We start from the raw sequence: 288,358 nt of genomic DNA, 5'->3' as shown, positions 1-288,358 counted from the left end.
TCTCTCTCTTGAAGTTAATAAGGCAAAAAACACCCACAAAGAAATGTAAACTCCTCTGCTCTGAAGATATATGAAAACTTTAAGTTGCAGCTTCACTCTGACTGTTGCACAGCGATGAAACTGGAGACTCCTTCCATAAATGTTACATAAACTAATTTTCCAGTATCCTCTTCATTTTTATTGTACTGTCGCTTTCCTTTTTCTGTTTTTTTCTCTCTCTTTTTTCGGAAGAACGCCGAGACTGGAAGCTTTCTTTTTCTTTTTTTCTCCTCCTGCGTAAAGACCACAAGCGGAGGCCATCCACATCAGATCTGTTTTAATATCAACAGATCTTTGATTAAGGTACGTGAATCTTTTCATCATGGCACACCTTCAGCTTGTTCAGTGTGCTGAGTGCAGGATGTTTAGTCATTCTTCCTCCATCGCTAGCGATAGCTTTATTTGTGATAAGTGCAGATTAGTTAGCTCTCTGACAGAGAATATTATAGTGCTAGAAGTGCATGTCCAGGCTTTAGAGAAGGTCAGTGAGAATGAGAACTGTGTAGTTTCTGTAGGGGAACGTCTGGATGCCCGAGGTGGAGTTAGCAATCCCCCAACTCCAGCATTAGAGCCCTTACAGCAGGGCAAATGGGTGACGACTCGGCAGCATAAGCGTAGAGCCAAAGCTACCACTGAGGCTCGCCAATGGGAGCACCACTCCTCTCCGCGTCACATGTCGAACAGGTTTGCTCTCCTTGGTGATGCACCCACTGAGAAACCTGAAAGAGCTCTGGTTATAGAGGACTCAATCATATGGCACGTGAAATTAGCTCAGCCTTTAGGGGCACCAGCAGCTTTAGTCAGGTGTATACCGGGAGCCAGGGTGCCGACATAGCAGGTAATCTTAGGGTCCTAGGCAAGCACAGGTTCTCAAAGATAGTTATTCATGCAGGAGCTAATGATGTACGCCTTCGTCAGTCTGAGGTTACTAAGAGTAACTTTGTAGAGGTGTTTAAATTAGCGAAGGCGATGCCCAATGCTGTAGTATGCTCTGGCCCCATCCCAATGTGGCATGGCGATGTAGCTTACAGCAGGTTATGGTTGCTGAACTGCTGGTTGTCCAGGTGGTGCTCTGAAAACAGTGTGGGCTTTATAGATAATTGGGCTAATTTTGAGGGCACTGCTGGCCTGTTAGGGTGGGATGGTATCCATCCCACTCGGGAAGGTGCTGCTCTCACTTCCTGCAGCATAGGTCATAGTCTCAGAACAGGCCTAGTTAATTTCTGACAATCCAGAGCCAAGGCCAGGGAGCAGACGAACAGGCTAAACCGACTGTCTGCTAGCTGCACAGAGTCGTCACTCAGGGCCCACTACATCGAGACTGTGTCTGTTCCCCGAGCTCAACAAAAAGTTAGAAATACTCAGAGAGTTTGTTCCAGTAACCTAATCAATATAAAATTAGATCATACTGACTGTACAGCTGCTGCCAGCACCTTTGATCTAAAGGTGGGGCTATTAAATATTAGATCTCTTACATCTAAAGCACTAATGGTTAATGAACTCATTACTGATCAGGAGTTTAATGTACTTTGCTTAACTGAAACATGGATTAAGCCAAATGAATATATAGCATTAAATGAAGCGAGTCCTCCTGGATACAGGTATATACACCAGCCTCGTCTAACTGGCAGAGGAGGAGGCGTTGTGGTTATTTAGAATCAGAATCAGAAGCACTTTATTGCCAGGTATGTTACACACAATTTGACTCCGGTTTGACTTAGCTTTCATAGTACAGACAGAAAGAAAGTATAGGAAAAAAAAGATTTATAATGATTATCTAGGTGTAACACAAAAACCTGGTTATAAATTTAATACATTTGAAGTTCTTCATACTCATATAATGTATGTAGCCTCGAAAAATAAGTCTACCCAGTTAATTCCATTACTTATTATTTACAGGCCCCCGGGGCCATATTCTGAGTTTCTTTCTGAATTTGCAGATTTTCTCTCAGACCTGGTTATTTCCTTAGACAAAGCTTTAGTTGTCGGAGATTTTAATATTCACTTCGATAACCCAGAAGACCCTTTAAAAACAGCGCTTGTGTCCATTTTAGACTCAGTAGGGATTAATCAGAATGTCATAGGACCGACCCATAATGGTGGTCACACCCTCGATCTAATACTAACATTCGGGTTAAACGTAGAAAATATAGTCACACTTCCACAGTCTGAAGTTCTCTCAGATCATTATCTCATCTCATTCAAACTATTTCTGAGTAATAATATACTGTATGCACCTATAATAATAATAATAATAATAATAATAATAATAATAATAATAATAATATATGCAGCTCACCATGCTACTGTGTCTGTGAAGATTCTCAGCCATCCAGGTCATAGTAAACTGTGGGTGGTAGAAGAGAGCAACTGGACTTGTTTGAAGATTCTTGAAAACGTTTCATCTCTCATCCGAAAGGCTTCCTCAGTTCTGTCTGACATTATAATAGGGAGTATCAGGTATTTATCCTCTCATGGATCATAATAGTATCAGAATCAGAATTCTGATGGCTGAATAGTAGGTGGCTGATAAAAGATGTCTTAGACCCCCACCTCTGTTCAGTGATGCCCGTTCCAGGTTGACAAAAAAGAATGATCCTCTCTGGCTAAAATGTCTGCCAGTTTTCTGGAAGTCCTCTCATACTCCCGCACCAGTCGAAGGGATCTCATCCCAAAGTGAGTAGAAACATGTCTGTGAAGATTCTCAGTCATCCAGGTCCAAGCTCTCTTCTACCACCCACAGTTTACTATGTCCTGGATGACTGAGAATCTTCACAGACATGTGAAAATAGAAAATTTATTTAAATTATTAATGTATAAATGCTGAAGCTGATGTTTATTGTTAAGAAATGCAGTGAAATAATCGTGTTTTCATGCATTTATTTTGCCTCCAGGATTTTTGGGTGGGGTGGCATGGTGGTGCAGTGATTATCACTGTTGCCTCACAGCAAGAAGGTTGTGGGTTTGAGCCCAGCAGCTGACAAGGGCCTTTCTGTGTGGAGTTTGCATGTTCAGCCTGTGTCTGCGTGGGTTTCCTCCGGGAGCTCCGGTTTCCCCCAAAGACATGCAGATTAGGTAAATTGGTGACTCTAAATTTACTGTAGGTGTGAGTGTGAATGATTGTTTGTCTCTGTCAGCCCTGCGATGATCTGGTGACTTGTCCAGGGTGTACTCCGCCTCTTACCAATATTCAGCAGGGATAGGCTCCAGCTTGCCTGCGACCCTGCACTGGATAAGTGGCTACAGATAATGGATGGATGGATGGATTAATTTTTGGGTGTGTGACAAACTCAGAGAGAAATAAAGCAACAATTCAACTCCATCTGTCAATCAACCTGTTCATTAAATCCATCATTGTAAAACAGACACACATACACACACGTACTTTCTCAGTCAAGGTTCATAAAGTTACAGAGCTCCACCAATCAGAGGCGAGTGAAACACAGCACATACTGTATATAGACGTTTACACTTTCGTGCATTATGATTGGTCTGCTTTTGAGGTGTGTCACATGATTAGAGGACAATTAAAATTGTTATGGGAAAACTGGATGTTAGAGGAAACTAAGTAACAATGTAATGTACTTGTTTATCTCATCTCATCTCATTATCTCTAGCCGCTTTATCCTTCTACAGGGTCGCAGGCAAGCTGGAGCCTATCCCAGCTGACTACGGGCGAAAGGCGGGGTTCACCCTGGACAAGTCGCCAGGTCATCACAGGGCTGACACATAGACACAGACAACCATTCACACTCACATTCACACCTACGCTCAATTTAGAGTCACCAGTTAACCTAACCTGCATGTCTTTGGACTGTGGGGGAAACCGGAGCACCCGGAGGAAACCCACGCGGACACGGGGAGAACATGCAAACTCCACACAGAAAGGCCCTCGCCGGCCCCAGGGTTCGAACCCGGACCTTCTTGCTGTGAGGCGACAGCGCTAACCACTACACCACCGTGCCGCCGTACTTGTTTATGTCAAGTTTATTTGTATAGCGCTTTTAACAACAGACATTGTCACAAAGTAGCTTTACAGAAAATTAAATACCTTAAACATGAGCTAATTTTATCCCTAATTCATCCCCAATGAGCAAACAAGTGGTGACAGTGACAAGGAAAAACTCCCTCAGACAACATGAGGAAGAAACTTAGAGAGGAATCAGACTCAAAAGGGAACCTATGCTCATTTGGGTGATCGTCCTCAGCCATAAATGTATTACTGTAAGTGTCCAGAGCATCTTCCAAGTACGACTTTCAGAGGCTCCCCTCTCTGCGAGTAGCTCAGAGGGAGACAAGTTTGAGTGCCATAGGCGTGAAGGCGAGTTTTATATATATATATTGTGTGTGTATATATATAAAATGATGTGTGTATATATATATATATATATATATATATATATATATATATATATATATATATATATGAATGATTCACCACATTTTGTGTCAATTAAATCTTATTAATAGTAACAGATCTAGATAAATCCAGTGACTATAGACCAAACTTTAATATGCCTAAAGTCAATGTTAATGTCAATAATGACTATTATAAATTGCCAGTGGTAGACCCTCTGATGATAATGTTCTTCTAATAATATTCTATTTCTAAGTCTAAGTTAGTAAAAGTCAGACAAAAAAAGTCAGACAAGTTCATTAGAATCTAACGTCTGGTCTGGTGATCTAGCCTTGTCAGATATAGGGTCGTCTTGCTGCCAGCCAAAATAGTCCGCCATTCGTCCCTGCCGACCATCGCGACGGGCAAGCCGAACTTTATCTTGGTGATTTTCTGATATTTTTTCTTTGTAGTTTGGCTTTAGCCATTTCCACCAACGGAACTTCATTTCATTCTCTCATTCAAGAGAACATAAAGTTAAAGCCGAGCAGGCGAGAAATGTAGACGAAATGCAGACGCAAAAAAACAAACAAAATAGTTGAGTGTCGCGGGTTTTCTCATTCTCTTGTATGTATCATTAATAGCGCCATCTGTATGCTTTATCGGTAACTGCTAAGACATTGGGTGGCTCAGTGTGACCCCGCGGCGTACCGAATTCCGCTCGATTCATATGCACGCTTGATCCGCGCACGCATGCCTCCGGCATTCACTCCAATCCCCCTGTTACGCTGATCGGTGTACCGACCGGGGAATCGGCATATACTGCAGGGTACACACTTGAGTCCACCCATACAATGTCAGACACACGAAAAGCAGAAAGTCAACTATTAATTTTCATCAACATAAACGGATCAAGTTCAAGGCCGTAGGCAGCATTTTAAAATCACCGAGGTCCGTGATCCGCAAAGTGCGCACTGAAAATTTTTTGACATATTTAAATGAGAGGGGTGAATTACACGCCACACAAGAGATCTATTCCTGAAATTACTTTTAATGGTGTTTGAACTGAATATCATCAGTTTTGAAAAAAAATCATGTATGTGGCAAGAGTAAGAATAATTTAAGCTTGTTTAATGGTTTGATCTGGCCCAAGCAATGAGGACAAAACTGTGCTGCTTTGAAAATGTAAATTTAACAGCTTGATGAAAGTGCGCTGATGGTGACCATGAAGAACCCGTGTCTACTGCATTGCGTTCCTCCCCCTAGTCGCGTGCTCATTCGGTTTTGTGTTCTTGGTCTTAGAGTCGCACAAAACAGACACAGAAGACAGAATCGTTTAATATAATTCACAATGCACTTTTTACGGCGACATTTTAATGTTATTCTTTTTTTTAATCCAGTTGAATATTTAGCATACAAATGTATTTTCAGCTCTTAAAAATGACCGAGGTCCAGACCTCGGTGGCCTCATAGCTGGCTACGGCCATGATCAAGTTATATTTGTTTTTAACTAATCATGTGTAGTAAGGGCAGACGGGAGATTTTTATGTTGTCAGCGGGAGGTCGGGAGGATTTTCTAAATCTTCCCTAAAGCGGGAGATCAGCCTCTGGACTTTCGACTGTCCATAAGGGGTGCATCCTCCACAGGAGCAACATGATGAGACTCCAGCCAGATGTAGGGCATCAGGATGGATCAGGCAGGTCCGAGGAGCAGGAGAGGTCAGCAACACTGGTGTCTCAGGATCGACATGTAGCTCAATAAAGAGAGACAGACAGAGGGAAGAGATGGGGGGAGAAAACACAGATTTTTAGGTATGCCTAATGTCACCTAAAGAATAAGAACACTATATATTTTGCACTGAGTGCAAGCAGGGACTCCAGCAAGACTAACTATGAATAACTAAAAGGGGAGAGCCAGAAGGTAACACAGACATGAGGGCACCCTGGGACATAAATTTATGTGAGTTTGTTTTGAGAGCGGTTGGGAGTGGTTGCCTAAGAAGAAGAAGAAGAAGAAGAAGAAGAAACCTTTATTTGTCACATGCACACTTCAAGCACAGTGAAATTCATCCTCTGCATTTAACCCATCTTGGAGTCCCCAGACGCAACCTCAGAGAGGTATCTATAAAAATCACCTTTCATCTTCAGGTAGAACACCTTGCTGTCAGCCTGAGAGGCATTGGGAATGAGACCGTGATCAAGAAAATTTGAACAAAATGAATACCAAGAAAGCTAGCTAAATAATTAGCATTCCATGCTCCAAACCAAGCACCAACTCCCAGCTAGCTGCTTGTTTGCCAAAACGATCTTGAGTGAGTGTTACGATTCCTTATGCTATATTTCTTTTAGCTTACAGATGTCATCCATAATTATTTCATGATTAGATTATATTCACCAATACCACAGTTCTGCATTCCCTTTTTCTTCTCTTCTAGATTTCTCTTTCTTTTCTGTCTTACAGATTGGTAAGTTTTCTTCATTTTTTTAAAAAAAAGCATGGTAACTCATACGATTCTCATATTGAAATCAACTTGCACATGCTTGTGAGATCAGGCCCCCTCTAGAGGGTTTCTGGTATAGCATCATAATTAGCCATCGGAGGCTTTGTAGGAGTTCCACACTCAGCTGGTACTCTTTCACTTTTACCTTGTACTCTATATGGCCAAAAGTATGTGCACCCCTGACCATCACATCCATATGTGGTTCTTCCCCAAACCGGTCCCACAAAGTCTGAAGCACACAGTTGTATTGAATGCCTATGTTTGCTGTAACATTACAATTTCCCTTCACTGGAACTAAGAGACCCAAACCTGTTCCAGCAGGATGATGACGATGCCCCTGTATACAAAGCACAGGAGCTCCATGAAGACATGGTGTGGGAAGGTTGGAGCGGAAGAACCTGAGTATCCTGCACAGAGCTCTGACTGAACTCAATCCCACTGAACATGTTTGGGATGAACTGGAACATTGAGTGCACCCCAGACCTCCTCACCTAACATCAGTGCCTGATCTCACTAATGCTCCTATAGCTGAATGAACATAAATTCCTACAGCCACGCTTGAAAATTATAACACCTTTGTCATGGACTGTATGTTTACTTCTGTATTTTTTCTTCATGTTGCTGTAGGAATTTAAATGATTGGTATGTGCTGTTTTTTTGTTTTGTTTGTTTTTTTAAATATAAACTCTAGGGGTTTGTTAGGCTGTAAGTATGAAATATATTAATTTAAAAGATGCAGAATTACCAAGCTGATATTTGATAACAGCAAGATGTCAGAGTGAGTGAACATTTATGTGAGATTTTTTATATAAACAAATAGATGATGCTTTTACATTTTTTCATGCAAGTCTCACATGTAAAGTGATAGAAGATGAAGACTCTTTGGATGGGTGTGGATGCTTAAAACAATACAGAAAGGTGAGGAATTCACTTCTCTGTGTTGGACACCTGGTAAGACAACATTTCTCATTCGGGTGAGCATGCCTATTCAAACAAACCTCTGAGATAACTTTCATGGTTTATTAAGCTTAAGGTCACATCAGATTACACTGCAATTGCACACAAACTATGAGCTAGTATTCCCATCAGACATTGCCACATCTTAGAAATATCATACAGTGGTGCTTGAAAGTTTGTGAACCTTTTAGAATTTTCTATATAAATAGAACAAGAAACCTTTATTTGTCACATGCACACTTCAAGCAGAGTGAAATTCATCCTCTGCATTTCACCCATCTGAAGCAGTGAACACATGCACACACACCCAGAGCAGTGGGCAGCCACAATAGAGCGCCCAGAGAACAGTCAGGGGTTAGGTACCTTGCTCAAGGGCACTTCAGCCCAAGGCTATCCCATGTTAACCTAACTGCATGTCTTTGGACTGTGGGGGAAACTGGAGCAAACCCACACAGACATGGGGAGAACATGCAAACTCCACACAGAAAGGCCCTCACGAGCCACTGGGTTCGAACCTGGAACCTTCTTGCTGTGAGGCAACCGTGCTAACCACTACACCACTGTGCTGCCCCATCAAGAGCAAGGCGTGTAATAGTCAGTGAGGTCTCAAAGGACTCCAGGGTAACGTCTAAGCAACTGAAGGCCTCTCTCACACTGGCTAATGTTAATGTGTAAATATGACCTGAAACATCATCAGATTTTCACACAAGTCCTAAAAGTAGATAAAGAGAACCCAGTTAAACAAATGAGACAAAAACATTATACTTGATCATTTATTTATTGAGGAAAATGATTCAATATTACATATCTGTGAGTGGCAAAAGTATGTGAACCTTTGTTTTCAGTATCTGGTGTGACCCCCTTGTGCAGCAATAACTGCAACTAAATGTTTCCGGTAACTGTTGATCAGTCCTGCACACCGGCTTGGAGGAATTTTAGCCCATTCCTCCATACAGAACAGCTTCAACTCTGGGATGTTGGTGGGTTTCCTCACATGAACTGCTCACTTCAGGTCCTTCCACAACATTTCCATTGGATTAAGGTCAGGACTTTGACTTGGCCATTCCAAAACATTAACTTTATTCTTCTTTAACCATTCTTTGGTAGAACGACTTGTGTGCTTAGGGTCGTTGTCTTGCTGCATGACCCACTTTCTTTTGAGATTCAGTTCATGGACAGATGTCCTGACATTTTCCTTTAGAATTGGCTGGTATAATTCAGAATTCATTGCTCCATCAATGATGGCAAGCCACCCTGGCCCAGATGCAGCAAAACAGGCCCAAACCATGATACTACCACCACCACCATGTTTCACAGATGGGATAAGGTTCTTATGCTGGAATGCAGTGTTTTCCTTTCTCCAAACATAACGCTTCTCATTTAAACCAAAAAGTTCTATTTTGGTCTCATCTGTCCACAAAACATTTTTCCAATAGCCTTCTGGCTTGTCCATGTGATCTTTAGCAAACTGCAGATGAGCAGCAATGCTCTTTTTAGAGAGCAGTGGCTTTCTCCTCGCAACCCTGCCATGCACACCATTGTTGTTCAGTGTTCTCCTGATGGTGGACTCATGAACATTAACATTAGCCAATGTGAGAGAGGCCTTCAGTTGCTTAGAAGTTACCCTGGGGTCCTTTGTGACCTCGCTGATGATTACATGCCTTGCTCTTGGAGTGATCTTCATTGGTCAACCACTCCTGGGGAGGGTAACAATGGTCTTGAATTTCCTCCATTTGTACACAATCTGTCTGACTGTGTTCTTTAAATAAAACAGGGTGCCCACTCACACCTGATTGTCATCCCATTGATTGATAACACCCGACTCTACAGTAATTTCACCTTCAAATTAACTGCTAATCCTAGAGGTTCACATACTTTTGCCACTCACAGATATGTAATGTTGGATCATTTTCCTCAATAAATAAATAAATGACCAAGTATAATATTTGTTGTCTCATTTGTTTAACTGGGTTCTCTTTATCTACTTTTAGGACTTGTGTGAAAATCTGATGACATTTTAGGTCATATTTATGCAGAAATATAGAAAATTCTAAAGGGTTCACAAACATTCAAGCACATGGGCATGAAACACCCAAAAGCACATACACACAGATTTTTGGAATTTGCATGTACAAACATCCATCCATCCATTATCTGTAGCCACTTATCCTGTTCTGCAGGGTCACAGGTAAGCTGGAACCTATCCCAGCTGACTATGGGCAAGAGTCAGAGTACACCCTGGACAAGTCACCAGATCATCGCAGGGCTGACACATACAGACAAACAACCATTCACACCTACGGTCAATTTAGAGGCACCAGTTAACCTAACCTGCATGTCTTTGGATTGTGGGGGAAACCAGAGCACCCAGAGGAAACCCACACAGACATAGGGAGAACAAGCAAACTCCACACAGAAAGGCCCTTGCCGGCTGCTGGGCTCAAACCCAAGACCTTCTTGCTGTGAGGTGACAGTGCTAACCACTACACCACCGTGCCGCCCCTCATCTACAACCAGTATTAAGAAAATATTCATGCATGTAGACTTGTAATGCATTTTTTTTGCATGTTAATATTTCATCACGTATATGTTTTTGAGTTGACATGTGAGCGCATGTTATTCATGTGATGAATAACTCAACCCCCACCTACAGTTGTGATTTTAATTCTTATTGTCTTCACTGTAAAGGTGTAACCTTGCTCTCAGACAGGAGCGTCTGTGCAGAAGCGCAGGTAATGATGATGATCTTACTGCTCTCTCGCTCTCTCGCCACACTGACCTGAGGAGCTAGTCGAAACTCGCAGCTTCAGCTTGTACTCTGTGTTTACTCATCATAGAGTAAAATGTCTCATCCAAGAGGAGCAAGAGGAGACTCGATACAAACACGTTCACCACCACACACACATTTCACAATGCAAGCATTAAAAGTGACTCATCATCTCTCATTTCAGACTTTTCATCTCTTTACTGACATCATGAGAGAAAGTTTGCTCTTCATTTAGTCTTTAGTAATAACACACAAGTAACTACGCCCACTAGTGGAACACACCTTACAGAAAGGTGACATGAGTCACATGTAAAATGTATGCGTTTATGTTCACATGAGATTTTTACAAACTGCTGCTCATGCTGTGCCACAAGGACAGCGCTATCAACCCTCTTCTACATACATGAAAAAAGCTCACTCAGAAAGTCAGATTGTGCTGAATTCACACCACAGGGTCATAGGTATCCTCAGAGCAAGGGTTCAAATCAGGACTGGCTAAGATCAAGTCTTTAGCAGGTCGAGGCCAAGTCCAAATGAAAGCAAGACCACACCAAGATTATACTGAAAGCCATGAAATCCTTTTTGAGGCCAAGTCAACTAGCTGGTTTCATTCATGCATTGCACCAATAATTCATCTGTTTTCTAGAAGAAATTACTTTTTGACAAATACTGTGTATACCAAATAAAGACAGCACAAACACTATTTTTTTACAAACTCTCAGTTGAGACCAACACTATATTTAGCAACACCACTCAGTCTCAAAACTGAGACATGTGCAAGTCAATACACTGTCCTACAGAAGTGTCCTGAGGCTGCTGTAACCCCCCATGATGTTCCTGAAGAGCTTGGATGAAAAAGTGCAAAATGGAGGGATGAAGAAATTTCACAATAGATCCATATGTCCAAAGATTAATTAATTTTCATAGTTTTCACATGTACATTACAGGCATTTAGCAGATGTTCTTATCCAGAGCAACATACAGCATACCCAGAGCAGCCTGGGGAGGAGTTAAGGGTGAGGTACTTTGCTCAAGGGCACTCCAGAGAATTCCACCAGCAACCTTTTGATCCCAAATCTGCTTCTCTAATCATTAGGCCATGGCTTCCCTATGTAATTAAAGATCACCCACATAATCACATATGAGAAACTGTATGTGAGTTTTGAGGGACTGTATGTTTATTATTCGTCTATCCATTATCTGTAGCTGCTTATCCTGTGCAGGGTTGTGGGCGAGTTGAAGCCTATCCCAGCTGACTATGGGCAAAAGGCGGGGTACACCCTGGACAAGTCACCAGATCATCGCAGGGCTGACACACAGAGACACACAACCATTCACACTCACATTCACACCTACGGTCAATTTAGAGCCACCAATTAACCTAACTGCATGTCTTTGGACTGTGGGGGAAACCGGAGCACCCGGAGGAAACCCACGCCGACACAGGGAGAACATACAAACTCCATGGCAAACTCCAGAACATGCGCACTCCACTGGGCTGCACAGTCGCCTCACAGCAAGAAGGTTCTGGGTTTGAGCCCAGCAGCCAGCGGGGGCCTTTCTGTGTGGAGTTTGCATGTTCTCCCCGTGTCTGCGTGGGCTTCCTCCGGGTGCTCCGGTTTCTCCCACAGTCCAAAGACATGCGGTTAGGTTAATATGTGACGGCCTTGGGCTGAGGTGCCCTTGAGCGAGGCACCGAACTCCCAACTGCTCCCCAGGTGCTGTTAGCATGGCTGCCCACTGCTCTGGGTGTGTGTGTACGCATGTGTGTGTTCACTGTTTCAGATGGGTTAAATGCAGAGAGGAATTTCACAAGCATGTGATGAATAAAGTTATTCTTTTTCTTCACACAGAAAGGCCCTCGTCGGCCACTGGTCTCAAACCCAGGACCTTTTTGCTGTGAGGTGACAGTGCCGTTACACCACCATGCCGCTGTGGGTTTATTAGCCCCTTTAATATCTAACAAACTGCATCAACACACACACACACACACACACACACACACACATTTGTTTCACTATCCTTGTGAGGATCTTCCATTGACATAATTATTATTGCAGTTAATTAATGCTGTGCCTGCATCTGAACCTCACCCTAATCTTAACCTCAGTAATGAAAAGGAAATTTTTTGGCTCTATTTTTTTTTATTTTAAACACAACAACAGCAATTTCCTTGTGAGGCCCATGCAAACGTCCCCACAAGGTCAAAATTGTCAGATTTTACTATCCTTGTGGGGACATTTGGTCCTCAGTAGTATATAAACACACACACACAGAAAGAGAGAGAGCCTTCTACACTTCCTAATCCATTCTAAGTGCATTAAAAGAAATGCATTAAAAATACTGTAACAGTGTTTTTATTGTGCAGAAAAGTGTGCTTGTCCATTTAACACTAACACTCACACAAAATTTATATTTCATATTGTAACTTTGTAATCCCACTATCACTTTAAGAAGGGCTCTAAAGTTTTATAAGTTATTTATATTTAGCTCGCCTGCGATGGAGTAAGTGGGGCGAGGTATTGTAATCAATGCGGTTTGTTTGTTTGTTTGTGTGTCTGCCTGTTAACAATCTAGCATCTAGACAGTTGCACCGATTGACTTCAAATTTTCTGGGTAGGTGGACAATGGTCTGTAGATTACGTAATTAAATTTTGGGGGTAATCAGATCAAGGTGAAGGTCAAAGTCACCGGAAAGGTCAACCTTCCGGTCAAAATAACATATTTTCCATTATAACTCAAAAATGATTACCGATAGACAGATGTTTACTACAACCCCGATTCCAAAAAAGTTGGGACAAAGTACAAATTATAAATAAAAATGGAATGCAATGATGTGGAAGTTTCAAAATATTTTATTCAGAATAGAACATAGATGACATATCAAATGTTTAAACTGAGAAAATGTATCATTTAAAGAGAAAAATTAGGTGATTTAAAATTTCATGACAACAACACATCTCAAAAAAGTTGGGACAAGGCCATGTTTACCACTGTGAGACATCCCCTTTTCTCTTTACAACAGTCTGTAAACGTCTGGGGACTGAGGAGACAAGTTGCTCAAGTTTAGGGATAGGAATGTTAACCCATTCTTGTCTAATATAGGATTCTAGTTGTTCAACAGTCTTAGGTCTTTTTTGTCATATCTTCTGTTTTATGATGCGCCAAATGTTTTCTCTGGGTGAAAGATCTGGACTGCAGGCTGGCCAGTTCAGTACCCGGACCCTTCTTCTACGCAGCCATGATGCTGTAATTGATGCAGTATGTGGTTTGGCATTGTCATGTTGGAAAATGCAAGGTCTTCCCTGAAAGAGACGTCGTCTGGATGGGAGCATATGTTGCTCTAGAACCTGGATATACCTTTCAGCATTGATGGAGTCTTTCCAGATGTGTAAGCTGCCCATTGCCACACACACTAATGCAACCCCATACCATCAGAGACGCAGGCTTCTGAACTGAGCGCTGATAACAACTCGGGTCGTCCTTCTCCTCTTTAGTCCGAATGACACGGCGTCCCTGATTTCCATAAAGAACTTCAAATTTTGATTCGTCTGACCACAGAACAGTTTCCCACTTTGCCACAGTCCATTTTAAATGAGCCTTGGCCCAGAGAAGACGTCTGCGCTTCTGGATCATGTTTAGATACGGCTTCTTCTTTGAACTATAGAGTTTTAGCTGGCAACGGCGGATGGCACGGTGAATTGTGTTCACAGATAATGTTCTCTGGAAATATTCCTGAGCCCATTTTGTGATTTTCAATACAGAAGCATGCCTGTATGTGATGCAGTGCCGTCTAAGGGCCCGAAGATCACGGGCACCCAGTATGGTTTTCCGGCCTTGACCCTTACGCACAGAGATTCTTCCAGATTCTCTGAATCTTTTGATGATATTATGCACTGTAGATGATGATATGTTCAAACTCTTTGCAATTTAACACTGTCAAACTCCTTTCTGATATTGCTCTACTATTTGTCGGCACAGAATTAGGGGGATTGGTGATCCTCTTCCCATCTTTACTTCTGAGAGCCGCTGCCACTCCAAGATGCTCTTTTTATACCCAGTCATGTTAATGACCTATTGCCAATTGACCTAATGAGTTGCAATTTGGTCCTCCAGCTGTTCCTTTTTTGTACCTTTAACTTTTCCAGCCTCTTATTGCCCCTGTCCCAACTTTTTTGAGATGTGTTGCTGTCATGAAATTTCAAATGAGCCAATATTTGGCATGAAATTTCAAAATGTCTCATTTTTGACATTTGATATGTTGTCTATGTTCTATTGTGAATACAATATCAGTTTTTGAGGTTTGTAAATTATTGCATTCCATTTTTATTTACAATTTGTACTTTGTCCCAACTTTTTTTGGAATCAGGTTGTACTATGAGCATATAGGAACTCCCATATGGCTTTTCATTTGGCACCATGATCTTTGACCTTGAGTGACCTTGAAAGGTCAAACTCAAGGTCATGGATTTTCAGTGGGCTGTTACTTGAAAATGGTTGATGGTAGACAGACATTTACCATTATCAACTTATAGGAAGTGCCATATGGGCTTTCATTTGGCACGATGATCTTTGATCTTGAGTGACCTTGAAAGGTCAAACTGAAGGCCATGGGTTTTCAAAGGGATATAATTTTAAAATGATTTATGATAGCCAGATGTTTACCATTATTAACATATAAGAAGTCCCATATGGGCTTTCAGTTGCCACCATGACCTTTGACCTTGAATGACTTTGAAATGTCAAACTCAAGGACATGGATTTTCAAAGTACTATAACCTGACAGCTGATGATTGTATATAGTGTGTGTGTGTGTATATATATATATATATATATATATATATATATATATATATATATATAGGGCAGCACGGTGGTGTAGTGGTTAGCGCTGTCGCCTCACAACAAGAAGGTCCGGGTTCGAGCCCCGTGGCCGGAGAGGGCCTTTCTGTACGGAGTTTGCATGTTCTCCCCGTGTCCACATGGGTTTCCTCCAGGTGCTCCGGTTTCCCCCAAAGACATGCAAGTTAGGTTAACTGGTGACTCTAAATTGAGCGTAGGTGTGAATGTAAGTGTGAATGGTTGTCTGTGTCTATGTGTCAGCCCTGTGATGACCTGATGACTTGTTCAGGGTGTACCCCGCCTTTCACCCATAGTCAGCTGGGATAGGCTCCATCTTGCCTGCAACCCTGTAGAACAGGATAAAGCGGCTACAGATAATGAGATGAGATGAAAAAAATCTCCTTCTCACCCCCGGCGGGGGGTGGGGGTGGTATCCATGTCATCCTCAAGCTCGGGTCCTCTACCAGAGGCCTGGGAGTTTGAGGGTTCTGCGCAGTATCTTCGATGTTCCTAGGACTGCGCTCTTCTGGACTGAGGCTTCAGATGTTGTTCCTGGGATTTGCTGGAGCCACTCTCCCAGTTTGGGGGTTACTGCCCCAAGTGCCCCCACTACCACGGGGACCACGCAACCCTTGACCTTCCACATCCGTTCCAGCTGCTCTTTCAACCCTTGATACTTCTCAAGTTTCTCATGTTCCTTCTTCCTGATGTTGGCATCAGCTGGGATCGCCACATCTATCACCACCACCCTCTTCTGCTCTTTGTCCACCACCACTATGTCCGGTTGGTTAGCCAGGATCTGTTTGTCAGTCTGGAAGCTGAAGTCCCACAGAACCTTGGCCCTGTTGTTCTCAGCCACCTTCTGTGGTATGGCCCATTGGGACTTGGGTACTTCTATTCCATACTGGTTGCAGATGTTTCTGTATACTATCCCAGCCACTTGGTTGTGCCTCTCCATGCACGCTGATCCAGCTAGCATCTTACACCCTGCTACTATGTGCTGGACTGTTTCAGGGGCTTCTTTGCACAGTCTGCATCTTGGGTCTGATCTACTCTGGTAGATCCTGGCCTCTATGGCTGTTGTGCTTATGGCCTGTTCTTGTGCTGCCATGATTAGTGTCTCTGTGCTGTCTGTCAGTCCTGCATTATCCAGCCACTGGTAGGATTTCTTGATATCAGCCACTTCCTCTATCTGACGGTGGTACATGCCATGTAGGGGTTTGTCCCTCCAGGTTGTCTGTTCCTCCTCCTCCTCTGCACTCTCATCAGGGTTCTGCTGCCTGAGACATTCACTTAGCAGTTCATCCTTTGGGGCCATCTTTCTGATGTATTCTCAGATTTTCGATGTTTCATCCTGGACCATGGTCTTGATGCTCACTAGCCCTCGGCCTCCCTCTTTCCGCTTAGTGTATAGTCTCAGGGTGCTGGACTTGGGGTGGAACCCTCCATGCATGGTGAGGAGCTTTCTAGTCTTGATATCTGTGGCTTCTATCTCCTCCTTTGGCCAGTTTATGATACCAGCGGGGTATCTGATGACTGGTAGTGCGTACATGTTGATGGCTCAGACCTTGTTCTTACCATTCAGCTGACTTTTCAGGACCTGCCTTACTCTCTGGAGGTATTTGGCTGTGGTTGACTTCCTTGTGGCCTCTTCATGGTTTCCATTAGCCTGTGGGATGCCAAGGTACTTGTAGCTGTCTTGGATATCACCTATGTTGCCCTCTGGTAGGTCAATCCCCTCAGTCCGGATCATCTTGCCTCTCTTTGAGACCATCCAGCCACACTTGTCCAGTCCGAATGACATCCCTATGTCATCACTGTAGATCCGGGTGGTGTGGATCAGCAAGTCTATTTCTCACTAGAGTCACCAGTTAACCTAACCTGCATGTCTTTGGACTGTGGGGGAAACCGGAGTACCCGGAGGAAACCCACGCGGACAAGATGCAAACTCCACACAGAAAGGCCCTCGCCGGCCATGGGGCTTGAACCCAGACCTTCTTGCTGTGAGGCGACAGCGCTAACCACTACACCACCGTGCCGCCCCGCTACAGATCACTGTACACAAAAACAACCAGACACAAGAACTGTTTTTTCCCTCAGGCTGTCTCTGTGATGAACAGCTAAAATATATATATACACTTGTCTATACATATATTTACCCTTCTACACGTACATAGCTTTTTTTTTGTCTATGCTTTTTTTTTATCTGTTTGTACTAAGAGAGCTAAGTGAAACCGGAGTCAAATTCCTCATGTGTGTTCACATACCTGGCAATAAAAGTGATTTTGATTCTGATTTATACTGTTTATATTGTTCATTTCAGTTATTCTATTTTTTATTTATTGCATTGTCTGTTTGCACCATGGGTCAGAGAGGATTGAAATTTCATCTGTGCTGTATGTCGAGCATGTATAGCATATTTGACAATAAAGTTGACTTGACTTGACTGAAAAATATTACCATTATCAACATATCAGTATAAAATAAGTGCTGCCGGGTGAGGTTTGTTTTGCCTGGAAACATTTGTTTTTTATTATGTAGTGATCACACGACAGGCATAAAAAAAAAAATAATAATAATAATAATTTATATAGTGGCGGCATGGTGGTGTAGTGATTAGCGCTGTCGCCTCACAGCAAGAAAGTCCGGGTTCGAGCCCCGTGGCCGGCAAGGGCCTTTCTGTGTGGAGTTTGCATGTTCTCCCCGTGTCCGCGTGGGTTTCCTCCGGGTGCTCTGGTTTCCCCCACAGTCCAAAGACATGCAGGTTAGGTTAACTGGTGACTCTAAATTGACCGTAGGTGTGAATGTGAGTGTGAATGGTTGTCTGTGTCTATGTGTCAGCCCTGTGATGACCTGGCGACTTGTCCAGAGTGTACCCCGCCTTTCACCCGTAGTCAGCTGGGATAGGCTCCAGCTTGTCTGTGACCCTGTAGAACAGGATAAAGCTGCTAGAGATAATGAGATGAGATAAGATAAATTTATATAGTGCTTTTCTCACACCTAAGGTTGCTTTACAATTAGAGAGGAAAAAAAAGTCCACCAAAGAGGATCAGGATGTAATTCCAGTGGCGTAGCTACTCACAGTCCCACCAAAAGGTGCACAAAGATAAATCCCACACCACCTGCACAGCCACCGCAACGCCACTGGGCAACATCACTCAGAACACTGCGCCATGAATCCACAAAGCAAGCACAGAAGCACTGCCACACAGAGCACTGGACAACCCCGATGTTAAAAAGAGCAACAAGCTCATTGCAGTCCATAGCGAGGAGCACAGGCATCACCCACAGTGGACCAAGGCCTGAAGGGAACCGACGCCCAAAAATGGGTCCGGAGCCATGCCATAACCGGCGGACAAAACACTCAAAGAAAAACATCAAACTGTACAAACACAAAAAGAAAAACAAAGGGGGGAAAAATAAAAATAAAAAGCTCTGTTGAGAAGTGGCAGCCAAAATGCGCACAGCGTACTCTCAACTGGAAACGGAAACTTTTCGGATGCACATTTAACACATTTCACATTTTTACACCATACATTGAACATAAATATTGTGGAAAAAAAAACACATGAAATGTGTCATTTTTAATGCAAAATCAATAAAAACAGCAAATAACAGTACAGTAAATACAAGCTGATGGAAAACAGTTGCAATGCAAAAAAAAAATATCGTGCAAGGTTTTTTTTGTCTAATTTGATAAAGATTTTAAAGTACATTCATATTTCAAACAGTATCAAAGTGCTTCAGTGTGTCGGGTCCGAAAACATAAAATGAAGCAGTTTGTATGGAAACATTGATTTTCATTATTTTAAGATGACTAAAGTTTATATATATATTTATATACACACACAAGGGTAAGTCAAAAATTTCTAAGACAAATTGAAAAAAATCTTTATTTATGAAAATAACAAAGCTATTTCTCTACATGTCCTCCATTTAAGTCTAAACACTTCTGCAAGCGGTGTTTCCATCGGAGAATTCCTTCTTTGTAGGATTCTGGGGGATGTCTTTCACACCTTTTGAAATTATAACATTGTCTTAGAACTTTTTGACTTACCCAGTGGTGCTTGGAAGTTTGTGGACCCTTTAGAATTTTCTATATTTCTGCATAAATATGACCTAAAACATCATCAGATTTTCACACAAGTCCTGAAAGTAGATAAAAAGAACCCAGTTAAACAAATGAGACAAAAATATTATACTTGGTCATTTATTTATTGAGGAAAATGATCCAATATTACATATCTGTGAGTGGCAAAAGTAAGTGAAAAGTGGCTTTCAGTATCTGGTGTGACCCCCTTGTGCAGCAATAACTGCAACTAAACGTTTGCGGTAATTGTTGATCAGTCCTGCAAACCGGCTTGGAGGAACTTTAGCCCATTCCTCCGTACAGAACAGCTTCAACTCTGGGATGTTGGTGGGTTTCCTCACGTGAACTGCTCGCTTCAGGTCCTTCCACAACATTTCCATTGGATTAAGGTCAGGACTTTGACTTGGCCATTCCAAAATATTAACTTTATCCTTCTTTAACCATTCTTTGGCAGAACGACTTGTGTGCTTAGGGTTGTTGTCTTACTGCATGAACCACCTTCTCTTGAGATTCAGTTCATGGACAGATGTCCTGACATTTTCCTTTAGAATTTGCTGGTATAATTCAGAATTCATTGTTCCATCAATGATGGCAAGCCGTCCTGGCCCAGATGCAGCAAAACAGGCCCAAACCATGATACTACCACCACCATGTTTCACAGATGGGATAAGGTTCTTATGCTGGAATGCAGTGTTTTCCTTTCTCCCAACATAACACTTCTCATTTAAACCAAAAAGTTCTATTTTGGTCTCATCCATCCAGAAAACATTTTTCCAATAGCCTTCTGGCTTGTCTACATGATCTTTAGCAAACTGCAGATCAGCAGCAATGTTCTTTTTGGAGAGCAGTGGCTTTGCAACCCTGTCATGCACACCATTGTTGTTCAGTGTTCTCCTGATGGTGGACTCATGAACATTAACATTAGCCAATGTGAGAGAGGCCTTCAGTTGCTTAGAAGTTACCCTGGGGTCCTTTGTGATCTTGCCGACTATTACACGCCTTGCTCTTGGAGTGATCTTTGTTGGTCAACCACTCCTGGGGAGGGTAACAATGGTCTTGAATTTCCTCCATTTGTACACAATCTGTCTGACTGTGGATTGGTGGAGTCCAAACTCTTTAGAGATGGTTTTGTAACCTTTTCCAGCCTGATGAGCACCAACAATGGTTTTTCTGGAGGTCCTCAGAAATCTCCTTTTTTTGTGCCATGATAGACTTCCACAAACATGTGTAATATGGTGAAGGATGTTAAATTCACCAAAGGTTCCCCAACAATGTTCAAAAGGATCCAGAGTACAAGTGAGATGGAGTAGAAAAAATATATTTTGTTTATTTTTCTTCAATAGAGGAAAATGTCGTTTTGTCTCTTTTTCTCTCTTTGTTATTTCGATTTCAATAAATATATAAAGAAAGGAAATTGCACAAAACTTCACTATCGCCCCCTATAATGAAGGCAAAACCAATACATAATATAAAAAAAAAACACAATTAACTTGAGGCTGACTAGGCCACAGTACTGTGTCAATGGCTTTGAGAATCTAGACCCACAGCAGGTATAGCTATCACACATCTATAAGAAAGGCACCGCAATCACACGTGAAAACCTCACGGCAAACAATAGTTAAAATGGCTTGTAGTACACGAAATGAGCCACAACAAATCGAGCACACGTCTTACGCACACCGCAATACCTAATGAAAACCGATGATAAACCCTGCTGTAAGTAGCTTCAAGCCAGTTGACACAGACACCATATGCTGAACTATGGCCTCAGTAAAACGAAATAAAACAAACATAAAATCAAAATAAATCTGGCCCTAACTCAATTTTAATACACTAACGGCTTGGAGGTTTATACAGGAGGGAGAGAAAGCGGCACAACCACCCCCTGAGCACTGAGCCACTGAAACATACCAAAAATATACATAAGTACAAACACATTAAATTTAAAATCACATTTCTAGCTACACAAATCCCATTCCCACTCTTAGGCCCAATCCCAATTCTAATTTCTACCCCTCCCCCTCCCCCTTCCCCTCCGCCTTCCCCTTGGCCCTTCCCCTTGAAACTGAGCTACAAGGGATAGGGCTTGAAATTCAACCCTTACGTATTGGGATAGCCCTTCAACGATCGCATACGTCATCGCGTACCTCCGTCAGCGTTTACGTTAGCAAAACGCGACGCGTCATTGGCTGCGACCAGCCGCTACAGTCAGAGCCAGAGGCAGAAATCTCTGCTGGCAGGGTGTGATTTGTTAACTAACACCACTGAATGGGATATCTTTGGCGCTTCGTGCACCACATCCGACAGAATGAGGTGTCAGAACACTCATGTAAACAATAAAAGCGAGAATAACAGAACAAAACGTACGCAGTAAAGCAACCGAAAACAATACTCACTCCCAAAGCTTTTTAGCAGCAGCTTGGATTTCAGAAATCGCTGCTCATTCTCAGCTCGAAAGCGAATCAAGCGGCGTGTTTCCTCTGGATAACAACTTAAAACACGTAAATAATGGAGAAAATACATTTATGACAATCTTTCGCCGCGGGAACCGCCATCTTTCTGAAATCCGCATGAAATCTCGCTGAAATCCGCATGGCATTGTGGGAAATCACTCAAACCCCTTCGTTCGGAGTCAGCTCCAGGAAAATCTCCGTTTGGAGGGGTACAGAAGCCCTACCCCTTCCCCTACCCCTCCGCGTTAACTGGGATTGGGATACCCCTACCCCTTCACGTGAACGCGCAAAATGGAGGGGAAGGGCTAAGGGGTTGGTCCAAGGGGTGAAATGGGATTCGGCCTTACTCTCCCATGAATGTTACATACCCATTGTTTGCATATGTGTGTGGACAGAAAGATGGAGTGTGAGAAATTACTCATCAACCAGTTAAATCCGCTAGGCACCCTCAACCCGAGTCTTCCCCCCAGTTAATTTAACAATAATATGGACGTTAGCTACCTGCCACAGTAGGTCCTAGGTGTGAGTCCGCGGGAAAATGGCGAGCCCACCAATCTGCGCACGCAGACGCCGCTCCTGTTATTAAAATGTAACCATTCCAGAACATGAGCATTGATAATTGTTTGTCATAGCAGCCTAGCAAACATAACGAGGCTAGGGACAACAAGACAATGGCAGCTACCTGGTATGCTGGTGGTCCTACGAGGCTACTCCTTGATGGCGTGATGTTTACAAAGGCCAATACGCGAGCCTGTCCCTGATTCTCTCAGTTATTCCCTCGCGGTGAGGCGCCGGTTGAGTACAGGTTCACTTAAATGTTTGTCGCTTTGCAGTCAAAACACACCCAGTGACCAAGGAGCTACACATATGAGCTATGCCAGGAGTTAGCTTGGCCTGAAATTAGCCTTAGGCTGCCAGCAGAACAACTCCCCACACGCTCCATCCAAAAGGGCCTAACTGTTCTCCTTTCCCTTAGTCCCTTTATCCCTTCCCCTACTTGTGGCTTCCACTCACGATCTAGGAGTCCAAGCTCCACTTAAACATCAGTGCTCCCCCCACTGGGAGGGAGTATGTGTGTATATCAATAAATGGGTTTATGTGCGTTGGAATAAACAAAAATCATCAATATTACACCCGGTCACACCTGTGTTGTGAAGATCAGACTTTGATAGATCCCTGTTCTTTAAATAAAACAGGGTGCCCACTCACACCTGATTGTCATCCCATTGACTGAAAACACCTGACTCTAATTTCACCTTCAAATTAACTGCTAATCCACAGTTTTTGCCACTCACAGATATGTAATATTGGATCATTTTCCTCAATAAATAAATGACCGAGTATAATATTTTTGTCTCATTTGTTTAACTGGGTTCTGTTTGTCTACTTTTAGGACTTGTGTGAAAATCTGATGATGTTTTAGGCCATATTATTGCAGAAATATAGAAAATTCTAAAGGGTTCACAAACTTTCAAGCACCACTATATGTGTGTGTGTGTGTGTAAATATCAGTACAGTCAATAAAAGATGATAGATCTTTTGATCACAAGCAAATTTCACCGCTTGTGCACAAAAGATTTTGTTCAGGATAGAATGCAAGAACAACAACAACAACAATAATAATAATGCAACTTTTTTTCTATTTCTCTGCTTTAATGCAAATTTCACATCTTGCTGATATTTCATGCAGGTTAAACCAAGTGTTAAAGGAAGCAGTGTGTCTGGAAACATTTTAGCATTTCTACAGCGTTTCTGCAGTCACTCGACAGCGGCTCGAGCTCATGGAAAAAAGTTATTCATAAGTGTAAGAAGAGTGCTGCACTGCACTGCCACACCCTACTGAGCAGAGTAAAGGGTGAACTCATACTCTCCTGCTTTTTCTCTGACTTTCATCCAACCAACCAGACTCACAGACGCAGCACCACCCACTGGCATGTGTTTACAGCTGCATTCCTTTTTTTCCTCCTTTTTTTACATGCTAAAAAGTACAAGTGGAATCCTGCTTCTCTGCTTGTCCTGTGTGTTTCACTGTGCCTGTGCTTGCAGCGAGGCCTGAGGCAGGGTGTAGCTCTTCTTATCTTTCCACTCTCACTCTATACCTGTTTGATAGGTAGGGTGTGTCTGAGAACAGGCCGCCCTTCCAGCAGGCGGTGTGATCGCTTAAAAGGAAGAGTCCAGCAGCAGAGCAGCACACAGAGGGACTTCAACTCTCCTTTGTGAGTGACCTTCTCCTGCTCCTCCACTCAGCTCTTCTGCAAGCTCGTGAGCACTTTCTCTATCTCACTCCTCCACTACCAGACACCATGGCATCTTTTAAAACTACGAAGAAAACCTACAGCCAGTCGGCCTATAATGTCCCAGTTGGCTCCAGCCGAACGCAAATTGTGTCAAGCGTACGTCGCTCTGGTGTCGGCTCTGCGTACGGCAGTGGTGGCGGTGGTGGCGGCTACAGCTTCAGCAGCAGCAGCGTCAGTGGAGGTGGTGGAGCACTGGGCTTTGGCGGTGGTAGCATCGGTGGTGGCTTTAGTGGTGGCTATGGTGGTGGCTATGGTGGTGGCTATGGTGGTGGCTATGGTGGTGGCTACAGTAGCAGCATCGGCGGTGGCTTCGGTGCAGGTGCCATGATCCCACCTTCTATCACCGCTGTGACGGTGAACCAGAGCCTGCTGCAGCCACTCAATCTGGAGATTGACCCCAACATCCAGGCTGTCCGCCTCCAGGAGAAAGACCAGATCAAGACCCTCAACAACCGCTTCGCTTCTTTCATCGACAAGGTAAGACTCGCTCAGCCTCAACCTTCATCTTCTTTAAAATTTTACTATTGAGTTTTTTTTTTTTATGCATTTTACAACTTTACTGAACCATAGAAATATCGTCACTATTCCTCCAACAATTTATTCTGTCCTTCTTTGCACTCTGACGTGTCACCAGGAAGGGCTTGTGGTTATTTTTACCTGCCAGCTGTAAAAAAAAAAAAAAGAACAGCCAATCATGTCCAGGTTTGTTGCAGCATTGAACCAATAACCCACTGAGATAAAATTTCAACACTCAGTTGTAGGTTATAAATCAACACTACAGAAGTGTGTGTGTGTGTGTGTGTGAAGGATTTTTGTTTGTTAACTAGCCAAACAGAGAGAGTGAGGATGGAGGACACACCTAAAAATCTGACGAGCACAAAGTCAGCACACACACACACACACACCTGTATTTTATGTGGTTGTGGGAAACAGTGTGACTCGCAGGAAATATCTGGGTTGTAGACATTACACACCTACACACAGGGGCACATGCATGCGTACACACGCACACACACGCACACACACACACACACACACACACACACACAGAGCAAAGCTTGTTACAATTGCATGTGAAGTCTAAATGGAATGTGAAGCAGATGATATTTATTGAACCCTGCTTTCTTTTAACACCTCACGATGAGCTTTTAAGAAGTCAGGTGACACGGACAGGGTGTGTATCACATTACTGCATGATACACCATCTTCCTGGATGAGGGTGTGGTCGGTAAACCTGCCTGTCTGATCAGTGGTTCCATCTGTGCAGCGATGCAGGTCTAGGCGTAGCCCCAGGCAATGAGGGCTTTTTTTTTTTTTTATTCTCCCTCCCTTCAGGAGATCACAGTTCATGTCTCATGGACACACCCTGTTAGTCTAGTCTTTTGCAATCCCTTCCTCTCCCTCCTTCTCCTTCACCCCACCCTGCGGAAACATTCATGGTTGGGATGACTCACGGACCATTTATGATTCCTCACAATAATTCCGGAGGAAACATAAAAGAGGGAGAAGTTCAAAGGAGCAACACAATTCAATCACAAATTGCCTTCACATTTTTTCCCAGCTTTAGTAAAAGTTTTCAGAAAAATGAAAGAATTAAAACCTGGTTTTTTTCCTCCTCATTGCCTCATAGGTGCGCTTCCTGGAGCAGCAGAACAAAATGCTGGAGACCAAGTGGCACCTCCTGCAGGAACAGACCACCACCCGCTCCAACATTGACGCCATGTTTGAGGCCTACATCGCTAACCTGCGCAGACAGCTGGATGGCCTGGGCAACGAGAAGATCAAGCTGGAGGGAGAGCTGAAGAACATGCAGATTCTCGTTGAGGACTTCAAGAAGAAGTAAGAACATACCATGATGATGTTCATGATAACAGCGGGAATATTCCAAAAGTTATCCATGCTTATGTTCTTCTTCTTCTCTCTTTGCAGGTATGAGGACGAAATCAACAAGCGTGCCGCTGCTGAAAACGAGTTTGTCCTCCTGAAGAAGGTACTGAAATTTTTTCGCACTGAATTTTTATTCGACATTTTAAGACAGTATTTAGCCAAGGATGAAAATGAAAGCATGTCTCTGCCAATTTTCTCAGGATGTTGACGCAGCCTACATGAACAAGATTGAACTTGAGGCCAAGGTCGATGCTCTCCAGGATGAAATCAACTTCCTCAGGGCGGTCTATGAGGCTGTAAGTGACTTTTATTCTTTAAACTTTTTAGTTGTTGTCTATAGAAAAACCTGACCAGAATAATCTTTGCAGGAGCTGCGCGAGTTGCAGTCTCAGATCAAGGACACCTCAGTTGTTGTGGAGATGGACAACAGCAGGACCCTGGACATGGACGCCATTGTGAATGAAGTCCGTGCTCAGTACGAGGAAATTGCCAACCAGAACCGTGCCGAGGCCGAGGGGTGGTACAAACAGAAGGTCGGTGATTTGCAAAGAAGGAGAAGCATTTTTTGCTTGTTCATGACTTCCAGAATCCTAGATTTGGAAAATGTATGTTTCTCAATGACTGTTTCAGTTTGAGGAGTTGCAGACCTCCGCTACCAGTTATGGTGATGACCTGCGCAGTACCAAGTCTGAGATTGCTGAGCTGAACAGATTGATCGCCCGCCTGCAGAATGAGATCGAGGCCGTCAAGGGACAGGTAGCTTTGAAGGAACTTAATTTGTCTTAAATGGACTCCAGTTGTTAGCAAAGATCCTGATTTTAACTCTCATCCTTTTCATTGTCAGCGTGCCAGTCTGGAGGCCCAGATTGCTGAGGCAGAGGAGCGTGGTGAGCTGGCTGTGAAGGATGCTAAGCACCGCATCAAGGACCTGGAGGAGGCTCTTCAGAGAGCTAAGCAGGATATGGCCAGGCAGGTGCGTGAGTACCAGGAGCTCATGAATGTCAAACTGGCTCTGGACATCGAGATTGCCACCTACAGGAAACTCCTGGAGGGAGAGGAGACCAGGTAAGCACATGTTGGTCTTTTATGATTCGTCTGACGTTTAGAGGTTTGAAAGTGAACTCATCTTGATCATGTTTCTCTGCAGAATCTCTTCTGGTGGATCCACTGCCACCATCCACGTGCAGCAGAGCTCTTCAGGTGGCTGTAAGTGAATTCACCTTCCACACAGGAGTGTTTACTTGTATTCATTTGTTTATTCTCCTGTTGATCTAATGTCTTGAAACTCTCTTATACAGCACTGTCCAGTGGTGGTGGATACGGCTATGGAGGCGGACTGCAATCAGGATTCGGTGGTGGCGCTAGCTATGGCAGTGGCGGTGGCTTTGGCGGTGGCTTTGGCGGTGGCTTTGGCGGTGGCTTTGGCGGTGGCCATGGCGGAAGCTCAAGCATCAGCAAAACCTCCGTGTCATCTGTCAGCCAGAGGCGCTTCTAAGCAGAATCTTCCCATCTTCATTTCCCTGCGCCTTCATCAACAACACATCAATGGTGCTAACATGCTAGCAACAAGCCCAACCTGAACCATCCGACCATTTTCTGAATACTTTTTATTTTTTTTTTTACATTAGATAAAAAGATTAGGAAGAAATTTTAGGGTGTAGATGTTAATCAGTGACACTTCCTCTGAATTGTTATCTAAATGTAGCCCAAAAGGAAACCAAGAAGAACGTAAAGGGAAATGCTTGATTCTCTTTAACCCTGCTGAAAGCTCTTTATTTTCTGCACTGATATGTTCTGGGGTAAAGGAAGACTAGATAGGGATCGAGATGAAAAAGACCACAGCTGTGTGTTAAAACCGAAGCCACTGAAGCCAAACGTAGAACAGGATTGCGAGTGTTAATGTGACAGTATGTGAGAGATTTTCAGTACGTGTCCCATCATGATAGACATTTTCAGCCATTACAAACCAACTTGCTTCCACTGATAAACAAAATCACTCTATTTTTAACGATGGACGCATAAGATTACACTGTGAGCAGAAGACTCTGTTTTGGCATAAACTGCATCACCTAATGGTTCCTGATGACGATCTTCTCCACACTGTCTCCCTTTTCACTCACTAATTTGGCAGCTGTTTGCTAACTTACATTACAAACCAACTAAACAAGCTTTTAGCTTCCTTAAAGGCTCAATTTTTTGCTTCTAGAGTACAATTGAGGATTTCAATCCCTCACTCTCAGGCGCTCACCGTTCTGTTTTCATCTTTTTTTCTCAGACAAAAAAAATGCAAACAAAAAGCAGAGGATAAGACCAGGTTTATTGTTTGTAACTTGATGTTGTGACATCATCAAAACCTGAATGCAATAAATCTGAGAGCTATAATTACTGTGTGTGTGGCTTTTTATTCTTCTGATCAATGCTACTTTTTTCAATAGAAAATAAACTAATTACAGGTAAAAATGTATATTTGAAAATAAAAGTTAAATATTTTAATATTTAGTAGATGTTTTTTCATCAAAACTAAAATATAAAAGTAATGGTAATACAAATCTATCTTTGGATACCTTGTTGATGGAGCATGACTTTATTCCCTTCATTTAAAGTGATCTGAAATTTTAAACATCTCATCTCATCTCATTATCTGTAGCCGCTTTATCCTGTTCTACAGGGTCGCAGGCAAGCTGGAGCCTATCCCAGCTGACTACGGGCGAAAGGCGGGGTACACCCTGGACAAGTCGCCAGGTCATCACAGGGCTGACACATAGACACAGACAACCATTCACACTCACATTCACACCTACGCTCAATTTAGAGTCACCAGTTAACCTAACCTGCATGTCTTTGGACTGTGGGGGAAACCGGAGCACCCGGAGGAAACCCACGCGGACACGGGGAGAACATGCAAACTCCGCACAGAAAGGCCCTCGCCGGCCACGGGGCTCGAACCCAGGACCTTCTTGCTGTGAGGCGACAGTGCTAACCACTACACCACCGTGCTGCCCAATTTTTTTTTAATAAAATGAAAAAAAAAAAAACCCTCAATTTACAAATAAAAACATCTATCTGAAACTAAAGCTTAAAATTCATTTTTATTCAGCAAATGTTTCATAAGCAACTAAAATACAATCCAGGCACAACGTTAACAGCAATACTGATGCTTCAACATTTCACACATTCAGGATCTTCCAGAAATGTATTCTTAATTTGAAATGTAAAGTGATTTAAAAAAAAAAATCATATCTCTTACAATGGCTATAATCAGGAAAACCTTGTAATTATAATAAAAAATAACTCACAATTTTAAAATATATCACCTAGCTTTGACCAGTACAGTACAGTGTCTTACAAAAGTATTCATCCCCCTTGGTGTTTGTCCTGTTTTGTCGCATTACAAGCTGGAATTAAAATGGATTTTTGGAGGGTTAGCAACATTTGATTTACACAACATGCCGACCACTTTAAAGGTGTTTTTTTTTTGCGACCCAAATAATAATTAAGATGGAAAAACAGAAATCTGGAGTGTGCATAGGTATTCACCCCCCAAAGTCAATACTTTGTAGAGCCACCTTTTGCTGCAATTCCAGCTGCAAGTCTCTTGGGGTGTGTCTCTATTAGTTTAGCACATCGAGCCACTCGGATTTTTGCCCATTCCTCAAGGCAAAACTGCTCCAACTCCTTCAAGTTAGATGGGTTGCGTTGGTGTACAGCAATCTTCAAGTTATGCCACAGATTCTCAATTGGATTGAGGTCTGGGCTTTGATTAGGCCATTCCAAGACATTTAAATGTTTCCCTTTAAACCACTCCAGTGTAGCTTTAGCAGTATGTTTCGGGTCATTGTCCTGCTGGAACGTGAACCTTCATCCCAGTCTCAAACCTCTGTCTGACTCAAACAGGTTTTCCTCCAGCATCGCCCTATATTTAGTGCCATCCATCTTTCCTTCAGTCCTGACCAGCTTTCCTGTCCCTGCAGATGAAAAACATCCCCACAGCATGATGCTGCCACCACCATGCTTCACTGTAGGAATGGTGTTCTCAGGGTGCTGGGTTTGTGCCACACATAGCATTTCCCATGATGGCCAAAAAGATCAATTTTAGTCTCATCTGACCAGAGAATCTTCTTCCATATGTTTGGGGAGTCTGCCACATGCTGTTGGGCAAACTCCAAACATGTTTTCTTAAGCAATGGCTTTTTTTCTGGCCACGCTTCCATAAAGCCCCGCCCACTCTGTGGAATGTACAGCTTAAAGTGGTCCTATGGACAGATACTTCCGTCTCCGCTGTGGATCTTTGCAGCTCCTTCAGTGTTATATTTGGTGTCTTTGTTGCATCTCTGATTAATGCCCTCCTTGCCTGGTCTGTGAGTTTTGGTGGGCGGGGCCTTTTCTTGTCAGGTTTGTGGTGATGGCATATTCTTTCCATTTTGCTATAATGGATTTAATGGAGCTCTGTGGGATATTCAAAGTTTGGGATATTTTTTATAACCCGACCCTGATCTATACTTCTCCACAACTTTGTCTCTGACCTGTTTGGAGGCTCCTTGGTTCTCATGTTGCTTGCTGAGTCGTGTTGCAGAGTCAGGGTCCTTCCAGAACAGGTTGATTTATACAGACATCATGTGACAGATCATGTGACACTTTGATTGCACACAGGCGGATCTTAATCAACTAATTGTGTGACTTATGAAGTGAATTGGTTGGAGCAGCTCTTATTTAGGGTTTTCATATGAAAGGGGGTGAATACTAATGCACACTCCAGATTTCTGTTTTTTTTCATCTCAATTGCTTTTGTCACAATAAAACAACAATTCACACCTTTAAAGTGGTCGGCATGTTGTGTAAATCAAATGGTGCTAACCCTCCAAAAATCCATTTTAATTCCAGCTTGTAATGCAACAGAACAGGACAAACACCAAGGGGGTGAATACTTTTGCAAGACACTGTATAAGATTAAGGTAAAAAATCTTGATAGTTTAATATAATTTGTATACACCATTTTAAGTTTGTTAAACTTGCTTTAATGCAGTATTTAATTATGTTAACTGTTTCAAAAATGCATTAATCAATCATTTCAGGCAAAATCTTGCATGTTTACAAAGTTTCCTTGTTGCATTTGGCTCACAAATAAGTAGCATTACTAGCAACTAGCATCCATACTAATGGACTAATGGTATTATTATTATTATTATTATTATTATAAATGAAATTTTTATAATTTATCTATAGTTTGGGTAACAGATTTAAGTTTAATGTGACCTCATCAGCCAAAATCAAAATATAATAAAATTAAATTACTTTAATGAAATCTTCAGGAAATTAGTGATGAAACGATATCACTGGGTTGAATGTTTTAAGGTAACAGGGCATTTGAAATGGACATTTTTCACAATCTGTAAAGTTCAATGAAAAATATGTGAAAAATATATTCAAAGATACACACCTTTTGCAGGCACGGTGGTGTAGTGGTTAGCGCTGTCGCCTCACAGCAAGAAGGTCCTGGGTTCGAGCCCCGGGGCCGGCGAGGGCCTTTCTGTGTGGAGTTTGCATGTTCTCCCCGTGTCCGCGTGGGTTTCCTCCGGGTGCTCCGGTTTCCCCCACAGTCCAAAGACATGCAGGTTAGGTTAACTGGTGACTCTAAATTGACCGTAGGTGTGAATGTGAGTGTGAATGGTTGTCTGTGTCTATGTGTCAGCCCTGTGGTGATCTGGCGACTTGTCCAGGGTGTACCCCGCCTTTCGCCCGTAGTCAGCTGGGATAGGCTCCAGCTTGCCTGCGACCCTGTAGAACAGGATAAAGCGGCTAGAGATAATGAGATGAGAATGAGACACCTTTTGCACCGTTTGTAATTATGGATGGGCAAAAATGAGGTTTAATGAATGTTTTTCAACAACAAAGGTTGTTGTAAAGAAACCGTTGCCTCATTTAAAATGTCTTTTACCTTTAAACAGGCTGTTTCACAACCAGAGGAAACTTTTCAGGTCCACAATAGTCCAGAAATCAAATCTCAGATTTTTATGTTTCTTTGCTGCCAGAAATCTCCCTTTTGAGATGGAAATGAACTGGGCAGGGTTCCAGAGCTACAGGTCGTATACTGGGTGTGTTACTGTGGTGAGAAGAGGTGTATAGTGTGCTTCTAAAACTGACCAATTCCTTATCACTCCTAAATGGCACATCTTATGGGTTGTTCCTGGTATGCAGTGGTGAATACCAAACAAAAAGTGGTCCAAGGATCCAAAGGACAACCGGTGAACCGGCGACAGGGTCATGGGTGTCAAAGGCTCATTGATTCACATGGGCACCAAGGCTAGCCCATATGGTCCAATCCCATAGAACAGAAGAGCTACCGTAGCACAAACTGCTGAAACAGTTAATGCTGGCTAAAACAGAAAGGTGTCAGCATTAACATTTTCATCAGTTTGTGCTGCAGTAACTGAAGTGACTGTTATCTTGCTACCTAATATATCCCACACCTTGACAGGTGCCACTGGAATGAGATCATCAATGTTATTCACGTCACCTGATCGGTGTAAGTGGACATAGCTGCAGGAGTTAGTTGGTGTTATTCAAAAAGACAACCATGATTGTGAATCAGCCCACGTACAGATTTATTAATATAATATCCATGTGACATTGAAAATCTTGGAATGGTGTACGACACTTGAAGGATATTTGCCCCTGTGCTCTCCAGTGCCCCGTATGGTGGGATCGTGTTGTTGCTGCTCATTTATGATCCAGGCTCAGTGTCTTGTTTACTGGCACCAAAAATACAGAGGAGTACAAGGATTAGTACACCTATGATTGTGGCGATGATGCCACCAGCGATTGTTCCAGCAGGTGGAGGATTATAAACTGCAGAAAGACGAGAAGAACAAGGGGAAGAGCATTTCAACATTTATAATATTTATAACATTATATAACATCACAGATGTATGATTTCTCTTATGAAGAGACTAGAGGCAAGTGAGAAGATGTTTAAGTCCATATCTACAAAAGAGAAATTCGAACCAGTGTGTTAAAGTTTGAAATTTGTCGTAATTTGATGATGATGATTATTATTAGTAGTAGTAGTATTTAGTACGTACTCTGAAATTATTATTTAAATATTTTACATTACTGAATTCATTTCCATTTGAATATTCTGCATTTTCTGTCCTGAAGACTTTCCTGTGCTAGGAAATTTAGAAAGCCCTTACAAATAAGACTCCTTCCATAAATGTTAATAAATTTAATGTCTTCTAACCAAAACTAACATCACCACATCAATGCTTATACATTTTACTTTGTTAAACAACACATTTTAAATCTTAGTCTTAGATCATGTGGAGTGTCTGCTGTACAAGTCCCTGTGAACGAGCCGTTACTATAGAAACGATAACGCATTACAGCGAGCACATTAATATAACCCTGTAGTTCACATTCCAGCTGGAACGATTTTCCAAGCCAAACTGTTACACAAAAATAATGCACAATAATTCAGATTAGAGAATTCAACCATGCTGTAATTTAAATATTTCAAGGATATTACACTGTGGCACGAAGATATGAAGCTTATCTTCAAGTGGTGAGTGTATATATCATGAGTGAGTGAAGCACACAACGGAAAGTATTTTTGACACGAGAAGATAAACTTCATATCTTCATGCCATCGTGTAATGTTCTTTATATTATATGAAAAAAAAGTTAATAAAAAGAATTTTAATTTTGAACCAGTTCACCATTTTGACAACACGCTTCTATCCAGCCATCCATTATCCATAACCACTTATCCTGTGCAGGGTCACGGGTGAGCTGGATCCTATCCCAGCTGACTGTGGGCGAGAGGTGGGGTACTCCCTGGACAAGTCGCCAGGTCATCACAGGGTTGACACACAGAAACAAACAACCATTCACACTCACACCTACGGTCAATTTAGAGTCACCAGTTAACCTAACCTGCATGTCTTTGGACTGTGGGGGAAACCGGAGCACCCGGAGGAAACCCACGCAGACATGGGGAGAACATGCAAACTCCACACAGAAAGGCCCTCGCCGGCCGCTGGACTCAAACCCGGACCTTCTTGCTGTGAGGCGACAGCGCTAACCACTACGCCACCCCACAACACACGTCGAGTCAGTGGGAAAACACTGGGAGTGACGTCATCAGAGTGAAATATCAGGAATTATTCTATCCACATTCACTGGATATGAGCAATCGTGCACTCTACTACTAGGCTATAGAGATCTTGCAGTCACGTGACCGGAAAGTACACAACCCCCATCTTGTCGGTCAAAAACACCGCTGAATACTGCTGCACTCGTGTACAGAATGGATCAATTTCAACCGACGGACTACACGGCTCATTTTTATAATGAACAGATAACTAGATATATGTCTAAAATAAACGATCTACAGATTTGTGACCCTTATGGCTTACCGGACGGAGTTTTCACGACCGGATTTTGAACTGCCAGCGGAATACCCGGACGTGTATGATTACCTCATTAACTTTCCCTCGCTGTTCAGTGGTGAAGCACTGCGTACTTATAAATCTCTGGACAGTTTTCTTTACAGAAATTCAGGATTTGTCAGCGACTCAGATGTGGCATCTTGTAAACAAGAAAATAATCCTCATTGGATGGGTAAGTCACTTAAGTATTGAGTATAGCACTGACCAGCCGATTATAGAATAGAATAAGGTAATTCCAAATCGTCCGTGTTGTTTACATGGATCTGGCGTTGGAGAGGTAGAGGCTTGGCAGTGGAGGTTTGAGTAGCTGTTTTCTGAGCTTAGTCAACAGGCCGGCTCTGCCTGTAGCCTCGCTTTTGCTTCGGCTCCCGGCGCCGCCTCCTTCGCTTTGCTTCCAATAAAAATCCATGGAGACCCCGCTGGTCTCGCAATCTCGTCCGGAATGTTTTTTTTTTTTTTCTCGTCCGGAATGTTGTGCATGCGATGGAAATCGCTACAAACCGTCATTTTCTGCTGGAAACCAATGTCCAGTAAGTCCATACGGTTGTAGTGGATATTGAAGTCCGGTACAGACGAACAACACGCAAAAATACACACAAAAAACATAAAAAACGTGCACAGGTAGGGAGAGCTTGTAGCCGCAGCTGTTGTAGTAGAATTGTATATAGTAGGGTTTTCCAGAAGAAAAGGTAGAAGTAGAACCAGAAGTAGAAGTAGAAGGCGGAATATGGCGTTTGACCGACACGATGGCGTCCGTCACAATCTGGATCGGCTGTGACGTCACATGCAAGTGCTCCATAAGCTCATATACTGTGAGTAGAGAAAAACAAAATGGTGGAGCGTGTTGCTGAACCAACCGAGGATGAAATAAAAACTCTACTCGAAAACAAAACCCCAAAAATTATTATCAAGTATTTAAGAGAAACAGAAATATCTGAAAGAATAGAGTTTTTTTCCCTCCAGTATTGCCTGTTCCACACTCCAGTCCAGTCGGTGGCAGTAATGCATCTTTAAGTTGGTTTGCCAACCACCAAAATACCCAAAAGAAGAAGAAGAAAACCCCCAAAATACAAAAAAGCAACAAAACATGGAATAAAAGTATTTGATGGTAAGAACCAGGGCTTTGAACCGGTTCAAGGAACGAAAACGAAAACCGGGAACTTTTTCTATTTCACATGGAACAGAAACGAAACCAGAAACTTTATTATTTTTTATGTTCCAGAACAGAAACGCTTATTAAAAATAATGGTAACCGGTTAATACCGGTTTTTATTTCATTCCTCAAAGTTTCTGTAGCCTACAAATAAAAAAGTAATTATTCTCCTGCGCAAGTTTCTATGACCCGCTGGGGTTCACTTCCTGTGTGACGTTCGCTGACTGAATGGAGAGAGCAGGAAGGTGGACTACTATCACATCTCCATGTGATAATAAGTGAATTACTGAGTGTCTGAGCAAAGAAGAGCCTGAACGATGTAACCTCCCTATTGGCTGTTTGTAAAAATGTATCAGTTGTTGCCCTTTCCACGGGAATCATCGCGGGCTCGAGAGACGAGACCTGACGAGTTAGTTTGTTGGTAGCAGAACAAAATGTCTGGACACAAATCGGGTTTTCAGAAAAGGAAAGAAAATAAATGGAGGGTCGAAAATACAAAAAAGGAGGCAGAAAATGCAAAACGAGTTTTAAGGTAGGACAAATGGTTACTTTTCTGAGGCAGCCCGCCGTGGCTGCCTGCAGGCTTATTTATTATAGCCCATTTAGTTAAAATAGTTGATATAAAATGTTTATAGTTATAGTTATGTGATGGTTGTCCTGATTTAGACTTTTTTTTGGGGGGGGGGGGGGGGGGGGGGTGCGCGATGTTGCACCCGGGTCCAGATTAGGGCAGAACCGGCCCTGGCTACATTTCAGGTGTAGTTTGTTTTATGAATGTATGTACTTGCATAGATGTGTACTTGGTCTTCCAATATGGCGCCTAACAAAATCTCGCGGCGCGGTGACGTCATGCGGTAGCCCTCTATAGGGCCTGACTAGCCTTTGGTAACACACTAAACGAATTCTCTTTCATTTTTGACACTTTTTCTGTTTGTGTAGATGGGAAGACATACTGAGAATCCAAATCGCCAACATTTGAAATAATAATTGTTTTGAATTATTTCTTGTCTTATTTAATGAAGGTTGTAATAGAATTAGCCGACATTTGGCTTAAGCTGGATGAGACAGAGACATAATTTTATAGCCATTTGTTAAACAGCTGACAGGGAACGTAATTAACCGTTCTGGGAACGAAATTTTTTTGTTCTAACCGGTTCGGGAACGTCTATTTAATGGTGGAACCCAAAACCGGAAACGTTAAAATTCCGTTTCTGTTCGGAACGAACCAATAGGAAAAAAATTCTGGTTCAAAGCCCTGGTAAGAACGTATCTTTTTTATTTTTCAAGAATTATTATTATCACATTTTTTACAAATTGCTCCTATTATTTTGCCAGTTTGTTTACATTCTAAGTGGAAATTAATTTGTTGGACATTTTGTCTAAAGATTTTATTGATCAAATTTGCAAAAAAAATGCTCTGTTTCTCATAATGCAGTGAATGTGGATAGAATAAAACAGTTATTCCACTTAATCTCATCGTACATCTCGGTGCTACACGCCTCGTCGCCTATCAGCTCATGTACGACTCGATTTTGTGGAATAACTGTTAAATCTGTCCCTCAGATCTGATCTGTGATGTATTTCGTATGAAAAAAAAAGTTTTTCAGCATGAGAAGATAAACTTCATATCTTCAAGCCAATGTGTGATTTTATTTTTATTTTATCGACACATTCACAAACAAAAAGTCCCCAAGTTTATCAAAACCATTCATTCATCGATTTCCTCACAAGTGACAGATAGAGATTTATGCCCTGGTTTTGGTCCTCTTGTGAGAAAAGTTATCTCCAAATACTCTTAAAACACTAAGGAAACTCGGCAGATTGAATACTTTGAGAACAAAAGTTCATACAGCTATTCTTCGTTTGCACATGACATCACAGCTACAGTAATTATGCATGAGACTTTGAACCGGAAGTGGGCCATATCGGAGGATAAACACAAACTCACGTGATGCACATTTACAATAGAAGATATATGGTCCGCCATGTCCCGGATGGAGCTCAGATGAGAAACACAAGTGGCGTATTTCCCAGTAAAACACTCCTGTCTATATAATATATTATAATATAGTTTAGTTATATATATTTTGGACCTGGCAGTTAAAGGAACAGTCCACCGTATTTCCATAATGAAATATGCTCTTATCTGAATTGAGACGAGCTGCTCCGTACCTATCCGAGCTTTGCGCGACCTCCCAGTCAGTCAGACGCAGTCAGACGCGCTGTCACTCCTGTTAGCAATGTAGCTAGGCTCAGTATGGCCAATGGTATTTTTTGGGGCTGTAGTTAGATGCGACCAAACTCTTCCGCGTTTTTCCTGTTTACATAGGTTTATATGAGCAGTGATATGAAACAAGTTCAGTTACACAAATTGAAACGTAGCGATTTTCTATGCTATGGAAAGTCCGCACTATAATGACAGGCGTACTAACACCTTCTGCGCGCTTCGGCAGCGCATTGATATCTGAGCTCCGTATCAATGCACTGCCGAAGCGCGCAGAAGGTGTTAGTACGCCTGTCATTATAGTGCGCACTTTCCATAGCATAGAAAATCGCTACGTTTCAATTTGTGTAACTGAACTTGTTTCATATCACTGCTCATATAAACCTATGTAAACAGGAAAAACACGGAAGAGTTTGGTCGCATCTAACTACAGCCCCAAAAAATACCATTGGCCATACTGAGCCTAGCTACATTGCTAACAGGAGTGACAGCGCGTCTGACTGCGTCTGACTGACTGGAAGGTCGCGCAAAGCTCGGAGAGGTACGGAGCAGCTCGTCTCAATTCAGATAAGAGCATATTTCATTATGGAAGTACGGTGGACTGTTCCTTTAAGATCATCTTGACTGGTGGAGAGTGAGAGTTCAACATGACGCTCTCAGTTTACCGTTTAATGGTGATTTTTGTGCTGCGGTGAACAAATACAGTATCAGCATGTGAAATCTGAACTTTGTGTGTAACTGTTTTTTTATCAGTGTGTGAGACACAACATTTCTTTTTCCACAGAAGTATAACTGAAGACTTGATTAATGTTTTGATTTGTTCATTTGCAGTATTGGCTTGTCTATGAGGCAGGTGGAGCAGAGCTGTTCAACAAATATCTGTCATCATAAAGTTCACATTCATGACTCCACATGTATTAAATTCCACTTAAAAAAAAATTAATTACCTCATTCATGTAACCACCAATTTGAATTGTTCTTTTGGAGAGAGATGAGCTGATGTCCGTTGATTTCCGCAGCGTGTTCACTGCCTCATTTAGCTTCATAAAGTTACAGTATTATTGCACCTAGTGGTCAAAATGGGAACTGCAACAAACACTAATCAATAGACCTGTCTGTGAATATTCTCATTCATCCAGGTCATGGTTACCTCAAGGAAATTGAATTGAATGGAACTGGACTTGGTTTTAAGTCTTTGAAGACGTTTCACCTCTCATCCAAGAGGCGTCATCAATTTATTTCATCAGCTTGTCTGATTAGACTGGGCTAGGCTGACCAGCTGGTGTGAGTACCCAGGTATTTAACCTCTGTGGAGTTGTTATCAAGACCACTGACGTCATTGTTTCTTTAGTGCTCCAGGGTGTGATAAAGTTGAGGTCACATGGGTCATTGATCCTCTCAATCATCCTGGAGGCTGGGTGTGAATGGTGTTAGCAGCCTAGAGGGTCACTAGGGTGCCTCCAGTGACCCTAACAACCTACAGGATGGCTGAGAGGGTCAACGACCCATGTGACCTCAACAACTCTCCTTAGGGCCTCTGCATGCTCTTGCGACAAGGCTTTCGCAGATAGCTTTTCGCAGACAGTTGTAATTTATCGTTGAGCGGGGAGTAATAGGCGTGCGCGATGTTATTCACTGCCACAACACAAGGGGGCGCGAAGTTGCGAAATCGCTAAGAGTAGTTGGTGGGTGTGGTTAGTGGAGTGTTTATCCTCCGGTTACTTATAATGACTAGAACTGGAGTCGTATAGATGTACGTACTTCCTCACTTCCTTGATCAACCGCTCTTCGTGCTGCTCCATCTTCAGTCGTGTTTTTAAAAATGGCGGTCGTGAAAACAAACCAAACCGGGAAAGTAGGGAAGCGGAAGTGCGTGTACAGCGGATGTAGAGTGGACCAATCAGAGCCCTCTTGTCTGCGACGCTGTCTGTGAGGCTTCTGCGGTGGTCACAATTTTTGGGAGGTGCGCACAGAGCATCTGCGAAGGGGGGGGGGGCTATGCAGACGCCATTTGCGACGCCATCTGCGAGGACTGCGTTGTCAGCATAAATTGGCCTTTAGGGTTGCTTTTGGTCCAGTAGAGGATAAATACCTGGAACTCCCCACTAGTCAGACAGAACTGAAGAAGCCTTTCAGATGAAAGGTGAAACGTCTTCAAGGATTTCAAGCAAGTCCAGTTGCCTTCTTTAGCACCTACGGTCTTGGATGAGAGGTGAAACGTTTTCAAAGACTTAAAACCAAGTCCAGTTGTGTTCGATTCAATCTCCTTAAAGCTAATCAATAGAGGCCCATTGGGACAGGAGTAATGCTGCCTATGCTTGGGGGCAGAGCACAGATTTTTAATGCCTAATTGGATTGGTTTAAAAATATCACACTCTTATTTTATAGCAAATCATTAAGTTGAATTAAATCTAATAATTTTCTGCAAACAAAGGAAAAGTGAACGTGCTGACAGTGTATCTATGAGGAAAAGAGGGATTATGGAGTGAATGGTGTGTATCTCAGAAACACATGTTTCTCACACAAAGTCTGAGGCTCTCTTTTCTACTGCCTGAAGTTTTGGGTGAGTTTCTGGTCTTTTGTGTTGTTATTGGGTTGAAACCTGATAAACACCTGCTGTATCAAACACAGTTAAAGAAAAGCTGCTGTGAAATGGGAGGAAGTGAGGAAATGGTACGTACTGTAGATGCCTATCACGTTGCTGTTTTCTGTCCTGACCTCGCTGGATGATAGTGTATGTACGTAGCAGGCGTACTGTCCCTCAGTCACTGGGTTGTATAACCTCCTTTCCACTTTGTATCCTGGTTGGGTTCTGGTGGTGTAAAGGTCATTTCCGTTGTGTGTGAAGGTGATGTAAGCCTGGAAAAGGAATCTGTTTATATTATACTGTGCGAATACTGAGACCTGATCAAATGTTGTGAGGAAAACTAGCTTTCTTACAGAATTAATTGCAGATGATTCAAAAGCGCATTCAAGGGTCACGGACTCCTCAGTCTTGATGTACACATGTGAAGCCGTATTGCGTTCGGACAGAGAAAGCTTCGGAGGAGGAAAGGCCTCTGCCAGACAGGAGGAGCACAAATTCAGAAAGTACTGAAATGGGATTGTTTTAAACATACAACACAAAACATACAATACAATAACAATGAGTAATGTAGTTGGAATATTTATAAAAGTCAAAGTCCCTTCCACGCCAGGATCTGGTCTTCCCAGGCAGTCTCCTGTCCCAGTACTAACCAGCTCTTTGAGTCGCATGGGTGCAGTGCTGATCTCCGTTTCTATAGCCCTCAGCCTCTCGCCTATAGAAAGCGTGCACGTGACGTCACAAGGTCACGTGATATTTGTTTATCTGCCATCTTGGACGGCATGGCTGCGCATAGAACTTAGACGAACCCGTTCTAATTATCAAGTGTGTGGGAGTAGATCTTTCGAGAATGGTTATATCTTGTTCAGCATTTGGTTGTACCAATAGACAGGGCCAAAAGGAGGGCGTGTCATTTTATAGATTCCCCGCAGACGAGGAGAGACGCGCAAAATGGGTGTCCGCTGCACCACCTATCACCAAGTTGTGATCAAAAAAATATAACTGGTTTTCACATGGACGTGTAATATTAATGTTCTTAATAAAATATGCATACAAATGCATAACTTGTTTATAAAGTTCTTCCTATCAGATTGTATAAAGTACTGAAAAAGAATATGTATGTTATTTTAGGCACATAGAGGTGCAAGAAAATATTTTTTTCATTTGTTTGAATATAGAAGCTGGACATATCTGTGACCCCTATACATTTATATCTGATATTGAATAATAATTCTGCACAGATAAAGATAGCGGTGATTTGTGATATTTAAAACATACATATTTACAACCCTGTCATTATCTGGAACTGAGTTTAGATTTCGAACATTCTTACAATAAAACGTCCTGCATAGTCTCTTTATGATAAACGTCTTAATGCCACTTACCCGTGAGGTTATCAAGTAGACATTCTTCTTCGGAACCTTCCAGAGGTATAGTTGGGATACCCATCCCGCAACAAAATATTTATAAGCTTCCAGGCTCCTGTAAGCTTTGAGGGCTTTGCCAGTGTAACACGATTCACGATTAACAAGAAAATTGTAAATGTCGTGGTAGGCCAGATCGGGCAAATCGCCGGCACCACAGCTCCGAATTTCCCTGAACAAGGATTGCGGCAAGTTGTATGGATCTGCAATCCCCAACCTGGAACACTTTTCCACGTAACGCTGCCTCACGTCACCTTCAAGATGCTGAACAAACTTACAAGTAATCGCGCGATGTAGATGGGGTATTTTCTGAATTTTCTTGGGGATTACTCCCTGGATCCATTATGCTCGCGCAAGGTAAACAATCCTGAAGCCGTCCAATATGGCAGAGTAAACACAGACGGGTCACGTGACTGCACATCCTCTATACAGCTAGGGTTACAGTGTGTGTGTGTGTGTGTGTGGGGGGTCCTCTGGTAACCACAAGAGTTTGACTTCCCTACTCACATCTGTATGGCAGCGTGCCTTGCCAGATGACAGTAGGTACCATTTTTATGATGGTCTTTGGTATGACCCAACCGGGAGTAGAATTTGTGATCTCCCGGTCGAGAGGCAGACACACTAACCACTAGGCCAACTCATGATGATTTATAAAAGTTATCTCCAAATACTCTTAAAACACTAAGGAAACTCAACAGATTGGATACTTCGAGAACAAAAGTTCATACAGCTATTCTTCGTTTGCACATGACATCATAGCTAATTATGCATGAGACTTTGAACCGGAAGTGGGCCATATTGGAGGATAAACACAAACTCACGTGATGCACATTTACTACAGAAGATATACCCGAGAGGTTGTTATGCTCAAGAATTCCTTTAGTTTCTTCGCTATGCAGACTCTTTGTGCTGTAAGTGGATGTGGGCACAACTCTATTCGAGACAAGGGGACTTATAAGTTCATTAGAATTCCAGCAATTATAAATAACCAAGGAGAAAAACCAAGAGAGCTGTCCACGAAGTGTAGACATCACTGACTGTCCAACATAAACCGGGCTGATCTCAGTGATGAGAAGGCAAAAACCATACGAGTCTGCAGTGAACAGTTTATCAATGGTAAGTGCTACGAATGAGTTATTAATGAAAGATTGCAATATATAAGAAATACTGGATCGTTTAATAGTCTGGTCGTACAGAAACTCGCCGTGATCATCGAGTGTGTGAGCCGACAATCAAAGGCTTCTATGATTATTTCGTTTTAAAAAGAGCTGTATATCATTTTTGATGATGATGCTTTTATTTTGCTTTTTCTGTCCATTAGGGAAACCAGCTGACCTCTACAAGTTTACGGATCCAGACTGGGCTCCAAAATAAAATACAGGCCACAACAAAATCAAAGATGGTACTAAAGCAGTAGCTCGAAATGCTCAGCTTACAGAGTGCAAAAAGAAGTGCAAGATTATTGAAGAATCTTCCCAAACGATCACAGAGTCAATCGAACAAGATTCATGTCAATCCACTACCACACACCCTGCAGCCTCGTTGCCCGATGAGGGCTCGTTTAGAACTAAATATATTATATAGTGTGTTAGATCTCGATCTTCTGAAGCAGTCAAAATGATTGTTTTAAAAATAGATCTGAGAAATGACTACAAGCTTCTAAATGTAACTCTTGGAAAAGCCATTGAGTGAGTTAAAATAAGTCGAATAAGTTATGTTATTGCTTAGAATGCTGTTTACAGACACTATATTGTTTGATTGTATATCCTTCAACATGGTGGCGGTCATTGACGCAAGCAGTTTTGGTCACATGGTTGCAAACGAAGAATACTATTGAGAAAAATTTGAGTATAAAATAACTTTTTTGCTAATTTGTAACTTTTTGCCCAAAATTATTCATGCAAACATTTAGGCATGTAATGATATATCCTGAAACAAATTTATAGTGATTTGAATTGATTAAATTAAAAAAATGAATGGTGATTATAATCAGGTTGCGTCATTGCTTAGGTTTTCTGAGCTGTAATTGTATTGTTTAGACAGCTCTATATAACATACAATAATGGGAATACACGTGACTTCACTGGAGGCAGACGTAATACAGCTCTAATGCCACAAAAACACACACAAAATAAAATCAGATGTAAAATGTGGAAGGACTGCTGTGTGATTGTGTACAAGCAGATTTAACAAGATATCAGTGCTCTCTCTCTTTTTACAGACCGCTGAAAGATAAAGAAAGGAGAAGTAAATAAAGTACAAATGTTCAAAAACGTTTATGAAGGGCCATTTTTAAAATAAGCTTTTCATTTTTAATAAAATGAATATTTTAGTAAATGTTATTATACTTTAATTCAACCTTTACAAATTAAATAAATAATTATTGTTGGTTATTAAAAAAATGAAGCAAGAGGATTTTTTTCATTTAAGAAAAAGAATATTTAAGTTGATAAAGTATAAGGAAATAAGTGTTGCATTTTTTAGTAATAATATATTTTCTACATGTAATTTTTTTTGCAAAAATATCGTGGGGAAATTGAATAGTGAATCCAATATTATGAATCAAATCAAATCATGAACTGGGTGAATCATAACATGCCTAGTTACAAAGATTAAGGTTAGGATTAGGATTAGGTATTAAACAAAAAATATAGAATTATGGAAGTTTTTTTGGAAAAGATAATGAAGTTAAAATTGTTTCTGGAATCCTAAAAACTGTTCTGTTAAGCATGGTTAGGGCTGGGGGTGAGGTTAGTGTTTCTACATTTTCTGACAAAATCCAATGTATTCCAACTACATAGAAATTTCCATAAAATCAGGTTGTAACACTGAGAAAATTAGCTTTAAGGATTTTTTCCCCCCAAATGGTCCTAGAACACACGATGTTTATAAATATGTTAGCAATATTGAATATAGTCTGTTGATGCCACATCCTCAGTGTGTCCTGGTGTGTGTCTAACCTGAGCAGATGATGCTGAGTGTCCCTTGGTCACATAAACCTGCTGAACTGAAAGGACACTCTGCGATCTTCTTCTCATTTCCTGTGCAGTTTGGTGTTCCTATAGCATCTGGAGATTTATCAGTAAGCCTGTTATGGGATATCGCACGTCCACAGCCAAGCTCTCTGCAAATGATGTCAGCCGGAGTCTTAGAGATTTTGGACATAAAACAAAAGGGTCTCCAATCATCTCTCACTTTGACAACTGCATTTCCATAACAGGTCCCTGAACGAAAATTTGGGGGAACCAGACGAACCGGGAGCTCCTCTGAAGTAAAAAAGCACTCGTTAGGACTATGTTAATGAATTATACTGATGCACTGTGTGATTTGGAGCTGTGTTGGTACCTGGCATGGCTGTAATGAGTTTGGATCTGGAGCGCAAGGTTCTTCCATTGAAGAACACTTCCATTTCACAGATAAACTCGTACGTTTCTCCGGCGTTTTTTCGCGTGATTGAGGCTCCCCATTCCCCTGGAGCGAGATCTCGTGATCCAACATATCTGAACGACTCTTTGCCAGGGCTGATGGGAAGGAGACGGTCGTACACGTTCAATGTGGTGTTTATGTAGCCAGTCTGTGGTGTTTCACACTGCATGATGTACTTTGCCCCCACAGGAAACACAGGTGGAAAGAGAATCAAAATGGGGTCAAACAGAGCAGCTAGAAGACAGAAGAACAGAAGGTGAGACATTTTTAAGAAACTTTTGTCATATTTAAAATCCAAATTAATCAGATTTAAACCTCTGATATACAGCTGAGTTTTTAGATGTTATAGTCATCAGAACATATAGCTCCTGAACTTGTTCTTGTTGTTTTATAGAATAGTCATGAACAATCATACAACATTTTCAGATGCACCAACATTACCAAGATGTTTGCATGATCTGAGTTAAAGGGGCGACTAAGCCTTCCCACAAACCTCTGCACCAAGCAAGTATTGAGTCGCCATTTTTGCATCCATGGATATTCCACAGTTTGAGAAACAATCCATAACAATCCTGCGACATCTTAAAGCTAGACTACCTTTCAGATTTTTCAAGTATAGGTCATAAAAAGAATTTTCCCCGACACCCAATTATTTTTGTTTAGTGACCAAAAGCTACTGAATTCGAATCACAGACTTCCAATTTCATTAGTTTTTTTTTTAAATAGAACAATTAATGAATTTATCTCCACATGTCCCTAAATTCTCTGCTATTTTTTCCTGCTTCACCATGACCCAATTCAAGATACTACGTCATGCATGACGTGGTGGGCTTTCCCCGTTCACGCAAGGCATTGTGGGATACAAATTTGAAACAGGAGAGAAAAATGGAGGATGAGAGTGTGTGAATGAAACGTGAAAGAGCGACTACAGTAACGGAAAGCGAGAAGAAAAGATGTTATGTTATATACGAAGGAAAGGAAACGCAGAACCAAACTAATAAATATGGGCGCTCAGCGAGCACCTCGGTGTGATCAGCTGTTTGTTTCGCGACAGAATGATGGAACTGTCAGTGCACACTCAAAGGGAAACCTGTAGATGGCAGTAATGCAACACTGTGGATGCCAGCTGCCGTAAAACCCAAAAGAAGAAGAAGAAGAAGGTAAACCTGCGCATGCGCACACGGACTTCCTCTGTCTGCTTGACTGCATGAAGCGAGAGATTTCATGCACATTATTTGCTTTAATCCCCTCAAATTAAATAACTTCCCAGCCACAGAATGGCCTATTTTGTGAGATATTACAGAAATAAACAGATATCACAATCACCACATTTCAGACGGAACTAAATTTCACCGATTTTATGAAATCAAAAGGCCGTCTCGCTTTAAGCTACAGATCATAAATTGCAATGTGAAATTGAAGATATTTTGTCAAAGTAGTTATATTTTAAATTCTTCGGACTGATCCATTCTGTTGTCGGATAGTTATTCTGTTATAAGGGACCAGAACCGGCCTCAGCCAGTGACCATGCTGACCATGTAAAAGTCCTTCCCACGACAAGCAGTCTCCCGTCCCAGTACTAACCAGGCCCATAAGGTGCATTGGGTGGCACTGATCTCCGCTTCTATAGCCCTCAGCCTCTCGCCTATACAGCTAGGGTTACGGGGGGTGTCCTCTGATAACTGTGAGAGTTTGACTCCCCATGTTAGGACTGGGACTGTTTTGGCCTCTAGAAGCCGCTGTTATTTCCATCTTGTCATGTTTGTTTTGGCCTCTAGAGGCCGCCACTGTGTTTTTGTGTTTGTCTTCATTGCCTGTTTCCTGCCCCGCCCTGTTCCTTAATTAGTGTGTATATAAATACCCCTCTGTTTGTCCCCTTGTCACGGAGTCTTTTTCCTATGCTATGCCTGTTAGTGCTAGTTCCCTTTGTTCCATGTTCCTTGCCTGTGTCTTTGTGGTTTTGGTACTTTGCTTTCTTTTTGGACCTTTTTGAATTTTGTTTGTACCATTTTTGAGATCTTCTGAGCGTTTGCATTTTTGCCTTTTCTTATTTTTGGACTTTGAACTTTTGGATATTTTTTATTTTCCCTTTATCTTCTGAGCTTTTGGATTACTTTTGTTTTTTGCCGTGGATTGTACATTTTGTAAATAAACTTTTTGATACTTTTCTACTTCCGCCTCACGCCTCTGCACTTGAGTCATCCCCCTGGTGGCCTAGTGAGGGTTTGCTGGATTATCACACCAGCGAACCAGGTTCGAATCCCAGCAAAACCCTAACAGAAAGACTCCATCATGACCGACTCAACAAAGGCTTCTTCATCTGTCTACCCGGCCAACCTTCAGGGAATGATGGCTATGTTAACATGCCTCGGATCCACCATGGACACTCATGGACGGACTCTCGCAAGCCAACGTGAGACCCTTGCTCGCCACGAGGTACTGCTTCAGCAGATTGGGAAAACCCTGGCACAGCTGACTTCTCTGCCCCCATCTCCTCCGCCTGATTCTGCTCCTGCTCCACCATCCACTCCTGCTCCAGTGCCTCCTGCCATGCTGCCTTCTTCACCTTGCGAACCCAGCCTTCCTGCACCACAGAGGTATGATGGCAAGCACAGTGAGTGTCGAGAGTTCCTTACCCAGTGCCAACTCACCTTTGAGCTTCAGCCTACCACCTACACTACGGATTGCCGCAAGATTGCCTTTGTGATAACCTTATTAGCTGGTAAGGCGTGGGCCTGGGCCACTGCTATCTGGCAGAGACAGGTTACCCGAGTGCTCTGATTTCCAGCTGTTTACTGAGGAGATGCTTCGGGTCTTCGATCAAGCAGACATCAGTAAAGACGCAGCCAGAAAGCTCATGTCCATCCGGCAAGGGGGAAGCATCGCAGACTACGCCATCTCGTTCCGAACGCTCGCAGCAGTAAGTGGATGGAACGAGACTGCCCTGGTGTCAGCCTTCCACCATGGTTTGTCTGACCCCATCAAAGATGGCCTGGCCTCTATCGGATGCCCAAGTGACCTCAAAACCCTGATCTCACATTCTACTCGTCTGGACAACAGGATGAGAGAACGCCGCCAAGTCCTGAGCCTCCCCGGCCTCCCTGCCTCTACCTGGAGCCCGTCTACCTCCTCCAGTGACTGTCCAGAACCCATGCAAGTGGGTCGTACTCGCCTCTCCGCATCTGAGAGGGAGCGCAGAAGGAGGGACAAGTGCTGCATCTACTGTGGCAAGCCTGGTCACTTCCGAGCATCATGTCCCGAACTCTCGGGAAAAGGACCGCCCCGTCCAGCCAAGGGAGGGTTGTGACGGGGCCTACCCTCTCTCAAGGACTTCCTGGCCAAGGTATCTACATCCCGGTTTCCATCTCCTGGGGTGAGTCCGTCCACTCTTGTCAAGCCTTGTTAGACTCCGGGGCGGCTGGAAACTTTATGGATGTTCACTTCGCCCAAAGTATCAATGTCCCGACTGCACCTCTTGAACTCCCACTGTCTGTGTCTGCCCTGGATGGCCAAGCCTTAGGTGACGGAAGAGTCACCCAAGTAACTTCTCCAGTCTCAAGGTCACAAGGAAGAAATATCCCTGCACCTGATTGCTTCACCTCTCCGCATCTGAGAGGGAGCGCAGAAGGAGGGACAAGTGCTGCATCTACTGTGGCAAGCCTGGTCACTTCCGAGCATCATGTCCCGAACTCTCGGGAAAAGGACCGCCCCGTCCAGCCAAGGGAGGGTTGTGACGGGGCCTACCCTCTCTCATATAACTGTATGGGATACAGGGATGTTCGGGAATCAGACACAGTCTCAGCATTTAAGTCTAGGCTGAAAACATATCTGTTTAGTCAAGCCTTTTGTTAATGGTGTTTATGAGGTAAAGGAGTAGGTCTGGAGGGTCCTCAGACATAGAGTGTTTTGGTAAACTGGGATGTATGGATGCTGTCAGTCCCCACTCGCTTGCTCACTCGAGTTTGTTGACGGTGCAGTGGCTGGCTGCTTTATGTCCCGGGGCTCCCTCATGCCTGTGTTACCTTCTGGCTCTCTCCTTTTAGTTATGCTGTCATAGTTAGTTGCCGGAGTCCCTGCTTGTACTCGGTGCAATATGTATACTGTTCCTACTTATTCAGGTGACATTGGGCATACCTAACCACCTGTGTTTTCTTTCTCTCCCCCCCCCACTCCAAATCTGTCCCTCTGAGTTACATGGAGTCAACAGGAAATCTTTTGGTGGAGACGGTGGGGACCTCGACTGGCTATCGTAGCCTGCAGGGAATCGGCCGTCAGACATTCTGTCGCATGTCCCAGACCCGGTGAAATGTAACTGAATTGTCTTGGCCAGGCCTAAGGGTCCCATCTGCATCTCATCATTGCTGAGGAGTGTGCTCCCATCACCCAATCTAGCATCCAGCCAGAGCAGGTCATGATATATTTTTTTACCATATTAACATGCCATTGTGTGTCATGCCTGATGTAAAGACTCTTGTCTCTGCGAGCCTACCACACAGATTTAATACTTGTCATTTTTAGGGCATACCTAACAACATGTTTTCTTTCTCTCTCTCTCTTCCCCCCCCCCCCCCCCAATCTGTCCCTCTGAGTTACATGTTGATCCTGGGATTGAGATGCTGGCCTCTTCTGCCCCTCGGACCTGCTTGATCCATCCTGGTGCCCTGTGTCTGGTCGGAGTTTTATCGCCCCACTCCTGTGAAGGACGGCCCCATGAGGACAGTTGAGGGTTATACCTGTTAAAACTGTTAATATTATAGTCAGGCTGTCTGTTGTTGCCCAAATGAGGATGGGTTCCCTTTTGAGTCTGGTTCCTCTCGAGGTTTCTTCCTCATGTCGTCTGAGGGAGTTTTTCCTTGCCACCGTCGCCACAGGCTTGCTCATTGGGGATAGATTAGGGATAAAATTAGCTCATGTTTTAAGTCGTTCAAATTCTGTAAAGCTGCTTTGCGACAATGTTTATTGTTAAAAGCGCTGTACAAATAAACTTGATTGATTGATTGATTCACCAGAGTTCCCAGTGATTCTAGGTCTTCCTTGGCTTACCCGCCACAACCCTCACATAGACTGGGTAACAAGCCAGGTTGTGGAATGGGGCCCTGCGTGCCATGCCTCTTGTCTGCTCTCTAGCTCTCCTGTGTCTCCTGCCGAGCCCCCTGATCTCACCGAGCTATCTCAAGTTCCCACAGAGTACTGGGATTTGAAGGAGATATTCAGCAAAAGCAGGGCCGCCGTTCTTCCTCTGCACCGGGCCTATGACTGTGCCATCGACTTGCTCCCTGGGACTACCCCTCCTCATGGCAGACTGTTTTCCCTCTCTCAGCCAGAACGCAAGGCCATGGAGGAATACCTCAAAGACGCCCTGGTCTCTGGGTTCATTTGACCCTCCACCTCACCTGCTGGTGCCGGCTTCTTCTTTGTCGGCAAGAAGGATGGGGGGCTCCGACCATGTATTGACTACAGGGGCCTGAACAAGATCACTGTGTGCAACCGATATCCCCTTCTGCTGATGTCCACAGCATTCGACCTGCTCCAAGGCGCCACCATCTTCACCAAGTTGGACCTACGGAACGCATACCACCTCATCCGTATCCGACAGGGAGACGAGTGGAAGACTGCCTTTAACACCCCGTCTGGGCACTACGAATACCAGGTGATGCCCTTCGGACTCACCAACGCACCAGCTGTTTTTCAGGCCCTAATCAACGACGTCTTGAGGGACATGATTAACCTGTACGTTTTTGTCTACCTCGATGACATCCTTATCTTTTCCAAGACCGTGCAGGAGCACTGCCATCATGTCCGCCAGGTTCTCCAGAGGCTGCTATAGAACAATCTGTTCGCCAAGGCCCAGAAGTGCGAATTTCATGTTCCCGAGGTCTCCTTTCTGGGTTTTATTGTATGGACAGGCCAACTCCAAATGGACCCAGCCAAGACCCTGGCCGTCCGGGACTGGCCCACTCCCAAGTCCGTCAAAGAGGTTCAGCGGTTCTTAGGATTTGCTAACTTCTACCGCAAGTTTATCAGGAACTTTAGTTCTGTAGCAGCACCCATGTCGGACCTCACCATAGGGACAGGTGGATCTTATGTCTGGTCTCCTCAGGCGGAAAAGGCGTTCAAAGATCTCAAGCACCGCTTCTGCACGGCACCCATTCTGGTCCTCCCGGACACCTCCCAACCATTCATCGTGGAGGTGGACGCCTCGGACAGTGGTGTCGGCGCGGTGCTCTCTCAATGTTCGGAAGGAAAGCTGCACCCCTGCGCATACTTCTCCCACCGCCTGAGTCCTGCGGAGTCCCGGTACGATGTGGGGGATCGAGAACTGCTAGCAGTCAAACTGGCCCTTGAGGAGTGGAGGCACTGGCTGGAGGGAGCGCAACATCCATTCCTGGTTTGGACGGACCACAAGAACCTGGAGTACCTCCAGCAAGCCAAGAGACTGAACCCACGACAGGCTAGGTGGGCCTTGTTTTTCAGTCGGTTTGACTTCACCCTATCGTACCGCCCCGGCTCCAAGAACACCAAACCTGACGCACTGTCCAGGCTGTTCTCTGCCACTAACAGGGAGAGTGAAGTTGGGCCTATTATCCCTGTGTCCCGGATTGTGGCCCCTGTCTGCTGGGGTATTGAGGAGGCCGTCTGACGAGCCCAACGCCAGGACCCCGGTCCTGGGACGGGGCCACCGGGCCTCTTGTACGTCCTGCATCAAGCCCGGGCCAAGGTTCTCCAGTGGGGTCACTCGTCCCCTCTCACCGCCCACCCGGGAGCTCGAAGGACCCTGGACTTTTTGAGAAGGCGCTTCTGGTGGCCTAGCATGGAGAAGGAAGTGAGGTCATTCGTCCTTTCCTGCGAAGTGTGCACCAGAAGCAAGAACCCACGACAGCACCCCCAGGGTCTCCTGCATCCTCTGACCATTCCCCGGCGTCCCTGGTCCCACGTGGCAGTCGACTTCATCACGGGTCTCCCCGAGTCACAAGGTAACACTGTCATATTGGTCATAGTTGACAGATTCTCCAAGGCCTGCCGCTTTTTACCACTGTGCAAGCTCCCTTCTGCTCTTGAAACTGCTAAGCTATTATTCACTCATGTCTTCCGAGTCTTTGGTCTCCCGCAGGACATCGTCTCAGACCGAGGGCCCCAGTTCTCCTCCCGAGTGTGGCACGGGTTCTGCAAGGTCATCGGAGCCACTGCCAGCCTCTCCTCTGGGTTCCACCCACAGTCCAATGGCCAGACGGAGAGGCTCAACCAGGACCTGGAAACCACCCTGCGAGGCCTGGCTATGGATAACCCGACATCGTGGAGCACCTGGCTGCCATGGGCAGAGTACGCCCACAACACCCTGCAGTCATCGGCCACCAAGCTGTCGCCATTCCAGTGCCAATTCGGGTTCCAGCCACCTCTGTTCCCGGACCAGGAGGAGGACGCGGGGGTGCCCTCGGTCAACCAATATGTGAGACGGTGTCGCAAGACCTGGAGCAAGGTCAGGAAGACCCTCATCCAGACCTCCAGAACCAACCAGACTCCGGCCAACCGCCATAGAAGACCTGCCCACGCCTTCCGCCCTGGGCAGCAGGTTTGGCTGTCCACTAAGGACCTTCCGCTGCGGGTGGAGAACCAACCGCAAGCTTGCTCCTCGCTACACTGGCCCCTTCAAAGTGGTGCGCAGGGTGAACCCTGTCGCCTACCGGCTCCAGTTGCCCCGGACTCTGAGGATCAACCCCACATTCCATGTTTCCCTGTTGCGGCCCGTACTTACGTCCACGTATGCCCCTGCCCCTAGGAACCCCCCACCCCCCCCGCATCTTCCAGGGTCAGACTTTGTTCACCGTGCATCGCCTGCTTGACTCCCACAGGGTCCGCGGCGGGCTTCAATATCTAGTAGATTGGGAGGGCTATGGCCCTGAGGAATGCTGTTGGGTCCCTGCCCGGGACATTCTAGATAAAGGACTATGCCAGGACTTCCATTCGGCCCATCCGGATCACCCTGGGAACGTCAGGAGACGCTCCTAGAGGGGGGGGGTCCTGTTAGGACTGGGACTGTTTTGGCCTCTCGAGGCCGCTGTTATTTCCATCTTGTCATGTTTGTTTTGGCCTCTAGAGGCCGCCACTGTGTTTTTGTGTTTGTCTTCATTGCCTGTTTCCTGCCCCGCCCTGTTCCTTAATTAGTGTGTGTATAAATACCCCTCTGTTTGTTCCCTTGTCATGGAGTCTTTTTCCTATGCTATGCCTGTTAGTGCTAGTTCCCTTTGTTCCATGTTCCTTGCCTGTGTCTTTGTGGTTTTTGTACTTTGCTTTCTTTTTGGGCCTTTTTGAATTTTGTTTGTACCATTTTTGAGCTCTTCTGAGCGTTTGCATTTTTGCCTTTTCTTTTCTTATTTTTGGACTTTGAACTTTTGGATATTTTTTATTTTCCCTTTATTTTCTGAGCTTTTGGATTACTTTTGTTTTTTGCCGTGGATTGTACATTTTGTAAATAAACTTTTTGATACTTTTCTACTTCCGCCTCACGCCTCTGCACTTGAGTCATCCCCCTGGTGGCCTAGTGGGGGTTTGCTGGATTATCACACCAGCGAACCAGGTCTGAATCCCAGCAAAACCCTAACACCCCACTCACACTGCAAGTAGAACTCACGATCTCCCAGTCAAGAGGTGGACATGTTAACCAGTAGGCCAACTCAAGGTTCATGATGACCATGAAGGAAAGAAAATATCAGGCACATATCATCTATTCAAAACTTCCACATATGACACATCGATGAAGAAAATGGTGAATGGAGATGGATTTCGACGGAATCACTAACAGTGAATTTGCAGAGGTTTTGCACAGAGAGCTAACAGCGTAGCAGTCACAAACAATGAACCGGCTTGTAGGAAAGGTGAGTCGGCCCCTTTAATGCTTTGTTTGATTGAAATTGCAAAAAAAAAAAACAAAGCAGGAATGTTTGTCACTGTAATTTTTTGTATGAATGACATCATGAACATTGCTGTAAATTTTCCAGAAGTAAAAAAAAAAATCATTTTTTGCTTTCTGAAAATTACAGTTAGAGAAACTTTTGCATCCATAAAGGTTCAATCTGTCGAGTAACACAGCATTGCATATACGATTTTACACAATGTTTTAGATTTTTTTTTTTTTACATTTTCATTCTTATCACTAATTAGAAGTATCCTGCAGAAAATGTTGATTGTTAATTTGCACTAGAAGCACTGGCACACATTCTTACTTTTACTCAGGAGCTTTTTACTTTTTCTTCTCTTCTTCTTCTTTCTCCTCTTCTTATTATTATTATCCTAAAGTTTTTTAGGACACTATTTCTCCCTCAGTTTTCAACCAATCATCACCAAATTTCAAATGAAGAATAACTCTGGGCTGAATGACGTTGCTATGACTTTTGGTGCTGATCTGGATCACTGATCCGAAATGATCCATAAAAACAGGATATTTTTCAATCACCTATAACTCTGTCAATTTTCATTATTTTTTCAATCAGTTTTTTTTTTTTTTTAATTTTGTTCAGGGTGGCAGGGCGCAACTTTTTCTCACCAAGCGTTGTTCGCTATCTCTTACCGTTCCGGATCTACCGGTATAGGGTACGATGATCAGACATCCTGGTTTGTAACAGCTAGTGTAAATTACTGTGACTTTAGTTTATGTTGTTGGATTTGTTTCATGTAGTACTGAAAAAAAAGCCATAAAAGAAACAGTGCATAGTGTTTTCTCAATTAAACGATAAATAAATGATTTTCCAACAAACTTTTCTGTCAAAGAGTTCTCTTTAGAGTCTCAGTGAAATAAATATCATAAATCTACTGACTAATAAACACGATGTTTTGATTTAGTATGCAAATTTATGCATATGCATATACTATAATATAAAAAGCCCTTATTTGAGTAAATAAAATGTAATTTAATATAGATAAACGTAATGCCAAGAGCACATCTAGGCTCCAAATAAAAACCACAAGCTTGTGCATGTACCTACAGGATATTTATATATACACTCACTGGCCACCAGTGTTGCCAGATTGGGCGGTTTCCTGCTCAATTGGGCCTTTTCAAGTGTATTTTGGCAGGTTTTGAATGTATTTTGGGCTGGAAAACGTCAGCAGTATCTGGCAACACTGCTGGCCACTTTATTATGAACACCCATGCATACAGTACATCCACCTGCTGTTTGATGCTGTTCTCTAATCAGTCGATCCCTTGATGCATAAAATCATGCAGATACAAATCAAGAGCTTCAGTTAATGTTCACAATGTTCAAACATCAGAATGGGAAAAATTGTGATCTCAATTTCTGTGTGACATTCTTTCACTGTGGCATGGGTGTTGGTTTGAGCCAGATGGTTTGAGATCTCATCTCATCTCATTATCTGTAGCCGCTTTATCCTGTTCTACAGGGTCACAGGCAAGCTGGATCCTATCCCAGCTGACTACGGGCGAAAGGCGGGGTACACCCTGGACAAGTCGCCAGGTCATCACAGGGCTGACTCATAGACACAGACAACCATTCACACTCACATTCACACCTACGCTCAATTTAGAGTCACCAGTTAACCTAACCTGCATGTCTTTGGACTGTGGGGGAAACCGGAGCACCCGGAGGAAACCCACGCGGACACGGGGAGAACATGCAAACTCCACACAGAAAGGCCCTCGCCGGCCACGGGGCTCGAACCCGGACCTTCTTGCTGTGAGGCGACAGCGCTAACCACTACACCACCGTGCCGCCTGGTTTGAGATGGTTTGAGTATTTCAGAAGCTGCTGATCTCCTGGGGTTTTCACACACAACAGTCTCTAGAGTTTACACAGAATGGTGCGGAAAACAAAAAAAGATCATGTGAGCGAGTGACAGTTCTGTGGGTGGAAACAAATGCCTTGTTGATACAAGAGGGTCAGAGGAAAATGGACATTTTGTAATTCGAGCTGTTCTGCCAGGAAGGATATAGTAACTCATATAATCACTCTTTACAACCATGGTGAACAGAAAAGCATCTCAGCATGTAACAGAAAGCAGAAGAACACATTGGGTTCCACTCCTGCAGCCAAGAAAAGGGATCTAAGAATCAACAACAACAACAAGTTCCTGTTAAAGTGGCCGGTGAGTGTATGGTTCCATGTAGCCTGAACTTACAGTATGTTGTCTGTTTGTGTAATTGCTATAGCAGAGCTCCTGCAGAGCCCCATAGGCGTAGAGTGTGGATACATACCGGAGCTTTTTTATTTTATTTTCTCTCCTTTTTTTATTCTAATTTTTTTCTTTTTTCTGTGTTTGGTGTTTGTTTGAGTGTTTTAGTCCGCCGGTTGTGGTGTAGCTCTGGACCCAGTTTTGGGCGTCGGTTCCGTCCAGGCCTTGGATCGCTGTGGGTGATGCCTGTGCTCCCAGCTATGGACTGCAGTGAGCCCGTTGCTCATTTTAACATCGTGGTTGTCCAGCGCTCTGTGCTTTAGTACTTGGCATGATGTTCCGAGCAATGTTGCTCGGTGGCATCACAGCAACTGTGCAGGCGGTTTGGGACATACCAGCGCTCTGCATGGCAGTGCTTCTGTGCTCGCTTTGTGGATCCATGGCGTGGTGTTTGATCAATGTTGCTGGCAGCGTCACGGCGGCTGTGCTGGAGATGTGGGATTTGTTTTCGTGTGCCTTTTGGTGGGACTGTGGCTGCTACACCACTGGAATGATATCCTGACCCCTATTTGGTGGACTTTTTTTTTCTGCCTATTATTGTAAAGCAACCTTGGGTTTTGAGAAAGGCGCTATATAAATTGAACATATTATTATTATTATTATTATTATTATAAAGAAACCCATTGAGTTGTTTTCTGATGGATTCGGTCCTGTGCGTGCCTCCACCATACCAGTGTTAGTAATTACCAGTCCTACACACCGCCTAGGTGGCACGGTGGTGTAGTGGTTAGCACTGTCGCCTCACAGCAAGAAGGTTCTGGGTTGGAGCCCAGTGGCCAGCAAGGTCCTTTCTGTTAGGACTTGGACTGTTTTGGCCTCTAGAGGCCGCTGTTATTTCCTTTTCGTGTCATATTTATTTTGGCCTCTAGAGGCCGCCACTGTTCCTGTGTTTTGTGTTTTTTTTTGTTAATTGCCTGTTAGTCCTAATTATCTTCACCTGTGTCCTTAATTAGTTTGTGTATTTATACCCCTGAGTTCAGTCCTCTTGTCACGGAGTCTTTGTGCTGTTATGTTTATCTCCAGTTTCCTTTGTACTGTGTTTTGTGGATCTTCTGAGCTTTTGCATTTTTGCCTTTTTCTTTTTGAATTATACTCTTTGTTTTTGTTTTTTTTGTTTTGCCTTGGATTGTATATAGTGTACATAGTATAAATAAACCTTTTGTTACTTTTTCTACTTCCGCCTCACGCCTCTGCATTTGAGTCATTCCCCTGGTGGCCTAGTGGGGGTTTGCTGGATCATCACACCAACGAACCAGGTTCGAATCCCAGCAAAACCCTAACAGAAAGACTCCGTCATGACCGACTCAGCAGAGGCTGCTTCAACTGTCTACCCGGCCAACCTTCAGGGAATTATGGCAGCTTTGACACGCTTCGGAGCGACCATGGACGCTCATGGACGTACGCTCACCAGCCAACGTGAGGCCCTTGCTCGCCACGAGGAACTGCTTCAGCAAATTGGGAAAACCCTGGCACAGCTGACATCTCTGCCTGCATCTCCTGATCCAGTTCCTGATCCAGCTCCTGCTCCAGTGCCTCCTGCCATGCTGCCTTCTTCACCTCGCGAACCCAGCCTTCCTGCACCACAGAGGTATGACGGCAAGCACAGTGAGTGCCGAGAGTTCCTTACCCAGTGTCAACTCACCTTTGAGCTTCAGCCTACCACCTACACTACGGATCGCCGCAAGATTGCCTTTGTGATCACCTTATTAGCTGGTAAGGCGCGAGCCTGGGCTATTGCTATCTGGCAAAGACAGGGACCTGAGTGCTTTGATTTCCAGCTGTTTTCTGAAGAGATGCTTTGGGTCTTCGATCAGGCAGACATCAGTACCGACGCAGCCCGAAAGCTCATGTCCATCCGGCAAGGAGGAAGCGTCGCAGATTACGCCATCTCGTTCCGAACACTCGCAGCAGTAAGTGGATGGAACGAGACTGCCCTGGTGTCAGCCTTCCACCATGGTCTGTCTGACCCCATCAAGGACGGTCTGGCCTCTATTGGATGCCCAAGTGACCTCGAAACCCTCATCTCACATGCTATTCGTCTGGACAACAGGATGAGAGAACGCCACCAAGCCTTGAGCCCCCCCAGCCTCCCTACCTCTACCTGGAGACCGTCTACCTCCTTCAGTGACTGTCCAGAACCCATGCAAGTGGGTCGTACTCGCCTCTCCGCATCTGAGAGGGAGCGCAGAAGGAGGGACAAGTGCTGCATCTACTGTGGCAAGCCTGGTCACTTCCGAGCATCATGTCCCGAACTCTTGGGAAAAGGACCGCCCCGTCCAGCCGAGGGAGGGTTGTGACGGGGCCTACCCTCTCTCCCGGACTCCCTGGCCAAGGAATCTACATCCCGGTCTCCATCTCCTGGGGTGAGTCTGTCCACTCTTGTCAAGCTTTGATAGACTCAGGGGCGGCTGGGAACTTTATGGATATTCACTTCGCCCAAAGCATCAATATACCTACTGCACCTCTTGAAGTCCCACTGTCTGTGTCTGCCCTCGATGGCCAAGCGTTAGGTGATGGAAGAGTCACCCAAGTTACTTCTCCAGTCTTCCTCCAGTCTCAAGGTCACAAGGAAGAAATATCCCTGCACCTGATTCCTTCACCTGAGTTCCCAGTTATTCTAGGCCTTCCTTGGCTTACTCGCCACAACCCTCGCATAGACTGGGTAACAAGCCAGGTTGTGGAATGGGGCCCTGCATGCCAGGCCTCTTGTCTGCTCTCTAGCTCTCCTGTGTCTCCTGCCGAGCCCCCTGATCTCACCGAGTTATCTCAAGTTCCCACAGAGTACTGGGATCTCAAGGAGGTATTCAGCAAGAGCAGGGCCGCCGTTCTTCCTCCGCACCGGGCCTACGACTGTGCCATCGACTTGCTCCCTGGGACTACCCCTCCTCGTGGCAGACTGTTTTCCCTCTCTCAGCCAGAACGCAAGGCTATGGAGGAATACCTCAAAGACGCCCTGGTCTCTGGGTTCATTCGACCCTCCACCTCACCTGCTGGTGCCGGCTTCTTCTTTGTCAGCAAGAAGGATGGGGGGCTTCGACCATGTATTGACTACAGGGGCCTGAACAAGATCACTGTGCGCAACCGATATCCCCTTCCGCTGATGTCCACTGCTTTCGACCTGCTCCAAGGCGCCACCATCTTCACCAAGTTGGACCTATGGAACGCATACCACCTCATCCGTATCCGACAGGGAGACGAGTGGAAGACTGCCTTTAACACCCCGTCTGGGCACTACGAATACCAGGTGATGCCCTTCGGACTCACCAACGCACCAGCTGTTTTTCAGGCCCTAATCAACGACGTCTTAAGGGACATGATTAACCTGTACGTCTTTGTCTACCTCGATGACATCCTTATCTTTTCCAAGACCGTGCAGGAGCACCACCACCATGTCCGCCAGGTTCTCCAGAGGCTGCTACAGAACAATCTGTTTGCCAAGGCCCAGAAATGCGAATTTCATGTTCCCGAGGTCTCCTTTCTGGGATTTATTGTACGGACAGGCCAACTCCAAATGGACCCTGCCAAGACCCTGGCCGTCCGGGACTGGCCTACTCCCAAGTCCGTTAAGGAGGTTCAGCGGTTCTTAGGATTCGCTAACTTCTACCGCAAGTTCATCAGGAACTTCAGTTCTGTGGCAGCACCCATGTCAGACCTCACCAAAGGGACAGGTGGATCTTATGGCTGGTCTCCTCAGGCAGAAAAGGCGTTCAAAGACCTCAAGGCCCGCTTCTGCACGGCACCCATTCTGGTCCTCCCGGACACCTCCCAACCATTCATCGTGGAGGTGGATGCCTCGGACAGTGGTGTCGGCGCGGTACTCTCTCAACATTCGGAAGGAAAGCTGCACCCCTGCGCTTACTTCTCCCACCGCCTGAGTCCTGCGGAGTCCCGGTACGATGTGGGGGATCGAGAACTGCTAGCGGTCAAACTGGCCCTTGAGGAGTGGAGGCACTGGCTGGAGGGAGCGCAACATCCATTCCTGGTTTGGACTGACCACAAGAACCTGGAGTACCTCCAGCAAGCCAAGAGACTGAACCCTCGACAGGCTAGGTGGGCCCTGTTTTTCAGTCGGTTTGACTTCACCCTCTCGTACCGTCCCGGCTCCAAGAACACCAAACCTGACGCACTGTCCAGGCTGTTCTCTGCCACTAACAGGGAGAATGAAGTCGGGCCTATTATCCCGGTGTCCCGGATTGTGGCCCCTGTCCGCTGGGGTATTGAGGAGGCTGTTCGACGAGCCCAACGCCAGGACCCCGGTCCTGGGACGGGGCCACCGGGCCTCTTGTACGTCCCACATCAAGCCCGGGCCAAGGTTCTCCAGTGGGGTCACTCTTCCCCTCTCACCGCCCACCCGGGAGCTCGGAGGACCCTGGACTTCCTGAAAAGACGCTTCTGGTGGCCTAACATGGAGCAGGAAGTAAGGTCATTTGTCCTGTCCTGTGAGGTTTGCACCAGAACCAAGAACCCACGACAGCGTCCCCAGGGTCTCCTGCATCCTCTGACCATTCCCCGGCGTCCCTGGTCCCACGTGGCAGTCGACTTCATCACGGGTCTCCCTGAGTCACAAGGTAACATGGTCATTTTGGTCATTGTTGACAGATTCTCCAAGGCCTGCCGCTTCATACCTCTGTGCAAACTCCCCTCTGCTCTTGAAACAGCAAAACTTATATTTAATCATGTCTTCCGAGTCTTTGGTCTTCCACAGGACATCGTCTCAGACCGAGGGCCCCAGTTCTCCTCCCGAGTGTGGCACGGGTTCTGCAAGGTCATCGGAGCCACTGCCAGCCTCTCCTCTGGGTTTCACCCACAGTCCAATGGTCAGACGGAGAGGCTCAACCAGGACCTGGAAACCACCCTGCGAGGCCTGGCTATGGATAACCCGACATCATGGAGCACCTGGCTGCCATGGGCAGAGTACGCCCACAACACCCTGCAGTCATCGGCCACCAAGCTGTCGCCATTCCAGTGCCAATTCGGGTTCCAGCCACCTCTGTTCCCGGACCAGGAGGAGGACGCGGGGGTGCCCTCGGTCAACCAATATGTGAGACGGTGTCGCAAGACCTGGAGCAAGGTCAGGAAGACCCTCATACAGACCTCCAGAACCAACCAGACTCAGGCCAACCGCCATAGAAGACCTGCACACACTTTCCGCCCTGGGCAGCGGGTTTGGCTGTCCACTAAGGACCTTCCGCTGTGGGTGGAGAACCGCAAGCTTGCTCCTCGCTACATTGGCCCCTTCAAGGTGGTGCGCAGGGTGAACCCTGTCTCCTACCGGCTCCAGTTGCCCCGGACTCTGAGGATCAACCCCACTTTCCATGTTTCCCTGTTGCGGCCTGTACTGACGTCTACGTATGCCCCTGCCCCTAGGAACCCCCCACCCCCCCCCGCATCTTCCAGGGGCAGACTGTGTTCACTGTGCATCGCCTGCTTGACTCCCGCCGGGTCCGCGGCGGGTTGCAATATCTGGTGGACTGGGAGGGCTATGGTCCTGAGGAGCGCTGCTGGGTTCCTGCTCGGGATGTCCTGGATAAAGAACTGTGTCGGGACTTCCATTCGGCCCATCCGGATCGCCCTGGGAACGTCAGGAGACGCTCCTAGAGGGGGGGGGTCCTGTTAGGACTTGGACTGTTTTGGCCTCTAGAGGCCGCTGTTATTTCCTTTTTGTGTCATATTTATTTTGGCCTCTAGAGGCCGCCACTGTTCCTGTGTTTTGTGTTTTTTTTTGTTAATTGCCTGTTAGTCCTAATTATCTTAACCTGTGTCCTTAATTAGTTTGTGTATTTATACCCCTGAGTTCAGTCCTCTTGTCACGGAGTCTTTGTGCTGTTATGTTTATCTCCAGTTTCCTTTGTACTGTGTTTTGTGGATCTTCTGAGCTTTTGCATTTTTGCCTTTTTCTTTTTGAATTATACTCTTTGTTTTTGTTTTTTTTGTTTTGCCTTGGATTGTATATAGTGTACATAGTATAAATAAACCTTTTGTTACTTTTTCTACTTCCGCCTCACGCCTCTGCATTTGAGTCATTCCCCTGGTGGCCTAGTGGGGGTTTGCTGGATCATCACACCAACGAACCAGGTTCGAATCCCAGCAAAACCCTAACACCTTTCTGTGCGGAGTTTGCATGTTCTCCCTGTATCTGCATGGGTTTCCTCCGGGTGCTCCGGTTTCCCCCACAGTCCAAAGACATGCAGGTTAGGCTAATTGGTGGGTCTAAATTGACTGTAGGTGTGAATGGTTGTTTGTCTCTATGTGTCAGCCCTGCGATAACCTGGCGACTTGTCCAGGGTGAACCCCGCCTCTCGCCCATAGTCAGCTGGGATAGGCTCCAGCTCGCCTGCGACCCTGTAGAACAGGATAAGCGACTACAGATAGTGGATGGATGGAGTGCAGAATCATTCACTTATTGGATGTGTTGTGGTTCCTACCTTTTTAATTATGAGATTGTTTTGAGAGCCCTAGTGGCCTAGTGTAATGAGTCCAGGCTATTGGGTCACTTCCTGCTTTTTTCCGGCTTGCTGACACTGATGTGCTTCGGTGTATCTGTAGATTTTTTACATACCTCAAAGCAAAAGCGTTTTAACCTGCAAACAGTCCAAATGAGCACCTGCTTTTGGAATTTTCTGCCCTGACAACAAGATGAAGAGCCAATTTCCCTTGTTTTATGTGGCATGTGTGGTATTTTCTTTTCTGAACAATTTTCCAACTAACTTCTCTGCCAACATTTATGTCGAGGCCCCTCTGAGTCACTCACATAGACCTTCCCTATATCATGCTCAATACTCACATATGACTAAGTTGATGGGTTTGCTGAACTCAGACTGTGCTTTGGTCCACATATTTCTGTACCAGCAGACGAAAGCCGTCTCAAATTCAGGCTGCACTGAGACCGTGAAGATCACTGGAAGTGATGTTTGAAGTTTATAGGACAACAAGGGCAACGAATTGTTTGTGGCATCAGCTTGAGACAGGAGCACCTCTACAGGCTTCCTGGCGCTGTATGGAACTGTGCAGACCATGTTTATGCGCGAGTACAGCTTAATGGCACTCTGGTTCACTTTATCAAATGAAAGACTTGGAGCTGGGAGAAGTTCTGAAAGAGAAGACGGAGAGAGAGATGAAAAGAAAACTGTTCTCTTAATCTATTGTCATTTCTGCTTCTTTTTAATGCTTGAACTGGAATCAACATAAACACAAATCAACAGAAGACACAAAGGTTTCCTCACACTGTAAACCTTTTTATATGCTGAAGTACAAAAACATGAAATGTAATTTTTATTTAAAAATCATAAAGTACAGGTAGACCCTTTGACAGATGTGTGTCCATGTACTTCATTCCATGTTGGTTGGAAAACTTAAAGTTATACGTACAGGCACCTGTGAATGAGCTTTTATTATTCATCGTTTGCACATGACATCATAGCTAATTATGCATAAGGTTTCGAACCGGAAGTGGGCCATATAGAGATCTTGCAGTCACGTGACCGGAAAGTACACAACCGCCATCTTGTCGGTCAAAAACACCGCTGAACACTGCTGCACTCGTGTACAGAATGGATCAATTTCAACCGACGGACTACACGGCTCATTTTTCTAATGAACAGATAACTAGATATATGTCTAAAATAAACGATCTACAGATTTGTGACCCTTATGGCTTACCGGACGGAGTTTTCACGACCGGATTTTGAACTGCCAGCGGAATACCCGGACGTGTATAATTACCTCATTAACTTTCCCTTGCTATTCAGTGGTGAAGCACTGCATGCTTATAAATCTCTGGACAGTTATCTCTACAGAAATTCAGGATTTGTCAGCGACTCAGATGTGGCATCTTGTAAACAAGAATCCTCACTGGATGGGTAAGTCACTTAAGTATTGAGTATAGCACTGACCAGCCGATTATAGAATAGAATAAGGTAATTCCAAATCGTCCGTGTTGTTTACATGGATCTGGCGTTGGAGAGGTAGAGGCTTGGCAGTGGAGATTTGAGTGGCTGTTTTCTGAGCTTAGTCAACAGGCCGGCTCTACAGCCTCGCTTTTGCTTTGGCTCCCGGCGCCGCCTCCTTTGCTTTGCTTCCGATAACAATCCACGGAGACCCCGCTGGTCTCGCTATCTCGTCCGGAATGTTTTTTTTTTTTTCTCGTCCGGAATGTTGTGCATGCGATGGAAATCGCTACAAACCGTCATTTTCTGCTGGAAACCAATGTCCAGTAAGTCCATACGGTTGTAGTGGATATTGAAGTCCGGTACGGACGAACAACACGCAAAAATACACACAAAAAACATAAAAACCGTGCACAGGTAGGGAGAGCTTGTAGCCGCAGCCGTTGTAGTAGAATTGTATATAGTAGGGTTTTCCAGAAGAAAAGGTAGAAGTAAAAGCAGAAGTAGAACCAGAAGTAGAAGTAGAAGGCGGAATATGGCGTTTGACCGACACGATGGCGTCTGTCACAATCTGGATCGGCTGTGACGTCACATGCAAGTGCTCCATTGGAGGATATACACAAACTCACACAGCGCACATTTACTACAGAAGATATACCCGAGAGGTTGTTATGCTCAAGAATTCCTTTAGTTTCTTCACTATGCAGACTCTTTGTGCTGTAAGTGGATGTGGGTGCAACTCTATTTGAGACAAGGGGACTTACAAGTTCTTTAGAATTCCAGCAATTATAAATAATCAAGGAGAAAAAACAAGAGAACTGTCCACGGAGCGTAGACGTCACTGACTGTCCAACATAAACTGAGCTGATCTCAGTGATGAGGAAGCAAAAACCACACGAGTCTGCAGTGAACATTTTAATCAACGGTAAGTGCTACAAATGAGTTATTAATGAAAAATCGCAATATATAAAAAATACTGGATCGTTTAAAAGCCTGGTCGTACAGAAACTCGCCAAAATCATCGAACGTGAGCCGACAATCAAAGGCTACTACAATTATTTCATTTTAAAAACAGCTGTATGTAATTTTTGATGCTGCTGCTTTTATTTTGCTTTTTCTGTCCATTAGGGAAACCAGCTGACCTCTACAAGTTTACGGATCCAGACTGGGCTTCAACACAAAATACAGGCCACAACAAAATCAAAGATGGTACTAAAGCAGTAGCTCGAAATGCTCGGCTTACGGAGTGCAGAAAGAAATGCAAAATTATTGAAGAATCTTCCCAAATGATCACAGAATCAATTGAACAAGATTCATGTCAATACACTACCTCAAATCCTGCAGCCTCGTCACCCGGTGAGGGCTCGTTTATCACTAATTATATTATATAGTGTTTTAGAGACCTATCGTTTGAAGCAGTCAAAATGATTGTTTTAAAAATAGATCTGAGAAATGACTACAAGCTTCTAAATGTAACTCCTCTTTACCTTCCAGTGAGTTAAAATAAGTCAAATGAGTTGTGTTCTTGCTTGGAACGCTGTTTACAGATGCCATATTGTTTGATTGTATATCCTTCAACATGGCGGCGCTCAATGATGCAAGCAGTTTTAGTCTCGTGGTTGCAAACAATAATGTATCAGAGCGAGTGCATTAATATAAACCTGCACTACCGTCAGAGCTGCTGTTACAGGAAACTAATCAACACCTTCTGCCCAATCAGAATCCAGAATTCAAGTGCTTTAATCTGACATATTTTTATTAAAATTATTAAATGATTGTAAAATTAAAATCTGTAGTAAATGCTGGAAGAACTTTGATTCTTCCAGTGGATTGTGATTGTGATTCACATCTCTAATAAAAATGTAGTATTTTTCAGTGTAGGTGTTGGTTTTAAAAAAAATTCTTTAACCAAAAAAAAAAAGCAAGTAAAGCTGAGAATAAAACCATTTCTTACAGAGTCAGATTTTATACGAAGGGTTAACTCAACACTATGGTTCTTTTACATACAAAAGTAGTTTCGAAGGCTCTGTGATGTTTGACTTACCCTGAGACTCAGCCAGCCGAACAGCAAACACCACCAAACACAGCACAGAACACCGAACTAGGAAGTGAGAGAAAGACTGAACTTTCACACACATGAACAAACACTCGATCTTTTAGCATGATATCAAAAGGAAAAAGTTTGTGTTTTCATCTGGCACAAAACAGTAAGCATCACCATACTGTGCATGTATTTTTTTAAAAATCATTTTTAATACCATAATTTTAAAAATGGCAATAATTCCTAATTAAACTAATATCTAGTCCTAACCCTTAGACTGGACATGTTTTTAAAAAGCTGGAAATTTACCTGTGAACTGGTGGAGAGTCATTTTGCCTGCTGCAGTAGTTGAAAATGTGAGACGGTAAAAGCGTTAAAGAAGATTGCAGCACATGAGCTTGTGTCAACCCTGGAATTTCCCTCTGGTGAAAGTCCGTTGACCACACAGGATGTTCTCAGGTTTGTGGAACTTGACAGTTTTTGACATTTAAATACCGGTATACTGTGTTCATGTTAACTGTCGCCTCACAGCAAGAAGGTCCGGGTTCGAGCCCCGTGGCCGGCGAGGGCCTTTCTGTGTGGAGTTTTCATGTTCTCCCCGTGTCCACATGGGTTTCCTCCGGGTGCTCCGGTTTCCCCCACAGTCCAAAGACATGCAGGTTAGGTTAACATTGGACGGCCTTGGGCTGAAGTGCCCAAGAGTGGCAGCGCGCATGTACGCAGCAGCTTTGCTTTCCTGTGATTAACTAAATTTATTGTACAATTGCACAGCAAAATCCCCAGTGTTGAATTAACACCCAGAGTATTTATATATGTCCAACTGGTCACAAATTAACTCTGAAAGTGTTAATTCAACACTTTCAGAGTTAAGTTGTGACCAATTAGACATATATAAATACTCTGGGTGTTAATTCAACACTGGGGAGTTGGTTCATCTCAGCAAGTTTCAAGTCACCGCCTTAAACTCTCTAGCGCTCAAACTCGCGGGCGCAGGTCGCCGGTACGTTTCTGCTTGTAACTTTTGAACCGTTGGTCCGATTTTTGCAAACTTGGTATCCCTGGACTCCTTGGGCCAAGACGAATCCAGCGCACCCTCTGACAACATTTTCAACACTGGAAAGTTTTCCGCAATTTTGCATTTTGTGAAAATCACTTAAAATGCTTCTCCCCCCTCAATTTTTTACCCATTTCTCCCAAACTTGGTAGATGACACCTTTGGACTCAGCTGCACAATACAATTACCCGGTGTTCAGAATTTCGTAAGCGTGGGGCCGTGGCGGCCAATCAAAATTGCGCCCGCAGCTCTAGGTCGCTGGTTCATTTCTGTTTGTAACTTTTGAACCGTTGGTCCGATTTTAAAGAACTTGGTATCGCTGGACTCCTTGGCCGTTGCCGATTCCAGCGGACCCTAAGACCCTTTTAAGTCACGTGACCTTCGTAAACGCGACCACCATTTTGGACATGTAGCGGACTTCGGCTCGAATCAGTTTGAATGCGAGGAAGGCGACAAACGGAGAACATACAAGAAAAAGGAGCGAGATGCAGAAAACACCTTCGCTATCCAGCGACGTAGGGCATTTACAGGGCGAGCAGAGGGAGAGGTATTTTCAAAAATTGAGGTTAGCAGGCCCAATCCCAATTCTAATTTCTACCCCTACCCCTCCCCCTTCCCCTTCCCCTTGGCCCTTCCCCTTGAAACTGAGCTACAAGGGATAGGGCTTGAAATTCAACCCTTACGTATTGGGATAGCCCTTCAACGATCGCATACGTCATCACGTACCTCCGTCAGCGTTTACGTTAGCAAAACGCGACCAAATGCGTCATTGGCTGCGACCAGCCGCTACAGTCAGAGCCAGAGGCAGAACCAGAAATCTCTGCTGGCAGGGTGTAATTTGTTAACTAACACCACTGAATGGGATATCTTTGGCGCTTTGTGCACCACATCCGACAGAATGAGGTGTCAGAACACTCATGTAAACAATAAAAGCGAGAATAACAGAACAAAACGTACGCAGTAAAGCAACCGAAAACAATACTCACTCCCAAAGCTTTTTAGCAGCAGCTTGGATTTCAGAAATCGCTGCTCATTCTCAGCTCGAAAGCGAATCAAGCGGCGTGTTTCCTCTGGATAACAACTTAAAACACGTAAATAATGGAGAAAATACATTTATGACAATCTTTCGCCGCGGGAACCGCCATCTTTCTGAAATCCGCATGAAATCTTGCTGAAATCCGCATGGCATTGTGGGAAATCACTCAAACCCCTTCGTTCGGAGTCAGCTCCAGGAAAATCTCCGTTTGGAGGGGTACAGAAGCCCTACCCCTTCCCCTACCCCTCCGCGTTAACTGGGATTGGGATACCCCTACCCCTTCACGTGAACGCGCAAAATGGAGGGGAAGGGCCAAGGGGTGAAATGGGATTCGGCCTTAGAGAACGACGTTTACCATCACACTGCCCTGGCGCTGTGTACAGTTTCCCTTCTATGGTTTGTGCACTCACTATTTGCCATTACTTTCTCCAACCGTTGTGACAGATTACAGGGAACGGCCTGGATTTAAGAGACAAATACATGCTCCTCTTGTTTTGAACACTTATTTGTAGGCAGCGCTTAATTTGTAAAGTGGGAGGTCCCGGAGCGCAGAGGATGAGCGGCTCCGGTGCGGGAAAAAAGGGGGCGGGAGGGGAGGGGGGCGCGGCGCTGCGCTTCTGGGCATGTTTTGTAATAACACTGCAAATTAAGTTCATCTGCAGATATTTTGTGGATGTCGTTTCATGAGAGAAATCACCAACAAGACAGATATCAAAATCAGACATTAACACTAAATAAACTTGCATTTTTTTATTTAATTATTTGTTTTTTTTGTTGTTGTTGTTACATAGTCAAGAGAGGTGTCGGATCACTGGATCCAGTGTAAATAGCTGCCGGAACCAACGGCCGAGGTTCCGGAGCGCGCTCCGACTTGCTCCACCTCAAATGAAGCGCTGTTTGTAGGACACTGCCTCTGATCTGTCCTACAGTCTACCAACAGCAAAGGAACACAACGCTAGCTAATAGCTACTACAGAAGAACAGAGAGGTTACAATGGGTTATTTTAGCCTATTTGGTTACACACTCGCCGCCACAGAATGTTAACAGCAATGTAATGCCTTTTCTGGCTAATTTTATTCGTCTTACCTCCAACAAAGTGGTCACTGCACAAGCGCTGGTATGCCGAGGGAGGGCTGCCAATCTGTCCTGTTTATGGCCGCTATCCATCTTCTCCGTCGGGGTCCGATAAAATGATAACCCTTGCCTTGTGTGTTGATGTTACTACATCCAGGTGCACAACAATATAGTGGCATGATGGAAGTCTTGCTGAAAGTAAAAACTTTCTTTGCTGCCGTTCCTCAATGCTGGCTGTGTAAACTACTGGCAGTACACCTACATGTCCAAAGTAGCGGCCGCGTTTGTCGTGACGTCACGTGAAAAGGGTCCATTCTTCTATTCTCTAACAGGAAATACAAATGGCTATGAAGTCACTTTATAAGGTTATATAAATATGTCAATGGCCTAAAAAAAACAGTCATTAAATGTTTTTTTTTTCACAACAATTATAAATGTAAGCTCACATCCTGGAACAAATGCAGATATTCAGTTAATTCTACAGTCAAACTGTTTTGGCAGGAGAGATGTGTCTCCTGTATGTCTGTGCTTTAGTCATAACAGTCAGAGGTGGGGAGAGTAAAGAAAAACTGTACTCGAGTAAAAGTACTGTTACTTCATAATAATAATAATAATAATAATAATAATAATAATAATAATAAGGACTCAAGTAGACGTAAAAGTACTCATCAGAATAACGACTTGAGTACGAGTCAAAAAGAATCTCATAAAATGACGGCTCAGATCATGAGTAACTTCACATAATGACTTATTACATCTGTAATGTGTTGCAGGGCGGCACAGTGGTTAGCACTGTCACCTCACAGCAAGAAGGTCCGGGTTCGAGCCCCGTGGCCGGCGAGGGCCTTTCTGTGTGGAGTTTGCATGTTCTCCCCGTGTCCGCGTGGGTTTCCTCCGGGTGCTCCGGTTTCCCCCACAGTCCAAAGACATGCAGGTTAGGTTAACTGGTGACTCTAAATTGAGCATAGGTGTGAATGTGAGTGTGAATGGTTGTCTGTGTCTATGTGTCAGCCCTGTGATGACCTGGCGACTTGTCCAGGGTGAACCCCGCCTTTCGCCCGTAGTCAGCTGGGATAGGATCCAGCTCGCCTGCGACCCTGTAGAACAGGATAAAGCGGCTACAGATAATGAGATGAGATGTGTTGTATTTAAATGACCAAAATAAGCATTTAAAGTGCTTGTCTAATAAACACAACATAAAATCTGTGCATTCAAGGTGTATTCCTGACACACTGTCAGGAATAGGGGTACAGTACAAGTCCCTTTATGTCCCCCAAGGTATAATCTACACTAATATAGAAAAAGAAACTTTTATTGTCACATGCACACTTTCAAGCACAGTGAAATTCATCCTCTGCATTTAACCCATCTGAAGCAGTGAACACACACACACACACACCCAGAGCAGTGGGCAGCCACACCAGAGCGCCCGGGGAGCAGTCAGGGGTTCGGTACCTCGCTCAAGGGCACCTCAGCCCAAGGCCGCCCCACGTCAACCTAACTGCATGTCTTTGGACTGTGGGGGAAACCGGAGCACACAGAGGAAACCCACGCAGACACGGGGAGAACATGCAAACTCCACACAGAAAGGTTCGAACCCAGAACCTTCTTGCTGTGAGGTGACTGTGCTAACCACTATACCACCATGCCGCCCTAAGGCTCATTTTTGGACCTCAAGGTAACTATGTGTACCTTTATAGGTCAAAAAATGGTATATGTATGCTCTCAAGTAGTATACAAAGGGCACAAATGAGACCGTTAATGATGGCGTAGCTCACTCCGGCCCTGTCTAGTGGGCCACCTTGCGCAATAAATGTTGCAAGCTATATACACTATATACAAGCTGTATATAGAAGTGATATCCACCCTAGGGAATACCGACTTATTTACCAGAAAGAATCCAAAATGTCAAGGAATTGACCAAGAAGAAGCTATTTTTGTTGAACTGCTCATTAAGGCTTAATTAGTCCATAACTTCATTAATAATTGTAATTATGCAAATTTGGGTAGAAGCTATATGCACCCCAGGCAGACCTACCTTCCTACCAAAAAGAATAAAAATCGGTGAAGAATTAAGAGAGAAGAAGCGATTTTCATGAAATGTGGACAATGCCGGACAACACATGATGGGATAAATTCATCACCCATTGGCCCGATGAGCTGACAGGTGATGTTCTTTGTCTACAAAGTTAATGTGTGATTTAATTTTACACTGAGTTTACCTGTTTCAACTTCTCCACTCTTTTCACCTTCTGTCTCTCACTATAGTATCATTGTGTTGTTATAGATGGGGGACAAATTAAAGGGAAAAAAAACAATATGACATGTGGTTCTGCCATGTTTAGGGCACGATGAGGCTCCAGAAGGGTTTCAGTGCTCCTTGGTGTAGATCCTTCATCTCTGTGGAACTGTAATGGTGTGAAGAACCGTTCTCCTAAAAGACTGGTCTCAGCTGGTTTTGTGGTGATGATGATGATGATGATGAGGAGGAGGAGGAGGAGAAAGATGATGATGTGATGATGATGATGATCATTGCCTGACGTTGCTCTAAAATGTCCTGTATAGTTGAGATGTGGTGAGTGTAAAGGCCAGAGCATGAGATTTACACAAGTTTCATCCTCCACGCCCATCAGGATAGATGCGTTTCAACATAAGATGAAGGGGAAGTGAGAAGAACTCGTGGGGGAATCCATGGCCTAATGGTTAGAGAAGCAGCTTTGGGAACAAGATGTTGCTGGTTTGATTCCCTGGACCAGCAGGAATGGCTGAAGTGCCCTTAAGCAAGGCACTGAACCCCCAGCTGCTCCCCAGGCTGCTCTGGGTGTTGTATACATCACTCTGGATATTAAAAGTGTCTGCTAAATGTCTGTAATGTAACTACAGGAGTGATGTGCATTAATGCTACGTTCACATTAGCAGGTTTTTTTTATACTTCCAATGAGAAACAGAAGTAGCTCCTAACTTCTTCTGCTTCTTCTTCTTCTGGCTGTTCCCATTAGGGGCTGCCACAGCAGATAATATCCCTCCATCTCCTCCTGTCCTCCATATCTTCACCACATCCATAAATCTCATCTTTGCGCTTCCTCTTTTCCTTTTAATGCAACTTCTAACTCGTTAAGCAGAAATTCAAGAAGACACTAATCAGTGTGAAAATCGTTCTTTGATTTATGCGACATGCTCAGCTTTGTACAAGCTACATACCCTCACCAGAGACACCAACCATCTCTGCTACGTCCTTCCACACTTTATTTTGCTTTGTAATGTCTCTATACACATTTAATAACAGGTCTTAAAGGTGCCCTTCCACCAAAAACGTTTAATACTGGCTCTTTTTGAAATACCATAGTTCACTCCGAGTTGCATATGCATGCTGCATGTGAAAATGTAATTCTACTCCCATTCCCTGTATTAGCTTATGAAAGAAAACAGTCGGAAAAACGAGTGGATCAGAAAAAGCCATACGAAGTTACGTCACTTCGAAAATTAGTATTCATGGCCTCGCCCACCTTGGCTTGTGACCGCCCACAGGAGGAAAGTTTGGATTTAAGCGCAAGGAGAGATAGCAGAGCCCATCTCGTCAGTAGCTAACAAAGAGGACCTAACAGCAAGTTGAAAACATGGCTGAACAAGTTCGTGCCTATGTTATTTGTGGCAGTAACACATCAACGTTGCATTTCTTGCCCAAGATAGAAGAGCTGAAGAAGAAATGGTTGAATTTATCTTTGGAACGCCACCAGCGAAGTATAATGCAACGTTAGTACTGTGTTCTGATCATTTCAACCACAGTGACTTTTCAAACTTCGGTGCCTTCAGTAGTGGTTTTGCTTCGAGGTTGTTTTTAATACTTGGATCTGTAGTTAAGACGATCGATCACCAGCTCACAAGCTGTAAGCAAAACAAAACTTTTTGTTCGAAGGTTTTTGTTACAAAATAGCATGTTCATATTCTCCACGTTAGCATGCATGACATGGTCACAAGCTCGGCAGGGATGAGAGTTTTCCGCTTTTTCTGAGTAAAAAACGACCTTTTTATATTATGCCAAATCTGTTGAGAATTTTTTTTATTAATTTCGGGGGGTTGGGGTATGTTCCTTCATGCTGTTCAAACTTTATTAACTCCAACGATGTTTACACATTATGTGTAAGTCGCCATCTTTAGTCTCGTTTAAATCTCGTTGAATGTGATGTAAAATTCGTGTTATCTACATTGTTATTGGTCAAAACATCGATGTTGAGACCATAATAGCCAATCAAAACAGTTTTTACAAAGACACCCACATCCGCTTGTTCTGACCCACTGGAGGTAGCGTCACAGTGCTGTTAGCCAATCAGAGGTAACACGTTTACATGTCATGAATATTAATGAGTAAGAGCTGAAATCCTGTCGTTCTCTCCCCACCCACTCCTCCACCAAACTAGAACAGCCTGAAACAGGAGAACCACAGCATTTTTTTCACCAAAACTGGCTCACAGGGCATTCATTCATACTCGAGACCACCGCACAATTAATGAAAAAACGATGCAAGGAGACCTTTAAATGACAGGATAAGATCAAATAAAACCACACATAAGCTTTTCTACTGAACTAATTGCAGGTACAGACCAAAGTTGTGAGCAGAAACTTGAAGAGACATTGTTCAGATACGCAGATGATGCTGAAATCAGGGCTCGGTGTCAAGCTCACGCTCACTGGGGTGAATGTAGTGTGATGCTTCACTCTATTGAGTCTGTGTACCAGTTCATAATGGTTCAGTCTTGAGCATGCAGGATGTGCAGAACTCATACGAAGTGTTTTTCTAATTGTTTTTACACTTGAGCTCGATGAAATTCAATGGAGAGCAGTGATAAAGGCAGTGATAACATTTTATTGGTTATTAATTTAAAAAAAAAATTCCAAACTAATCTGTGCTTTATCTCTACATCTGTCCACCTTTGTGCTGCTGCCTTAATAGTTTTGCCCATCCCAGTTCTGACAAAGTGCAATTTTTATTTAGATCTGCATATCAATGTCAGGCATCGCTGGCAGCATTCCATCTATCATCTGTCTCAGCATTCCTCAGAACTCAGACCTTGAATCTGATTTCCTGGAACCTTATCAACTCATCTCTATTCTTTTCATTACTAGACTCCCATTTCGAGAGGATGTACCTTATAAGGTCACAGACTAAACATTCCTGGTGGAAAGCAGTTCAGTAATTCTAGCAATTTAATTAACTGTGTGACATTTTAACTTTATTCATGCACTTGTTCTAAGACATTACCTTATAAGGTAATAATAATAAAAAAATAGATTAGAAAACGGCGGCACGGTGGTGTAGTGGTTAGTGCTGTCGCCTCACAGCAAGAAGATCCGGGTTCGAGCCCCGTGGCCGGTGAGGGCCTTTCTGTGCGGAGTTTGCATGTTGTCCGTGTGGGTTTCCCCCAAAGACATGCAGGTTAGGTTAACTGGTGACTCTAAGGCCAAGTTTACATTAGACCGTATCTGTCTCGTTTTCTTCGCGGATGCACTGTCCGTTTATATTGAAACGCCTGGAAACGCCGGGAAACAGGAATCCGCCAGGGTCCACGTATTCAATCCAGATCGTGTCTGGTCCGGTGCTGTGTAAACATTGAGAATACGCGGATACGCTGTGCTGAGCTCTAGCTGGCGTTGTCATTGGACAACGTCACTGTGACATCCACCTTCCTGTGGCGTTGGTCATGTGACACGACTGCTGAAAAACGGCGCGGACTTCCGCCTTGTATCACCTTTCATTAAAGAGTATAAAAGTATGAAAATACTGCAAATACTGATGCAAATACTGCCCATTGTGTAGTTATGATTGTCTTTAGGCTTGCCATCCTTCCACTTGCAAGTGGTAAGTGACGCGCATGCCCGACATGCACTAGGATCACATACACAGCGGCTCAGTCCCGAATCACTGCTCGTGTGCTTCACTCGCGCGCTCTGTGAGCTGCGCAGGGCCGGAGTGCGCACCCTCCAGAGGGCACTCGCTGTTCAGGGCGGAGTGATTTGGAGCACAGGATGCCTGCGGAGCCGAGCGTATCCGTGTATTGGCATTGCTGTGTGCACGCTAATCGTGTATTGGCGTTGCTGTGTGCACGCTAATCGTTTTAAAAATGTTAATCTGATGATCCGCTGATACGGTCTAATGTAAACCCCACCTAAATTGACCGTAGGTGTGAATGTGAGTGTGAATGGTTGTCTGTGTCTATGTGTCAGCCCTGTGATGACCTGGCGACTTGTCCAGGGTGAACCCCGCCTTTCACCCGTAGTCAGCTGGGATAGGCTCCAGCTTGCCTGTGACCCTGTAGAACAGGATAAAGCAGCTACAGATAATGAGATGAGATTAGAAAACGTGTGCAATCATTGATACAATGACGTTTTCTGGAATGAGATGGTTATGGAAGGAGTCTCGACTGTCAGTGCTTTGTTACAGTCAGGTAAAGCTACAACGTCAAGTTGTATAACATGTTCAGGACAGAGGAGTTTACGCTTCTTTACAATTTCTCAGCTGCATTTGTTTTTTTTGTCTTGTTAACTTTGAGAGAGGCTAGTGAGGGAATGACTGATTATCACTGCTCGAACGTAAACAAGAACAACTTGTTTCATTACATTACAGGTATTTAGCAGACACTCTCATCCAGAATGATGTACAACAGTTTTGGGTTCGGTGCCTTGCTCAAGGGCACTTCAGCCATTCCTGCTGGTCCAGGGACTCAAACCAGCAACCTTTTGGTACCAAAGCTGCTTCCCTAACCATTAGCCCAAGGCTTCTTCTGTTTCACTGATGTTCCACAGCATTAAATATAACTATAAATGGATAAAATATACAGTATGATGTCATTGTTTAATTGTAAAGTTGTATTTAAATATTCAGTAAACACTGTAATTCAGATACAGCAGGTAATTATTTGTAAATTGCTGTGGAGTAAGAGGAATAAAACACATGAGGATACTGTGTTATCGGAAAACAAGACCATTAATGACGCCGTAGCTCACTCCAGCCCCGTCTAGTCCAGAAGGAACGATCTAAAGTGGGCCACCTTGCGCAATAAATGTTGCAAGTTATATACACTATATACAAGCTATATATAGAAGCGATATCCACCCTAGGAATACCGACCTATTTACCAGAAAGAATCCAAAATGGCGAGGAATTGACCACGATTTTTATTGCACTGTTCATTAAGGATTAATTAGTCCATGACTTCATTAATAATTGTAATGAAGCAAATCTGGGTAGAAGTTATATGCACCCTACGTTCCCCTACCTTCATGCCAGGAAGAATCAAAATCAGTGAAGAACTGAGAGAGAAGAAGCGATTTCTGTGAAATATGGATGACGCCAAATGGGCAATGGACAACACATGATGGCATAAACGCATCGCCTGTTGGCCGGATGAGCTAATAATCTTATATTTGAGTTCTAATAAGAAATAGCTGATAAATTGACCTATAGTAAAGATATTTTCTGTTCACAAGATATCATTTTTTGCAGTGTTGAGCCTTCACTACCCTGCATTTCCTTTGTATGTTGTACCTCAGTGATTCGTAAACGTTTTTGGTTCCAGTAGCACCTTTTAACAGTCTTAGAAAACACTAAGCATGTGATGTGATTGCTAAAACATTTTCACTGAGACTGCAACCCTCCAAGTACTGTAAACAATGCCGGGGTGGCCCTATATTTAGCCGGGACCATCCCCGGCCCAAACCATCAATGGTGGCCTGCTTGGAGCATGGGGAAAATAATTTTCACTAATTTTGGTCACTGATCTTATTCTTGCATTAATCATCAATTCAACTGCACTCTGCATTTTCACATGGCAGCCCAGACGCCGACAGCATCGTAGCAGATTAAATAGGCGCTACCAAATAAGGAAATTCTCCCCTCCCCTCTATTGCAGTTGGTTTGGTCCAAGACTCCTCCTCTGTATTGCGGGGAACTTAAACAACATTGGCGCGAAACAGCGCGTGTCAGTGATGGAGGGCAGAAAGAGGTCAGGTGGAACCGAAAGGGCGAAGCTTAAAAAAAGGAAGGAGGTGGCAGCAAAATGTGCCAAATTGACAGATATGTTCTCAAGACCAGCTGGTAGGTTACGAAAGATATGGAGTATGATAACCCTGTTTGTCGATTTTATCAGTCTATGCTAGGCCTATAATGTGTCGATAGTTTGCGATGTCAATTCAGCTTTTTGATGTCATGTGAAATCTCGCAATTTACACGGTATAGATGTGGTGTATGTCTTAATTCTAAGAAGAACCGGACATTGCTTTACATCCCAGTTATTAACAATTTTAGATGAACAGGTCCCAAATGTGCTGCTGCGCGTTATTTCCTCATCCAGCCTATTTCATCTCGCTGTCACACCGTGCATTTCCACAGGCGTGCGCACATTGTGGTTATGAACACATAGGCCTAGAAGTCATATTTGATGTTAAATAATTGTTGTTAAATATATAACTTAGAAGAGGTGTATGCGTATGCCAATATTCTAAGCAGAATCGAACACTTGCTTTAGCCTACATTTCATTTAACCATTTTTGAGTTGCCTAATGCGCCCTCACGCTTTATCTGCCGGTTGCTGAGTACCCAGCATTGCTGATTTGCCATTATTTTCGAGGTGTATGCGGCATGTAATGCACAAGCATTGGTTCAAATGCACGCGAGATGGGTGCTTTCGTTATTTTAAGACTATGTGACTAAAAATGTGTTGTGTAATTCGTCTTAAATAACGCAAAACAATCAGCCATACTCGCTGCTTTGCTATTTGGAGTGGCAGTCAGCTGGATTTCGCCCCCGACGTAAAAGTTCATTCCCACACCCGGGCCGAAGATGCCGATTTCTGAAGATGCATGTCCTTTGGATGTGTTTTCAAATATTTTCACTAAGGAACTTTGGGACATGTTGGTGACACAGATAAATGTATATGCGGATTAGACACGCGGCCACACACCATCCAATTTTAAGTGGAGCCCCGTCTCATACTAGATGAAATCGTTCGTCGGTCTCTGCATTACGTTTGTGGTCATTAAACTACCGCGTAATGGAAGTTTTATTAACCCTAAAGTAATGCAGAGAACGACGAACAACATACATTGTCACTACCTGAATTTAAACCAAATAAAAAGCACTGTGAAAGAACAGTTATTTGTTTTATCTTTTTTAATGTACTCAAATTCCTCCTCCATTTCAAAGTGGCCTGAATGTGAATTAAACTCCCGGACTGAAAACAGGGCCCACTCCGGCCCTGACTGTAAATGATCACAATACATTTTTAAAATAAAAACAAGCAAAAAGATGTGATGGTTAAATCTCCACTGGTTGGCTCGATTTGAATAGAGATACACTGTTGGTTTAATTGGTGGTGTGCAGCTGTATGGGCGGGGATTAGCCCAAGAAAAACATTAATTGTGGGCAATGACAGTTGTGAAGATAGAGCTCTGAGATATTTTGGCTACCAACTAGGTACCCGAAAATAGCGATGCTTGGCAGTATACACGGCAGACTGCACCACCAGAAACCTTGACTCCCTTACACAAGCAACAAGGCTAACTCAGGATAGGAAGATCGAGAAAGCCATCACACATCCCATCACACACCCCAGCGATGGTGTGGATGGCTTCGTCAGTCAGACAGTTGAAAAATGAGTTTACCTTTGTTTCTATCTGTTAAACTGTGCATCTAGCTAACATGAAAGGAGATCTGAAGGCAATTTTTTATTATCAAAATTCTATTTATCTCATTTTATTAAATATAGTAATGCGTTTCTGACAGCTATTTTGTCGCTGCTATAGCAAGTTATGAGTGTTTGAAATCTGCTCTGTAATATATCAGTCCATATGTCAAAGCAATGGCTATAAATGAGATTCGCTGAGACCTGTGCGAGACATCGTAGGATGGAAGTAAAATGTACAACAGAAATCAAAGTGACCGACATCTGCCAACGTTGTCAAAAGACGCGCACACCCTCCTTCGAATGCTGACGTGATCAAGCTGGAAGTTTTCCCTGTGTCTGAAATCGCTCCCTACTCACTATATAGGGCACTATATAGTGAGGATGCCATTTTGTAGTGCTGTCCGAAACCTTAGTGAGGATTATGTGGAAAATGTGCTCAGTATAATATGTATTTATCACGAAAATACATGCATGTTTTTATTATTTTGAAAACCCACCAGCTGCCTGATCTGGTACGTTTTAATTGTGCAACAGTAATGACGTAAATACCAGCACGACAGACTCGTCCTTATCCTGTCATCTTTCAAACTCTTCTCTACTCCGCGTTGGTTCGAAGTCATTTGGAATAACCTCCATCACTGATGAAGCTGACAAATCTCAAAATTAGGGCCCGTTTACACGAGGACGCTGTCGGGTAAAAACGACTAAATATTTTATCAGAAGTGCCTTTCGTTTACACGAGGACGGCGTTTCCGAGGCTGAAAAACGGATAAAATTGAAAACGCCTTCCAGAGTGGATAAGTTAAAAACGGCCCCCGTTGCATATCCGTCTAAACTACCCAATACGCGAAACTCTGCTCGGATCTGCTCACGTCGGGTACGCGTTTACGTCATACATATGTCATACACTGCACATGCCAGCCCGGGAAGTAAGAAAGTAAGTAAAGAAGTAAGAGCATGTCTGATTACATCGATCCAACGGACCTTCAAGCTGCTCTGTGTTTTAATGCAGCAGATGTGTTTTCCTGCTCACCCGCCCGGCTCGAGCTCCTCAGTTTGGTGTCGCCAAGTTACACGCACACGCACGCGCGCGCCGCCTATTCAAGCCGCTCGTGAAACCATAAACCCGAGACTGAAAACAAAACTAGCAGCCGAACGGGTTTATTTTGCTGAGATGGACACTGCCTTTTCTCTTCTTCACCGAAACAAGAGTGAGTGTTACTTAATAAAGGCAGATTAAAAGAGTTTCAGTTTGCTTCTGCTCCTCCCTCGAGCACTACAGTACCTCAGCTGGACCGGTGTTCTGTAAAGTTATCCTAGCAAGTTCTCATACAGACCGTTTTATTATTCAAAACAAGTCATTACAAATTATTTGACTCGGCCAAAGACTCGACCAATATGCACAAAACATAAAAATCGGCAAATGCGTGAAATTCTCACCGATTTTCTATCAGCCCAGCTGATCTCATCTCTAGCCGCTTTATCCTTCTACAGGGTCGCAGGCAAGCTGGAGCCTATCCCAGCTGACTATGGGCGAAAGGCGGGGTACACCCTGGACAAGTCGCCAGGTCATCACAGGGCTGACACATAGACACAGACAACCATTCACACTCACAGTCAATTTAGAGTCACCAGTTAACCTAACCTGCATGTCTTTGGACTGTGGGGGAAACCGGAGCACCCAGAGGAAACCCACGCGGAGAACATGCAAACTCCACACAGAAAGGCCCTCGCCGGCCCCGGGGCTCGAACCCAGGACCTTCTTGCTGTGAGGTGACAGCGCTAACCACTACACCACCGTGCCGCCCCCCCAGCTGATCGGTGGGACAAAACTACTGTTGAATTTTCCTACCCTCCTGGATTTCGCGCATGCGTAGTAGGCTTGGTAGGATAACTTGACAGAACAGCAGCGCAGATGTGCAGATCAGACAAGACAGAAGACATTGCGCATGCGTGCAGACATAGCGGAGACATTTATGCGTCACCGTATAGACGCAGATTTCCTCCTTGAAAACGGTCGTGTAGACGCGGAAAAAAGTGAGAACGAAAACGGACTTTTGCGTTTTTGTTTTATACCGTCCCCGTGTAAAGTGGGCCTTAATCTAAATTGGAATGATATGGCGATCTGGCTGCTGTGTAAACAGTTTTCAAAATCACGGCGCTGACATTTCACGTTTGAAGTTTCGCACAAGTCTCGTGAAGATCGCGCAGATAAGCGACGCCTGCCATGGACCAAACGAACTACATTCAACATGGCTAAAAACCGAAAAGGCTGATAACTGAACTGGCTACTCGGAAAGGCTACTCGGGAGATCCAGCAATTTTATCAATCTTATAATTTTTACTTCGCACTCAAACCCGACTTCAAAGGAAAATAGTTTTTGCAAACTCTCAAAACTGATATTGCATTATGCTGCTAACTGTTTATCCACATAGCCAATAGGCTGCGTTTGATTCTTCGCAGCTCAGCTGATCACGCGGTTTATAAACATACAACCTCGACTTGCTTTGGTGTACTAATCTTTGCACTCAATCCAGTCTGTGAAGTGGTTCACCTGGTGCCCTGGGACGAAGATTTTAGCCTACGCCGCTTCGTTGTTCCATGCGTTCCGCAATGCTTAATTCAGGATACTGGCTGCTGGGAGTTGTTCTCCTATCTTTGTCTTATGGGTTAATCACTTCCTCCTCGTCCCAAAAAGTCAAGGACAATGGCTGCTTATCCAAACTTTTGTACATGGTGCATTCGCACCACTCGAGCACTTTATTTTACTGTATTGTTAACTCACCTGCTTGTCAATTGCATCTTTGTCTACCTAGTAAAATTATTTTAGCAAATTCTGATATTTTTATGCTCACTTGCCAACTTCTAAGGTGTAACTGTTATTATTTTAAAGCTGCTAGATTGAAACATCATCTTATAATAATTTTGTTTCCTTTAATGTCTGGAAATGTCAAGCCAAACCCAGGGCCCACACCCGCAACTGTTAATTTAACTACCCCTTCAGACTTCAAAGTACGAAATGGCCTTGGTTTGCTTCACATAAATGTTAGGAGTCTAGTACCCAAATTAAATTTGGTTAAAGTTTGGGTGTCTACCTCTGATCCTGATGTATTGGTTATATCTGAATCCTGGTTGAAGAAATCTGTATCAGATCTCTCTCTATTCAGATTAATGGTTACAATTTATTTCGAAGTGATCGCCCAAGCAAGGTTGGTGGTGTTGCCATATATGTCAAATCAAGGTTCAATTGCACCATAACAAAATCTATTTCACGTCCCAAACTTTTTGAATTTTTGTCTTTAGACATTTATCATCCACATCTTTCCTAACTGTCATTGGCTGTTATAGGTCTCCCTCTGCTTCAAAGGAGTCATTAGACCAACTGGCGGACTTATTAGCTGAATGGCAGGATAGAGAGTTTGTGCTGATGGAGGATTTAAACTGGGACTGGCTTTCTGCTTGCTCTGACCCCCTGAAGCGTATCTGCACTGAATTAAATCTTACTCAGATTGTTTCTTCCCACACCCGTCCTAATGTTAAATCTCCTGCTAAGTCAACTTTGATTGATTTAATACTCACAAATGCTCCTCAGAAATATTCAGCGACAGGAGTGTTTTCAAATGATATCAGTGATCACTGCACGATATCTTGCATCAGGGACACTAGGCTTCCCAAAACTAAACCTCGTATACTAATAAAGAGAAATTTTAAAAGATTTGTAGAACAAGCCTTTTTATATGATCTAATCAACTGTGATTTCTCAAGAATCAGCCTCATTCCTGACATCAATATTGCATGGAATTATTTCCACATGCTTTTCCTATCTGTCACTAACAAACATGCTCCCATGACCTCCTACAGAATAAAGGGGCGGGATAACCCTTGGTTCTCCCCAGAGCTGGCCTCACTGATTCATAGTAGAAATTCTGCTTGGGCTTTAGCAAGAGCCACAGATTCACAGTCTGACTGGACCAATTTCAGATATCTGAGGAACAAATGTACATACTTAATAAGAAAATGTAAATCTGATTTTTTTCTTAAGTCAGTTTCTGATAATTTAATTAACCCCTCAAAATTTTGGAAAACCATAAAGTCATTGGCTGAGCCTTTGTGAGACACAGCTCTGCCACACCACATAGTTGTAGATGCCCAACAGGTCTCCAATAAAGAGAGTATTGTGAATCTTTTCAATAAACATTTCATAAAATCAGGGAAACTGTTTGACCAGTCTTGTACTGCTGACCTTACCCCCTTATCTGCTACCCCCCTTCCTGATACTTCTGTACTTCAGGATGGGTTTAATTTTGAAGCTATCCCCACAGCTGCAGTACTCAAGGCCCTCAAACAACTTGACACTAACAAATCGGTAGGTCCTGATGGTCTTGACCCTGCCTTACTAAGACTGGCAGCGGACATAATCGCAGAACCTCTCACACATACAGTAAATCCTCTAATACTGGCCTGTATTCCATTACTGGCCAGGACTCTAATATTGGCCGGTCTCGCTGTCAGAGGAGGTAAATAATGGCCGGACTCTAATACAGGCCGGGGCTATAACCAACGATGTTTCTGAGATCATAGTGGCCTTACACAATCGTTCCGATCTGAAAGACAATTGTGATCAGTGGCGCCGCCAGGCGTATGGCCGTCCGCACTAGGCGTACCTTGGGGAGAGAGATATTTTTTTTTAATTATAATTGTTACCTGAATGCTTTGGCAATGCAACATAATTTGAGAAAGAGAGAGAGAGAGAGAGAGAGACGTGTGTGTGCTGGTGCATTTGTGTGCTTCAGGAGTGGGCGGGGTGTGCGTGACCAAGAAAGCTCATTGGTCAATGCAGATATACTTTTCTTGCACCACTGAGATTCTCTCCAGTTTTGAGAAACGGAGACAGACAATTGTCAGTAGTCAGAGCTTGTGCGAGAATTTATTGAGAAGCGAGTCAAAAATGAGTAAACGAACCCTGAAACAAACGAGCTTGTTTCAGACTTTTACGAAAAAGTCCAAAAGCAGTGATCCAGGGGTGTCATCTGCTTGCCAGTCCTCTCCAGTATCAGCTAGTAACACGGCACCGGCAGCTTCCACTCCTCCGCAACCGAGCAGCAGTACGCTGCAGCTGGATGCGAGCTCAGTTCCTTTGAGGGAATTGCCTTCATCTACCTCTGAGTTTGAAACTAGCCATACATCCAGTGAATTTCATATAAGAACACCTACATCTCCCCATGTCCCTTACGATCAGAAGTAGATGGTTGCTCCACCTTGCTGACAAATGAGCCATCAGATAGCTTTACTAATGAGCCACGAGTCAGCCCGCTATCACTGACATCAGATTTATCAGACATAGGTAAACTTCAACCAGATGCCTTAAAATGTGCACCGGACTCTGTAAAGCTCAATGTCCTACAGAACCGCTTCAAACCAGACAGAGGGTGGGTGGCTCCTTCTACTCTGATTTTCAGTAAACTCAGAAAAATACCCGAGGAGTTTTTCAACGAGTCTATGTACCCCACGTTGCGCTACAGTGTGTGTCAGAGTCGTGCGTGCGGTAGTGCTGAGCAAGTTCACTAGATTCTAATCGAGGCTATAAAGAGTTTGTTTATTGTCGTGTGTAGTTCACATATGTTGTTCAAATATCAGCCTGTGTTCATGGAAGGCTATTGTTCAATTTCAAGTTAAAGTTCTATCGTTGTTTTGTGTATAAGCCTATAGATCGACTCTTCATAGAAACTGCAGCACGCAAGCGTTTTTTTTTTTTTTTTTTTGGGGGGGGGGATTACACCGCTAGTGCGTACCTTACAGTTCAACCCTGCAGGCGCCCCTGATTGTGATTACCGGTAGGTCTGGTGGTAACCAGGCAACCAAGCATCAACTTGACTCGAACATGAGACTTCAGTTTTCAGTCACCAGCAGGCTAACGGTGTTCACCATGGCAGCGAAGAGACGAAAATTTGACATAAAGTTCAAGGAGAACGTGCTGGAATATTCTGCAGAGCACTCTGGGGAGCAAGCTGCTAAACATTTTAACACTGACCCGAAAAGAATAAGATACTGGAAAAAGCAGAAAATGGATCTAGCTGCAGCAAACAAAAAGAGAGCAAGACTGCCAGGAGGAGGGAGAAAAAAGGTTAGCGAGGAGTTGGACACAAAACTCTCTGAGTGGATCCATTCAATGAGGGACAATCATAACCGAGTGTCGAGAGCAATGATCCGAAACAAGGCTCTGGAAATCTACCCTACAGTGAGTGATAGCGGTGCACGATTTCGGGCTAGCAGGGGTTGGCTGGAAAAGTTTTTAAACCAAAATGGCTTCGCATTGCGACGTCGCACCACAATGGCTCAGAAGGACCCAGATCTCCTCACAGAGAAACTTGTCTCATTCGTCGACTACATGAGCAAGACTGTCGTCTCGAAAAGAATTTCAGAGAAGGACATAATTGCTATGGATGAGACTGCCGTGTGGTTTGACATGGTGTCGCCCAGTACCATTGATGTAAGAGGGACGAAGAGCGTTGCGCTGAAAACAACAGGCCACGAGAAAAGCCACCTCACTGTTGTCCTTGCTGCCAAGGCTGATGGCACTAAACTCAAGCCTTTTGTCGTCTTCCGGGGGGGCATCCGTGAAGTGAAGGCAATGCAGCAAGAGATCTCAAGAGCAGTCATCGCCACATCTGCCAATGGCTGGATGAATGACGACTTGACCACAGCATGGCTCAGGTCAGTGGTAGGCAAATTCAGCTTTCGCCCGTGCCTGCTGGTGTGGGATGCCTACCGCTGTCACATCAGCACCTCTACCAAACAGGAATTGCGGCCCTATAACATCACAACCGCGGTGATCCCTGGAGGCTGCACTAAGTATGTGCAAGCCCCCGATGTCATGTGGAACAAGCCATTCAAAGCAAGCCTACATGCTTCTTATGATGAGTGGTTGGCTGGGGATACAGACAAGCAATACACAAGTGGAGGGAACCTAAAAGCACCATCTCGCCGTCTGCTTTTGGACTGGGTTCTCGTTGCTTGGGACAAGTTGGACAAGGACCTGATCATCAAGTCCTTCAAAGTGTGTGGGCAGTCTGTGAAACCCGACGGGAGTGAGGACGGCCTCATACTGTGCTTCCGAGAGGGACAAGTATGTTGAAATTAGCACTCACTTCTATCACTATCGCATTCGTGAGTTAGCCTGTCTGTGACTTGCAATAACGGCCAAAATAAATTAATGTATCGTTCTTTACAGCCCTGTGCTGCTGGACGACAGGCCCTGACTGCTGCCCGTCTGCGCGAGGAAGAGAACAGACAAGCAGCAGAACATGAGGAGGACGAAGAAGAACTGTACAATAATGAACTTGTTGTAGAGACTGGCGCGAGTGATGAGGAGATTACAGAGAGAGATGAAGAGGAGGAGGAAAGTGTGGAGGAGGATTAAACAGAATTTGAGGATTTTTTTCAGTGAGCGGCAAGGTGTCTAAACCTGTAAGTTGCCTTTTGTTATGAATCAATAATTATCACCATGGAAAAGTGTTTACAATGCACTACGTTTGCTTTATGGTGAACATCGTTAAAATTACAGAATTTACATTCGTTGGCCTTCGCTGTTCTGAATTTCCCTGAGATATTTGATACCGGTACTTCCACTTAGCCTACGTCAAATAAAATGTCGCTGTGATGGCAGAACAGTTTCCGTTAACTTTTTATCCCATTTTTTCAAAACTTTGTTTTGCAAGTCGGTTTGGCCAAGATTGCAGCCTGTGTTGTCTTTTTTTTTTCGTATTGCCGTGCAGAAAAATTGCAGCTGCTGGAAAGGATGTCTGAATTACTGGTATTTGTTGATAATGTTCTGTATACCGTTATGGTAACTGTACTTTTTCAATAAATGAACCTATTTTATAGGTTCAAATAGACACAAAATCTCGTTTTTATTCATTCCACTGGTAGTCTGTTTTGCTCAAATAGAAATAGAGGCCTGCCTCTAATTCTGGCCTCCTTCCAATAATGGCCTGGACCAAGATGCACTTGAGTGAAATAAAGGCCCCGGCCTATATTAGAGGATTTACGGTATTTTCAATTTATCTCTCTCCTCCAACATCATACCAGACGTTTGGAAATCAGCCCACGTGTTGCCCCTCTTAAAAGGGGGGGACCCTGCTAATTTACAGTGGTGCTTGAAAGTTTGTGAACCCTTTAGAATTTTCTATATTTCTGCATAAATATGACCTAAAACATCATCAGATTTTCACACAAGTCCTAAAAGTAGATAAAGAGAACCCAGTTAAACAAATGAGACAAAAATATTATACTTGGTCATTTATTTATTGAGGAAAATAATCCACTATTACATATCTGGGAGTGGCAAAAGTATGTGAACCTTTGCTTTCGGTATCTGGTGTGACCTCCTTGTGCAGCAATAACTGCAACTAAACGTTTCCGGTAACTGTTGATCAGTCCTGCACACCAGCTTGGAGGTATTTTAGCCCGTTCCTCCGTACAGAACAGCTTCAACTCTGGGATGTTGGTGGGTTTCCTCACATGAACTGCTCGCTTCAGGTCCTTCCACAACATTTCGATTGGATTAAGGTCAGGACTTTGACTTGGCCGTTCCAAAACATTAACTTTATTCTTCTTTAACCATTCTTTGGTAGAACGACTTGTGTGCTTAGGTTCGTTGTCTTGCTGCATGACCCACCTTCTCTTGAGATTCAGTTCATGGACAGATGTCCTAACATTTTCCTTTAGAATTTGCTGGTATAATTCAGAATTCATTGTCCCATCAATGATGGCATGCCGTCCTAGCCCAGATGCAGCAAAACCAGCTCAAACCATGATACTACCACCACCATGTTTCACAGATGGGATAAGGTTCTTATGCTGGAATGCAGTGTTTTTCTTTCTCCAAACATAACGCTTCTCATTTAAACCAAAAAGTTCTATTTTGGTCTCATCCATCCACAAAACATTTTTCCAATAGCCTTCTGGCTTGCCCACGTGATCTTTAGCAAACTGCAGATCAGCAGCAATGTTCTTTTTGGAGAGCAGTGGCTTTGTCCTTGCAACCCTGCCACGCACACCATTGTTGTTCAGTGTTCTCCTGATAGTGGACTCATGAACATTAACATTAGCCAATGTGAGAGAGGCCTTCAGTTGCTTAGAAGTTACCCTGGGGTCCTTTTTGACCTCACCGACTATTACACGCCTTGTTCTTGGAGTGATCTTTGTTGGTCGACCACTCCTAGGGAGGGTAACAATAGTCTCAAATTTCCTCCATTTGTACACAATGTGTCTGACTGTGGATTGGTGGAGTCCAAACTCTTTAGAGATGGTTTTGTAACCTTTTCCAGCCTGATGAGCATCAACAACGCTTTTTCTGAGGTCCTCAGAAATCTCCTTTGTTCGTGCCATGATCCACTTCCACAAACATGTGTTGTGAAGATCAGACTTTGATAGATCTCTGTTCTTTAAATAAAACAGGGTGCCCACTCACACCTGATTGTCATCCCATTGATTGAAAACACCTGACTCTAATTTCACCTTCAAATTAACTGCTAATCCTAGAGGTTCACATACTTTTGCCACTCACAGATATGTAATATTGGATCGTTTCCTCAATAAATAAATGACCAAGTATAATATTTTTGTCTCATTTTTTTAACTGGGTTCTCTTTATCTACTTTGAGGACTTGTGTGAAAATCAGATGATGTTTTAGGTCATATTTATGCAGAAATATAGAAAATTCTAAAGGGTTCACAAACTTTCAAGCATCACCGTATACCAGTTCCATGCTGAACAGGAAAAAAAACCCTAATTTGTTTTTACAGGAGTCAAAGAAAAGACCGCTTGCATGCTATATCTCCAGGCTTTATCCATCCATCCATCCATCCATCCATTCCATTTATCCATCAGGGTCATGGGGGAAGCTGGAGCCAATCCCAGCTGACTTCAGGTGAGGGGCGGGGTTCACCCTGAGGCAGAATTTCACCATTCTATCACAGGGCTACACAGAGACAAACAAACATCACACACACACACTCTCTGGGGATTTAGAGAAGTCAGTTGACCAAATCCAGATGTTTTTGGGCTGGAGCATCCTGAGGACCCCACACAGGTATGAGGAGGACATGCAAACTCCACACAGGAAGACCCATCAGCCAAAAGGTTCAAACCCAGAACCTTCTTGCGATGAGGGAACAGAGCTAATCACCACACCACCAAGATACCCTACACAGCTTTAGTACTTTCAAAAAAAGGGTAATTTGGAGTGCCATTATACCACTTACCACCTGAAATTCAAAAATTCATTCCCACCCAAGAGTAAAATAGAAGAGAAAAAAATCAAGAGTTAAATTTGGTTTGAAAAACTCAGCAATCACTTTTCATAAAAACCAGAAAGAGAGTTAAAGCTGCTCCTGAGGCTTCACTTTGTGTTCGCCATCTCCTGGCCAAGCACAAGAAGCCCCGCCCCCTCACGGATGGTTGGTTTTTAAAATATGACTAGCATGTTATTCACAGACATTAAAAATGAAGAAGAAGAAATTGAAATGAAAAGTGCGCCACCGCGATGTTTGGTCCACAAACTTGACTTGTTCCTCTTCTCACTGTGATGACTGACTCCTGCACTGGGAGATTATCTGCTTGACTGTGATTAAAGTAATATCACATTTCTCTTGGTGGGCTTTTTGGTTCTTCTGCAGCATACACTATCATGCAGTAAATCTCTCTTCAAATTTTGACTTCCAAAGTGATCTTGTGCTCAAAAAATTTGAAGCCCACTGACCAGGAGTTTTTACTGCAGCCAAGTAAAAGCAGCACAAGTTATTTTCTGACCTTTTGCCAATTGATCAAAAGCACATCAGCACAAGTTCAGAGTTTAGAGAGGGCAGCACGGTGGTGTAGTGGTTAGCACTGTCGCCTCACAGCAAGAAGGTTCTGGGTTCGAGCCCAGCGGCTGGCGAGGGCCTTTCTGTGTGGAGTTTGTGTGTTCGGTCTGTGTGGGTTTCCTCTGGGTGCTCTGGTTTCCCCCAAAGACATGCAGGTTAGGATAATTGGTGGCTCTAAATTGAATGTGTGTATTAGATTAGATACAACCCCGATTCCAAAAAAGTTGGGACAAAGTACAAATTGTAAATAAAAATGGAATGCAATAATTTACAAATCTCAAAAACTGATATTGTATTCACAATAGAACATAGACAACATATCAAATGTCGAAAGTGAGACATTTTGAAATTTCATGCCAAATATTGGCTCATTTGAAATTTCATGACAGCAACACATCTCAAAAAAGTTGGGACAGGGGCAGTAAGAGGCTGGAAAAGTTAAAAGGTACAAAAAAGGAACAGCTGGAGGACCAAATTGCAACTCATTAGGTCAATTGGCAATAGGTCATTAACATGACTGGGTATAAAAAGAGCATCTTGGAGTGGCAGCGGCTCTCAGAAGTAAAGATGGGAAGAGGATCACCAATCCCCCTAATTCTGCGCCGACAAATAGTGGAGCAATATCAGAAAGGAGTTTGACAGTGTAAAAATTGCAAAGAGTTTGAACATATCATCTCTAGCCGCTTTATCCTGTTCTACAGGGTCGCAGGCAAGCTGGAGCCTATCCCAGCTGACTACGGGCAAAAGGCAGGGTACACCCTGGACAAGTTGCCAGTATTAGGGTTTTGCTGGGATTCGAACCCAGGTCACTGGTGTGATAATCCAGAAAACCCCCACTAGGCCACCAGGGGTATGACTCAAGTGCAGAGGCGTGAGGCATAGGTAGAGTATCAAAAAACAGTTTATTTACAATATATACAATCTGATGGAAAAAACAAAAGCTCAGAAGATGACCAAAAATAAAAAATATCCAAAAGGTTCAAAGTCCCAAAAAACAAAAGGAAAGGCAAAAATGCAGAACGCTCAGAAGATCAAAAATACAAAGTCCAAAGAAGGCAAAAACATCAAAAACACAAGGGCACAGGCAAGATACGTGGGACAGAGGAAACTAACACTAGACAACATAGCATAAAGACTCCATGACTAGGGGAACAAACAGAGGGGTATTTATACACAAACTCATTAAGGAACAGGGCAGGGCAGGAAACAGGCAGGCAATCAAGACAAACACAAAACACAGTGGCGGCCTCGAGAGGCCAAAACAACCATGACAAGATAAACATAACAGTGGCCTCTAGAGGCCAAAACAGTCCCAGTCCTAACAGGACCCCCCCCCCCAGGAGCATCTCCTGACGTTCCCAGGGCGATCTGGATGGGCCGAATGGAAGTCCCGGCACAGTCCTTTATCTAAAATGTCCCGGGCGGGGACCCAACAGCGTTCCTCAGGGCCATAGCCCTCCCAATCTACCACGTATTGAAGCTCGCCGCGGACCCTGTGGGAGTCAAGCAGGCGATGCACGGTGAACACAGTCTGACCCTGGAAGATGCGGGGGGTGGGGGATTCCTAGGGGCAGGGGCATACGTGGACGTCAGTGCGGGCCGCAACAGGGAAACATGGAATGTGGAGTTGATCCTCCGAGTCCGGGGCAACTGGAGCCGGTAGGCGACAGGGTTCACCCTGCACACCACCTTGAAGGGGTCAATGTAGCGAGGAGCAAGCTTGCAGTTCTCCACCGGCAGCGGAAGGTCCTTGGTGGACAGCCAAACCTGCTGCCCAGGGCGGAAAGCGTGGGCAGGTTTTCTATGGTGGTTGGCCTGAGTCTGGCTGGTTCCGGAGGTCTGGATGAGGGTCTTCCTGACCTTGCTCCAGGTCTTGCGACACCGTCTCACATATTGGTTGACCGAGGGTACCCCCGCGTCCTCCTCCTGGTCCAGGAACAGAGGTGGCTGGAACCCGAATTGGCACTGGAATGGCGACAGCTTGGTGGCCAATGACTGCAGGGTGTTGTGGGCGTACTCTGCCCATGGCAGCCAGGTGCTCCACGATGTCGGGTTATCCATAGCCAGGCCTCGCAGGGTGGTTTCCAGGTCCTGGTTGAGCCTCTCCGTCTGGCCATTGGACTGTGGGTGGAACCCAGAGGAGAGGCTGGCAGTGGCTCCGATGACCTTGCAAAACCCGTGCCACACTCGGGAGGAGAACTGGGGCCCCCAGTCAGAAATGATGTCCTGTGGGAGACCAAAAACTCAAGACATGAGTGAACATGAGTTTGGCAGTTTCCAGGGCAGAAGGGAGCTTGTACAGTGGTATGAAGTGGCAGGCCTTAGAGAATCTGTCTACTATGACCAAAATGACAGTATTACCTTGTGACTCAGGGAGACCCGTGATGAAGTCGACTGCCACATGGGACCAGGGATGCCGGGGAATGGTCAGAGGATGCAGGAGACCCTGGGGATGCTGTTGTGGGTTCTTGCTTCTGGTGCACACTTCGCAGGAATGGACAAATGACCTCACTTCCTTCTCCATGCTAGGCCACCAGAAGCATCTTCTCAAAAAGTCCAGGGTCCTTCGAGCTCCCGGGTGGGCGGTGAGAGGGAATGAGTGACCCCACTGGAGAACCTTGGCCCGGGCTTGATGTGGGACATACAAGAGGCCCGGTGGCCCCGTCCCAGGACCGGGGTCCTGGCGTTGGGCTCATCGGACGGCCTCCTCAATACCCCAGCGGACAGGGGCCACAATCCGGGACACAGGGATAATAGGACCAACTTCACTCTCCCTGTTGGTGGGAGCGAACAGCCTGGAAAGCATGTCAGGTTTGGTATTTTTGGAGCTGGGGCGGTATGATAGGGTAAAGTCGAACCGACTGAAAAATAAGGCCCACCTAGCCTGTCGTGGATTGAGTCTCTTTGCTTGCTGGAGGTACTCGTGGTCCGTCCAGACCAAAAATGGATGTTGCGCTCCCTCCAGCCAGTGCCTCCACTCCTCAAGGGCCAGTTTAACTGCTAGCAGTTCTCAATCCCCCACGTCATACCGGGACTCCACAGAACTCAGGCGGTGGGAGAAGTACGCGCAGGGGTACAACCTTCCTTCCGAGCGTTGAGAGAGGACCACACTGTCCGAGGCATCCACCTCGACGATGAAGGGTTGCAAAGGGTCTGGGAGGACCAGGATGGGTGCCGTGCAGAAGTGGAATCAAGCAGAGGAGATGGGGGCAGAGAAGTCAGCTGTGCCAGGGTTTTCCCAATTTCCCAGGGTTTTCCCAATCGTGGCACGCAAGGGTCTCACATTGGCTTGCAAGAGTCCGTCCATGGTGGATCCGAGGCATGTTAACGTGGCCATCATTCCCTGAAGGTTAACCAGGTAGACAGTTGAAGCCTCTGCTGAATCGGTCATGACAGAGTCTTTCTGTGAGGGTTTTGCTGGGATTCGAACCTGGGTTGCTGGTGTGATAATCCAGCAAACCCCCACTAGGCCACCAGGGGTATGACTCAAGTGCAGAGGCATGAGGTGTAAGTAGAGTATCAAAAAAACAGTTTATTTACAATATATACAATCCGATGGAAAAAACAAAAAGAAAATCCAAAAGCTCAGAAGATGACCAAAAATAAAAATATCCAAAGGTTCAAAGTCCCAAAAAACAAAAGGAAAGGCAAAAATGCAGAATGCTCAGAAGATCAAAAATACAAAGTCCAAAGAAAGTAAAAACATCAAAAACACAAGGGCACAGGCAAGATACATGGGACAGCAGAAACTAGCACTAGACAACATGGCATAAAGACTCCATGACTAGGGGAACAAACAGAGGGGTATTTATACACAAACTCATTAAGGAACAGGGCGGGGCAGGAAACAGGCAAGCAATCAAGACAAACACAAAACACAGTGGTAGCCTCTAGAGGCCAAAACAACCATGACAAGATAAACATAACAGCGGCCTCTAGAGGCCAAAACAGTCCCAGTCCTAACAGCCAGGTCATCACAGGGCTATATCATCATCTACAGTACATAATATCATCAAAAGATTCAGAGAATCTGGAAGAATCTCTGTGCGTAAGGGTCAAGGCTGGAAAACCATACTGGGTGCCCATTATCTTCGGGCCCTTAGACGGCACTGCATCACATACAGGCATGCTTCTGTATTGGAAATCACAAAATGGGCTCAGGAATATTTCCAGAGAACATTATCTGTGAACACAATTCACCGTGCCATCCGGCGTTGCCAGCTAAATCTCTATAGTTCAAAGAAGAAGCCATATCGAAACATGATCCAGAAGCGCAGACGTCTTCTCTGGGCCAAGGCTCATTTAAAATGGACTGTGGCAAAGTGGAAAACTGTTCTGTGGTCAGACGAATCAAAATTTGAAGTTCTTTATGGAAATCAGGGACGCCGTGTCATTCGGACTAAAGAGGAGAAGGATGACCCAAGTTGTTATCAGCACTCAGTTCAGAAGCCTGCATCTCTGATGGTATGGGGTTGCATTAGTGCGTGTGGCATGGGTAGCTTACACATCTGGAAAGACACCATCAATGCTGAAAGGTATATCCAGGTTCTAGAGCAACATATGCTTCCATCCAGAGGACGTCTCTTTCAGGGAAGACCTTGCATTTTCCAACATGACAATGCCAAACCACATACTGCATCAATTACAGCATCATGGCTGCGTAGAAGAAGGGTCCGGGTACTGAACTGGCCAGCCTGCAGTCCAGATCTTTCACCCATAGACAACATTTGGTGCATCATAAAACGGAAGATACGACCTAAGACAGTTGAGCAACTAGAATCCTAGATTAAACAAGAATGGGTTAACATTCCTATCCCTAAACTTGAGCAACTTGTCTCCTCAGTCCCCAGACGTTTACAGACTGTTGTAAAGAGAAAAGGGGATGTCTCACAGTGGTAAACATGGCCTTGTCCCAACTTTTTTGAGATGTGTTGTTGTCATGAAATTTAAAATCACCTAATTTTTCTCTTTAAATGATACATTTTCTCAGTTTAAACATTTGATGTCATCTATGTTCTATTCTGAATAAAATATGGAATTTTGAAACTTCCACATCATTGCATTCCATTTTTATTTATAATTTGTACTTTGTCCCAACTTTTTTGGAATCGGGGTTGTAAAACTTTATTGATCCCTTTGGAAGGGTTCCCTCAGGGAAATTAAGATTCCAGCAGCATCATTACAGATAAACAGAGAAAATAAATAGAGAAAACTTCTAGATAAATAAAAATAAATTAAGTATTTACAGATACAAATATAAAAGAAAAAGATATGGGGAAGAGAGGAAGGGGGGAGAAGTGGGGTTAGGGTAAGTGTGTGTGTGTGTGGGGGGGGGGGAGCAGGAAAGATATTGTACTTTATATTGCACATTGTCCGGTATTGCTTTTTTTCAGGCTGGGCTACTGCTCCTTCCTGTCCTCTGCCCTCCTGTTACCCCTCCTCCCCGCCAGAGAGGAGTTATACAGTCTGATGGCATAAGGGATAAAGGAGTTTTTGAGTCTGTTCATCCTGCACTTGGGAAGGAGCATTCTGTCACTGAACAGGCTCCTCTGGTTGCTGATGACGGTGTGCAGAGGGTGACTGGCATCATCCATGATGTTCAATAGTTCGTCCATAGACCTCTGCCACCATCACCAGAGAGTCCAGCTTCATGCCGACCACAGAGCCAGCCCGCCTGATCAGTTTGTCCAGCCTGGATGTGTCCTTCTTGGATGTGCTGCCCCCCCTGCACACCACGGTGTAAAACAGGACACTGGCGACCACAGACTGATAGAACATCCACAGGAGTTTCCTGCAGATGTTAAAGGACCACAGCCTCCTAAGGAAGTATAGCCTGCTCTGTCCCTTCCTGTATAAGTGATTGGTGTTGCAAGTCCAGTCCAGCTTGCTGTCCAGCCACAGCCCGAGGTACTTGTAGGAATCCACAGCCTCCACCTCGACTCCCTCGATCAGAACTGGTCGTGACCTTGGTCTGGACCTCCCAAAGTCAATGACCAGCTCCTTGGTCTTCAAGGTGTTGAGCTGCAGATGGTTCCTGTTGCACCACACAGCAAAGTCCCTCACCAGGCTCCTATACTCCTCCTCTCTGTCATCACTGATACACCCAACGATGGCTGTGTCATTGGCAAACTTCTGAATGTGACACAGCTCCGAGGTGTAGCAGAAGTCCGCGGTGTACAGGGTGAAGAGAAGAGGTGCCAGAACCATGCCCTGGGGTGCTCTGCTGCTGCTAATTACAGTGTCAGATGTGATGTCCTTCAGCCTGACGTACTGTGGCCTGTCAGTGAGGTAGCTGGAGATCTAGGTGACCAGGCAGGGGTCCATTCACATCCTGTTCAGTTTGTCCTGAAGCAGTAGGGGCTGAATCGTGTTGAAGGCACTCGAAAAGTCCAAGAAGAGGATCCTCACTGTGCCATTTCCCTTATCCAGATGCGAGTGGGCTCGGTGTAGCAGGTAGAGGATGACGTCTTCCACACCACCACCTGCCCGGTATGCAAACTGCAGACAGTCCTGGGCATGTTGTACCTGGGGTCTGAGGAGGCTGAGGAAGAGCCGCTCCAACGTCTTCATCAGATGTGAAGTGAGCGCCACTGGTCAGAAGTCGTTCAGCTCGCTGGGCTGATTCTTTTTGGGAACTGGAATGATACATGATGTCTTCCAGAGGGTGGGCACTCTCCCCAGCTGCAGGCTGAGGTTGAAGATACATTGGAGTGGTTCACCCAGTTCAGCAGCACAGGTCTTCAGTAGTCGGGGACACACCTTGTCCAGGCCTGCTGCTTTCCTGGGGTGAAGCTTCCTCAGTTGACCTCTGACCTGGTCTGCAGTAATGCATAGAGGAGTCTGTGTTGAGGTGGGGGAGGAGGGGGCTGCGTTGAGGGAAGAAGGAGAGATGGCTGCAGTGAGGGAGAGGGTGGGGGGACGTGGGCTGGTTGAACCGATTGAAGAAGTCATTCAACTCGTTCACCTCTCCACTGTCCCCTCAATGACTCTGGTCTTTGTATTGTGGCCTGTGATGGTTTTCACACCTTCCCAGACCTCCCTCATGCTGTTCTCCTTCAGCTTCTGCTCCACCTTTCTCCTGTAGCTGTCCTTAGCTTCCCTCACACAGCGTTTCACCTCCTGCTATACTGCTTTCATTGCCTCCCTATCCCTGTTCCTGAAGGCAGCCTTCTTCCTGTTGAGGACAGCTTTGACTTCCTGTGTTATCCATGGCTTGTTATTAGGGTAACACCGTACAGTCTTAGAGGGGGGGAGGCCACTTCTGCACAGAAGTTGAGGTAATCTGTCAGACAGTGTGTCAGCCCCTCTATGTTCTCACAGTGTGGGCTAAGCAGCACAACCCAGTCCGTGATGTCATAGCAGTCTCTGAGGGCATCTTCCATTTCAGGAGACCACCTCCTGATGGAGCTAGTTGTTGCAGGCTGCCTTTGAACCAGGGGGGTGTACTTCGGCTGTAGAAGAACCAGGTTGTGGTCAGACTTCCCTAGTGGGGGGAGGGGTGTGACTCTGTATGCATCCCTCACATTAGCATACAGCAAGTCAATTGTCCTGTTGTTCCTTGTTGGACAGTCCACAGCCTGGTAAAAAGCAGCCAAAGTAGAGTCCAAAGTAGCGTGATTAAAGTCCCCAGAAATGATCATAAATGCCTCAGGGTGCTGTGTCTCCAGCCTTGCTGTGACAGAGTGAATCCTCTCACATCCAGCGGCTGCATCTGCCTTCGGAGGGATGTAAACACAGATGGTGATCACGTGACTGAACTCCCTCGGCAGATAATATGGCCACAGGCTAACGGCTAGCAGCTCCAAGTCCGGGCAACATAAAACTGTCTTTACGGAGATATGTCTCAGGTTACACCAGCGGTTGTTCACATAGATGATGAGTCCCCACCTTTGCTTTTCCCGCATGTGTTAGTGTCTCTGTCAGCTTTCACAGCAGTGAATCCCCGCAGGTCCATGTTAGCATCCAGTACAAGGTGTGTTAGCCATGTCTCTGTAAAGATAAATAAGCTGCTCTCCCGATAAATCCGCTGGTTGTTCAGAGCAGAAGGCTCGTCGACTTTATTCGGCAGTGAGTTCACATTCCCCATGATAACGGAGGGAATGGATGGTTTGTAGCGCCACCGGTTGTCCGCTAGCCTAGCCTTTAGCTTAGCTCCAGCTTTGCAGCCCCTGGGTTTCCTCCTCAACTCGGCTGGGATGGGGTGTCGTATCCCAGCTCATCCCATTGTTTTCAGGGCCAGCAGCTCCTCTCTCAAATAAGTGAGAAAACTGGCTCCTGGTTGTGTGTTAAAGTTAAATATATCCATGTTATATAAGTAAAACACACTATGTCTTCGTAAGAAGAGCAAAAAAGTAAAAAAAAAAGGTGGAAAAAAGAGGTTTAAAGAGCTAAAAACTACAGAGCTACTGGAGAGGCAGCCGTCTCACACAGCGCCCATAGATGTTTGCTGATGTGTCAGTAGATGTTTGACTGTGTCAGCCCTGCGTTGATCTGGTGACTCGTCCAGGGTGAAACCCACCTCTCACCCATAGTCAGCTGGAATAGGCTCCAGCCGTCCCACAACGCTGTACAGGATAAGCGATTACGTATAATGGATGGATGGATGGATGGATGGAGTTTAGAGAGTGTGAATGCAGTACTGCTGTGTGAGGTGAGGCGGCAATTTCTGACTCATCCTGTGATGCAAGAAAGAAATGAGGAAGTAAAAAAAAACAGTGTTGCAATTTTGTCAACAGTGGAAAGTAACAGATTGTGCAGAGTTTTGTTTCTTTGACTCAGGTTTTTCAGGTTTACATGAATATAAATTAGGGGTTTTTTTATTTGTGAGCTTATTTTAAAATGAAACATGATAAAATGATCCAAGCCCAGTTTCCTAAAACTGTTGTAAAGTCAAGTCAGAAATAAACACTGTTTTTGTGTTGTGCTGTTACCATAAAATACTGAGTGATGAAGTGGAGTCACTGTTACCAACAAGATGTTGGTTTATTAGTTCATCCGGCCAACAGGTGATGAGTTTATGCCATCATGTGTTGTCTGTCATCCATCCAGCGCCATCCACATTTCACAAAAATCGCTTATTTTCCCTCAAGCCTTCACTGATTTTTATCCTCACCAGCCAAGAAAGGAGGGCTCTTACATTGCTTCAAAGAGACCGGGACATCACGATCCTTCCTGCTGACAATGGGAGATGCACAGTGGTGCTAAACACAGCGGACTACCACTCAAAGATGACCAGTCTCCTCAGCAACACTACCACCTATGAAACCTTAAGGCGGGACCCCACCAGTTGTTACAAAAAGAAAGTTGTTAGTTGCCTGCAACAACTAGAAAAGGACCAAGCCATCAACCGATCTCTGTACTACAGATTGTACCCTTGGGAAGCCGTTCCTCTCATATATGGACTCCCCAAGATTTACAACGAAGGAGCTCCACTCAGACCTATCATCAGCAGTATAAACTCTGTCACTTATAACATTGCCAAACACCTAGCCACCATCCTGGCTCCTCTTGTTGGGAATACGCTACATCATGTCAAAAACTCCCAAGATTTTGCTACTAAAGTTGCAGACCTCAAACTAGACTTAGATGAAACCATGGTTTCTTACGATGTCACTTCTCTTTTTACCTGCATTCCCACCACAGAAGCAGTCAAATCTGTTAGAAAACGACTCCTTCAAGACAACACCTTACTGGATAGAACGAACCTCACCACGGACCAGATTTGCACCCTGCTTGACCTCTGCCTGACTACCACTTATTTCCAGTTTAATGAAAGTTTCTACAGACAGAAGCATGGATGCACCATGGGCTCACTGGTGTCCCCTATTGTGGCCAATCTTTACATGGAGGAAGTGGAACATAAAGCTTTGACCACTTTTTCAGGAGTTGCTCCCACTGGTTCAGATATGTGGAAGACACCTGGGTTAAAATCAAAACCCATGAAGTGGAAGCCTTCTCTAAGCACACCAATGCAGCGGATATCAACATCAATTTCACTCGGGAGGACATCAGTGGGAATAATCTAGCCTTCTTGGATTGTGATGACAAGATTGGATTGTGATGACATTAGACAAGACAGAAGCCTTAGCATCGAGGTCCACCGGAAACCCACACACACAGACCAGTACCTACTCTTCGACTCTCACCACCCACTGGAACACAAATTGGGGGTCATTAGGACCTTGCAACACAGGGCTCAGAACATCCCTACAACGGTAGAGGGAAAAGAGAAGGAGCAGAATCACATCAAGAAAGCACTTCAGAACTGCGGGTATCCCAACTGGTCTTTCTTCAAGAGCAGAAAAAGGAACATAACGGACAAGGAGGATAACAGGAACAAACGCAAGAACATTGTCATTCCCTACATTTCTGGTCTATCTGAGAAACTCAGGAGGATCTTCTACAAACACAACATTCTGGTACATTTCAGACCCAGTAACACCCTGAAGCAGAAACTGGTCCGCCCTAAGGACAGAATAGCCAGACACAAACAGGACAACATAGTGTATGCAATTCAGTGCAGTGAGGAATGCACGGACTCGTATATTGGGGTAACAAAACAACCGCTTCACAGGCGCATGGCTCAACACAGGAGAGCGAGTTCCTCAGGCCAGGACTCTGCTGTCTACCTTCATCTTAACAACAAAGGACACTCATTTCAGGATTGCAACGTACGCATTTTAGCCAGAGAGGATCGTTGGTATGAGCGAGGAGTTAAAGAAGCCATTTTTGTCAACCTGGAATGGCCATCACTGAACAGAGGTGGGGGTCTAAGACATCATTTATCAGCCACCTACAATGCAGTCCTTGGCACACTTCCCAGACAACTGAATGCACACCAAAACCCAGCTGTCTTAACGGGCAATCCATTGATCACCCTAACGACTCTCAAGGCCGTTCACACCCAGCCACCAGTGACCCACACCAACAGGATGACTCAACGACACCTTATGGCCCTTTTCCACTACCCTTTTTCAGCTCACTTCAGCTTGCTTCAGCTCACTTCAGCCCGACACGGCTCGCGTTTCGACTACCTCAGAACAGCACGACTCAGCTCGCTTCAGCCCTACTCAGCCCCCAAAACTCGCACGGTTTTGGAGTGGGGCTGAAGCGAGCCAAACCGAGCCGAGTGGGGCTAGGGGCGTGAGGAGACAATCCCCTGTGCACTGATTGGTGAGGAGGACTGTCCTCACATGCCCACATACGCCCCATGAGCACGCTGGGATCTGTAAACACCGTAAACCCGGAAGAAGAAGAATTACGAATTACGAGAATTTCTGAAGCCTTATGCACCTTGCCTCATCTATACGCTCTTGCCAGTATCTGTTGGCGTTGTCGGTGACAACAAGCCACAGCACCAAGACCAGCAACACTAACGACTCCATGTTTATTGTTTACTATCCGGGTCGTGAGACTACCGCTTAAAAGGTCACTGATGTCACTGTTTGTGCTGCCTAACGACATCACATGACGTCCACCCACTTTCGCTAACTCCACCCAATGTGTCCACCCACTTCCAGCCAGCACGGTTCAGCGCGGTTGTAGTCAAAATGCAACTCCAACAGCCCCACTCAGCTCGACTCAGCCCAACTCAGCACGGCACGGCTCAGCCCAACTCAGCCGCGTTTGTAGTGGAAAAGCGGCATTAGATGAGCTTTTCATCCATGAGAGGATAAATACCTGATACTCCCTACTAGTCAGACAGAACTGAAGAAGCCTTTCGGATGAGAGGTGAAACATCTTCAAGAATCTTCAAGCAAGTCCAGTTGCTCTCTTTTACCACCCACAGTTACTATGACCTGGATGACTGAGAATCTTCACAGACATATTCTAATGTTGCTTCTTTCTAGAATTAAATGCTTAAAATTAGCAAAATTATCTGCCAATAGAATAAGAAAATTTACAGCTTGAAATGAGTAAAAGCATCTAAAAGTAAGCTAAATAATCTCATATTTTAGTTTTAACAATCTTTTAATCAGAAATAGTCAATAAATTCACCCATATTAAAGAAAAATTCTGCAGTGAATGGTTAATGCACTGGGTTACTCATCAGAATGTTGGAGGTTCAAGCCCTAGCACTACCAGGCTGACACTGCTGGGCCCTTGAGCAAGGCCTTTAACCCTCTGTGCTCCAGGGGGCGCTGTATCGTCTCTGATAAGCTGGGATATGTGAAGAAAAGAACTGTACTGTCGCCTAAAGTACTTTAAGAATCACTGAGGTAGAACATAAAACCTGTAACGTCACCTCATAAATTTCGACTTAACTCTCATAAATCCTTCCACTGTGCTTTATAATACATTATAGATTTATGAAACGCTTATTGGGGGTTTGTGTACAGCGCCTTCACTTTTTTATGTTGTAAGTGACCTAATATGACTTGCATCAAATCATGTCATACCGTGTTTGTGGTATTTTCTCAGCACTGTCCTGGTCGAAAACACTTCATCTGTCACCCAGGACAAAAGCACATGCTGTGAACTCACTGTGACCTGAAATAACCCGTCATAACATCATAACCCTCAAGATAATCAGTGACAACAGCAAATGTAGTTACAGTATTTCTTCTGAATTTGTATTTTAGCTTCTAATTCCATTTAATTGTGAATTAATGGAATTTATCAGCCTCTGTGGCTACTCAGAAAAAAATGTCTCAATAACATTTAATTACTGTGACATTATCTAGTTATGAGCACGAACCATGTACAGCCATTTAAATCCTGCTCGACTGGTGTCCCTACACACACACACACACACACACACACTGTACTCGAGTTGAGGGGGGATGGGGGGGGATGGCATCCTCCCTGGAATAAAAAATGGTCAAAATCATCACCCCTCTAAAACGGGCATCCCCCCTCCCTTCCCTTGAGCAATTTTATCAATAAATGTGGACATTACTTCTATTTAACATTGGAATTAGAAATGCCATTCCACGTAGCTTTGCTGAAACTGAGCATACAATAAGCTACGGCGAGAGAGGGCGCGCGCAAGTGAAGCGTTTGAGGAGGTGACATTCAGTTGGGGTTCCGTTATTTTTGATTTCATTCGGCGTCAGTGACAGCAGCGGATTGCAGCATCATGGCCAAGCGGAGCGGACAGCAAGACCTAAGCAAGTTCGGATTTAAGATCGCAAGAAAAAACATTTCAGGAGGTACAGTAAGTCAAGAGTTACGAATATCAGTCACACTTTCTGTGAGCCCGCTATCACGCTGTAAAGTTACCGATATGTGGGCGGCAGATAACAACACAGCTATCATAATGAATGTTAGTTTGGAGTCTAGCCAGCTATCGATAGCTTACTCAGGTTCATGTTAGCTTTGATTTCTTGTATAAGGCCATTAATTTAATCAGCCTGGACGTTCGTTTGTTATTCTTCAGGCAACAAAAAATGTTATTCAAGACAGGAAGGCTAAAATTAACGACACTAGCAGTTTTGAAGGCTTCATTGCCTCATTAGAGAGCCGGTCACAACATGTAAGGCAGAGCAGGATTGGTGTAGGACTCGACAAAGTGTCTGCTAAAATGCAGCTTTCTTTTTCTTCGTCATAGGCTCTTCTTCTGTCTCCTCAATGGGCCTTTTCCCCTTTCCAAAGAAACTTTCCAAACATGCCTGCTTTTAACTCATTTTGCTAGCTTGTATCCAGTATGTATCAAAGTGCTGCTATGCATCGAAGCAAAGTATCAAAGTATCCAAGGCAGCTCCTTGGTAACCGTCAACGTTAAGGTGTCACGTGACCTAGATAACAGCGGGAATCAACGTTACAGAAAGAATCCGGTCATTTTTCAAAGCTCAAATCCTCGTTCAGATAATAAATAAATCAGAAATAACATTATAATTATATTTAATTAAATTATCTTATCCACTGCTGTTTATTCCAGATGACAGTCAGCAGCAACTCAGCACAGTGTGACAGGAGCTGGAGGACCCGGAGTGTGAGACAATACAGGAGCAGGAGCAAGCAGGAGAACCAACAGCTGAAGAGGGTAGGTTTGAAAATTCTTCTCTTTGGGTTTTGCCTTTTATTTATAGTTGAAAAAATATGGGAATTGGGGAAGCATAGAAAGGGGGAATGACATGCAGCAAAGGGTCACCAGATTTGGGATTTAAAGCCACTGCAGGAAGGACTTACTTTGCATGTAGCACCTGCTTAACCCACCGAGGTAATAAGTATACAGCACCCTATGTTTTACTGTTTTTACAACAATAAAAAGGGTACACAGTGTGTACTACACACTTTATCAGCACAAAATACTGTACGTCTGGTAAATGAACAAGGTCCACAGACCTACGTTGTGTGCAAACCCTCCTAAAAGCAAACTAGTTTCCCACCGACGGACCGACCGATGGGTCGACACGCGACTAAAAATTTCACCATCCCCCCGGTTTGATTTTACAACTCAACCACTGTGCGCACACATAAATGTGTTGAGCTGTTTTATCATGCTGATAGTCTTGATAAAATCAGACCATCTGAGACAATTATGTTACAACTTGTCTGTCACGTTTCACTGGAGCATTTTTGTTTTTAAAATCATGTGCTGCACATCGTTTTCTTTTCCTCGGTATTCCCGGTTCTCTTATTATTGGACTCAATTATTTCACACTTTGCTAAGCTTCAGAGACATGCCAAAAAAAAGAACCATGTGACTCAAAATAACAAAACAACCTCACAGTGATAACCCCACCACACACACACACACACACACCTCCCTTACAGAAAAACTCCGTGTGAAACCTGTGTGCCATTTTATGACACTCCACATTATATTTCATACATTTTTGCAACCAGTGGATGTTTTTATTTACAAGTGATTTTTATATATTATATATTTTTCCAATGTGATGTTTTTCATGATTCATTTATTTTCAAACTTGACTTTTACACGTAATTTAATTTCAAGTGAATTTTTTCCTCAGGGTTCACTTTCATATGACCATTATGAATGATTCATTTATTTTCACATGTGATTCTTACACATGATTCATTTATTTTGGCATGATTCTTTACATGTGATTCATTTATTTTCCATGTGATTCTTACACGTGATTCATTTATTTTGACGTGATTCCTTACACATGATTCATTTATTTTCCATGTGATTCTTACACGTGAGTCATTTATTTTGACGTGATTCTTTCCATGTGATTCATTTATTTTCCATGTGATTCTTACACATGATTCATTTATTTTGACGTGATTCCTTACACATGATTCATTTATTTTCCATGTGATTCTTACACGTGAGTCATTTATTTTGACGTGATTCTTTACACGTGATTCATTTATTTTCTATGTGATTCTTACACGTGATTCATTTATTTTGACGTGATTCTTTACACGTGATTCATTTATTTTCCATGTGATTCTTACACGTGATTCATTTATTTTCATGTGATTCTTACATATGATTCATTTATTTTCACATGTGATTCTTACACATGATTCATTTATTTTCTCATGATTCTTACACATGATTCATTTATTTTCACATGTGATTCTTACATATGATTCATTTATTTTCACTTGTGATTCTTTACACATGATTCATTTATTTTCACATGATTCTTACACATGATTCATTTATTTTCGCATGTGATTCTTACACGATTCATTTATTTTCCATGTGATTCTTACGTGATTCATTTATTTTCACGTGATTCTTTACACGTGATTCATTTATTTTCCATGTGATTCTTACACGTGATTCATTTATTTTGACATGATTCTTTACACATGATTCATTTATTTTCACATGTGATTCTTACACATGATTCATTTATTTTCACATGTGATTCTTACATATGATTCATTTATTTTCACTTGTGATTCTTTACACATGATTAATTTATTCTCACATGATTTTTTTACACATGATTAATTTATTTTCCATGTGATTCTTGCACATGATTCATTTACTTTCACATCTTACACAATTCATTTATTTTCACATGCAATTCTACCAAGTCGTTTATTTTCACATGATTCTCTTTCTCTCATTGTAATTAATAGTGTTAACGTGGCAGATGAGATGACATAGAGAGATTATAGAATAGAATAGAATGCCTTTATTGTCACTGCACAAATGTACAACGAAATTTAGTTCATCACAGGAGAGCAAAGCTGCTGCATACGTACGCGTCGCCACCCTTTGGGCACTTCAGCCCAAGGCTGTCCTATGTCAACCTAACTGTATGTCTTTGGACTGTGGGGGAAACCGGAGCACCCGGAGGAAACCCACGCGGACACGGGGAGAACATGCAAACTCCGCACAGAAAGGCCCCCGTCAGCCGCTGGGCTTGAACCCAGAACCTTCTTGCTGTGAGGCGACAGTGCTAACCACTACACCACCGTGCCACCCACGGTGGACGTAATAGCTCACCAGATACAGTGTGGAAATAGATTGAGTTTATTTATCTTTTTCAGGGTTAAAGAAAGTCATATTGTTGCTGTGGAATGAATCGTGTTTTGTTCTGGTGATTACTCCCACACAGTGTGTCTATTGTTCTCTGTGCCTGAGGGAAATATTCCTCTATAAGTGTGTATGTGCTAGTTTTAACACTGTAGTGTATAAACAGACACAAGGGAAAAGAGCCTGGGGGAAAGTGTGTGTGTAAACATAATGAATTTTATTTTCCTGTTTTGTTTTTTTTATGAACAACTCTGTTGTTGTTATTTTTACTGTTGTTGTTCTTCTTCTTCCTCCAACAGCTGTTTACAGAGGAACATCTCTCTCTACACCTTGACTGTTTTTTTCGTAGAGTGTGCTAGAGTGGGAAATACTTTCATCATCAGCACAATGTGAGGAAGGCTTTCAGTAGAGTGAACACCAGGAAGGCAGCAGGACCAGCAGGCATTTCAGGTCGGGTCCTGAGAGTCTGTGCTGACCAGCTAGCACCAGTACTGATGGAGATATTCAACCTCGCCCTGACACAGTCCAAAATTCCCACATACTTTAAGCAGTCCATTCTCTTTCCTGTCCCAAAGAAACCCCAGCTCGCCTGCCTCAATGACAATTACCCAGTAGCCCTGACCTCAGTTGTGATTATTATTATTATTATTATTATTATTAATAAAGTTCAATTTATATTGCGCCTTTCTCAAAACCCAAGGTCGCATTACAATTATAGGAAATAAATAAAACAGTCAGTTGGTCGGGTTCAATGCCCGAACTAATAATCACATCATCAGTTTTTCTTTGGCTAATCAGACACAAGATATGCCACCACCCTTGCCAGAGTGGTTGGGGGTTAGGTGCCTTGCTCAGGGCACTTAAACCAATCCTGCTAGTCCAAGGAATTGAACCAGCAACTTTTTGGTCCCAAAGCTGTTTCTCTAACCATTAGGCCATGGCTTCCCCAAAATGAGTCTAAAATAAAATAAGACATAAAATAAAATAAAACAAGTCCACCAAATAAAAGTCAGGATGTCATTCCAATGGTGTAGCAGCCACAGTCCCATCAAAAGGCGCATGAAAACAAGTCTCACCCCGCCAGCACAGCCGCCACGACACCGCCGGGCAACATCACTCGGAACACCGCGCCATGGATCCACAAAGCGAGCACAGACACACCACCATGCAGAGCGCTGGTATGTCCCAAACCACCTGCACAGCCACCGCAACGCTACTGAGCAACATGGCTCGGAACATCACGCCAAGCACTAAAGCACTGCTGCACAGAGCGCTGGACAACCACGATGTTAAAATGAGCAATGAGCTCACTGCAGTCCACAGCTAGGAGCACAGGCATCACCCACGGCAAACCAAGGCCTGGAGGGAACCGATGCCCAAAACTGGTTCTGGAGCTACACCACAACCGGTGGACAAAACATTCAAACAAAAAAAAAAAAACATCAAACTACACAAATATGCACAAAAATAAATAAATAAAAGAATAAAACAATTTAAAAAAGGCTCCAGAGAAGCAGCAGCAAGAATGTGCACGGCATACTCCCAACTGGAAATGGAAATGTGATGAAGTGTTTTGAAACGCTTTAAAATGCTCGGTGTTGATTACAGCTCAGCATTTAACACTATTCTAATCCCCTCCAAACTGACTCCAGCTTTTACTTGTCCTCTTCTTTCCGAGTGGAAAATAAGGCCGCGACACATCAACGCTATTCTAAGGGATCCGAAGGGATTGCCACCTTATCATGGTGGGGCAGTTTGTGTCTATGACCCCAAGAGCTATGTCAGCTGGAGCCTTAGACCCCTGGTAGGGCCATCCATGCCAAACAGGTTGAAGGGTAGGGCCCAGACAAAGAGCGGTGCCCTGGTCCTTCACATTGGAGGTTGGGCATGGGGCCAACATCCCCACACCATAAAAAGCCCTTTTGTTATGGAAACTACGACAACAACGGGCTCTCCAGAGGGTAGTGTAATTAGCTGAGCTCACCATCCACATTGAGCTCCCTGACCTACAGTCTATCTACAGCAAGCAGTGCTGGACCAAACCAGGAGATAGTGAAGGACCTCAGCCATCCGAACAATGGACTCTTCTCTCTGGTGTGCTCAAGGAAAAATGAAATAATGAGGAGGAGCTTCTTCCTATAGGCCATTTGGGCCCTCAACCATGAAAACACCTAGGAATATACCTTGGATTTGTTTGCGCAACACCCACACCCTCTACATTCCTGTCAATATCCCCATATTAATAAATATTTATGTTAGTATTTCACTGCAGCTGCCTCAGCCCGATGTTGCACATCACTGTGTTGCACATACAACTGCACATATCTGCGCTTTATTCCAAATATAGTCCAGACTTTTTCTGCCACCCATCTTTTATTTTCTTTATATGGTTTTTTTTTTTGTATTTTTCTTTAAATACTTGTATGCAAGTAAATTCTGTTTTTAGGTCACCAGATAAGTCATAAAAAGCATTTCACTGCACATCAAACTGTCTTTGGTTGTGTATATGACCAATATTTGTAATTTGAATTGGACATGACCCATATCCCTCAATACTGACATGACTAGAGCTCGCTAACTTAACTAGCAGTTTAACTGGCTGCTAGTAAACTAGCTCACATTAGTCACCTGAGTGGGATTTCAGTGTCAGAGTGTTGATTTATATCCTGGTTCATTTAAACCTGTCAGAAAATATTTCAACGTTACCAAAGACACCATCATCTGGTCATCACGAACATTTGCTAACTTTGCTAGCTAGTTATATTAGCACTCAGGTTTACTAATTTGCATATCAGATGTGATTGGCTCAAAGCTTCTGCTCCTGTGACATCACAAACAGAGCTCATATGTAGTTCCACCCCACATCAGATTTACCCTGTATTAGCTATGACGTAGTAATTCAACAGTTCGAAATGATTCCTCAGTCCAGTGCTACGGTGTGTCTGGTCCGACATTTCTTCAGTTTCCTGCTCACAATTTATGTTTCTACCTGCAATTAGTTCCCATATCAAATTCAGGAAAAACTTATAAGCATACTTTCATCTATTTATACTCATTAAATGTGTATAGAGACATTACAAAGAGAAATAAAGCTTAGCAGCGTAGCAGAGATCGTCAGTGCCTCTGGTGAGTGTAAACAGCTAGTACAGTTAGCTCGCTTTGCTAATCTAGTCTGATAACAAAGCTAGTACAAAAGCAAGCATGTAACTTGTAAATTACACAACCAATTTTCACACTGATTAGCGTTTAACTCGCTAGCTTTAGAAGATAGATCACTACTTTCTCTTCGGTACTAAAAAAAGTTGGACAGGCCACACCCACAAGAGACAAATTACACAACCAATTACACAATTACACAAACAAGAGTGACTCATCACCTGGATTGAAAATGTGATGTTAGCAAAAATCAGAGAGTGGTGATGTGTTATGCGGCATGACTCAGAGCTTTCTGTCATCTAAATGGTTAAATTCCTACTTTTTATGGATTCATTCTAAGTTTTATTGCAGTTGCTAAATCTTGCAGAACTCTGAATTGCCAAATAAACAGGTTTTAAAATATTCACTGATGTTATTGCCTTTCTGTACTAATAAATATCATCATGTACACTGCTGTCATACGAAGGTTGTTAAAGAAACTATTGCATATGAAAAAAATCAGCATGGCCAAGAGATTTAAAACTTTTATCTCATTCCGTAACAGTTCCAGAGGATTTTTAACATTTACTAAAAGAGGATAAGTAACATTTCATTGTTGTTGTTGTTGTTTTCTCAGGGGTGGGGGCGGGGTCTGGGAATTTCGTTCCACTTGAGTTTCCATGGAAATGGTGAGTTGGATTTTTTAATTTTGTGATTGTAGCGCCACCTAGTGGTGAAAAATTGCCGCATGCAGACACAGAAACAGAAAGTGAGTTCACAGGACCATGTGTGGAGTCTAAACCACATTCAGCAGCATCTGTGGAGTCCATCCTCAGCTCAGAACATCTCTACTCGCATTCATCTCATCACTTTGTCCACCTGGGGTTCCTCACAGCCACAGGAACCTCTCATGAAGTTCCCTCAAATTTCTTTTCTTTTTTTGTAATTCTTTCCCTTAACTCCTGCTCCTCACATTTGTATATTTTGAGATGTGAACAGGAAATGCACTGCATGGCAGCATACTAAATAAAATAATAAACAAACAAATAAATATATATATCCTAAAGCCTAATTAATTGCATAACTGTTAATTTTTGGTGTAACAAACAAATGGTAAGCATACAAAAAAAATTAAAAAAGCTTTACAACAGTACATGTGTGAAAGACAGGGGTTTAGTCGAACAGATCCCAAATCAGCATCAATTAACAATTAACCACCAAACTGAATTAAACAGGACTTCACCAATCGATGACTATTGGCTTCTCAAACCCACTTATTAATAAATATGTCATTTAAATTAAGTTTTTGGGTGACACGGTGGTGTAGTGGTTAGCGCTGTCGCCTCACAGCAAGAAGGTCCGGGTTCGAGCCCCGTGGCCGGCGAGGGCCTTTCTGTGCGGAGTTTGCATGTTCTCCCCGTGTCCGCGTGGGTTTCCTCCGGGTGCTCCGGTTTCCCCCACAGTCCAAAGACATGCAGGTTAGGTTAACTGGTGACTCTAAATTGAGCGTAGGTGTGAATGTGAGTGTGAATGGTTGTCTGTGTCTATGTGTCAGCCCTGTGATGACCTGGCGACTTGTCCAGGGTGAACCCCGCCTTTCGCCCGTAGTCAGCTGGGATAGGATCCAGCTTGCCTGCGACCCTGTAGAAGGATAAAGCGGCTAGAGATAATGAGATGAGAAATTAAGTTTTTATATCTTTGAACAAACATTAGAGGGGTGTGGTTCCAAAAAGGTCAAAAAGTTTTACCCAAAAATTTGTGATCAGCGCCCCCTAGTGTCCTTAATGGGCTTGTGCGTTTAATCATGCATGTAGTTTTTCTGTAGCAGGGATTCTCAAACTTTTACGAGCCAGGAACCACTTTTGCAGTAAAATAAATTCCATAGACCTCCATCAGAAAATAATTTAACTTCTTTCAATATTCAGCTCATTATTTAAATGTGTACAATAATATTTTGAATACGTGTCGTAGTCATAAAGCTTTTTATTCCACAACCCAATCATTTAGAAGAAGAAACCTTTATTTGTCACATGCACACTGAGATTCATCCTCTGCATTTAACTCATCTGAAGCAGTGAACACACGCACACACTACAGCGCCCGGGGAGCAGTCAGGGGTTCGGTACCCTACTCAAGGGCACTTCAGCCCAAGGCCACCCCATGTTAACCTAACACTGCATATCTTTGAACTGTGGGGTAAACCAGAGCACCTGGAGGAAACCCACGCAGATATGGGGAGAACATGCAAACTCCACACAGAAAGGCCCACTGGCCGCTGGGCTCAAACCCAGAACCTTCTTGCTGTGAGGCAACAGTGCTAACCACTACACCACCATAATCCATCCCCCAAAATCTATTTAGATGGGATTAGTTTACTTGACTTTTTCAGAGCCCTCCACGATTATTGTCCCCCCTTATAAAGATCAGTAAAAATGGTTATTAAAAAAACCTACCTTTTGGTGAAGTCACTTCATCTCACGCTGAAAAAAAATTAGAAAATTTTAATTTAAATAAATTTATTCAGAGAAAAACAAATCCCTCATCAAGAAATAATTATTTTCAACAAAAACTCATGTGTCACTATTATTGGCATCCCGGGAAATGACAGTGAACACAATGTACCTGAAGTGTCTTTCCCATTTAACTTGTACATGTGAGTTGATTGGAGTGTGTAGGAACTTTCAAGCTGTAATCCATGACTTCCTGATAAACTGGGGAATAAATATGAGGTGACACAGAGGCCAAATTCCCTCAACATCACCATGGGAAAGATAAGAGACACACAAACCCAATGAGGAAGAAGTGTGTTGACCTTCATAAGTCAGGAAATGGGGATAAAAATAGCTTCTCGCCTGAAAATGTCCATTTCTCCTGTTAGGGCAAAAATAAAAAAGTGGACACCAACTAGAACTGTTACACACTCACTTGGAAGAGGAGCCAAGTTTATTTTACAGTACAGTGAGAAGGAGGGTAAGAGAGGCAAAAACAAATCCTCATGGATCACTGTCGGCGCATTACAAGAAAAAAAAAAATCTTGGGGTTTCCGAGTCTCCAAAACCCCCATTAGACTCCACCTCCATGCCAACAGATTATTTGGAAGGTTCCAGAAAAAAAGGCTTTTCTGTCAGTTAACCACAAACATAAACATCTGAAGTTTGTGAAACACAACTACAACTTTGACTGGAACTGTGTTCTCTGGTCTGATGGAACAAAAATGGAGCTTTTTGGCAACAAACACTCACGGTGGGTTTAGAGTAAAAAGAAGGACGGCTATAATGAAAAGAACCCGATCCCAACTGTAAAATATGGTGGAGATTCTGTGACATTTTGGGGCTGTTTTTCCTCCAAAGGCCCTGAAACCTTATTAGGGTCCATGGCATCATGGACTCCATGAAACACCAGGACATTTTAAATCAGAATCCGGCTCCTCTGACAGGAAACTCAAACTGGGTCGTCATTGGATCTTCCAGCAGGACAATGATCTGAAGCATCTGTCCACATCAACACAAAAATGGTTCACTGAGAATCACAGAATCAAGCTTCTGCTCTGGCCATCTCAGTCCCCTGAGCTGAACCCCAGTGAATAGAATAGAATAGAATAGAATAGAATAGAATAGAATAGAATAGAATAGAATAGAATAGAATAGAATAGAATCTTTATTGTCATTGCACATCAGGTATACAATGAAATTGCAGTGCTTCTCCGGCTGGTGCATAATAAATAAATAAAAACCTGTGGGCTGAGCTGAAGAGGAGAGAGCACAAGAGAGGGTCGAGGACACTGGATGATCTGGAGAGATTGTGTAAAGAGAAATGGGCTCAATGCCCCGCTCTGGATCTCCAACCTTATAAAATGTCATAGGAGAGACTCAGTGCTGTTTTACTGGCAAAGGGGGTTGGACAGATTAGGGGTGCCAATAATAATGGCACATGTTATTTGTTGAAAATAGTTGTTTCTTGATGAGGGATTTGTTTTTCTCTGAATAAATTTCAGTTAACGGTTGGATTTTTCTCATTTTTTCAGTGGGAGATGAAGCGACTTCACCAAAAGGTGGATTTTTTATAACCCTATTTAACTAATCTTTACAAGGGGCCAATAATTATGAAGGGCACTGTGTATGTTAAGTAATGTCACTGGAGGATATATGTCATTAATATTGATCTATTCACACAGGATAAGTGATCTCTGTATAAATAACAGAAATGGGCAGGCATTTACGGTATGTAACACTAAAAATTTCCATGCATACTACACACACCTCATCTCACACCTATACAAACTGATTGTTTTGTCCCTTATTATAAGTGCTTATGGGGGGGGGCATGGCCACACAAGCTGCACTTGATCATTACTAGGTCACATGGCCATAACATGTCTGTCGTCTGTACCCGTGCTAGGAACTTAATAACTTACCAAAAAATTCCAGGAAGCATCACTTCTCTGACACACCCTTTTAAACATTGTCTATACTTTACTGTTTTAGATTTTAAACTCAGCTTCATTTTGATTTCAATTAAAAAAAAGGAATGAGTGTTTCCTTGAGTGACTTTATAGTGAACAAAAATTAAAATCTCTTGTGGCAGCAGGGGCATGGTCAAGCATCAGTGGTAGATAGAGACAAAGTGGGGCCAACGGGCAGGTAACATGGTTACACAGGTGCTGAAACCCAGGAGACTGAGGAAGGTTCACTGCCATGGAGTCCTAGCTCCTTGCCGAGATCATCCACATCCTCACTGGAATCCACCAAACTCAACACCAAGCCCTCCTCATGCTGTTCACTCCAGGTTATGAAGTGGCCAAGAAAGCAAATACTTGCAAGCAATGTAAGTAAAAGATTCCTATGGACCAAGTTACATGTTGTTTGACTCTTAGGCGATTGGGCAACCATGGCCTAAAGGTTACAGAAGTAGGTCTAATTTGATTCCCTTCACCAGCAGAAACAAAAAAAAATGTGAATGAACAGCACTTTCCCCTCCCTCTACATCCATGATTGAAGTGCCCTTGAGCAAGGCACCTAACTCCCAACTGTTCCCCAGGTGCTGTAGTACAGCTGCCCACTGCTCTGGGTATGTGTTATTTCACTGCTCACTTGTGTGTGTTCACTGCTTCAGATGGGTTATATGCAGAGAAAAAAATTTCACTGTGCTGTAATGTATATGTGACAAACTCTTCTTCAGGTGGTTCTCCAGGCCCAGACAGAGATCTGGCAGGTGCTTTAGCACTTCAGTCCAGACAACAGGTACTCCAGCAGCCTGCCACACATCAAGCTCACCAAGATGGGTCCACAGGACAATCTGGAGGCCTTTGTAGAGCTCTTGGAGTGTGCCACGGAAACATGGGACTGACCAGCCTCACAGTGGGCAATCCTCCTATTGCTACTACTGTTGGGGGAAGCCCAGCTCATGGTCCAACAGCTCCCTGTTGCCAACCTGCTGCAGTACCTGAACTGCAGGCCTCTACCCATCAAGCATGAACATACTGCATGTCAGTGAGTATGCAAGGGAGTTCATATCAGGCCTTGGTGTACTCAAGGTGTAAACAGGCCATCATCCATCAAAGCCTGACTCTATGTCAGGCACTGGGAAATGCACAATTTGTGAAGGTGAGGTATGTGCACAGGGAAAGTCACGAGTATCCACTGGTGCTGGTCATTATTAAATTCCGAGGGGAAAAACATAAAGGTGGAGGCTAGTCCTCACCTCACCCATCCATTAATTGTTGGAACAAATTAATTAAGAAAATGTTTGGGGAAGCCATGGCCTAATGGTTAGAGAAGCAGCTTTGGGACCAAAAGGTCACCAGTTTAATTCCCTGGACCAGTAGGAATGGCTGAAGTGCCCTTGAGCAAGGCACCTAACTCCCAACTGTTCCCCAGGCTGCTCTCCGTACAACCCCGATTCCAAAAAAGTTGGGACAAATTGTAAATAAAAATGGAATGCAATGATGTGGAAGTTTCAAAATTCCATATTTTATTCAGAATAGAACATAGATGACATATCAAATGTTTAAACTGAGAAAATGTATCATTTAAAGAGAAAAATTAGGTGATTTTAAATTTCACGACAACAACACATCTCAAAAAAGTTGGGACAAGGCCATGTTTGCCACTGTGAGACATCCCCTTTTCTCTTTACAACAGTCTGTAAACGTCTGGGGACTGAGGAGACAAGTTGCTCAAGTTTAGGGATAGGAATGTTAACCCATTCTTGTCTAATGTAGGATTCTAGTTGCTCAACTGTCTTAGCTCTTTTTTGTCGTATCTTCCATTTTATGATGTGCCAAATGTTTTCTATGGGTGAAAGCTCTGGACTGCAAGCTGGCCAGTTCAGTACCCGGACCCTTCTTCTATGCAGCCATGATGCTGTAATTGATGCAGTATGTGGTTTGGCATTGTCATGTTGGAAAATGCAAGGTCTTCCCTGAAAGAGACGTCGTCTGGATGGGAGCATATGTTGCTCTAGAACCTGGATATACCTTTCAGCATTGATGGTGTCTTTCCAGATGTGTAAGCTGCCCATGCCACACGCACTAATGCAACCCCATACCATCAGAGATGCAGGCTTCTGAACTGAGCGCTGATAACAACTTGGGTCGTCCTTCTCCTCTTTAGTCCGAATGACACAGCGTCCCTGATTTCCATAAAGAACTTTAAATTTTGATTTGTCTGACCACAGAACAGTTTTCCACTTTGCCACAGTCCATTTTAAATGAGCCTTGGCCCAGAGAAGACGTCTGCGCTTCTGGATCATGTTTAGATACAGCTTCTTCTTTGAACTATAGAGTTTTAGCTGGCAACAGCGGATGGCACGGTGAATTGTGTTCACAGATAATGTTCTCTGGAAAAAGTCCTGAGCCCATTTTGTGATTTCCAATACAGAAGCATGCCTGTATGTGATGCAGTGCCGTCTAAGGGCCCGAAGATCACGGGCACCCAGTATGGTTTTCCGGCCTTGGCCCTTACGCACAGAGATTCTTCCAGATTCTCTGAATCTTTTGATGATATTATGCACTGTAGACGACGATATGTTCAAACTCTTTGCAATTTTACACTGTCAAACTCCTTTCTGATATTGCTCCACTATTTGTCGGCGCAGAATTAGGGGGATTGGTGATCCTCTTCCCATCTTTACTTCTGAGAGCCGCTGCCACTCCAAGATGCTCTTTTTATACCCAGTCATGTTAATGACCTATTGCCAATTGACCTAATGAGTTGCAATTTGGTCCTCCAGCTGTTCCTTTTTTGTACCTTTAACTTTTCCAGCCTCTTATTGCCCCTGTCCCAACTTTTTTGAGATGTGTTGCTGTCATGAAATTTCAAAATGTCTCACTTTCGACATTTGTTGTCTATGTTCTATTGTGAATACAATATCAGTTTTTGACATTTGTATATTATTATTCCATTTTTATTTACAATTTGTACTTTGTCCCAACTTTTTTGGAATCGGGGTTGTATGTTGTACGTTGCTCTGGATAAAAGCATCTGCTAAATGCCATTAATGCAATGTAATGATTGTGGATGAGACCTGCAGTAGTGAGGCACAGGGGGAATCTGGCACAGCATTGGCTGGGGAGGCGGTGATTGGGCTATTGAGGTCAGCTCCATGTCAGGGGGACACCGAGAGTATGGACTGCAGGAATTCCCCATGGAGATTTTCCTTGGAGCAGACATGTAATGAGACAACAAGGCAAGCCTTTGAACAAGTGAGAGTAAGTGATGGTCAGAAACTTCAGCCTAATGCTGCACTCTCCCGTCCATATTTTTCATTTATTAAAGATAGGTAGTGATGCGGGGCGGCACGGTGGTGTAGTGGTTAGCGCTGTCGCCTCACAGCAAGAAGGTCCTGGGTTCGAGCCCCGGGGCCGGCGGGGGCCTTTCTGTGTGGAGTTTGCATGTTCTCCCTGTGTCCGCGTGGGTTTCCTCCGGGTGCTCCGGTTTCCCCCACAGTCCAAAGACATGCAGGTTAGGTTAACTGGTGACTCTAAATTGACCGCAGGTGTGAATGGTTGTCTGTGTCTATGTGTCAGCCCTGTGATGACCTGGCGACTTGTCCAGGGTGTACCCCGCCTTTCGCCCATAGTCAGCTGGGATAGGCTCCAGCTTGCCTGCGACCCTGTAGAAGGATAAAGCGGCTAGAGATAATGAGATGAATGAGATGAGGTAGTGATGCAGAACACTCAAACTAAAGAACAGCTGGTACTGAAGAATCATAGTGAAATTTCTGTGGGAAACTCCATAAATTAGGGCAATTAACACAGGAGAATTTGCTACATGTGTAAGAATATTAATCCTGCCTGTATAATGGGGCACTCAGCTCCATGAATATTAGCAGAGAGATAAAGTACTCATTTGCCTACTCACATCGAGCTCTAAGTTACTCGTGAAGTGGCAAGGACCATTTAAGGTCACACAGTGAGTCAGAAAAGTTGATTATGAGGTCAGGTGAAAGGATACATGTGAGGAACTTTTGTGTGTGGTTATATACAGCTGCACACACCAGTTACTTGAACACAAAAAAAAAGTGGTTCAGGATGAACTCAAGGCTATGCTTGTCATGGGGGTAATCGAGGACTCCTATAGTGATTGAAGCATCCTAGTGGGCTTCATGCCCAAGTCTGATGAGTTGGTATGTTTATGTGTGGACTTTAGAAAAGTCAATGTAGTGTCTAAATTTGACATATCCAGTGCTTTGAATTGATGAACTGCTTGATCAGTTAGGTATAGCTCGCTTTTATTCAACACTTGATTTAACCAAGGGGTATGGACAGATTCCCTCATGGACAGAATCATCCGCCCACCCAGAGCATATGCTGCTGCCTATCTAGATGATATAATCATTTATAGTAATGATTGGCAGTGGCATTTACAACATCTGAGGGATGTCCTGAGATCCTTGAGGTGGACGGGATTCACAGCAAATCCAAAGAAGTGTGCAATTGGACAGGTGAAAGTACGATATCTGGGCTTCCACTTGGGCCATGGGCAGGTGCGTCCTCAAATTGCTAAGATGGCAGCAATTGTGGTGTGCCTGAGACCCAAGACCAAAAAGGGGTGAGGGAGTTCCTGGGGCTGACTGACTTCCATATATAAGTGAAAGTTGCAAGAAAATAAAGCACTCCTTTGCACTGCTGCAAGCCTGCATCCCATCAAGTCAAGTCAGTTTTATTTGTATAGCGCTTTTAACAACAGACATTGTCCCAAAGCAGCTTTACAGAAAATTAAATACTTTAAACATGAGCTAATTTTATCCCTAATTTATCCCCTGTTGCCTGTGGCAACAGTTTTGAGGAAAAACTCCCTAGGACAACACAAGGAAGAAACCTTGAGAGGAACCAAACTCAAAAGGGAACCCATCCTCATCTGAGTGATAACAGATAGTGGAATTATAAATAACTCACTTCTATAACTGTGTCCTGTAGAGTCACAAAGTTCAACTGTGTAACCAGGAAATTCATTATAGTTTTAACATGTCTGTTTTATTGAAGTTATCAACTGTTCATTGATGGAAACTTGAGTGCAAAACTGTTAATTCCAACTGCAGTCCTAAAGTTACAAGTTAACTGTAGTCCTCAGCCATAAATGCATTACTGTAAGTGTCCAGAGCGTCTTCCAAGTGCGATTTTTGACTGTCCATATGGGGCCGTCCTCCACAGGAGCAACGTGATGAGACTCCAGCTAGACATAGGGCATCAGGATGGATTAGGCAGGTCTGAATTCCCTCAACCCCGATTTGGTCTTGGGTATCAGATACGCCACAATCACTGCTGTCTTAGCAATTTGGGGATGCACATTCCCATGGCAGGGTAGTATGGTGGTGTAGTGGTTAGCACTGTCACCTCACAGCAAGAAGGTTCTGGGTTTGAGCCCAGTGGCTGATGGGGGCCTTTTTGTGTGGAGTTTGCATGTTCTCCCCGTGTCTGTGTGGGTTTCCTCCGGGTGCTCTGGTTTCCCCCTGCAGTCCAAAGACATGCAGGTTAGGCTGACTGGTGGCTCTAAATTGACCGTCGGTGTGAATGTGTGAATGGTTGTTTGTCTCTATGTGTCAGCCCTCTGATGATCTGGCGACTTGTCCAGGATGTACTCTGCCTCTCGCCCATAGTCAGCTGGGATAGACTCCAATTTGCCCACGACCCTGCACAGGATAAGCGGTTACAGATAATGGATGGATGGACCTTCCCATGGCCTAATTGGAAGCCCAGATACCATACTTTCACCTGTCCAATTGCACACTTCTTAGGGTTTGCTGTGAGTCCTGTCCACCTCAAGGATCTCAGGACAGCCTTCAGATATTGTAAATGCCCATCTCCTCATTTTCCCCTTGAAGCCCACAACTGTTACACCCTTTTACCACAGGATATTGCACAATTGTTACATGTCAGTTTAGACAGAACCTACAGTATACTAGTGCATCTCAAAAAATTAGAATACCAGGAAAAAGTTCCTTTTTTTTCATAATTTAATTCAAAAAGGTAAACTTTCATATATTCTATATTCAATACATGTAAAGTGAAATATTTAAAGCCTTTTTTGTTTTAATTTTGATGATTATGGCTTATAGCTCATGAAAATCAGAAATCCAGTCTCTCAAATTATTAGAATATTCCCTAAGATCAATCAAAAAAGGATTTACAATACAGAAATGTCCAACTTCTGAAAAGTATATTCATTTATACACTCAATACTGGGCGGCACGGTGGTGTAGTGGTTAGCGCTGTCGCCTCACAGCAAGAAGGTCCTGGGTTCGAGCCCCGGGGCCGGCGAGGGCCTTTCTGTGCAGAGTTTGCATGTTCTCCCCGTGTCCGCGTGGGTTTCCTCCGGGTGCTCCGGTTTCCCCCACAGTCCAAAGACATGCAGGTTAGGTTAACTGGTGACTCTAAATTGACCGTAGGTGTGAAGGTGAGTGTGAATGGTTGTCTGTGTCTATGTGTCAGCCCTGTGATGACCTGGCGACTTGTCCAGGGTGTACCCCGCCTTTCGCCCATAGTCAGCTGGGATAGGCTCCAGCTTGCCTGCGACCCTGTAGAAGGATAAAGCGGCTAGAGATAATGAGACAATCAGTACTTGGTTGGGGCTCCTTTACCATGAATTACTGTATCAATGCGGTGTGGCATGGAGGTGATCAGTCTGTGGCACTGCTGAGGTGTTATTGAAGCCCACGTTGCTTTGATAGTGGCCTTCAGCGTATCTGTATTTTTGGGTCGGGTGTTTGTCATCTTCCTCTTGACAATACCCCATAGATTCTCTATGGGGTTCAGGTCAGGCAAGTTGGCTGGCCAATCAAATACAGTAATATCATGGTCAGCAAACCATTTGGTAGTAGTTTTGGCACTGTGGGTAGGTGCTAAGTCCTGCTGGAAAAGGAAATCAGCATCTCCAAAAAGCTCATCAGCAAATGGAAGCATGAAGTGCTCTAAAATCTCCTGGTAGATGGCTGTCTTGACTTTGGACTTGATCAAACACAGTGGACTAACACCAGCAGATGACATGGCACCCCAAATCATCACAGACTGTGGAAACTTCACACTGGGCTTCAGACACCTTGGATTCTGTGCCTCTCCACTCTTCCTCCAGACTCTAGAACCATGATTTCCAAATGAAATGCAAAATGTACTTTCATCTGAAAAGAGGACTTTGGACCACTGAGCAACAGTCCATTTCTTTCTCTCCTTAGCCCAGATAAGACACTTCTGACATTGTCTCTGGCTCAGGAGTAGCTTGATATTAGGAATGCGAAAGTTGTATCCCCTTTCTTGAAGATGTCTGTTCGTGATGGGTCTTGATACACTGACACCAGCCTCAGTCCACTCCTTGTGAAGCTCTCCCAAATTCTTGAATCAACTTTTCTTGACAATCCTCTCAAGACTGCGGCCATCCCTGTTGCTTGTGCACCTTTTCCAGCCACCCTTTTCAGCAATGACCTTTTGTGGCTTACCCTCCTTGTGGAGGGCATCAGTGATCATCTTCTGGACAACAGTCAAGTCAGCAGTCTTCCCCATGATTGTGGTTGTGTGTACTGAACTAGACCGAGAGATACACTGTGTTCATACTGTTTTACTCAAACTCGAAATGAAATATTCTAATATTTTGAGATGTTTTTTTTTTGTTTTTGTACTGTATGCCATACTGATTAAAATTAAAATAGAAAAATGCTTGAAACATTTTAGTTTATGTGTAATGAGTCTATAATATATAACATTTTCACTTTCTTAAATAACTGATGGAAAATATTGAACTTTTTCACAATATTCTAATTTTTTGAGATGCACTAGTATTACCTGGGGCTATTTCTACTGCTCAGTTTCTCGAAGAAGTAGAACTTTGGAAGGGACTAAAATCCCAGAGATATTTTGGTAATAATTACATTACCCCACCTCCCCATGTAAAACTAATCCCATCCAGATAGGGCTTACATCATCCAAAATCTTTTATCCTCCATCACTTACTCCATCAAAACCATTTAATGAAAATTTGTCATCCATTTTCAGTAAATGCTGAGAGATGTTTTGGTAGAACTTCTGTCTCTGTATCATGTACTTCAGATATTGCTGCTCCTTTGGCAATACAGGACAAAACAATATGATAACTGCAAAAAAAAAATCCAGTTTCTGAATATGTTCAACATGTTTACATGCAAGGGAAACTTTACATGAGTCTCCATGAGTCACTCGATAATCTGATTTCTTTTCGTGGATTTGCTGCAAGTAGTTCTACTGCAGCTTTCACATTTATAACATTTTCCAGTAACAAGGCAGTTGCAAGTAGCACTGCTAATTAAAAAAAAAAAAGTTTATATAATCCGAGCAGCAGGGCAGTGTTGGGAAACCCCAGATACACAGTCTGTTTTATTATATTGGCCTCGATTTCAATTCAGAGATCAATTAATTACTGGCATTTTTAATAACCTGATTAAATATATTTAACCAATTTCTTGGAATGACGTTAAACCAATCAATTTTTTTGCTCTGCCCCCATAGCTCCATCACAGATAATTAGTTACAGTATAACTCACTCAGTAGTGGAAGTAATGAAGAACTATGTGACGTCAGATTGGTTACTGGACCACACTGTCAGGTGGAGAAGCGGAAAAGGGCGGAGAAGGGCCACGCCTATTTATTTCTTCCTGAAGTAATTTGGGGTGTGATCTCTCCAGTGTGTCTATTTGTTTTAGTGCAAATATTTGGAGAGAAGACCCATAAGTGCGTGCATGCACGCACACACACACACACACACACACACACACACACACACACTTATTTCAGCAGAGAGTGGTTACATTTCAGTGAAGTGCTGCCACGGTGACGTGTAATGTTTAGTTTCTCCTCAGACTGTAAACACATGATATGGACCACCAACATTAACCAATCAGGACAAGGAGGTGTCTCTACTTACCTGTCAGGAACTCATGAAGCTCCGCCTCTTAGATTTAGGTTCAGGCAATCTAGTCTAGTCTAGGGTTGGGCTTATGTTTTGGGGGCATGTCTTTTTGAGGGTGGGGCTTCCCTTTAATTACAGACTGCACCTTTCCTTTGAAGGCTTCTTTTCAGTGCTTAAGGGTAAGAAAAAAAATTGTTAATTGTCCACATTTTTCATTTTACACTGTTTCAGTTTCAAATAAAGGAGTTTTTTTCCCCCCTTAAAAACATCGAGCAGAATGATCTTTAACCGTGACTGGCAGAAGAGAAACAACGAGAAACACTTGAGACGTAGAAACATAGGAATGTATCTGTATCTAAAGTCTCTCAAATAAAAATTCAAACAAAACAGAAGTGATATTATCTTAACTCCTTTTTTTTTTCAACAAAACAAAAAAATAAAACTTATCTCTCAGCTGTCAGTCACAATGTAATGACATTAGGGCCCCTCCAAAAGGAGGAGACTACATATTTTTTCTTTCCCACATTAAAATGAGGGAAGTGACAACGTAGACAACACAACCCACACAACCCCGAGTCCCCTCAAAGACTCTCTTTAGCTACTCAAGGGAAAAAAGAGATGTCTTTTGGGAGAGGAAGACAGAACGAGGGGTAGGAGGGTGAGGTGGGTGTTCAGTTGCGCGTCAAACACTGGAAGCGGTTTTTGAAGTACAAGAGGCCGTTTTTCGTACGTGTGGCATCCGAAGAGGCTGGAGGGTAACGAAACTTTGCGTAGGCTTTGTCGCTCTCTGACTGACCCCAAGGAAGCTTGATTTTGGTGGCGTGGTTCACGATGACATCATCGCACGAGCCAACATGGAGCAAACCCAGGCCATCTATGAAAAACTCTAACACGAGAGACATAATTACAGGTGAAATGAATAAAACTGTGAGGTGATTTTGAAATATTCTTGCTACTAAGTGGTTGGATTCGCACACACTTTGGCGTTTCATTGCGTTTGAATTTACATACACACTAAATTTTCTCACATCAATTTCTTTTTTTGATAAATTGCATCTGTAACGTGTCCTCTCTTAGACTGTAGTAATAAAAATGTCAAAATGAAAGCTAACACTAGCTTTTGTTAAGTAAATGCTAACTGCTCCCTGTATTTTAATGCTTAAAATAAATCAGTGACTCAAAACAGCATGGATAAATATCTACACCTTTATACATCAACGATTAGTCTATCCACGTTCACTGGATATGAGCAATCGCACACTCTGATTGGCTACCCCACCACTAGGCTATCAGCTCATATACCATGAGTAGAGAAAAACAAAATGGCGGAGTGTGTTGCTGAACCAACCAAGGATGAAATATAAACTCTACTCAAAAACAAAACACCAAAAAAATGCAAAAACAAGGAACAAAATATGGAATGAAAGTATTTGATGGTAAGAACACATCTTTTTATTTTTCAAGAATTATTATCGCATTTTTCACAAATTGCTCCTGTCATTTTGCCGGTTTGTTTACATTCAAAGTGGAAATGATTTTGTCAGCCGTTTTGTATAAAGTTTTTATTTATCGAATTTGCAAAAAATTAAAATAAAAAATGTTGTTTCTCAAAAATCCAGTAAATGTGGATAGAATAAAACAGTTATTCCACTCAATCTTGTCGTATATGGATTATAGACAACTCAGTGCTACGCGACCCGTCACCTATCAGCTCATGTACGACTCGATTTCGTGGAATAACTGTTAACTATGAGACTCTTATTATGATGCATGGATATACAATTCAGAAACTCATATTCTAACTAGTCTCGTATGACTAGCATTAGCTAAATTAGCTAGCTGGTAAGCTAAACTAGTTGATTTCCAGTCTCAATTTATCATTGATTTATTTAACAGCAACTCAAGCCCATACTGTGTCACCAAATACTTTGAGCTTGTTTTATGACATCACAAAATGAGCTGATATGATGCTCCACCCCCAAATCTGCGTAATATTGTGTTACTGAGAATAGCTTTGTTTTAAATACAAAAATCTGTTAAACAAAACAAAACAAAACAGACAAATTTGTGTGCCAATCTGCATCCAAAAGGACTTTAATCATTTAAACTCTATGCTGGAAAGATGAAGATAATTTGTGTGTCTGTGTAGACACTAACCGAGGTGGGCGACGCGAGTCAGCCGGGGGTCGAAGCCGACCTGTCGCACCTTGTCTGTCCGAGCCAGGAAAAAGTTGATGACGCCATCGGTGACCACGCAGTTGGGGAAGCCCTGGATGACATGATGGAAACCTCGTCTCATGTGGAGACAGTCTCCATCCTCCTCTCCAGCTTCTATAGAGATGGTCTGCCTGTAGGTGGAGGTGTAGCCTGTAGCTTCACGCACAGCACCGCCCACCTACACGTGCACACACACACACACACACACACATGCGGCAGTCCATTACTAGAACTGATGCAAGTATTCTTTTATATTGACCTTTTTTTTTCCAAACTGGTCATGTGTTGTCCAGTCGTCATGGTGCAACACTCCTTTGATACTTTAAGCGCTTCATGTGCATGGCTTCACTCTGTAAAGTATAAACTGACACACCAAACACTTTGGTGGGTGCTTCTGAATTTTTGTTAGCGCTACTAGCTTATGGAAATCTGATTTGAGTCCTGCGTTAAAATCATTTCTCAATTGCATCACTGCTTGATGAAAGAAATTATGGAAGTGTACATGTGTTGTTTATGGCAACAAACACACAGAACGTGAGGAATAAGGTTTGGCAGAGGACATATACAATGAACAAGACTTTGCAGAGACACAAGAGGATTTAACCCCTTGTGTTTCTCTGTCTCATGGCGAAGCCTCATGTAACGCGGCAATGACAGACCAGACGCTCACGGATTAAGAACAAACTCAGGGTTTTAATAGACACAGTGAGAGAAGGCAATGTACAATAACCAGGCCAGGTCAATACCGGGAAATCCAACTGAGACCCCGTCCACACGTAGCCGGATATCTGCTAAATCGAAGATATTTTTCTACGTTTTGGCCTGTCATCCACATGAAAACACATCAAAAACGAATATTTAAAAAAACTCCGGGCAAAGTGAAGATTTTTGAAAACTCCGTGTATGCCTTTTCGTGTAGACAGAGATAGCCGGAGTTTTGCGTTTTAGAACGTCACAATCTGCGCCAAAAAAATGACAACAAATCTGCCCTGACGTCAAACGTGCGACCTTTGTTTACTGCAGAAGCCAGATTAAGCATGGACAAAGAGTAATGGATCGGAGTAGTGCCTTGAAAGCGTTAATTATTGTGCAGGTGCTATTTACATGTTTAATTTTAGAAGCCCAACTACTGACAAGATTCCCAATCAACGTTTTCTTGCGTCTTTTGAAGTTTATACTCCAAAATTGTGTTTAGAAGCGATTCTGTCTCCGAGTTTGTCCAGACGAACGAGCTTGGCGCCATGTTTTATGTTTAGGCGGAAGGGACGCCAACAGAGGGCTATTCTGATGTGATTAGGGGGTAGGATTTGGGGAAATAATGCCATCTACAGGTTTGGAATGCTTATGAATGTGATTGAAAACGCAGATGTTCGGTTATGTGCGGAAGGGATTTTTTTCGAAGACGAGGTGGTGTGGATAAAACATTTTTATAAACGGAGGGGGGGAAAATGTTCGGTTTTAAAAATACCCGGCTACGTGTGTACATGGCCTGAGTAATGAGGGCTAGACAAATCATGGTCATGAAACGGGCGAATAAACACAAGGGCTAGGCGAATTGGAGTTGAGAAACAGGTGGAGATCAAGAAACCAGGAAGCGAGAGAAAAGAGCAAACAAACAGAAGGGCTCGGCGAAACAGGAAGAAACTGGAAGGGGGAAAAAGGGTCATACACGGAAATGCAATCAGATACAAACACTCAGTAGGCTCACGGAAAATGTGGAGGCAATTAGGCCTGTAATGATAATCAATAAATCAATTAATCACACGATAACTTTTAATGAGCTCGATAACTTTTCCGGCCGCGATAATTTCTATTTGCATGCTTGTTTGTTTTCCTCGTCTCTCTCTCTCTCCCAAAGAGACTGAATGTCAAAAGGCTTCTATCGGTCTCTACTGACTCCTCTCGTTTCCAGGTCTCCAACCTTTTTTCCTCTGAGAGCTACTTTTACAAAATAAAAATGGCCGAGAGCTACTCATGTTTTGTAACATTTATTCTCATCGCTCATTTCGAACAAACAAACTCAATAAGCTATCTTTTCCTGAACATTTACAATATGTTACTGTCCACATCTCACATTCTGTATTAAAACATCACAAAAATATTATTATTATCATTGTTATTATTATTACTACAAATACAGACATAGGTATATATTCATCATCATATATATTCAGCTAAGACCTCCTCCAATAATATTGCCATTAGCTCAAATCTTGTGGTGAGGCTATTCAAACACACTAACAGCAGGAAGAGCCCTGGTCCTGATCTGATATGCGGTAAGCTGCTTAAGACCTGTGCAGTGCAGCTGGGGCCAATTTTTCACAGCATTTTTATGAAATCTCTGGATGAGCAGAAGATACCTGTAATTTGGAAACATGCCACTGTCGTCCCTGTCTCAAAGTGCCCAAATCCCAAATCCCTGAATGATGTTAGACCTGTTGCTCTTACTTCTTTGGTGATGAAGGTGTTTGAGAAGGTGGTAAAGCAGGTGATACAGATACAGGTACAGGGGTCATTGGATCCCATGCAGTTTGCATATAGAGCAGGGAGAGGTGTTGAAGATGCTACTTTGACACTGCTGAACTGCCTCTTTCACCATCTTGAGACCCCCACAGCCCATGCAAGACTTTTGTTCATTGACTTTTCATCTGCTTTTAACACAATACAGCCTCATCTGCTTGCAGAGAAACTTCTTTATGAGTTTAAGCTGGATTTTAATATTGTTGGATGGATTTTAGATTTTATGACACAGAGGACACAATGTGTTAGAGTAAATGGTGTACTTTCTGAAAAAAGCTGTTCTTCCACTGGATCCCCCCAAGGATGTGTTCTTTCTCCTCTTCTGTACATACTGTACACAAACAACTGCAGAAGTCAGTATGACAACAGAAAGATTATTAAATTTGCAGATGACTCTGTTATAGTCAGTCTGTTGAAGGGGGGAGAAGCAGAGCATGGTCAGGTGGTCAATGACTTTGTCAGTTGGTGTGAAGACTCATACCTTGAAATCAACGTGACCAAAACCAAGGACATGGTTATTGATTTTAGAAAATCGGCACCTATCCCTAAGCCCACTGAGATGGGGGGGGGGGGGGGGGGGGGGGATATTGAACAGGTGGAAAGCTATAAATACCTTGGGACTGTTCTAGACAGTGACTTGTGCTTTCAGCCAAATTCAGAGGCCATATATAAAAAGGTCCAGCAGCGTCTCTATTTTTTAAGAAAAATGAACACTTTTAATGTATGTACTAAAATGATGTCTTTGTTTTACAAATCTTTTATCCAATCGGTCCTGTCTTTTTCTATTATTGTGTGGTTTGGTAGCCTAAAACTTGCTGAACGCAACAAGCTGGGTCGACTTGTTACTGTTGCGGGGAAGGTCATGGGGAGAAGCAGACTCCCCTTTGTGAACTGTTTAATCGCCATGTTCTCAGGAAGGCACTTTCAATCATAGACTGTGTTGATCACCCTCTCTACGGGGAGTTTGAACTTCTGCCCTCAGGCAGAAGATTTAGCGTTCCCACCCATAGGACCAATAGGTACAAATGCTCATTTGTTTGCACAGCCATAAACATGTTGAATTTGCACAAATAATGCTTCCTCCTGCACTTTCTGCATTTTTTGCACATTGGACTCCTGGACTGGACTACTCTCCATGTTTTGATTTTGTTTTGATCTTATTTTTTTTAACCTCTTATCCTTTTATCTGTTTTATTCATATTTTGTGTATTGATCTTAGTCTATATGGTTGGGGGCCTTATGTCTACGTGCCTACCTGTGTCCCTGTTTTTATGTTGTTTTTATTATCTGGTTGTCTGTTTGTGTTTTTAAATACCTGCTACAAACTAATTTCCCCTTTGGGGACAAATAAATTAACTTGAACTTGAACTTGAGATATTGTTACTTATTCACTTATCATTGTTGTATATGTCCATGTCCCTGTATCACACTTCACAAAACTATTTACATGCACCAAGACATCTGAAAATGAAATGTTATCATGGATCAACTTACAATTTCTACAAACCACGAATCAAAAACTTTACCCAACAAAAAACTTTGGAAAGTCCGGGTCCGCTTTGCAGTGCGCAATAAATCCGGAGTGACGACCTGTCATTGCAGGTGCTCCGTCAGTTGTAACAGACACCAGTAATCTGTGGTTGGTAGAAGAGAGCAACTGGACTTGCTTGAAAAGTCTTGAAGACGTTTCACCTCTCGTCCGAAAGGCATCCTCAGTTCTGTCTGTCTAACAGGATTCTATTGGCCCTTTTCCACTACCCTTTTTCAGCTCACTTCAGCTCGCTTCAGCTCACTTCAGCCCGACACGGCTCGCGTTTCGACTACCAAAAAACAGCACGACTCAGCTCGCTTCAGCCCTGCTTAGCCCCTAAAACTCGCACGGTTTTGGAGTGGGGCTGAAGCGAGCCGAAGCGAGCCAAGTGAGGCTGGGGGCGTGAGCAGACACTCCCCTGTGCACTGATTGGTGAGGAGGAGTGTCCTCACATGCCCACACACGCCCCGCGAGCACGCTGGGATCTGTAAACACCGCAAACCCGGAAGGAGAAGAATTACGAATTACGAGAATTTCTGAAGCCTTATGCGCCTCGCCTCATCTATACGCTCTTGCCAGTATCTGTCCGCGTTGTCGGTGACAACAAGCCACAGAACCAAGACCAGCAACACTAACGACTCCATGTCCTCCATGTTTATTGTTTACTATTCGGGTCGTGAGACTACCGCTTAAAAGATCACTGATGTCACTGTTTGCGCTGCTTAACGACATCACCTGACGTCCACCCACTTTCGCTAACTCCACCCAATGTGTCCACCCACTTCCAGCCAGCATGGTTCAGCGCGGTTGTAGTCGAAATGCAACTCCAACAGCCCCGCTCAGCTCGACTCAGCCCAACTCAGCACGGCACGGCTCAGCCGCGTTTGTAGTGGAAAAACGGCATAAGATGATCCATGAGAGGATAAATACTTGATACTCCCTGTTAGACAGACAGAACTGAGGAAGCCTTTCGGACGAGAGGCGAAACGTCTTCAAGACTTTTCAAGCAAGTCCAGTTGTTCTCTTCTACCAACCACAGATTACCATGTACCTGGATGACTGAGTATCTTCACAGATAACAGACACCAGCTTTTCAATAGGGATCTTTTTTCCACAAAGTAATCCTTTACTGCGTTATAAACATCAACTCCCCTGGTTGTAGTTTTCAATGGGAGGAAGGTCAAAAACTCCTCTTTGGAGGAAAAGTCGTCAAACACCATCTGAATGAAAACAGCCAGTTGGGCTGTATCACTGCGGTCCACAGACTCATCGCACTGAATAGAGAACCATTTGCACCTGTTCATGTCCGATTCCAGCTGTTTTACCGCATCTGCAGACAGCGCAGACACTCCTTGCCATGGTATTGGCACCAAGCTGTACATCGGCAATAGCAGACAAAATTTCCTCCTTATTTTTATGATCCCTGAACAACGTTTCAGCCACCGCGGTCATGGCCTCCTTTACGATCCCGCCATTGGTGAACGGCTTTTTCCGCTTCGTTAAAACGTGCGCCACTTTAAACGAAGCCTCAGTTGCTGAATTGGCCTTCTTCGCCGGTTTGGTGAACAGAGACTGTTGCCGTTGAAGCGTTGTCTTCAGCTCCGTTATCTTGTCTTTTCGTAGACTGCTACCCGCAGGAATGTCCCGCGAAAAGTTGCCGTGGACTTTGGTGAAATGGCGCTCCACATTACATCTTTTACTGACGGACACGCTGGCACCGCAGATCAGACACACACACTTGTCGTTAACATTTGTAAAACAAAATTCTGTCTCCCATTCTTGGTGAAAATGGTACATTTTAATCCGCTTGTTGGTTTGGACACTTGTCAGTCATGCACTTGATGCATCTTGTGATCCCTTGATGTGGTGGCGTGACAATCAAAAAAGATATCCTCTGTTGGCCAACTTGGCTCAAAAATACATGTGCATTTTTGCAACAAGCTTCAGCTCAGAGAGAATGTTTAGCACAGCTGGCAACATTGCTATACCTGAGAGATCCTGCCTTAAGCCACACAAAGTCAACATGTTGGTATTTCTTGCTCGGAATCTGCCAGACTAAAGTAGCTACGGATTTACATATGACCTAATGAGGCATCTGCTTTTATTAATGTGGAGTGTTTTTGTTCTTAGTTTGCACTTTTTGTTTAAAAGGTCCGAACTGGCAGTGTGTTTTCCCTGTCTGAGCCTAATGTTTAATATCTTTTAAGGGCAATTTTGTTACAGATACTTAATAATCCATTTTATTTATTGTTTTGGTTGTGTTTGATTTTTATTCAAGTGCAGTTTTTTGTTAAGTCCTTGCCGTAAGCCAGACTACATTAGGCTATTCTTATGTTAACAAGTCCATTTTATTTAAGCCTATTGTTTTTGGTTGTCTTGCAGTTCCTGTGTTAAATGTTCTTTAGAAAGTAAAGCTTATTGATCTTTGAAAGGGTGTATTTGCATTATTATTCCATTATCATTATATTAGTTGAAAATGGTCTTAAAATGTCAATATTATCGTTTATCGCAATAATTTCTTGGTCAATTAATCGTCCAGCAAAATCTGTTATCGTTACAGGCCTAGAGGCAATACTGTGCAAAGAACTAAACAAGCAGAGGGGTATAAATACAGACATAAACAAAAAGGTACAGGTGATAGCAATTAGAATTCGGGGAGCCACTCCTAGGAAGTGGCTCAGGATTGGTGGATTGGGTGCATGTGGTAGTGTCAGGCATAGATATACATAGAAGACTAGATGCCTCGTCCCCGTTGCCCGTCAACGAAGTCGAACGTCCGCACATGGCGGCCATCTTACCTCAGACAGCTGGCTTACCCATTACATTGTGTTGGTAGCGATATGTACTTTTCAGATGACCATAACTTCCTCAAATTTCAATCAATATTCAAACGGTTTGGTTTGTTATATATAAAAAAAAAACGGAAGTATGTATTTATGATATTAATGATGAATAATCATTTTATGTTTTAAAAAAAATACATGCTGAAATTCCTATGCTGTGAGAAGCCTAACACTGCATACTTATGGATAACTGCGGCCTTAGGACAAATAACCATACAATTTATTTCCAATTTGTAGTGAAAATATTTTTACATGTGATAGGGCCGTAGGGGAAGCTAAAGTTAAATAAACAGCTTACTCACTTACAACCTCACACCCAAATGTAACAATACAGTATGATACTGTTGTCCTAGCCCGGCTGCTCATATCAGGAACTGTATTGGACATTATTTCACTAAGTAAATAACGCTACCGATTATCCTTAAAAAAATGATGTATTATCTTACTGGTGAAAGGTGATCCCGCGTGCCCTACTTTCCAGACATCGCCGGTTCGAGCAACCGAAAGCCGCGCAGAAGTCTGGCATCTCGTCACAGTCAGTAGTTTAATTTCCTCTAGAAATCATAATGTACGTTGTTTTAAATTAACCAACCCGAAAATGAAAACCATGTGCAAGTGCAACTTCAGTTATTAAAAATATTATCTCATGACCTTCCATGTAAAATTACTTGGTGCTACGAGCTAGCCTAGCATGAAACACAACTTTGACTAAAAGCTGCAGTAAGTCGTTTTTGAAGAGAAAAGGTACGATTTTAGCATGTTCAAGCACCCAGAATTACAACCACATTAATAATGTTTTAAGAAATCAAACCATTTGTATATACGTCAAAATTTCAGCGAGATAAGAGTATAAACATTTAAGCATCTCAATGGTCTTACCTCAGTGTACCGCAAATTCTGTGGAAAAGCTTGCCTGTGGTAAGATGGCCGCCCTGTGCGGACGTTCTGGAATACGCGGTGAGGCATCTAGTCTTCTATGCATATCTATGGTGTCAGGTGTGTGAGTGGGATTGTGGGAAGTGGAGTCCGGAGTGTTAGGTGAGCCTGGGAGCGTGACACCTCACTTCCTGTGATTCCTTTGTTTTCGGCTCCTATGGTGCCGGTTTATTATGATTTATTAACCCATACTTCAGACTCTGACTAGGATTTCTGGTTTGCTGAAAATAAAGACAATTCAGCACTTAAATCCTGCTGCTTCAACACACACTACAATAATAATAATAATAACAATAATAATAATAATAATAATAATAATAATAATAATAATAATAATAATACCATTAATGACGGTGTAGCTCACTCCGGCCCCGTCTAGTCCAGAAGGAACGATCTAAAGTGGGCCACCTTGCACAATAAATGTTGTGAGCTATATACACTATATACAAGCTATATATAGAAGTGATATCCACCCTAGGAATACCGACCTATTTACCAGAAAGAAACCAAAACAGCGAAGACTTAACCAAGAAAAAGCAATTTTTGTTGAACTGTTCATTAAAGCTTAATTAGTCCATAACTTCATTAATAATTGTAATTAAGCAAATCTGGGTAGAAGTTATATGCACCCTAGGTACCCCCACCTTCATACCAGAAAGAATCAAAATCGGTGAAGAATTGAGGGAGAAGAAGCGATTTGTGTGGAAACTGCTCATTAGGGATTGATTAATTACTCCATATATTAATTATTAATTGCTATTATGCAAATTTGTGTAGAAGCTATATGCACCCCAGGCAGCTATATGCACCTTCCTACCAAAAAGAATAAAAATCGGTGAAGAATTGAGAGAGAAGAAGCCATTTTCATGAAACGTGGATGACGCCGGTCAACACATGATGGGATAAACTCATCCCCTGTTGGCCAGAGGAGATAATAATAATAATAATAATAATAATAATAATAAATATTACTTATCACATCAGTGTCAGCTGGTTGTGATATTAGACACCATTTGGGGTGTTTTTATTAGCAGCATTGCATTTGTTTCCACAAAAAAAATAAAAAATAAATTAAAAATCCAAAATAATGTTTGTTAATGCACATAACCTGACATGGAGCCAAAAACAAAACCTTCTACTGATGTCTTTTTATCTTCCTCCTGCCCCAGCACATGTGAGTATTTCTGTGAATACTGAGAAATTTGGGGTGGGCAACTTGGCAAAAATGTGTATGTTGGGTTTTGGTTTGGTTTGGTTTGGTTTGGTTTGGTTTGGTTTGGTTTAGATTAGATTAGATTAGATTAGATTAGATTAGATTAGATTAGATTAGATTAGATTAGATTCACTTTATTCATCCCACATCGGGGAAATTCACGTGTTACAGTAGCAAAAAAATGCCAAACAGATAACAACTAAAACTGAAATAAAAATTAGACAAACGAAGGATTAAATACAGAGGGCTATTTGCATTATCTACTGTGAAAAAGTATAGAAAAATTGCCTTATTGAGAGGCTCGGAAAAATTGCACATTACAGGTAGACTCTGGGTAAACTCCAGGTGTTGGAGTTTACCCCAGTGAACGAGAGGGTCGCCTCTCTGCGCCTTCGGATTGGGGAGAGGGCTCTTGCTGTTGTTTGTGCCTACGGGCCAAATAGCAGTATAGAGTATCCGGCCTTCTTGGAGTCCCTGGGAGAGGTACTGAGGGGTGCTCAGACTGGGGACTCCATTGTGCTACTGGGGGACTTCAATGCTCACATGGGCGACGACAGTGACACCTGGAGGGGCATGGTTGGGAGGAACGGCCTCCCCGATCTGAACCCAAGTGGTGTTTTGTTATTGGACTTCTGTGCTAGTCACGGTTTGTCCATAACGAACACCATGTTCGAGCATAGGGGTGTCCATAAGTGCACGTGGCACCAGGACACCTTAGGTCGGAGGTCGATGATCGACTTTGTAGTCGTTTCATCTGATCTCCGGCCCTATGTCTTGGACACTCGGGTGAAGAGAGGGGCTGAGCTGTCAACTGATCACCACCTGGTGGTGAGTTGGATCTGCTGGCGGAGGAGGAAGCTGGACAGACCTGGCAGGCCCAAACGTATGGTGAGGGTCTGCTGGGAACGTCTGGCCGAGCACTCTGTTGGGGAGGTCTTTAACTCCCACCTCCGGGAGAGCTTTTCCCAGCTTCCGAGGGAGGCGGGGGACATTGAGTCTGAGTGGACCATGTTCTCTACCTCCATTGTGGACGCAGCTGTTCGGAGCTGTGGCCGCAAGGTCTCCAGTGCCTGTCGTGGCGGCAATCCCCGAACCCAGTGGTGGACACCGGAAGTAAGGGATGCCGTCAAGCTGAAGAAGGAGTCCTATCGGGCCATGTTGACCTCCGGGACTCCTGAGGCAGCTGACGGGTATCGGCAGGCCAGGCGTGCTGCAGCTCGGGCAGTTGCGGAGGCAAAAACTTGGAACTGGGAGGAGTTCGGGGAGGCCATGGAGAAGGACTATCGGTCGGCCTCGAAGAAATTCTGGCAAACTGTCCGGCGCCTCAGGAGGGGGAAGCAGTACTCTCCCAACACTGTTTACAGTGCGGGCAGGGAGCTGTTGACCTCGACTGGGGACATTGTCGGGCGGTGGAAGGAATACTTTGAGGATCTCCTCAATCCCACCATCATGTCTTCCACTGAGGAGACTGAGGCTGATGACTCAGAGGTGGACTCGTCCATTACCCAAGCCGAAGTCACTGAGGTGGTTTGCAAGCTCCTCGGTGGCAAGGCACCGGGGGTGGATGAGATCTGCCCTGAGTATCTCAAGTCTCTGGATGTTGTGGGGCTGTCTTGGTTGACACGCCTCTGCAACATCGCGTGGCGGTCAGGGACAGTGCCTCTGGAGTGGCAGACTGGGGTGGTGGTCCCTCTTTTTAAGAACGGGGACCTGAGAATGTGCTCCAATTATAGGGGAATCACACTTCTCAGCCTCCCAGGGAAGGTTTACTCCAGGGTACTGGAGAGGAGAATTCGACCAATAGTCGAACCTCAGATCCAGGAGGAACAATGCAGTTTTTGTCCTGGTCATGGAACACTGGACCAGCTCTATACCCTTCATAGGGTGCTCGAGGGTTCATGGGAGTTTGCCCAACCAGTCCACATGTGCTTTGTGGATCTGGAGAAGGCATTCGACCGTGTCCCCCGTGGTATTCTGTGGGGGGTGCTTTGGGAGTATGGGGTTCGGGGCTGTTTGCTAAGGGCTGTCCGGTCCCTGTACGAATGGAGCAGGAGTCTGGTTCGCATTGCCGGCAGTAAGTCAGACCTGTTCCCAGTGCATGTTGGACTCTGGCAGGGCTGCCCTTTGTCACCGGTTCTGTTCATAAGTTTTATGGACAGAATTTCTAGGCGCAGCCAGGGGCCGGAAGGAATCCTGTTTGGGAACCACAGGATTTCATCTCTGCTTTTTGCGGATGATGTTGTCCTGTTGGCTTCTTCAAACCAGGACCTTCAGCATGCACTGGGGCGGTTTGCAGTCGAGTGTGAAGCGGCTGGGATGAGAATCAGCATCTCCAAGTCCGAGGCCATGGTTCTCGACCGGAAAAGGGTGGCTTGCCCTCTCCAGGTTGGTGGAGAAGTCCTGCCTCAAGTGGAGGAGTTTAAGTATCTCGGGATCTTGTTCACGAGTGAGGGAAGGATGGAGCGTGAGATCGACAGGCGGATCAGTGCAGCCTCCGCAGTGATGCGGTCACTTTACCAGTCCGTCGTGGTGAAGAAGGAGCTGAGCCAAAAGGCGAAGCTCTCAATTTACCGGTCGATCTACGTTCCGACTCTCACCTATGGTCATGAGCTTTGGGTAATGACCGAAAGAACAAGATCGCGGATACAAGCGGCGGAAATGAGTTTCCTTTGCAGGGTGGCTGGGCGCTCCCTTAGAGATAGGATGAGAAGCACAGTCACTCGGGAGGAGCTCGGAGTAGAGCCGCTGCTCCTCCACATCGAGAGGAATCAGCTGAGGTGGCTCGGGCATCTTTTTCGGATGCCTCCTGGACGCCTCCCTGGGGAGGTGTTCCAGGCATGTCCCCCCGGGAAGAGGCCCTGGGGAAGACCCAGGACACACTGGAGGGACTATGTCTCTCGGCTGGCCTGGGAACGCCTCGGTGTTCTTCCTGAGGAGCTGGCCGAGGTGTCTGGGGAAAGGGAAGTTTGGGCTTCCATGCTTAGACTGCTGCCTCCGCGACCCGGTCCCAGATAAGCGGAAGAAGACGAGACGAGACGAGACGAGACGAGGTAGACTCTGTATATATACACACATATATACATAAATAATATATAAGTATGCATAAAAATAGTTTAGGGCAAATAAAATAAATAAATAAATTTAATATAATATAATTTAATTATATTAAAATAATTAAATAAATTTAATTATTTTAATTTAAAATAATACATTTACTGCCAAATGATAGAGCCACATCCCAGGTGAAAGGTCCACAGCAGAGCTGTGTTGAAATACATTTATATTTTTCAGTGTAAAACACTAATCATATCCATCATTTTATGAGATGTCAACTCTGTGACAGATAGACCAGCTACTATCTATTCCTGCAATATAATCCTGGGGGCTGTAATCCTTTACTACTTTGTATAAATGACAGAAAATACTAACTTGTAACTTTTTATCTTAATTTGGGCTAATAATAACTAAGCTAGGCCTGTTCCTTTTTGTGCACCCCCTCCTTTAAAGTCAAAATCAAATGGCTTTTTGTCTAGAATTTGGCTTCATCATAGACATTGCTGGTGGAATTCTGGCTTGCACTGCAGTATCCAGCAGCACTGACAATGCTAAATCTACCTTAAAGTAGACGTCACATAGTTTACATCACAGAGTTGACAAATTTGGGGCTTTTTGGCTTACCATGTCCATTGGTATCAACCCATTATCACCCAGGGTCATGTGCATGAAGGGAGTGGGTTGGCACTTTGTTTCATCATACTGATGACTTACCACAGTTAATCAGTAGATGTAATCACCAATCACAGAGTTGACACGTAAAAAAGGTACACTTCAATTTTTACACTCAACTCCACACAAAAAACATGCCAAAAGCAGTACACACAAGCGTGTGTACAAGATGTTGTTCTGTTGTCCTGCCAGATAACATGAGGCAGGTGAACCTTGTATTTGAGTAACCATGACAACGCTGGGGCTGAATTCAGCACCGTGACAGAGTTGACCGCAACTTCGTGGGACACCTACTTTGGCCGAGCTGCAGTCAAAATGATTAAAAGCTGCATCAAGTTGAGTCATATTTTCTTTAAACACACTCATATCCATGACATGCACAGAGGGTAATCCTGTCTGCTGGCTTTCAGTGGAGAAATAACATTGTTAGTTCAAACCAAGACTGCAGGTGGGACGAGCCAAGTTGGCCATTTTCACACTTATTTCGATTTTTTCCAACAACTAAGAAATGTCAGAGAGGTCTGCTGAATTTTTTCACAGTAGGCCCCAGGGAGTTCTTGCTGTATGTATAGGTTTTAGATCTCTCCACATTACGCAAGCCTAGAGACAGCTCTGGGACACAAATTTCTCAGTATGCACAGAAACACTCATTTACACCAGCCTCCATTAGCTCACACACTCAACAACAGAAGAAAAAGGAAATGAGAACTCAAGTTTTACTGAGACAGCAGACAGAACTGAGATAGTTTGGCTCCAGAAGAGGAAAGTCCAGTCATCAGAGAGGACAGAGAAAAGGCTGTTGCAGAATTTTGCATGGGTTCAGTTATGTGACCTTTTACACAAAAAGGACATTTTATAGAGTCCATGCACATGCTCATTGTAATGCACACACACACACACACACACACACACACACACACACACACACACACACACACACACACACACACACACAATTACTTCTAAACTGCTGTCTCCAATAACCTTGTGAACTTCAGCATCCTTTTAGCATGGCTTGCAAAATTCAGAACTGAACAGTCCCTGAACCATGATGAGAGACAGAGTGGAAATGGAAATCTATCTGGCAATCTGCTTCCGATTTAATCCAAGACATTGCATAAAGAAGATACATCAGCTCCAACATACTGTCAGTTGATGCTCTTATTGTGCCATGGTGTGTTTATTCAGTCTCGTCTCCACCTCCTGGATTATCACTGTTTTGTCTCCCATTTGTTTACTGATTGTGCCCACTTGTTCTTTGTTAAATTATTGATTAGTTTGCCTATTTTTAAACAGACAGACCAATTAAGAACTAAACAGGTAACGGTTGGGTACAATAGGGATGATTTCCAAAGAAAAAGGCCGCACCTTGCATATAATGTCCTTTTATTGAAAAAAGTACAATAGGGATGAAACACATATGATATCATAAGGGACAGAGACGACACCAGGAAGTGAAAATAATGTCACAGTAAGAGCACGCCTCATGCAAGTGGTACAGATAAAAGCACCGTGCTCTGAGGGGATTCGTGACAATTATTACTTATTTATACAAAGATATATGTGGTAGCATAAACAGAGATTGGCACCACCCAATTTGTGAAGTGCTTGGTTAGTACTGGGACAGGAGACTGTCTGGGAAGATCAGGTCCTGGCATGGGAGGAACCTTCTGTGGAAGCAGGGGCATGGTCGAAGATCAACTATGGAGGGAGAGGAGCTGGGACGAACTGATAGGCAGTGAGAGAAAGATCCATCAGCTTCTGCACACCAAGTCATGAATGTGAACAAGATTGCTGAAAGACTTGAAAGTCTGCAAACTAGCTTGGTCTCTTAGACATTGTGAGTCAACAACCTGTCTCTGAACATCAACAAAACAACTTCGGGAGAGCATGGAGTGCTGAACATTGACAGCTCCTCTGTGGAGATTGTCAAGAGCACCAAATTCCTTGGGGTTCACTTGGCAGAGGACCTTAGCTGGTCCCTCAACACCAGCTCCATGAACAAGAAAACCAAGCAGCATCTCTACTTTCTGCAAAGGTCAAAAAAAGCTCACCTTCCACCTCCCCCATCCTTACCACACACTACACAGGGACTACTGTGAGCATCCTGAGCAGCTGCATCACTGGTTTGGAAATTGTACCATCTCAGATTGCAAGACCCTGCAGCTGATAATGAGGACAGCTGAGAAGATCATCAGGATCTCTCTTCCCTCCATCACAGACATTTACACCACACACTGCATCGGCAAAACCACCAGCATTGTGGAAGACCTCATACACCCCTCACATGAACTCTTCATCCTCCTGTCATCTGGCAAAAGCATTCGGGCCCTCAAGGGGTTAATTATACTGTGTTATATATTACAGCATCTGAAACATGTCCTGAGATCCATGAGATGAGAAGGAATCACAGCAAATCCAAAGACGTGCAGCTGGATGGGTGGAAGTGCAACATCTGGGCTTCCAGATCTGCTCCAGTGGGCGGAGCAGTGTGAACAGGCTTTGTGTGGGGGGATTTAAAGTTGTACTCTTCTGACTTTTCAAGATAAAAAGTCAGATATTGACCAACATCAAGTGTTTCTGCTAATAATATACTTTGAAATATCTACTTTAAGAATAGGAAGGTATACCGTGACCCTGCTATAACGAACTTCTTAGGGGATGTCCAAATAGTTCATTATACCGAAAAATTCATAATACTGAAATGGAGCCACTTTACTTTTATGTAAAACAAGACCAACTGTGTTTAATTTATATTTACGCTTAATTCACTTACATATTTACAAAGTAAAGGAAACAAGTCACACTCGCCGTCGTTTGCTTGTTGCATATACTGTACTTTCTTTTCAGCTCGTCATGTTGAGTGCAGTTATGGACGAGGTCTCTGAACTCTCTTTTTCTTTAGAAGTTGAAATTGAACTTCTCGGGATACCGTATTCTTTAGACAAATCCGTCTCTCTCACCACGCTTTAGACACTCCAGGATATGAAGTTTCTCTTCAATAGTGTCACGTCTGTGTGTAGCAGCGCACCTCAAGCTACTACTCACATACTGTATATGCATGCAGTGCCATTAGGACTAATTACCATGCACCTGTTCCAGATTAGAATGCAATCACAATGAGTGCTTATAAGGACTCTGAGTAACATAGACTTTGCGAAGTAGATGCACTCCACCTTGTGTCTCATGCTACTAAGTGTTTTGTAGCACTGTGTTGATATTCTGGTTTCCGACTTATTCTTCTTTTGGCTGCTCCCGATTAGGGGTCGCCACAGCGGATCTTTCGTCTCCATTCCTCCCTGTCTTCCGCATCCTTCTCTACCACACCTGCCACTTTCATGTCCTCTCTCACCACATCCATGTATCTCCTCTTTGGCCTTCCTCGTTTTCGTTTGCCTGGCAGCTCCATCCTCAACATTCTCCTTCCCACATGCTCTGCATCTCTTCTCAATCCAGCCACTGGGGGTGCATAAGCGTACCCTTGGTGCCGGTCCTAAGCCGGGATAAATTGGAGAGGGTTGTGTCAGGAAGGGCATCCGGCATAAAACTGTGCCAAATCTAACGTGGAATAACATGCGGAATTCTGGTTTCCGACTTCGTTTTGTATTTTGCCATTTGTCTCCAGCTTTGCTCTCCCATCTTGCCTTGATTCTGATTTTTGATCACTGATTTGGATCTGTTTGCCAGCATGATTTTAAGCCTCTGGAGTTGAGAGCTTCTCTGGTGAAGCTCGGCAGGTTCAGAATGAGTAGGTCATGTATTTAGATAAATATCTTCACAAATTTTTCATCATGCAAGCAAGATAAACATACTGACAGAAACTTTATACTTTACACTTTCCTATGTGCCCACTGCCAAATAATATTATAGTTTTTAAATTACCTAAATTAGATGAAACATAAAATTTGTCACCTTCCTCAGTCACACCGGAGTCGGAGTGCTGAGCGCCCAATTACACATTCATAAAAGATTGTTCCCATGGTAACGACATGATCATCACTTTCACTCTTGGTTTTGATTGGTTTCTCTTTCGTGGTGGGAACGCCCACCGTAAACAGGACAAAATCTATCAGCCATACACTACCGTTCAAAAGTTTGGGGTCACCCAGACAATTTTGTGTTTTCCATGAAAAGTCACACTTTTATTTCCCACCATAAGTTGTAAAATGAATAGAAAATATAGTCGAGACATTTTTCTGGCCATTTTGAGCATTTAATCGACCCCACAAATGTGATGCTCCAGAAACTCAATCTGCTCAAAGGAAGGTCAGTTTTATAGCTTCTCTAAAGAGCTCAACTGTTTTCAGCTGTGCTAACATGATTGTACAAGGGTTTTCTAATCATCCATTAGCCTTCTGAGGCAATGAGCAAACACATTGTACCATTAGAACACTGGAGTGAGAGTTGCTGGAAATGGGCCTCTATACACCTATGGAGATATTGCACCAAAAACCAGACATTTGCAGCTAGAATAGTCATTTACCACATTAGCAATGTATAGAGTGGATTTCTGATTAGTTTAAAGTGATCTTCATTGAAAAGAACAGTGCTTTTCTTTCAAAAATAAGGACATTTCAAAGTGACCCCAAACTTTTGAACGGTAGTGTAGGTTAGGCTCCCTGATTATTCAGGACAGTGATTCAATTCAATCTTGAGAGCTGCGACACTGATGATGAGCGGTGTCATTTTGAACTTTGACTCAATCCAACCAAAGACCAACTCGAGTAAGTGGAAATATTTCTTCTATTTCTGATGAGCAGATCGGTTGAAATGCATGCACTGTAGTGCAGAGACAGGAAACATGACTGAGCAATTTTTCCAGAGTTAAAAGTATTTTCCTCAAAAATAGTTAATTTTTCTCTATTTTGAGTTTAGAGAGTGAAATTTGGAGTTGGAGTGGGAGCAAAATTACAGAGTAATTGTATAACAGAGTTGACTGTGGCTCTGAACTGAGTAAAACAGTACAAGAGTTAATTTCAAGACACACTGAATCGAGTCAAATACCAAAATAAAGTCAAATACCAGATAAATGAAGGTGTTGTAAAAATCTGTTTTAGAACCGTGTTGAAATGTGTGAAAAAAACACGTCCTTACCCATTGGGACTTGACCTGATGGGATTAAGAGTTAATCTGATGGGATTAAAAGTTGGCAGTGGGAGGGGTTTTCATTCTTCTCATTGAATACCCCTCCCACTACCAAACCTTTATTCCAAAACAATAGGACATAAATTTTTCTGATGGCCAGTTAATTGCCCAAATCAGTGGAGCAGATTTAAGTTTTTGTGTTTGATCCATTCCTCAGACTGAACAGAATCACCTCAAGTGACCAAAACGGTTCAACACAATGGGTAAGGTCATGTTTTTTCACACATTCCAACACAGTTCTAAAACTGCTTTTTACAACATCTTCATTTATCTGTTATTTTTTAAAAGTACAATCATGACATACAGACTACAGAGATATTATTGTAGCTGAACTTGTGCTGAAGGCAAAAAAGCCATATGACTTTGTTGACTATGACTACTGCGAGGATTTGTTGAAACTGCCAACAAAATCAGAGCATGACATAATCATTAGAGTGCCAGAAAAAAGGGTTAAATAAAACTCTTCCAGCGATTACATCTGCCTATTGCCTGTATTTTCTGACAGATGGAGAGTATCTTATGTTTCCTAGTAGCCATGTCAACAGTACTTACGGAGTAAAGACTCGAGTAAAACTGCTTTTCACATGTAAAATAAAGTCCTTTTAAGTGATTTTTAAAGTCAATGATCACTGTTCTCAATAACTGTTAGGTATCGACACCGAAGTGAGGCTTGTTAAGCCTTTGTTTTATGGCGTTAACACATTATTAACTTGACTGTGGACTTGATTACTGATTGTTTATCTCTGGGGGAAGAGGAGCGCATGGCTCATGCCCCTTTTCCACCAAAGCAGTTCCAGGGCTGGTTCGGGGCCAGTGCTTAGTTTGGAACCGGGTTTTCTGTTTCCACTGACAAAGAACTGGCTCTGGGGCCAGAAAAACTGGTTCCAGGCTAGCACCAACTCTCTGCTGGGCCAGAGGAAAGAACCGCTTACGTCGCGGGGGGGGGGGGGGGGGGGGGGGCGGAGTTGTTAAGACCAACAACAATAACAAGACCGCAAAAGATCGCCATTTTTAAGCGACGAGAAGCAGCAGCTGTACAAACGCGAAGTCAGCCATTATTATTATTGTTGTTGTTGCTGCTGCTTCTTCCGTGTTGTTTTTGCTTCGATATTCGCGCCAAGGTTTATGCAAACGTAGCGACGTAACTGACGTATACAGCGACGTAATGACGTATACAACGACGTAACTGACGTATACAGCGACGTAATGACGTGTCTTCCCTTAGCACCGCAAGCTATGGAAAAGCAAACTGGTTCTCAGCTGGCTCGCAAGCTGAACGAGTTGTGAACCAGCACCAGCACTGGCCCCGAACCAGCCCTGGAACTGATTTGGTGGAAAAGGGGTATCAGTGATGTTTTTTTAAGACTCCAACTCAAAGACAGGGACACAAAGTTAGTTCGTTATATGTGAAAGTTCATCATAAAAGAGTTTGTTATAGCGCAGTTGCAGTGTAAATTTTACCAAAATGATGAGGATGTGGTTTTATTTTGGTAAATTTGACCATACTGCACAAATATTTCCTTTTTGTACAAATATACAAGACCTTCTTCCCTGAGATCCTTTGACTGCTTTATATCTGGAGCTCTGTAACGTAAGAATCTCAGTCACCTTTTATACTTTTTGTCAAGTTAAACTGTGTGTAAACCGTAAAGTAAGATTAAAGAAGTAATTGTAAAATGTGAGAGTCTCACCAGGTCGAGCGTGGTCTTCTCCAGAACATTCACTAGTTTCTCCAGCTTAGTGTTGGCAGTGAAGATGAAATCGTCGTCCACCCACAGCACGTACTTGGTGGTGACCTGGGACACGGCCAGATTACGACCTGCGAACCAACCCTGACACACAATAAAACAAACACGATATGACATTCAGTATACATGAGCCGTTTTGGAGTCGACTAATTTTGGGAGCCGAGTCAAATTAATAAATAATTAGTCTTTGATAAATGATGAAATTAAAACAGTTCTTGACTCATCTGCAATGGGCTCACATCTTTGTTCAGTGAAATGTACCAAAAGCTGAACTTCTGAGGTGACCTCAATATACGGATCTCATACCTTTCCGAAGGGCATGATGTAATGCTCAATGTATGGGCCGGACACCACCCTGGGGTTTTCGCTGTCATCAGCTATCACTATGGTAACAGTGGGGTAGTATAGCCGTATGCTGTCAATCAGGTCCTGGAGCTTGTTATAGCGCAGAAAGGTTTTAGTGGCGATCGTCACCAGAGCGCTGATGTTGTACTCTGAGATTATACAGAAGAGAAAAACTGTCAGAGCTGCTGTTAAAGAAAATTAATCAACACCTTCTGACCAATCAGATTCAGGAATTCAACAGTGCTGTGATCTAAGTTAGCACATTTATTAATTAGTTTGCATAACTAAAAATTTAAACAACATCAATTATTTAAGAGAGCATTAGTATGAAGTGTTACTCCTTAAATCTAATAGGGTTGTGGTTGAAATCTGATTTGGATCCAATCTAGATTTGGGACGTGTGAACAATCAGGTGTAATCAGGGTCCTGTGTTTTGTTGTTGTGTTTTTGTGCTTGTGTGTGTTGTGTCTTGGTGAGGAACCTTTATCTGCGTCTGAGCCTGTGTTGTAGAGTTTGGGTGTCACGCCGTGACGGATTTTGATGGTGAAAACAGCCTGATGCCCCTCTGTCTCTAACTGCACTGAAACATAAACACACAAATCCTCACATCACGTCATGTCATGTCACGTCACATGTACAGCGGCAGAAAAACGTTTGGGCTTTTATAATAATAGCAGCATTTTATTTTGCAACTCAAACTTGGAAATAACCATAACATGGATATATGCAGTGACCAAAAATTGATAACATTTCCCAAGCTGTTTATAAATAGTCAAGTCACTTCATTTCTACAGTGCATTTAAAAACAGCAGGAGTTGACCCAAAGCGCTTTACAGTTGAGGCAAATACAATTCAACACATGAAAGGCATGAATAAGAAAAATAGAAGGAGAGAAATAATTAGACAAGAGTAAAGACATAAAACCAAATAGAATCATAAAAATCAAATATAAGATTGTAAAATGGATCATGAAATCGTAAGATCAATCACAAAATCAAAAGAGGAGATAAAAGCAATAAAATCATAAAATGAATGTGCAGTGAAATGATAAAAAAATTATATGTACCTCATAAGAAATAAGAAATAGATACACGGTAAAGCGGCTAGAGATGATGAGATGAGATGAGATGAGATGAGATGAGATGAGATGAGATGAGATGAGATGAGATGAGACGGTTAGAAAACACTAGGACTAAAATTATGATTAAAGCTCAACTCAACTCAACTTTATTTATATAGCACTTTGAAACAACCATAGTTGAAAACAAGGTGCTGTACATAAAAGACATAAAACAATTAAAAGCAATGAAATAAATAAAAACAGACAGTCAAACAGTTGTTTCATTGTTTTTAAAAGCAATTAGAAACAATAAAACAATAAATAAAAAGCAAACCATAAAAACACTAAAACAAGAGCAAAGTCTCATGCGGAGTTAAAAGCCAAGGAGTAAAAATGAGTTTTAATACTAGTTTTAAAAATGGCTTAAAGCTGTACTGCCTTTCAGATTTTTCAAGTGTAGGTCATAAAAAGAAATTTCCCTGACACCCAATTATTTTTGTTTAGTGACCGAAAGCTACCAAAAAGCTTCCAATTTTATTATATATTTTAATAGAACAATTAATGAATTTCGGACCACATGGCCCTAAATTCTCCGCTATTTTTTCCTGCTTCACGATGGCCCAATTCAAGATACTACGTCATGCATCACGTGGTGGGCTTTCCCCGTTCACGCAAGGCACTGTGGGATACAAATTTGAAACAGGAGAGAAAAATGGAGGACGTGAGTGTGCGAATGAAACGTGAAAGAGCGACTACAGTAACGGAAAGAAAGCGAGAAGAAAAGACGTTATGTTCTATATGAAGGAAAGGAAACGCAGGACCAAACTAATAAATATGGGCGCTCAGCGAGCACCTCGGTGTGATCAGCTGTTCGTGTAGTGACAGAATGATGGAACTGTCAGTGCACGCTCAAAGGGAAACCTGTAGATGGCAGTAATGCAACACTGTGGATGCCAGCTGCTGTAAAACCCAAAAGAAGAAGAAGGTAAACCTGCGCATGCGCACACGGACTTCCTCTGTCTGCTTGACTGCGCCAAGCGAGCGATTTCATGCACATTATTTGCTTTAATCCCCTCAAATTAAATAACTTCCCAGCCACAGAATGGCCTGATATTTTGTGAAATATTACAGAAATAAACAGATATCACAATCACCACATTTCAGAGTGAACTAAATTTCACTGATTTTATGAAATCGAAAGCTCATATAACTTGAAGAGTGAACTTGACAAAAAAAAACCCACCATGGAACAACTTTAGACTGGATTAAAAGCAAAAGAAAAAAGATGGGTCTTTAAATTTTACTTAAAATCATCAGTGGTGGAGCGTGACCTAATGTGGGGTGGGGGAGTGTTCCGAAGCCTGGGGGCAGCAACAGAGAAGGTTCGATCCCCTTTAGTTTTGAGATGTGTGAAGGGAAGCGTGAGGAGGTTCTGTGAGGAGGAATCACCTGAACGACCTGGGGGCAGATTATGGACTGAAGAGATCAGCGAGGTATTGAGGAGCTAAACCATTAAGAGCTTTAAAAACAAACAATAACATTTTAAAATCAATTCTATATTTTACTGGAAGCCAGTGCAGGTGAGCGAGGACAGGAGTAATATGTTGTCTTTTTTTGCTCCAGTTAAAAGTCTAGTAGCTGCGTTCTGGACTATCTGTAATCTCCCAGCGCTGGTGAGGGTTAATCCCAAATATAAAGAGTTACAGTGATCCAGCCGAGAGGTGATAAAAGTGTGAATAACTGTTTCCAGATCTTTATGTTCACTGACCACAGTCCTTTGGGCTTCTTGAATTCTTTAAGGTGTCCAAATCAGAGGTTAATTCGGTGGTCGTTGTTTCTACAGTCATACTGTCTTGATATACGCCACATTAAAGGGTCAGAGAATATTGTAGCAGATGCTCTTTCCCACGTTTACAGTTAAAATACTACACTGAAATACATCATAGTATATGCACTTTCTGTGTTTACATTTAGCAACATCTCATTATCTGTAGCCGCTTTATCCTGTCCTACAGGGTCGCAGGCAAGCTGGATCCTATCCCAGCTGACTACGGGCGAAAGGCGAGGTTCACCCTGGACAAGTCGCCAGGTCATCACAGGGCTGACACATAGACACAGACAACCATTCACACTCACATTCACACCTACGCTCAATTTAGAGTCACCAGTTAACCTAACCTGCATGTCTTTGGACTGTGGGGGAAACCGGAGCACCCGGAGGAAACCCACGCGGACACGGGGAGAACATGCAAACTCCGCACAGAAAGGCCCTCGCCGGCCACGGGGCTCGAACCCGGACCTTCTTGCTGTGAGGCGACAGCGCTAACCACTACACCACCATGCCGCCCCCCATTTAGCAACACTACTTTGGAAATTAGTTAAGGATTTTTTTCTTGCATCTGAAGAATTTACCTGCACTTAAGAATTAACATTGATCTTATTAGTGTTTTTGTTTTACGCTCAGATGGGTGTATGTATATATATCCTAGTTGATAGTTTACAGCATTTACTGTATAGCAATGTTTACTCTTTTTCCTTTCCAGGGTTCTATGGACAGACCTCTGTTTTGAGGGAGAGGGTGTGACAGCCTCAGGGCTGGCAGCGTGTTGGGGTAGTGACCTGGGATTGTGTTCACCTGTCTTTGCTTTCTTTATATTCTCCTCTTTTAGTCCTACTCAGGTGGAGGGAATGGATGGGTGGCAGGCATTTGCCCTTTCTGGTTTTGGTTTGTGGTGCCTTTATTTTTCATGCCTCAACATCATACTTTCACGCATCCATTCTTTGCATATACTACTGATTACTGACTGTTCATACTGAGATTGTTTGTTTGAGAAATGCTTTATGTCTTATTTTTGATTCATTTATTGAATAAAATCTTGAGTTTCTGAAACTTAATTGTGTGTCCTCCTCTTTTTGTGACGATCTCATCATCATCATCATCTAGTCGAGCTAGCTCGGACAAGCATCCTATCACGCCATCCATTACGATCTTGTATCAAGAATCGGCAGATATTCAGGTAGGCAACCGGTGTCTCTACGTAGTTGGTCAATGTACGTGGTGGCTGGTCTACCAGCTCGGTTTTGGCCATGATGAGGAATCCATAGCAAGAGGTCACTTGCAAGCTCTTGTTTTGCTCACCAGCAGTGTCCAGCAAAACGCATTCTACGCTCACATAAGGTAGATGAGATTTCAGGGATCGATCCATAGACCTGTGCTTTGGTGGGATGTTGTCTCCAAGAGATGTTAAGGACAGCTCTCAGCATCCGAGTGTAAGTGCCATCGAATTTAGATTCAAGGGTATTAGTCAAAGTCCAAGCTGTGGCGCCATACAACAGGACTACTGTGGCGCAAAAGAAACTGCGTTTTAGGTCGTCAGATAGATCTGATTTCCAGACTATTTGCATTTTGTTCAAGACTGCCCAAGCTTAAGCTGTACGAGATTTCACATCATGTTTAGTGGAGTTGATTTCGCTTCCAAGATATGTGAAGGATTCAACAGCTTTGATTGGTTCTCCTGATAAAGATTGTACTGAACCCTGCTGGTTGAAACTTATGTGCTCTGTTTTAGAGGCATTAACATACAGCCCAACATCATGAGCAGCATTTTCTAGGAGGTGTAATAGATTTGTGGCATTTGGGATGGTATCATCAGTGAGTGCTAGGTCATCTGCGTAGTCAATGTCAGTCAGCTTTTTGGCGGGATATCTGCTAGAGCATCTTTCAGATAGAGTGAAACCTAGGTTACTGTGCTTATCAAGAGATGTTCTCAGAACATAGTCAAGTGTGATAACAAATAGGAAAGGCGCTAGTGTGTCGCCCTGTTGGACTCTTGCTTTTATATCAAAGAAACTGGTGTCTCCATCAGGGGATCTGACCAAAGATTTAGTATTTTTATAAAGCATCATTATGGTGGCTACTGTCTCAGTGGGAATGCCATATGCCAAAAGAATCTTCTCCATTTTGCCTCTGTGAACAGAATCAAAGGCTTTTGGAAAATCTACAAAGATAAGGCAGGCTTGTAGATTTTTAGCCTTAACGCCCTCTATGAGCCGCCGCACTGTCAGGATTTGTCCAACTGTTGATCGGTTCTTTAAGAAACCATTTTGATTCCTCCGCATGATATTTTCAACCTCCGGCTGTATACGACTGAGAAGTAGCGAGTTGTAAATTTTTGCTACTATAGAGATGAGTGTAATTCCTCTATCATTTTTTGCTAGACCCAAATCTCCTTTCTTTGGAAAAGGAAGTATGCAGCCTTTGGTCCATTTTTCAATTTCTTCCCCATTGTAGACAGAGTTGCAAAGTTCAAGGAGGATGTCATTAAAGGCCTGAGTTTTCCATACTTCAAGGGGGATATTATCTAATCCTGCTGCCTTTTTGTTTTTGGTCTTCTTCAGTACCTCATTAAGTTCATCATGTGAGAAATCTCCAAGTTTGATATTAAGAGGGGTGTCAACAATTTGTTCAACCTCTGCATCAGACACACTAGGGGCTATTCCAAGGAGATTTTGAAAACGTTCTTGCCATTTATTCAACCTTTCTTCCTGACAGTTGGCTTTCAACTTAGATTAGATTAGATTAGATTAGATTAGATTAGATTAGATTAGATTAGATTAGATTAGATAAAACTTTATTGATCCCTTTGGGAGGGTTCCCTCAGGGAAATTAAGATTCCAGCAGCATCATTACACATAAACAGAGAAAAGAAATAGAGAAAAACTTCTAGATAAATTAAAATAAATTAAGTATTTACATATACAAATATTAAAGAATAAGATATGGGGAAGAGAGGGAAGGGGGGTTAGGGTAAGTGTGTGTGTGTGTGTGTGTAAGCAGGAAAGATATTGCACTTTATATTGCACATTGTCCGGTATTGCTTATTGTCAGGCTAGGCTACTGCTCCTTCCCATCCTCTGTCCTCCTGTTACCCCTCCTCCCCCCCAGAGAGGAGTTGTACAGTCTGATGGCATGAGGGACAAAGGAGTTTTTGAGTCTGTTCGTCCTGCACTTGGGAAGGAGCATTCTGTCACTGAACAGGCTCCTCTGGTTGCTGATGATGGTGTGCAGAGGGTGACTGGCATCGTCCATGATGTTCAATAGTTTGTCCATAGTCCTCTTCTCTGCCACCGTCACCAGAGAGTCCAGCTTCATGCCAACCACAGAGCCGGCCCACCTGATCAGTTTGTCCAGCCTGGATGTGTCCTTCTTGGATGTGCTGCCCCCCCCCAGCACACCACGGTGTTAAACAGGACACTGGCGACCACAGACTGATAGAACATCCACAGGAGTTTCCTGCAGATGTTAAAGGTCCGCAGCCTCTTAAGGAAGTATAGCCTGCTCTGTCCCTTCCTGTATAAGTGTTTGGTGTTGCAAGTCCAGTCCAGCTTGCTTTCCAGCCACAGCCTGAGGTACTTGTAGGAATCCACAGCCTCCACCTCAACTCCCTCGATCAGAACTGGTCGTGACCTTGGTCTGGACCTCCCAAAGTCAATGACCAGCTCCTTGGTCTTTGAGGTGTTGAGCTGCAGATGGTTCCTGTTGCACCACACAGCAAAGTCCCTCACCAGGCTCCTATACTCCTCCTCTCTGTTGTCACTGATACACCCAACAATGGCTGTGTCATCGGCAAACTTCTGAATGTGACACAACTCCGAGTTGTAGCAGAAGTCCGCGGTGTATAGGGTGAAGAGAAGAGGGGCCAGCACCGTGCCCTGGGGTGCTCCAGTGCTGCTAATTACAGTGTCAGACGTGATGTCCTTCAGCCTGATGTACTGCGGCCTGTCAGTGAGGTAGCTGGAGATCCAGGTAACCAGGCAGGGGTCCACTCGCATACTGTTCAGTTTGTCCTGAAGCAGTAGGGGCTGGATGGTGTTGAAGGCACTCAAGAAGTCCAAGAAGAGGATACTCACTGTGCCATTTCCCTTATCCAGATGCAAGTGGGCTCGGTGTAGCAGGTAGAGGATGGCGTCTTCCACACCAACACCTGCCCAGTACGCAAACTGCAGACAGTCCTAGGCATGTTGTACTTGGGGTCTGAGGAGGCTGAGGAAGAGCCGCTCCAACGTCTTCATCAGATGTGAAGTGAGCGCCAACTTGGACTTGTTTGAAGATTTTCTGCCACTTATCTAATTGGCAGTTTTCCAAGCAAGTGCCTATTGTTTATCTTCTGCTGCATGGCGAATAAGTTGTACTTTGCCTTGTATATATTGGGCCTGTTCATCTTCATAGGTGTTCTTGAGTTCGGCAAGTGCATCATTGAACTCTCGAATAGAATTTAGTGAAGGATTAGAGTTTTTGTTTGTTGATTTTTCTTTGAGTTTAGCTCTTTTTGCTTCTATTTTGGTTGACTCCCAGGGAATGCATTTCCTTAGTTTTGGCTTCATAGGGATGGCATCTTCAGCAGCTTTTTCGTGAGAGGCAACAAAGTTGTTATAAGTTGCATTAGCAGATGGTGACTCTAATTCCACTTGTAGGGCATCAAATCTATTTCTGACAGAGATGGTAGAATGTCTTTGAATATCTTGATTTGTGGTAAGGAGAGACCAGTCATACTGAGGGAAAGATGAGGATGTTTTCTTATTTGCACAAAGGCTTAGTCAGATGGTAGATGTGACAATTCTGTGGTCAGAGGATACCCCTTCAAATGTATTGTAACCTTAGCAATTAAGTGCATTATTCTTCCATTTTTTTATTAATCATAATATGGTCTAATTGGGCTGTTGTGTTATTTGCATCAGTGAAAGTCCATAGTTTGGATTCATCTTTTTGAAACTTGGTGGTTAGATATACAAGATTGTTCTCTTGAATGAAATCCTCAAGATGAAGACCATTTCTGTTAGAAGAGATATGTAAGGCAAATTTGTGTGATTCACTGCATCCTATCTGAGCATTCATGTTCCCTCCTATGATTAGAAGGTTGTGCTTTGGGACTTGTCTGACAAGAGAGGAGAGGCTCTGATAGAAAAGCTGTACATCCTCTTCATCACTGGTATTTGTGGGTGAGTAGCATGAGATGATGGTTGTTATAGGATTGCCCTTAAAGGTGGCAATGAGAATTCTAGGTTCTATCTCCGCCATGCTATTAAAAGCTTTCGAAGCTAGGGGGCTGAGTAGCATTCCAACTCCACCAGTAATTTAATACTTGTCATTTTTAGGGCATACCTAACAACGTGTTTTCTTTCTCTCTCTCTCTTCCCCCCCCATCTGTCCCTCTGAGTTACATGTTGATCCTGGGATTGAGATGCTGGCCTCTTCTGCCCCTCGGACCTGCTTGATCCATCCTGGTGCCCTGTGTCTGGTCGGAGTTTTATCGCCCCACTCCTGTGAAGGACGGCCCCATGAGGACAGTTGAGGGTTATACCTGTTAAAACTGTTAATATTATAGTCAGGCTGTCTGTTGTTGCCCAAATGAGGATGGGTTCCCTTTTGAGTCTGGTTCCTCTCGAGGTTTCTTCCTCATGTCGTCTGAGGGAGTTCTTCCTTGCCACCGTCGCCACAGGCTTGCTCATTGGGGATAGATTAGGGATAAAATTAGCTCATGTTTTAAGTCGTTCAAATTCTGTAAAGCTGCTTTGCGACAATGTTTATTGTTAAAAGCGCTGTACAAATAAACTTGATTTGAAACTTGATTTAGTTGCGCCTATAGAGTTTTTCCAAGCAGAGGCTGAGATAAAGGTCCAGCCTTTTCCAACATCATGGTATTTGAGTTTAATATCAGAGTGGAAGAAGCGATGTTCTTGAACACAGATGACATTTATATTCAGCTCAATGGCAGAAGAGACAAGTTCTAGTAGCTGATTCGAGGAGTTGAGTGTGCGAACATTAAAGGTGGAAGTTAATGTGGTCTTCTTGCATACAAGCTTTGATTGGTGACCCTGTAGCTGATTTTTCGAACACTGTGTCAAGGTCAGGACATCAGCAGACCATGCTCCTTGTTGACCCGCGCGACGAGCAATGCGGTATGAGTTTCTGGAATTTGTGATAGTCATTTTGTCTTTCAGTGGCTAAATACTCTGCTACAGTGCACCAGACCTATAGAGAGGGTGCTATTTTAGGAGACACCATCTCCTTTTTTTTTGCTTATAGGTGATGGTCTCAAGCCAGTAAAAATGGCTTTAATTTGGCTTTGGTTCTTAACTGATAAAAGCTCACATTCACAACACTACTGACTTGTTTGTTAAAAAAAACACAGCAAGAGTTTTGACTACACTGTGCAAGTTAGCAGCCAAAGGACCAAGTGCATTGCTCATGTGAGTGACCAAGCTGGGGGGGGCAAAAAGAATGACTTCTGTTTTGTTATCATTAAGTTCAAGGAAATTTCTCGCCATCCAACATTTAACATCTTTGAGACAGTTGAGGAGGTTTGCCAATGAGCAAGCAGACTCAGGTGTAGTAGGGAGACAGAATTGTGTGTCATCGACATAACAGTGATACAGAATATTGTATTTATCAAATATAAAACCAAGGGGAAACATATATAATGAGAATAATAGTGGTCCTAAAATTGAACCCTGGGGGATGCCACATTTAATTGGAGCAGAGTATGAGGAGCTGGTACCTATTTTGACCAAGAAAGTTCATTCTCTGAGGTAGGAGGAAAACCATTTTAGTACTGAGCCCTGCAAGCCCACTTCACCCTCCAGACGTTTTAAAAGGATATCGTGGTCTCTCATATCAAAAGCTGTGCTGAGGTCGAGGAACAATAATAAAATGGCACACAAGCTGGAGTCACCAGATAAAAGAATGTCATTTTGAACTTTCAGCAGCACAGATGTGCTCTACTGTGTAGAGCTCTAAAGCTGGATTGAAATTTATCAAATAAGTTAAAGGCGTTCAGGTAAGAGGAGACCTGAGTGAAGATGATTTTCTCTAAAATCTTTGAAATGAAAGGTAACTTAGAGATAGACCTGTAGTTTTGAGATCATCAGGGTCTAGGCTCGGCTTCTTCAGGAGGTGTTGCACAGTTGCATGTTTAAAACATGATGGGACAACTCCAAGTGCCAAAGAGCTATTAATTATAGCTATAATCAGGGGGCAGATTGTAGCAAAAATTTCCTTGAAAAGGCATGATGGAATAACATCTAAATCTCAAATATTGATGGTTTTAATCCTGTCCGAGTCTCTCCATAGGTGTTTCAACAGTCATGTCTGCTATTTTTCTACACTGTAAATAGGCCATACAGAGTAGATTGTCACTTGCAAGTCTGTTCCGACCCCCTTGGGTCAAAGAGAATGATTTGGTTTAAAAGGTGCTGTTTGATGAAGATTTAAATTCTGAAAAGTTCTCCACAAAACCAACTGTCAAATTTGAGTAATTTGCAATCAAACTCTGGTGGTGTAAATATTCCAGTGCATGGGAACACAGTTTACCTTTGCGAGCCAGTGAACACACAAATACACCTGGGCTCAGGCACCACGTGATGCAATTTATCCAAATCATATTCTACTAATAGGTCAACGGTCAATCAGCTGACTAAACAAAATGGCGTCGCCTACAATGCCATGGGGCAGCATGGTGGTGTAATGGTTAGCACTGTCACCTCACAGCAAGAAGGTTCTGGGTTTGAGCCCAGTAGCCGACGGGGGCTTTTCTGTGAGGAATTTGCATGTTCTTCCCCCTGCCTGTGTGGGTTTCTTCTGGGTGCTCCAGTTTCCCCCACAGTCCAAATGGGTAACGTTAATGTAAACGTACTGTGGCTTACGTACACAGGTTCCTGGTGTCTCTGCTGTCGTTGAAATGGTCACCAGGGGTTAATGGGCTACTCTAAATTGCCCACAAGTGTGAACGGTTGAGAGGAGAAGACCTCTATAATAATCCAGTAGAAGGCAACAGGAAACCACGACTGTAATTCTTCCCTAGAAACTTGGACCTCCCATCAGGCAGAATATTAAAGAAGGAGAAGACAATGCCATGGACTGTAGAGTTTCTGATAAATCTAAAGTGTTTTGTGCACTTGAATTCTGTTACAGATGAGAAAGCATAAACTGTCACAGATGTGCAATGAGCAAAGACTATGGAATGTTCAAAAAAGTGGATCACTCTTCACAGAAGAGACAAAAACATAGCAGAAAAGTTGACAAGCCGAGGCTGGTTGGAACTTTTGTCTGCAGAAGTACAGGAAAGGCAGCCAGATGTTGGGTTCCATGCTACATGTTACTGCAATTCATTGATTCCAAGTGCCAAAGGACAGCTGAAAAACGTTGTACTCAATGTGAAGAAACTTTGTCAGAGAAATCACATTCGCCTGTGAAGAATCTCCGACTTTGGGAGAAAAGACATGTTTGCCTCAATCAAGCAGAAGAAACTAAAGACTTTTGGAGACAACAGTACAAGTCAAAAGAAGATTAGGAAAGAAGTCATCAAATATAACAAGGCTTTCTTTCTTTCTTTCTTGTTCTTGAAAAAAAGTGGAAGATTGATTTCAGAAAAGTTTTTGAAAGCTTGCCCAGCAGCATGTTGTTCCGTCTTGCTAAAGCAAATGCCGTTGGCAAAAACTGTCAAATCCACTCTCATGCGTGCACTTGAAGAGAAGTATGAGGGTATTTATGTGACAGAATTCCCTGAGGATGTAGCTCTGGTGATTGATGCAATGACTCATCTTCATTCCATGCAAAATATTCCTGATAACTTTGGAGAGCTTTCTGATGCTATACTCATGCAACTATGTGGTATTGTAAGAAGGAACAAGCAACAAAGTGACAGATATCCACCTGTGAGTTTTAATAATATAGAGAGATCAAGGCATGCTCAAGGGGGTTCACAAGTTGTAAATTGTAAAGATATATGGCAAGGAACAGAAGACGCCATGCCAATGGAGAAACTTCCTGTCGGATGGTACAAACAAACACACACTTGTTGAATTCCTTTATGAGACTTGGAAATCATCAATACTAACAGGGGAAGCCTTGGGCTAATGGTTAGAGAAGCAGCTTTGGGACCAAAAGGTCATTGGTTTGATTCCCTGGACCAGCAGGAATGGCTGAAGTGCCCTTGAGCAAGGCACCTAACCCAAGGCTGCTCTGGGTATGTTGTATGTTGTTCTGGATAACAGCATCTGCTAAATCAAGTCAAGTTTATTGTCAAATATGCTATACATGCTCGACATACAGCACAAATGAAATTTCAGTCCTCTCTGACCCACGGTGCAAACAGGCAATGCAATAAATAAAAATAAAAATAGAATCATTGAAAAAACAAACAAACAATATAAACAGTATAAACACTGGATAAGAACTAGACAAAGACTAAACACTCAAACAATATAAACAGTATAAACACTCTAGATAAGAACTAGATGTAGACTAAACACTCATATATACATACACTACCGTTCAAAAGTTTGGGGTCACTTTGAAATGTCCTTATTTTTGAAAGAAAAGCACTGTTCTTTTCAATGAAGATCACTTTAAACTGATCAGAAATCCACTCTATACATTGCTAATGTGGTAAATGACTATTCTAGCTGCAAATGTCTGGTTTTTGGTGCAATATCTCCATAGGTGTATAGAGGCCCATTTCCAGCAACTCTCACTCCAGTGTTCTAATGGTACAATGTGTTTGCTCATTGCCTCAGAAGGCTAATGGATGATTAGAAAACCCTTGTACAATCATGTTAGCACAGCTGAAAACAGTTGAGCTCTTTAGAGAAGCTATAAAACTGACCTTCCTTTGAGCAGATTGAGTTTCTGGAGCATCACATTTGTGGGGTCGATTAAATGCTCAAAATGGACAGAAAAATGTCTTGACTATATTTTCTATTCATTTTACAACTTATGGTGGGAAATAAAAGTGTGACTTTTCAAGGAAAACGCAAAATTGTCTGGGTGACCCCAAACTTTTGAACGGTAGTGTACATATATATCTCATCTCATCTCATCTCATCTCATTATCTCTAGCCGCTTTATCCTGTTCTACAGGGTCACAGGCAAGCTGGAGCCTATCCCAGCTGACTATGGGCGAAAGGCGGGGTACACCCTGGACAAGTCGCCAGGTCATCACAGGGCTGACACATAGACACAGACAACCATTCACACTCACATTCACACCTACGGTCAATTTAGAGTCACCAGTTAACCTAACCTGCATGTCTTTGGACTGTGGGGGGAACCGGAGCACCTGGAGGAAACCCACGCGGACACGGGGAGAACATGCAAACTCCGCACAGAAAGGCCCTCGCCGGCCACGGGGCTCGAACCCGGACCTTCTTGCTGTGAGGCGACAGCGCTAACCACACACACACACGTAAATTGGTGCAAATAAACAAACAGTCAAGGGCACTTGAGGTATAGCAGGTAAACATGAAATAAGCAGTATAAACAAACTAGCAGCTGTTAAGGTGAGGTAGTGCGGAATAGTGCAAATGAGCGAGGTAAAGTGAGATGTGCGGTCCCTGAGTTCAGTGTGTTAATGAACAATGAGATGTGTGTGTGTGTGTGTGTGTGTGTGTGTGTGTGTGTGTGTGTGTGTGTGTTTTGGGGGGGGAACTGTGAGGATGACATGTCAGATGCTGAAGGGGGGTCAGGGGGGTGTACAGGCAGACTCTGTGGCAGGGGGCAGAGGGGGGAGGAGGGGCAGAACAGGGAGGGAGTTGAGCCTCCTGACCGCCTGGTGAAAGAAACTGTTCTTGAGCCTGCTGGTTTTGGCCCGGAGACTCCGCAGTCTCCTCCCCGACGGCAGCAGACTGAAGAGGCTGTGAGATGGGTGGGTGGGGTCACCTGCAATCCTGATGGCTTTGCGGGTGAGGCGGGAGTTATAGATATCCATTAGAGAAGGGAGAGAGACACCAATGATCCTCTCAGCTGCTCTCACGATGCGCTGCAGAGTCTTGCAGCAGGACACGGTGCAGGCGCCGTACCACACGGTGATGCAGCTGGTCAGGATGTTCTCGATGGTGCCTCTGTAGAAAGTGTACATGATGGGGGCCGGGGCTCTTGCTCTCCTCAGTTTGTGGAGGAAGTACAGACGCTGTTGGGCTTTTCTGGCCAGTGATGCGGTGTTGTTGCTTCAGGACAGGTCTTCAGAGATGTGCACACCCAGAAACTTGGTGCTGCTCACCCTCTCCACTGCAGCACTGTCAATAGATAGTGGAGCATGCTGGGTGTGCTCTCTCCTGAAGTCCACAACAATCTCCTTCGTCTTCTCCACGTTCAGACAGAGATTGTTGTCCTTGCACCACATGGCCAAGTGGCTCACCTCACTCCTGTAGATTGTCTCATCGCCATTGTTGATGAGACCCACCACAGTCGTGTCATCCGCAAACTTAATGAAGAGATTAGAGTTGGATGTTGGTGTGCAGTTGTAGGTCAGCAGAGTGAAGAGGAGGGGGCTTAGCACACATCCTTGGGGGGCCCCCGTGTTCAATGTGATGGTGCTGGAGGAGTTGCTGCCGACCCGTACAGTCTGTGGTCTCCCTGTCAGGAAGTCCAGCAGCCAGTTGCACAGGGAGGTGTTGAGTCCCAGCTGGTCCAGTTTATGAATGAGCTGCTGAGGAATGATTGTGTTGAATGCTGAGCTAAAGTCTATGAACAGCATTCTGACATACGAGTCTTTTGTCTCCAGGTGGGTGAGGGCTGAGTGGAAGGCAGTGGAGATGGCGTCATCGGTCGAACGGTTGGACTGATATGCAAACTGGAAAGGGTCCAGGGTGGGGGGGAGGGCAGACTTGATATGCCGCATGACTAGCCGCTCGAAGCACTTCATGAGGATGGGAGTGAGTACGACAGGGCGGTAGTCATTGAAGCAGGAGGGAGACGGCTTCTTCGGGACCGGGATGATGGTGGTGGTTTTGAGGCATGTGGGGACAACAGCCTGGCTCAACGAGATGTTGAAGATGTCTGTAAAGACATCTGTGAGTTCCTCGGCACAGTCTCTCAGGACACGACCAGGAATGTTATCAGGACCCGGGGCTTTTCGTGCATTTGTCATCCTGAGAGCTCTCCTTACACTGTCTGGGGACAGCGTCAACATCTGGTCGCCGGGAGGTGGTGGGGTCTTCTGTGCCGTGGTGCTGTTGTCTGCCTCAAAGCGAGCGAAGAAGTTGTTCAACTGATTCAGCAGAGACGTGGAGTTGTCACAGGTCAGCGGCGAGGGCTTAAAGTCTGTGATGGTCTGAATCCCCCGCCACAGGTTCCTGGTGTCTCTGCTGTCGTTGAAATGGTCAGCAATGTACCTGGAATACTGTCTCTTGGCCACCCTGATGCCTCATGACAGATTGCCCCTAGCTGTCCTCATGCCCACCTCGTCCCCAGCTCTGAAGGCGGCATTCAGAGCCCACAGGAGCCTGTGGACTTCCCCTGTCAGCCATGGCTTCTGATTGGCCCAAATGGAGATGGTTCTGGTGACCGTAACATCGTCCATGCACTTCCTCATGTAGGCAGTGACGGTCTCCGTGTACTCCTGGAGATCTGTGATGTTGCTGTAGGTGGCCGCCTGTCTGAACATGCTCCAGTCAGCCAGTACATTTACATGCACATCCAAATCGAGCTGCTGTCGGTAATCGAACTAAGGGTCCCAGCAGGGGTGCCAGAGAAATCCAATCCTACATGCACACAAGGAAATCGAGCTATTGTGTGAGGTACATTGTGCACCGGGGCCACAGGTAGCGCTACACGCCCCATCGTGTTGGTACACTTCCGGTTGTCGTCATGAAGAAGAGCTATTCAAGAGTATAAACAAAGTTATCAGCAGTGTTGCCAGATACTGCTGACGTTTTCCAGCCCAAAACATGTTCAAATCCGCCAAAATGCACTTAAAACCGCCCAATCTGGCAACACTGGCAGTTCCGTGTTCACAAGTTCCGTGCTCAAGCTGTTAGGCTTGCTCTAACAGACTGTATGGCTACAAACTGTCCTGCGCAGACCACTGTTTTGTAAGACAACTTATTTTGCACAATTGTATATTTTTCTAAAGTCCATTTTTTGCTTACAAAAAATATTTTTTTTGCTTACAATTTAACTTATGTCTTAATAAACACACAAAAAGTTCAATTGTTTTGCTTTTATTGACATTCTTCAGATGTTGGACACACACACACACAAATACAATGACTTGTTTATGTACACAATTCACAGCTATGCAACAGCTGTACAGATGTATTTGGTGATACAGTAAGTGAGCTAAATTTTAACAGTGCAAACAATGCCACAAAAAGAAAAGATTCATGCCATTGTCATGATTCGTTGTCATGCCGACCGAGGCTGTTGTGTTTCCCGCTTGTGGTCTCGTCACTCGTCACTTCTGGAAGGGGCAATGCTGAAGTAAGTAGCTCGACTACGTAGCTCGATCGGGTTTACATGCACTAAGTAGCTCGGCAAAAATCGCATAATCTAGGTCGTGTAGCTCGATTCTGAGAAATCAAGTTCGGTTCAATTTCAGCCGAATTAAGGTGTATACATGGCATTTTGAACTTCGATTTCAGTCGAGCAACGGCAGAAATTCAATTCTCTCTATGTGCATGTAAACGCACTGAGTGGTGGAAAAACAGTCCTGGAGTGCCTCTGAGGACCCCTCTGGCCACACACATATCTGTTTTGTAGCTGGTTTGGTGACTTTAAAGGATATGGGACATGAAACATAAAAGCACGCTATATCAGTTTCTTTCCATTAAAAATATGAATTAATTGCATCAACAAATACAAAATCATCTATTAAATTCAGCAAAATCGTTATATTCGTGATGATTATATGGCATTTCTGCTCGACTTCCAATATGCATTTTTTGCAACCGGAAGAGCCGCTGTCACGTGATCATACGTCACAAAAACTTTCGGGCACAGCACAAGCGGGTAGATGAATGGAGAAGTGGATGACAAGAAAATTGTTTTTATAGTCTTTAAAGTACATTGGACATCATACATTGGACATCATGGTGTATTGTGCTGCTTATGGTTGCAATAATTCCAATGGGAAATGCCCTGGAGTAAGTTTTTTTGCATTCCCCAAGGACCCGAAGCTGAGGAAAGTGTGGGCTCACCTGCGCATGCGCAGTAGGCTTCGCGCATGCGCAGTAGGCTTGGTAGAACAACTTTACAGGACACCTGTTGAAAAAAACTTTGCACCTACTGTTTCCCACAAACTGTATTCGGACCATTTCACTGAGGATTCTTTCAACATTAATACTCAGGTACTGAGCGATATTAATTCATGAAACAGGAAGCATAAGGATGAGGAAAAAAAACAGTTCAAATCGGGAAGCCGCGCACACCTGCGCCAGGCTGCACAAATGCGCGCAGCTTCCCGACCCAAACCGCCTCTCTCTCATCCTTACACTTCATGCCTCATGCTTCATGAACCAACATCGCTATTTTTTTTTAAAAATTGGATCTGCGCGATTCAGCCGTGAAAAAGGCGGCATCCGCCGAAAGGCGCGCTGTTTGCATCCCTGCACGGAGGCCAGGGGACAGGGCAGGAATATTTTTGTTGATATGAGTGATCCGGTGCGATTTCGCGACCCCCCTGTTGAAGACCTCTGCGCTAAGCGACTGAAAGCCGAGGTAAGGATTAGTATTATAATTTTGGGTGTATCAGTTATTGATTATCATAATTCTGACTCGTTTCGCCATTTTGAATGTTTTCATCTTGGACTCTGGAAGCATTGTATCTCAATCAATCTCGAAAAATATCAGCAAAAAAAAAAACTAGCTTGCAACGGACTTTAGCTAGATCTATGATGAACTTTCAATGTATGATACAAAAATAATACTTCTTTCAACAGATCATTAGCCTTTGAGCAGAATTGTTTTTAACTTACCAGGAAGTGTTATCCAGCCGCCCGCTTTCAGTTTCATGAGGGCTGAATGAACTCTCACTCTCAGAATCATCTGACCCGTCAGAGTAAAGACAAGATCCATGTTCATGTGAATTTCCAGCTATCGGTTCGAATTGATAGGGTCGAACTTCACATCTCTGTGAAACATCGGGAATGTCACTGTCGATGGTGTCCATTTCGGTAACCTGTTTACATTAGATTCCCAAGCGCTGGCTCCTTGGAAAGTTTTTGTGACGTCACGGGTCACATGACCACCTAGCTCATTAACGAATCCTTGTTTTACGCTGATGTATAGAAAAACTTGAATAATGTGATGATTTTCACATTTTTGATGCCCTGCAGTGATTTAGATGGCATTTCTTATGTCCTTTATACATAATTATGCCCAGGTAAAAATCCATGTCCCATATCCTTTAACCAGCGGCCTGTATGCTGGCATTAGCATAACAGTGGAGTGATCTGAGGCCCCAAGGTGGGGGAGGAGTAGGGCTTTGTAGGCGTCTTTATGCATGGTGTAAACATTGTCCAGAGTATTGTTTCCACGTGTGGGAAAGTTGATATGACCATAGAGTTTTGGAAACACGCTCTTGGGGTTTGCATGATTGAAATCCCCAGCCAGGATGAGGAAAGCATCTGTAATGTATGTAAATGCCTGTAATGTAATTTAACATGCTGTGTTCATCTAATGATCAAAGTGACTCACGTCCCATTTTGCCATCGTTTAACTTGGAAGCAAGACATATGTGAGGCAGCTGAGTGCAAAGATCCTTTCTGTGATCATGAAGAGGCAGACACCAGACTTCTTCTGTATGCAAAGCATGCTAGTATATCACATTCCAGCATCATACTCTGTAGCCCAGATACAGATGTTGCCATCATTGACCTTAGCATTCTGGAAAGCTTCAGTGGCAAAGTCTTCTTTACGACTGGAAAGAAAAGTACAAGTAGAAGCATAGACCTCACACAGATTCAAAGCAAGTTGGGTGCCAGCTTTTGTAGATGCCTTGTTGGACTGCAAGTCTTCACTCAACAAGTGCCTTTTATGGGAAGGGAAAGCACAGAGCACTTGAAGTTCTTCAAAATAACCTCAAATTCTAGAATGTGTTCATAAATCCAGCGAATCAGTTTTGCATTGATGACGACATTCTGAATTCACTGAAAGAGTTTGTTTGCCTCTTGTATGGTCATCCATCCATCCATCCATCCATCCATCCATTATCTGTAGTCACTTATCCTGTTCTACATGGTCGCAGGCAAGCTGGAGCCTATCCCAGCTGACTATGGGCGAGAGGCAGGGTACACCCTGGACAAGTCGCCAGGTTATTGCATGGCTGATTGTATGGTCATAAAGCCCACAAAATAAATGACAGAGCTGTGCAAATTTGTGAACTACGAGAATTCCCAGGCAGAAGAAGATGACATAATCAGTGATGAAGATGATTGTCTAGAAGACCTGTCTGATGGTGATGAAACAATGTAGAGCAGGTACTGTACATGTACCTGTAGGTTGAGAAGACACAATTGGATGGACAGCTTGTTCAGTGTGAGGATGTTCTTGTAAGAAAGCAGTTGAGAAGGAAAGGCAGTTCAAATTGTGTGAGATTTGGTCGTACAGTCGACCATTTGGTAATTCTCCAGATCATTACATTTTTTATTAAAAAATAATGTTAACGCCCTTTAATCAGAGGTGGGTGGACCACCTCCCCCAGCCCCATTATGGAGTTGGAGTTTGTGAAACTGTGCTAATTTTCAAAGATCTGCTACTTGAGACTCACGGGAGTTTATGCCCACCCTCCCCTCCCCCCTCCTCAGGCCCGCCCAACCCCAGTCACTCGCCCACTTTTTCACATTTTTCAAAATTATGCAGTGGGTGGAGTCAGGATCAGAGCTGGGGGTGAAGTTACACTTTAAAGAAGATTGTATTTGTGTTTCTTATTATTGTATCATTTATTATAATTAGCATTTTGCACTGTAAGGAGACGTGTGTGTGTGTGTGTGTGTGTGTGTGTGTGTGTGTGTGTGTGTGTGTGTGTGTGTGAGAGAGACCTCTGGTGGCCTGGAGGAGTTGCACAGTGTTTCTGCAATGTAGAACAAAACTTTTTCCAGGAACTGTGTAGTTCTCATTCAAGAGAGTTCCTCAAAAGGTTCCTGAACCTCAGGCGCATTATGTGCACTTTTAACTGCTCCAGTACAGTATATCTGCTGTATTATAAGACACAGTGTGTGTGTGTGTGTGTGTGTGTGTGTGTGTGTATACCTGTGTCAGCGGTGCTGGGGTGGAACAGTGTGTTTGTGTACGTGATGAACTGAAGCTGGCGGTTCAGGTTGGGTAGCAAGAAGCTGCTCAGCGTCATGTGCATCTCACCATCACCTCTGACCTTTACCCCCTCGACCTCTGCGGCGACATTAAACGTACCGAGAGACGCCGTGAAATTCAGCTAAAATGGGACAGAGACCAAGAAAAAAACCTGAGAAAAAGCAAATGGAAAACATAATAATAAAAATAACAAACCTGTAGATGCTGTTTATATACTTTAGAGGTTGAGATGATACGACCATATTGCGATACAATTTCTACCACACACAGAATATATCACAATACACCTGACATGAGTAGTGTTACGTTAAAAAAGCCTGTTTAATGATCCCTTATGTTAAAATATTTGTATATTACAAAATAGCATTTTATTTATATACAGGAAATGTAAAAAATAAAAATAAAAAAAAGCTGACAATAAAAAGGAGAAAAAAATGTAAAGAAAAAATCTGATTAAAAATATAAATTAAAAAAATAATAATTATTTTTTTACAAACTACAACAGCATCTATTAACATCTTCTAGTCAGTTTAGAATTATTACACAAAAATTTAATGTAATAAAAAGATATTGTGATGTCTCAGAAAAGTGTATCGCAACATAATTTAACATATGATTGATTAGCCCTGGTCACTAATCAGATCTTATCTAAAAACAGTGTTTCTGAGAGTAGAGGGAATGTTTATAGCTCTATGGCTGTTACTATCCTTAACCTTAACCTTAACGTGAACTCATGACAGATTAAAGACGATTTCAGCTTCGCAAGTAAATAAAATTCAACTTACAATGTAAACATCTCTTGGCAGGTCTTTTAAGGCCAAGCCTGAAACACAGAACAGACATTTCCTGTTAGTAGATTGTTTTGCTGTCTCTTAGAACCCACTCCAGAACTCTGGATCATTTCCTGTGTGTTGTTGAAATTCTTTATCTTTAATCTGTAAATGCTGTCAGATTCAGATACATGATTTTTAGTGTAGGATCCAAAAGCCGAAGCCTGTATCCCTACAGTGGCGCTTGAAAGTTTGTGAACCTTTTAGAATTTTCTATTCTGCATAAATATGACCTAAAGCATCATCAGATTTTCACACAAGTCCTAAAAGTAGAGAAACAGAACCCAGTTAAACAAATGAGCCAAAAATATTATACTTGGTCATTTATTTATTGAGGAAAATGATCCAATATTACATATCTGTGGGTGGCAAAAGTATGTGAACCTCTAGGATTAGCAGTTAATTTGAAGGTGAAATTAGAGTCAGGTGTTTTCAATCAATGGGATGACAATCAGGTGTGAGTGGGCACCCTGTTTTATTTAAAGAACAGGGATCTATCAAAGTCTGATCTTCACAACACATGTTTGTGGAAGTGTATCATGGCACGAACAAAGGAGATTTCTGAGGACCTCAGAAAAAGTGTTGTTGATGCTCATCAGGCTGGAAAAGGTTACAAAACCATCTCTAAAGAGTTTGGACTCCACCAATCCACAGTCAGACAGATTGTGTACAAATGGAGGAAATTCAAGACCATTGTTACCCTCCCCAGGAGTGGTCGACCAACAAAGATCACTCCAAGAGCAAGGCATGTAATAGTCGGTGACATCACAAAGGACCCCAGGGTAACTTCTAAGCAACTGAAGGCCTTTCTCACATTGGCTAATGTTAATGTTCATGAGTCCACCATCAGGAGAACACTGAACAACAATGGTGTGCATGGCAGGGTTGCAAGGAGAAAGCCACTGCTCTCCAAAAAGAACATTGCTGCTCGTCTGCAGTTTGCTAAAGATCACGTGGACAAGCCAGAAGGCTATTGGAAAAATGTTTTGTGGACGCATGAGACCAAAATAGAACTTTTCTGTTTAAATGAGAAGGGTTATGTTTGGAGAAAGGAAAACACTGCATTCCAGCATAAGAACCTTATCCCATCTGTGAAACATGGTGGTGGTAGTATCATGGTTTGGGCCTGTTTTGCTGCATCTGGGCCAGGACGGCTTGCCATCATTGATGGAACAATGAATTCTGAATTATACCAGCGAATTCTAAAGGAAAATATCAGGACATCTGTCCATGAACTGAATCTCAAGAGAAGGTGGGTCATGCAGCAAGACAATGTCCCGAAGCACACAAGTCATTCTACCAAAGAATGGTTAAAGAAGAATAAAGTTAATGTTTTGGAATGGCCAAGTCAAAGTGCTGACCTTAATCCAATGGAAATGTTGTGGAAGGACCTGAAGCGAGCAGTTCATGTGAGGAAACCCACCAACATCCCAGAGTTGAAGCTGTTCTGTACGGAGGAACGGGCTAAAATTCCTCCAAGCCGGTGTGCAGGACTGATCAACAGTTACCGCAAACATTTAGTTGTAGTTATTGCTGCACAAGGGGGTCACACCAGATACTGAAAGCAAAGGTTCACATACTTTTGCCATTCACAGATATGTAATATTGGATCATTTTCCTCAATAAATAAATGACCAAGTATAATATTTTTGTCTCATTTGTTTAACTGGGTTCTCTTTATCTACTTTTAGGACTTGTGTGAAAATCCGATGATGATTTTGGTCGTATTAATGCAGAAATATAGAAAATTCTAAAGGGTTCACAAAATTTCAAGCACCACTGTATTCTTAAGAGACTACTTTCTCAGTTATAATATTTTTTATGTATTGTTTTGTTTTTTATTGATTACGTCTCTCGCATTTGGATGACAACTGAATGAGCTTCATGGTATAAATGTCAATGACTGCGCGAGTTTGTGGCGGCCTTCAAGCATGGCTGCCAAGGACTACAACTCCCAGGTGCCACAGCACCCTCCTCTCCTGAGTACTGATTGGGATTACACCTGTTCCTGTCACGATCCAGCCCAGAACTTCCAAATCCTGACCTGCGCCTTTGCGCTCCACTCTACATTTTCCCCATTCTCCCCGCACTGCGTTAGCACACCTGCTACGCGTTTGCTACTAGCCACGCCATATAAACACACCGAGGAAAATTACACAGCACAGATAAATACTCGCTGTCAGTTCTGTTAAGTTCATGTTCACGTTCTGTTTCCCGAATTGGATTATGTTTTTTGGACTAAGATTTTTCGCTTGACGATTTTTGGGGATTTGTGACTGGGACTTTGACTCAGGACTCTGTTATTTTTCTGGCTCTGTTTTCTCCTGGGATTATTATCATCTGTGACTCTGCCCTCGCTCCATCTTCCCAGGATTTTGCCAAGAGATTTTCGGACTGTGCTCCTGCTCCTGCTTCCTGCCTGTTCTTCTCATGAGCCTACTCATCACGTATGCCTCAGTTAATTTCTAGTAGTTGCTCATTGGGTCCAATCTGTTCCTGTGGCCGGGCGGCACGGTGGTGTAGTGGTTAGTGCTGTCGCCTCACAGCAAGAAGGTCCAGGTTCGAGCCCCGTGGCCGGTGAGGGCCTTTCTGTGCGGAGTTTGCATGTTCTCCCCGTGTCCGCGTGGGTTTCCTCCGGGTGCTTCAGTTTCCCCCACAGTCCAAAGACATGCAGGTTAGGTTAACTGGTGACTCTAAATTGACCGTAGGTGTGAATGTGAGTGTGAATGGTTGTCTGTGTCTATGTGTCAGCCCTGTGATGACCTGGCGACTTGTCCAGGGTGTACCCCGCCTTTCGCCCGTAGTTAGCTGGGATAGGCTCCAGCTTGCCTGCGACCCTGTAGAACAGGATAAAGCGGCTACAGATAATGAGATGAGATGAGATGTTCCTGTGGCCTCCAGGTCATGATAGTTCCCAATTCAACTCCCTTTATATGCACACCAAACACTCCAGCACATTGCAAAGTACTGTACTGCGTCTGCATACCTGATCAAACCAAGCCTTTGTTGTTCTGACCTGACTATTAGTGTTTCTGACCCTGCTACATTATTCTCTCTGTTGTTTACCTCTGACATCCTGTTTGCTGATCAACTGACCTCTAGCATGCACTTGACTTTGATTCTCATCACATGATTTGGATTTGTTTACCAGTTTGTGACGCACCTGCTCTCCCCAGCATTTGTGTCCATAAGTACCTGCACTCTGACAGAATACTTCGCCAGCATGGACGCTAAGCAACCTGTGCTTTCGGCTCAAGGATGCCTATTAGGTGAACATCAGCAGATGCTCAGCAACACTGACATGTACCTCTCTCAGCTTACTGCTGCTGTTTTGCAGACCCTCCTAATGTGCCCCGCATCAGCCAGAAGTCCTGCCACAGCCAGTCCTCGACCACACAAGTATTTCAGGGAAGTGTCTGAGTGTAAGGGTTTTCTTCTGCAATGTTCTCCATATTTCACCACTCTAACAGGAGCATCTGAACAACAAAAGATTATTCTATTTGTTAACCTGCTGATTGGCCATGCTTTGCAATGGGCCATGGCTGTCTGGACCCATGGAGGAGAACCCACAATGTCATATGATTGCTTTGTAGAATTCTTTCGGAGAGTGTTTGATTATCAACCAGAGGGAGTAGAAGTTGGGGAGAAGCTGCTCAATCTACATCAAGGGAACAGGACCATGGCTGAGTATGCACTGGAATTTCACATGTTGGCAGCTGGCAGTGGATGGAATGAGCCTGCACTAAAGATCGTTTCCATCAGGGTTCGGACCCCAACATCCTTACTGAGTTGGCATGCCGAGATGAGCAGTACACTTTGGACTCCCTAATCGACCTGGCTATCAAATTGTATCACCTCCTCCAAAACAGTCCCTCCTTGCAAGCCACCCATGCGCTAACCCAGCCCACACAGTTACCCACACCCATGGAAGTTTAAAACACTCACACACCCCGCTCTGAAAGGGAGAGGAGATGACAGGAGGGGTTGTGTTTCTACTGTGGGGAGCTCGGTCACCTGCTGGCCCAGTACCATATCCGGCCAGTGATTTCCAGAAAGCCTGACTATCCCAGGCAAGTGGACCACCCAGAGACCCTGGTGAGTCACAAACACTTTCTCTCTCATCCTTTCCTGAAACTCAATGCATTGTTGTCCATCTCAGAAACCTCCCATATTCTCTCTGCTCTGTTAGACTACGGGGTGGAGGCCATCTTCATTGATGTCAAGGTCGTTCAGAGGCTTGAGCTGCCTACCGAGGAACTCCAGCGACCAGTGAGTCTCTGTGTTATTGATGGTGGCCCTATCAGAGAGGGATTGGTCACCAGAAGGACTAAACCACTTGAAATCCAGGTCAGGGCTCTGCATCATGAACACCTCTCCCTGTATGTTACTCACACCTCAAATCATGCTACTGTCCTAGGGTTTCCTTGGTTACAGCTTCACAATCCCCTCATTTCCTGGCAACAGAAAGAAATCTTGAACTGGTCCACATCATGTCATCAGAAATGTCTTCAGCTACCCTGGCTCACTCTTGCATTCACATCCTTAGAAAGCCTCATACCTGGAGGCACTGAACAGGTCCCAGCCTGCTATCATGACTTCCAAGAAGTTTTCAGCAAAGGTAAAGCTAGCAGAGGTAAAACTACCCCCTCCTAGACCCTATGATTGTGCTATCAACCTCCTTCCAGGCATGGCCCATCCACGCTGCCACACTGACACACTCTCTCAAACTGAACAGTCTGTGATGGAGGAATATGTACAGGAAGCTCTATAGCAAGGGTATATCCATCCATTCACCTCTCCAGCATCAGCAGCGTTCTTCTTCGTGGACAAAAAAGGGGGAGGTCTTCAGCCTTGCATTAGATTAGATTAGATTAGATTAGATTAGATTAGATTAGATTAGATTAGATTAGATTAGATTAGATTAGATTAACTTTATTCATCCCACATTGGGGAAATTCATGTGTTACAGTAGCAAGAAAATGTCATACAGATAACAAATAAAACTGAAATAAAAATTAGACAAATGAAAGATTAAATACAGAGGGCTATTTGCATTATCTACCGTGAAAAAGTATAGAAATATTGCCTTATTGAGAGGCTCGGAAAAATTACACATTATAGGTAGACTCTGTGTGTTGACTACAGAGGTCTTAATCAAATCACAGTGAAATATCCGTACCCTCTACCTCTGGTCCCGTCAGCCTTAGAGCAACTCAGATGTGTGTGTTTCTTCACCAAGCTCGATCTCAGACATGCCTACCACCTGGTGTGTATACAGGAGGGGGATGAGTGGAAAACAACATTCAGCACAACCTCAGGTCACTACGAATACTTGGTCATGCCATATGGACTTTCTTGCACACCCAGTGTGTTCCAGTGCCTGATCAATGAAGTGCTCAAGGACATGCTGGGGCACTTTTTTATCACTTACATAGACAACATCCTAATCTATTCCCCAGATTAAACCAGTCACATCATGAACGTCACAACAGTACTCGGCAGACTCTTTGAGAGCTAATTATACATTAAGGCACAGAATTGCGAGTTCCATGTGTCCAAGATCTCGTTCCTAGGGTACATTATAAGCAATGGCAGGGTTAGTATAGATTCTCACAAGGTCTCTGCCATCATCTCCTAACCCACGCCCTACTCTGTCAAGGAACTCCAAAGATTCCTCAGATTTGCAAATTTTTACCAACGATTTATCAGGGGTTTCAGTACCATTGCCGCACCACTCACATCCCTACTTAAAGGGAGTTCCAAATGCCTACAGTGGACCCAGGGGGCAGACGAAGCTTTCATCTGACTCAAGTCCATTTTCACCTCAGCACCCATCTTGAAGTACCCAGACCCCTCAAAACCTTTCACCGTTGAGGTGGACACATCTGAGACTGGAGACGGTGGAGTCCTCTCCCAGTGCTTTGGAGAGAAACCCAAATTGTATCCAGTAGCATTCTTTTCCAGAAAACTGACACCTACTGAGCAGAACTACAACATTGGGAACCAAGAATTTATTTTTTATTTTATTTATTTATTTTGAGGATAACCCCTTGAGATGTGGCATCTCATTTTCAAGGGGGTCCTAATAACAATACAAAAAAGATTTTTGAAGAATTGTTGGCTATAAAGCTAGCCTTGGAGAAGTGGAGACATTGGCTGCATGGGGCTGCTCACCCATTCATTATACTCATAGACCACAAAAACCTGGAGTATCTCATATCTGCAAAATGTCTGAATCCATGACAAACACGATGGGCACTGTTCTTCACCTGGTTCAGTTTCACCATTGCATACCTTTTGGGCTCCCAAAATACCAAAGCAGATGCCCTACCATGCCTTTATGCCTCCACCATGACAAGTCCTGAACCCAGACCTATCCTGCCATCCAAATGCTTTGTGAACACTCTCTCCTGGGAAACTGATAAGGAACTGACCTGTAACCAACCTCATCACCTGCCTGGAAACTGTCCCCCAGGACTCACATTCGTCCCACCTCAGTACCGAGGTCACCTGATCAACTGGGCTCACTCATCTACTGACATGGGGCACCTGAATAGCAGACACATGTACCAACTCCTCAGAACCAAGTATTGGTGGAAGAACATGAGAACAGATATCAACCAGTTCATATCATTTTGCTCAGTTTGCACTCAAGCCAAGGTCCCTAGAGCTCCGCCTGCCAGTAAACTCATGTCTTTGCCCATATCCCAGAGACCATGGTCCCACTTAGCTATAGACTTTATCACTGACTTACCCAGATCACAGGGCAATACAGTTATCATGGTGGTAGTAGACCGGTTTTCCAAGGAACTCAGACTCGTTCCCTTGCCTGGTCTACCCACAGCCCTGGAAACAGCAGAGCTCATATTTGACCAGGTGTTCAGGTTCTTCAGGATCCCTGAGGATATCGTGATTGATCGGAGACCCCAGTTCTTGGGCCAGTTTCATGAATAAGCTTGGCGTTTTAGTGAGTCTGACCTTGGGACACCACCCTCAGTCAAATGGCCAAGTGGAACATGTCAATCAAGAAATAGGTTGTTTCCTGAGGGCATTCTACCTCAAGAACATCAAGGGCTGGTCCCAGTTTCTTCCATGGGCAGAAGTTTGAAGTTTGAAAAAAAGATTTTTTAAATGCAATTTTGTGGTAGCGGGGGCATGGTCAAGGGTCGGTTTGTGAATAGAGAGCGAAGCCGGTGAAGGTGAGTGGCAAAGTGGAAGCACCTGTTGCTGAGTAATGTGCCATATCTGTGTGTTTGTGTACAGTGACGGGGAGCAGATAAAAAGGGGAGAGGAGCAGAGAGAGGTGTTGTTTCTTCTGGCTGAAGTCACACCTGTGCATTGTGGCAGTTATTCCATTTAGTCCACTGTTTGCCTTGTGGTTTTGAAATAAAAGCAAAAGTGAACTTGAGCCCACCTGCCTGTCCCTTCAGTGTCCACCACTGTCAGGGATATGTTACAGATTTATTTATTTTTTTAATAATCACCTGTGTATTTATATTAAAACAATTATCCACCTCAGGCTCAGTGAATATTGGTGATTTATTATACATACAGGACACTTTTTTGATGGAATGCAAACATGAGTTCTATTCCCTTCTAGCAGGTTTCATTCATTTGGTTTGAGAGCATGCAATATTATTGTTAGCATATCACTTATCCTACGTGCATTACGTCACTCTACCCAATGGAGAATGAGCGTTGAATACGGTTTACGATACTGCATGGTTGTCAAGACAAGAGGACGTCACATGTCGGAGACGTAAAACTTCCGTGCTAGTGAGCAACTGTGACAATTTGTAAACAAACATGGCCACCAGGTTTGCTTCGTTAAATACGGAACATTTTGAGAGAATTTTGAAAGGAAAAGACGTATTGAACACCCAAAAGGAATGTATAATAATAATAATAATAAGAAGAAGAAGAAGAAGAAGAGAAGAAGAATATTGGCTGGCTTTTTTTTTTGCAGTATATCAGATATATTCCATTCAGCTACTCGTCTTCGACTTGTTCAGTATCATGCTAGCTGAATGGAATATATCTGATATACCGCAAAAAAAAAGCCAGCGAATATGTGCCCAAATCGAGAATCCAGGGACACATGTATGCCCTGGGGCATTTTGAGTTATTGACAGATCCAGAAAGTACAGTTTCTAAGCTTTCCAATGATGCCTTCCATGTGGAGATCTGACAATATTTGAAGAATGTGTGGCCTTTTGAAAGTGTATACTTCTTAAAACAGAAAAGGGAGAAAATCGCCCTCAAAGTTTTCCATCTCAGCTACTCTGGGTGTAGGGCGGGCACATAATGCTGCTCATTTGCATGACATTAAGGAAAGCCCTACCACCTACGAGCTAGCACGATGCCACTTTCATGTAAACAAAGATCACCACGTCAATTTTCCTTCCATGCAAAGTATGCCCAAAACAATTATGAAGTACAAAAATAAGTCCTAAAGTATACTTTAACGTTTTGTGGTTGAAAAATTACTCACACCGTAAGAAAGAAAGAGAGCACGATGATAACACAACTAACACAACACCTAGTTTCATGTAAAGCCTCGGTCACAACCGGCTGTACCGTGCTCCTACGGCCGGTCTACATGCAAAAAACGCAAGAAACGCACGAGAGCGTGCATGAAACGCACGAGAGCGCGCGTGTGAAAAGCACGAGAGCGCGCGTGTGAAAAGCACGAGGGCGCACATGTGACGTGCTGATTTTCGAGCCGCAGACCGGCCGCAGAGGTTCTTTGTCATGTCAAACAAACTCTACGGGCGCTTACGTTTTTTTCAGGTTGCAAGACAAACTTACAGCCAACGCGTGTCTTTCTCCATGAACAAAAAAAAACCAAAACGCAGCGATTTGGGAAACGCCAAAAATCACACGGCCAAAAAATCGTACGTCCGGTTGTGACCTAGGCTTAACCAAACCACAACACTCTCCGTTACATGCAAAAATAACCACACAGCCTTAGATTAATAAACTCACCCCATCAGAAAGAGAAACGGCGCCTTGCGCACACCAATGCCTCCGATGGAATAATGTAATCCTAGAACGGTCCGTGTATCATCCGATCATTCAAGTATTCCATTCAATCTGGAAAACGAGGTTGTGGGGTTTTTTTGCTAGAAATGGTGATCTCCGATGTAAAAACCATGTGTCTGTTTGCTTCGCGGTGTTTCAGCTCCTCTGCGCTCTGTTTAGCTTCCTCATTCCATACTGAAATCACACGCCTGTATGCAGGTTAAGTAGCCACGAGCTCAGCTCGTATCATACAGCTGATTCGCGAAAAAAAACCCAAAAGACTTAAATCATCATGTGAATGGCCCATATGGTAATTTACCCACACCCCCAGCAGGCTACAGTCCTGACAAAAACGAGACAATTTGCAACAAAAAATGTATGCTTTTCCAACAAAACAATCTATTATCTGAAATACTGATTGCATTCTTCAAGATCTCAACTTGCACATGATGGAAAAAAAAAAATCACAAATTTCGAAAAAAAATGCTTCTTTTGCGATTATCTCGGATTCGTTTCGGCCGACATGTGTCCCTGGATCCGGTGAGGGGTCACATATTATTTAAATAATAATTATTCACCGATATTCACTTCACTTTCAGTGAATAATTCTTAAATAATGATTAACTCACTCTGTGTGAAATACAGAATGATACAGTCACCTGGTATAAGAATAGTCTTGAGCGGCCGCACCTCCACACCCTGCATCGGATACTGAAGTGGGCTGTTAGCTTCAGCTACAATCAGGAAATCAGCAGGGGTCTGTGACCTACACACACACACAAATTACATATATATATATATATATATATTCATAACCAGTAGGCTGTTTTTGTGCATTTTTAGGTTTATTTTCACCTCATTTGGAAGCCCTGGTACTCTTTGGCACGGCGTCTCTTCATTTCATCGAGCTGAGAAGGCTGGAAGGCCGTGTGTAGCGAGTGGGCAGACACTCGCGGGAACAGCAGTTTGGCGAAAGGTAAATTCACGCGGCCCCTCTCACCCTCACACACACAACTGTTACGTGCCAGAAGCCTGCAAGAAAAGGAAAAAGGATGCTGTTACTATTTTAACAGATTAGTTTATTCTCATTAAGAGGAGAACATTCCTCGAAAGCCAAATTGATTTTCTGGGCTCCACATGAACATTATTAAACCCATTAAAATCTAGTAACCTCAGACATGCTTCTTTAAAATAATCATCATGATTAATTTAAAGAAGCATGTCTGAGGTTGCGAGATTTTTCTTGAGTAGAAATGTTTAAGACTTTTTTTTCAACAGAGTCTACAAATACAAGCTCTTGTCTCCAAACACAGAAAATAATAAGGGATAGAAAAGATGGACTAAAGAAGCAAGTTTATTTTGGTTTATTTGTTGTCAAATGTAATATGATGCAAAATAAAACAATGAGACAAATTAAAATTTAACAAGAAAATGACTAATTACTGTATGACCATGGATGAATGATAAGATGGTCAGTGTTGACATAACTCTAATAGGAGTGTAGTACCAATCCCATTTCCAGAAAAGTTAGGATATTTTCCAAAATGCAATAAAAACAAAAATCTGTGATTTGTTAATTCACATGAACCTTTATTTAACTGACAAAAGTACAAAGAAAATATTTTCAAGAGTTTTACTGACCAACTTAATTGTATTTTGGAAATATAAACAAATTTGATTCCTGCAACACACTCAAAAAAAGTTGGGACAGAGGCATTATTACCGTTGTGTTACATCACCTTTCCTTGAATCACAAATTTTAATCATATGGGATCTGAGGATACTAATTGTTGCAGTTTTGCAATTGGAAGTTTTGTCCATTCTTTCTTGATACAAGACTTCAGCTGCTCAATAGTCCGTGGTCACCACTGTCTGATTCTCCTCTTCATGATGCGCCACACATTCTCTGTAGGAGACAGATCTGGACTGGCAGCAGGCCAGTCAAGCACATGCACTCTATCTATGAAGCCATGCTGTTGTAGCCCTTGCAGAATGAGGCCTGGCATTGTCCTGCTCAAATAAGCATGAGCTTCCTGGGAAGAGACACTGCCTTGATGAATATGTCTCTCTAAAATCCAAATATGTACCCCAAAATATCAATGGTACCTTTACACACATGTAACTCCCCCATGCCGTGGGCACTGATCCCCCCCCCATACCATCACAGATGCTGCTTTTGCACCTTTCTCTGATAACAAACTGGATGGTCGTGTTCACCTTTGGCACTGAGAACTGAATGTCTGGTTTTCCTGAAAACGAGGTGAAATGTGACGCATCTGACGACAGCACACGTTTCCACTGGCTTTCGGTCCATCTGAGATGAGTTCAGGCCCAGAGAAATCAACAGGGTTTCTGTATAGAACTGATGAATGGTTTCCTCCTTGTGTAATACAGTTTCAGGTTGCATTTCCGGATGCAGCAGTGGACTATGTTAAGTGACGACAGTTTTCTGAAGTCCTCCCGAGCCCATGTGGCTATATTTGTCACATTAACATGACAGTTTCTCAGGCAGTGCGACTTGAGGGCTCGAAGGTCACGCCCATTCAACAGTGGTTTCTGACCCCACCCTTTACACACTGAGATGTCTCCGAACTCCCTGAAACTTTTCACAATATTATGGACTGTAGATTTTGAAAAACCTAAAATCTTGTGTTGAGAAATGTTCTTTTTGAATTCATGAACAATTCTCTCAGAAATTTTGGCACAAAGCAGTGAGCCATGCCCATCCTTGGGTGCAAAGACTGAGTCTTTGGTGCGGCTCCTTTTAAACCCAATCATGTGACCAATTAACCTGTTTATTGTGGAATCTTCCAGAATGATGTCACTTGAATATCCGATAAACTTTTCAGTCTTATTTTACCTCTGTCCCAACTTTTTTTTGACTGTGTTGCAGGCATCAAATTCTAACTTTGTTTATATTTGCAAAATACAATTAGTATTTTGTAACTAGCAGACCCGTTGCAACAAGGTAGGCAGACTTGGCAATTGCCCAGGGCCCCAGCCCTCGAAGGGCCCCTGCTGCCAAACGACTGGTTATGTATTCAATAGCAATGACAACTTTTTGAGCATGGCAGCACAGCGCCTAATGACACTTGTTGAAATACCCTAGTTCCAAGGGGGGCCCCCTAATGCACAACAGCGCCTCCCTACATGCTTTGGCCGAAAAGTGCAATGACAGTCTGTTGTCAACCCCTCAATGCCCATCTCCGTCCAGTCAAGTGGTTGCAGAGCTCCACGGCAAAAAACAAAAAAAAACAAAATCAAATATGAAGCGAAATTACCCCTCAGGGAGCCAGAAGAGAAAGAAGAAAAGGGAAGAGGAAGACAGAAAAAAACAAGACACTGGTAAGTGAGAATGTACATACTCATTAATACCAAGCGGGTCGACAAGCAAATTTGGTAGCTAGCTTACGTTAATGGTAGTTATCTTGTAGACAGTGTTTATAACAGTGATGTAAATGTTGTCATGCACAACAGGCTTACAAACTTGCAAGGACTGGCTAAAAATTCTAATATGTGCCACACAAATAGGTGAAAGACTGTCAGCTTCTCCCAGATTAACTTATTGTGTTTATCAAAATGTCATAGTCAGGGCCGTCGACGGGGGGGACAACCGGGTATTTTGTCCCGGGCCCAGGCATGAGGGGGGGCCCAGAACTGGTCCCTCATGAAGATGCCATTAATCATTCTGTTTCATTTCAAAATGTGTTGATTTGGGGGAGAAAAATGTGCTATATTTGCATTCAATGAATGATTTCTGGTTCTTTTGCCTTTATTGTCTTCGAAAATAGATTCAAGAACCCACCTACCACCCCTAATGCAGAAATGGTTTGGTCTTTGATTAAGGCGCCAAATAACACGGCACTATTCCATCATAACGCTTCGAGCCCGTTTGCCAACATGCACAAGTCAGGAGCACAGAAAAGAAAAGAAAAGAGAAAAAGAGATGAAGAAGCCAAGAGCCTCAGGGGCTCACTGCATAGATATTTTAGAAAAGATTCAGATGATGCAGCAGGTGGTGAAGGCAGTGTGGCAGCTGAGCCAGGTAAGACACAGATAACTTTTTTCCAGCCCCGTAATGTAACCCCAGCACGCGCGACGTGCCATTCATAATTATAAAGTAGGGCAGGGGTGTTCAAATTGATCCATAAAGGGCCGTGTGGCTGCAGGTTTTCATTCCGGCCATGCAGCAGCACCCTGATTTGGCTTATTCAATTAACTGACACACCCACCCTTTAATCAAGGGTGGGTGTGGCTGCAAGTATTTGACTGTGTGAAGACAGTTCAGTTGATTGAATGAGCCAAGTCAGGTGTGCTGCTGCATGGCTGGAATGAAAACCTGCAGCCACACGGCCCTTTATGGATCAATTTGAACACCCCTGAAGTAGGGGATAGCAGGGTACACTGAGTGAACACTGAAATGCACAGGGCATTGAATTATTTCATAAACATATCGGTTTAATAACACTGTGTTGCATATATCTCAATGAAGCAAAGAATAGCACATTGGCCCGCAATCATATCCAAATGTTTTAGGCACGCTTGCTGAGCTGCGCTGAGCTGGACTCCGGTTAGCTGAAAGCCCGTGGAACGCTGCCTCTTGTTAATTAAACCTTATTTTGTTGGAAATCATCCTGTGTAGATACAACGGCATGTGAAATTGCCAGCTAGATAGAGTTTAATGTAACGAATGGGCTATAAATGGGGTGTCTTGAGGTTAGTCTGTTGCAAAACATTAAACTTTCGCTTAGACTGGATATTCTTCAAACAATTCCCTTGCTCAAGTGAAAAATGATAGGCCTGTATGAAAAGCGCAATTAATGAAAGTAGCCTAATAAGCCCTAAATGAATAAAACAACCTCTGTTTTATTGTTGTTGCTTACACGTTAAGATTTTGAAATCTTCTCGGTCCAGTTCTATATCCAGGGAACGTTGTAATCCTTTTGGTTTATCCGTAATAAACGTGTCAGCCCCCAGGTCAGATAGGCTAATGTTACGTGGTTGGGAGGGTGTCAATTTTTTTTGTAACATTCTAAATCGAGTACGGAAAGGACGTTTATGAAAAACAAGACAAAAAAATACACTGAAAAACTCACTGTACACATCACTAGTGGTGATGCTTCTATGTTCAGATTTTGGGAAAGCCATAACGCCGTTCTCATTGAGGCCCAGTTCCATCCCGTAAACAATCATTTTGGTTTATCAACTACCTGCGCTCAAACATGTCACAGGAGAGGCTCAATGGGCTGGCTATGCTCTCTATAGAGCGCGAACTTGCAAAGAAGCTGGACTTCAATGACCTTATTGACGACTTTGCCACAGCAAAAGTCCGGCGCATTGCATTTCGCACCTGAATAGTTGCAGACTAAGGAAATGTTCAAACTGTAAATATGTTGAAATGTTGAAATAAAATGGTTGACTGTTTTAATGGGCTTGGAATACCTGTTATTTAAGGGTTGGAGTGAATGGAGACTGTGAAAAGAGGGGTTGGGTGTGGGTGGTTGCTGTGTGGCGATGTGCGTGCGCGCGTATGTGTGTGTGTGTGGGGGGGGGGGGGGGGGGGGGCACTCAGATTATTTGGGGGGGGGGCCCACTCAGATTATTTTGTCCCGGGCCCAGCCAAAGCTGTCAACGGCCCTGGTCATAGTCAGAGTTAGTTTCAGCGAGCTGCATGGCTTTCATCAGAAGTAGCTAGTGTGTCGTGAGCATGAATGGAGCAGGACAGGGGATGGCTCACAAGAAAGCTCTTTTTTACATAAATAGCCTATTTATGTAAAAAAGTGGCACTGATGTCAATTGAATGTGATGTCTGCAGGTCTTTGGACATGGAGGGTATTGTGGCTGCCTTTGCTGAAGCCAAAGCCCGCAAGCAGCAGTTTTAGACATTTTGCCCATGATTCTAGTTGTGTATTCTTAAATTTTTATGTTTTTCTATACCTTTTACACTTTTCTGTGTGTGCTGGTTCTTATTAAGATTCTTATTCATGTTTGTAATCATTTAATCACCATTTGAAGTTATTTCTACTTGTGTATATACTGTAAATATTTAGTGTTGTGTTATTTGCACATTTTATATTACTTTGTCTTATTTTCATATTTGATTTATATATATATATATATATATATATATATATATATATATATATATATATATATGTGTGTGTGTGTGTGTGTGTGTGTATTTTGTCTATTCTTGTGTTTAATTGGGTTTGATAATTATTTATAATAATGTAAAGAGTTCATTTATTAAGTAAAAATCGTAAGAATGATTACAATATGTGTGATGTTTATTTATTAAGTCTTCAGTGGGTAGGCGGCCATAAGGCCTTTCATCGAGGGGGGGATAATTATGGGCCCCAGATCCCCCTTTGCCTAGGGCCCCCAAATAGCTTGAAACGGGCCTGGTAACTAAGTCAGTAAAACATTTGAAAATCTTTTTTTTGTACTTTTGTCAGTTAAATAAAGGTTCACATGAATTAACAAATCACAGATTTTTTTATTTATTGCTTTTTGGAAAATATCCAACTTTTCTGGAAATGGGGTTTGTATATTGTCCATATATTGCTGCATGAATATTCTAAGTTGTAATTGTAAAATTAATCACTGGTTTAATTGAATAACAATGGCTTCCACATTCATTATCTAGCAGCACACAGAATAGCACTTGATCCAGCACATCAAATTATTTTAATGTGTGAAACCAAATACAGACCCTGCAACGTCTTCCTTCACACGATATGGGATGGAGCTGGCACTCGGGTCTGGATCAGGAAGTCTCTCCTCCAGCAGCCGTTCGACTCCTGAGCCGGGTCTCTGCCGTATGTCCACAGTGTTGTAGGCTCGAGTGGGCCATGAGTGCAGCACAGCCATCAGCAGTACGACCGATGCTATCAGTGCTAGCAATACTGTCTTCAGCAGAGAATGCATTCTACAATCTGAAACAGAAACCACACACACAAAAGGGATTAATGGTGGGGTTTTTTTTCTAGTTCTGTTCCTCAAACTATTACTGGGTATTTCTGTTCCTCAAACTATTACTGGTTCCAGTCAAAAGACATGTAGGTTAGGTTAATATGGGACGGACTTGGGCTGAGGTGCCCTTGAGCGAGGCACCTAACTCCCAACTGCTCCCCGGGTGCTGTTAGCATGGCTGCCCACTGCTCTGGATATGTGTGTGTGCTCACTGCTCACGTGTGTGTGTTCACTGCTTCAGATGGGTTAAATGCAGAGAGGAAATTTCACAAGTGTGTGATGAATAAAGTTGTGCTTTCTTTCTAAAAAAACCCAAAAGCGGAGATTTCTGATTGACAGGTGAGCAGAGCCGCCTCCTCGTCCTGTCTGGTCGGATGTTGGTGGTCTATACCACGTTCTCTTTCTCTAGTGGCACCAGTGTTTGAATATATGGAAAAGTTAAAACAATACATCACAGATTGACAGTTTCAGAAGAAGAAAAAGAAGGTGGCAACTTTTATTTTCTACATTATAATGAACCTAATCTACATTTTGCCCATAAGGACAATGGGGTTTAGCTTTAACCCCACTTGATTTATGTGAGGGATTAATTACAGGTGCAGTCAGGTGGAGTGGAGCGTCTCATCCTCAGGGATCACAGATGAGCGCTTTGGGGTCAGGGGTATGATGGAAGAGTCGTTATAAAAAACATCAAGTAAAGGCCACTAACTAAAAAAGCGTATAAAAAGAACCAGTGATGACGTGCTTGAACTGTTCATTAAAGCTGTGATAAAATGTTATTAGTGATGTTTAACATTATCATTAGATGCATATACTAATCTTTATTATGTATGATATTTGCATATAATATATATACACAGAGGTGAACAGTAACAAAGTACAACCCCGATTCCAAAAAAGTTGGGACAAAGTACAAAATGTAAATAAAAACGGAATGCAATGATGTGGAAGTTTCAAAATTCCATATTTTATTCAGAATAGAACATAGATGACATATCAAATGTTTAAACTGAGAAAATGTATCATTTAAAGAGAAAAATTAGGTGATTTTAAATTTCATGACAACACATCTCAAAAAAGTTGGGACAAGGCCATGTTTCCCACTGTGAGACATCCCCTTTTCTCTTTACAACAGTCTGTAAACGTCTGGGGACTGAGGAGACAAGTTGCTCAAGTTTAGGGATAGGAATGTTAACCCATTCTTGTCTAATGTAGGATTCTAGTTGTTCAACTGTCTTAGGTCTTTTTTGGCGTATCTTCCGCTTTATGATGCGCCAAATGTTTTCTGTGGGTGAAAGATCTGGACTGCAGGCTGGCCAGTTCAGTACCCGGACCCTTCTTCTACGCAGCCATGATGCTGTAATTGATGCAGTATGTGGTTTGGCATTGTCATGTTGAAAAATGCAAGGTCTTCCCTGAAAGAGACGTCATCTGGATGGGAGCATATGTTGCTCTAGAACCTGGATATACCTTTCAGCACTGATGGTGTCTTTCCAGATGTGTAAGCTGCCCATGCCACACGCACTAATGCAACCCCATACCATCAGAGATGCAGGCTTCTGAACTGAGCGCTGATAACAACTCGGGTCGTCCTTCTCCTCTTTAGTCCGAATGACACGGCGTCCCTGATTTCCATAAAGAGCTTCAAATTTTGATTCATCTGACCACAGAACAGTTTTCCACTTTGCCACAGTCCATTTTAAATGAGCTTTGGCCCAGAGAAGACGTCTGCGCTTCTGGATCATGTTTAGATACGGCTTCTTCTTTGAACTATAGAGTTTTAGCTGGCAACGGCGGATGGCACGGTGAATTGTGTTCACAGATAATGTTCTCTGGAAATATTCCTGAGCTCATTTTGTGATTTCCAATACAGAAGCATGCCTGTATGTGATGCAGTGCCGTCTAAGGGCCCGAAGATCACGGGCACCCAGTATGGTTTTCCGGCCTTGACCTTTACGCACAGAGATTCTTCCAGATTCTCTGAATCTTTTGATGATATTATGGACTGTAGATGATGATATGTTCAAACTCTTTGCAATTTTACACTGTCGAACTCCTTTCTGATATTGCTCCACTATTTGTCGGCGCAGAATTAGGGGGATTGGTGATCCTCTTCCCATCTTTACTTCTGAGAGCCGCTGCCACTCCAAGATGCTCTTTTTATACCCAGTCATGTTAATGACCTATTGCCAATTGACCTAATGAGTTGCAATTTGGTCCTCCAGCTGTTCCTTTTTTGTACCTTTAACTTTTCCAGCCTCTTATTGCCCCTGTCCCAACTTTTTTGAGATGTGTTGCCGTCATGAAATTTCAAATGAGCCAATATTTGGCATGAAATTTCAAAATATCTCACTTTTTTGTTGTCTATGTTCTGTTGTGAATACAATATCAGTTTTTGAAATTTGTATATTATTGCATTCCGTTTTTATTTACAATTTGTACTTTGTCCCAACTTTTTTGGAATCGGGGTCGTATACTGGAAATATACTGTGAATTTACTTGTTTTATACTTCTAGTTCACTTGTTAGTTTACTAAAGTATACTTTGTAGTATACTGGAAATATACTACTGGTTTACTCGTTACACACTTCTAGTCCACTTTTTAGTTTATAAAAGTATACCTTATAACATATTGGAAATATACTATTAGTATTCCACCCCAGAACTGACCACAAACTTATGGTACATGTAGGTTTAAAAGATGGGATTTAAAACATGCTGCCGTATCTCACAAAGAAGCCAATATGTGTGAAAAAGAAGTATTTTATAGGCAACTATCAAAAGGATAAGCACAACTACAGGGCACGTACACTTAAACATAAGGCACACATACTGTAATACTTTATTACACTTTTGTTAAGTATATCTTGATCAAAAGTTTAAGTATAAGCTTAATATACTGAGACTTTTCTGTATTCTTTTCAGTATAAGCCACGTATACTTACAGTCGGAGGAAAATGTTTGTACACCCTTTGGAATTTTTTACATTTCTGCCTAAATTGGTCATAAAACATCATCTGAACTCTCCAGCAATCTTAAGAATGAACAAACAGTGTCTGCTTGAACTAAAACCACCCACACATTTGCGTTTTATCATATTTTTATTGACCATAAGATGGAATTATTCACAGGATAGGGAGGCATAAGTAAGTACACCCTTTGATTTAGTAGCTGGTTGACCCTCCTCTGGCTGCAATAACTTCAACCAGACGTTTCCTGTAGTTGCAGACTAGACGGGCACAACGATCAGGAGAAATCTTGCACCATTCCTCTTTGCAAAACTGTTACAATTCAGCAAGATTCCTGGGATGCCTGGAATGGATGGCTTTCTTGAGGTCATGCCACAACATCTCGATTGGATTGAGGTCGGGGCTTTGACTGGGCCATTCCAGAACGTGAATTTTGTTCTTCTGAAGCCATTCTAATGTCGACCTGCTTCTGTGTTTAGGGTCATTGTCCTGTTGCAGGACCCATCCTCTCTTGAGTTTCAACTTTTTGACAGATTGCCTCAGGTTTTTCTGCAAAATATCTTGATATACTTGAGAATTCATTTTCCCATTGATTATAGCCAGTTGTCCAGGCCCAGAGGCAGCAAAGCACCCCCACACCATGATGCTACCGCCGCCATACTTGACGGTGGGGATGAGGTTTTGCTGATGGTGTGCTGTACCGACTTTCCTCCACACATGATGTGGTGTGTTCCCCCCAAACAATTCAACTTTGGTTTCATCAGACCACAATATGTTTTTCCAGTGGCGCTGAGGAGCATCCAAATGCTTTTTCGCGAACTCCAAACGAGCAGAAATGTTCTTTCTGGACAGCAATGGCTTCCTCCGTGGCCTTCTCCCATGAATCCCATTCTTGTTCAGTGTCTTTCTTATAGTCGATGTGTCCACAGAGATGTCTGCATGTTTCAGTGATTTCCTCAAGTCTTCAGCGGACACTCTTGGATTCTTTTTTACCTCATTGATGATGACTCGCAGCGCCTTTGGAGTGATCTTCGCAGGGCGGCCACTCCTTGGCAGAGTAACAACCGTTCCAAATTGTCTTCATTTATACACAATTTTTCTAACTGTAGACACATGAACACCAAGGGTCTTAGAGATGGTTTTGTAACCCTTTTTAGCTTTATACAAATCAATTATTTTGTGTCTTAAGTCTTCAGACAGCTCCTTTGAGCGAGGCATGATGCACAGAACATGCCTCTCATCAAAACACACCTTTTAACTGGTTTTCCAGTGGGGTGGGTAGCTTACGACACACCTCAGTGATTGGACATCAGGTTGGCTCACACCTGAGTCAAATTGTTTAATCATCTAATTAGTCTAATTAGCTCTTGGATGAGCCTTAGCTAAGGGTGTACTTACTTATGCCTCCCTATCCTGTCAATATTTCCATCTTATGGCCAATAAAAATATGATAACATGTAATTGTTTGAGTGGTTTTAGTTCAAGCAGACACTGTTTGTTTATTCTTAAGATTGCTGGAGAGTTCAGGCGATGTTTTATGACCAATTTAGGCAGAAATGTAAAAAATTCCAAAGGGTGTACAAACATTTTCCTCCGACTGTATGTATAACTTTATTCAGTATATCTCTAAGTAAATAAAAAGTAAACTGAAAGCATATGCTCTTATTTTTAGTTTAAAAAAAAGTATACTAGAAGCACACTTGAATAAACTTCTTTTTTGTAAGGATTGGCGTGAGGGCCACAGGCTCGTACGAGAATGAAGGCTGGAGGTCTGGGGGCTCCTTTGAAGCCCGACACATTTTACAATTTTAACATGTATTTGTGCAATCTCCTGCATTTTTAGACCGAAAACGTGCCCAGATTTGATCCAGTGTGAACAATGACCATGCATGTAAAATTAACAGGAAGTCAGATTACTCCGATGATATACTACTAAAGTAATGTTTTTGATATATGGGGCAACTTTTTGGGCAATGCTGCCAGGCAATTGTGTTTCGACACTTTCCCATTGAGATTGGGCAACATCATTTCTATCTGAACAATTTTGATCGTTTTGGACAACTTTTTATGATCACGATCATCCAATCAGAGTGCTCACAGTGAATCACATGACCACCTGAGTGACAGCTTCTGAAATTTTCAACAAAGATGGTGGCGTCTCTCTCCGGCAGTGGAGCGAAGAAAAAGAAAGAGAGACGACTTGTATCTTTTTATCCCGGTAAGTTGTTATGTTCGGTGTAAACCCAAAGTGGTGAATTTACCTCATCAAATGCTTAGAAAAGCAACAGACATCTATTTTTATGCTCAGGTTGGAATTAAGACATTGATTTATTTTTTTCAGCCAAGTGTAAACTAACACCGTTAGCTAACCACCACTCCATAGAGACAGAATGGGATTTAGCTAACTAGCGGTGGTTTTTGCGAACATAGTGAGCTGAAAGTTAAGATTTGCTCTTACCTGATTGGTTGTTGCCCTAATTAGTTGCCGTGTCTCACCTGGTTGCCCGTTGCCGGCAAGATTGCCCCAAAAGTTGCCCTGTATATCATCACCTTAACTGTTTGAGTAACCTGTACAGAATACAGTAGTGTTCAGCTGTTAGACACTGACTGTCTGTCGAGTCCTATAGTACCTGGGTGTTTTCCACAAAGATAAACAGCTGGCCGAGATCTAGTACATTTCCATACAGACTAATTATTCAATTTTTTTAAATATTTAACCTTCTTCATGCGCCATAGGTAATGGTATCTGTGCAAAGTTCACAGATAGCTTAGCTCGGCTGATTGAGCTTTCTAATAAACTCTCCCAGTTTGGGTCGAATAACTTTCTCATTCTCGTCATCCAGGAATTTTATCGGCATTTTTCACGTCATGACCACCTAAATTTATTTTTATGGAAGAATCCAACTCTTTAATTGCTGCAATATCACAAGCATCAACGATCATCACCATTTTGCTCATGCTGCGTGTTTCACAGCATCGCAATCCATGATTCGTTAAAATGATCCCCAACCAACCAATCAGCAACGTCGACACTCTGTGAGCCAAGAAGCACTTGTATCAAAACATACATGTTGTAAAAACTGAGAAATAATGCCAACCATGTCAAATAGAACTAAGTCGCAGAGCCTGACACCGCCCCCCACCACCACCACCACCCACCCACCCATTTTTTTTCACAAATTTACACTGATCTCATAAATCATTCTTGCAGATGTATAAAAATCTGAATTCTGCCAAAAATCGTAAAAACATCTCATGACTGAAAACAAAAAAAAATTTACCCAGCATATAATTTGTTCATTTTAAACAGACACTATGCAGTAACACCATGGTGTTACACTCGATGTAGTGAGCATACATTTAACAGTTATTCCACTAAATTGAATCGTACATGAGCTGACAGCCGACGAGGCGCGTAGCACTGAGTTGTCTATAAGCCATGTACGACAAGATTGAGTGGAATAACTGTTTTATTCTCTCCACATTCACTGGATTTTGAGAAACGGACCATTTGCATTTTAATTTTTTGCAAATTCAATAAATAAAAACTTTACACAAAACATCCGACAAAATCATTTCCGCTAAGAATGTAAACAAACTGGCGAAATGACAGCAGCAATTTGTAAAAAAAAAAAATGCTATAAATAATAATTCTTGAAAAAAAAAAGATATGTCATTACCATCAAATACTTTCATTCCATATTTTGTTGCTTTTGTTTTCGAGTAGAGTTTTTATTTCATCCTCGATTGGTTCAGCGACACACTCCGCCATTTTCTTTTCTTCTTTTTTTGGCGGTTGGCAAATCAATTTAAAGGTGCATTACTGCCACCAACTGGGCTGGAGTGTGGAACAGGAGATATTGGGAGGAAACAAAACTATATATTTTTTCTTTAGCTATTTCTGTTTATTTTAAATGCTTGATAAAGTGATGTATCTGACTTGATGTGCTCCGCCATTTTGTTTTTCTCTATTCACGGTATATGAGCTGATAGCCTAGTAGTAGAGTAGCCAATCAGAGCATGCGATTGCTCATATCCAGTGAATGTGGATAGAATAATATAGATCAGAATGTCAACAGAACGCAATAGTCAATAGAAAGTTTAGAATTTGTCTAACTGTATTGTGAAAATGCACAATAAGAAATGGTTAAGAAAGAACACTGAGAAATATATCAGACACAACATAAGATTATACGATGATTTTCTTCATCATCTCATCTCATTATCTGTAGCCGCTTTATCCTGTTCTACAGGGTCGCAGGCAAGCTGGATCCTATCCCAGCTGACTACGGGCGAAAGGCGGGGTTCACGCTGGACAAGTCGCCAGGTCATCACAGGGCTGACACATAGACACAGACAACCATTCACACTCACATTCACACCTACGCTCAATTTAGAGTCACCAGTTAACCTAACCTGCATGTCTTTGGACTGTGGGGGAAACCGGAGCACCCGGAGGAAACCCACGCGGACACGGGGAGAACATGCAAACTCCACACAGAAAGGCCCTCGCCGGCCACGGGGCTCGAACCTGGACCTTCTTGCTGTGAGGCGACAGCGCTAACCACTACACCACCGTGCCACCCATTTTCTTCATCATATAAACATTAATTTAATTTATCAGTTTTAAATTATCTCTTGCCTTTATGTTAGATGATATAATATTTGACAGCAAAGAAAAACAACTCTATTTCTTTCTTCAGTCTGCATTTTCTATCCCTTTTTTTTAGTTAAAAGTGTGTGTACTCTTAACTGGTGGTCTAGTAGGTTCTGTTGAAAAACTGGCTCTGATGCTTCTACTCAAGAAATATTTGGCAACCTTGGAGGTGTGACCAACATGCAGGCGATTTGCATAATCTGAGTGGGGATCTCAGAATATTGACTGAGGCCATCTTTGAATATGTGCAAATTTCACAGTAAATGTTGATGCAACTTCTGAACTTTAGTTAGCAACTGAATCGCATTGCATATTACATATTCAATGTACTAAACTGGCCATTTTTAGATGATAATTGTATCCCCCTTTCAAAACCAGGTGTAAATTAGCAGCATGCATGTTGTTTGAGGTCGTGTAGGCGGTGTGCATGGTGACACAGCTGGCAACAGTAACTAGGAACCCAAGGAAAGTGATGAACAGCTAAAATCCAGACAAGTGATGAACAGCTAAACACAAGTGATGAACAGCTAAATCCAGATTCATATATCAGTAATATCACTTGTAAAATATCTGAACACTTATACCGTCATTCTGTGCACACTGTATACTTTATATTTATTTAACTATTCCATACTTCACTTACCTGGATTACTTTGCACTATGCACCTATTTTTGTTGTTGTTGTTGTTTGCTTGTTTGTTTGTTTTGTGTATACGCTTTTTTATCTGTTTTGTACTATGAGAGCTAAGTGAACCGGAGTCAAATTCCTCTTGTGTGTCCACATACCTGGCGATTAAAGTGTTTCTGATTCTGAAGGAAGTAAAACTGCCTGTGCTCTGTGGGTAGGAGGGGCATTCTCTCTCTCTCTCTCTATCTCTCTATCTCCCTCAACACCATTTAATCATGGGAGTCCATGAGCTTGTGTGTGGAAGAGCGTGGATAGCGCTTTCCTCAGAGTCTGTTACACTGCCCTGTGATGCAGCAGGAGCAGCAGTTTTTGAAAAGATGAGGCTGGCAGACTTCATACAGTTAGGTCCATATATATTTGGGCACTGACACAAATTTTGGTTTTTTTTACCTGTTTACTGAAACCTATTCAAGTTATAGTTATATAATGGACATGGACATAAAGTCCAGACTTTCAGCTTTCATTTGAGGGTATCCACATTAAAATTGGATGAAGGGTTTAGGAGTTTCAGCTCCTTAACATGTGCCACCCTGTTTTTAAAGGGACCAAAAGTAATTGGACAATTGACTCAAAGGCTATTTCATGGGCAGGTGCGGGCAGTTCCTTCGTTATGTCATTCTCAATTAAGCAGATAAAAGGCCTGGAGTTGATTTGAGGTGTGGTGCTTGCATTTGGAAGATTTTGCTGTGAAGAAAACATGCGGTCAAAGGAGCTCTCCATGCAGGTGAAACAAGCCATCCTTAAGCTGCGAAAACAGAAAAAAAACCATCCGAGAAATTGCTACAATATTAGGAGTGGCAAAATCTACAGTTTGGTACATCCTGAGAAAGAAAGAAAGCACTGGTGAACTCATCAATGCAAAAAGACCTGGACGCCCACAGAAGACAACAGTGGTGGATGATCGCAGAATAATTTCCATGGTGAAGAGAAACCCCTTCACAACAGCCAACCAAGTGAACAACACTCTCCAGGAGGTCGGCGTATCAATATCCAAATCTACCATAAAGAGAAGACTGCATGAAAGTAAATACAGAGGGTTCACTGCACGGTGCAAGCCACTCATAAGCCTCAAGAATAAAAAGGCTAGATTGGACTTTGCTAAAAAACATCTAAAAAAGCCAGCACAGTTCTGGAAGAACATTCTTTGGACAGATGAAACCAAGATCAACCTCTACCAGAATGATGGAAAGAAAAAAGTATGGCAAAGGTGTGGTACAGCTCATGATCCAAAGCATACCACATCATCTGTAAAACACGGCGGAGGCAGTGTGATGGCTTGGGCATGCATGGCTGCCAGTGGCACTGGGTCACTAGTGTTTATTGATGATGTGACACAGGACAGAAGCAGCCGGATGAATTCTGAGGTATTCAGAGACATACTGTGTGCTCAAATCCAGGCAAATGCAGCCAAACTGATTGGTCGGCGTTTCATAATACAGATGGACAATGACCCAAAACATAAAGCCAAAGCAACCCAGGAGTTTATTAAAGCAAAGAAGTGGAATATTCTTGAATGGCCAAGTCAGTCACCTGATCTCAACCCAATTGAGCAGCATTACACTTGTTAAAGACTAAACTTCAGACAGAAAGGCCCACAAACAAACAGCAACTGAAAACCGCTGCAGTAAAGGCCTGGCAGAGCATTAAAAAGGAGGAAACACAGCGTCTGGTGATGTCCATGAGTTCAAGACTTCAGGCAGTCATTGCCAACAAAGGGTTTTCAACCAAGTATTAGAAATGAACATTTTATTTACAATTATTTAATTTGTCCAATTACTTTTGAGCCACTGAAAAGAAGGGATTGTGTTTAAAAAATGCTTTAGTTCCTCACATTTTTATGCAATCATTTTGTTCAACCCACTGAATTAAAGCTGAAAGTCTGAACTTCAACTGCATCTGAATTGTTTTGTTCAAAATTCATTGGGGTAATGTACAGAACCAAAATTAGAAAAATGTTGTTTCTGTCAAAATATTTATGGACCTAACTGTACGTCTCAGAAGAACACCATGTTTGTCTTCACTCTCACACAAGTGGGACATGTTGTATAACAGTGAGCTGGCTGGTGGGAGGGAATGAGCAGGAGAAAAATGGGTGGGGGGAAAGAGCTCATTTCATTACTTTGGTGAAAGAACCTTTCAGGGAAACTATGTAGTTCAGTAAAGCTCATCACTTGGGCTGCTTTTGTCACAGAGGTCTGGCAACTAGGGACAGACTCTGAGCACAGACAGTACATCAGGAATACACTCCTCTAACAAAAACGTTCAACACATTAACCCGGACTTTTATGATTCTGCCAATTTTCCAAGAGGTACTGAAACTTCAGTTGAGCACAATATATATATATATTTTTTAAATGGTACCATCAATGACGGCGTAGCTCACACCGTCCCCGTCTAGTCCAGAAGGAACGATCTAAAGTGGGCCACCTTGAACAGTAAATGTTGCAAGCTATATACACTATATCCAAGCTGTATATAGAAGCAATATCCACCCTAGGAATGCCGACCTATTTGCCAGAAAGAATACAAAACGGCAATGAATTGACTGAGAAGAAGCTATTTTTGTTGAACTGCTCATTAAGACTTAATTAGTCCATAACTTCATTAATAATTGTAATGAAGCAAATCTGGGTAGAAGTTATACAGTATGCACCCTAGGTTCCCCTACCTTCATCTCATCTCATCTCATTATCTCTAGCCGCTTTATCCTGTTCTACAGGGTCGTAGGCAAGCTGGAGCCTATCCCAGCTGACTACGGGTGAAAGGCGGGGTTCACCCTGGACAAGTCGCCAGGTCATCACAGGGCTGACACATAGACACAGACAACCATTCACACTCACATTCACACCTACGCTCAATTTAGAGTCATTGAGAGATGGCAGAGGTAGTAGTAGTGAAGTAGTGCAAATATAACAACAAACAGGTTATTGGTGCTACATTACAAGTTGTGGGTGTTCTACAGTCTGACAGCAGTAGGTATGAATGACCTGCGGTATCTCTCCTACTTGAGTACTGTACTTAAGTACACTTTGAGTATCTGTACTTTACTTGAGTATTAATTTTTGTTTGGAAACTTATGACTTTTTCACTACATTTGAAAGACAAATATCGTACTTTTTACTCCACTACATTTCTATCAAGGTCCTCGTTACTCGTTACTACAGTGGGGCAAAAAAAAGTATTTAGTCAGCACCAATTGTGCAAGTTCTCCCACTTAAAAAGATGAGAGAGGCCTGTAATTTTCATCATAGGTACACTTCAACTATGAGAGACAGAATGGGGGGAAAGAATCCAGGAAATCACATTGTAGGATTTTTAATGAACTAATTGGTAAATTCCTCGGTAAAATAAGTATTTGGTCGCCTACAAACAAGCAAGATTTCTGGCTCTCACAGACCTGTAACTTCTTCTTTAAGAGGCTCCTCTGTCCTCAACTCATTACCTGTGTTAATGGCACCTGTTTGAACTCGTTATCAGTATAAAAGACACCTGCCCACAACCTCAAACAGTCACACTCCAAACTCCACTATGGCCAAGACCAAAGAGCTGTCAAAGGACACCAGAAACAAAATTGTAGACCTGCACCAGGCTGGGAAGACTGAATCTGCAATAGGTAAGCAGCTTGGTGTGAAGAAATCAACTGTCGGAGCAATTATTAGAAAATGGAAGACATACAAGACCACTGATAATCTCCCTCGATCTGGGGCTCCACGCAAGATCTCACCCCGTGGGGTCAAAATGATCACAAGAACGGTGAGCAAAAATCCCAGAACCATACGGGGGGACCTAGTGAATGAACTGCAGAGAGCTGGGACCAAAGTAACAAAGACTACCATCAGTAACACACTACGCCGCCAGGGACTCAAATCCTGCAGTGCCAGACATGTCCCCCTGCTTAAGCCAGTACATGTCCAGGCCCGTCTGAAGTTTGCTAGAGAGCATTTGGATGATCCAGAAGAGGATTGGGAGAATGTCATATGGTCAGATGAAACCAAAATAGAACTTTTTGGTAAAAACTCAACTTGTCATGTTTGGAGGAGAAAGAATGCTGAGTTGCATCCAAAGAACACCATACCTACTGTGAAGCATGGGGGTGGAAACATCATGCTTTGGGGCTGTTTTTCTGCAAAGGGACCAGGACGACTGATCCGTGTAAAGGAAAGAATGAATGGGGCCATGTATCGTGAGATTTTGAGTGAAAACCTCCTTCCATCAGCAAGGGCATTGAAGATGAAACGTGGCTGGGTCTTTCAGCATGACAATGATCCCAAACACACCGCCCGGGCAACGAAGGAGTGGCTTCGTAAGAAGCATTTCAAGGTCCTGGAGTGGCCTAGCCAGTCTCCAGATCTCAACCCCATAGAAAATCTTTGGAGGGAGTTGAAAGTCCGTGTTGCCCAGCGACAGCCCCAAAACATCACTGCTCTAGAGGAGATCTGCATGGAGGAATGGGCCAAAATACCAGCAACAGTGTGTGAAAACCTTGTGAAGACTTACAGAAAATGTTTGACCTCTGTCATTGCCAACAAAGGGTATATAACAAAGTATTGAGATGAACTTTTGTTATTGACCAAATACTTATTTTCCACCATAATTTGCAAATAAATTATTTAAAAATCAGACAATGTGATTTTCTGGATTTTTTTTTCTCATTTTGTCTCTCATAGTTGAGGTATACCTATGATGAAAATTACAGGCCTCTCTCATCTTTTTAAGTGGGAGAACTTGCACAATTGGTGACTGACTAAATACTTTTTTGCCCCACTGTATGAAGCAGCTTTGAAAGTGGATTTTTTTTCTTTTCTTTTCTAAAACGTGATTGGTTTTTTCGCAGGTGACAGTGAGACAGCCAGTCAGTAATCACTAGGGTCACATCACGTCCATAGACTGAATAAAATCAAGTTCAGTGATTTCTCAACAGCGTTATTTAAACACGATCAGTTGATGGCAGAATTGAAGGAGGAGATTCTTCTAGGGAATGCACACACTCATGGCTATAGCTAGAACCCATGTTTCAGTTTTCTGAAAGGAATAAAGATTCATTTCATTTTAAATCTTTGCTTTATTTGCCTAAAACGAGCCACATTAAAGCCTACAAAAACTTGCCGTCCGACCTGCAGAAGCATATTGAGGAATCTAAACATTTTATTCCAAGAGAAAGCTTGCAATGAAGTTGTCTGTGCTTTTAGAGTGAGCGATAACGTTCCAATAGCTATGCAGTCTGGTTAGTCAAATAACTTTCTATGAATTTGTCTGCCAACTTGCTATAAGTCTTGTCCATGGCTAAGGTTAACACATAGCTAGTTAACTTGGACACTGTGAGTTAGCATGTAAAAACAAAGTTATGCTAAAATGAATAATGTTAACTTATCTGAAGTGCTTTCAGAAATATGTTTTAGCATAATCTTGCCAAATAAACAAAATGTAGAAATCTTTCTTTTCTAGTAACGTGAGATACCCAGTACGATTTTGAGTTTGAAAAGAGTTTGCTAGCATGTCAGGTGGAGTTTCACTGACTAGCGAGCTTAATGTTAAACCACCATGATTCCACAGGCAGATTCATATGTGCATGAATACATATACTTGCGCGCACATGCTCACACGAGACCTGTGAGATGGACAGTATTGTACTAGTCAGTCACAACAAATTGCTGGAATTTTTTTGTTTTGATGTCAGATGATGGTCTTGCATTTTTTTGTCTTGCTTAAAGCAGTGTTGCTGTTGGGCCATTATTAAGTTGTTAAGGTGTGGACCTGGGTTTTAAGCAGGTTGGATTGTCATTTTTATTTTCTGAGCAAGCTGCGTTTACAGCTATTCCACTGTCTTCCTGATTAACACACAGATACATGTGTGCACACACTGCCAGAGCTGGGTCAGAACACTACCATGCTACTTTGTGGGGGTGGGGAGGAGGGTTACAATTTAAAAAAAATGAAAACGACAATGGCTCTTTTTCAGTTCAGTTGTGTTTCATTTTGTAACGTTCTACCAGGTGTTTCTTCTGCTGGCATCTACGATGCCAGTCACCCTCTGCACACCGTCATCAGAAACCAGAGGAGCCAGTTCAGTGACAGAATGCTCCTTCCCAAGTGCAGGACTAACAGACTTAGGCTACATCCACACGACAACGGCAACGAGATGTTATTTAAAAAACTATCGCGTCCAAATGGGCAACGATCAGTAAAATATCAGGTCCATATGGCAACGCAACGCTTGCTGAAAACGATGCAATACACATGCCACACCTCTAGGGGCGCTGTAAGACGGTCCCTTCGGAGACACCAGAACAATAGAAGAAGTAAGGATGCATGCGCATAAACTATTATGCGCGAGACTTCATATTAGCCACAAAGTCAGAAAAATCTGTTCGTAAAATTACATTATAATGACCAAATACAATGAAAAGTATTTTTCCAGTCTCACCTGTGAAAGGTAATCCCATGTGATCTCGTTTAGATGGTAAACCTGTTGGTACAGTTAAACGCAGCACATGAATGAGGCATCTTTATTCTCCGCTTTGACCCATCCAATATGGCGGAGAGGATGACGTATGATTCTACGCGGAAGGCGGAGTCTTTAATGGTCCAGAATAAATTGAATGCTACAAGTTGATGGATTAATTTGTTCTTCTACGGCCTTTTTGAGGAATGTATTGTAGGACTTAAACCAACATCTGAAGAGGTGAGATCGCTCCTTTTTTTCCCTATTTTTGCTGGCGGGATTGACTCTGCCCTAAGGGCTATTTTCTCTCTCTCTCTCTCTCTCTCTCACTTTGCACCATTACACAATAAATATTCACAGTGAAAATATTTTGTAAGCGCGTTTCATGAACCAAGTTATAGGATTTGTTGACAACTCGCATCGAGTTCGTTACACTTCTACCCGGCGTGAAGCACTGACAGTCATGTGGTTGTGACGTCATCGTAAACAAATCCGTTCTACTCATCCAGACGACTTCGCAATGGCAACGTTGCCAGATCTTTCCACTCTGGAACCCGTTCTCAAAAGATTGCATTTTGGGGCACCCAAAACACCGGTGCCGTGTGGACGCCAGGCCGAAACGATAAACAATTGTATCGGATTCACCTGAATCCGTTGCCGTGTGGACAGGGCCTTAAAAACTCCTTTGTCCCTCATGCCATCAGACTGTACAACTCCTCTCTGGGGGGGAGGAGGGGTAACAGGAGGACAGAGGATGGGAAGGAGCAGTAGCCTAGCCTGACAATAAGCAATACCGGACAATGTGCAATATAAAGTGCAATATCTCTCCTGCTGGACTTTTTTCATATCTTTTTAATATATTTGTATATTGTGAGGGAAATTGAGTGAATGAACATTCCTATTCTCTGTGTTTCTGTGTGTTGAGCTCAAGTGGCCTAGTGTACTGAGAAAAGTTGTTTTTCCAATGCTGTAACCGCCTTTCTGTGGCCTTGGTGGTGATAAGCAGGGTGCCTGAGTTCTCCATAACTACGCATCCGCCTGCACATATCAGAGCATTCCAGGTGCATGCTTTAACAAAGCTTCATAGAAAATCTTGAGCCAATCACATACAGACGCGAGCAGTAAGCAAATATGTTCAGACTATAATAGATAATACTTCTAAGACACAACTGAGAGTGCACTCTCGACATCACCGGAGGTGGTGTCTTCTTCTTCTTCTTCTCCTTCTTCTTTTTCCCTTTCCTATTTTATATATATCTGATTTATATGATCTACTATAATAAATAACTGAAAAGACAACTGATAAACGTTCTGAAGTGTTTATTAGAAGTTTCCATTACATATATGTAAATACTTAATTTATTTATCTAGAAGTTTTCTAAAGACTTAATTTATCTAGAAGTTCTCTCTTTTTTCTATTCTATTCTCTGTTTATCCTATTATGATGCTGCTGGAATTTTAATTTCCCTGAGGGAACCCTCCCAAAGGGATCAATAAAGTTCTATCTAATCTAATCTAATCTAATCTAATCTAATCTAATCTAATCTAATCTAATCTAATCTAATCTAATCTAATCTAATCTAATCTAATCTAATCTAATCTAATCTAATCTAATCTACAGGTTCTACAAGTTAGTCAGTAAATCCAGTCGGTTGTTTCAGCGGCATTAGGTTTTGTAAGTGTTGTGGCAATAATACAACAATGCACGGATGGAAAATGTACTTTTAATACTTAAGCATTTTTAAAAGCAAATACTTCAGTATTTTAACTTAAGTAAAAATTTAACTGTACAACTTTCACTTGTATCGGAGTAACATTTGACCAGTGGGATCTGTACTTTGACTTCAGTAATGAACTTGGGTACTTTGTCCACCTCTGTATATATACTGTATGTGACTATATAATGCAAATCGAAAACATTCAAATTAAATATGAAATTAAAATAAAATATAAACATCTCATCTCATTATCTCTAGCCGCTTTATCCTGTTCTACAGGGTCGCAGGCAAGCTGGATCCTATCCCAGCTGACTACGGGCGAAAGGCGGGGTACACCCTGGACAAGTCGCCAGGTCATCACAGGGCTGACACATAGACACAGACAACCATTCACACTCACATTCACACCTACGCTCAATTTAGAGTCACCAGTTAACCTAACCTGCATGTCTCTGGACTGTGGGGGAAACCGGAGCACCCGGAGGAAACCCACGTGGACACGGGGAGAACATGCAAACTCCGCACAGAAAGGCCCTCGCCAGCCATGGGGCTCGAACCCGGACCTTCTTGCTGTGAGGCGACAGCACTAACCACTACACCACCGTGCTGCCTGTATTTACATATACAAATATAAAAAAGAATAAGATATGGGGGAAAAAAAGTCCAGCAGGAGAGGTATTGCACATTATATTGCACATTGTCCGGTATTGCTTATTGTCAGGCTAGGCTACTGCTCCTTCCCATCCTCTGTCCTCCTGTTACCCCTCCTCCCCCCCAGAGAGGAGTTGTACAGTCTGATGGCATGATGGACAAAGGAGTTTTTAAGTCTGTTAGTCCTGCACTTGGGAAGGAGCATTCTGTCACTGAACAGGCTCCTCTGAACATTACATATACTTTTTATATTTTAGATAATAATTTTATATTTATATACAGTGTATTTAATATTTGAGACAAACTCACTTGCTCTCTCACCAGATCTGTTTACAGTTATGATATGGTGTGATGATGAGTGTCAGAAACAGCAGCTTTAATCTGTACACATCTGAAAATATGTGATATCTGTGTGAGCATGTGAAGGAAATGAACTCACTGTATGGTGTCAGTGTGAGACGTGCAGGATGCCATCGCTGCTCCTGAAGATCCACTTCACTGATTTACAGAATTCAGACCAGAGAGGAGGAGGAGCCTGGAGTCGGACTCCGCCCATCTGCTGAGAAAGTACACGCACAGCTCATTTAGAGACATTAGAGCTGTGTTACTTTCGCCTACAGTGAAGTCATGCATGTTCCTGCTATTGAGCAAGGCACCTAGACTGAACTAAGGGGGCGCTGCTCTGTGGCGACCACAGTGAGTTTTGGTATGGTGGCATGTCTGTCAGCGTTTTTGTTTTGTTTTTTTTGTCTAGCATGTTTTTACGACTTTACTGTTGTTGAATCGTGATTCATGTTTTTAAGTGCTTAGTGACGTTACCAATCTTATCACAGTAATGGTATCACCCGTTTGGATTATTGGACTCGTTCTGTTGGCCTTGTGTGTACTCTTTACCTGTGGATTAGATCACGGAAACGCAGTTGGCAGCGTCATCCAACGCTTCCAATACACGAGAGAATTTTTATTACAGCGCAATCCCAAACCATTGATTTTTAACCTTGCACCGAATTATCGACGAGCTTGCCCTCACAACCATGGGCCAAAACGTAAACAAGGGAAGAGAGGGGGGATTAGACAAAGATTGAAAAGAATGAAAACTCGACTCCCCCTACCAACCTGTTTGTTAATCAACGCCCAGTCTTTGAGGAACAAGACGAATGAAGTCGCTGCAAACTTCAGGTACCTGCATGAATACCAAGACGTCTGCATGCTGGCGATCACGGAGACATGGCTGGATAGCAATACACCATCTACTGCGGTGGAGCCGGTTGGTTTCACTACCTTCAGAATGGACCGTGACCCAAACGCTACCGGAAAGTAGCGAGGGGGCGGGGTCAGTCTCCTTGTTCGGAACAGCTGGTGCGGGAGTGGATCGGTGGCAGTGAGAGAGAGTCATTGTACCCCGGACATTGAGCTTCTCTGTCTGTCACTTCGTCCTTTTTACCGCCCTCGCGAATTCCCTCAACTCTTTTTTACAGTGGTGTATATTCACCCTCAGGCCAACGCAGCCAAAGCATCATTGATTATATTCCACCTGTCTCAAAAACTTGACTCTATTTCTCCTGATGCCCCAAAATTCTTTCTGGGAGATTTTAATAACTGTTCACTGAAGAACTCTCTGCGCACCTACCACCAATACGTAAACTGCCACACAAGGAAAAATAAAACACTCGACCTGTGTTACGGCAATGTCAAAGGTGCCTATTCTGCTTCTTCCCTACCTCCTCTGGGGGCGTCCAACCACAATGTGGTACATCTCCGGCCAGCCTATCAGCGGCTTTTGAAGAGAGAAAAACCCCAGATCAGGACTGTCAAGATCTGGAATGAGGATGTGATTAAGTCTCTTCAGGGGTGTTTTGACTGCACCTCATGGGAGGTTTTTAAATGCTCAGATCTGAATGAACATGTTGAAGTAATTTCAGACTATATAACCTTTTGTGAGGACTTAGTGGTGCCCACTAGAACTTTTAAGATGTATCCCAATAACAAACTCTGGGTATCAAAGAAATTAAAATACCTGTTAAACAAAAAGAAATGCGCCTACATCCAAAAAAAATGAGGTAGTTAAGAGAGACGTACAAAGAGAAATTAAAAGGCAGATAAAGATAGATAAGAACGCCTATAAACAAAAAGTAGAACAAAATCTGGCCCTAGGAAACCCTAGGCAGGAATGGCAGGGTATCAAAGCCATGACTAGCATTCCCTACAAAGGCAGAGGGAAATGTCATATAGGTTTTAGGGTTGGTGAGGAGCAGGAGCAGGCAAATCAACTTAATTTGTTCTTTTCCCGCTTTGAAGGAGGTGGCAAAAATATTATTGAACAAAACCAGTTAGAGCTGCCAGCACCTCATAATATTACTGTTAAGCAGACAGAAGTCCATTCACTGTTCAGAACAATCAACATACGCAAGAGCCCTGGCCCAGATAACATCAGTGGTAAGGTGCTGAAATACTGTGCAGAACAACTGTCCCCTATTTTCACTTATATTTTTCAGGCCTCTCTGGATCAGCATAGTGTGCCACTCCTGTGGAAAACATCAACTATCATTCCTATTCCTAAGATTCCCTCCCCGACTGAACATAACCATTACCATCCCATAGCATTAACATCATTGGTAATTAAATGTTTTGAAAGGATAGCTAAAAAAAATCAAGATAAAAACACATACATTACTAGACCCCCTGCAATTCGCATATCAGCCCAGCTGATATGATGCCATTGTAACCCTGCTACATCTTGTTTATTCACATCTTGAAGCATCTAAAATTCAAGTTAAAATTTTATTTTTCGATTTTTCGTCGGCATTTAACACAATTCAACCTACTATCCTGGCCCATAGATTGGTAGAGGACTTTTCACTGGATGGAGGTCTGATTCTATGGTTGCTTGACTTTCTAAGACAGAGAGTCCAACATGTAAAGGTGGGCCCCTTTTTTTCTGATAAAATAATTTCCAATGTTGGCTCCCCCCAAGGCTGTGTCTTATCCCCTTTGTTGTTTATTCTTTATACTAACAACTGTACCAGTTCCCACCCTGGTAGGTATTTAATTAAGTTTGCCGACGATACAGCATTGGTCAGCCTCCTCCAGGATGATGAGCTGGGTCATGGCCCTGTTCTAGACACATTTATAAATTGGTGTGATAAGTCTCATCTCTTGTTAAATATGTCAAAGACAAAAGAGATGACAACTGACTTTAGGAGAGTCAGTACACCCCATCAGACAACCATCAGAGGACAACCTATACAGTTTGTTACTGAATATAAATACCTGGGGGTAGTTTTGGACAACAAACTGAAGTGGGATCAGTGGACAGAATACATTCAGAAAAAAGGGCAAATTAAGGCTTTATTTTCTTAAGAAGTTGATTGTATTCGATGTTGAACGTACAATGCTCAAGATGGTCTATACTGCCTTTACTGAGAGTGTTTGAACATTCTGCTTAATTTGCTGATTTGGAAATGCAACAGTAGCCCAAAAACATACTCGTACAGTGAGGAGAATAGTGACCACTGCAAGTAAACTGCTAGCCATTAACCTAAACAGTTTAGAACACATATACAGATCTAGGTCCCTCAACAAGGCTGAAAAAAATTTCAGCAGGCCTTCGAATTGTTGCCTTCACAGAGCCGGTACCGCTACCCTGCCCTTTCAAAAAATAGAACTAGGCAATCATACATACCTCAAGCAATTACTTTTTTAAATAAAAACCTGAAAAGGTAATCTTTTTAAAAACTGTATGAGGATTCCTGGAAAATTTGATCAGCTGTTTTTGTCACAGAACAAGTGCACTAAATCCCTGTGATAACATTGGTTTTATGTGTTAAGTGTCGTGCGCAAAGTGTCTATGTTTTTATGTGTTTTTATGGTAAAGACAAGACAAGCCAAGAAAAAACATGTTCACTCATTGAGAACAATTTTCCCCGAGGGGACAATAAAGCTTCTATTCTATTCTATTGTCTGTTATATACAGCGCCCTCTGATGTCTAAACAACTTAATTGCAGTTCGGAACAACTAAGAGATTACGCAGTCTGATAATAAATCACCATTTTTTATTTCTCTCATCTCATCTCATTATCTCTAGCCGTTCTACAGGGTCGCAGGCAAGCTGGAGCCTATCCCAGCTGACTACGGGCGAAAGGCGGGGTACACCCTGGACAAGTCGCCAGGTCATCACAGGGCTGACACATAGACACAGACAACCATTCACACTCACATTCACACCTACGCTCAATTTAGAGTCACCAGTTAACCTAACCTGCATGTCTTTGGACTGTGGGGGAAACCGGAGCCCCCGGAGGAAACCCACGCGGACACGGGGAGAACATGCAAACTCCGCACAGAAAGGCCCTCGCCGGCCACGGGGCTCGAACCCGGACCTTCTTGCTGTGAGGCGACAGTGCTAACCACTACACCACCGTGCCGCCACATTTTTTATTTCATTGATTCAAATCAACATATATTTGTATCATGATTTATTGTTGCTTGGTATATCATAACATACTTACATGTCCAACCCCAGTTCCAAAAAATTTGGGACGCTGTGGAAACCGAAAATAAAAACAGAATGCGATAATTTGTAAATCATGGAAACCATATATTTCATTGAAAATAGTACAAAGACAACGTATCAAATGTTAAAACTGAGAAAATGTATTTAATTATTTTTTAAATATATGCTCATTTTGAGGGTGGCATGGTGGTGTAGTGGTTAATTCTTGTTCTTCTTTTGGCTCCTCCCAACTAGGGGTCGCCACAATGGATCTTTAATCTCCATTGCTCCCTGTCCTCCGCATCCTTCTCTACCACACCTACCACTTTCATGTCCTCTCTCACCACATCAGTGGTGATTCTAGAGTCTGTTGTGGCCCCAAGCAAAAATTTCCAGGGGGCCCTTCTGACCAGTGTTCATCACCAATATGCTATAAATAATCTGACACCAAAGAAAAATGTATGAAACCAAAGTTTTTAAAATTCCAAATATAAAAATACAATGGTAAAGAACAATAAAAACAATAAAAAACAAAATAAATAAGCCCTCGGGCCCCGACTCTCGGGGGGCCCCTGGGCCAGGGGGCCCCAAGCAGTTGCCTGCCTTGCCGGTTCACAAGCTGTGCGTCTGCACCACATCCATGTATCTCCGCTTTGGCCTTCCTCGTTTTCATTTGCCTGGCAGTTCCATCCTCCACATTCTCCTTCCAACATGCTCTGCATCTCTTCTCAGGATGTGCCCATACCATCTCAGTCTCATCTCTCTTAGCTTAATTCCCAAGCTCTCCACATGTGCTGTCCCTCTGATGTGCTCGTTCCTTATCCTGTCCAACCTTGTCACTCCCATCGCAACATCCTCAACTCCGCCACCTCCAACTTTGCCTCCTGTCTCTTCGTTAAGGGTACGGTCTCCAATCCATACATCACAGCTGGTCTCACTACTGTCTTATACATCTTACCATTCACTTTTGCTGGGACTTTCCTATCACAAATGACTCCCGAAATCCTTCTCCAACTGCTCCACCCTGCCTGCACTCTCTTTCTCACCTCACTATCGCAGCCCCCATTTTCCTGCACAGTTGACCCCAGGTACTTGAATTCAGCAACTTTCTTTATGTCTACTCCTTGCATCTTCACTACACTCTCATCCCCATTCTCATTGATGCACATGTATCCTGTTTTGCTCCTGCTCACCTTCATTCCTCTTCGTTCCAATGCATACCTCCATCTCTCCAAGCCCAGCTCAACCTCCTTTCTACTTTCACCACATATCACAATATCATCCGCAAACTTCATGTTCCATGATGACTCTTGCCTCACTTCGTCCGTCAAGCTATCCATCACTACGGCAAACAAGAAAGGACTCAAAGCAGATCCTTGATGGAGACCCACCTTCACCCTGAACCATTCAGTCGTTTCAACTGCACACCTCACTGCTGTTTCACTGTTCTCATACATGTCTTGCACCACTCTGATATACTTCTCATTCACTCCACTCTTTCTCATACAATACCATAACTCATCTCTCAGCACTCTAGCGTATGCCTTCTCCAGGTCTACAAACACACAATGTAACTTTCTCTGGCCTTCCCTGTACTTCTCCATTAACATTCTTAAAGCAAAAAAAATTGGGGCAGCACGGTGGTGTAGTGGTTAGCGCTGTCGCCTCACAACAAGAAGGTCCGGGTTCGAGCCCCGTGGCCGGCGAGGGCCTTTCTGTGTGGAGTTTGCATGTTCTCCCCGTGTCCATGTGGGTTTCCTCTGGGTGCTCCGGTTTCCCCCACAGTCCAAAGACATGCAGGTTAGGTTAACTGGTGACTCTAAATTGACCGTAGGTGTGAATGTGAGTGTGAATGGTTGTCTGTGTCTATGTGTCAGCCCTGTGATGACCTGGCGACTTGTCCAGGGTGTACCCCGCCTTTCAGCTGTAGTCAGCTGGGATAGGCTCCAGCTTGCCTGTGACCCTGTAGAACAGGATAAAGCGGCTAGAGATAATAAGATGAGATGAAAGCAAAAATTGCATCAGATGTGCTCTTCCTTGGCATAAACCCGTACTGCTGTTCACAGATTGCTACTTCTCTTCTCAATTTCACCTCCAATACACTTTCCCATAGCTTCATGGTGTGGCTCATCAGTTTTATCCCTCTGTAATTACTGCAGCTCTGTGCATCTCCCTTATTCTTGTATATTGGGACTAGCACACTTTTTCTCCATTCATTCGGCATTTTCTCATTCTCTAGGATCTTATTAAATAATCTCGTTAGGAACTCCACAACTGTCTCACCCAAACATCTCCAAGCCTCAATCGGGATACCATCTGGTCTGACTGCTTTCCCAGTCTTCATTCTTTTCATGGCTGCCCTCACCTCATCCTTACTAACCAACTCTGCTTCCTGATTTGCTGTCTCCAACGAATCTGACCTTTTTTCTCTTGGATTCTCCTCATTTAATAAATCCTCAAAGTACTCTTTCCACCTTCTTAATACACTCTCTTTGTTTGTCAGCACATTTCCATTTACATCTTTCATCACTCTTACCTGCTATACATCCCTCGCTTCCCTGGTTCTCTGCCTAGCTAGTCTGTACAGGTCTTTCTCTCCTTCTTTGGTCTCCAGTCTTTCGTACAACTCCTGGTATGCATCTGCTTTCGCCTTTGCTACCACTCTTTTTGCCTTCTGTCTTGTTTCTCTGTATAACCACCTCCTTTCCTCATCTCTCTGATTGTCCCAATTCTTCTTTGTGAGCCTCTTCTCTTTTATAATTTCCTGCACTTCTTTGTTCCACCACCATGTCTCCTTGTCTTCCTTCCTCCTTCCCGATGACCACCCTAGCACCTTCCTTGCTGCCTGTCTTACTAGTATAGCAGTAGTATCCCAATCTTCTGGCAGACTTCCATTACCATTTAATGCTCGTCTCATTTCTTCCCTAAACTCCTTCTGATGTTCAACCTCTTTTAGTTTCCACCACTTAATCTTCAGCTCCACTATTTCACGTTTCCTCTTTTTCACTTTCAAGCTCATCCTGCACACAACCACTCGATGTTGTCTAGCTACACTCTCCCCTGCCATCACTTTACAGTCTCCAATCTGTATATACAGGTTAGGATAATTTGTGGCTCTAAATTGAGCGTAGGTGTGAATGTGAGTGTGAATGGTTGTCTGTGTCTATGTGTCAGCCCTGTGATGACCTGGTGACTTGTCCAGGGTGTACCCCGCCTTTTGCCCGTAGTCAGCTGAGATAGGCTCCAGCTTGCCTGCGACGCTGCACAGGATAAGCGATTACAGATGATGGATGGATGCTCATTCTGAATTTGAAGTCAGCAACACATTTCAGAAAAGTTAGGACAGGGGCATGTTTACCACTGTGTTGCACCAACTCTACTTTTAACAACACTCTGTAAATGTTTGGGAACTGAGGAGACCAACTGCTGTAGTTTTGAAAGAGAAATGTTGTCTCATTCTTTCCTGATATACAATTTCAGTTGCTCAATAGTTCGGGGTCTCCTTTGTCATATTTTGTGCTTCATAATGCACCAAATGTTTTAAATGGGAGACAGGTCTAGACTGCAGCAGGCCAGTTTAGTGCCCGGACTCTTTTACTGCAGAGCCATGCAGTTTTAATATGTGCAGAAAGCAGTTTGGCATTGTCTTGCTGAAAGAAGGAAGGGCTTCCCTGAAAAAGATTTTGTCTGGATGGCAGTATATTGCTCTGAAACGTGTTTATATCATTCAGCATTAATGACACCTTCCCAGATGTACAAGCTACCCATGTCATGTGTACTAATGCCCCCTCATACCATCACAGATGCTGAATGCTTTAGAGCTGTGCACTGATAACAAGCCAGATGGTCCCTCTCCTCTTTAGCCTGGAGGATGTGGGGTCCATGATTTCTAGAAAGAATTTCTACTTTTGATTCGTCAGACCTCGGGACAGTTTTCCCACTTCGTCTCAGTCCATCGTTCCATCGTAAAAGAGCTCAGGCCCAGAGAAGGGGGCGGGGTTTCTGGATATTGTTTATCTAGTTTTAACTTGCATTTGTAGATTCAGTAATGAAGTGTTTTCACAGACGATGGCTTTATGAAGTGTTCCTGAGCCCATACAGTGATTTCCACTACAGACACATGTCTGCTTTTAATGCAGTGTCTCCTGAGGGCCTGAAGATCACAGGCATCCAATGTCAGTTTTCAGCCTTGTCTCTTGCATACAGAGATTTCTCCAGATTCTCTGAATAATATCTGAATGATATTATGGACCATAGATGATGTGAGCCACAAATTCTTTGCAGTTTTACACTGAAGAACGTTATTCTTAAATTGTTGCACTGTTTGCCCACGCAGTCTTTCACAGAGCGGTGAACCCCGCCCCATCTGTACTTCTGAGAGACTCCGCCTCTCTGGGATGCTCTTTTTATACCCAATCATCTTACTGACCTGTTGCCAATTAACCTATTGTTTTTTTTTTGTTTTTTTTTAGCATTACACAACTTTTTCAGTCTTTTGTTGCCCCGTCCCAACTTTTCTGAAACTTATTGCTAACATCAAATTCAAAATGAGCATATATTTTTTGAAAAATTATAAAAATTTCTCAGTTTCAACAATTGATATGTTATCTTTGTACTATTTTCAATGAAATATAAGGTTTCTATGATTTTCAAATCTTCACATTCTGTTTTTATTAATGTTTTACACAGTGTCCCAACTTTTTTGGAATTGGGGTTGTAAGTAAACTCACTGGTTACCAAGACAACTGGTACAAGGTTTTGTAACACATTGGTCAAAGCAGAGCACAGGAAGATTATGTACTCTTTAATATATAATTAAAGTATGTGTTTTAAATACTCTAGTTTATTAATTCGATAAATCAAATCCAGGATGTGTAGAATAATGACAGAGTCTGACTTCCAAATCCATTAAAAATGGCGTCATGAGAAAAAAACATGATGACTGTACTGAATCTTTTGTTGGTGAATAATGTTCGCATGACCATGTTTACAACCTCCGGTTCCTGTTCACCTGACAGCTGGCTTTGTTCATCTATGATATGAAACTGTTGCTGTTGGTTCCTGACAAAATATGTGCAGCTACAATCATCCTTTCTGTAAAGTATGGGCTGAAATAGTCGGGAGAAATGATACTTGTGTGAAAGTAGAGATTGTGAGACACAAAATGTGAAGGAATCTCACCAATGAGTACACTCAGATATTAACAAGCAAATTATTGATCTGATGAAATTAAGATGTGGAAATTAACACTGATGTTTTTAGAGATCTGTAGTATCAGTACTGGAAAAAAAACCCCGCAGTGGATCAGAAAAAAACACAGAGAAAACATATCAGATATCAGATCCTATAAAAACAGCAAAGACTGGAATTATATTTGGAAAATAAATGTATTTTTGGAAGTGGAAATATTTACATACATAAAACTTTATTTACTTTAAAGAGACTTGATTGTTTTTTTCTTTTGTTAGAATCAGTTTTATTATATTTATATGTTATACTTTATTACAGTTACTGTATTATATTTACAACCTAAGTTTAACTTAGAGTTTAACTGAGAAGTTAAAGTGCTTCAGTTAAAAATGTTTTAAGGCTAAAAGTGGTAAAGATTGGAGTTATTTTGCTTTTAAAGCATTATTCCATCTGTGTGTGTGTGTGTGTGTGTGTTTCTTGTGTGCATGACTAATGCTACACAGTTTGCTAATGAATCAATCAGAAGTAAAATATCCTTAAAGTAACCGATATTCACACTACATTACCTAGAATTTTACTCACTGCCTCAACAACTGTGTTAGCTACTTCATTCATGCTAGCCTAACCCGAGATTAGCAAACTAGCTGAGTTCAATATAGCCAGTTAATGTTTGAACATTTAATATTTTTCAAATTATATGGCGCCAACGGTGGCTTGTATAAATGAGCTCTGTATAAAAGACCTTTGCCTCCTAAGAGATTTTGCCTTACGGATCGATCCGGGAGCAAACAGTCACTGACACAGACGCAGGTGTTCAGAGATGTTTCTCAGTTTATTGTAGGACAAACATGAGGATATATTCACATTCAAGAGTGTGTTGCAGCTGTATGATTGGAGGATGATGATGTGATTGACAAAGCTAAGTTATCTGTGTATGAAAGGGTAACATAAATGGCTGATGAAGCATTACATTATTGGTTTACACTACTTTAGAAAATAAGAGAGAAATTAAGTATCATTACATCACCTGTCAGGATCATAGTGTTATGAAAGAAGAAAGACATTACTGGTCAAAGGAACCTTCATTACGCAGAGAGCAGAATGTGGGAGCGAAAATAAAGCTTAAGGATTTAACAAATCAAAACAAATAGCAATCAGACCAGCCTGTAACTGTGGATGGTAAAAGAGAGCAACTGAGTTCTTGAAGATGTTTCACCTCTCATCCAAAAGGCTTCTTCAGTTCTGTCTGACTAGTAGGGAGTATCAAGTATTTATCCTCTCATGGATGAAAAGCTCATCTAAGGTGTTGTTGAGTCATCCTGTTGGTGTGGGTCACTGGTGGCTGGGTGTGAACGGCCTCGATACGTCGTTAGGGTGATCAATGGATTGCCCGTTAAGGTGATCAATGGAATGCTGATTCTCTCTGTCCTCCTGTGAGTCACTGAAAACAGCTGGGTTTTGGTGTGCATTCAGTTGTCTGGGAAGTGTGCCAAGGACTGCATTGTAGGTGGCTGATAAATGATGTCTTAGACCCCCACCTCTGTTCAGTGATGGCCGTTCCAGGTTGACAAAAATGGCTTCTTTAACTCCTCGCTCATACCAACGATCCTCTCTAGCTAAAATGCATACGTTGCAATCCTGAAATGAGTGTCCTTTGTTGTTAAGATGAAGGTAGACAGCAGAGTCCTGGCCTGAGGAACTGGCTCTCCTGTGTTGAGCCATACACCTGTGAAGTGGTTGTTTTGTTTCCCCAATATACGAGTCTGTGCATTCCTCACTGCACTGAATTGCATACACTACGTTGTCCTGTTTGTGTCTGGCTATTCTGTCCTTAGGGTGGACCAGTTTCTGCTTCAGGGTGTTACTGGGTCTGAAATGTACCAGAATGTTGTGTTTGTAGAAGATCCTCCTGAGTTTCTAAGATAGACCAGAAATGTAGGGAATGACAATGTTCTTGCATTTGTTCCTGTTATCCTCCTTGTCCATTATGTTCCTTTTTCTGCTCTTGAAGAAAGACCAGTTGGGATACCCGCAGTTCTGAAGTGCTTTCTTGATGTGATTCTGCTCCTTCTCTTTTCCCTCTACTGTTGTAGGGATGTTCTGAGCCCTGTGTTGCAAGGTCCTAATGATTCCCAATTTGTGTTCCAGTGGGTGGTGAGAGTCGAAGAGTAGGTACTGGTCTGTGTGTGTGGGTTTCCGGTGGACCTCGATGCTAAAGCTTCTGTCTTGTCTAATGTGTACATCACAATCCAAGAAGGCTAGATTATTCCCACTGACGTCCTCCCGAGTGAAACTGATGTTGATATCCACTGCATTGATGTACTTAGAGAAGGCTTCCACTTCATGGGTTTTGATTTTAACCCAGGTGTCATCCACATATCTGAAACAGTGGCTGGGAGCAACTCCTGAAAAAGTGGTCAAAGCTTTATGTTCCACTTCCTCCATGTAAAGGTTGGCCACAATAGGGGACACCAGTGAGCCCATGGCACATCCATGCTTCTGTCTGTAGAAACTTTTGTTAAACTGGAAATAAGTGGTAGTCAGGCAGAGGTCAAGCAGGGTGCAAATCTGGTCCGTGGTGAGGTTCGTTCTATCCAGTAAGGTGTTGTCTTGAAGGAGTCGTTTTCTAACAGATTCAACTGCTTCTGTGGTGGGAATGCAGGTGAAAAGAGAAGTGACATCGTAAGAAACCATGGTTTCATCTAAGTCTAGTTTGAGGTCTGCAACTTTAGTAGCAAAATCTTGGGAGTTTTTGACGTGATGTAGCGTATTCCCAACAAGAGGAGCCAGGATGGTGGCTAGGTGTTTGGCAATGTTATAGGTGACAGAGTTTATACTGCTGATGATAGATCTGAGTGGAGCTCCTTCCTTGTGAATCTTGGGGAGTCCGTATATGAGAGGAACGGCTTCCCCAGGGTACAATCTGTAATATAGAGATCGGTTGATGGCTTGGTCCTTTTCTAGTTGTTGCAGGCAGCTAACAACTTTCTTTTTGTAACAACTGGTGGGGCCCTGCCTTAAGGTTTCATAGGTGGTTGTGTCGCTGAGGAGACTGGTCATCTTTGAGTGGTACAGTAGTCCGCTGTGTTTAGCACCACTGTGCATCTCCCTTTGTCAGCAGGAAGGATGATGTTCCAGTCTCTTTGAAGCAATGTAAGAGCCCCCCTTTCTTGGCTGGTGAGGTTGGAGGGGGGTGCTTTTGCACTGGACAGAGCAGCTGATATCTTCAATCTAACCAGCCTGTACTAGTTTCAAGCATGCAAAACATATCTTTCGATCATTAATAAAATTGAGGAACGTGTAAAGGACACCTCATTGTGGCACAGAGACAGCACTGGTTAAAGTAGTAAATTACTGTTGGCAACTGATCAGGGTGGAGTCTCTGCTTGTACTGCTTGACCTTAGTGCCGCCTTTGACACCACTGATCATTCCATTCTCCTGGATAGACTAGGAAATGTTGTGGGAATTAAGGGAACGGCCCTCTCCTGGCTCAGCTCTTATTCAACTGATTGCTTTCAGTTTGTTGATGTACAGTGGTGTTTGAAAGTTTGTGAACCCTTTAGAATTTTCTATATTTCTTCAGAAATATGACCTAAAACATCATAAGATTTTCACACAAGTCTTAAAAGTAGATAAAGAGAACCTAGTTAAACAAATGAGACAAAAATATTACACTTGGCCATTTATTTATTGAGGAAAATGATCCAATATTACATATCTATGGGTGACAAAAGTATGTGAACCTCTAGGAATAGCACTTAATTTGAAGGTGAAATGAGAGTCAGGTGTTTTCAAATCAATGGGATGACAATCAGGTGTGAGTGGGCACCCTGTTTTATTTAAAGAACAGGGATCTATCAAAGTCTGATCTTCACAACACATGTTTGTGGCAGTGTATCATGGCACAAACAAAGGGGATTTCTGAGGACCTCAGAAAAAGCGTTGTTGATGCTCATCAGGCTGGAAAAGGTTACAAAACCATCTCTAAAGAGTTTGGACTCCACCAATCCACAGTCAGACAGATTGTGTACAAATGGAGGAAATTCAAGACCATTGTTACCCTCCCCAGGAGTGGTCGACCAACAAAGATCACTCCAAGAGCAAGGTGTGTAATAGTCAGTGAGGTCACAAAGGACCCCAGGGTAAATTCTTAGCAACTGAAGGCCTCTCTCCCATTGGCTAATGTTAATGTTTATGAGTCCACCATCAGGAGAGCACTGAACAACAATGGTGTGCATGGCAAGGTTGCAAGGAGAAAGCCACTGCTCTCCAAAAAGAACATTGCTGCTCATCTGTAGTTTGCTGAAGATCACATGGACAAGGCAGAAAGCTATTGGAAAAATGTTTTGTGGATGGATGAGACCAAAATAGAACTTTTCTGTTTAAATGAGAAGTGTTATGTTTGGAGAAAGGAAAACACTGCATTCCAGCATAAGAACCTTATCTCATCTGTGAAACATGGTGGTGGTAGTATCATGGTTTGGGCCTGTTTTGCTGCATCTGGGCCAGAATGGCTTGCCATCATTGATGGAACAATGAATTCTGAATGATACCAGCGAATTCTAAAGGAAAATGTCAGGACATCTGTCCATGAACTGAATCTCAAGAGAAGGTGGGTCATGCAGCAAGACAATGTCCCAAAGCACACAAGTTGTTCTACCAAAGAATGGTTAAAGAAGAATAAAGTTAATGTTTTGGAATGGCCGAGTCAAAGTCCTGACCTTAATCCAATGGAAATGTTGTGGAAGGACCTGAAGCAAGCAGTTCATGTGAGGAAACCCACTAATATCCCAGAGTTGAAGCTGTTCTGTACGGAGGAATGGGCTAAAATTCCTCCAAGCCAGTGTGCAGGACTGATCAACAGTTACTGGAACGGTTTAGTTGCAGTTATTGCTGCACAAGAGGGTCACACCAGATACTGAAAGCAAAGGTTCACATACTTTTGCCACTCACAGATATGTAATTATCTCTAGCCGCTTTATCCTTCTACAGGGTCGCAGGCAAGCTGGAGCCTATCCCAGCTGACTATGGGCGAAAGGTGGGGTACACCCTGGACAAGTCGCCAGGTCATCACAGGGCTGACACATAGACACAGACAACCATTCACACTCACATTCACACCTACGGTCAATTTAGAGTCACCAGTTAACCTAACCTGCATGTCTTTGGACTGTGGGGGAAACCGGAGCACCCGGAGGAAACCCACGTGGACACGGGGAGAACATGCAAACTCCGCACAGAAAGGCCCTCGCCGGCCCCGGGGCTCGAACCCAGGACCTTCTTGCTGTGAGGCGACAGCGCTAACCACTACACCACCGTGCCGCCCAGATATGTAATATTGGATCATTTTCCTCAGTAAATAAATTACCAAGTATAATATTTTTGTCTCATTTGTTTAACTGGGTTCTCTTTATCTACTTTTAGGACTTGTGTGAAAATCTGGTGATGTTTTAGGTCATATTTATATATTAAATTCTAAAGGGTTCTCAAACTTTCAAGCACCACTGTAAATGATGATTTTTCTATGCATACTAAGTTTGGTGTTCCACAAAGTTCTGTCTTGGGTCCACTGCTTTTTTCTTTATATGTTACCTCTGGGTGATATTATTCACCTATGGAGAAAAAATCCAGGACCGTGACGTCGCCCGGTAGGACGCAGCCGGGGCCCCACCCTGGAGCCAGGCCCGGGGTTGGGGCTCGTATGCGAGCGCTTGGTGGCCGGGCCTTTGCCCATGGGGCCCGGCCAGGCTCCGCCCGAAGAGGTGACGTGGGCCCGACCTCCTGTGGGTTCACCACCCACAGAGGTAGCAGTAGGGGTTTGGTGCAGTGTGGATTGGGTGGCAGTCGAAGGCAGGGGCCTTGACGACCTGATCCCCGGACACAGCGGCTGGCTGTTGGGACATGGAATGTCACTTCGCTGGGGGGGAAGGAGCCTGAGCTTGTGCGGGAGGTTGAGAGGTACCGGCTAGAGATAGTCGGGCTCACCTCCACGCACAGCTTGGGCTCTGGAACCCAGCTCCTCGAGAGGGGCTGGACTTTCCACTTCTCTGGAGTCGCCCGTGGTGAGCGGCGGCGGGCTGGTGTGGGCTTGCTTATAGCTCCCCAGCTCAGCCGCCATGTGTTGGAGTTTACCCCAGTGAACGAGAGGGTCGCCTCTCTGCGCCTTCGGATTGGGGAGAGGGCTCTTGCTGTTGTTTGTGCCTACGGGCCAAATAGCAGTATAGAGTATCTGGCCTTCTTGGAGTCCCTGGGAGAGGTACTGAGGGGTGCTCAGACTGGGGACTCCATTGTGCTACTGGGGGACTTCAATGTTCACGTGGGCGACGACAGTGACACCTGGAGGGGCGTGGTTGGGAGGAACGGCCTCCCCGATCTGAACCCGAATGGTGTTTTGTTATTGGACTTCTGTGCTAGTCACGGTTTGTCCATAACGAGCACCATGTTCGAGCATAGGGGTGTCCATAAGTGCACGTGGCACCAGGACACCTTAGGTCGGAGGTCGATGATCGACTTTGTAGTCGTTTCATCTGATCTTCGGCCCTATGTCTTGGACACTCGGGTGAAGAGAGGGGCTGAGCTGTCAACTGATCACCACCTGGTGGTGAGTTGGATCCGCTGGCAGAGGAGGAAGCTGGACAGACCTGGCAGGCCCAAACGTATGGTGAGGGTCTGCTGGGAACGTCTGGCCGAGCACTCTGTTGGGGAGGTCTTTAACTCCCACCTCTGGGAGAGCTTTTCCCAGCTTCCGAGGGAGGCGGGGGACACTGAGTCTGAGTGGACCATGTTCTCTACCTCCATTGTGGACGCAGCTGTTCAGAGCTGTGGCCGCAAGGTCTCCGGTGCCTGTTGTCGCGGCAATCCCCGAACCCGGTGGTGGACACCGGAAGTAAGGGATGCCGTCAAGCTGAAGAAGGAGTCCGATCGGGCCATGTTGACCTTCGGGACTCCTGAGGCAGCCGACGGGTATCAGCAGGCCAGGCGTGCTGCAGCTCGGGCAGTTGCGGAGGCAAAAACTCGGAACTGGGAGGAGTTCGGGGAGGCCATGGAGAAGGACTATCGGTCGGCCTCGAAGAAATTCTGGCAAACCATCCGGTGCCTCAGGAGGGGGAAGCAGTACTCTGCCAACACTGTTTACAGTGCGGGTGGGGAGCTGTTGACCTCGACTGGGGACATTGTCGGGCGGTGGAAGGAATACTTTGAGGATCTCCTCAATCCCACCATCATGTCTTCCACTGAGGAGACTGAGGCTGATGACTCAGAGGTGGACTCGTCCATTACCCAAGCCGAACTCACTGAGGTGGTTTGCAAGCTCCGCGGTGGCAAGGCACCGGGGGTGGATGAGATCCGCCCTGAGTATCTCAAGTCTCTGGATGTTGTGGGGCTGTCTTGGTTGACACGCCTCTGCAACATCGCGTGGCGGTCGGGGACAGTGCCTCTGGAGTGGCAGACTGGGGTGGTGGTCCCTCTTTTTAAGAAAGGGCACCGGAGAGTGTGCTCCAATTATAGGGGAATCACACTTCTCAGCCACCCAGGGAAAGTTTACTCCAGGGTACTGGAGAGGAGAATTCGACCAATAGTCGAACCTCGGATCCAGGAGGAACAATGCGGTTTTCGTCCTGGTCGCGGAACACTGGACCAGCTCTATACCCTTCATAGGGTGCTCGAGGGTTCATGGGAGTTTGCCCAACCAGTCCACATGTGCTTTGTGGATCTGGAGAAGGCATTCGACCGTGTCCCCCATGGTATTCTGTGGGGGGTGCTTCGGGAGTATGGGGTTCAGGGCTCTTTGCTAAGGGCTGTCCGGTCCCTGTACGAACGGAGCAGGAGTCTGGTTCGCATTGCCGGCAGTAAGTCAGACCTGTTCCCAGTGCATGTTGGACTCCGGCAGGGCTGCCCTTTGTCACCGGTTCTGTTCATAAGTTTTATGGACAGAATTTCTAGGCGCAGCCAGGGGCCGGAAGGAATCCTGTTTGGGAACCACAGGATTTCATCTCTGCTTTTTGCGGATGATGTTGTCCTGTTGGCTTCTTCAAACCAGGACCTTCAGCATGCACTGGGGCGGTTTGCAGTCGAGTGTGAAGCGGCTGGGATGAGAATCAGCACCTCCAAGTCTGAGGCCATGGTTCTCGACCGGAAAAGGGTGGCTTGCCCTCTCCAGGTTGGTGGAGAAGTCCTGCCTCAAGTGGAGGAGTTTAAGTATCTCGGGATCTTGTTCACGAGTGAGGGAAGGATGGAGCGTGAGATCGACAGGCGGATCGGTGCAGCCTCCGCAGTGATGCGGTCACTTTACTGGTCCGTCGTGGTGAAGAAGGAGCTGAGCCAAAAGGCGAAGCTCTCAATTTACCGGTCGATCTACGTTCCGACTCTCACCTATGGTCATGAGCTTTGGGTAATGACAGAAAGAACAAGATCACGGATACAAGCGGCTGAAATGAGTTTCCTTCGCAGGGTGGCTGGGTGCTCCCTTAGAGATAGGGTGAGAAGCACAGTCACTCGGGAGGAGCTCGGAGTAGAGCCGCTGCTCCTCCACATCGAGAGGAACCAGCTGAGGTGGCTCGGGCATCTTTTTCGGATGCCTCCTGGACGCCTCCCTGGGGAGGTGTTCCAGGCATGTCCCCCCGGGAGGAGGCCCCGGGGAAGACCCAGGACACACTGGAGGGACTATGTCTCTCGGCTGGCCTGGGAACGCCTCGGTGTTCTTCCCGAGGAGCTGGCCGAGGTGTCTGGGGAAAGGGAAGTTTGGGCTTCCATGCTTAGACTGCTGCCTCCGCGACCCGGTCCCGGATAAGCGGAAGAAGACGAGACGAGATATTATTCATAAGCATGGTATTAGTTTCCACTGTTATGCTGATGACACACAGTTGTATGTTTCCGCAAAGCCAGATGAGAGACACCAGCTTAATAGAACTGAGGAATGTGTGAAGAACATTAGACACTGGATGCTTATTAGCTTCCTTCTGCTTAACTCTGACAAGACTGAGGTACTTGTACTCGGACCACATGCAGCTAGAAGTAAGTTTTCTGATTACACAGTAACTCTGGATGGCCTTTCTGTTTCTTCACGTGCAGCAGTAAAAGACCTCGGAGTGATTATTGACTCCAGTCTTTCATTTGAAACTCATATCAATAACATTACCTGGATAGCTTTCTTTCATCTCAGAAATATTGCTAAGATAAGAAATTTAATGTCACTACATGACACAGAAAAACTAGTTCATGCTTTTGTTACCTCCAGGTTGGATTACTGTAATGCCTTACTGTCTGGATGTTCCAATAAGTGCATAAACAAGCTCCAGTTAGTTCAAAATGCAGCAGCAAGAGTCCTTACTAGAACTAGAAAATATGACCACATCACCCCTATCTTATCCACACTGCATTGGCTCCCAATCAAATTTCGTATTGATTATAAAATACTACTATTGACCTTTAAAGCACTGAATGGTCTCGCACCACAGTACCTGAGTGAACTTCTGGTCCTCTATGACCCACCACGCCTACTTAGATCAAAAGGTGCAGGCTATCTGCTGGTACCTCATATAGTGAAGGCTACATCAGGGGGCGGAGCCTTTTCTTACAAAGCCCCACAGTTACGGAACAGCCTTCCAAGTAGTGTTTGGGAATCAGACACAGTCTCAGTGTTTAAGTCTCAGCTGAAAACATATCTGTTTAGTCAAGCCTTGTGTTAATGGTGTTTATGAGGTAAAGGAGTAGATCTGGAGGGTCCTCAGACAGAGTGTTTTGGTAAACTGGGATGTATGGATGCTGTCAGTCCCCACTCGCTTGCTCACTCGAGTTTGTTGATGGTGTAGTGGCTGCTGCTTTATGTCCCAGGGCTCCCTCATGCCTGTGTTACCTTCTGGCTCTCCCCTTTTAGTTATGCTGTCATAGTTAGTTTTGCCAGAGTCCCTGTTTGTACTCAGTGCAAAATGTATACTGTTCTTAACCATTCACTATTAGGTGACTCTGGGCAAACCTAACAACCTGTTTTCTCTCTGTTGAGTTAGATGTAAAACCTGAAACACCTATTTTTAACAGTGTCTCATCTCATAATCTCTAGGCGCTTTATCCTGTTCTACAGGGTCGCAGGCGAGCTGGAGCCTATCCCAGCTGACTATGGGCGAAAGGCGGGGTACACCCTGGCCCAGTCGCCAGGTCATCACAGGGCTGACACATAGACACAGACAACCATTCACACTCACATTCACACCTACAGTCAATTTAGAGTCACCAGTTAACCTAACCTGCATGTCTTTGGACTGTGGGGGAAACCGGAGCACCCGGAGGAAACCCATGCAGATACGGGGAGAACATGCAAACTCCACACAGAAAGGCCCTCGCCAGCCACGGGGCTCGAACCCGGACCTTGTTGCTGTGAGGCGATAGCGCTAAACACTACACCACCGTGCCACCCTAAAATGAGATTTATTTTTGTGTAATTTGTTTGGTGAATCATCTAATTTTATATATATGGGCTTTCGATTTCATAAAATCGGTGAAATTTAGTTCCGTCTGAAATGTGGTCATTGTGATATATGTTTATTTCTGTAATATCTCACAAAATATCAGGCCATTCTGTGGCTGGGAAGTTATTTAATTTGAGGAGATTAAAGCAAATAATGTGCATGAAATCGCTCGATTCATGCAGTCAAGCAGACAGAGGAAGTCCGTGTGCGCATGCGCAGGTTTACCTTCTTTTTTGGGGTTTTACAGCAGCTGGCATCCACAGTGTTGCATTGCTGCCATCTACAGGTTTCCCTTTGAGCGTGCACTGACAGTTCCATCATTCTGCTGCTAAACGAACAGCTGATCACACCGAGGTGCTCGCTGACCGCCCATATTTATTAGTTTGGTCTTGCGTTTCCTTTCCTTCGTATGTAACATAACGTCTTTTCTTCTTGCTTTCCGTTACTGGAGTCTGTCTTTCACGTTTCATTTGCACACTCATGTCCTCCATTTTTCTCTCCTGTTTCAAATTTGTATCCCACAATGCCTTGCGTGAACGGGGAAAGCCCACCATGTGATGCATTTCGTAGCCCACCACGTGATGCATGAAGTAGCTGGCTACGAAAGTGCTGCGTTCTGTACACACTGCAAGTGCACATTTTCAGTCTTGCACGGTGGAAAAGCCAACATAAAAGATTAAGACGGACAAACATCACCGGCGGCTCCAGGCAGGAAGTAGCACCATTGCAGCTAAGTATAGCAGAGTAAACTCCAGGGACAATGAACTGTAACGGGCTGCTCAGGAGGGGACCTTTGTCAGCCATCTGGTGTTCTTCTTCAAGCCATCTTTCTTTAAAGGCTCTTTCATGTTTTGTTTTTAGCAAGGTGCAATCATTCTTTAATGTTTTGACATTTTAATTTTTGTAAACTCACCATTTCTAAGTTGATTCTGTTAAACTTATGGAGCTGAGAGCAGCAATAAAACTCAGTGTGGCCAGCTGGTGAAAGTGCGTTGTGAGGATGTAAGTTAAATTTACTTGTATGCTATAAAAATTTTAAAAATATAAAAATAAAAATTAAAAAACAACGGTTTTAGTTATTTATAGGCTATTCTAAGATATTTTTGTTAATTGTTTTGTTGAAAACAAAAAAAGCTGGCAGCTGGCGCTTGTGCACACATTCAAATATGGACACATTTCGAAAGGTGTTTGAGTATCAATAAATATGTCATATTACACAAGTGCAATCCTTGTGTTTCGTGTTTACTATAGTGTTATTATATGGTTTTGAAATACACTATATTTTTGTGGATGATGTTGAAGAGTGGAGTCACTCTGTATGCTCAGTGCTGAAATGAGTTTCCCCAGCTTTATGAAAACACCAATGGTGCAGGTATCAGCGCGTACATGTGCGTGTGCAAGAACGGGCGGTACACTGAAGGCTCGCGGTTTTGGGGTTTGAAACTATGGTCACCCTACTCCAACAGCAGACATATATCTGTTCTCTCGCTGATGTACTTTCAAAAAACTCTGAATGATGGTGAGTTCTGGTTCTGCAGCCCCATAAACTGGAAGACCATAAGATATAGTAGAGAGTACCAAACTGTTGGTCAATCTCACTTTGATTGCATCCTTCCTTGCAGAGTCCCCTCAACACATGCACACACTGATTTGCTGAAGTGAACTGAGTGAGCAGAAAAGCTGTCCTCGTGTTTTCTCTTCTCCCGCGACCTGAAGTTAACTTTTAAAACCTGCGTTACACTGGTGGCTGGCAGCGGGCTTGTGGAGTGCTCGTCTTCGGCAGAGTTTTTAGTTTTTATTGAGGGATTATCAAGCTAACTGTCTGTGAGTACCAGAGACTGGCGTTGTGTATCTGTAACTGGTTGACTCTTTCTGAACATTTCTCCAGTGTCCCCTGCATCTTCTGGAGGTCATCTGAGGTGGCAGAGTGGACACCGAGAGAGGTGGTGGATGCAGGAAGAGAAGGAACAGTAGATGAAACAGGTTCTTGAGAAAAACACCCTGCTGTCATAATTGATGTGCTGTCTCAACCTGGTGTGCAAATTTAAGAGCAGACTCGAGTGTTGTTCCATCCTGTTCATGACAGCGCAGCTGCCAATAAGGCGCAATTCCAGCAATGAAGTGTTGGGATTTTTTCCATCTTTCGCATTTTACCCATCTGTGGGAAAAACTTCCTCTGGGGGAAGCCATGGCCTAATGGTTAGAGAAGCAGCTTTGGGACCAAAAGGTTGCCGGTTCAATTCCCTGGACCAGCAGAAATGGCTGAAGTACCCTTGAGCAATGCACCCCCTCCCAGGCTGCTCTGGGTATGGTGTATGTTGTTCTGGATAAGAGTGTCTGCTAAATGGCTAGAATATATAGTTTGAGTGATAATACTGGGAGGGCCTCAGCAGGCAGGTGAGGGTGTGAATCAACATAACTTTGGAATGTAGGCATATAACCTGTCCAAAAACAGATTTCAGTTTTTCTTTCACTGCAGTATAATCAGGTTTTGTTGCATCAGCTAGGCTATCCGGGTAACTAAAAGCAGCACCATCCAGGCATGTGGCCAGTATATTAGCAAAACTGTCCTTGTCATAATTAGGGGTCACCTCTCCGGCCATGTCAAAATGTCTGCACCCCTTTGAAAAGTCCTCTTTTCTATCTGTCATGCTCCGCCATGGACTTCCACTCCGGAGATTACTTATCTCCCAGGTCAGCGCTAATCCGGATCCGGGACGGGAATTCCATCTAGCCTGCATTTCACTTCCTGGTTCTATCTGCTGTGTATAAATAAGCCGTTCTCAGACCCTGACTTTGCCAGAATGTCTTGTTTTGCGATTCTAGCTGTTTCTGTGCCTTTATTGTGTTTCGTGGTTTTTGCTCAAGCTATTTTTCTAGTTCATGGTTTTTGCACTTAAGGTTTTTTTCTTGTTTATGTTTTTTTTGCTCTAGCGTTTTTGTCCTTGTCTGTCTCGTGTTTTTGTCAAGGTTTTTTTTGTCTCTTTTTACCTGGACTATTTTTGCCATTTGTTTTTGTCCCGTTTTTGCCATGCCCTTTTCCCTGGATTAAAGCACTTTATTTATTGGATTACTGTCTGTGTTCTGCTTGACTTGACTTGAAAGCTTTAATGTCCTTAAAAAAGGCAATTTGTCTTACAGCACAGCAGAGTGACAAAAAACACATACAATAAAAAAACCCATCACAACACAATAAATAGCAAAACGTGTAAATAAATAAATACAGACCACTGGTCAGAGGCATCAATCAATGCTAGAAATGTTAAAAGAAATCATTTGTACATTAACACAAGTATGAGTGTGGTTTTAAGTATGTATCTCCCATATCTTGTTCAATTGATTAATTGCCATGGGGATGAAGGAGTTCTTTGCTCTATTTGTTCTGATATTAGGGTATCTGTATCTGCGACCTGAGGGAAGTGTTTGGAATTTAACTGAGAGGGGGTGGGTAATGTCAGTGCAGACTTTGCCTGCCTTCTTGGCTAATCTATCCAGGTAAAGGTTATTAAGCTCTTTTTGCTGACACCCCATTATTTTCCCACTTGTTTTAACGATTTTACCCAGTTTACTTTTGTGCGTCACTTTGGAGTGACCATACCAGCATACAATACCATAGCAAAGAATACTTTCAATAAAAGACTTGTAAAATAACATCATAATTGTATTGTCAACATTAAAAAAGTTAAGTTTCCTTAGGAAATACAAACGCTGTTGACCCTTTTTATAAATTGCATCTGCCCAACTGTCCCATGATAATTTGTGGTCTATAATTAGACCAAGATATTTATAGTCCATTACCACTTCAATCTCCTCTCCTCCAATAACTGAGGGGGGCGCTGGTAAGACTTTTTGTCTGAAATCAAAGATCAGCTCTTTCGTCTTGGATATATTGAGATGCAAGTTAGACATTTCAGACCAGTTGACAAATTCCTCCAGTGCTGGACCATGCGTGGCTTCATTATGGTTCAGTAAGCTTACCAAGGCTGTATCATCTGCATATTTAATTATGTGGCAACCAGGGTGACTACTACGACAACTGTCGGTATACAAAATAAACAGCAAGGGTGAAAGAACACTACCTTGTGGAGTTCCAATAGAGGTAAGTCGAACATCTGACAAGACGTTGCCTACCTTCACCTGCTGTGCTCTACCCTGCAGAAAGTCCATAGTCCACTTAATCAATTTAAAATCAAAGCGGAAGTCTTTTTTTAGTCTTTCAGCTAAAATGTGTGGGTGTATGGTATTAAAAGCTGATGAAAAGTCAGCAAAAAGGACACGAGCATGTGTCTTAGAACCTTCCAAGTGCATATACAAATAATCCAAAAGTGTGACAATGGCGTCATCTGTTCCTCTGTCACGCCTATATGCAAATTGTAGTGGGTCAAGGGCTTGCTGGCAAGAGTTGATGATGTGGGTTTTGACAATCCTCTCAAATGATTTGACTACAAGTGAGGTGAGGGAAATGGGTCTGTAGTCCTTGGGGGAAGATGGATGAGGGACTTTGGGAAGGGGGGCCACGTATGATTTTTTCCAAATATGTGGTACCACCTGAGTATCCAATGAGTGTTGGAAAAGATAGCAAAAGACCCCACTCAATTGGGCTGAGCAGTATCTCAGCACCTTGCCTCCTATATTATCAGGCCCAGGACTCTTTCGGATGTTGATCTTCTCAAACACCCGCCGCGCTGTATCCTCCTTAATGGTGAATATTCCCACTGCCCCATTGTCCTGTAACCCATCCTGTAGCAAAATGGAATTACTGCCACTGGCCATATGCTCATGACGGGTGAAAAATTCATTCAAGTCATTGGCCAACAGATAGCGTGCTCTATCATCTGTTTGTTGTTCTGAGCTTTTGCTTGTCTTGTATGGGGCATTTGCCATCAACTTAATACCAGTCCATGCAGCCCTTGAATCTCCAGCCATTAATGTCTCTTGTACCTTGTCTCTGTACTGGCATTTAGCTTTGTAGATCTCCTTGTTAACTTTTCTTTGTACCTCCTTCATGTCATGTTTACTTCCCAAAGCATATATCCTCTTTTTCTCGTTTAATACCCCCTTCAACTCTTTAGTCACCCAGGGTTTATTGTTTGGGTACACCCTACTGGTCTTTTTGGGAATCACTGTCTCCACACAGAAATCTATGTAGCCTGAAATGACCTCTGTCATCCCATGCAGGTCGGCAGAGGAGTTTTCAAAGGTGCTCCATGTTGTAGACTCAAAGCACCCTTTCAGAGTCTCCACACTATCCTCCTGCCAAACCTGAGTCTGCTTCACAGTAGGTTTGACTCGTTTTAGAACCTGCTTATAAGTGGGTGTCAGCAGAATAGTATTGTGGTCTGAGCTACCCAGGGGTGCTTTTGCACAGGATGAATATGCCTTCGGAATGGATCCATAGCACAAGTCTATAACCTTATTGTTCCTTGTTGAACATGTGACATACTGGGAATAGGTGGGGAGTACACGTTTAAGGATACAGTTATTAAAGTCCCCCATTACAAACTTGGGTGCATCAGGAGAAATCTCATCAAACTCCTGATTGATATTGTAAATGACGTCGGCTGCTTTATCTGTATTTGCTCTTGGATGTATGTACACAATAGTCAAAAATAATTGTGGGAACTCACGAGGTAAATACGACAGTCGGAGAGACAGCGACAGAAGTTCAATATCCGGGGTGCATATTTTTTTCCTTATCACCGTTGTCCTGCACCATCGGTCATTAATCATAAAACACACCCCTCCTCCTTGCTCCTTGCCCATGGTCTCACTGCAGCGGTCTAATCGTATGATTGAAAAGCCCTCTGGACAAACCTCCGAGTCCGACACGCCATTATTCAGCCAAGTTTCGGTGAAGGCTAGTATGCAGGCCTCCCGATATTCATACAAGTAGCGAGTGTTTGCTCACAACTCGTCCGCTTTCCTCTTGAGCGAATGGACGTTTGCCAAGATGATTGTTGGAAGTGGCACTTTTGCATTCCTCCTTCTGAGTTTTAGACGCGTTCCTCCTCGCTTCCCCCGTTTCCTCTTCTGTCCAAATCTGCTACTGGTGTTGTGCTTTATAATCTCTGCAGGTATATTTGTATCTGATATCCAGTCATGTGTACGATCATGGAGTTGCAAAAGAAAATCCTTTTTGTAGCGTATATGTGCCCCAGATTCGCCAGCTGGTTTGCATGCTGAGAACCCCACCGCGGTAACTGCTAACAAAAATAATAATAAAACTAATGTCCATATATGGCTCATGATGGCCTGCAATGACTGTGGTCGAACTTATCTACGTTATTTTCAAAATAAGTCACGTAGGACAAAACAAACAACATTGAACATCAAACATGCCGACAAACTGTGCTGCAGGTCGCCACTGTGCAGCGCCCCCTCTTTTGATTCTCTTGTGGATCCTTATCTCACCACACCTCCACCCCTAACAGTACGTTCTGGCCAACATGGATCCAGCGGAACTCACCCATCTGAGAACGGCCATCCAGCAGCAGGGGACTCTCCTCAGGCTTCCACCCACAGACCAACGGCCAGGCAGAACAGGCTAACCAGGCTTTGGAGGTTGCACTCAGGTGCATGGCGTCCAGGGATGCCAGTTCTTGGAGCAAGTATCTACCTTGGATCGGATACACACATAACACTCTCCCTTCCTCTGCCACAGGTCTCTCTTCATCCCAGTGCTCACTAGGGTACCAACCACCACTGTTCCCTAGCCAGGAGGTGGAGGTCGCCGTACCTTCAGCCCAGATATTCATACGCTGCCGCAGGAGGACGTGGGCAATGGCCCAGAGAAGACTCATTTGCTCCGCCCTAGCATCCAAGAGGCAGGCCAACAAATGCCGCTCTAAGGCGCCCACCTACTGGGTGGGGCAACGAGTCATGCTCTCCACATGCCACCTGCCACTCAGAACTGTCTCCCGCAAGCTGGCTCCCAGGTACCTAGGACCTTTCCTCATCAGCAAGGTAATCAATCCATGTTCCGTCAGACTGGCTTTACCACTCACCATGCGACGTGTTCACCCCACCTTTCACATATCACAGCTTAAACCCCTGGTCTCCAGTCCAGAGCTACCAAACCCTGCAACCCGTGCATGTTCAAAACACTTATGGCGGGTTGTGAGTGAGGCTTTAATGAGAATGAGAACAGTGTAGTTTCTGCAGGGGAAAGTCTGGATGCCCTAGGTGGAGTTAGCAATCCCCCAACTCCGGCATTAGAGCCCTTACAGTGGGGCGAATGGGTGACAACTCGGCAGCATAAGTGTAGAGCCAAAGCTACCACTGAGGTTCGCCCACGGGAGCACCACTCCTCTCCGCTTCATGTGTCAAACAGGTTCACTCGCCTTAGTGATGCACCCACTGAGAAACCTGAAAGAGCTCTGGTTATACGGGACTCTATCATACAGTACATGAAATTAGCTAGGCCTTTAGGGGCACCAGCAGCTTTAGTCAGGTGTATACTGGGAGCCAGGGTGCGGGACATAGCAAGTAATCTTAGGGTCCGAGGCAAGCACAGGTTCTCAAAGATAGTTATCCATGTAGGAACTAATGATATACGCCTTCGTCAGTCTGAGGTTACTAAGAATAACTTTGTAGAGGTGTTTAAATTAGCGAAGGCGATGTCCGATGCTGTAGTATGCTCTGACCCCATCCCAATGCGGTGTGGCGATATAACTTGCAGCAGGTTATGGTCACTGAACTGCTGGTTGTCCAGGTGGTGCTCTGAGAACAGTGTGGGCTTTATAGATAATTGGGCTAATTTTGAGGGCACTGCTGGCCTGTTAGGGCGGGATGGGATCCATCCCACTCAGGAAGGTGCTGCTCTCATTTCTTGCAGCATAGGCCATAGTCTCAGAATAGGCCTAGTTAATTTCTGACAATCCAGAGCCAAGGCCAGGGAGCACATGAACAGGCTAAACCGACTGTCTGCTAGCTGCACAGAGTCGTCACTCAGGGTCCACTACATCGAGACTGTGTCTGTTCCCCGAGCTCAACAAAAAAGTAGAAATACTCAGAGAGTTTGTTCCAGTAACCTAATCAATATAAAATTAGATCATACTGACTGTACAGCTGCTGCCAGCACCTTTGATCTAAAGGTGGGGCTATTAAATATTAGATCTCTTACATCTAAAGTGCTAATGGTTAATGAACTCATTACTGATCAGGAGTTTAATGTACTGTGTTTAACTGAAACATGGATTAAGCCAAATGAATATATAGCACTGAATGAAGCGAGTCCTCCTGGATACAGTTATATACACCAGCCTCGTCTAACTGGCAGAGGAGGAGGCGTCGCGGTTATTTATAATGATTATCTAGGTGTAACACAAAAACCTGGTTATAAATTGAATACATTTGAAGTTCTTCATACTAATAATGCTTTTCTGCTCCTCGGACCTGCCTGATCCATCCTGGTGCCCTGTGTCCGGTCGGAGTCTCATCACATCGCTCCTGTGGAGGACGGCCCCACGTGGACAGTTGAAAGTCACACTTGGAAGACGCTCTGGACACTTACAGTAATGCCCTTATGGCTGAGGACTACAGTTGACTTGCTAACTTTAGGACTGCAGTTGTCATGAACAGTTTTACACTCAAGTTTCCATCAATGAAGAGTTTATAACATCAATGAAACTGACTTCATGTTAAAACTGCTCATGTTATAATCATGTTGTCACGTCAAGTCAACTTTATTGTCAAATATGCTATACCTGCTCGACATACAGCACAGATGAAATTTCAGTCCTCTCTGACCCACGGTGCAAACAGGCAATGCAATAAATAAATAAAAACAGAATAATTGAAATAAACAATATAAACAGTATGAACACTCTAGATAAGAACTAGACATAGACTAAACACTCATATATATACACACACACACACACACACACATTTTATATATATATATGAGCATACATATAAAACACACACATATAAATTGTCTGCTGTTGCCCAAATGAGGATGGGTTCCCTTTTGAGTCTGGTTCCTCTTGAGGTTTCTTCCTCATGTTGTCTGAGGGAGTTTTTCCTTGCCACCGTCACCACAGGCTTGATCATTGGGGATAGATTAGGGATAAAATTAGCTCATGTTTAAAATCATTCAAATTCTGTAAAGCTGCTTTGCAACAATGTCTATTGTTAAAAGCGCTATGGAAATAAACTTGACTTGATCCAGGAGGTCACAAAAGAACTTCAATGAACATCTACAGAATTACAGGCCTCGCTTGCCTCGTCCATGATCACAATTCTGAAACAATTCTGCAAAGAAGAGTGGCCAAAAATTCCTCCACAGCGATGTAAAAGACTCACTGCAAGTTATCACAAACGTTTAATTGCAGTTGTTGCCGCCAAGGGTGGCCCAACCAGTTATTAGGTTTAAGGGGGCAATTACTTTTTCACATGGGTGATACAGGTTTTGATTAACCCTTTACTTTTAAGAAATGGAGTGATCATTTAAAAGGTTCATTTTGTTTTTACTTACATCGTCTTTATCTTACATTAGACTTTGCTGGACGACCTAAAACATTTAAATGTGACAAAGGAGCAAAAATGGAACCAATCAGCAGGGGGCAAATACTTTTTCACAGCACTGTGGAGGTGCAAAGCCAGCGACGAGACACATGAGACAGCTCATCTGACTACAGATCTCGTCAGCAGACCCCACTCCTGATCGTGGACGAGGCCGCAGTCAGTACTATCCTTCAGACAGAAACAACTCTAGAGACTCTTCTGAGGACGGATGTTCAGCTGGAGATATCTCCTACAGATCTCCCAGGCATGTTCGAGACTGGTATGACAGACAGGATTCTCACACATGTTCTGGATCATCTGAGCGCCATGAACATGGCTACAGCACATCACCTAGGGACGATGCTAAGCGTGGCCGCTCTCCTGAACGGTATGAGGAGAGACATCCGTCTGAGCACTCTCCAAGTCCTGGACATGTACGGTTCCATTCTCCTTCTCACATCAACAAGGTAAACTTCAAGTTGTTGACAGTGAGGGCCAATTGCTAGCTACTTTCCTCAGGCCCATAAGGACATTAATGCCCCACCTACTTACTTCACCAGAAAGTGTCGGAGATTGATGTGCCAAAAAGATAAGTGTCGGTTGTGATTGAGGACACTGTTGTGCATGATTTTTGTTGCAGATATTTCAGTTATCAGTAAGGATTTCAGGACATCTCTCGCTGCTCTTCACAAAAAGCCCATCGTCAAACAGTTTGTTCCTCTGACTGGTGTTCCAGGCCATCCTCTGGACTCAACTCACAGATGTGGAGGAAACTACAGTCAACATGGCATCCAGGCTCACAGGCAGCCCATCCCCTGAGCTCACTCTCTACACACGCACCGAGGATCACCTCCGACCTCCCTTCCTGCTCATCACCTCATCCAGCTCCGTCCCTCAGTGAGGCGCTACAGATGTCTGTCCACTAAAACTAAATGTTTCACAAACAGCTTCCCCCTCATCGCGATCAGGACTCTGAATTCCTCCCTCTGGTCCCCTCCTCATTACATGTGTCCCGTTCAGCTCACACGTGTCTAATATCTCATCTCATTTCATTATCTCTAGCTGCTTTTATCCTGTTCTACAGGGTTGCAGGCAAGCTGGAGCCTATCCCAGCTGACTACGGGCGAAAGGCGGGGTTCACCCTGGACAAGTCGCCAGGTCATCACAGGGCTGACACATAGACACAGACAACCACATTCACACTCACACCTACGGTCAATTTAGAGTCACCAGTTAACCTAACCTGCATGTCTTTGGACTGTGGGGGAAACCGGAGCACCCGGAGGAAACCCACGCAGACAACATGCAAACTCTGCACAGAAAGGCCCTCGCCAGCCACAGGGCTCAAACCTGGACCTTCCTGCTGTGAGGCGACAGCGCTAACCACTACGCCGCCCGTGTCTAATATTGATTGATTGATTGATTGATTGATTGAGGAACTTTATTAATCCCCAAGGGGGAAATTGAACGCCACCTGACCATACATACAACACATAACAGTAAGACAGGACAACCACATCATAAATAAAAGGAGAAATATAAATAGATAAAGATATAAAAAATAAAAACATAAAAACAGTTCATCATAAAACTCCCAAAGAATCACAGCAATTTTCTAAAACTGCCATTAAAAGCGCAGTTGAATACTTACAAGATTAAAAGTACTTAGCAGTTTTTGTTAAGAAGTCTTATCGCTGCAGGAATAAAAGACCTCCTAAACCGTTCAGTGGAGCAATTGGGTAGAAGGAGCCTTTGACTCCTTCCACTCCTCACAAATAGGCTGTACAGTGGGTGATCATCTTTCAACATGACACTATTCACCTTCCTCATCACCCGCTCCTCTAGAATTTGCTCAACTGTACTCAAACATATGCCTGTGATGGACCCTGCTTTCTTAATAAGCTTATTTAATTTGTTCCTGTCCTCCAGTGTCATGTTTCCTCCCCAGCATACAACAGCATAAAATAAAACACTTGCCACAATTCCATGATAAAATGTGTTTAAGATTGGTCTCCCCAAATCAAAAGATCTCAACTTTCTCAGAAAAAATAGTCTGGACTGGGCCTTCTTAAAAATAATATTACTGTTCATCTTCCAATCCAGTTTGTTATCAAGGTGGATGCCAAGGTATTTGTATGATGTCACAACATCTACTGGGTGATCATTAATAAGTATTGTGACTGGCACATTTCTTTTTTTCCTGAAATCAATGATTAGCTCCTTGCACTTGTCAACGTTTAAAATAAGATGGGCAGCTTCACACCAGCTAACAAAGCTATCCACCTCTGCCTGGTATATTGCATAGTTGTCTTTATTAATATATCCCACCAAGGCAGAGTCATCTGAAAATTTCTGAAGATGACGAGGAGCTACTATGTCTGCAGTCAGAGGTGTATAAAGTAAATAAAAAAGGAGATAACACCGTTCCTTGTGGTGCCCCTATGTTTGTCTTAATAGTCTCAGAAGTGCTATTTTGTATTCTTACATATTGCGGTCTACATGTGAGGTAGTCAGTGATCCAACCTACAGTGGATTTGTGAAGATTAAAACCATAAAGCTTTTTGGCTAAAATGTGAGGTTGTAGGGTATTAAAAGCACTAGAAAAATCAAAAAGCATTATTCTCACAGAAGCAGCAGAGGTCTCCAAATGGCTGTACACCCTGTGCAACAAATAAATAAGAGCATCATCCGTACCAACACCCTCCCGGTAAGCAAATTGCAGCGGGTCCTGAAAGGCACTGACCTGTGCCCTCAGGTGCCCCAGTATTGTCCTCTCAAAGCACTTCATGACATGGGAGGTCAAGGCAATGGGTCTCAAGTCTTTAAGAGCCTTGGCATTGGGTTTCTTAGGCACTGGTACAATACAGGATGTTTTCCATATAGCAGGGACTTTTGAGACAGACAAGGACAAGGTAAACAAATAATGTAAAACATCACACAACTGATCAGCACATACTTTAAGGACACGTGGCATGATCCCATCTGGACCAGGGGCCTTATTTACATTAAGCTTTCGTAGCTGAGAGCGTACCTCCTCAACAGTAATGGTTACTGGAGGATAGAGAGATGGACACCCCTCTTCCTCCTGTAAAGGTGCACTGTAAAAAAAAATAGTTGAGAATACTTGAAATTTCAAGGCAACAGTCTGCATTAAGAATTTTATGTTTTGCCAACGATGTGCCCATGATAATCCAAACTATGATAAAACTGTTATCTTTATTAAGAATTCTTAATTAAGTCAATTTTCAATTCCTCATTCTGCCAACATAGATTTCTCTTTTTGCTGAACAGTGGCATTCACAGTAGTGCAAAAAGGCAATCAGACTTTTTTCACCTCTATTTGGATAGGACAGCATAGAGACAGGAAATGAGCAGGAGAGAGAGAGACGGGGAGGGATATGACCTCAGGTCAGAACCGAACCCAGGTCCCCGGATTTATGGTATGGCGCCTTATCCACCTGAGCCACGATGCCCCTGAGGTTATCACAATTTATCATTAAACTATACATGCCTTTTTTCATTGTTCTACACAATTACAAAACTTCAATATTGAAATAAAGTTTTTAAAACCCACATCATGGGTATGGTGTCGTGGCTCAGGTGGATAAGGTGCCATACCATAAATCCGGGGACCTGGGTTCGATTCCGACCCGAGGTCATTTCCCGATCCGTCCCTCTCTCCCGCTCATTTCCTGTCTCTACACTGTCCTATCCAAATAAAGGTGAAAAAAGCCCCCCAAAAAAGTCTGATAACCTCAATTGCCTTTTTGTACTACTGTGAATGCCACTGTTCAGCAAAAAGAGAAATCTATGTTGGCAGAATGAGGAATTGAAAATTGACTTAATTAAGAATTCTTAATAAAGATAACAGTTTTATCATAGTTTGGATTATCATGGGCACATCATTGGCAAAACATAAAATTCTTAATGCAGACTGTTGCCTTGAAATTTCAAGTATTCTCAACTATTCTTTTTTTACAGTGTGTAATGTAATGCGCTGGTATGTGATGATCAGTTGAGTTCACAGTGCAATCAAATTTTGCATAAAAAAGGTTAGCCTCATCAGGTGTGAATGTTTCCCCATTCAGGTTGCTAGTGACAGGACCAAACCCTGTTATTGATTTAAGTCCATTCCATAAACCTTTGGTGTCACACTCCTGTAGTTTATTCTCAACTCTGTCCTTGTATTTATTCTTTCCTTGCCTAATGGCAACCTTTACATTCTTTTGTGCCACTCTGATCCTGTCCTTGTTCTTACTCATGAAGGCAGCTTTCTTTTCATTAATTGCATCCTTAATGTCCTTAGTAATCCATGGCTTATTGTTAGAATAAAGTTTTATAGTTTTACATGGGATAAGCAAATCCGTACAGAATTTAATATAATCAGTAACACAGTCAGTCACACAATCCACCTCTTTAGAGTCTTCATCATAGAAAACAGACCAATCGGTACACTCCAGACAGTCTTGCAAATCCTGACACGCCCCCTTTGACCATACACGCACTGTTTTTGTAGAAACAGGCTGTCTACGAGCCAAAGTGGTGTACTTGGAGGAAAGGAGCACTAGATTATGGTCCGACCTCCCAAGTGGAGGGAGGTCAGTAGATTTGTAGCTGTCTTTAATATTTGCATAAAAAAGGTCAATAGTTTTTTCGCCCCTCGTTGGGCAGTTGACAAACTGCCTAAATGAGGGCAGCGACGCGGAGAGGGTACAGTGATTAAAATCACCATTAATCACAACGAAAGCGTCCGTTGTGTGACTCTGAAGTTCACGGACAACTCTTGATATCGAGTCAGTTGCCAATTTAGCATTGGCAGATGGTGGGATGTATGTTACGATTACAATGACATTCGTAAACTCCCGTGGAAGGAAATAGGGTCTGCAACTCACCGCCAGTAGTTCAATGTTTGGGTCACACACTCTGTGCTTTTCTGTAATGTGTCCAGGATGACACCACTGATTGTTAACGTACAGGCAGACACCACCGCCCGATTTCTTGCCTGCCTTCTCAGGATCCCTATCATGTCGGATCATTGTAAATCCATCCATTTCCATATAAGCCGTAGTAATGCAATCCGTAAGCCAAGTTTCCGTAAAGCACAGAAGGCTGCACTGTCGGTATAGTCTGTCATACCTCACCAGCGACGCTAATTCATCAACTTTGTTGACTATGGAGCGCACGTTTCCCATAATCACAGACGGGAGAACAGGCTTGTGCTTCATGTGTCTATTTCGAACCTTTACACCACTGCGTCGGCCTCTTTTCCTCCGTTTCATCTCCGGGGGTAAATCCCATTTTGGACAGTCATCGTTGATCATTGTATCCCGAATGCTGCACAACTCTCCCACAGTGTAGGAGACAACCGCGGCCGTATCAGCCACTCTGAGACATTGTATTCCAAAACGGATACATCCACTCCACAAAATAAACCACAGTAGCACACATATGTTCACCTTAAGTCCAAACATGTTGCTTGTGATTTTTGACGTTAAACAATGAACTGTGTTTGAGAAACAAGACTGACAAACAAACGATCACTCTACAGGTAGCAAGCTGCCGACAGGGCAGGCGCCATCTTGACATTAAGGATAATATCAATTATCTCTTTTTCTTTTTTCGCTAATAAAGAGCTAAATGTTTGTTTTATTGGGTATCTGATATTCGAGCTGTAATAATGATTTAAAAAACAATGACAGATTGCATTTTAGAGCTTTATTTAGAGCATCTGATCATTTCAATTTAGTGTCCAATCGTTTTAGTTTAGTGGTATCTGCCCAAGAGGTGGTTGTGAACTAACAACGATTATCAGAACTCATTCTGCTTGGGAAAATTGTAGAGAGCTGCTGCCATTGTTAACCTGCAAAGCTGTCTCACTCCATACCTGTGGTCAACTATACAACAGTTGTGTGCATAGCACCATGTTATACGGTTCTGAATGTTGGGCACTCCAAAGAGATGACCGAAAATGGCTTGAGCGTAATGAAAGAGCCATGCTTTTATGGACGTGCAATGTCAAAAGCGGAATACGAATTAGCACGTCTTCTCTTCTGCAGATGCTGAACCTCCGTCGCCTTGACACTGTCCTCAGATGCAATCGTCTCTGTTGGTTTGGACACGTCCAATGCAGTAATTCTTGGATCAACAGATGTACTACCCCAGAAGTTGAAGGATCGAACAACCGTGGCTGACCTTGAAAAAGCTGGAAAGAATCTGTCCGTGCTGATTTGAAGCTATGGAATATCACAGAGGAGGCAACTCAAGACTGTGCTGAATGGAGAGCTCTGCTGAAGACTGCTAGTCATACACATGTCTGACGTGTCAACTGACTCAAAACGGATAGTGAGTGAGTGAGTCTGGCTGCTTCAGTTTATTGTCCAATCATTTCACTTCAGTGTCTGATCATTTTAGTTTAGCATCTGATTGTTTCCATTTAATGTCTGATTATTTCAGTTTCACGTCCGATCATTTTATTTCGCATCCAATCATTACAGTTTAGCATCCAATTTTAGTTTAGCGTCCAATTGTTTCAGTTTATTGTACGATCGTTTCACTTTAGTGTCTGATCATTTTAATTTAGCATCTGATTGCTTCAGTTTAATGTCTGATTATTTCAGTTTTACATCCAATCATTTTATTTAGCAGCCAATCATTACAGTTTTGTGTCCAATTTTTTCAGTTGGGACTACCGCACTTTAGCCGGCGCTAAAATACGCGAAAAGTCACACTAACCCTAACCCTCAAACAACCAATCCCAAAGCACAGACAAACACTAGTTTTGATTACTTTTTGACATATAATAGAACAAGGTAAGCTTTTCTTTATTTATTATTGATAATACGGGGGCTGCCACCCCCGAACCCCCGCTTAAATTCACTCAAACGCCGCTAGGCTCGGTAAAGTACAGCACCTGCTAAAGTGCAAACTATCCTTTCAGTTTACTGTCCGATCATTTCACTTTAGTGTCTGATCATATTAGTTTAGCATCCGATTGCTTCAGTTTAATGTCTGATTATTTCAGTTTCACATCCGATCATTTTATTTAGCAGCCAATCATTACAGTTTCATGTCCAATTTTAGGTCAGCACCTGATTGTTTCAGTTTAGTGTCTGATTGTTTCGGTTTAACATTGAGAGCTTTATTTCTTCCTTTAAACAGAGGAACAGAGGGAAGTGAGCATAGTAATTTTACAAACTGTTTGTTCAGACTCATCGTTTTTACTGTAAGCTTTTTAGGAGATAAAACCACTGTGGTGTTCGACCCGGATTTAAATCTCAGACACTCTGTAAAGTTCACAGTGATGTTCACTTCAGCGCCAGCTCTCACACCACATGACATCCTGTTCAGCACTCTTATCACGGGCATAAATAATGAAATTTGTAAGCAATATGATCTGCGTTAGCGTGCGCTTTAAAAGACCCGACTGGCTGCAGATCAGTGAGTGCAGCTGAGTGAAAGAAGTGCTGCGGCTGACGTGAACACGTGGCGCCGAAACCATCCTGGATGAGAGCCATGAGAGTGCACCAAGGAGAAAGATCACAAATGTGGCTCTAAATATGGACAGTCAGAGTGGGTCGATGGAGAAAAGTCTAATGTACAGGGTCAGGAGATCAGACACAGCAACTGGCTCTCACAGGATTTATCATAAGACCAAGGAACTGGTGGTGGATTTTGGCAGGACGAGGTTCTCTTCACCTACCCCAGCGAGCATTCAGGGAAAGGACACTGAGATTGTTAGGAGCTACAAGTACCTGGGTGTTCATCTGAACAATAAACTGGACTGGACTGATCACACACACGCCCTGAACAAGAAAGGCCAGAGCAGACGCCACCTGCTGAGGAGGCTCAGGGCCTTTGAAATACAGGGTCCACTTCTGAACTCTTTTTATGACTCTGTGGTGGCATCAGCCATATTCTATGGAGTTGTCTGTTGGGGAAGCAGCATCACAACAGCAGAGAGGAAAAACCTTAACAAGCTGATTAGGAAGGCAGGATCTGTCCTGGGCTGTGCACTGGACTCAATGGACGTAGTGGGGGAGAGGAGGACATTGGCCAAGTTGTCATCCTTAATGGCGAACACCTCCCACCCACTGCAGGAGACAGTAGCAGCACTGGGCAGCTCCTTCAGTGACCGGCTCCTCCATCTGCGGTGTGTTAAGGAGAGATACAGCAGCTCCTTCCTCCCTACTGCTGTGAGACTGTACAACCGGCACCTCACCAAGCACAGCACCAGACGCTCCTCACAATAATCAACAGTACTGTCCAGATCACGTCTACATCCACAGAAACCCCTCTGAATGTATACGGTGTGCACTGACTATCAGCATCAGTACTTTACAGCAAACTGCTAGCTACACACGGTTAAAATGGCTCTTGTACTATATACCTACTTACTTGTGCAATACTACCTGTACAATACTTACACGTGCAATACCATCTGCATAATACACTTATGTTAACTGTATATTTGCAAACCTGCTAATTTGTTAATTTTATCTTCAATTTGTAGTTTATTTCTTTTTATATATACCTTTTTTTGTATACTGAGTACTTTTTGCACGACTCTTTCACTGCCTTATATTCTTTTCTTTCTATATTTTGCTGCTTTTTTCCTGCTGTAACAATGTAAATTTCCCTTTGTGGGATAATAAAAGGCTAACTTAGTAAAGCCTTGAGGACAGAATGGAAAAAAAACCGTCATGTTCATAGAAATTTTCTGAGATTAGCTCGGAAAACTAATCCTCTGATTGTTCATTAAGCTACACTATAGTGCATTTAGACTTTGGATGGCCTGTGTGAAACGGGAAAGTTGGATTTAATCATGTTGGTGTGTATACAGTTTCTTGCAAAAGTATTCATCCCCCTTGGTGTTTGTCCTGTTTTGTCGCATTACAAGCTGGAATTAAAATGGATTTTTGGAGGGTTAGCAACATTTGATTTACACATCATGCCTACCACTTTAAAGGTGCAATTTGTTGTTTTATTGTGACACAAACAATAATTAAGGTGAATAAACAAAAATCTGGAGTGTGCATAAGTATTCACCCCCTCTTCTATGAAACCCCTAAATAAGAGCTGCTCCAACCAATTCACTTCATCAGTCACATAATTAGTTGATTAAGATCCACCTGTGTGGAATGAAAGTGTCACATGATCTGTCACATGATGTCTGTATAAATCAACCTGTTCTGGAAGGACCCTGACTCTGCAACACGACTCAGCAAGCAACATGAAAACCAAGGAGCCTCCAAACAGGTCAGAGACAAAGTTGTGGAGAAGTATAGATCAGGGTTGGGTTATAAAAAATATATTCCAAACTTTGAATATCCCACAGAGCTCCATTAAATCCATTATAGCAAAATGGAAAGAATATGGCACCACTACAAACCTGACAAGAGAAGGCCCCGCCCACCAAAACTCACAGACCGGGCAAGGAGGGCATTAATCAGAGACACAACAAAGACACCAAAGATAACACTGAAGGAGCTGCAAAGATCCACAGTGGAGATGGGAGTACCTGTCCATTGGACCACTTTAAGCTGTACACGCCACAGAATGGACAGGGCTTTATGGAAGCGTGGCCAGAAAAAAAAACATTGTTTAAGAAAACCCATTTGGAGTTTGCCCAACAGCATGTGGCAGACTCCCCAAACACATGGAAGAAGATTCTCTGGTCAAATGAGACTAAAATTGATTTTTTTGGCCATCATGGGAAATGCCATGTGTGGCGCAAACCCAACACCCTGAGAACACCATTCCTACAGTGAAGCATGGTGGTGGCAGCATCATGCTATGGGGATGTTTTTCATCTGCAGGGACAGGAAAGCTGGTCAGGACTGAAGGAAAGATGGATGGCACTAAATACAGGGCAATTCTGGAGGAAAACCTGTTTGAGTCAGCCAGAGGTTTGAGACTGGGACGAAGGTTCACGTTCCAGCAGGACAATGACCCAAAACATACTGCTAAAGCTACACTGGAGTGGTTTAAAGGGAAACATTTAAATGTCTTGGAATGGCCTAATCAAAGCCCAGACCTCAATCCAATTGAGAATCTGTGGCATAACTTGAAGATTGCTGCACACCAACGCAACCCATCTAACTTGAAGGAATTGGAGCAGTTTTGCCTTGAGGAATGGGCAAAAATCCCAGTGGCCAGATGTGCTAAGCTAATAGAGACATACCCCAAGAGATTTGCAGCTGGAATTGCAGCAAAAGGTATTGACTTTGGGGGGTGAATACCTATGCACACTCCAGATTTCTGTTTTTTCATCTTAATTATTTTTTGTATCGCAATAAAACAACAATTTTCACCTTTAAAGTTGTAGACATGTTGTGTAAATCAAATGGTGCTAACCCTCCAAAAATCCATTTTAACTCCAGCTTGTAATGCGAAAAAACAGGACAAACACCAAGGGGGATGAATACTCTTACAAGACACTGTAAATAACATGTTTCCACTGGATGATGTGGTGCAGCTCAGTAACCTCCATTCACTTCCCTCATTAAAGACCATATTTTGTATAAGTTTCACATCAACTGTAAATGGAGTAATATGCAATGTAATAAATCCATAATAAACCTACCGTATTGGCCCGAATATAAGACGACCCTGAATATAAGACGACCCCCCCCCCCCCTTTTCCAAGTTCATCTTTGGGGAAAAAGTTTTTTGAAGACCAAATGTTCATTCATATAACGCGTATTTATTTCAAAATTCTGTTTAAAATTAGAGGCTTTTGTTTTTCACATTTAAATAGAGGTCATTTCAGTCTCATTTCCGTGAACACTTTTCATAGAAGTAAAAAAAGAGGCTAAACTGCAGGCTACTAGACAAGCCAAATTAAAACATTTAAATTGCATTAATTCAACAAATTTGTCAGGTTTAGACTGAAAGTTCATAAACTTCAGAATGTCAATGCATTAACTTCCCATAGCCTACGGGTATATGGAATAAATTTGCAGAACAGTGCAAATGTTTTAAAAAATGCATTAAACAATACATTAAGGTTTACAATAATAAACAACTGAAACAATGGAAAGGGTAGTTTGCTAAATTACAGCTACTCAGCACAGAGATCCGCAGCCTCACTTTGCTCACTCTCACTGTCCTCACTTTCACTTTCGTTTTTGGCGGCATTTTGTCTAGTCCGCGAATTTAAGACGACCCCCCTTTTTAAGAGCTATTTTTTACAACAAAAACACCGTCTTATATTCGAGCCAATATGGTAATAAGACATCTCAAAGCTTTCTCGTCTTCCAGCATTAGCATTAGCATGTCTGTCTCCTCAAGTATCGATGATGGTGTTGTCTTCCATAACTGACTCTCGGAAAGCATCTCCATCACTGATTTTCGGCTTTCCCCTCTCTGAGTGAACCCTGATATTTTCATGATAGAGGTTTCCCTCCCAGGATCCAAGGAGAACGCTTTTCCAAAACGAAGAACACTGAACATTTAATTATCCTCAAGTCCAGATGAACTCCAGGGGAAGTCCAAAAGGTTCTGTGTAGAACTTATTATCAGAAATTATTCCAAACTGGAACCTGTTCAGTAAGAACTATAAAAAGAATCATCACTAGACCCTTGAGGAACCCTTTTTTATTTGACATGTACACTTTGACATAAACATTGGACACTAATCCCAAATCCAGACTCAAAATCTCTGAAATCAGCTTTTCCCTCTCTGGAGGAACCTTTACAGGTTCTGTGCAGTGGTTTCTATGGTCGCATGTGAGCAGAAAACACATCAACATACAGCACAAGACAACAGCGCATCAGAAAACACACCAGCTTTCACTTAGGCCATCCTTAAAAAAAAATCCGTTTCCTGTCCACCGGGTGAGCAAAAAAAATTTCAGTCGGGAGGGAGGGATTTTTTTTTTTTAATGGATGGGTAAGAAATCGCAATGCTGTGTTTTGCTTTTTCTTTCAGTACTTTTTTATTACAAAAGCAGACACATTTAATAAAATGACAGTTTAATCAACTGAAACTTGTACAAAAACTTTAAGTTAGCATTTTAAATGCTGACTGCAACATTTGCAAAACTTTTACAAAGGTACTTAAAATGTCCGACACACAGACTTTTTGTAGTTCTAAATCTAAAAATATATATTTAACAGGAAGTTACTTATGTTACTACAGTGCATTCCGAATCTGTTGTATTTCAGATTTTTACCATTGTGATTCCAAATTTGCTCTCGTGATTCTGAATTCTCTATCATGTTTTGGAATTTGTTGTCGTGATTCCGAATTCGCTATCGTGCTTTGGAATTTGTTGTCATGGTTCCGAATTTGCTGTTGTGATTCCGAATTAACTCTCGTGTTTTGGAATTTGTTATTGTGATTCCGAATTTCAAATTTGCTGTTGTGATTCTGAATTTGCTATCATGTTTTGGAATTTGCTGTTGTGATTCCGAATTCACTATCATGTTTTGGAATTTGCTGTTGTGATTCCGAATTCGCTATCGTGTTTTGGAATTTGTTGTTGTGATTCCAAATTTGCTGTCATGTTTCGGAATTTGTTATTGTGATTCCAAATTTGCTATCGTGTTTTGGAATTTGCTGTTGTGATTCCGAAATCGCTATCATCTTTTGGAATTTACTGTTGTGATTCCGAATTCGCTATCGTGTTTTGGAATTTGTTGTGATTCTAAATTTGCTGTCATGTTTCGGAATTTGTTGTTGTGATTCCGAATTCCCTATCATGTTTTGGAATTTGCTGTTGTGATTCCGAATTTCAAATTTGCTGTTGTGATTCCGAATTCGCTATCATGTTTTGGAATTTGCTGTTGTGATTCCGAATTCACTATCATGTTTGGAATTTGTTGTTGTGATTCCTAATTTCAAATTTGCTGTTGTGATTCTGAATTCACTATCATGTTTTGGAATTTGCTGTTGTGATTCCGAATTCACTATCATGTTTGGAATTTGTTGTTGTGATTCCGAATTTCAAATTTGCTGTTGTGATTCCGAATTCACTATCATGTTTTGGAATTTGCTGTTGTGATTCCGAATTCACTATCATGTTTGGAATTTGTTGTTGTGATTCCGAATTTCAAATTTGCTGTTGTGATTCCGAATTCACTATCATGTTTTGGAATTTGTTGTTGTGATTCCGAATTCACTATCATGTTTTGGAATTTGCTGTTGTGATTCTGAATTTCAAATTTGCTGTTGTGATTCCGAATTCACTATCATGTTTGGAATTTGTTGTTGTGATTCCTAATTTCAAATTTGCTGTTGTGATTCTGAATTCACTATCATGTTTTGGAATTTGCTGTTGTGATTCCGAATTCACTATCATGTTTGGAATTTGTTGTTGTGATTCCGAATTTCAAATTTGCTGTTGTGATTCCGAATTCACTATCATGTTTTGGAATTTGCTGTTGTGATTCCGAATTTCAAATTTGCTGTTGTGATTCCGAATTCGCTATCATGTTTTGGAATTTGTTGTTGTGATTCCGAATTTCAAATTTGCTGTTGTGATTCTGAATTCGCTATTGTGTTTTGGAATTTGCTGTCATGCTTCCAAACTTCCTATCAGTATTGAGAGCTTGCTGTCCCGATCCTTTGCTGTGATCTTTCTGAACTTCCTGTCACAGTTCCCAGTTTACTGTTATCTTCAGGTTTCCCCGTGTGTTGTGCGGCTTTTGGTTTTGCTGTTTAGCCACACCGACCCTTTGTTTATAAGGCTGAAAAGAGAGCGAGAGAGAGAGAGAGAGAGAGAGAGAGAGAGGAAACAAACATTTGTCCTGGCTGTCACGCGCATATGCACCGTGTGGTGCGCGTGGACACCAGGACGGTTTGCACCCGGAGCCTCAAACTAACTGGGGAAGCTGGAAACGCGTTCATGGAAGACTGGAATGCAGTATGGAGACCCGTGCATTTTTTGCTATTTATTTATTTATTTATTTATTTGCATGCGCGTTTGTATGTGCATCTCTCTCTCTCTCTCTCTCTCTCTCACACACACACACACACACACAGACACACACACACGAGATCTGCAAAATCGTCGGCCTACATTGGATCACGTAAAGCATGCGCGCGCTGACCAGTCATTCCTGTTAAACCTCAACACACACACACACACACACACAGAACCTGGCCGCGAGGTGAACACACACACACACACACACACAACACTCCTTGAGCAGTGAGAGAGATTATAAACCTCCTGCAGCAAACTGGATTCGAACCAATGACCGTTCATTTATTATTATTATTATTATTATTATTATTAAAATAAAACACGGAGGCCTCTTTATCTGTCAGAGGCATCACTGGCGCATGTTGCACAAATCTGTTACTGTGTGCAAAAGAGGGTCGGAAATCATCAAGCTAGTCGCATCATCATCATCATCATCAGGGGCGAGAAAAAAACCCTGCATGCCATAAATAGAGCTTACCTTTAACTGCAATTTAAAGCGACTCCTGTGATTAGGATCCTAAATCAGAGCCTGCAGAAGAACAGCAGCAGCCACATCCGGAGGCATGACGCCCAGCTGCTGATGGAGGAGAGGAGCAGAGGGAGAGGTGGAGGAGAAACATGCCGATGGAGAGGGAGAGAAGGAAAAGCTGACCGCAGCACAGCACCGCGAGCGAGCGAGCGGAGGAACAACCCCGGAGATCCTCGCAGTTCCACCGTGAGCCCGAGAGAGGGCGCACACACACACACACACACACACACACGCGCGCGCGCGCGCGGTTGCCAGTTTACAGCCCAAATGCCTATCAGCCAGAGGGCCAGAGGTTCCTAATCCTCCTTTTGTGCCACACCCACATCCTCCCCTCTGAACAGACACAGAGGTGTTCCACATGCCATTGATTAGCACCCGGGACACAGCACTCAGAAATCCACTCTCAAGCTCAGTCATCTATTTAATTTCCCCCTACCTTTTATTCCCTCTCTCAGTTTATTTTTTACTTCACCTTGTAAAACATTTTGCATTCACATCAGCAAAAATCTCTCATCTCATCTCATTATCTGTAGCTGCTTTATCCTGTTCTACAGGGTCGCAGGCGAGCTGGATCCTATCCCAGCTGACTACGGGTGAAAGGCGGGGTTCACCCTGAACAAGTCGCCAGGTCATCACAGGGCTGACACATAGACACAGACAACCATTCACACTCACATTCACACCTACGCTCAATTTAGAGTCACCAGTTAACCTAACCTGCATGTCTTTGGACTGTGGGGGAAACCGGAGCACCCGGAGGAAACCCACGCGGACACGGGGAGAACATGCAAACTCCGCACAGAAAGGCCCTCGCCGGCCACGGGGCTCGAACCCGGACCTTCTTGCTGTGAGGCAACAGCATTAACCACTACACCACCGTGATCAGCAAAAACATCCTGGGAAATAAACATCAATAACTGCAGAACACAAAGTGTTTTAGGCTTGACCCCGTGATGAAACTATTTTTATGAAAATATTTGATCTAGAAGCCTGGAGCAAAGCATTTGGGTTCAAGTAGAATCCAAGTCGTTTTCTGTCGGACAGCGCCAGCTGTCTTTCCTCAGACATTCCATCAGAAGGCAGGAGAAAGACCGAAACAGCAACACAGCCTGGATATCCCCTGCTTGTTCCACAACATGGTCAGAGAAGCAGAGGGTGGCAGAAATCCAGCGAAGTGCAGTATGTCATCAAGCATGTTACCAAGAAATTCAACTCGATGAGCATGAATTGCAGAACGCTGCTGAGGGCAGAGTTGCATGGTGATCTGTGGTTACAGCTGCCTCTCATTTCTCCAATTTAGGACGACATGGAGCTGAGCGAGAGAGAGAGAGAAGTCCTTTATGAAGTGAAAAAAAGTAGTGGTGTAAATAAGACAATCTGGCAACCATTACAATGGCTCCAGCCTTCTCTCTGAAAGTATTGGAACAGCAAGGGACTGTTGTTTTTGCTTTACACTGAAGACATTCGGGTTTGAGATCAAATGATGAATGAGATCATGGATCAGAATTTCAGCTTCATTTCCTGATCCTGATGTTTACATACAGATGTGTTAAAAAGCTTAGAACATGACACCTTTGGTGGCAGATCACATTGATAGCCTGAGCGCTGAACATGAAAATTGTGCTTTTTTTGCGACCACTGTTTGGCAACTAAAATATTTTCATACATTGTATAAAAGTATAGTTTGATAATCATGTGAAACTTGCACATGTAATAGAAGAACGAAAATAGTGGATGAAAATAAATTTAGGGAGAAATATTATCGATCAAAACACATCGCAATTCACTATTGTGCCGCTTCCTACAACCAATCACGTGTCTCCTTACGTTCGCCCCACCAAAGGATCGTTGCTCTTGTAGGCAACACACTGTAAACCGCACAGGTTTATGCCAGTCCACTGACTGCAGAAATGTAGCTTCTGAAGAATATGATCCAGATGTGTTTGGAGATGAGTTGGATATTGAAGATGAGATTTAGGTCTTTAAGAATCCACTGATGTTCATGGAAGAGATGTGAACTAAACGGCTTTTTGTACAGTGCAGTCTAACATGGGTCTCGTTTGCAGAACCTCGCGTTTTCTGATTTTGTTTTGAAGAAGAGGGCGTGTTGTAACTAAAGAACGTGCCACTGACTCGCATTAGAAAGAAAAACGAGATACCAAAGTGATTTTTATTCATAGCATTTTTCATACTTTAATCAGATGATCTACTTTTTATAATCAAAAACCTGAACAGGCTTCAACTTGTATGTCACAAGAGCAAATGCCATTTGACGTCGAGCTGCTGGTGGAAGGCGACTGCACTAAATCTGAAATTCAGACTGTGTTTAATCACTTGCTATATTGATAACATGTTGAACAGTATTCTTCCAGGAGGAAAATTGTAATTCTTTCACATGTATCGAACACAGATCTGGGTTTTACTTGGTGGGTTTGTGTTTAAATTGTGCTCATTACTCTGCTTTTAGTGTAAATTTAGATGAGAGTTATTTCATCTGTCTACTGAAGTGTATTTGCATCTAAATGTAATATAGTTTACATCATATTCATTGAACCCAAAAATAATATTCAAAAGCATTGTGATACATTAAAATAAAATCATCCAGAACGGCTGTAAACTTGATACAAAGGTTTACAGAAAGTCCACAAACACCACTGCTTTATCAAAGCCATGTGGATCGCAAGTAGAAGAGATCCTTGTTAAAAACCAGGCTTCATCATGTCTGGTGTCTATCATCAACAAAGGAGTACTTTAATGAGGAGTGTCATCGTTTGAGAGATGTTTTTCAAGCCCTAAAATACCTGGAAAAGCTCACTGCACTGCAAAAAAAATGATATCTTAGCAAGTGAAAATATCTTGAAAATAGTTGAAACGATCTAGTATTTCTTATTATAAGAAAACAAGACACCAATTTTGAGATTATTAAACCTAGTTCTAGATTGCAAGCAACTTATTCTAAGATGTCTTACCAAGTGTAATTATCTTACTGCACTGGCAGATTATTTCAGTTGATTATAGTCTAAATGTTCTCAAATTTATTATCTCATCTCATTATCTGTAGCCGCTTTATCCTTCTACAGGGTCGCAGGCAAGCTGGAGCCTATCCCAGCTGACTACGGGCGAAAGGCGGGGTTCACCCTGGACAAGTCGCCAGGTCATCACAGGGCTGACACATAGACACAGACAACCATTCACACTCACATTCACACCTACGCTCAATTTAGAGTCACCAGTTAACCTAACCTGCATGTCTTTGGACTGTGGGGGAAACCGGAGCACCCGGAGGAAACCCACGTGGACACGGGGAGAACATGCAAACTCCACACAGAAAGGCCCTCGCCGGCCCCAGGGCTCGAACCCAGGACCTTCTTGCTGTGAGGCGACAGCGCTAACCACTACACCACCGTGCCGCCCTCAAATTTATTATGTTTTTCCTTATATTAGGATGGCTAGTTTTTGCAGTGTGGTTCAACCATTAGTCAGTTCTGCTCCAGGATGGCGCAGGAGTTCGGGTTATCATCTACCGCCGATCAAGCTTCTGATGATATGAAGACCATTCGTTTTTCCTTGCCTTTTAAAGATCAGAAGTCATCTGACACGGTGAGAAGACAGCTTGGATCTTTGAGTGCTGGACTTAACATCACTTTACTTCACTTCCTGTTTACATGAGCCATAAAATTCAGGAGGAAGTCAAGTCACACAAAGCCAAACCACCGCTGGTTAGCCAGCAGAATGTTGTTTATTTATTTAAGTGTGGTCTGTGTGAACTCTAAATTGAGCGTAGGTGTGAATGTGAGTGTGAATGGTTGTTTGTCTCTGTGTGATGATCTGGCAACTTGTCCAGGGTGAACCCCGCCTCTCACCCGTAGTCAGCTGGGATAGGCTCCAGCTTGCCTGCGACCCTGTAGAACAGGATAAGCGGATACAGATAATGGATGGATGGATGGATGGATGGATGGTCTGTATGATGCAGACTATGTTGGCTCCACCTGCAGGTATCTGTACCAACAAACTGAAGAACATTGCCACTCAACTATTGGTAAACACCTTCAGACTGAGCATGGCCTCCTAGATGTCCCTGATTTGAGCAATCAGTTTATAATTGTATGAAAATGCACCGGGAAGGAGCTGGACTGTCTGATTTATGAGATGTTGCTCATCCAAGCCAAAAAGCCAAAATTAAACATCCAACCTGGGGGCGTTGTGGATAAGGCGCCATACCATAAATCTGGGGACTGGGGTTCGATTCCAACCTGAGGTCATTTCCCGATCCCTCCCTGTCTCTCTCTCCCGCCCATTTCCTGCCTCTACACTCTCCTATCCAATAAAGGTGAAAAAAGCCCAAAGAAATATCTAACAAAAAAAAAACATCCAACCTGATTCCATACGTGCCAAGGGTTTTACTTGATGCACTCTCTTGGGACTTTATAAAAACTTGAACTGACACTTAACCCTTTGGTTACTGACCCCTTGAAAATGGTTCCTCCAGGAACGATGACGTTTCAGTTGTCAAGACAACGGAAAAACTAAAATACAAGAGCATTTTGTTTTGTGCACAAGAGCATTGTGACGTATCTTTCTGTTTTTGTATTTTAGTTTTCCCGTTGTCTTGACAACTAAAAAGTCATCATTCCTGGAGGAACCATTTTCAAGGCGTCAGTCACCAAAGGTTAAACACTGTTTGTTTTGCTCTGATGATGATGTCAGTGATGTCGAAATGTCAGTTTATGATATTGCTAGTTTTTAGCTCACAGGCCAGACCGGATGAGCTTACACAATCACGCATCATCTGTCCACAATTTACAAAAATCACTACTCCTTCTACAGGATTGATTGGATTTCGATCAAACTCACATACAGTGTTCCCCAGGTGGGTGTGTATAAATGGTGTCAGGATGGTGGCATCACCTGTCATATTTATGATGTTATGGGCGTTTGAAAATTTTGGGTACTCGTCACACCAAATGCTACTCTTTGTAAACTACTGGGACGTTTTCACTGAAACTCACCCAGGAGACTCAAAAGACAAATTCCAACAAGAATTGTTCATCAGGTGGGGCCACCTGCCATGGATGAGACTACACAGGGATCACGTGCAATTTCACAAAAATCACGACTCCTCCTACAGGTTTGATCAGATTTTGATCAAACTCACATACAGTGTTCCCAAGGTGTGTGTGTATAAATGTTGTCCAGACGGTGGCACCACCTGTCATATTTAACATTTTATGAGTGTTTGAAATTTTTGGGTGACTCTTCACACCAAACGCTACTCTTCGTAAACTGCTGGGACGTTTTTACTGAAACTCATCCAGAAGACTCTAAAGACAAATTCCAATAAGAATTGTTCATCAGGCGGCGCCACCTGCCATGGATGTGGCTACAGAGGAGTCATATGCAATTTCTCAAAAATTACTACTCCTCCTACAGGATTGATCAGATTTTGATCAAACTCATATGGAATGTTCCCCAGGTGGGTGTGTATAAAAGTTGTCCAGACGGTGGCACCACCTGTCATATTTAACATTTTATGGGCATTTTAAAATTTTGCGTGAATCGTCACACCAAACACTACTGTTCGTAAACTGCTGGGATGTTTTCACTGAAACTCATCCAGAAGACTCGAAAGAAATATTCCAACAAGAATTGTTCACCAGGTGGTGCCACCTGCCGTGGATGCAGCTACACAGGGGTCATATGCAATTTCACAAAAATCACTACTACTCCCACAGGATTGACCAGATTTCAAACTCACACACAACAACAGGGGGCAGTATGAGCTCCAGCCTCGTTGAGGCTATTTTTTAATTTTTATTATTAAGTCAAGTCAAGTCAAGTTTATTTCTATAGCACTTTTAACAATAGACATTGTCGCAAAGCAGCTTTACAGAATTTAAATGACTTTAAAGATAAGCTAATTTTATCCCTAATCTATCCCCAATGAGCAAGCCTCTGGCAATGGTGGCACGGAAAAACTCCCTCAGATGACATGAGGAAGAAACCTTGAGAGGAACCAGACTCAAAAGGGAACCCATCCTCATTTGGGTGACAACAGACAACATGACTATAACATTAACAGCTTTAACATGAAGTCAGTTTCGTTGATGTTATATCTCTTCAATTGATGGAAACTTGAGTGCAAAACTGTTCATGACAACTGCAGTCCTAATGTTAGAATAGAATAGAATAGAATAGAATAGAATAGAATAGAATAGAATGCCTTTATTGTCACTATACACACGTACAATGAGATTAAAGCATCTCCAATAACAGTGCAAACAGTGTGTAGAGAGAGGGGGAAAAAAGGGGGGGAGTGTGTAAGGGGGGTAAGGTGCACAGTCCTGAGGTGTATGTGTTGTGTTACACATTATGGAGTGAGGTATTGCTCATTGCACATTATAAAGTATTGCACAGAGAGAGTCACATTATAAAGTATTGCACATTATAAATTCTTGCACAAGAGAGTCACATTATAAAATAAAATATTACACATTATGAAGTATTGCAAGGTAAGGTAGGTGCACAGACTTGAGGTGTATGTGCTGCATGTAAGGTGCACAGTCCTGAGGTGAATGTGTTGCGTTTCACATTATGGAGTGAGGTATTGCGCATTATAAAAGTATTGCACAGAGAGAGTCACCTTATAAAGTATTGCACATTATAAATTATTGCATGAAGAGAGTCACATAGTAAAATAAATAGACTATTAAGTCAGAGCATATCCGAGTTCAGGGCGGTTATGGCTTTTGGAAAGAAGCTGTTTTTGAATCGATTTGTCTTTGTCCTGATGCACCTGTAGCGCCTCCCTAAGGGCAACAGGTCGAACAGATCAAAGCCAGGGTGGGAGCTGTCCTTGATAATGTTCTTAGCTCTGCTAAGGCAGCGGGAGGTGTAAATGTCCATCAGGGAGGGGAGAGGGCAGCCAATGATCTTCTGTGCTGCCTTAACTACCCTCTGGAGCCTCTCCCTGTCTACAGCAGTGCAGCTGCCGTACCATACTGTAATACAGTACGTCAGCAGGCTCTCGATGGATGAGCGGTAGAAGGTCAGCAGCAGGTTAGAGTTTAGGTTGTACTTCCTGAGGACTCTCAGGAAGTGTAGCCACTGCTGAGCCTTCTTAATGACTGCTGTAATGTTTACTGACCAGGAGATGTCGGCGGAGATGAGGACGCCGAGAAACCGGAAGGTGTGGACCCTCTCCACATACTCGTTGTTGATGTAGAGGGGGCTAGGTCACTGCTAGTTTAAAGGATTTGGGTACATAGCCAATCGTAAGGGAAGAATTTATTATTTTTAGAAGCGGTTCAATTACTTCAGGTATTATCTGTTTGAATAGACGTGCAGGTAAGGGATCTAGTACACAAGTTGAGGCTTTTGATGCCGAGATTAATGAAAGTAATTCAGTTTCTCTAAGGGGAGTAAAACATTCTAATTGCTGATCTGATACAGTTATATTGTTAACTACAGGGTCACTTACATTGTCTGACCTTAAATTAGTAGTTTGAATTTTTTGTCGGATATTTTCAATTTTGTCATTAAAAAAATTCATGAAGTCGTTGCTACTACATACTGCAGGTGTGCATGTGTCTATAGTGGACTTATTCCTGGTTAATTTTGCTACAGTATTAAATAGGAATCTAGGATTATTTTTGTTATCTTCTATTAGGGAGGAGAGATATGTTGATCTCGCAGCACTAAGAGCTTTTCTATACTTCAGGAAGCTCTCCTTCCACGCTAATTTGAACGCTACCAATTTTGTTTGACGCCATTTACGTTCCAGTTTTCGAGTGGTCTGTTTTAAAGTGCGAGTGTCATCATTATACCAGGGTGCTAATTTTTTCTCTCTGATCATTTTCCTTTTAAGAGGAGCTACATTATCTAAAGTACAGCGGAATGTTGACTCTAAGCATTCAGTTGCCTGATCAAGTTCTGCAGGGGCTGACAGTGACCCAATCAAAGTTGATAACTCTGGGAGATCATTTATAAAGCTCTGTGCAGTAGTTGACGTGAATGTACATTTAATACAGTAGCGTGGTGAGGTGCATATATTATTACTCAGACATAGTTTGAATGAGATGAGATAATGATCTGAGATAACTTCAGACTGTGGAAGTATGACTATATTTTCTACGTTTAACCCGAATGTTAGTATTAGCTCGAGGGTGTGACCACCATTATGGGTCGGTCCTATGATATTCTGATTAATCCCTACTGAATCTCAAATGGACACAAACGCTGTTTTCAAAGGGTCTTCTGGGTTATCGAAGTGAATATTAAAATCTCTGGCAATTGGGCAGCATGGTGGTGTAGTGGCTCGCACGGTCGCCTCACAGCAAGAAGGTCCGGGTTCGAGCCCCGTGGCCGGCGAGGGCCTTTCTGTGTGGAGTTTGCATGTTCTCCCCGTGTCTGCATGGGTTTCCTCCGGGTGCTCCGGTTTCCCCCACAGTCCAAAGACATGCAGGTTAGGCTAATATGGGACGGCCTTGGGCTGAGGTGCCCTTGAGTGAGGCACCAAACTCCCAACTGCTCCCCGGGCGCTGTTAGCATGGCTGCCCACTGCTCTGGGTGTGTGTGTGTGCTCATTGTGCGTGTGTGTGTGTGTGTTCACTGTTTCAGATGGGTTAAATGCAGAAAGGAAATTTCACAAGTGTGTGATGAATAAAGTTGTGCTTTTTTTTCTTTCTAAAGCTTTGTCTAAGGAAATAACCAGGTCTGAGATAAAATCTGCAAATTCAGAAAGAAACTCAGAATATGGCCCCGGGGGCCTGTAAATAATAAGTAACGGAATTAACTGGGTAGACCTGTTTTTCGAGGCTACATACATTATATGAGTATGAAGAACTTCAAATGTATTAAATTTATAACCAGTTTTGTGTGTTACACCTAGATAATCATTATAAATAACCGCGACGCCTCCTCCTCTGCCAGTTAGACGAGGCTGGTGTATATAACTGTATCCAGGAGGACTCGCTTCATTTAATGCTATATATTCATTTGGCTTAATCCATGTTTCAGTCAAACACAGTACGTTAAACCCCTGATCAGTAATGAGTTCATTAACCATTAGCAGTTTAGATGTAAGAGATCTAATATTTAATAGCCCCACCTTTAGATCAAAGGTGCTGGCAGCGGCTGTACAGTCAGTATGATCTAATTTTATATTGATTAGGTTACTGGAACAAACTCTCTGAGTATTTCTACCTTTTTGTTGAGCTCGGGGAACAGACACAGTCTCGATGTAGTGGACCCTGAGTGACGACTCTGTGCAGCTAGCAGACAGTCGGTTTAGCCTGTTCGTCTGCTCCCTGGCCTTGGCTCTGGATTGTCAGAAATTAACTAGGCCTGTTCTGAGACTATGACCTATGCTGCAGGAAATGAGAGCAGCACCTTCCCGAGTGGGATGGATACCGTCCCGCCCTAACAGGCCAGCAGTGCCCTCAAAATTAGCCCAATTATCTATAAAGCCCACACTGTTTTCAGAGCACCACCTGGACAACCAGCAGTTCAGCGACCATAACCTGCTGTAAGCTCCATCGCCACGCCACATTGGGATGGGGTCAGAGTATACTACAGCATCAGACATCGCCTTCACTAATTTAAACACCTTTACAAAGTTACTCTTAGTAACCTCAGACTGATGAAGACGTATATCATTAGCTCCTGCAGAGATAACTATCTTTGAGAACCTGTGCTTGCCTCGGACCCTAAGATTACCTGCTATGTCCGGTGCCCTGGCTTCTGGAATGTTTAATATTATTAAACATTCTGATACATCCAGAGTAAAGTCCAGCCCTATAAATCATGGGTAGTTGTACACATTTATTTCCCCAAATAATGTTATTTTGTGGCTCCACATGGGTCCCCATTATGTCTTTCTTCATAAATTTGAGCAAAAATGATTGACATGTATGAAACAGGACGCTGAAATGGTCATGGATGCAGAAGTGTTGGAGTAAATTAATTCCATGCCAATAACATCTTGATTTCAAACATACTCCACCCTGCTTTGTTCTGCTGCACCCATAATGAGTCGAGATGTCAGTTATCGTCATCTAGTTAATATTTTAATTGGATTAACTTTAACTCTTTCTTTTATCGTCACATGGAGTGCAAATAACTGTTGGTGATTTCTTAAGTTTGATTATGGACAGATAATACTATAATGTTCAACAAAACACAACCAGAGTATGGCGCACTGGTTCATGGACTGATAAATAAGTTTTATGTGTATGTTTTCACGCATATTCATATGCTTATTTATATATACATTCACAAAATCCTCGTACAGTATATAGTGTCTACAAAGCATAAGAAATTTCAGACACAAGAGGGCGCTGCATAAAAAAATACAAGATAACTAATTAATGTGCAGTTTTTAAACTTGATGATTTTGTTTGCTTATTCATGACATTTTTATCTGCATTTGTGCAAAAAAATTCAAGTATCTGCCCCCAAGTGGTTACAGAATTCTACAACTAAGCTCTTTCTGCTGATTGCATTGTCTTAGACAATTTTAAGATGAGCAAAAGTATTGGAGCAGATAGTCTTAAAGTAAATAACACTTTATGTGTAGTTGCATATCCCTTGCATTAACTGCATCAATCCAAACATCGCCAAACTGTTGCATTTTTCGTCTGTGATGCTCTTCCAGGCTTGTAGCGCAGCTTCTTTCAGTAGTTGTGTGTTTTGAAGGGTTTCTCTCTTCAGTCTCTTTTGGAGAAATGATGCTCAATGGGTTCAGGTCTGCTGATGGACTCATCCAGTCTAAACCCTTCCACTGATGAAGTCCTGTGTTGTGTTGCAGTGTGTTTTGGGTCATTGTCTTGCTGCATGATGAAGTTCCTCCCAATTAGATTGGATGCATCCATCCATCCATTTTCTTCCACTTATCTGAAGTTGGGTCATGGTGGCAGCAGGCTAAGCAGGGTATTCCAGGCATCCCTCTCCTCAGCAACACTTTCCAGTTCCTTCTGGGGGATCCCAAGGTGCTCCCAGGCCAGATGAGATATATAATCTTTCCAGCAGGTTCTGGGTCTACCCTGAGGTCTCCTTCCAGTTGGACATGCCCTGAAAACCTCCAAAGGAAGGCACCCAGGAGGCATCCTAATCAGATGCCCGAACCACCTCAGCTGACTCCTTTCAACATGAAGGAGCAGCGGCTCGACTCTGAGATCCCTCCGGATGTTTGAGCTCCTCACCCTGTCTCTAAGGGTGAGCCCAGCCACCCTACGGAGAAAGCTCATTTCAGCCGCTTGTATCCACAATCTCATACTTTCGGTCGCGACCCAAAGCTCATGACCATAGATGAGGGTTGGAATGTAGACTGACTGGTAAATCAAAAGCTTTGCCTTCCGGCTCAGCTCACTCTTCACCACAACGGACTGGGACAACACCCGCATTACTGCTGATGCCGTCCCAATCCGCCTGTCCATCTCACGCTCTAATTTAATTGCAGATTGGATGCATTTCTGTGTAAATTAGCAGGGTTTAACATATGCTGACTGGCTACATCATAGCCTGCTAGTTTAAACAAGTTATCTATCAATGATCCTGTTACAAATGAATTATAAATTATACATACAGGTTATAACCAACTTTCTGTGGAAAGCTAGGCTGATAATGAGCTGGGCTGTGATCATGGACAGATAGCTTCTTTACCCTGCTAGCTAGCTGCTTGGAAAAGTTACTAAAATGAGCATATGATTAGGTATTTTAGAACTTTTTTTAACTGTTTCAATTCAATTTAAGATATTTGCCAATAAAAGACTTCAAACAGCGGTTGAGCTAAAATTGCAGTGGTGATGTTTTTATGCTAATGTATAGCTAGCCATCTGTAAAAATACTGGGTTTTTTTTGTTTTTTTTAATACAAAATAAAATACTGCATGTAATTTTACATTACATCATCGCTTCATCATATGTTAACGGATGTAATATTGAATTCGCCGTGTTCTGTTTGGATAATTGGCTTTTAGAGGAGATTATGATCCATGACTGGAGCAGTGTAATTTATAATATGATTATGTCTCTTGTATCTTATTTTGAACAGTCAGTAGAAAAGTCAGTAGAGTGCATTAAGACTCAGAGTGAAATTGACTGATCAGGTACAGAGCAGATTAAAAAAAAAATCACAAACTCCTGAACATGTTCAATTCTTGTATGTCTACTGTAAATCTGCACATTTACTATAAAAACGGGGTTAAATCCCTACATAGAGGTATTATTTATTTAAAGGGATCCTCCAGCGAATTTACTTTTAAACTTATGTGAAGTAAAAGTATTCATAGATTTCAACAGTCAAACTTTCATTTTCAGAGACCAAATAGTGTTCTAGAAAAACTAATTGTTGTGGCTACTGCTTCGCTTAGAGGCTGTAGCCACCATGTCATCGTGTTGTAAGAACGTAAGAATGAGTAACAGTTGTGCACTGCGCATACAGGTGTTCCTATTAAAATGGCCGGTGAGTGTATACAATTCGGTTCACCATTCAAAATAAATGGACTAGACTAAAGAAATAGCTTTCAGACATGTTTATGCTGATTACCAAGAGAAAGTGCGTTCGTATTTTAAAATATACTCCAGGTTGTCCCCCTTTCCTCGCCTTCTTCAGCCAGTGGTCCCATGTGTGATGGAGATGTGATGCACTTCCGAGTTGTTACAGGAAAATTGTCGAAAAGAGTATTGAGACCACTGAGCTCTAGCGCCGGGCCATTTCCAGGTAATAAGAGTTTGGGTCATGGCGACAGTGTGTGTATGTCAGCCTCGGTTCGGAGGTTTCAGTTTCAAAAACTGTAAGAGGAAAGAGTAGAATAATATACAGTATAATATTATATATATTATATATATAATATATAATATTCACTTCTGTGATTTTTAAATTGTTCATTTTTGGATTATGCTTCATTTTTGTGGCTACTGCCTCATAGAGTAAATATATATGCTATATTTACTGTAGGGCGGCACGGTGGTGTAGTGGTTAGCGCTGTCGCCTCACAGCAAGAAGGTCCGGGTTCAAGCCCCGTGGCCGACAAGGGCCTTTCTGTGTGGAGTTTGCATGTTCTCCCCGTGTCCGCGTGGGTTTCCTCTGGGTGCTCCGGTTTCCCCCACAGTCCAAAGACATGCAGGTTAGGTTAACTGGTGACTCTAAATTGACCGTAGGTGTGAGTGTGAATGGTTGTCTGTGTCTATGTATCAGCCCTGTGATGACCTGGCGACTTGTCCAGGGTGTACCCCGCCTTTCGCCCGTAGTCAGCTGGGATAGGATCCAGCTTGCCTGCGACCCTGTAGAAGGATAAAGCGGCTAGAGATAATGAGATGAGATATTTACTGTATGGACATGGGATCAGAAAACAATTTTATTTATAAGCAGTAGCCACATGGACCCATAGGGGACCGAGTTTTATTAAAATACCAGACGGGCCTCCCGCGGAAGTGACGTATGCGATGATGTGGCATAGTGAAAGCTTGGAGCAACTCGGCTGCTTATATCCTCTGCTTACATCATCGTTTTGCTAGTAGAGTTTGAACGAGTCATCTAATCCCAACAAAGAACACTGGATAATCTTATCTTCGAAGACAACTGTCTCTGTCTGGATTTCAACACTAACTGGTTCATCTGTCTGCACAGCAATATCCCTCTTTCCAGTCAATTCACATTCCGAGCACATAAATGAAACTGAAACTATCATGAAATAAAACTTTGGAGATTTCAAATGAGTGAGTGTCATGCAGAACGTTCTGAGTAATTCTCAGTAGTATATTGACACAGCAGTGCAAAAAGGAGGAATTCCTGGCTTCCAAGGATGTGTAGAACATACAAGTGTCATCTCCCAACTGCTAAAGGAGGCAAAGGCAACCAAAGGAAACCTGACAGTGATGTGGTTGGATCTGGCCAATGCGTATGGAACAGTGCCACATAAACTCATTGGAAAAGCACTGGATCACTGCCATGTCCCAGGAAAGGTCATCGAGATTCTTGCAAGCTATTTCGAGAGGATACATCTGAGATTCTCTGTGCAGGATTACATCACATCATGGCAGCGAGTAGAGAAAGGTATAGTCACTGGCTGCACTATATCTGTAGTTCTCTTTGTGATGGCCATGAATCTGATCATAGAGGCTGGGAACAGAGAGACTAGAGGGCCAAACACAAGGACAAACATCAGAAAGCTGCCAATTAGAGGGTTTATAGATGATCTTACAATCGCAACCACATCACATATCCAGGCTAGATGGGTTCTACAGGCTTTGGACGAGACAGCCACATGGGCACGGATGAGGTTCAAGCCTGCCAAATCAAGGTGTATGGTAATAAAGAAAGGCCAACTCACACAGAAGTTCACTCTAAAGATTTAGGAATAAGTGATCCCATCTATCATAGGAAACCCTATCAAGTGCCTAGGGAAATGGTACAACAACAGCCTGAAGGATGTTAATAATAACAAATGCCTAGAGCAACAGACAACAGAAAGGCTGGTCAAGATAGCTAAATCAGGTCGACCAGGGAAGTTTAAGGCTTGGATTTTCCAACATGGGCTCCTACCCAGACTAATGTGGCCAATGATGCTCTATGATATTGCCATGTCAACAATAGAATGTATGGAGAGAAAGATCAACCAATATCTGAGAAGATGGCTAGGAGTACCACAGTGCTTCTCATCAATAGGTGACCAAGCAAGGTGGCCAAGCTGCGATTGCCTCTCTCCTCAGTTGTGGAGGAATTCAAGACTGAAAAGCTCATCTAATCATGACCCTGAAGGATTCCAAAGACACTAGAGTCAATGAGGCAGGAATCAAGATACAGACAGGATCTAAATGGAAGGCAGTAGAAGCAGTAGAGGAAGCACAATCTCACCTTTGACATAGAGACATTGTTGGAATGGTGTGTAAAGGGAGACAAGGCTTAGGAAGCGAACATATAGTCAGGTGGAAAGAAGCAAACCCAAAGAACAGAAGACACCTGGTTCAACAAGAGATAAGGAAGAAAGAGGGAGAGGCTAGATATTAGTGAGCAGTGGAGAGGGGAAGCCAAGGTCCCTGGACAAAGTGGGAAACTGAGCAGTGAGTGTTGACATGGGATGAAATATGGAAGTACATACCTTTTCAGCTGCAGTTTTTGTTGCATGCTATGTACGATGTACTCCCTACACCAGCAAACCTGTGTAATTGGGGAATGTCAAAAGACCCATCATGCCAACTGTGCCAAAAGCCAGCCAACCTGGAACACCTTCTTTCTTCATGCCAGGTTGCCCTTTCCCAGGGACAGTACAGGTGGAGACATGACCAGGTTCTGAGAGCACTAGCCCACAGTTTGGAGATAGACAGGAAGAAGGATCACAAACAGACCAGCCAGCCAGGCTTTATCAACTTCATCAGAAGTGGGGAATATGCCGCAGCCAAAAGTACCCACAAGCTCAGAGCTGGTATCCTGAGCATGGCAAAAGACTGGGAGATGAAAGTCGACCTTGGAAAGAAGCTGGTGTTCCCACCAATAGTAGAAACAACACTCTGATCAGATGTTTTGTTATTGTCAGAGAACACAAAGAAGTTGCTCATTATAGAGTTAACAGTACCATGGGAGACCCGATGCGAAGAGGCCCACAAAAGGAAGCTGGTGAAGTACGACGAATTAGTAATTAGTTGAAGACTGCAGACATCAAGGCTGGCAATCATGAAACTTCCCTATCGAGGTAGGAGCACGTGGTTTTCCAGCTGTGTCATGCTGGAAGATGTTGGCAGCCCTAGGAGTGCAAGGAGGAACTAGGAAAAGAGCTGTGAATGCCATGGCTCAGGCAGCAGAGAGAGCATCCAGTTGGTTTTGGCTGCGAAGAAACGATAGTAGCTGGAAGCCTGACCATCAAGAGTAGAAGACTGATCAACTTCTGCTGTCCCACCATCCCGAGGATGTTCTGAGTTAAGGGATGAAACTTCTGCAGACGGATGGACTCGGCTGATGACTTGACGGCCTAGCAGCAGTATCATCTAAGCTGTTTGTAATAACTCTTATCTGGAGTGTAGTTGACCTGAAGCTCAATCGAATGCTCTGTCTCTTGATCCGTCGGTGATTGTTCTTTTATGTCGCTGTTTTCTTTGTTATCTGTATTTTCTTCCAGTTTACGCTGAAGAGCCTCAACGCACTGGAATACTGATTACAGTTCACCAGGTAAGACACCGATAATATACTACAAAGAACCTCAGTAGAACAAAGTCGAAACTAATCTCCCAGTGGTGTCATCTCTGTTGCCGCTCAACACCGCATCGGTGAACCTTTGGAGCTGAACGATGGGCAAATATTTTTGGCATGGCATCGTCTTTTCTTTCTTTTTATTCTGGAAGCCCCCATTAATCTTCCTTTTAATTCTGTTGATTCATCGAAACAGGATGATTCAAAATGTTCAGCGCAGAAGTCCGGCACCGCAGGCAGATTGGTTTGAAGTCTTCTGATGGCATGAATCCATTTCTTGTGAATAGTTCAAGTTCAGTAATTTATTGCCATATCAACCCAGTTGATTGGAATTTGTCTTAGTGCCGTTTCAAGTTAAAAAAAGGGGGGGAAACATACATACACAGAACATACAATGACATAACAAACAATGACATAGACCATCATTCAAAACCAATAAAAACCATAAGTTAAACTTGTGCTGTTTTCCAATACTCATAAAGTGACTTGTGCATTCCTGTAAGGTACATTATCAGAGGTCATTTAGGAGTGTTAAGGAGCCTAATCATGGCAGGGTACGTACTATTACAGAAACTTGATGTTTTACCCCTAAAGCTTTGAACTCTCCTACCAGAAGGCAGTGATTTAAAAAGGTACCTGGCAGGGTGAGAGGGGTCATCCAGAACTTTCTGGGCTTTGTGGTTGGCACGGGTGGCATAGATAGAAGCTATAGATGGAATGGTCTGTCCAATAATTTTGGATGCAGAACGCACCACCCTCTCCAGCTGCTTCCTCTCTGAGGAGGTGGAGCTACTGTACCAGACTGTGATGCAGAAGGCCAGCACACTTTCCACAGTGGCTCTGTAAAACTGTAGCATTGCAGCCCTAGCTACACCAAACCTCCTGAGCTGTCGCAGAAAGTGAAGCCTCTGGTGGGCTTTACTTATGATGATATTGGTGTTAACCTCCCACTTTAGGGACTGACAGATGGTGGTGCCAAGGAATTTAAAACTGGACACTCTCTCCACTGCCTGTCCATCAATGATCAGAGGGGAGAGGACTGGCCTATTTTTCCTAAAGTCAATGATAAGTTCCTTTGTCTTATTGACATTTAAAAATAGGTTATTCCCCTTACACCATACTTCTAAGGCTTCTACTTCAGATCTGTAGCTTGACTCACAGTTGTTACTGATGAGCCCAACTACAGTTGTGTCATCGGCATACTTAAAGATTTTAACATTATCAGAATGTGACACGCAGTCATTGGTATATAGGGAGTAGAGCAAAGGAGAGAGGACACACCCCTGTGGGGCTCCAGTATTAAGAGTGCTAGATTTGGAGAACAGGTTGCCTATTTTCACAACCTGCCTCCTGTCCGATAGAAAGTTTAAGATCCAGTGACAGAGGGATTGATTAATTCCCATCAGCTGAAATTTATCAAAAAGTGTAGTGGGTATAATAGTATTAAAAGCAGAACTGTAATCTATAAATAATACTCTTGCATATGTAGCTGGGGCCTCCAGGTGCTGCAGGATGCTGTGGAGGCACAAGGACACAGCATCATCTACAGACCTGTTAGCGCAATAGGCAAACTGATAACTGTCCATCACAACACTGGCTAACTGTTTACAGATGAGCCATTCAAAAACCTTCATTGCAATAGAAGTCAAAGCAACAGGCCTATAATCATTCAAGCAACTAGTATTTGATTTCTTAGGTACAGGGATGATTACAGCAGATTTAAAACATGCAGGAACTTTGCACTCACAAAGAGACCAATTAAAAATATCTGTAAAGACAGAGGCAAGTTGATGGGCACAGTTCTTCAAAGTTAAAGCAGACACACCGTCTGGCCCTGCAGCCTTCCTCACATTCTGTTTGCGGAACAGGGCTTTGACTTCATGTTCCTTGACCATAAATGGTGGGGTTACAGGGACTGTACTAGGTGCGGGGGCTATGACAACTCTGGCGAATAGTCAGATGATTCTGGCCAGGTAAACAGTGAAAAGCTATCTTCTTGTCCTTCTTTTTAGCATCATTTTGGCATTTATATGCTGCACAGTGAGGGATACTTTACTTATTTAAAAACCTATAAATTTGGTAAAAATACTTGTAAAACTAGCAAAACCACGATGTAAGCAGGGGATATAAAGACCCGAGTTGCTCTAAGCTTCCACTCAGGGGCGTCACTAGGAATTAAGCTTTACTGGGGCACTGCCCCCCCCCAACACACACATAAAATGCCCCCCCTGCACAATGCACCTTAACGTTCCTGTCCCCAACCTATGCAAAGTGGATAATTCTCATGCTCTCGTGGATGAAGTTATGCAAGGAATAGGTCAACGAGACGGAAAACACATCCCAGTCCCCAAAAAATTTATTGTTGGCATTTGGGCTTTTAATGCATACTGATGCTAAACGTGTCACCTCAACTCTCACGATTCACGAACTTAGCTGGTTAGTTATGACTGACTAGCACATAGCCTACAACCTTAATCTGACCTCTCTCACCCTCCTCCTCATCTCTCACTGTTTCCCTGCCCCTGTCTCTGCTTCGTGAGAAGAATTGTCTGATATCCATCTGGAAAAGTAATTTAATATCGTTTAATTCGATGTAGTTTAATGGGTTTGTTAGAATATGGTTTGCTTAGTTTTGTTGCAAAAACTTCGCCCTACCTTAACTCATCCAGAGCCCATTCTCTGACTCCTCCAAAGAGTAGACTCATCTCTCCAGTAGGCTAAATGGACTCATGGCACGCCGCACGCACGCTATGTTTACAGTGAGAATCTCCCAGACCAATCAGAAAATTAGTTAGAAAGAAGAGGCGATAGAAGTTTGAAACACACTCTGTCCTACAACTTACAGTAGATAAATGATCTGCCAAAGAAACTAGTTTGTTACGAAAATCTTTCAACATTTTCTTACTGGGGCACAGCTGATTTTTACTGGGGCACGTGCCCCAGTAAAGAAGGCCTAGTGACGCCCCTGCTTCCACTACACCACGTCATCGTGTACATCATTTCCATCCCCGATAGCAGAGGGTCGTTGAAACGACGTAGAGTTTTGGTCAGAATGGTCGGTTTCCGTCGTACGTCAGAAAATCAACGTTGAAACGGCGCCGTGAAACGTCGATTTCTCCGCCGTCTGAGAGGGTCGATTTATCACCGTTGAATCAACGTGGGTAAAGGTTGATCTGTCGACCGTCAGAGAAGGTTGAGTATACGACGTTGAACCATCGTCACTTTTGCCGGCCAGTTTTCAACATTGGTAGGATGAGCAAATTCTGGCCCGTAGCCAGGGGGGATCGGAGGGTTCGTTCGATCCCCCCCGCGACACCGCGCCCCGGACACACACGCCCCTCAAGATTACTCAAGATTTATTCATTTGTTCATGTCCGATGAATATACATTGATTCACATTTAAATTTACAATATCAAATCCAGACTAATCAAAAAAGAAAAGTAGACTAAGTGAGGACGAGTTAGAAAAACGGGTTCATTTCTCCTATGTTTATGTTTACACGTTTTGTTCAGACTGCTTTACACCCCAATCCAGTGGGTGGCGGTAATGCCCCCATTAGACCCCTTTCACTGACGTCACCCGAAACCGGAAGTAAACAAACCCTGCGCCACATTGGAAGACCAACAAACTCGTGATTTGGGGGAAATAACGGCAGCGCGCGGTATGTGAACCCACGAGGCACTTGGTTCATCATAAACCTACAATGGTAAACTTTTGTGCTGTGTTAGGGTTCTAACAAAGCTGATGGGAAAGGTGAAAAGAAGTCTTTCTACAGAATACCAGCTGTGATTGAGACACAAGCAAACCAAGCAGCTTTCTGCCAGGAGACAGAGAGAGGATTTAGCTGCTTTATGCAGAGCGGATCTGAATACTTCAAGTCTATTTTGTTACTGGTAAGTCACTAGGCTAGAGTGTTGTAGAACATTTTTTTAAATGTTTACTGAATAAAAACATCCTTAATTTTATCAAATATTCTCTACTCTATATTTCATTTCTTTCTTTTGTTTTAATTTTCCTCCCTCCATCCCTCTTTGGATTTTAAATATAGTTTTTCCCCATGTCCAAATAATGAGGTAGGGTGGCATTTAGAAACCCATAGCCTACTGCTGACTTTCTTTATCAATGCTGCATCAAATTAATTTTGGTTATGTTTTTCTGTTTCCATGTACAGGTGTCTGCGCCGCAGGAGGAATAGGCCACAATTATAAATTATAAATAAATCATAAAATGTTTCTAAGAACTTGTTCAAGTGTGTTCTGTTCCTTATAAATGTTAAAAGTTATGCCTCATTAGATAGCTTGACAAACATTAGGAGAGGTGCATTGTTGCATGCATTTTTATATCCTGTTGTACATTAAACAGGCCGTAGCCTACGCACATTGATATAAATTAAGTTTCACTTTCATGGTTGAAGTATGCATGTGTGTGTTCATCCTAGGCAAGAGCCCCGATGCTTTATTGTTAGCTAGTTTAATTTAGCCTGTTTTGCTTAATTTGTAGCCTTCCTGTTGTACATAAAACAGGAAGTAAAGTTGGATGAATCATCGCCGAAAATTCAACTATAAATCGACCGAAATACGTAGTTGAATAAAGGGTGAAAGGGGGTCTATTCTCTGTCGACCACCAGCCACTTTTCAACGTCGTTTCAACGGAAACTCGTATGAGCAAAGCGGTGTTGAATCAACGTCGGTGATCGACGGTGATTCGACGGCGTATAGGTCGAAGAACATGCCGATGATTCCACGTCGAATCAACGACCCTCTGCTATCTGGGATGGGAGGCCCATCTAGTATTTTAATAAAAATGAATTTTTCTGGAACACTATTTGGTCTCCGAAAATGAAAGTTTGACTGTTGAAATCTACGAATACTTTTACTTAACATAAGTTTAAGTATAAATCCACTGGTTGATCCCTTTAACTATAATAGCTTGTTTGTTGATTGAAAAGTGCTGAGTCTGAAGCTCAACAAATTACTAATGTATTTTAATCATGACTCCCTGAATCTCACTGCAATTTCAGAGAAGAAAGAGGATAAAAATGCTGATTTTTTTTTTAATTTTGAGCATAAAGTTAAAGAATGTCTGTTATAGTAGGTTATATTGACTAAAAGAAAGACAGACATTCAGGAATGGTGCAATGCCTGTGTGTATTCAGAACATGAGAACAAGGTCCTAACTTCTGGGGTTCGTGCATATCATAATAAAAGTCATCAGCTAAACTAGACCCCTGTTAGGACAGAGATTCACCGTCTCTTCCTCTTGCCCCAACCGGAGCGATTACCCTCTCGCAGATCGGTCCCTTCGTGTCACCCAGAGCTCTGGGGCGAATCCCAAAGAAAGACAGGAACTATCAATAGTTTCACAGTCTTTATTTACAAGTCCCTGAAGACAAGAGAAAACAGAAAGCTTTTATACGTGTGTGTGTGTGTGTGTGTGTGTGTGTGTGTGTGTGTGAGGGTGTGTGTGTGTGTGTGTGTAGACCTTGGAATGTTCAGACACATTTCTGATCAAGTAAGCAGAATGTTCTTACACATTTCTGATCAATAATAAGCAGAATGTTCTGATGTACAGCCTGTTCTTAAGATAGCACAGGGCAATGGAATGTTCCACATAAGATTAAACACAAAATATTTGCACGTCAGTCTTGGTTAAACTGAGATCAAGAATAAATCCTTACAACCCCGTAACATCCTCCTTTACAAAAATCAAGAAGACCACAAAACATAACGAAGTACCTGAACTTACTTCAGAAAATAGTGCAGTCATAACCACTCTAAAAATGTAAGAGTTAAACTTGTCCTATGTGAATCCATAGAAACAAACCCATAGATCTATCAATCAATAAAATGTCTAGAGCTGTAAAAAACAATACATTCATTACTTTTTTTTCTTTTTTTTCTTTAAACATAATGTGTAAACAGTATGATTCCCTGTGTCATGTGGCCTTTAACGTTTGTGGTAAGCTACAGATCAAGTCTCTCAGGTGGCTTTGAAAGCCTCCCCACTTTGGTGTAGGTGCCTGTATGGGGAGATGGCTGCCATCCAGGTGCCAGGGAAGCGACAGGAGCAGATCTGACAGGGCTTGACACAACCTCAGGTGTTTGGGGCACCGAGGGACTGGCCTCACGCGCAGGTGTATGTATGGGCTCATTTACATCTATGGCCGCTGAAGCGGTAGGCTCTGCCACTCTCAGATCCACTCTATTGCGCCGGTATAGGGTGCCATCAACATTCACCAGACAAGAACGTGGTGCGACCTGGCGAAGGCAGGTTCCAAGTCTCCAGTGACCAGACGTATCACCTTGCATGGGCTTCATTCTAATGTTCTCACCAATCTCCAGCTCTGGTAAATCCCTCGCTGTCCGATCGTAGAAGTGCTTTGCGATCTGTCTGCGATGACTCAACCTCTCTGTAACCCCTACCACCACACATGGTTCAAGAAGCCTGTTCGTCATGGGAATAGAAGTTTTGAGCCTTCTTGACATGAGGCATTGTGCAGGGCTGCTGTCCATGTTCTCTGTGGGTGTGTTTCTCCAGTGTAATACAGCTTTCCAAGGGTCTGTTCCATCACATGCCGCCTTGCGCAGGACGTTTTTCACAATCTTAATAGCAGACTCTGCTTTCCCATTTGCTTTTGGGTGTCTTGGTGAGGAGGTCACATGGTCAAATTCCCACTTAAGGGCAAATTGCTTGAACAGAGAGCCAAACTGTGGGCCATTGTCTGAGATAACTTTGTCTGGCTGGCCATGATGGGCGAATTGGGACTTGCAGCGCTTAATAACGGTGTCTGCCGACAGGTCCGGCAGCAGCTCAATCTCCCAAAAATCAGAATAATGATCAACGATAAGCAGGTATTCCTTCTGTCTGTGTGCAAACAAATCCATACTGACAATTTGCCATGGTTGTGTGGGCAGTTCATGTGAAAGCATGGACTCTTTCTGCTGTTTGTGCGCATATTCATTGCAGGTCGAGCATGCACTGACAAAGTCTTTTATTTCTGCCTGCATATTGGGCCAGTAGAGGGTCTCTTTAGCTTGCCTGTAGCAGCCGTCTCTGCCAATATGGCTCGAGTGGATGCGGGCAAGCATCTCTGGACGCATCGACTTGGGTATGATAACCTTTTGTCCCCGAAAAAGGATGCCGTTCTGCACACTGATCTCATCACGGAAAGGCCAGTACTCACGTATGCAGTGTGGTGTGACTTCTTTTGCTTCTGGCCAACCTGCAAGCACTGTGGACTTCAGAGACTGCAGACAGTCGTCCGTATCAGTGTGTCTCCTAATCTGTTCGAGTCACTGATCACTCACATTCAAGTACTCTGCCTGGTTGATGTATTGCACATCTTCTTGTTCCTGCTGCATTGAACAGACGTCGTGACGCATGTAAACTTTGCCAAGGCCCGAACAATTTGCTGTTGCTCTGCTGAGTGTGTCACTAATGAACATCTCAGGCCCAGGCTTGTAGGTAATTCCTAAGTTGTAGTTCTGCAGCATCAGGAGCATGCTCTGGAGTCTCTTAGGCACGCTCAGAAGAGCCTTGCTGAATATAGAAATCAAGGGCTTGTGATTGGTCTCAACTATCACGAGGTCACGTCCATACAGATAATGGTGGAACCTCTGGCATGCGAACATGATACTAAGACACTCCCTTTCAATTTGAGCGTAATTCCTCTCTGTAGGGGTGAGCGCTCTTGATGCAAAAGCGACCGGCTGACCTTCCTGCATGAGGCAGCACCCAAGTCCGCTCTGGCTGGAGTCGCTCTGCATCATGACAGGCCTAGTGACATCATAGTAGCGCAGCACTGGCATGGATGAGGCTAAGGATTTCAGTTCAGACACAGCTGCATCATGCTTGGGGAGCCAGTGCCATGGGGTGTCTTTGTCCAGTAAGCGTCGCAGTGGCTCACAGACACCCGACAGGTGTGGCATGAACTTTGCCAGATAGTTGGCAAAACCTATGAGACGTTGCACACCCTTCACGTCCGCTGGGTTAGGCATGTCCACGATGGCCCTCACTTTCTCAGGGTCAGGCTTTAACCCAGAGACTGTCAGAACGTGTCCATGGAAGCGGACCTCTGCCAACTTGAACTGCAATTTTGTCAGGCTTAGGCAGAGTTTCACCTCCCTACAGCGCTCCATCAACGCCTGCAAGTTGACGTCATGGTCTCTCTCCGCCTCTTCATCCGTGTCTCCACAGCCCATGACCAAAATATCATCGGCAATAGGTTCAACTCCTTTCAGCCCAGCCAGGAGCTCATGTTGTTTGTGCTGGTAGACCTCTGGGGCCACAGAAACCCCAAAAGGTAGTTTAAGCCAGCGTTTCCTGCCCCAAGGGGTCCAGAAGGTGGTCATGAGGCTGCTTTCGTTATCCAGCTTACACTGTAGGGACGCATGCCTGGCATCCACCAAAGTGAAAACTCTTGCCTTCGGCAGCTTGTATAAAACGTCCTCCAGGGTGGGCATGATATAATGCGAGCGTTTCAGGGCTTTGTTCAAGAATTTTGGATCCAAGCAAATTCTTAATTTGCCCGGCTTCTTAACAATGACCATATTGCTAATCTAGTCAGTTGACTCAGTAACATCTGTGATGTGTCCATCTGCCTGGTATTGGTCCAGCAAGGCTTTGACATCTGCTTTCATTGCAATAGGTACATTGCGGGGCATGCATTGGACAGGGGCAATGGTCAGGTCTAACTCAAAACGGACTACCCCAGGCACTGATTTCACAGGTGAACTAAACACATCCCCATATCTTTTGATTAGCTGTTCCTTAATCAGTGCCCTGGAGTAAGTGTGCTCTATTGCATGCACGGCTGCAGGAATCATGAACTTAATGAGTCCCAGGCGCTCACTGGTGGAGCCTGATAACAAGGGCTTTTGATCAGTCTTGACTACTTCGAATGCCAGTTGGTGAGTCTGGCCATTAATCATGCACTCAGTTTCGAAGATACCCATGGAACTCAACAGGTTACCAGAATACAGCTTTAGTCTGGTATTGCTGGGTTGCAGTGATGTGTTAGGTGCCAACTTCATCTTGTCTTTGTAGCTCATTACATCACAAGTGGCCCCTGAATCAAGCTGACACTGCTGTGACTTCTGATTAATTTGCAATGTAATAAACCATTTCTTCCCTTTTGCTTGCACTGCCCCAACAGACTTATGCATGTATATGTCACCATCATTGTTTGTCTCTGAATCCTCAGATGAATAATCTACACAGTGCAACTTCTTTTCACTCTTCTTACTCTTCAAACACATCTTTGCAAAGTGATTTTGTGTTCCACATGACTTGCATACTTTCCCAAATGCTGGACAGTGCTGTCTGCCCCTAGGGTGTGTGTAGCCGCAGTATTTGCACAAGTTGTCTGTTTCTGAGACGTGAGGTGAATCGCTCTGTTTCGATTTGTTCGGCCTAAACCGTTGCTTAGCAACCGCGTGCACAGCATCAGCGTCAGAGTGAGGTGTGCACTCAATCATTTTCATTCGAATATCAGTCTGTTCTGCTGCGCGGCACATTTCAATAGCACCGAAAAGAGTTATGCCGCTTTTCCACTACCAACGCGGCTGAGTTGGGCTGAGCCGTGCCGTGCTGAGTTGGGCTGAGTCGAGCTGAGTGGGGCTGTTGGAGTTGCATTTCGACTACAACTGCGCTGAACCGTGCTGGCTGGAAGTGGGTGGACACATTGGGTGGAGTTAGCGAAAGTGGGTGGACGTCACATGATGTCGTTAGGCGGCGCAAACAGTGACATCAGTGATCTTTTAAGCGGTAGTCTCACGACCTGGAGAGTAAACAATAAACATGGAGGACATGGAGTCGTTAGTGTTGCTGGTCTTGGTTCTGTGGCTTGTTGTCACCGACAACGCCAACAGATACTGGCAAGAGCGTATAGATGAGGCGAGGCGCATAAGGCTTCAGAAATTCTCGTAATTAGGGCCCGAGCCCTATGGGCGAAGGCCCTATTGTTCTTGTAAGAGTTCACTATTATTATTCTTCCGTCTTCTACTGCTTCTTCTTCTTCTTCCGTCTTCTTCTTCTTCTTTATTTTTCTCCGCTGTTGGGCTATTTTCGGGGCACTTGCCATGGGCGAAAACGCACGAAATTTGGCGCCAGTTCCGAGAATTGCCACCGCTACTCAGAACCAGAAGCCCAAAATTGGCCGGGGCTCAGGGCCTCTATAGCGCCCCCTAAGTCGTTGTGATTTTGGCCTCCCGCATTAAGGTGCCTGGGTGCCATGTAGTTTGTAGTAGTGGCATGCCATTTGGTACGCATATGTATCTCACTAAGCCGGACAAAAATGTAATGCCAATGCATTAGCCACGCCCAACAGGAAGTGAGGTAATTTCACTTTTGTGCGAAATGCATGGCCACGAAGACGGCACAACTCCTCCTAGACCGTTCATAGGAATGTCACCAAAATTGATACACATCATCTACAGACATGGCTGACAAAAGTTACTAAATACGTTTCACGTAGGATAAACCGTTCAGAAGTTATACGTCAATCAATTTTCGATGCAGAATTTTACATGCTTAAAAATTCATAACAAATCTTCTGATTGCTCAAAACTGCTCATACTTGACACGCAAATCACTCATTGGGCTTCTGACATGTTACCCAATTTCTGTGATATTTCGCCACTGGGGGCGCTATTTTTGGGCAAAAATTCCAATCTTTCCTCAAATTTGGTCAAACTTCACGGCCACCCTCTTACTACCTCCCATGTCATGTACACCACGTTTTGGAAATTTTCGTCCATGGGGCGCGCTGTTTTTGGCCGACGCAATTGCTCCAAAACGGGTTTTTGGTAAATAATTCCATAATGCTTTTCCTTCACACCACTACCTTGTGATAGTGCATTGCTGTTGTAGACACTTATTTTTCCAACTCATAATCGCTCATGTACAGCATAGCGCCACCTACTGACATGGGAAAAACCAAAAAATTTATTCTTCAAAAATCTATATCTCATCTTCTATTTACTCAATTGTCATCAAACTTCATACGCTAACTCTTCATAGCTCACCTGACATCTACGCCAAATTTTGTGTACTTTCGCCCCTGGGGGTGCTGGTTATGGCAGAAATGATATTGCAGCTTCTGATTTGTCAAACTTGCCAAGCAAACTCTTTACAAGACCCTTATTGGGGCGCTTGCCATGGTTGACAACGCACGAAATTTGGCTCCTTTTTCTTAGACTGCCACCGCTACTGAGAACCAGAAGCCCAGATCCAGGCGGGCCTCAGGGCCTCTATAGCGCCCCCTAACTCGTTGTGATTTTGGCCTCCCGCATTAAGGTGCCTGGTTGCCATGTAGTTTGTAGTAGTGGCATGCCATTTGGTACGCATATGTATCTCACTAAGCCGGACAAAAATGTAATGCCAATGCATTAGCCACGCCCAACAGGAAGTGAGGTAATTTCACTTTTGTGCAAAATGCATGGCCACGAAGACGGCGCAACTCCTCCTAGACCGTTCATAGGAATGTCTCCAAAATTGATACACATCATCTACAGACATGGCTGACAAAAGTTTCTAAATACCTTTCACGTAGCGTAAACCGTTCAGAAGTTATACGTCAATCAATTTTCAATGCAAAATTTTACATGCTTAAAAACTCATAGCAAATCTTCTACTTGCTCAAAACTGCTCATACTTCACACGCAGATCACTCATTGGGCTTCTGACATGTTACCCACTTTCTGTGATATTTCGCCACTGGGGGCGCTATTTTTGGGCAAAATTTCCAATCTTTCCTCAAATTTGGTCAAACTTCACGGCCACCCTCTTTCTACCTCCCATGTCATGTATACCACATTTTGGGAATTTTCGTCCATGGGGGGCGCTGTTTTTGGCCGACGCAATTGCTCCACAACGGGTTTTTGGTAAATAATTCCATCATGCTTTTCCTTCACACCACTACCTTGTGATAGTGCGTTGCTGTTGTAGACACTTATTTTTCCAACTCATAATCGCTCATGTACAGCACAGCGCCACCTACTGACATGGGAAAAACCAAAAATTTTATTCTTCAAAAATCTATGTCTCATCTTCTATTTACTCAATTGTCATCAAACTTCATACGCAAACTCTTCATAGCTCCCCTGACCTGTACGCCAAATTTTGTGTACTTTCGCCCCTGGGGGTGCTGGTTATGGCAGAAATGATATTGCAGCTTCTGATTTGTCAAACTTGCCAAGCAAACTCTTTACAAGACCCTTATTGGGGCGCTATTATTATTAGGGCCCGAGCACCGTACAGTGCGAGACCCTATTGTTGCCATGTGTCCAATTCTGTGCTTTGTCGCCATTGCGGGAGTAATGTCTCTTGCCGAAGAAGCTGTGGAAGGTATTTCGCGGGGACGCATGCCCCCGCCCCCCCTTGGCCGCTGGCGCGAGGGCCCGTCGAGGCCGCTTGCGGCTTTAATTCATAATTCTTCTTCTTCCGGGTTTACGGTGTTTACAGATCCCAGCGTGCTCGCGGGGCGTGTGTGGGCGTGTGAGGACACTCCTCCTCACCAATCAGTGCACAGGGGAGTGTCTCCTCACACCCCTAGCCCCACTCGGCTCGGTTTGGCTCGCTTCAGCCTCACTGCAAAACCGTGCGAGTTTTGGGTGCTCAGTAGGGCTGAAGCGAGCTGAGTCGTGCTGCTCTGAGGTAGTCGAAACGTGAGCCATGTCGGGCTGAAGTGAGCTGAAGTGAGCTGAAAAAGGGCCATTAGAGTCTTTTCCCTTAGCAGTCTGCGCTGTGTGCCTTCGTCCATAATGCCCAGTACAATCTTATCGCAAATCATCTCATCTTTTAATTGCCCATACTCACATGTGGCGGCTTTCTCCCTCAGTCTAGTAACAAACGTGTCAATAGTTTCTCCATCTTCCTGCTTGCAACGTCCAAACGTATCTCTCATAAATGACGTTCTTCGCGGGCTTGAAATACAGATCCAGAGCGTCCAGTATGTCTTTAGGATCAGCCCGTTGAGCTTCGGTGAGAGTCAAATTATGACGGTAAATGTGTCTGCACTCACTTCCCATGATAGTCTGTAGCATAGCAGCTTGCACATTCTTCGGTTTGCCAGACAGACCCGTGACCAGTGTATAATCCTCAAATTCTGCTCGGAACGTTTCCCAGTTAGCACACCAGTCACCCACGAAACTCATAGGTGAAGGTGGGGGAATATGGGCAGCCATGCCATGCCCCGCAACCGCACCAGCTCTTGGTCCGCCTTCCTCTTGCATAGTGTATTCCAAATTAAAACACGAACAAAAGCGCAAGTTCACTAACTTCTGACACCATGTTATAGTAGGTTATATTGACTAAAAGAAAGACAGACATTCAGGAATGGTGCAATGCCTGTGTGTATTCAGAACATGAGAACAAGGTCCTAACTTCTGTGGTCCGTGCATATCATAATAAAAGTCGTCAGCTAAACTAGACCCCGTAACAGTGTCAGTGATTTGAGGAAAAAGAGGAATTAAAAAGTTTTCATGACTACAGTTTCATTTAATGTCCCAAATAATTGAATAATGGGATTAGATTAATAAATGAATTCTGTGCTATGGTTATATGGCATTCACTCACCGGCCACTTTATTAGGTACACCTGTTAAACTGTTCATCAATACAAATATCTAATCAGCCAATCACATGGCAGCAACTCAATGCATTTAGGAATGTAGACATGGTCAAGACAATCTACTGAAGTTCAAGCTGAGCATCAGAATGGGGAAGAAAGGTGATTTAAGTGACTTTGAATGTGGCATGGTTGTTGGTGCTAGACGGGCTGCTCTGAGTCCTGTAGCACAAACTGATGAAAACATTAATGCTGACACCTTTCTGTTTTAGCCAACATTAACTGTTTCAGCAGTATGTGCTCCGGTAGCTCTTCTGTTCTGTGGGATTGGACCATATGGGCTAGCCTTCATGCTCCATATGAATCCATGACACTGTCGCCAGTTCACCGGTTGTCTTTTGGATCCTTGGACCCCTTTTGTTCAGTACTAACGACTGCATACCAGGAACACCCCACAAGATGTGTCATTTTGGAGATGCTCAGACTCCGTCATCTCACCATCACTATTTTGTCAAAGTCACTCAGATCCTTACACTTGTCCATTTTTCCTGCTTCCAGCACATCAACTTCAAGAACTGACTGGTTTCTTTCTTGCTGCCGAATATATCCCACCCCTTGACAGGTGTCATTGTAATGAAATAATCAATGTTATTCACTTGTTCACCTATCAGTGGGTTTAATGTTATGGCTGATCGGTGTTCGTGGACAGTCTGGCCTGATCAGAATCAGAATCATGTTTATTGGCTAAGTATTTTGGCACACACAAGGAATTTGGTTCCGGCAGTTGGTGTCTCTCTAGCGATACAGGGGAGGAGAAAAAAGTGTGAATATATTTATATGTAATATAAGAAAAATTTATATATGTATACGTAATGGGCAATATAGACATTTCTCAATATAATAAACATGTGATCTACAATAACTATTATATACAATACCTCTATTATACACAATGTCTAAAATATCTGTATCATCCATAAACACTAATCCTGTACAGGGTCGCGGGTGAGCTGGAGTCTATCCCAGCTGACTATGGGTGAGATGTGGGGTACACCCTGGACAAGTCGCCAGGTCATCGCAGGGTTGACACAGAGAGACAAACAACCATTCTACAGTCAATTTAGAGCCACTAATTAGCCAAACCTGCATGTCTTTGAGGGAAACCGGAGCAAACCCACACAGACACGGGGAAAACATGCAAACTCCACACAGAAGGGCCCTTGCCGGCCGCTGGGCTCGAACCCTGAACCTTCTTGCTGTGAGGCGACAGTGCTAACCACTACACCACTCTGTATTATACATTACAATACATGTAACATTGCACACATACTGTCCTCACTGTGCATACACTGGAATATTTATATTCTGTCTTTTTATTCTGCTTTTTAAACATTTCTCTTGTGTATAATGTCTGCATTGCATTTTTCTAGTTTAGTTAATTTTATGCAGCATCCAAGAGGAGTGTGTGGGCCCATTGCACATCTCATCTTATTATCTCTAGCTGCTTTATCCTGTTCTACAGGGTCGCAGGCGAGCTGGATCCTATCCCAGCTGACTACGGGCGAAAGGCGGGGTACACCCTGGACAAGTCGCCAGGTCATCACAGGGCTGACACATAGACACAGACAACCATTCACACTCACATTCACACCTACGCTCAATTTAGAGTCACCAGTTAACCTAACCTGCATGTCTTTGGACTGTGGGGGAAACCGGAGCACCCGGAGGAAACCCACGCGGACACGGGGAGAACATGCAAACTCCGCACAGAAAGGCCCTCGCCGGCCACGGGGCTTGAACCCGGACCTTCTTGCTGTGAGGCGACAGCGCTAACCACTACACCACCGTGATCAGCAAAAACATCCTGGGAAATAAACATCAATAACTGCAGAACACAAAGTGTTTTAGGCTTGACCCCGTGAGGAAACTATTTTTATGAAAATATTTGATCTAGAAGCCTGGAGCAATTCTTGAATCCTGATGTGTATACACTATAACAATTAAATAAACAAGCCTTATTTAATAAACCAGATTGCTTCTAAAAGCTTGGACTCGACTCTGTAGTGTGTAACAGTGTCTGTAATGGCTTTTGTGGGTTATTTCCTCTCTATTACGCAGTGGAAGTATAGACATAGAAATATCAAAAAGAATCCAATCTGCAGCATCAGCTTTCGGAAAACTGAGAAGTCGTCTATGGGACCAGAGAGGAATCCATCTGAAAACCAAGATGAAAGTCTACAGAGCCATCATAATGCCAACACTTCTGTACAGCTCTGAAACTTGGACCATCTATAAACGCCACATTAAGAGTCTTGATAAAGTACAGCAGAGACATCTCCGACAACTAATGAACATCTCATGGAAAGATCACGTGTCAAATTTTGAAGTACTGGAAAGGGCAGAAATGCAGAGTGTTGAGGAAATGCTCACCACATGTCAACTAAGGTGGACAGGACATGTTACACGCATGGAAGACAGCCGACTACCAAAAGCTGTTTTCTATGGAGAACTGAAAGAAGGGTCAAGGAAAGTAGGAGCACCGCGGCTGCGCTACAAAGACGTGTTCAAGAGGCACCTGAAGAACATTAATGAATACGAAAACTGGAGGGTGAAAGCTGAAGATCGTGTGACCTGGAGGAAGGTGGTGGCCGGCGCTGCCGGCGCTATCAGGGAACGAAATGTTCAGTTATTGTCAAAAAAAAAAGGCAGCGCAAACTAGAACCAGCACCTCCACCTGCTGAAGCGACCTACAGGTGTGTCATCTGCGACAGGACATTTAAGACAGCAATTGGGATGTCCTCCCACATCCGCCATAGGCACAAGCCCCTCCCCGTGTCATCGTCGTTATCGACGGACTGCTAAAGAAGAAGAAGACGCAGCTCTAATTTGATTAAAAAAAAAAACCAATCAGGCAGTAAATCAGGATGAAATTATGTGTTAAAGTTAAATAAAGTCATTTATAAAGCAGCTTTCCAGTTTCACTCCTTCTGTCAGTCCAATCAAAATCCTTATCGTGTCTGGTGGGATGACCAATTTAACGTCTCATCCAATGATAACGCGGCATAGAGTTGATTGACTTGTACGATATCCAATCCGATGGCGCATTCCTGGAACGTGAGCCAATCCGCGTCCTCTATTATGATAGACCGGCACAATAGTGGTTGGTTTGTGATGCGAGAGAAATACACAATATGGCGGCTTCCTTGGTCCGGTTTTTGAGAGGGTTGTATGTTTTATTTTTAATATGTCTGCTTTCGGCTTCGGCTTTTTTGAATTTGGAGGAGTTAAATGAAATGAAATATGGGATTCAGATTCTTTCGGACCCCGTAATTAGAGGGCAGGTGAGTGTAAATCCGGGCTAATTAATACGCTAGCAAGCTAACTAGGCTAAATGTTTTGATGCTTAGCTAGCGGAAAGGTTTAACAGGATTAGCATGGCTGAAATTGGATGCTAGCTTGCTAATTGAGGTAGTTAAGATTGATGTTAATTATAATTTTTCTTCATATACATTAAAAAAATCTGTTCAAGGATTAATTGTTATATCTATAGTTTATTATTATTATTATTATTATTATTATTATTATTATTATTAGTTGTTTATTGTTAATCACTTCCTGTCTCTCACTTCCTCTCCTCCATCAGATGGAAGATGTGATGTTGGTGTCCAGTAAATATAAGCAGCTGTATGAGTGCCGGTTGCCTGCGCAGGCGGTGAAGTTCCACCAAGACCCTGTTCCTGACTCGGACCCTCAGGGTTACAGTGGCCCGGCTGTCCCTGAGCTCCTGAAGCCCATGCATGATGCTCCCTGCCTCGTCAAGGTCCTTTCTCAGCGCAGCCCCAAGCGTTTTATTGCACTTACACCACTGATTATTTTCTGCCATACTTTTTATCTATTTACGGTTACATTTAAACAAGCCAGTCCTAGTTCTCACTCTGTTTCTTCACCTTTTCTGTCTTCCTCTCTGCAGACTAAAGACTGGTGGACATATGAGTTCTGCTACGGACAACACATCAGACAGTATCACCTTGAAGGTGCAGTGTGTGTGTGTACAAATGTTTACTGTTAAACTCCACAGTGTGATGTTTAAACTAGAGCCCTGCACTCCTGCGGGACCCGACGCAAAGCACTGCGGCGCGGGACAAATTTTGAAAGCTCATTGCGGGCGGGAGGGGGAGTGCACAATGCGGGCGCGGGTGGGCGAGGTGATAAGCTGCAGTCCCGCTAACTAAAAACATGTTTAAAGTAAAATTTATAAATTATTAATTTGTCTATCATATATAATTTGTGCTGGATATTTTATTTGGCATTAATAAAAACATTTTAAGATGCCTAAATTTGCGGATGTGGTCTAATCTCGCGTACGTTTCCGATTCCTTTCCGCTCTTCCGTGTTTGAGATCTCCGATCATGGCAGAAGAGCAGAGCTCCTCTAGTGAAGCTCACAGTGCTTCAGAAGTAAGTGCTGCTTTAAAAAGAGGTACATTTACCGTTAAAAAGTCAAGAGTATTAGTCCTAAGTATTAAAAAGTATTTCAAAAAGTATTAACTAGTATTAAAAAGGACTGTGTATCGCACAGATTGTTCAATTTAAAGCGAGAAATAGACAGTGTATAATCTGAGGAGCTGGTTGTGGTTGCGCAGCACTTCATATGAGAGGAGAATGAAATCGCGGTTGGAATCATAACGCCACAGACTCGGAAGTGCGAGTGCGCAAATCAAAGTCAATCAAAGCGAGAGCTGTCAATCATGAGCGCATGCAGCGCTCAACTTGGAATGTGTCAGCAGAATGTCAGAGTCTAAACAATAAACTTACAATAAATGAAGGATCGGTCAGTGGAGAGCTCAGCTAAGCTCAGCATGTTTAATTCCCCAAGCCAATGACAAGAACTTTCGTGAGAAATAACACCAACGTCTGCATCATGCGGGATTTGCGGGCGGGAGCAGGACTGAAAATCATAATTCTTTGCGGGAGTGGGCGGGAGCGGAACTGCACAATGCGGGAGCGGGACTGAAAATCCTGTCCCGCGCAGACCTCTAGTTTAAACAACAACTACATCCTCGATCCCGGTTCTGATTCTACCAATGTGTGTGTTTAACAAGTGTGTGTTTTTTGTCCAGAAGTATTCTACTTTACCTACACTTCTGTGTACAACTGATTTGGGGGCGGAGCTGTATGTGAACTGTTTGTGATGTCACTAAGTTATCAAACCTGTCACATTCAAGATGCAAATTTATTTTAGGGTAAACACTTTACCTAAGGTATTCAGTGAGCTAATTTAGTCACTAATGTTGGAGATGGTACATGGTGGTTGTCATGGTAGCATTGGAATCTATGCTAACTAACATGAGCTAGTTTACTAGTGCTTAGCGAAGTTGGTCAGTGTTAAGGCCTCTGCATGCTCGTGCGACAAGGCTTTCGCAGATAGCTTTTCGCAGACAGTTGTAATTTATTGTTGAGCGGGAGTAATAGGCGTGCGCGATGTTATTCACCGGCACAACGCAAGGGGGCGCGAAGTCGCTAGGAGTAGTTGGTGGGTGTGGTTAGTGGAGTGTTTATCCTCCGGTTACTTATAATGACTAGAACTTTTTTTTTTTTTTTGTAATGACTAGAACTGGAGTCGTATAGATGTACGTACTTCCTCAATCAACCGCTCTTCATGCTGCTCCATCTTCGCTCGTGTTTTTAAAAATGCCGGTCGTGAAAACAAAACAAACTGGGAAAGCAGGGAAGTGGAAGTGCATGTACAGCGGATGTAGAGTGGACCAATCAGAGCCCTCTTGTCTGCGACGCTGTCTGCGAGGCTTCTGCGGTGGTCACAATTTTTGGGAGGTGCGCGCAGAGCGTCTGTGAAGGTGGGGGGGGCTACGCAGACACTATCTGCGACACCGTCTGCGAGGACTGGGTTGTCAGCATAAATTGGCCTTTAAAGGTATCAGGATAGGAATGAGATAAGGACATGAGGGAGGTATCTAATTAGCATATTGTTGAATATTCATAATTTAAATTTTTTAAAATGGTAAAAGTGTAGAGATGTTACATTATTTTGATGTGTGTGTAGATTCAGAGATTAAAGGTGATGTGCTGTTTCTGGGTTATTTTGAGTCAGAGTTTGACTGGACCAATGAGACTGCTAAGGTAAGACAACTTTAATCTACTCTCCTGTCTCACTCCCCTTCTGTCTTGCTCCCACCCCTTCTTGCTTGCTTGCTTGCTTGCTTGTGTCATACTCTCCTTCTCCTTTAGGTGGTGTTTACATTAGACCGTATCAGCGGATCATCAGATTAACGTTTTTAAAACGATTCGCGTGCACACAGCAACGCCAATACATGGATACGCTAATCACATGACTAATTAGACGGCACGTCACATGATCCCAGTGCATATCGGGCATGCGCAAGTCACTCACCACTTGCAAGTGGAAGGACGGCAAGCGAACACCTTCTCCAGCAGATAAACACACCTGGCTGTGATGTTCATGTTCTCACTGAGTTTAAGCGCCTGAAGGAGGTAAATAAGTTGAAATGTGTAAATAAACCTCAGTGCGGCTCAGCGCTTCCTCCTGCGCTCCAAATCACTCCGCCCTGAACAGCGAGTGCCCTCTGGAGGGTGCGCACTCCGGCCCTGCGCAGCTCACAGAGCGCGCGAGTGAAGCGCACGAGCAGTGATTCGGGACTGAGCCGCTGTGTGTGTGATCCCAACGCCAGCGAATCAGGAAGGTGGATGTCACAGTGACGTTGTCCAATGACGACGTCAGCTAGAGCTCAGCACTGCATTTCCTCGTTCCTCAATGTTTACACAGCAACGGATCAGATACGTACTGGGTTGAATACGTGGGCCCTGGCGGATTCAAGTTGTTCCGCCTGTGGAGTCGTTTCCCAGCGTTTTAATGTGCACGGACAGTGCATCCGCGACGAAAACGAGACGGATACGGTCTAATGTAAACACCACCTTAGTCTGTGTCTCAGTGTTTGGTTTTTCTGTCTTGCTCTCTCATCTTCCTCTCTACGTCAGTATCACAATGTCCTGTCTCACTTTCTGCCCTCCATCAGGCCACTAAACAGCACAAGCTGAAGCGGTATCACAGTCAGTTGTACGTCAATGGCTCCAAGTGCGATCTGAATGGAAACCCACGAGAGTCCGAAGTCAGGGTGAGGGCACGCGCGCGCACACACACACACACACACACTGAGACATTTGTAAGTCTATAATGTGTGTGTGTGTGTGTGTGTGTGTGCAGTTTGTGTGTGAAGAGGGTTCGAGTGATTATATCTCCCGTGTGGACGAGCCCCAGTCGTGTCACTACGTCCTGACAGTTCACACGTCCCGTACGTGTCAGCACCCCCTCCTGCGCCCCCCCTCCTCTGCCAAGCCGCAGGCCATCGTGTGTCAGCCTGCTCTCAGCGCTCAGCAGTACATGGACTACGTCAGAGCGCAAGTCTGTGAGTACGCGCCCCTGTCTCATGATGTGTCTCACTCATGATGCCTCATTCATGAGACATGCACTCTGTCTCACTTAACTCTGTGTCTGTGTGAGTGCCTGTCTCCTACCTCACTTTCCTGTCTCACACTCCTGTTTCTTTCTCTGTCTGAATGTGTGGCTCATGTCTCACTCGCTCTCTGTCTTGCTGTCTCTCACTCTCTCTTTGTCTCACTCTGTGTGTCTCTGTTGTGCATGGCTCATGTCTCCCTCTCCTGTCTTTGTCTGACTGCATGGCTCCTGTCTCACTGTGTCATCTCCGTGAGTGCAAGTATTTCTGTCTCATTCTCCTGTCTCACTCCCACTCTGCTCTGACTGAGTTCAAGTATCCTGTCTCTCTCTCCAGTTTCACTCTCTGGTTGCAATCCCACTCTTTCTGCATGAGTCAAAATCTGTCTCACTCTGTCATTGTCTGTGAGTGAAAGTGTGTGTCTCTCTCTCTCTCTCTCTCTCTCTCTCTCTCTCTCTCCTCAGCTGACACGAAGCGAAAAGTGGAGCAGATCTCAGAAGAGCTCAGAACACTCGATCAGATTCTGTCCAAAGATGAAAGCAAGGAGGAAACGGGAAGTGATGTAATGGATGAGGAGTCTGTCCCACCCACTGATACGCCTCCTGTAGAGTCTGAGGTCAAAGGTCAGTGTGTGGTTGTAAGTGCTCAGTTTGAGTACTGTTGTACTCAGTATGCAGATAGTCACAGTCAGGGGAACTGGGCGGAGCTTATACAGTGATCGTCTTTCTGAACAGATGCTGTAGATGAGGAGGGGGAGGAGTCAATGAGTGAGGAGGCAGAGGATAAAGATTTCTGGGACGGAGTCACCAAACCACAGGGGACTGAAACACAAACACCTGAGCTGCAGGTACACCCCCAGCACTGAGGAGGGGGTGAAAACTTTTGCACCACAGTCATTAATCATCAGGGTTTGAATTGTTTCTCTGCAGGAGTCTGACGGCGCGTCCGAGAACGAAGCCGACAATAACGACAGTAAGAAAACTCGCCTTGTTACACTTTACACCACAGCACTGATGAGGATTGGTCACGAGGTGTTGATTAGTTCTCTAGAACAGCAGTTCACACAGTAGTGCAGGTTTATAGTAATGCTCTCAGTCTAATGCGTTATTTCTACAGTAAATAATTATGTAAAATGTTGAATAAATTAACGGTAAAAAAGCTAAATAGCAAATAATTAATAGCTGTATATAAACGAATGAATAAGTAATTTGCTAAAGGATGGGCAAATAAGTAGGTGGTTAGGTAATTAAGTTAATATGTAAATGAGCATATAAGGGAATAAAATAAATTATTCAAAAGTAGCTCAATAAATAACTGAGCAAATAAGAACACAAATAAGTAGGTAAAGTGTTTAAATAGATAACTAAATGTAAAAATAAATTGGTAGGTATCAACAAATATTTAGTTAAATAGGCAAGTAATTGGGGAAGTAAACAAAAGTACTTTATGTAAAATAAGGCAGTTAATATGTAAATGAGCATATCAGCAGGCCCGCCGACAGGGGGGGACAAACGGGTATGTTGTCCCGGGCCCAGGAATGGGGGGGGCCCAGAACTGGGCTCTCATGAAGTTGCGATTATTTTATTTCATTTCAAAATGTGTTGATTTGGGGGGGGAAATGTGCTATATTTGCATTCAATAAATGATTTCTAGATCTTTTGCCTTTATTGTCTTTGAAAAAGGCGTCAAGAACCCCCTACCACCCCTAATGCAAAAATGGTTTGGTCTGACTCTTTGATTAAGGGGAAAAAAATGACATCGTTCGATCATAGCGCTTCGACAATCAGCGTGCGTGCCATTTGCCAACATGCACAAGTCAGGAGCACAGAAAAGAAAAGAAAAGAGAAAAAGAGAGGAAGAAACCAAGAGACTCAGGGGCTCACTGCATAAATATTTTAAAAAAGATTGGGATGATGCAGCAGGTACTAGCAAAGGCAGTGGGGCAGCTGAGCCAGGTAAGACCAGTGTTGGGTACGTTACTTTCAAAAAGTAATTAGTTATAGTTACTAGTTACTTTTCCCAAAAAGTAACTGAGTTAGTAACGGAGTTACTTTGTCATAAAAGTAACTACCGTATTTTCCGGACTATACGTCGCTCTGGAGTTTAAGTCGCATCAGCCAAAAAATGCATTATGAAGACGAAAAAAACATATATACGTCGCACCGGACTATAAGTTGCACTTTTTTGAAGGGTTATTCTATCCATAGAATCTGTGATTGTATCTGATAAGCGGCGCGTGGTTACTGCGCGACTGCATTGTTTATTTAATAAACGAACAGCTGAGCAGTGACAACGCGCCCTTTGCCCTGTAAGTAGCCTAGTCTGATTATTTTAAATATCTACTACTATCTTTAATACCATCACTATCGTTATTACTAATAGCCTATATTATTATTATTATTATTATTATTATTATTATTATAACTAATATTAGTAGCCTATTACTGATGCATTAATCAGTTTGCTTTTAGAATATTTTTACCGGTAGGGCTTATTATCGCCCCATGGCTCTTTCATCTGTGTTATTAAAGCTGTAGTCATCATCTAGGAGTGTCATTCTTCATTTTTGTTGAATTTTATTTCATCAAATCAGAGGTCAAGTAGGCTATAGGTATATCATCTCCAAAGACAGGTACGGTAGTAAAAACAACCGTCTAGTGAAAAAAAAAACAACAACCGCTTTTAAATCCCCTACTTAAATCCTTAAAATGAGTCATTTAACTCATGTCTTGTGTGATCTGATCTCCAATGGTGAAATAAACCGGTTGTGATGAGTACAGTCTGTTATTTTAGAAGATAAATGTAATATATAATTTAATATATAGACTAATAATTAATATTTTATAATATAATATCACGACATATTACTGTCTGTAACTGTTTGTCACTAAAGCGTTTTCTAAGATCATAATGTCTGATATTATTATTATTATTATTATTATTATTATTATTATTATTTTACACACACAATAAGCGCATGTGCATAAAGTTATAGTAAACCATCCCCCGCCTTTTTTTTTTTTTGAGTCGCCGGACCCACCCACCTCCTGCGTTCTGGGACCTCCCACTTCACAAATTAAGCACTGCCTAAAATTACTACATAACTTATTTAAATAACTATAGGCCCATCATTAATAATAAAACACAGGTCAGTCAAGTTTATCAAGCTGATGATTTCACTCCAAATCAGCAAATCCATTGAATTCCTCATCCTCGGTGTCGCTTCTGAACAACTCTGCCTCCAGCGGCAGATGAAGCGCCGTTTCCTCTTCTTCTGCGTGGCTGTCGTCAGACTCGGCATCAGCTCCAGTTATTCCGCGGTGAAAAAAAAAACCATATATACGTCGCACCGGAGTATAAGTCGCATGGCCAGCCGAACCATGAAAAAAAGTGCGACTTATAGTCCCGTTACATTTTGTTCCCCCTCAAAAAAAATCAAATTCAATTAGTGTAATCATAATAAAAGTGAATGTTAAATGTGTTTAATGACTGAAATGGACACTCAACAGAACCAATTAGTAACGTTATCTACACTATATTAATATTTTTGTGGGACAATGTGAGATAAGACATCTATCAAATGTAATATATTTTTGTAGTTATTAAAATTATGTTACTAATTACTGGCCACTGACGAGGACAAACGCTTTGTTCCTCGGCATAATGTGCATTGCACGTAAACACTCTTGCCTTTTATTTCAAGTAATGAAAAGTAATGGCTGTATTTCCAGTGTGAAAGCGCAGTGCTGGGCTGACCGCTCGCCATCACTGGGTCTTCCGATTGAAAGAGCGCGCAGTAGTGCAGTAGGCGTGGCCTACCTACGTATGTTGTCCAAATCTACTCTGATTGGCTTACTGTGCCGTTGTCTCGTGTCTCCCCGCCCCACACGAAAGCAGAGTAAAGAAAGGCTGAGCGAGCAGCGTGCCAGATGAGAACAGCTTTAATAAAGTAACGCATAGCATTTTATTGTAAGTAACGGGAACGGCGTTATAACGATGTAAAAAGTAATTAGTTAGATTACTCGTTACTAAAAAAAAAGTAACGCCGTTAGTAACGCTGTTTATTTCTAACGCCGTTATTCCCATCACTGGGTAAGACACAGCCAACTTTTTCCAGCCCCGTAAAGTAACCCCAACCAAGGCACGCGCGGCACGCAATTCATGTTACAAACGAGGGGAGAGCAAGTCACACTGAACACCATATCAAACGCACAGGGCATTGAATCATTTCATAACCACAACGGCTTAATAACATTGTGTTTCATATATCTGATTGAAGCTAAGAATATTCACATTAGCCCGCAATCATATCCCGCCGTTTCTCGAGCGGTGTGTTCTTCTCTGCTTTTCACACTGGACAGTACGCACGCACGCACAACAAAAGTCCGGCGCATTGCATTTCGCACCTGAATAGTTGCAAACTAAGGAAATGTTAAAACTGTAAAAATGTTGAAATGCTAAAATGAAATGGTTGTTGACCGGTTGAATGGTTTTTGAATACCTGTCATTTAAGGGTTGGAGTGAGTAGAGACTGGGATAAGAGAGGTGGGTGTGTGGGTTGGCCCGGGGGGGTTGTTAGGGGGGGCCCATTCAGAGCATTTTGTCCCGGGCCCAGCCAAAGCTGTCAGCAGCCCTGCATATCAGTATTAAATAAGGAATATGTAAATTATTAAATAAGTAGCTAAATAAACGAGTAAATGAGCAAGTAAATCAGAATCTAAACAAATAAACATGTAAATTGAGTTAATAAATTGCTAAGTAAGTTAATGATCAAGTGAATATGTAAATGAGCACTTCTGTAAGTAAATAACTAAGTAAAATTATAGCCTTTTTTATTTTTTTAATGAATAAAATGGCAGTACCTGGTAAATGTTCTGTGGTGTGAGAGGAATAAAACACTTGGGTATGTGCTGTTCCAGGAAAATAATCAGCCTCAGTGTGGTAACTGTGCTTCATCACTATGTGTTTGTGGTTGCAGTATTTGGAGAGGAGAAGTTTAAATTTAAGATCATGACGGATCCTGTAGACCTGATGAAGTTGGTGCAGCACCTCAGAGACAGTAACAGGAAGGTCGGTGCTGCTCGGGGGGGGGACTTCAGTTCAGTGACCTTCAAAACTGGAACTCAAGCTCCTTTCCTTCTGCACTTGCTGTGATTCCAGAATAAAAAAGCTCAGCTGAGAAATGGGAGAAGCCAGTCTTCATCGGAGAAGGGGAAGGAGGATGAGGAGGAGGGGGGGAAGAAAAAGGAAGAAGAGGAGGACGGAGATGGCGATGAAGATGAACAGCTGCTGAAGGAGTTTGAAGAGGAGATGGCCGACCTCTCGGTTCCTGCGTCCAAAATTGTCCAGATTAAAGAGGAGATGCAGAAAGAGTTCGACAACATCATAGAAGAGGTACTGCATCCATCATCATCTGTAGTGAAAAAAGACTCGGATTCAGAGCCAAAAAAACACAAAATACAGCCTTGGTGCAATTTAAGAAAAATCACAAAATAGAAACTCAGAGCAATCATTTAAGCACGCACACACATACATAGCATCTAGGTGCAATTAAAAAAAAAAGCATGAAAGACTCTTCCCCCCCCCCCCCCTTTGCATTTTTCAAAATGTTCACTAGAGGGTAGTGTGATATTAAACAGCACAACGTGTGGAAAGGGAGACAACACTGCTGCTTATTTACAAATAAAAAACGTAAATGTAGTCATGAGAATCAGAAGTTTACTGATCAGGAATCTGAAGTAGCAATGACCGGCCATTTTTAAAGTAGTTGTCATAGAGTTGTGTAACGTATCAAATTAAAGAGCGTGAAGATCTGAATTGAAAACCTTGTTTAATTTTATAAACATGTCTTTAAAAAAAAGAAAAAAAGTTATGAACATTTGAAAATCCAGTGGTGTGTTTTTTTTTTTTTTTTTTTTTAATAAAATTTCCATTTCGGTCTGTTGCCCTGGGTCACAAACCAGCAACCATTTTCCATTAATGAGAAAAAAACTCAATCAGAAATTAACAGACCAAAAAGCCAAAAATAGAGAGATTTAAAATTTTGAGCATCAGGGTAAGAATTAGGGGCGGCACGGTGGTGTAGTGGTTAGCGCTGTCGCCTCACAGCAAGAAGGTCCGGGTTCGAGCCCCATGGCCGGCGAGGGCCTTTCTGTGTGGAGTTTGCATGTTCTCCCCGTGTCCGCGTGGGTTTCCTCCGGGTGCTCCGGTTTCCCCCACAGTCCAAAGACATGCAGGTTAGGTTAACTGGTGACTCTAAATTGAGCGTAGGTGTGAATGTGAGTGTGAATGGTTGTCTGTGTCTATGTGTCAGCCCTGTGATGACCTGGCGACTTGTCCAGGGTGAACCCCGCCTTTCGCCCGTAGTCAGCTGGGATAGGCTCCAGCTTGCCTGCGACCCTGTAGAACAGGATAAAGCGGCTACAGATAATGAGATGAGATGAGGGTAAGAATTACAGATAAAGTCTTCTTGTTTATCACAATTCTGCACCTAGAAGACGTAAAAGTAACACATCAGTGAAATCGGTCCGTCCTTTGTGTTTAAGCATCAAAGCCAGAATTTATCGGGTATTTTCACTTTAAATTGTGGATGCCGAGTGTGACTAGTGACGGTGGTGCTCGAATGCGCTGTGTATAAGAGGCTCAAACGTTTGTTAATTCTCTTCAAAACAGTATCACTGATATTTATACACCTCTTTTTTTTTTTTCCTCCATAAAAAAAAATTAGGAATATCATTTGATTTTTAGGAAGGATACAACATTTCCCTCAGCAATGTCATCTTTCGCTAGTCTGGTTAACACCAGACCATATCACAAGTGAAATATGGTCTGGAATCCGCCTATAGAGATCTTGCATGTGACGTCACAGCCGATCCAGATTGTGACAGATGCCATCGTGTCGGTCAAACGCCATATTCCGCCTTCTACTTCTACTTTTACTTCTACCTTTTCTTCTGGAAAACCCTACTATATACAATTCTACTACAACGGCTGTGGCTACAAGCTCTCCCTACCTGTGCACGGTTTTTATGTTTTTTGTGTGTATTTTTGCGTGGTGTTCGTCTGTACCGGACTTCAATATCCACTACAACTGTATGGACTTACTGGACATTGGTTTCCAGCAGAAAATGACGGTTTGTAGCGATTTCCATCGCATGCACAACATTCCGGACGAGGGAAAGAAAAAAAAACATTCTGGACGAGACCAGATTGCGAGACCAGCGGGGTCTCTGTGGATTGTTATCGGAAGCAAAGCGAAGGAGGTGGCGCCGGGAGCCGAAGCAAAAGCGAGGCTACAGGCAGAGCCGGCCTGTTGACTAAGCTCAGAAAACAGCTACTCAAACCTCCACTGCCAAGCCTCTACTTCTCCAACGCCAGATCCATGTAAACAACACGGACGATTTGGAATTACCTTATTCTATAATCGGCTGGTCAGTGCTATACTCAATACTTAAGTGACTTACCCATCCAGTGAGGATCATTTTCTTGCTTACAAGATGCCACATCTGAGTCGCTGACAAATCCT

General features: G+C 43.4%; 4 protein-coding genes across 8 annotated transcripts in view; 2 read left to right on the top strand and 2 right to left on the bottom strand.

Moving 5' to 3' along the window:
• The first annotated feature begins 24,159 nt into the window (after nt 1-24,159).
• On the top strand, nt 24,160-28,551 carry LOC132885513 (keratin, type II cytoskeletal 8-like). The gene is made up of 9 exons (XM_060920232.1): nt 24,160-24,759; nt 25,913-26,121; nt 26,212-26,272; nt 26,370-26,465; nt 26,538-26,702; nt 26,800-26,925; nt 27,014-27,234; nt 27,317-27,375; nt 27,468-28,551. The coding sequence occupies exons 1-9, from the start codon at nt 24,289-24,291 to the stop codon at nt 27,662-27,664; spliced, it is 1,605 nt and encodes a 534-aa protein (XP_060776215.1). The 5' UTR covers nt 24,160-24,288; the 3' UTR covers nt 27,665-28,551.
• A 4,196-nt stretch (nt 28,552-32,747) lies between these two features.
• On the bottom strand, nt 32,748-70,005 carry si:dkey-195m11.11 (uncharacterized). Of its 4 annotated transcripts, none has more exons than XM_060920235.1 (8): nt 69,715-70,005; nt 66,542-66,598; nt 63,396-63,701; nt 45,344-45,658; nt 44,959-45,264; nt 40,931-41,049; nt 40,672-40,849; nt 32,748-33,015 (listed from the first exon to the last, which is right to left on the bottom strand). In XM_060920235.1, exons 3-8 carry the CDS (start codon nt 63,625-63,627, stop codon nt 32,891-32,893), a joined length of 1,275 nt encoding a protein of 424 aa, XP_060776218.1. In that variant the 5' UTR covers nt 63,628-63,701; nt 66,542-66,598; nt 69,715-70,005; the 3' UTR covers nt 32,748-32,890. The 4 variants fall into 4 exon arrangements, with proteins under 4 accessions (XP_060776218.1, XP_060776217.1, XP_060776216.1 ...); XM_060920234.1 differs by lacking the exon at nt 69,715-70,005 and adding an exon at nt 66,848-67,323 and having other exon boundaries at nt 32,748-32,918; XM_060920233.1 differs by lacking the exon at nt 69,715-70,005 and adding an exon at nt 66,848-67,320.
• Nucleotides 70,006-123,564: 53,559 nt separating this feature from the next.
• On the bottom strand, nt 123,565-243,708 carry b4galnt1b (beta-1,4-N-acetyl-galactosaminyl transferase 1b). Of its 2 annotated transcripts, XM_060920230.1 has the most exons (13): nt 243,545-243,708; nt 199,924-200,043; nt 182,100-182,322; nt 176,243-176,419; nt 176,047-176,153; nt 166,322-166,359; nt 165,477-165,657; nt 145,874-145,972; nt 145,354-145,541; nt 144,991-145,131; nt 141,507-141,647; nt 125,326-125,563; nt 123,565-124,054 (listed from the first exon to the last, which is right to left on the bottom strand). In XM_060920230.1, the coding sequence occupies exons 3-13, from the start codon at nt 182,312-182,314 to the stop codon at nt 123,840-123,842; spliced, it is 1,740 nt and encodes a 579-aa protein (XP_060776213.1). In that variant the 5' UTR covers nt 182,315-182,322; nt 199,924-200,043; nt 243,545-243,708; the 3' UTR covers nt 123,565-123,839. The 2 variants fall into 2 exon arrangements, with proteins under 2 accessions (XP_060776213.1, XP_060776214.1); XM_060920231.1 differs by lacking the exon at nt 141,507-141,647.
• Nucleotides 243,709-276,509: 32,801 nt separating this feature from the next.
• The window catches only part of os9 (OS9 endoplasmic reticulum lectin), a 41,287-nt gene continuing 29,438 nt past the window's right edge, over nt 276,510-288,358 (top strand). The window contains exons 1-11 of the mRNA XM_060920229.1: nt 276,510-276,685; nt 276,988-277,164; nt 277,315-277,378; nt 279,405-279,481; nt 280,396-280,494; nt 280,584-280,785; nt 281,298-281,456; nt 281,568-281,680; nt 281,763-281,805; nt 285,812-285,903; nt 285,994-286,227. Coding sequence (XP_060776212.1) covers nt 276,536-276,685; nt 276,988-277,164; nt 277,315-277,378; nt 279,405-279,481; nt 280,396-280,494; nt 280,584-280,785; nt 281,298-281,456; nt 281,568-281,680; nt 281,763-281,805; nt 285,812-285,903; nt 285,994-286,227 — 1,410 coding nt within the window. The 5' untranslated portion in view covers nt 276,510-276,535. The remainder of the gene's footprint in view (nt 276,686-276,987; nt 277,165-277,314; nt 277,379-279,404; nt 279,482-280,395; nt 280,495-280,583; nt 280,786-281,297; nt 281,457-281,567; nt 281,681-281,762; nt 281,806-285,811; nt 285,904-285,993; nt 286,228-288,358) is intronic.

Source organism: Neoarius graeffei, chromosome 4 (assembly GCF_027579695.1).
Source record: "Neoarius graeffei isolate fNeoGra1 chromosome 4, fNeoGra1.pri, whole genome shotgun sequence".
Classification (NCBI taxonomy): Eukaryota; Metazoa; Chordata; class Actinopteri; order Siluriformes; family Ariidae; genus Neoarius; species Neoarius graeffei.
Note: the sequence above shows the minus strand (reverse complement) of the source record. Positions and strands in the feature narration are given on the sequence as shown.

What these genes read in the sequence shown, in the direction of transcription:
- LOC132885513 (XM_060920232.1), top strand. Translation starts at nt 24,289, where the DNA reads ATGGCATCTTTTAAAACTACGAAGAAAACCTACAGCCAGTCGGCCTAT. An exon ending in TCAGGGCGGTCTATGAGGCT is followed by an intron (nt 26,466 to 26,537) that starts GTAAGTGACTTT and finishes TAATCTTTGCAG; the next exon opens with GAGCTGCGCGAGTTGCAGTC. An exon ending in AGGGGTGGTACAAACAGAAG is followed by an intron (nt 26,703 to 26,799) that starts GTCGGTGATTTG and finishes TGACTGTTTCAG; the next exon opens with TTTGAGGAGTTGCAGACCTC.
- si:dkey-195m11.11 (XM_060920233.1), bottom strand. Translation starts at nt 66,869, where the DNA reads ATGACTCTCCACCAGTTCACAG. An exon ending in GACTCTCCACCAGTTCACAG is followed by an intron (nt 66,599 to 66,847) that starts GTAAATTTCCAG and finishes CTCACTTCCTAG; the next exon opens with TTCGGTGTTCTGTGCTGTGT. An exon ending in AATCATCTGCAATTAATTCT is followed by an intron (nt 40,850 to 40,930) that starts GTAAGAAAGCTA and finishes TTCCTTTTCCAG; the next exon opens with GCTTACATCACCTTCACACA.
- b4galnt1b (XM_060920230.1), bottom strand. Translation starts at nt 182,314, where the DNA reads ATGCATTCTCTGCTGAAGACAGTATTGCTAGCACTGATAGCATCGGTC. An exon ending in TACCAGGGCTTCCAAATGAG is followed by an intron (nt 176,154 to 176,242) that starts GTGAAAATAAAC and finishes GTGTGTGTGTAG; the next exon opens with GTCACAGACCCCTGCTGATT. An exon ending in ACATCATGCCCTTCGGAAAG is followed by an intron (nt 145,132 to 145,353) that starts GTATGAGATCCG and finishes ATTGTGTGTCAG; the next exon opens with GGTTGGTTCGCAGGTCGTAA.